Source organism: Falco rusticolus, chromosome 9 (assembly GCF_015220075.1).
Source record: "Falco rusticolus isolate bFalRus1 chromosome 9, bFalRus1.pri, whole genome shotgun sequence".
NCBI lineage: Eukaryota > Metazoa > Chordata > Aves > Falconiformes > Falconidae > Falco > Falco rusticolus.
The window spans coordinates 26131910-26420267 of record NC_051195.1 but is presented as its reverse complement, the minus strand read 5'-3'; the positions used below and the strand labels follow the sequence as shown (position 1 = coordinate 26420267).

General features: G+C 38.6%; 4 protein-coding genes across 11 annotated transcripts; 2 read left to right on the top strand and 2 right to left on the bottom strand.

The window, feature by feature from the left end:
• The first annotated feature begins 10808 nt into the window (after positions 1 to 10808).
• Positions 10809 to 32385, top strand: SLC35G1 (solute carrier family 35 member G1). Its single transcript, XM_037399834.1, has 3 exons — positions 10809 to 11413; positions 26154 to 26334; positions 26852 to 32385. Exons 1-3 carry the CDS (start codon positions 11137 to 11139, stop codon positions 27609 to 27611), a joined length of 1218 nt encoding a protein of 405 aa, XP_037255731.1. The 5' UTR covers positions 10809 to 11136; the 3' UTR covers positions 27612 to 32385.
• A 16123-nt stretch (positions 32386 to 48508) lies between these two features.
• On the top strand, positions 48509 to 211032 carry PLCE1 (phospholipase C epsilon 1). 5 transcript variants are annotated; one of them, XM_037399579.1, is made up of 35 exons: positions 48509 to 48694; positions 75090 to 76696; positions 117881 to 118169; positions 150093 to 150409; positions 166116 to 166261; positions 168055 to 168313; positions 169002 to 169210; positions 171895 to 171936; positions 173061 to 173727; positions 174223 to 174405; positions 175286 to 175403; positions 175544 to 175703; positions 181005 to 181127; positions 181213 to 181349; positions 182301 to 182539; positions 183564 to 183625; positions 183750 to 183915; positions 185693 to 185800; positions 186221 to 186337; positions 186421 to 186579; positions 187215 to 187338; positions 190109 to 190150; positions 190911 to 191035; positions 191715 to 191832; positions 196098 to 196229; positions 197345 to 197635; positions 198462 to 198625; positions 199559 to 199820; positions 200701 to 200819; positions 202039 to 202167; positions 202933 to 203142; positions 204955 to 205116; positions 205288 to 205506; positions 206274 to 206486; positions 210439 to 211032. In XM_037399579.1, exons 2-34 carry the CDS (start codon positions 75509 to 75511, stop codon positions 206451 to 206453), a joined length of 6966 nt encoding a protein of 2321 aa, XP_037255476.1. In that variant the 5' UTR covers positions 48509 to 48694; positions 75090 to 75508; the 3' UTR covers positions 206454 to 206486; positions 210439 to 211032. The 5 variants fall into 5 exon arrangements, with proteins under 5 accessions (XP_037255476.1, XP_037255475.1, XP_037255478.1 ...); XM_037399578.1 differs by having other exon boundaries at positions 207477 to 211032; XM_037399581.1 differs by lacking the exon at positions 171895 to 171936 and having other exon boundaries at positions 207477 to 211032.
• Positions 211033 to 212561: 1529 nt separating this feature from the next.
• Positions 212562 to 229996, bottom strand: NOC3L (NOC3 like DNA replication regulator). The gene is made up of 21 exons (XM_037399583.1): positions 229947 to 229996; positions 228421 to 228628; positions 227910 to 228033; positions 224956 to 225113; positions 224788 to 224844; positions 223628 to 223758; positions 222836 to 222997; positions 222200 to 222293; positions 221823 to 221998; positions 221476 to 221604; positions 220916 to 221047; positions 220425 to 220505; positions 219730 to 219830; positions 219195 to 219267; positions 219054 to 219117; positions 218895 to 218966; positions 217771 to 217952; positions 217415 to 217543; positions 216702 to 216799; positions 214773 to 214857; positions 212562 to 213073 (listed from the first exon to the last, which is right to left on the bottom strand). Exons 1-21 carry the CDS (start codon positions 229953 to 229955, stop codon positions 212942 to 212944), a joined length of 2397 nt encoding a protein of 798 aa, XP_037255480.1. The 5' UTR covers positions 229956 to 229996; the 3' UTR covers positions 212562 to 212941.
• Positions 229997 to 230240: 244 nt separating this feature from the next.
• Positions 230241 to 275336, bottom strand: TBC1D12 (TBC1 domain family member 12). Of its 4 annotated transcripts, XM_037400322.1 has the most exons (14): positions 274337 to 275333; positions 256611 to 256734; positions 250543 to 250599; positions 243876 to 243991; positions 241747 to 241829; positions 239944 to 240061; positions 239498 to 239604; positions 238754 to 238834; positions 237471 to 237565; positions 236667 to 236738; positions 234637 to 234765; positions 234207 to 234316; positions 232173 to 232431; positions 230241 to 231932 (listed from the first exon to the last, which is right to left on the bottom strand). In XM_037400322.1, the coding sequence occupies exons 1-14, from the start codon at positions 275176 to 275178 to the stop codon at positions 231864 to 231866; spliced, it is 2262 nt and encodes a 753-aa protein (XP_037256219.1). In that variant the 5' UTR covers positions 275179 to 275333; the 3' UTR covers positions 230241 to 231863. The 4 variants fall into 4 exon arrangements, with proteins under 4 accessions (XP_037256219.1, XP_037256221.1, XP_037256220.1 ...); XM_037400324.1 differs by lacking the exon at positions 234637 to 234765 and having other exon boundaries at positions 274337 to 275336; XM_037400323.1 differs by lacking the exon at positions 250543 to 250599 and having other exon boundaries at positions 274337 to 275332.
• Positions 275337 to 288358: the final 13022 nt, after the last annotated feature.

Here is a 288358-nt window from a genome sequence, read left to right as displayed (position 1 = left end):
CGCTGCCTAGCAGGTTTTCTCCCCCATTTGTTAATAGGTACTGCAAACACTTGCAGCCACCTTCCGTGCGCCTGCAGGCCCTCTCTCATACTTGCTCATCTGAGGCCTGAGCGCAGTGGTAAGGCTGCGATTTAGAATCCTATTAATGGGAACAGATAAATATGTTTCTGTGATCCGGGACTCGCTGATAACTGTCAAGGTCTTGGGTGCCGAGTATGACGCCTCAAGACCGAGCTGCCGTACGCTGTCTGACTTACTGCTAATGGCAACTTTCCTTCATTACTGATGACTCTGAATTCTAATGGCTGGTGTTACAGGCATCTCTCTGTTTATAGCTCACTTAACGTGCCCAGAGGCCAACCTAACCCTATTCCTATTCAGGAATTTTCCTGAAATGAACTATAGTGACAAAGACCTCCAGTGTGCTATTACAGAAGTGGTGTTGTATTTGTGCTTTGAATTTCTCCAATTAGTTATGCTAGTGTAATACTTCTGCCTTCAAATTTGTGACAGTAGAAAGCAATTTGCCCCCAAATATGCATATTTATATTCATATAATTGTTTATTTATTCTACAAATAAACTGAAGTGGATGATGATAATAATTATGTTACTGTTCCCAATCTCCCATTCATCAAAACAATTTCTGAATTCTCAAAAGTTGTTTTCAGCTCAGCCTTACTTTATGCTTCCTACCGAATTATTTCAATTGAAAAAGGACTTTCTGACCCATTCTCACTTCCTGTCTGAAGGCCTGGATAGCGACAGCAGTATGTTAGCAAGTTGTCAACCTGCCCAGATGGTGAATATCCAAGAATGCTGAAAGAGCTTCAGAATAAACAAGCTGATCTGCTAAGAATACACAGTCTTCATTAAAAACCATTTATGTGCAAAAGAACTGGAAGTAACAAATATTGTGTCTATTTTTACAAAAAGTTCATGGGATAATCAGCAGAGTTTCAGACCACTAAGATCCGCATTTATAACTTGTTGAATATCTGAAATGGTAATTGAAAATGGGGGTATAAAATTTCAGGAGAAAGTAGGTAGCTAAACAAGTGGGACAGGCTGACTAGTGAAGTTCAGGGTCCACAAATGCAAAATATTATGCATAGGAAAGAAATGCGTGTAAGGTTTAAAATTAGCAGGAAAGAAAGGCAACTTGACATTGTTGTGAACAACTCAGCAAGACACTGATCTCAATATACGGCTACAGGAAAAAGCAAATTATGTTACAACATGTGCAGAACAGGAGGGAGAATACAACACTACATGTTACGGCAAATCAGTGCTGTTGCCTTAACTGAGATACTGCATGCAGTACTAACGTAACCATCTCAAAAAACACTCTGCAGAATGCTTAGGGACTCAGAGGAATGAGGAAGAACTCATTGAAACTGTGGAACAAAATGGCACTTGACTTTAGCAAACACCAAGCCATAAACCAAAATACTTAAATACACACCCCCCAAATTAAACTGTGCCATTCCTTGCAACAGGCAGTTCTTGAGAACAAGAACATGGCATTCAGAAATGGTCACACATGGACAAATTACATAAAAATTGCATTTATCTTTTTTTAGTACTTAAAATAATTTCTAATTATTAGAGAAGAGTAGGTTCTTTGCACTTCTGTGAGAAGCATCTGGCTGTAGCCATTTAGGACAAGCAGCTGGATAACGAATGTGCTCCAGTGTGGCATTTCCTATTTTCAGTCCTTGAGACACATTACACAGAGATTAGCTCAACTTTGTTGCTGAGATTCACAAAATAAAATATATAAGACGTACATACAAATTAGCTGTTCAGAAGCATTTACAATACTGAGAACATGAACACTGAAAAAATCTGGAATATACTGGCAACATGTATTTTGAGGATGTCAACAATTAGAAAATTTTGGCAAACTATTTGCACGCACTTGAAAATGTAATTGCACAACTTTGGCTGGCTTCAGCTATGTAAGTCCTAACAGACATAGACTCCTTTGGGAAGTACAGAACTCAGCCTTTTTATAACCTTATTATTAAAGAGTCAAATAATAGAGCTGTAAAAATATTAGGTGCAAAGTACCTTACGATTAACCAGGTAATAGTATTGTCCCATGAGGGAGTAATTCCTCTAACACAAGGACAGATCACTCATTTTGGAAAAAACTCTAAACAAAGAAATGAACAACCCCAAATTTCACAATTCCCAAATAACTGTGAAATTTGAAAACCCTATCCTGCTCGTTTTTGTCCTCCACATACAATAACACGATGATACTGCCCATTCAGGAAAAACACCAGTAAATATGTTGCTCCAGAGTACAAAACAATAGAAGAAAAAGGACAAAGCTGGAACAGAAACAATAGTTTGTAGTCAGGAAATCTGTTTGGTTTTGGAAAGTTTAATTGCACCCATGAATGCCTAAATTTTCTGATACATAAAACATTGCTGAAAATTTAATGTTTATGTTTGAAGGCATTAGCTACCTGGATTATAAACTGCAAACACCAATAATCCACATGCACTGGCATTAGTCAAGTCTTAAGCTCTCTCTTAAACTTTTCCGCAGCATTATTTAAGACAACAGTAACTCCTTCAAACTAAAGTGACTTCATGGCTGAGACCAAGGAAAAAATACCTGGTACAGCAGCCACTAGGAAAGCTCTTGCCTTTCTGCACAAGGTTCTGAAGTACATCAAACTGCAACAGCATTACGATAATCATATTGTATTAGCTTGAACCAAATGGGAGATGAATGTTTGTTCCAGAATTACAACTCATTTCAGAATTTCTGTAAAGTTACTTTGAGAGCAGTGACACTATCAAAAGATCTAACAATAAGAAGAAAGGAAGCTAATTCCATCTGCTTCTCAAAAAGTCCTAGTGCTGGGGTGGTTCTGACTTGTCTTAGTGTAATAGATGTTGTCTAAATGTACATAGATGTAACTAGGTAAAATTGCAAAATAATCAGTTAATTCAATTACATGAACTGTGACGCGTACCTGGCAAGACTATTACAAATAAACCATGCTACAGTGATATCACTGCGTATAACTCAAGTTCTCTTAAGCCCGTAACTTGCAAGGTTTGGTTTCCCTGTCTGAGACTAGCTCATAGCTCTCCTTGTGCCTGCACCAATAGCAGGCAGCCCAGAAGCTGCCCTTGGAAGTAGAGAACAAGCTCCATGTGTGCCTCAAAAGTGATGATTTCTCTAAGTACCGCCACAGACCAGAGGCACTCCTCCCAGGGACAAGGACAACTCAGCAGGGTCCTGAGGATGCCAGCTCTGGCATTTTTTTGCTGGTATTTCAGAGGGAGTAGTCAGCTTGTGTGTGTCATCAAACCCAAGCTCACTTTGCGTCCACGTGCTGGAGAGCCAGGAACAGATTGCAGAGATCAGCACACGCTGCACAAGCTTGGTCAGCCCATTCCTGAGGGGCTGCCACACTGGCACAGTTAGCGGGATCTGAGCTAGCTGAGGTTACAGGGACATAAAAATAACTGTTCAGAGTTAGACCAGGGTTCATGTGCTCCAACGTCCTGCCTGCTTGGCCAGAAGTGATGCCTATAAAAAGAAAAAAAAAAAAAAAAAAAAAAAAGAGTATGAGAAGTACAGCATGATGATTTCCCAGGATATTGTCTCAGTCTCCAGCAAGGAAGGAACAAAAGCCATGCTTCCTGCCTGAAGGAACTAAGTATTCTTGTGGACAGCAAAATGCCTAGAATCGGTACATTCTATATGCATGGCAGCAGCAGGGTTTTTTCCTATAATGAGGAATGCTGTTCTGCACTGCAGTGCCTGGAAGGAACGAAGGAGCACTGACTTCACTTAAAAAATAATGAAAACAAAGAAGACCCCACCTATATCTGTGACTCTGACAAATTGAAAAGGTTTTAAAACCCATGTTGCAAGGTTTTCGTCCCATAAGAACAACAGTCAGGGTTGCATGTCAGATCAGTCCCCTTTGAACATACCAGTACAGGCAAACTGAGAGGAGCAGACATCGCACTAGCATGTCAAAACAAGATGAGAGATGCACAGGCTGAGTCGTGTTAGTGTTTTATATATATTATGTGTTTATATAAATATAGAACATAAATATTTTTAGTAAAAATAATACATTATTCATATATAAAAATATAAATATATGTATGATACAGTCCCAATAAACTAATACTGATCCATCACCTGTGATAAGGTTATGTACATTGTACATAATTTTTGTTCTGAGGAAAAGTAGAAGCCAAGGAAGAATAATCTCCTTCAAGTAAGACATGTGAACAAACGCTTAATTATTCATAGGAGTTGTAAGGAAGGAAGTTTCCCCCTTTCTGCCCTGCAGAGCAGCCCCAGGCAGATACCTTATAGAATAGGAAATGTACTGTGTAAGTGCCAAAGAAATGAAATTAATTGAAAGAGTTCCTTTGCCTTCCATGATGATAAACTGTACATTCAGTCATTTGTATTGCTGTAAAAAAATCAGTTAATGTGACACTGAAAAAATACAATCAAACAAATCATCTTTTAACAGCCACAAATGCCATTATAGAACAGAACAAAACAAAATAAGCAAAAATGATGAGTGGCAACTGTGAGCAATTTCCACTTTCCTCCACTCCTCCCTGGGAGCTTGAACACTCAGTGGCACTCAAGCTGTACTTCTGCTATCTGATTTTTGCACTGTACTGCCTGCCAGAAAAGAAATGTCTAGAAAATCATGATGAACTTCAAAGTTACATAATTTTTATTTCACATTCTCTTCTCCCCACAGTGCTGACTGCTATGAAGAAGGAAGCTAACACTTCCCCTTGTCTACTACTAATTCTCTAAGAAGTTTAGAAAGAGCGGAAAGAGCATGTATTTAATGTTTACATTATTTTCACTCAAGCATGTTGCAGAATAGCAACTGATATCTGCTGCCTAATCCTGTGTTCTCTATCTATAGTTCAAAGAACATCCGCCCTTCCCTCTTCCAAGCCCTTTGGCTTTGGTAGCTGCATTGAACAAGCTTATATAGTAATGTCTGTGATACGTAAGTGGAAATTTGCACTAAATTAACAGGGCAAGTTGCTAGGCAATTTCCAAGAACTCCTCCAAGGAAGAGGTGGAAAAAACCAAGTAAAGTTATGAAAATTGCCAAACATCATTTTTTGAAAGATCCAGAAATTGGGATGTATTTGGGAAACAATTTTAAATTAAAAAGATGTTGGGGGATGAAAATGTCAAAACATTAAAATTAGAAATTTCCAAAATAAAGCATTTTATTTTGGAAATATAAAAGTTTAAGCAACTACCATGAGGAGATGCTTACCAGGAGAAGCACTCACCTAGGGCAATGCATACATAAATGCCAGCACTCTCATTTCTTCTCTTCTATACATCAAATGCCATCAACGTTTGGGTTTTTTTCCCTGGATTCCTTGGTCATTTTCTCTTATTTTCTTTTTGTTCCCTATGCATTTCAGTATGCACTAGATGATCTTACTCTTTATGAGTAAAGAGTTATTCAAAGGGAACAGAGCTTTAGTTAGTTTTATAGCTCATGTTATAATGTTCTGCATTCCTAGCAATAGCACTGACACATCAGATCAGAAAGTACACTAAGAAAGGGAACATGCCAAGGTTCCAAGCTCTTCACTGCTTAAATGGCCCCAATAAACAACTGAAAAAGGAATTATGAGTTACTATGTTACAGTGAATCCATGCTCCTCTAGTACTAAAAAACATATTATATGCACGACCCTGGAAAAAATTACATACAGCGAGGACTCAGGTACCTTTGACCAACCAAATGAAACAATATGCCTGGATGAAACATCACCCACACTTCTATGCCAGAAAGGAGATTTTTCCAAATTCAGGCTTTCGCATTGGTTTCTTTGCCAAGTTTATATTCAACATAGAGTTTCTCCTAAAGAAGTAGAAGTAATAGCTTTGATGATGCATGTTTTTTCAAGCACTGCTAGTTTAAAACATGTAGGAATTCTGTTCATTACCTTCACAGTGTCACAGTATAAACGAAGTAAATACACATATATGTGTATGCACCTGGGTTAGAAGCACACAGGGCATATAAATATTCATTTACCATTAAAAACTCTGTTCATTGAGTTTAACTCAGTACATTATGCCTTTTTAGTATGGTATATTTGTTACATGATAACAACAATCTGTAAAACTTCACTGCAGGAAGACAGCAAGTGAGTACCAGGGCAGATGCCGAATGCTGCCTGCCACTGCGCTTTACAGAACTTACAGTGGTTTGCCCTGTGGCAAATACATTTCTGATCAACAAAACCAGTACGACCGTTTGTGTTCTCGTCTACCAGTGAGCTACTAAAGTTCACTCTATTGGTTCTCTTAGGTGTTTACGTTCTTCAGTGGACACAAAATGATAAAAAAAAAAGAAGAGAAAGAATCAGATAGCTTTTTTATTATGAGATTAAAATGAAAGATTATTTTGTTCAAGATGTATTAGAATGACAGCCTTTTCCATGTGCCTAAAGAGAACCAAAAAAACTACATAGTATTTTTAATTTAAGGATCAACATATAGATTTGCATAAACTCTTCAGAAGTTTATGTGAAATACAAGAAAGAAAACACTAAGCTTACAGTGTTCAGTGTACATGGAAAACTATTTTTAATTTATCCTCCCATGAATACTAGCTCCAGAGACTTGATTGCTTAGCAAGCAGTGTAGTTAAGCCATCTGAGGATGGAAGCAATGATGCATGATCTTTATGTGACCAAAGCCAGCTAAGCAGCCCACCTTTAATACTGGATTGAAAGCACACTAACAAGTATAGAAGCAGAATTTGAATATTGTCCTGCTTATCCATTATTTTTCAATTTTTCAGAAGTAAAAAGAAACAGTCTTTCATTCTGAAAACCACAGAAGTTTTTTGTTACGTATACTCCTTACATCTACCTGAATGTACTTGTCAATACTTTCAGTCTCCTGAACAGCAACTGCTAACAGTGCAATCTGAAAAACGCCACTATAAACAGCCCCAGGATCTCTCCTTTATATTGACCATAATTGCAGGATTATGACAATGTCTTAGCCTATCTCCTATTCTGTTAGTACTATTCAGTACAACCACTATCTCAGGAGGAAGAAGACTGTGATACTCTGAACAGACTCCTTGACACGAGATTAAATGTTTGTCCAACAATTGTATATCTACATGTGGAAGCAATTTGTGGTGATAGCAAAACTGGGTATCATTCACCATCCATCTTAACAGGGAAGCTGAAAAATACGTCTCTTCTAGCACATCAAATGGACATAAACCCCACTAAGATATGCACTGGAATTCTGATGGAGCTGCAGCAGCTCACATGGACTACATCCTCACTGGGCTGCGAGTCTACAGGAGGAGCTCATTACTTTTAATCTTTTTCTTTTTTTTTTCTTTTTTTCTTTTTTTTTTTTTTTTTTTTTTTACTGTGGGAATGACTGGACATTGGAGCAGGTTCCCAGGAGGTGGTGTAGTTTCCATCCTTGGAGATATTCAGAACCCCAAGGGACACAGTCCTGAACTCTAGATGACCCTGCTTTGAGCAGGGGGGTTTGGACTGGACAACCTTTAAAGGCACCAGATGTGCCCATCAACCTCAGCTATTCTATGATTCCCAAACAACTCTGGGTTGACCAGAAGTTTGAATGAATGACCGGGACAATGAAACTCCTTGGTGCTGCAATAATCATTTGTTTTATGGCATTCAGGTGCAGAGGTAAATGGTTATTACAATGCACTTAAGAGTTGGATCCATTTCAGAAGCTGATAAAGTAATTCTTATGAATTTTTTGTTAAACCTTTTCAGAAGGAACAAATGCAAGTTTGTTATTTATTGTGCTGCTTCCTTTGCCCTAGCCTGTATTAGTTTTAATGAATTTACTGCTTGACAACTTAAATCCCAAATCAAGATCTTAAGAGTGGTTTTACAGAATGAGCATTTTTGCAGAATAAAAGCCATCAATACAGACTGCTGTTTTGATTTAAATCTTCTACTATTTTTATAGCTTAAGTAGTACATAACTGTGCTGGCACAGCTATGTTAAGACCAAACTGGGATAGATGTCACCAGGGTGCTCCACGTGCAGTGCCCAGGAATCCAGCCCGCTGTCTTTCTGCCGGCGCTCTGCAGAGCCCTTAGTGCTGTCCTTAGGTGAGGCGAGGAAGGGCTAGTTCAGTTCCAGGGCTCCCTTGGCTTATATTATTTAGTTCTCACTAAACCTCCAAGAGGCAGCAGTGTTTTAAAAAGCTTATTAGGATATCTCAGCAGTGGATAAAAGAAATTATGTGATAGCGGATAAAGTTCTTACAGTCTCATAGAAAACCCCCACGGTTCTCCACAAAACTCATGTAATTGCTTTGTCATTTGTGCCCACTGGAGTTTCTGAAAAGCCACTCTGAGTAGTCAGAGACAGCACTTGCAGGGAGGGGGATGGAAAGCAAACACCAAAAGATCCCTCACCAGGCACATGGAGCCAGACCAGCAACTCATTGCAGTACTGAGTACTAAGGTCTGTATCTCAACATGCGATGGAACACTGGCTATTTCCTAGCATTTATAATGTCAAAAAAACTGCATAAATTCTGGATGAGGATGGGAATATTCCTCCTTTGAAGAGAGTAACCCAAGAAAAATATCTGTGTGGAGGGTGGTGACTACACAGGAGAAGGTGGTTCCCTTTCTGCTCTTATGTTATGGAAACCAGATAAAGGCCAGTGCAGCTGGTGCTGCAATTTAATTTTCAATGGTCAAATTGCCCAGGTTCACTAAAGTTTTTTTCTTACAGACTTTGCACTCAGGGTAGACACTATAGGAGGTCCTTATTGCTCTACTGTTGGTTGCAAGCTGGCAATGGGCTGGAGAAAGGAACAGCTAGTTCTGAGAACAATTATTACACAGACAAGGCTTAATCTGTACTTGAAAGGGCTGCATAAAACATTGACCTGTCACATTTATGCAGCTACTTAATTTTCCAATCTAGGGCAGCGTGACTGCAAATTACATTTGCCTGCTGGTTAGTTTGGGCAGCTGCAACGGCTCTGTCATTTTGGAAGTGCTCTCCTTAGAGAGGAGGGTTGTACCTCACCGGCAGAACTTGGAAACTCTCAAGCCGAGATAATCCTGGCAGTTGGACCAGGAGCAAACAGAACACTTTATGTATCTTGGCATAAACAAACACTGCCCTTAGACGTTCCCTTTCGAAGCCAGACATGGGGGGGCACAGAGGGGGTTGTTGCAGAGTCTCTTTGGAACTCTCAACAGCACAGGATTTGGCACTGTGGCACTCCAGAAGTTTACTTTGGGTTCTGTAGTGGCAGTATTATAAAATAAATACCTAGTCTGTAAATTTTTAACAAGTATATAAACAAATAGCCAGAAATCATAAAAACTCACTAGATGTTGTTCTGTGCCTGTACTATGGATTAACTGTTTGGCCTCTGTTTTTTCTTCACTGGAGACTCAAGTCAGCCAGCTGCTGCTGCTGTTGCGGACGGCAGAGGTAACTTGCGCAGTGACGGCAAGGCAGGCTGTGTGGGGGTGCGTGTGCGCTGCAAGCCTGCTCCATGCTCGCTGCCCGCCGGACCGGCCAGGCCTTCCTCTTAGAGACCTGCGGGACCACCACCCCAGGATGGCTGGCGAGAGGCAGGCTCCACGGCTGTCCTTCACCAGGACTGCTCTGGGGAAGGACAGCTCTGCCTTTGTGTGGCTGGTTCACGGAGCAGTGACCTGTAAAAGCGGCCTTGGAGTACAGAGAAGTGTAAGTGGGAGAGCAGAGGGCTGCCGGGTTTACTTGCATCTCCTGCTCCAAATTAAACCCAACTCCAAGGGACAGGGAAGTGCATCAGGCAAAAGTAACTTTGTTAAGGGTGTCTGGGAAATTTGCTGGCCTGATTCTCTCCCCTTTGTGGGATGTTGCAGCTGCCCTTGCATCTCCACAGAGGCAAGACTTTACAAGCTTTCACCATAGCCTTTGCAGAGGACTATGCTGATAGGAGCTTTGATGAAAGATGTTTGTATCTAGTGCAGCAGATACTTATTTTCTTGGTTTATAGCAAGAGGGGTTCAGATAACATAAATCTTTAGAAATAATCCTGATTTCAACACAAACCGTCAAATTTATTAATTTTCTATTTTTTAGTAGTCAACATAACACATCTAATTTTTAGTTAAGAAATTTGTGAAGTAATACTGGTCATATTAATGAAATGCTAGCTCTGAGATAATAAAATACTTATGGCCTCTGGTGGCTTAGCATGGGCTATACAATGTGCTATGTCAGAGACAAGGAAAGCTTGAAATAGCTTTTGTGAAGTAGCTTGAGGGAAAGCTTGGAGTAGTTTGTGTTAAATAGCTTGTATTTATCATTTAGTACACATTTTGCTGAAGGTATAGATTACATTTCCCCTTGTTAAAAATAAACACGGATTAATTCATGCCGCTAAAAGACGAACGTGAGCATATATCTCTTCTTTGAATAGAAATTCCTATTTTAATTATTGATAATAGCTTAGCTTGCTTAAAAGGGAAGAATTGTACATTTTTCATTTATTCTGCTGCTCTTTCTCTGCACTCGATGACGGGTAAGGAAAAGGGGCTACTCATTTTTTCTTCCAGGGGCTCGAATGACGCAACAACGCCCCTACGGTAACTTCGCGCCGCCGTTTCCCCCCTGCCGGCGCCCCGCCTCGGGAGGCGGCTCAGCAGCAGCGCGGCCCGGCCCTGCGGCCCTGCTCCGCTCCGCTCCGGCGGGGTGCGGGCTCCCCCTCCCGAGGCGCCGCGGCCTCGCTCGTCCCGCCAAGCCCCGCCGAGGCCCAGGCCCCTCGCCCGCGCAGCGCCCTCCGCCGCCCGCCGCGTCTCTCTCTGGGGGCCACCGCGGGCCGAGGGGACGCCGGGGAGGAGCCGGCGGGGCGCTGCCTCCTGCCCCGGGAGGGGGTTCGGTCCCCGCCGGGCGCTCGGGCAGCCATCTGAGGCGGACCGGCCACCCGGCTGCTTCCAGGTGGGGCCGTGACCGCGGGGGTGGCTGCGGCGCGACCTGGCATGGCCGCCCCCGCGCCCCGGAGCGCCGCACACCCGCGGGGCGGGGGCAGGCGGGGAGCCGGGCGGCGCGGGGCGGCGGCACCGCATGCGCAGGAGGCCAGGTGCCCGGCGGGTCGCCAGCGGCCGGCAGCGTCGCGGGCGGCCCCGTGTCCTCATGGTGCCGTGTCAGGGCGGCGAGGCCGCCGCTGTGCCGGCAGCGGGCGGGAAGGAGCCGGAGGTGCCGCTGGGCCGGCAGGACGGTCCGGATGCGGAGCAGCCTTGCCTGTGCCCGGCGCCGGGCATGGAGGCGGCGGGCGCCGAAGAACACCGCGGTCGTGGCTGCTGCTGGGGTTTGCCCCGGCCGCGCTGCTGTGGGGCACCTGGTGAGGACGGGGAGTCTGGCAGGCGGGGCGGGGCGGGGGGGGTGGGGTGGCCCGCTCGGCCGGGCTGCCCGCTCTCGGGGTGACATTGCCGGCGGGGCGGAGAAGGAAGAGGCCCCGAGGGCACCGGGGCTTGCCGCAGGCGGTGGGGCGCCGAGCGAGCTGGGGCGGCCGCAGAGGGCGGCCCGGCACCTGAGTCCGCCCCGCCGCCGGCTGCCCGCGGGCGGCTCCCCGCCGCTTCCGCGTCGGCCCCGGCTGTAGCGTTCACACCTGGCGCCCGGAGGGGCGCAGCGCGACCGCTGCGAGCGCGTCAGGCCGCGCCCTCCTCCTCCTCCTCCTCCTCCTCCTCCTCCTTCTCCGGGATGGGCCAGCCCCCGAGAAACGAAGCGCAGCGGCGGGCACGACTCCCCGGTGGCGCCGGCTGGGCCGGGGCCGACCCCGCGGCGGGCGGGCAGGGCGCTGGGGGCCGCGCACCGCTCGCTCCCATCCCGGCGGTAGCGCTCATCCCTCGGGAAAGCGGTGGCTCCCGCCGCCGCAGCGCTAGCGTGAGGCTCGCCAGGTGCGGGTGGAGAGGGGTGCCTGCTGGCAGGGCGAGCGGGGAGAGGGGCGTGAGTGCCGGCAGCCGCCTGCCCTGGCCATCCTCGCCAGCGCCGCTGTGAGCACGCTTCGTTCTGTCTCAGTCCGTGCTTAGTTTCTGGGACGTGCTGGATCGTTAAAGCCACAAACTTACTGCAAAATGCGTGACGTGTTCTTATAAGTTAAATGTTGCTGCTTTTTAAAACATAAACGCCACCTACAAATAATTTTTGAAGTTGTTATCTGGGGTATTTAGCACGTGTCATTTTTCAGCATCACTGAAAACGTGTTTCTCATTAAATACAGACCATAATTGACTTTCCAGCAGAAAACGGGTAAGATGGCAATCTTTCTCAGCTAGTGGGCTGTGGAGAGGCCAGAAGAGAGAGTGTAGTTCACCTGCAAAATTCATGTTAGTATCACTTCTGAGGCAAAACTCGGGGAAAAAAATACCTGAAATCCTGAGAAACTTGCATTTATTCACCAAACACCCCACCCCCCCTTTTTTTTTTCTTTCGGTAGTCTATCCAAGCAAAATTTGTGAGTCAGTGGCTGAACTTTATGAATCATGCCTAGATCCAGTCTGCGTGACCACGCTTAGCTGGCGCGCAGGCTGTTGTGCTCCTGGCACTACCCGAGGTTAGTGAGAGCGCTGCTCAGCTGCTTGCGGGGTGAGCAACCCATCACCCCTCGCTGGCTTTCCTGAAGGGCTGGGAGAGTCGTCTTCTCACTGACCGGCTTCCCCATAGCCCGTACTTGTCTGCCTCTGCTACTCAAGATGCGTGCACGTGAGAAACGTGATTTTCTGCAGTGTATGTGTTTTGCAAGTATAAAAACTCTTTGAAAGAAAGCGTGGCATTAATATGCAAACAAAAAGAATTTACACAGAAAACGATGTGTGGCTGGAGGCATTTGAGTAGGACCTAAAACAGGAGTGGATGATTGTTTGAAAGGCTTACGTGTGGAGATGGCCAGGGAATAAAATTGGAAAACCAAGTCTCTAATCTGTAGCCGCTCAGAAAAGAGGACTTGGGTACTACTCAAAACTGTTTTTATTTTCAGACTGCTACACTTTTTATTTTTTTTTTAAGAAAAAACCATGAATACTTGAGTATTTTGATAGTGTAGGGCTAGTGTTTGGAGGCTTAATATTTTGTGGGGTGGGAATGTTATCTTAACCTAACTTCTTACAATATATTTCAAAATAAGTACTTCTTCAGAACTGCAACTCTTTTGTTTTTGGTGGAAGAACTTGTACCATTTCACTTTTAAAAGGAACTAAAACATTTCTTACCACACTGGGTACATGCTTTAGCAATGTGAGAGGCTGATGGCTTAAATTCTGGTATTGCAAGATACTGTTTCTGATAGGCATGGTACGTTGGGTAGCTTACAAAAATGATTTCCTTTTGTTTTTTCTGCTCCTTCAAATCCAAAGCTTAGTTCTGTGTATGAGATCCTTTCAGCTTACTTTGGTTTAGTTTGATTGGTTTTCCATTTCAACACTTCCATTATTTAGATTGGCTTTGTTCTATAGTAATCAGATGAGCTATCATGCCTGAAGTAAAAGTTAATCTGTTTGTGCTGTGTTCATCCGTACGCCAGCCTGCACTTGGATTTCCCGTTTCAGTTACAGGCCAGTCTTGATGCCTCTTGCTTTTGTATTAGAGGCGTTGTTGATTTTGTGGTTTTGTTGTGTGACTGTGGATTAGCATCTTACATAATTAATGGACATTTTAAAAATCTGCTCATTTTCGTAGTTGTTGAATGTCCCGTTGCAGTGTCAGTCAGTGGTAGTTTTTATAGTAACTTTTATGTAAGTGGCTGTTGCTAAACAGAAATGTTTCTAGTAGAAACTGACATTAATTTTCAGGTGTATTGTGGCTGGATTCCTTGAAGAACAGCCTTTCTGCCTACTTAAAATTCTGCTTGCAGGTGTAAAGCCTGGGTCTCTAGAACTGTTAAAGCCAGAACCAATGCTGTACACGCTGTGTCAGCCCACAGTCCCAGCTCCCAGGCAGTAAGATGCAGTTTCTCAGCCTTTGGTGGTGATCTCAAGGACAATCAAAATGGTTTGTGACAAGTTTTGTTAATTTAAAAAAGCCCACACACCTCAAACAAACCAAACCCCCTGCAAAACCATATTTAGTTGCTGTGAGAAACTATGGACTAGGGTATTGTTTATTAAGATTTATGTTAAGCCCAATGTAAAGGTCGGACAGCAAAAGATACGAAATCGCTTATGCAAACTAAACCAGCCACCAGATACCGCTTGTGCAAGATAAGATAACCACCAGATGTCCAGGAACCGACAGAAACAGGACAAACAACCCCATATAAGGACATATGAGTGAGGGGTCAACTATGGGACAAAGGAGGAAGACTTCTTACTTCGGCCTCAACGACCACCAGGAGGCAGAAAACGACCCCCTAACAACAACTGAAGCATGCGCAGAGTACCTCCACTACTTCCTGAACACGGAAGTAAAGATGTATAAAAAGGGACTGTTTGAACTGCTCAGTACGGCAGTTGGCGGAGCGCAGACTCCCCTGCCGTCCAGCCCTGTTTTTGCTCATATTCTACTTGCTATAATTAATAAAATTTAATTGGATTATGATCCGTTGTGGTCTCAATTTATAACAATTCCTGGTGCCGTGACTCAGATAAGGAACGGTGGGCTTCCGTCCTCCGGGGAGGCGCCCCGCGACAATCCGCGGCCCCGCGACCGACAGCCTACCTCAACCTTACCGACGAACCTAAATTCTAGAATAATGAGCAAAGGAGAAACCGGTAAAATCCCATAAAATTCTGTGCACGGGAGTCCGGACGAAGACGCAGGACGCGTAAGTATATTGCGAATTTGTTCGCGGGTTTGCCGTTTGGGCGGGATTGGGTTTCCTGGAATATAACGAGTGAGAGGTTCGATATACTGAACCAAGCGAGTGTGGACTCTTAAGTACTGCGTCTCCCATCTCCCGCGAGGGACTGGGCCAGGAGCAAGGGGAGCGAGTGAGTGTATGTTTGTGGATATTCCAGAAGATGGGGGCGAAGGGCAGCAAGCCTTCGACTCCCATGGGAAGGGTACCCACTGTACCTAAGAATACCCCTCTGGCATATATCTTAGACAATTGGAGATATTTCCCTGGAACCCTAGGGAAAGATAAGCAGAAGATGATAGAATATTGTACTAAGATATGGGGAGGGAAGAAGATTTCTAAAAATGTCTTTTGGCCAGTCTATGGGTCAGAAGAAGATTGGGTAAGACAGCAATTAAACCTCTGGGTTAATAATAAAAAAAAAAACCCTTAACCCGGAGGAGAGTCAATATGCGGAAGTGTAGCTAGAAAGACCGGGAGCTAGACTTTACCCGCTGAATGAAATAAAAATTAAACAAAGAAAAAAGAAGGAAGAGTTAGACGAAACCCTTCTAACCCCCCCTCCTTACATTCCTCCTCCTGCTCCCGCAGCCCCTCCAGAGGTCCCCAGAGCGCCCACTCCCCCACCAGAGTCGGAACAAGGGTCTCCCCCTCCTCCTAGACGCGTAACTAGAAGTCAAAAAGGGGCAGCTCAGATATACCCCCTAAGGGTAATACCCATGGGGGGACCTCAACCTGTGATCGGATATATTTCCGTACCCCTAAACTCGGCTGACCTACGAGATTTTAAAAGAATCGAGATGGGAAACTTAATTGAGGACCCACTCGGAGTGGCAGAAAGATTAAACCAATTTTTGGGACCAAACCTTTATACTTGGGATGAGATGTAATCTATCCTTGGTCAATTATTTACTACTGAGGAAAGAGCTATGATTAGACGAGCAGGAATGAGACTGTGGGATGCTTAACATGCCCAGGGACCTCAAGCAGATATTAAATGGCCACTTCAAAAACCTAATTGGGATAATCAGGATCCGGTGCATAGAACTCATATGCAGGACCTGAGAACTATAGTAATTCAGGGGATTAGAGAAGCAGTACCCCGTGGCCAGCATATCAATAAAGCATTTAATGAAATGCAAAAGAAAGATGAAAGCCCTACTGAGTGGCTGGAACGACTGAGGAAAGCCCTTCAGCTGTACTCTGGGGTAAATCCAGACGACCCTTTAGGGTAAGCGCTCCTCAAAACTCAGTTTGTGGCAAAATCATGGGAAGATATCAGAAAGAAGATTGAAAAGTTAGAAGACTGGCAGAATAGAGGGTTGGATGAATTATTGAGGGAAGCTCAGAAAGTCTACGTAAGGCGGGAAGAAGAGAGCAGCAAGCGACAAGTAAAAATGATGGTAGCAGCGGTCAGAGAGGATCGCAAAGGGCGGACTGGTGAACACAGGTCTGCTGGAACGAAACAAGGGAACGTAGTAGTAAAGAAGGAACAGAGATGTTTTTACTGTGGAAAGAAGGGACATATAAAGAAGAATTGCAGAGAAAGGATCAGGGATGAGGAAATACTGAAAATGGAATAGGAGAGTCAGGGGCTCTATACCTTAGGGGACCGGAGTCATCATGAGCCCTTGATAAAATTAAAAATAGGTCCCCATAAACAAGGGTTCACCCTTTTAGTAGACACTGGAGCTGAGAAATCGACTATTAGGCAAATACCTGAGGGATGTAAAGCTTCCCCTGAAAAAAAGTACAAGTAATTGGGGCAAAAGGAGAACCCTTTAAAGTAAGCAAAATCAAAAATGTGGTATTTGAAACTGAAAATAAATTTGGAATGGGTGAACTCTTGCTCGTCCCTGAAGCAGAATTTAATCTGTTAGGACGAGATTTAATTGTTGAATTGCAATTAGAAATTAAAGTGAAAAATCAAGAGCTAACGGTGTCTGCTTATCCTTTGACCGTGGATGATCAAAAACAAATTAACCCCGATGTCTGGTACTCTCCGGACACAATTAGTAGACTGGAAATCCCACCGATTAAAATCCAAATTTCCGAACCCCACATACCTGTGAGGGTAAGGCAATATCCCATATCCCTAGAAGGACGGAGAGGATTAAAACCAGAAATTGATCGATTGTTAGCACAAGGAATCTTAGAGCCTTGTATGTCACCCTTTAACACTCCCATTCTGCCTGTAAAGAAACCAAATGGGAAATACCGGCTCGTACATGATTTAAGGGAAATAAACAAAAGAACTATCACCCGGTTCCCTGTAGTAGCAAATCCATACACACTGCTAAGCAAGCTAGGACCCCATAACTCCTGGTATAGTGTGGCTGATTTAAAGGATGCCTTTTGGGCCTGTCCACTGGCAGAAGAATGCCGTGATTATTTTGCCTTTGAATGGGAAGACATAGAGACAGGCCGTAGACAGCAATTGAGATGGACCGTGCTCCCCCAAGGGTTCACTGAGTCCCCTAATCTGTTTGGGCAGGCCCTGGGAGAGCTCTTAAAAGAATACCAGGTACAAACGGGAAACGTGCTGTTACAGTATGTAGATGATCTGCTCATAGCAGGGAATAATAAGGAGGATGTAAGAAAAGAAAGCATTCGACTCCTAAACTTTCTTGCACAAAAGGGACTACGGGTATCACAAGAAAAGTTACAATTTGTGGAGGAAAAAGTGAAATATTTGGGGCATTATTTGTTTAACGGCAAGAAGATATTGGATCCAGAGCGCATTAAAGGAATTCTGGAATTACCTATGCCTGTCACTAAGAGGCAAATTCGGCAGGCATTAGGGCTATTTGGGTATTGTAGGCAATGGATAGAGAACTACAGCTTTAAAGTTAAATTCTTATATGAACAACTGTCTAAAGACAAAATACCCAAGTGGACCCCTCAGGATCAAGAGCAGTTTGCCAGTCTCAAAAGGGAGCTAAGTCAAGCACCGGTTTTAAGCCTCCCAGATTTAAAGCAGCCATTCCATTTATTCGTTAACATACATGAAGGAACGGCATTCGGAGTATTAACTCAGGAATGGGCCGGACAAAAGAAACCGGTGGCATACTTATCAAAGCTGTTGGACCCTGTGAGCAGGGGTTGGCCGAGTTGTTTACAAATCATTGTTGCTGCTGCCTTATTACTTGAAGAAACGAATCGTATTACCTTTAATGGAGAAGTTGTCCTATATGCGCCTCATAATATAAGGGGGGTGCTTCAACAAAAAGCAGAAAAATGGCTTACAGATAGCCGACTATTAAAGTATGAGGGAATACTCATAGAATCTCCAAAACTATCCCTAAGGACTATCGGAGCGGTTAACCCTGCAGAATTTCTATACCCAGGGGAAAGTACTGAGTTAGTACATGATTGTCTTCAAACGATTGAACAACAAACACGAATTCGACCAGACCTAGAAGAAGAGGAATTACAACATGGAGAAATATTTTTCATAGATGGGTCATCTCGAATAGTGGGAAAAAAGAGAATTTAAGACAATAGAATCGGGCCCCCTGAGTGCCAGCTGGTCGGCTCAAGCCTGTGAGCTGTATGCATTGTGGAAAGCATTAGTGTCACTGAAGGGAAAGGATGGAACTATATATACAGACTCACGCTATGCGTTCGGAGTAGTGCACACTTTTGGGAAAATATGGGAAGACAGAGGATTCGTTAACTCACAGGGAAAAGAACTGATACGCCCGGAATTAATTCGGCGAGTTCTGGAGGCATTAAAAATGCCGAATAAAATAGCAGTTGTACATATAAAGGGACACCAGCGAGGTACGAGTTACCAAGTTAGGGGAAATAATGCAGCTGATACAGAAGCAAAACGAGTGGCAGGCAATTATAGTACGATTTTAACTATACAACAAATACCTGTTAGTAAAAATTTGAGGTTTGAGTCTGCAGAAAAGGAAAAACTAGAACAAATGGGAGCTAAGGAACAGGATGGTAAGTACATATTGCCAGATGGGAGAGAAGTTTTGCCGAAGGGCATAGCACTTGAAATATTTTCAAAAATACATAGTAAAACACACTGGGGAACCCAGGCGTTAGTTGATCATTTCAATCAACAGTTTGCCTGTATAGGCGTATATAACATAGCAAAGACAGTCACGGCAGCCTGCGAGACCTGTCAAAAGGTTAATCGAAACAACATGAGACAAAAGCCTCTTGGAGGACGTTCCCCAGCATACAGACCTTTCTCACACATACAAGTGGATTTTACTGAACTACCCAGGGTAGGGCGTTACAAATATTATTAGTAATGGTGGATCATTTAACACATTATGTTGAGGCTTTTCCTACCTCCAAGGCAACTGCTAACCAAGTTACTAAAGTGTTACTTGAACACATTATACCTCGATATGGAGTACCTGAAGGTATCGACTCGGACAGAGGAACACACTTTGTGTCAAAAATTGTTAGAGATCTAACAGAAAGCTTGGGTATTAAGTGGGAATACCATACGCCATGGAACAGCTGTCCTGGACTGCTGAGCGTGGATGGACTCAAGCCAGTCGCATTAAAGGCCCAGTGACGAGACCCCACTGGAAAGTAATCAGTACTCCAGGTGACACCAAGATAACCCTGAAAAGATAACGTAATGATAGAGACTTTATTTGATTATTTTGCCGCATTGCCTTTTGGTATAAAGTGTGTATTGCTGTTTATATTTGCTATAATTATTTCTTTTTTATCTATTATATATGGAAGCATACAAAGTGTGTTGAAGGAAAGTGCTAAACTTATGCAACCACACAATATTGAATATAGAAGATATGCTGATGTAAATAATATATGTACTCTAGATACACGAATTAGGTGTAATAATTTGAACTGCAATTGTTATCCATTTGCTTGTTTCAGGTGTAAGGTATGCCAGGATAAATGGTGGACACACTGTGAATGTAGATACCCTCCGATAGGAGTTTACACACAGTGTTGGAAAAATCCAAAGAACTCTCACTGAGTGGAAATTAAAACAATTAGAGTCTAAACAAGAAATTATTCGAGAATCCCATGAGTGGTGGGAAATTTTTGCCAAAGGAATAAACCCTCAATATTATTGTTACCACTCCAACGAACCAGTCCCCTTTATAGCTGAAATCTTGGCTATAAAGTGCAGAAGGGAAGTACTAACCGTGTTTTGCTTTGCCCCATTAGTTAAAGCTGCAAAGTGGGAAGCCTATGTAAACAGGCAGAAAGCCCGAAACAGCTGTTCTCCTGAAGAATCCCCTTGCTGCCGAGAAGATGGTACACCCCGTGGCTCGAAGCAACCGAGTCGACGGGCAAGGCAGAGGAGGAACAAACTGTGGAGAAAAGAACCAGAACAATGGGACACAAAAGCAGCAATGGCCGAACTTCCCCAGGACTGGTAAAAATATACTTAAATTGGCAAAATTGACAGACACCCTTTTTCCTGTTATGCCATTAGTTCTGTTATTGATAATAACCCAAGCAGATGGAAACCCTCATGAGCCAATGAGCTGGAAATTATTGCAATTAGATACAAGCCAAGTCGTTGGTGAATTTCAAGGACCTGGCAGCCCAACATTCAACGTAACTCCATGTCAACTAATCGGGCAATTCACTCCTGTATGCAAAAGACAAGGATGGCAAGGTAATAAAAGTTCAACTTATTTTTGTCCTGCCTCTAATCCAGGGAAAGAATACTGTAATTACCCTGGACATTATTATTGCGCATACTGGGGATGTGAAACAATGGCCCTAGAATGGGGAATTAATAATGATAAATATTTGAAAATTAGTTGGGGACCCCAAGGCTGTAACCCACCTTCATATACTTACAATGGATATATATTAGGGGGACAATACTCATCAAACTGTCAATATCTGGAAATAAATATATCAAGTCCTACAGATGATAGTTGGTTAGTAGGAAAGATGTGGGGAGTTAGAATCAGAGAACCAGGGCCAGACCGAGGGGGTTTTATTAAAGTAATAAAGGAAAAGCTTCCACACGATCCCTTACCAGTAGGACCAAACCTGGTCCTGAATCCACCCACTTCCTCTGAAAAAAGGTTGCCCCCATAATTGTTGTAACCCCTTCTCCAGACTCCCTTTCGGAAACAACTAATGACACTGTGACTGAATTTTCTTTATCCAGGGATCTAGAGTTGTCAGAATCCAAAAACCCCTTATGGAATCTAATGCAAGCCTCTTATCGTGCCCTTAATGAAAGCAAACCAAATTTAACTGAGGAATGCTGGTTATGTTATAATGTTAAACCACCATATTTTGAGGCAATTGGAAAACCAGGTAGGATTCAATGGTCTAATGGTTCAAACCCACGAGAATGCCCATGGGATGACCAGAGGAACCATACGCAAGGAATTACTATTCAATTAGTAACAGGTCAAGGAAAATGTATAGGTACAGTGCCCGAAAAGTATCAGCCTTTGCGCAACCGAACAGTCACTAACACCAATATAGAGAAACACAAGAGTCAAAAATGACAAATGGGCTATCCCGACACCAGGAGCTAAATGGGTTTGTTCAGACATCGGAGTAACGCCTTGCCTATCCCTAAACGTGTTTAATCAATCTCAGTTTTGCGTACAGGTGATTATTGTTCCTCGTCTGATCTATCACACCTCTGAGGAGGTGTTACGCCACTTTGAGGGAGACCTGAATAGACAAAAATGAGAGCCAATTACAGTGGTAACCCTAGCTACACTGCTGATAGCGGGCGGAGTTGGAGCAGGTACAGGCATAGCCTCCCTAGTAAAAGGTCAGGAATTACGAAGTTTGCAGATGGCTGTAGATGAGGATTTAGCAAAAATAGAACAATCTATCCAAAATTTAGCCACTTCAGTAAAGTCTTTATCAGAAGTAGTGCTGCAAAATAGAAGAGGATTAGATCTATTGTTCTTAAAGGAAGGAGGGTTATGTGTAGCTCTCAATGAAGAATGTTGTTCTTTTGCTGACCATACGGGAGTAGTCCAGGACACCATGTCTGAACTCCGGAAAAGGTTAGATCAACGTAAGAAGGATCGTGAGGCGGGCAGGCCATGGTATGAAAACTGGTTTAATGTTTCACCTTGGCTAACCACTTTGTTGTCTGCTTTAGCAGGACCGCTTATTATGTTGATTCTGGGACTTATATTTGGGCCTTGTATATTACACTATATTTTACATTTTATTAAAGAACAGTTTGACATAGCTAAATTGCTTATTTTAACTACGAGGTCTGGGGCAAAATATAAGAGTGTATCTATTAATGAGGATGAAGATTGTTGTGAATGCGTTATGCCACGTGAGAACTATGCCTATTGTAATTGTGAGGTATTACCTTGTGAGTGTTATGATAAATGTTGGGATTGTGGAAAAAGGTTTGCTTGCAGTGCCGAGAATGAAAGTAGCGTCTAATAGACAATAATAGGATAAAAAGAAAAAGGGGGGATTGTGAGAAACTATGGACTAGGGTATTGTTTATTAAGATTTATGTTAAGCCCAATGTAAAGGTCGGACAGCAAAAGATACGAAATCGCTTATGCAAACTAAACCAGCCACCAGATACCGCTTGTGCAAGATAAGATAACCACCAGATGTCCAGGAACCGATAGAAACAGGACAAACAACCCCATATAAGGACATATGAGTGAGGGGTCAACTATGGGACAAAGGAGGAAGACTTCTTACTTCGGCCTCAACGACCACCAGGAGGCAGAAAATGACCCCCTAACAACAACTGAAGCATGCGCAGAGTACCTCCACTACTTCATGAACACGGAAGTAAAGATGTATAAAAAGGGACTGTTTGAACTGCTCAGTACGGCAGTTGGCGGAGCGCAGACTCCCCTGCTGTCCAGCGCTGTTTTTGCTCATATTCTACTTGCTATAATTAATAAAATTTTAATTGGATTATGATCTGTTGTGGTCTCAATTTATAACGCCGCTGTGAGCACGCTTCGTTCTGTCTCAGTCCGTGCTTAGTTTCTGGGACGTGCTGGATCATTAAAGCCACAAACTTACTGCAAAATGCGTGACGTGTTCTTATAAGTTAAATGTTGCTGCTTTTTAAAACATAAACGCCACCTACAAATAATTTTTGAAGTTGTTATCTGGGGTATTTAGCACGTGTCATTTTTCAGCATCACTGAAAACGTGTTTGTCATTAAATACAGACCATAATTGACTTTCCAGCAGAAAACGGGTAAGATGGCAATCTTTCTCAGCTAGTGGGCTGTGGAGAGGCCAGAAGAGAGAGTGTAGTTCACCTGCAAAATTCATGTTAGTATCACTTCTGAGGCAAAACTCGGGGAAAAAAATACCTGAAATCCTGAGAAACTTGCATTTATTCACCAAACACCCCACCCCCCCTTTTTTTTTTCTTTCGGTAGTCTATCCAAGCAAAATTCGTGAGTCAGTGGCTGAACTTTATGAATCATGCCTAGATCCAGTCTGCGTGACCACGCTTAGCTGGCGCGCAGGCTGTTGTGCTCCTGGCACTGCCCGAGGTTAGTGAGAGCGCTGCTCAGCCGCTTGCGGGGTGAGCAACCCATCACCCCTCGCTGGCTTTCCTGAAGGGCTGGGAGAGTCGTCTTCTCACTGACCGCCTTCCCCATAGCCCGTACTTGTCTGCCTCTGCTACTCAAGATGCGTGCACGTGAGAAACGTGATTTTCTGCAGTGTATGTGTTTTGCAAGTATAAAAACTCTTTGAAAGAAAGCGTAGCATTAATATGCAAACAAAAAGAATTTACACAGAAAACGATGTGTGGCTGGAGGCATTTGAGTAGGACCTAAAACAGGAGTGGATGATTGTTTGAAAGGCTTACGTGTGGAGATGGCCAGGGAATAAAATTGGAAAACCAAGTCTCTAATCTGTAGCCGCTCAGAAAAGAGGACTTGGGTACTACTCAAAACTGTTTTTATTTTCAGACTGCTACACTTTTTATTTTTTTTTTAAGAAAAAACCATGAATACTTGAGTATTTTGATAGTGTAGGGCTAGTGTTTGGAGGCTTAATATTTTGTGGGGTGGGAATGTTATCTTAACCTAACTTCTTACAATATATTTCAAAATAAGTACTTCTTCAGAACTGCAACTCTTTTGTTTTTGGTGGAAGAACTTGTACCATTTCACTTTTAAAAGGAACTAAAACATTTCTTACCACACTGGGTACATGCTTTAGCAATGTGAGAGGCTGATGGCTTAAATTCTGGTATTGCAAGATACTGTTTCTGATAGGCATGGTACGTTGGGTAGCTTACAAAAATGATTTCCTTTTGTTTTTTCTGCTCCTTCAAATCCAAAGCTTAGTTCTGTGTATGAGATCCTTTCAGCTTACTTTGGTTTAGTTTGATTGGTTTTCCATTTCAACACTTCCATTATTTAGATTGGCTTTGTTCTATAGTAATCAGACGAGCTATCATGCCTGAAGTAAAAGTTAATCTGTTTGTGCTGTGTTCATCCGTACGCCAGCCTGCACTTGGATTTCCCGTTTCAGTTACAGGCCAGTCTTGATGCCTCTTGCTTTTGTATTAGAGGCGTTGTTGATTTTGTGGTTTTGTTGTGTGACTGTGGATTAGCATCTTACATAATTAATGGACATTTTAAAAATCTACTCATTTTCGTAGTTGTTGAATGTCCCGTTGCAGTGTCAGTCAGTGGTAGTTTTTATAGTAACTTTTATGTAAGTGGCTGTTGCTAAACAGAAATGTTTCTAGTAGAAACTGACATTAATTTTCAGGTGTATTGTGGCTGGATTCCTTGAAGAACAGCCTTTCTGCCTACTTAAAATTCTGCTTGCAGGTGTAAAGCCTGGGTCTCTAGAACTGTTAAAGCCAGAACCAATGCTGTACACGCTGTGTCAGCCCACAGTCCCAGCTCCCAGGCAGTAAGATGCAGTTTCTCAGCCTTTGGTGGTGATCTCAAGGACAATCAAAATGGTTTGTGACAAGTTTTGTTAATTTAAAAAAGCCCACACACCTCAAACAAACCAAACCCCCCGCAAAACCATATTTAGTTGCTAAGCAACTCACAGCAGTGCCCTGCTGATGATATTTTAGGAGGTCCTAAGGCTCACTGGCTTCCATGCTAATGTGAGAACACCGCGAACACTGCCTTAGGTGCGTGGAGTTCTCACTCTTACCTTCAGAGGGTGTTCCAGCAGAAAAGGTAACTCCCAATGCTTTAGACAGACAGAGAGAAAAGAGAGAGTGAGGTAACATCCCAGTCAAATATTTAGATGTGTTCTCTTTGCCATGGTGTTCACCTCTAGGTTCAGTGGAAACACTGTTCCTCTTGTGCAGCACAGCAATAAGGGAAAAGGCTGGTTTCTTTGGAGACCGTGTTGAGGTCAGCAGCAGTTCACCCTCTCTGCTTGCTTGCATGCCTTTTTTTTTTTTTTTTTTTTTTAAATTGTCGAGGGTGGAGATGGGTGGAACGAGGAAGAGTATGTCCCTGAATAGAGCCTGAGGGAATGGGGAAGCTTGAATAGAAAGTATTAGACTTGGGAAACTACAACTACTTCAGGAAGAGAAAGTTTGATAAATAAGCATACAATAAGGTGAAACTGAGGTCTTCATGGAACTGTGGTAGATATCAGTACGTTAAGCAGGCCTATGATATTTTAAAAGTAGTCACTTCAATTTCTTCTGCTTAAAAATGTGTATTTGATGTTTATTTGGAGAAAATATTTGGATTCTTATAGAAAGATAAAAATTATGTAAAACTTCAGAGGGTCTAGGTCAAATTTAGGGTGATTTAACTGCAAGATAAGCATGAAGTATAACAAAAATGAGGTTCTCTACACAATTTTTACATTGTGAGCTAGGAAATTAAATTTTTGCTTATGAACCTTAATTTACTTAATAATCAGATAATTCCCAAGGTAGTAATTTTCAGTGTTTCAGAATCTGACCATGGACCATTTTGCAGTCAGTTGTATTTCTTGGTCCTTGGGTGGTGGTCAGAATCATACTATTAGCCCTATAGTGAATCATCCAAACTAGCCTGATGCCTCTGAGGAGTAAAGCCTGCTAAGTCATATAGAACCGTGGGAAGTTTTGTATCCAAAGTGTTAAGAGTTCATCTCTTGTCTTGTGTTTTAAGAAAAAAAAGGAGACCTTTAGTGGTCAGTGAAATGCATTTTCAGGGGAAGTCTGGTAAATACACGTAGTATTTGCATGTTTCTTTTGCTTCCCCTGTCCTCTACCACAAGAATAGCTACAACTGTATGGAGCACTGGAGTATGTAGAGCTGCCTGACCTAAGAAATCTTCTAATAGATCATTACTAACTGGAGTTTATTTGTTGCAGGAGCAAAGAAGAAAGCTGCTTGTCCAGGACTTGGGCTGTTTTATACCGTACTGTCTGCCTTCCTTTTCTCAGTGGCCTCTTTATTTCTTAAAAAAATAGATGATGTACATTCAGTGGAAGTGAGTGCATTTCGATGTGTTTTCCAAATGGCATTTGTTCTTCCTGGTTTAATATACTACAAGTAAGTGAAGCAAACATTTAAATTGAAAGTTTTTTCTGAAAAGTAGATCTAGAATTATCACTCAGTTAAATCAGATTGCAAGATAATTTTAATTTGGACTTCATTTGCATAAGTGCTTTTTTTATTAGTTGATAGTATCTTAATACAATTCAGAAAACTGAAAATCTTTGACTCCTTGAATTGTAGGGTTTTCTACAGGAATTATGTGAAATGTATCGATCTTCCATTAGGTAGTGTTCTCAAAAAATAGGAGGTAATTTGTAGACAGTTTTGGGTTATTTTGCAAGCAAAGAGTTAATAGCTAGAAGATCAGGTTCTGGAATCTGAATATAATTGGGGGTGGGGGTGGGAATAAACTGGTCTGTGGTAAAACAGTTTAAAATATTTTGGTATTTTGTAAGTCACTCATCCAGAAAGGTGTGTACAGTCTAGAAGGGTGTGTATATTTAAATGTAATTGGATGTTGGTCATGAAATAAGCAAGCCAGTGACATTAATGTGTCATTTCTGTTTTTCAGAACGGGGTTTTTGGGACCAAAAGGTAAAAGAATTTTTCTTTTCTTCCGAGGATTCCTTGGCTCTAGCGCAATGATTCTTCTCTACTACGCTTTCCAAGTCATGCCGCTAGCTGATGCCACTGTTATAACTTTTAGCAGTCCTGTTTTTACATCGTTGCTGGCATGGATCTTTCTCAAAGAGAAATACAGTATTTGGGATCTTCTGTTTACCCTCTTTGCAATCACTGGAGTGGTTCTTATTGCCAGACCACCGTTTCTGTTTGGGTCAAACGTAACGGGAATTGAAGGAAGTTACACAGACCATCTTAAAGGAACTATAGCAGCAATTACAAGCACAGTATCTGCAGCTTCAACTTTTGTTATACTAAGGAAGGTGGGAAAATCTGTGCATTATTTTTTGTCAATTTGGTATTATGCAGTTATTGGTTTAATTGGCTGTGTTATAGCGTTGTTTGTTTTGAATGAATGGCGTTTACCATATTGTGGTAAAGATAGGGTTCTTCTAATATTAATAGGCTTGTTGGGGTTAGGGGGTCAAATATTTCTCACAAAAGCATTACAGATAGAGAAAGCTGGACCTGTAGCCATAATGAAAACAATGGATGTGGTGTTTGCTTTTATTTTACAAATTCTTTTTCTCAATCATCTGCCAACTTGGTGGACTGTGGGTGGTGCCCTTTGTGTAGTAGCCAGTAGTTCTGGAACTGCCATTCGTAAGTGGCGACAAAGCTTGAAAAAAGCTAAACAAAATGAAATCTAACAATACAGACACCTAATTCATTACAGAAACAAGCAACCTTGACATATATATACAATATTTATTTTTATTTATTTAAAATATCTCATTTACCAAATTGTAGTACCAAGTTACAGCCAATAAAATAAGTTGTTGGGTTTTTTTAAGAAAACAAAATCGAGGATGTTTTAACAACTGATTAGGTATGTGCTTTTCTTTCTCATATGTAGGCATGCAGATACAAGAAATAGAAAGATATTTAAAAGTTTCTTGCTTCCTATCAAAAGTGGACAGTAGTGTTTTGGCTTTCATTTTCCTAGAATTCCTGATTCTCCACTTAGACCCTTTCTCCATTCTTTTGAGCAGTGGAAATCAGTCTCCTAGGCTTACTTAATACTGTTCTCTGCTTGATTACCAGAGGGGTTGCAGTATAAAAGATAGAAGGGAACGAAGAGTTATAATCCTATGAACATCCAACTTTTATAGAACAGATAAAGCTTGTACATTTACAAGCCTTCTAATTATTTTTTTTTTTTTGTACAAAACAGATGCCAAATGGGGTTTTATTTTTAATTTGGATTCTAAAAGAAAAAAGGCTATTTCATCTTTCCAGTATCAAGAGAAAATCAACTTGTGCAAATTATCTATCAGCTTTGCTTTCTTTAAAAAATAGTTTAAAATGTTTGCACTTCTTTTACAGACATAATGAAACAACCTAATCCCTTTCTTTCAATATGATTTCCCAATAAACATCTTCAGTTGCTGCAGTCTCGGTGATGAGACACAACAGTTAATTGTATGCCACTCGTAAATTAGCCATTTCTTGTGGTATGGAATGTTATGCTGTAGCTGCACTTTTCTTTATTCTATGCAAAAGATTATAGGTTTTAGGTATTTAATATAGATTATTTTAAATGCTGCTTATGACCCTTTTTGTTTAGGTTCTTTTGTACAAAAGTTCTTTATGAGACCAAGTGTAAGTCGTCTTGGCCTTCATAAAGTTTGGAGGATTTACAATAAAGCATTTTTCTGTTTCATGAGAATTTGAAAGAGTGCAGGGTAATTGCAGTTTCACAGGAAATGAAGGTTGGCCCAGGTCATAGCAGAGATTCTGCAGAACAGACTTGAGGAGAGCTTGATGGGGTGGTGGAGCTATGGATATACATCTCTAAGATGTGGAGTGAGCCACACTACATCTGGCAGTGCTAGTGGGCATCTTCAGCCCCGTTTCTCCACATGGCCCTTTTAAATCTGCAGTTAGTCACTTCTTACACATCTTCTCATTTTTATAGGCTTTATCTTGATAGCAACAAATATTAAGAAAAATGCTCTTAGTGTCCTTCATGTTTGAGGAGGAATATATATTTAGTTTCAGGAAGGGGGATTTTCCCAAATGGAGTCTTACGTACTTTTGGGTCTTGTCTCAGTAGTGCTTAAAGAAAATTTTGACTTGGATCTTTATTTGGTCCTTTGTATCATAAGGTGGTTGTCAGTTTTTTGCTCACTTTAGCTTTTTTCTAAAAGAGAATGCTGTGTTCTGTAGACTTGATACATGGTAGGTTTTGGTTTTGTTTGATTTTTTTTTTTTTTTTACAAAATCACTAAAGTTGGCTGATATTTTCTTATTTTGATTTACAGATGTCCAGTCACATATCTTTTCTTTTGACAATAAGCATTGCATCCTGGCAGGGCAGATCTAGGTACTTGTGTCCTTAAGGACTGGAATGTGTATGTACTTCAGGATGCACTGGATGTGAGGAGCCATCTGCAACAGGTTTCAGGGGTGGGAAGGAAAATAAACTGCATTTTTTACTGCTTAACTTCACATTTAATATGGATGTGTTTGAGCTGACACTTCTAAAGGTGTGGTTCCAAAGCAGTTCAGATTGATGTAAATCTGGGTTGTCAGCTAGTCCTGCTCCCTCCCGTTGGCTCAGTGCTTGTGCTTACGTGGTTTTGTGGTGAGCTAGCCCTGGGAGCTGATCTGGCTATGTAACTGTTTAGTAAGCTTGTCAGAGAGGGCAAAACCAGAGTAGCCTGAGCTTGATTAGAGTGTGAAAACATTAGGAAGGGGAATTAGATCATAGAATAGAATCATTTAGGTTGGAAAAGACCTTTGAGATCATCAAGTCCAACCGTTAACTTAGGGCTGCCAAGTCTATCACTAAACCTAAGCACTGTATCTACCAGTCTTTTAAATACCTCCAGGGATGGTGATTCCACCACCTCCTCGGGCAGCCTGTTCCAATGCTTCACCACCCTTTCAGTGAAGGAATTTTTCCTAATACCCAGCCTAAACCTCCTTTGGTGTAATTTGAGGCTGTATCCTTTTGTCCTTTTTTAGTTATCTGGGAGAAGAAACTGACCCCCACCTGCCTAAAACCTCCTTTCATGTAGCTGTACAGAGCAATAAGGTCCCTCCTAGATCTCCTCTCGTACAACATACAAATGTTGATTTGTCAGTACAGAATAAAAATAATGTGGAAGCTTATATAAAAAATCTTCAGGTTGTATTATTTCAATTAATCTTGTTTACACTTAGTGGAGAAGAACAGCCTACTGAAGAAAGGACTGTTTTCTTGCCCTTAATACATAAGGAAGTGTAGAAGATAACCTGACGTGAAATCAACAACCCAATACAGTGATTGGTAATTTTTCTGTCAAGTTCTTGCGGAAACACTTCTGATATATTTCCATACCTGTGGTGCCAAATGATTTTTTTTTTCTTTATCCAAATCTATAGGGTTTTCTTATGGCTCCATCTACTTATTTCCTTTTGCTGTTCTTAAACCTTCCTAAATACTTAAGTTGTTAAAAATAATTATAATCTAAATAAGATCCTGTGTTAGAGGCCATTGTGTTTTTTGGAACATTATTTTGATTTTGAGCCATCTTTTAGAGAATTGTTTAACTAGTGTGAGAATGAAGAACTTGACTAGGGCTTCTCTAGTCATAAAGTATGACAAGCTAGCTTCTATAACTAGCTTTTCTAGATGATATTGGGAATGGAAGACACTTAAGCTTTAAGGTTTTTTTTCAACCACTTCAATTTTTAGATTTTTCTTCCTCTCAAATGTAGGTTAAAACCCTAAAATTTAGTTGGAAGCCTTGAAGAGAATACCCTAAAATGCTGGTGGGTTTTTTTAATGAAAAATATTTCTTACAATCACATTAAGATGGTCAAGCTTTTTTTTTATTCAGAACTTAACAGTTTGAGAATCTGAAATGAAGCTGGCTGAATGTTGATCCTTTCAGATTCTTAGTTTTACTTTTTTCTAATAGAGTTTTAATTTCAAAAAAATTTTTTTAGCATTTTAATACAGCAATTTTCTCAGGGTCAAATGTTATTTTTCTGAGCTTTTAGTCAGAAATATATTATTAATGTTCATCACCTGTAATGTCCTGTTGTGATCTTTGCAGTATTTTTAAGTTTGATAAATTTACTTTTCTAATAGAAAGACCTTCCTTTGTGATATGATGGAATATTGTTACATTGCAATTGCTATGCCATAAAGTTGTTTCTTTTGAATTTCAACACGTTAATGCAGTGTAGTGATTTCAGTGGATCCTGAATAGAAAGAGTAATAATTATTATTGATTGTTTTGCACCTAAGCACAGGGTAAAAAGGTTTAGTTGTTACTGATGCATCACAGAATGTTTCTTATGTTCTTTACTATGCAAACCACTGTAATCATCTGTTGTCTTCAGTGGGACTTTACAGCCTTAAAGCCTTGTATACCTGACTGTTCTATAGAAAGCTGGCTGAAAAAGTTATGTACTGTCACTGTGCAGCAGCCTGTTTGTTTCAGGTTACGTTGGTTGTCAAAGTGTGCTCTAAAAGCTGTCTGCATACACCTACACTAAGAATTTGGCAAAGTCAATCGTGTAGGCAAGGGCGGGCTATGTAATTAAAATGGACTTCCTGCATTTGTCCAACACCAGGCATGAAGTGACCTCAGCATAATAGCATCAATGAAATGACTAGTTCAACGTGTCCTTTTTCTTCTGAAACTAGGCTTTTTCCCAGTTCCAAAAACTGTTCTAAGATGGCTCTTCCTGTAAATGAAAACAAGATAGATAGTACTACCCTTGATCATCATTCAGTACAAACACTTCCCCCGGCCCTGTAGTATTTTCTCTCCCTTGAGCTTTTGTTCAAGAGCTGTCTGTTGGAAGAAGGTTTAGTTCTAGAGAGGTAGCCTCTTAAGTTATTTCCTTGCCAATGAGTGTTAATTAACCAGGAAGTCAGTTTTCCAGTTCTCTACCATGGTAACCATGGTATGCTCATCTGTGGCACCAGCCCCACAAGGGTCGTAGGAGCATGATCTCTGTCCCTGCATGGGGTCAGGGTTAGTAATGCTGGCAGCAGATGTGGAACACTCTCTTCAGCAGGACGTTGCAGTGACCAGCAGAATATTTTTGTGGTCATAACTGCCTGTCCATCCAAAGAAAAGTCATGGCTTTACGTTCCTGCAGGTGCAGGTAACTTCAGGGTGGAACATACATAGACTTCTATGGTGATAACACTTCTGTGTATCAGAATGAGTAATTTCCTATGTTATGTGAGTTACTGTTTGACAAAACGGGGGTAAAAATACCCTCAGCATTAATTAAATGATTTTTACTATGTCTTGTTTATTGTTAAATATATATTGAATTATATGTTTTGTAGAAGTTACTGGCTTTGTTATGTAGTAGTATATTTTTATAGACTATTCTTATATATTGAAATGTTAAGAATATTTTCGTAAGAGATTTATATTCATCATTGCTAATAAAATGAACCTGAAGAATTAATGTCTGGTTTTGCATTGAGTAGTAGAACATACTTAAATGTAGTGAGATTGTCAAAGCTTTATGAGAGAACCGTTAATCATACAGTCCCTGTTAAATATGATCATGTGCCTCGTTCTGCTACTGTTAGCATACAGCATCACTTTTTATGGCCTGCGACAAGCTAGAGATGAAAAGAAGCTCCATCAGCTTCCATACAGCAATTTCTTAACTGGAAACTGTGGCACTGACAGGTCAGTAAAGTTAAATTTTCGTGTCCAAGTGGCAGTTTGTTTTTGTGAGTGTTTTGTTTGTTTTTTGTTTCATTTCTGTACATCATGATTTCATATCAGGTCTTGCCCCTTCTGTCACAAGGTGATCCTAAATTCATCCCTAAATGCTTGCCATTATCTAATGTTTTGGTAATTAACTGTTGACCAAAAAGGAAAAAGAAAAAAAAAATTACTTCATTGGAAAACCACCACCATTGCTCAGTTTTACAAAAAGATTGTAGTACTTTTTCAATTAGCCTTATAACAGTGCTTCCTCCTGCACTGGTGTCTGGCTCTGTAACAGCAGAAGACACCAGAACTGGACAAGGGTGTTGGCCTACTTGAGAGCTTTGTGCATATAATGGATCTTTATTTCTGGGTGTGACTTGACTTGTCTTCCCTCATCTATTTTTCCCTCTATAATGCTGAGTTACATAGCGAGGAATTACTAGCAGTGTTAGCCTGTCTGTCCAGCACCCTCTTCTTCACCTTGCGTGCTCAAAAATTAACTCACTGTAGGATGACTTGACAACATCTGTTTCTCGGGCTGAAAAGTAAAAGCAAAGTACTTTCAAGAGAGCTTACTGTGCCTGGCATGGACAGGAGACTAATTGTGAAAGAACTTTGTGGAGAAACTTTGCAGATTTCTCTCGGCAGTTCTGTAGGTTCTTGGGAACAACTATAAATATACGGAAACATATGCTTTAAGGGAAAGGAATAAAGCTGTTTGGATAGACAACACTAAAGTCTTGCTTATTTACAAATGGATAGTGACATAGCACATGAAGAGATGAGGACTGTTACTGAATCCTAAGACTCTTGAAACAAAATTCTAGAATTATGTCTACCCACTCCAAAAACAACAAAAAAAGCAAGCAGCAAAGTGATCAAAGGGTTTCAAAGGAAAAAGTGTTCTCGTTATTACTTGGAAAATAAACTTCACTAAAGTGGCAAAATACAAGCAGTGCGAATTATCCCCTTATTGACTTGATACAGCAGTCTTTGTATGCTGAGCAGTACATGAGATACAATATGCAGATGAACTGTTCAAATAGGTTTCAGCTGATTTTTCTGATTCTTCAATTAGCTTTGTGTTGAACTTTATTTTCTGACAGGATTGAATGAAATTCCCACATTGTCCTGTCAAATAGCAGTAAATTCTGGAAAGGATAATGAGAAACTACTTTGTCATTGGAACTGATTTACTGAGCAAAGAGAAAATGAGAGGTTTGAGTTCTTGCCCTGCTGGTATAAAGTGATTCTGGGGTCTGTGTGAAAGAGGTGGAAAGAAAACCTGTTTCCTCATCAGCCAGTATCAAGTTCCTTTTATTTCACTCTGTATTTTGACTGTTCTGTCAGTAGGTGGGGCTGTCTTTCTGAATTTATTTCTTAATGTGTAAAATTACACTAAACTGTTAAAAATGCAAATCCACAGTTTTAGACAATGAAAGTTTCAATACAGTGTGATGTACACAATGTAAATACCCAAATGTGAGTAGGAGTCTAGGTGCTATTGAAGTACTTAAATGACTACACAGGATGCTGCTCAGCAGACCCCTGAATAATCTCTTAAACTGTTTTCTCTGATGTTTTAAACTGCATCCTGCACCCTCTCTCAGGGCAAAACATTCTCGAGGGTACAGGAGGACTTCAGCAATGCTCTGTCTCAGAATTCTGGGGAGCAAGGGGACAGTGGGCCTGCCGCCTGCGTGTGAACGTCAGTGAATTGAGAAAGGGATGTTGTAATGAAATTAGACATCTTGTTGGTAATGGCCATAGAATCATTTAGGTTGGAAAAGACCTTTAACATCAAGTCCAACTGTTGACCCAGGACTGCCAAGTCCATCACTTAACCATGCCTCTAAGCATCGTATCTATGCCTCTTTTGAACGCTTCCAGGGATGGTGATTCTACCACGTCCTTGGGCAGCCTGTTCTTCACCGCCCTTCCAGTGAAGAAATTTTTCCTCCTATCCAATCCAAACCTCCCCTGGTGCAGCTTGAGGCTGTTCCCTCTTGTCCTGTCGCTTGTTCCCTGGGGGCAGGGCCCGACCCCCCCTGCCTACAGCCCCTGTCAGGCAGCTGCAGGGAGCGATAAGCCCCCCCGAGCCGCCCCCTCCCCAGGCTGAACAGCCCCAGCCCCCTCGGCCGCTGCTCGTGCCCCAGCCCCCGCCCCAGCCCCTCAATGTCTGTCTTGTAGCGAGGGGCCCAAACTGAACACAGGATTAGAGGTGAGGCCTCCCCTGTGCCAAGGATGGGGCACCATCACTGCCCTGGCCCTGCTGGCCACACTGTTTCTGATACAGGCCAGGATGCTCTTGGCCTCCTTGGCCACCGGGGCATGGTGCTGGCCCATGTTCAGCCGGCTGTCAGCCAGCACCCCCAGGGCCTTCCCTGCCAGGCAGCTTCCCAGCCGCTCTGCCCCAGCCTGTAGCGCTGTGTGGGGCTGGTGTGACCCATGGGCAGGACCCAGTTCTTGTTGAACCTCATACACTGGCCTCAGCTCATCAGTTCAGCCTGTCCAGATCCCTCTGCAGAGCTTCTCTGCCCTCCCGCAGGTCAATACTCCTGCCCAACTTGGTGTCATCTGCAAACTCACTGAGATTGCACTCAATTCCCTTGTCCAGATCATTGATAAAAGATATTTAACAGGCCTGGCCCCAGTACTGAGCCCTGGGGAACACCACTTGTGACTGGCCACCAGCTGGATGTAACTCCATTTGCTACCACCCTTTGGGCTTGGCTGTCCAGCCAGCTTTTAACCCAGCATGGAGTACACCCGTCCAACCCATGGGCAACCAGTTTCTCCGGGAGAATGCTGTGGGAGATGGTGTCAAAGGCTTTACTAAGGTCCAGGCAGACAACATCCACAGCCTTTCCCTCATCCACTAGGTTGGTCATCTTCTCATAGGAGGATATCAGGTCGGTCAAGCAGGACCTGCCTTCCATAACCCCATGCTGGCTGGGCCTGATCCCCCATTTTCCTGCATGTGCCATGTGATGGCACTCAGGACAATCTGCTCCATAACCTGCCCCAGCACCGAGGTCAGGCTGACAGGCCTGTAGCTCCCCAGATCCTCCTTCCTGCCCTTCTTCGAGACAGGCATCACATTGGCCAACCTCCAGTCTTGTGGGACCTCCCCAGTTAGTCAGGACTGTTGATAAATGATGGAAATGTTACTGGATATGGTACAGACTGTATATCTAGCATATGTTCTAAGCATTCTTTAAAAAATAAAAAGGGGGGAGGAATGACAAGTACATTCTCTATTATATCTGGGGTAATTTGTGATGATGAGTTAGGATGAATTTAGTCTACTAGTTCTGATTTTGCATAGAAATAGAAAACATATGCTGTCTGAGCTGTTGATCAGCACATTAAAACTACTGCCTCCTGCTTTTCTGTTGTTTGGCAGATTTACAACAATATTTTCTGTTCCACTCTGATTTTTATTTTGGGGCTAGAGTGAGATCCCTTTATAGTTCTTGAACAGGTTCTTGGTGCAGGTGCTGAGGCGGGGAGGCTATATTCCTCTTCTAGCACCTCATCCCCAGGGCCTTACTGCCAAATATTTCCAATGGCAAGGTTTCCCAGGTGTGCTGGAAGAGCCTCTTCAGTTGGACCAGCTGGTTAAATGGGGAAGTTATGCAGGCTTTTGAGCATAGACACACCACACCTGAAGCCTGGTAGAGTTGGGAACGGTTGTTCCAAATTCAACTTAATTTAGAGGAGGGAAGTATTAGAAAGGGAGGAGATGATACATTTAACTACTATAGTGAGCTAGAAAAAATACTTGTCAACTTGTTTCCATTGGAAGGTTGGCTGGAGGATTTTTTGCTGGTGTTGGCTGGCACTGGTATGTGGTGTTCCATTTAATAGGAAGTACTGGACAGTTTTTGGGAAGCCAAGCAACATTAAAGGAGAGAAAAAGCTTTCTAATATAAGTTGGAAAAGCTATGTGGCAAATCCATTTTATTTCATATGAAGTGCACTGTAAATCAGATCTTAATATTTACTTTCTAATATCCCATTTGTAATTTATTTCTTAAAACAAATATTCCTTTATATTACCATAAAAACTCTTCAGTCACTATTGAGTTTTGATCAGGAAGTGAAGGAAAAAGCTGTATGCTTTTAAAAAGTAATCCTGATTGTGCTGGGGTTTTTTACTTTACCAGAAATATTTCATGCCAACCAATGCCTTGTAATAGATGTGTGTTCAATTTCTTCATTAGACGTCATCTTTATACAATATGAATAAGGCCTTGTGTTCTACTGTTAGTAATAACATACATAGGAAGTCTCTATGAAAACACAGCCAACGTTCTTTACTCTTGTCCTATGGCAAAACATTTACATTAATAATAAAAATGGAGAGTGATAAAGCAATACCACAATCTGAAATGTCCTATGGGAGGACTACAGAGAACAAGGTAGCTTTTTCTACCCCAGAAGCCTGGTTTGCTCATGTGATTCGTCTCACTACTCTGCTATACTTGCTGGAGCCATATAGCTGTATTTCCCTTGCAGTTCAATAGTCCTTAATCTGTAATAAAGGTGGCTAATTTCAATTTAAGATGTTATCAGTACAGTTAGGCTATATTGTATGCTCAGGGAAGGAAGGAAGGTGTGAAATAAATACATATAATATTTTTTAAGCTATGCAAACCATAACAATTACAGATTAACCATATTTTCTGGATCAGCAGAACTTGCAAATGTAACTTAATGTAAATGTCTATCACAAATCATCTTGACTTAACTTTAGAGAACAACCTCTGGTATCCCATATTCACTTGGAAGAGTGTGTGTATAGGGAAATCCATGTTCTCTCACTGGCAACCACTCTCTAGCAAAACTGTCATGATGAGCCCTGTCTGTGTGATTGGGTACAGATTTAAGGAAGAGAAGGAACAGTTCTCTACTGATTATATAAGAATACCCTTGACAGTGTGTTGCTTGCTTCAGACTGTAACTTGTATCCCAGGATTAGCATGGAAGAAAATAGGAAAAGTAGTGTTAAACCTACAATTTTTTTTCTTTAGTATGCCTTTATTAACACCTGGAAACCTTGTTTTTGAGGTAATAGATGCTACTCATGTTAGCCTATAGCTCTCTAGATGTCAAAAGTTTTGATCAACAAACTTGTATACTGTTCTCAAGCAAAATATACTTGACTCAGCTCTTTTAAATTTTCTAGAGGACTCTTTGGTCTTTCCAGTTTTTTTGATGTCCACAGATATTTTGCAGCATGTTTTTCTAATTTGCCATTTGTCTCCTTTTATTGGATATTTAGAGTTTCATTTCAGGATTGAAAACATTTATTTGCGGTCCTTACTGATCAATTTTTGTGAGAAGACAGGTTTCCTCTTTCATATGCACACTCAGAAATATGTTCCAGGTAGGTAATTGATGAAAAAGCATTATTAACGTTTCATTTCTCCCACTGCAATGTTTTTAGTGCATTAGGAACTTCTAGACAGAAGCATGAAGGATTATGCTGCAATTTTTATAATCACAGCCTAATTCTCGTTCTCTTGAGGTTAATGGACATTCTTACACCCCCTAATTTTTATATAGATTATACCATTCTTACATACAATTTGCTGTAAAGAACAGCGGCTACCTTCAGTTCCTCAGTTGTCCTCAGACTGTCATCTCTCAGATGTGGAAGTGAGGGCAGCTGCTATGCTCGTACCCTCAAGGGGACAGAAGCATTGGGTGCGCAGTGACAGCACACAAAAAAAGGGAACACAGCATTACAGATTGGTCAGGACAGCGCAAAACTCTCCTAATCCTGCATATAGTAAAGATCTATGTGATGTGGAGATCATCCATCTTATGCTCTCTGTCCCATCGAATGCTCCCATTGATGCACTGTTCACTGGAAAGCCACTGACATTTACAACACATGAGCAACTTAGAAACTTGAAATGAGGAGGAGATACCAATCCTGTACTACCTTCAGAAATCCTAGAAAATCATGTTTTGGATAAATGGTTTATCAAGCTCTTCCCATATCAGCCACTTTTCCAAACAATTTGGTTCTTTAGTGACAGTTTTACTATCATCATCTGAATGGCCACTTTTCTGTTCGTGATCTTAGGTCATTAGTTTAGAATCTGGCAGTGCTTGTGTTTGGTTTTATTATTTGCTTTTTTTTTTTTTTCTTTACTTCTCAATTCTATTTTTACAACTTCTGTGATAATTTCAGGTGTACTTATGTTCATATGTTATCCCACTTTGAGGAATTTTTGGCTAGATTGTTTGGGATTTTCAGTATCAGATGCCTCATAACCACATGTATTTATTTTCTTAGCCTTAGCATATCATTCCAAGTTGTAATCAGTGCTTCAGTGTTAAAGTGTACCAACATGTCTATAAAACACAGCATATGGATATTTTCATGAAAGGAAATTGGGAGATACTGCTTTTATAAACCTGAAAGCTGCAGAGCAGATGTGGAAGGAATTACTACAAAGAATCTCAACTGGCATATAAAACAGAAACTGAAGTTTATTTTGTTTTTATTATGAAAGAAAGAACACTTTACTAAGGTTCTGTTGCATTTAAGGTTACACAAAATTGAGTTGTTCAGGACTAGCTGTGAAACTATGTGCACTGATGTGATAATGGAACAAGGCAAAATTTTTTTGCTTCAACTATTTAGTATTAGAACTTTACACATTGATTGTAAAATACAGATTTGTAGAATTTACAGTAAATTTAATAATGTTCCTTTTGGTGGGAGAAGGCTATAATAGACATATGCAAAGTTCATGTCCTTTTTTTTAATTTCATGACCAAAGAGCAAAATAGTGATTACCCTTTTTGCAGTCTGATTGTCTGGCTTCTTTCATGGAAAGTCCTGGTCATATATACTCATTTCTGAATAACTTTTAAGATTAACCACAAGTATTCCCATACTCCCATATTTTTAACAGCTAACCAGCCAGCCTGACTTTGTAGAAAGCAGTAGATTATTATTTACTTACCTTTTATAGATTTCAGCAAAGCATTGAAATGCCTACCAGGCTAAAACATGGGTGCTATTACAGCACAAAAAGATTTTTCTCATATTATTTTCCTTTTCAATTGATTTGTTAGTGTAACACTATATTAGAATTGCAGTGATTTACTATTCAGTATGAAACAGTATTCATGACCTGTCAGAATCATTTGGGCAGATAATGGACTTAATTCCTTTTCATAAACCTACTGTTTAGAGCAATATGATCATTATTTTGTGTTCTATTGTTAGCACTTCTAGAAAGAAAGATGATGGGGCAAAACCACATGCATCTTTTATGTCCCTAAGTATCAAATTATGTTGCGTTTATGTATAAAATGCTGCTGGTAGTATAACTATATGTTGCTATGACAAACAGCATGTGCACAAGCACAGTGAGAGCAAAAGCCAATATATTAACAGAACTACACAGGAATTTAATCTAAAAAGTTAATTGTTTGTAAATGTAAGATTAAAGAACGTAGTCTTCTATCATTGATGGAAAAGATGGATCTTTGAACATATTAACTGTCAGATGCCTGTTCTTGAACCTATTTTTTTTTGTTGTAATAGTATCAAATGTCAAAATAGTGGGCAGAGCAAGACTTTTTGTTACATGACCAGAGTTCATGTGCGCTAGCAAATGCTAATCAAAGCTGGCAAAAAAAAAATAAATTAATAAAATAATTGGTTACACACTGGAATATCTGAATAGTCCAATTATATGTTTTCTTTATAAAATTGATTCAGTTTTATTTTTGCCAGATTCAATAAACTAACAGTTTAAATATATGTTTGAATCTACTCCAGTTCAATAGCTTTAAATGAGAAGAGCATCACTGAAGAACTAAATTTGAAAAAGACACACAAGAGGCCAAGCTCTTTTAAACACTGGGTTGTACAACCAAAATGACCTTGATTTCCTGAACATTGTCTGAATTATGTTTTCTATTTGGAAGCCATCCATCTGCAATAGAAATGAGGGATCCCAAAATGCAAGAGTGATAAGGTGAAATTGCCACTGTGTTATGTGACATAGGGGTGCAGTTAACCCCTCGTAAGATCTAGTTCACAAATTGCCCAGCAAAGACTGAGGATTGATCTAGCCCTATGAATGGCACTCTCCCTTTCAACTCCTTTAAATTTGATCAGCTACTACTTCCTTTTCCCTGTCTAAACACTGTTTTGTTAACAAACAAATCGCTGTGGGTGTATTACCTCTTCTTCTAGGACATTAGTTCCCCCAAAAAGTTATGAAAGTTTTGTGTACTGATTTCTGAGTGCCCTTGTTCCTGAACACATCCATTGCCCAAAAGCAAATGCATTTTTAGGAATCCTTCAGCCAATTAGTGGTATTACTAGCAGATTTGTAAGATGTCTTCTTGCAAGTATTTGCATAAGGTAGAAGAATATAATAAATTTGAAACAAACACGTGGTGAAGACATTCAGTGTATGCGAGTTCTGAAATACGTTTTTACTAGACTGAACAGCAAAAGTTGCCAATTATTTTTATTTAAAATCTACCCTAATTCATAAGAATAATATAAAAGATTATGTAACTCATTTATCTTCAGATTTTATCACATAAAAATTAACGTCCCAGCATTAGACTGTAAAAAGCACTACCTAAATTTTAGGATGAGGCAAACTTTCAGTTGAATTTTGTATGCCAGCATTATATAAAACTTTGGTCTGTTCTGCAGCCTTTATACGTGAGTAACTCCAACCACCTGAGTTTTTCTTGGAAAGCTAGAAGTAACTTAGATATGCTTGGGTTTTTTTACAAGGTTAATAATGTCCTTTCTCAAATAGTCTTGGAAGAATCAGGTAATACCCAGGGTTTTACTTTGAAGCAGATGTCAGTTTTTGCAAAATGTACTTTTATTTTGATATTAATAATTTCAAGAAGGTTGTATATTATACATTTGTAGAAATCTCTTATTTTGATGCTAAGACTGTATAGCATTAGGAAGTAGGATTTGCTTGTTTCAAGCATTAATATTTTAATAAAAGATTAATCTTAGTCTTGAGCTGATAATCTTTCATCTACAGGCATATCCTCTAAGAATATGTACAGAAGCAGCAGAAAATAAAATGGTTGTGAACATTAAACTTTGTGCCATAAATAGATAACACATAAAATAGTTTTATTTGGCTACAGTAAGAATACATTATTTCTGTATTGTAAAAGAGAAATTATACTAATATCAAATAGCAGAATTAAGTCCTAAAAGAAGAGCAGCCTATTGGAAGAAGGCAACAAAATTCTTGGGAAATTTATGTGATTCCCTCCCCATAGCCTCCATGCTTTTAATAATTAAATCTCTTAATGTACATGTGTATTATATATCGGTGCAAAGGAACAATTTTTGCCAGACTTCACTGGAAAACACTGCAAGATTTTGAGTTAAACTTTTTAAGTAGAGGGTACTTTGTATCATCCAACATGAAATGAACTATCTTAACATTAAGAGCAAAAATACTAACATACTTTGTAACTACATGCTTTCTAATATTATTGCCCACTGTGTTCGCACCCAAATTTTTCAGCTATTAGAAGAAAAATAAAGAAATGTTTAAATATATTATGGCTTTAGGTAACCAACCAGAACAGTTAAACAAATTCTTGTGTTGGTTGTTGAACTTGGTCAAACGTATACTATGGCAGGTTGCCAATAAAGGAACTGAATGTCAAATCGACCCTGCAGAATTGTTGTTTAGAAGTGGGCATTAAGGACAGTACAGGTTTTATAATATGTTACATGAATAACTCATTGTCCTGGCTGCATATATAAAGTGATGACTGAGCACAGGCAAGTCAGCTCATTTGTTGGTTTGCGGATTAAGTGAATCCATGAGTACAATAATAATAAACTAAAGGCACAATTATGAGGCAATAAAATAACTGCCTTTTGGTAAAGCTTCCTTGAAAATGTCAATCAGGAGAAAAAAGACTTAAAATAAAATACTGTTCAACAGGATTAGTCAGGTGAACCTGAACAGTTAATGGCATTATACAAAGATAGATACACGTAATGAGCTTAGATAAATCAGTCTTTATTAGTTAGATGCTCAGGACAATGCTCCATCATGGCTGGACCATGTAATTTCATTCAAGAAAACAACACATTTTATCATAAATATATTAAAGCCTTTACTGTGTATTCAAGAAACTTTAAATCTAAGACTATATTAGCAAAGTAATAAAGCAGACTTCTCAATACATTCTCATTACGGCTGTATAATTTGATCTGGAATATCAGCATTTATTACTTGACACTTTAATATTGCTAATATTTATGTACTGTTCTTGACCCCGAAATTCTCAGAGATTCATCCATTAATAGACATATATTTTCCATCTTCTGTTTTTGTAGGGAGAACAGAAAATTATGGTGTACTATTCCATTTTTTTTAATTTATTAACTTTATCTAATTACTAGTATCAATACATTGTCCGTGAACTGTAATATGAAGTAAACAAGTTATCCCTCTAATGTTTTGAAGACCTGCATTCTAATATAATATTTAACTTTTAAAAAATTGTCATGAAAAAAATGTAGCAGAAATCAGTATTAAAATTATAGCTAAGTTATATGATAGGAGTACAGTTCAGGCATAAATGCTTCCTTGAATTTGATCAATATCAGGCGTTACTCCATTGAAATATGAAATTTGTCAGACTAAAACTTCTATAGCCAAAAAAGTAATAATGGAATTGTTCCATCTTTAAAATGAATTGCCCTTATTAGAAATGTTCTATCTTAGAGATACTTGAACGTAATCTACTTTCAGGTTTACTCCAAAACCTTTTGTGTCTCTTCCAAAGTCTAATTGGAAGATGACTTTAACTAATGATTTGAAAGTTGAGCAGCTGATGTCTATTACAAAACTCTATTAAGTGTTTCAGCTTTTTAGGGTTTTTTAACAGTCAATTATTTTATCTAGGTTTTTTTTTTTCTTTGAATTGAAATGTCAGAAACTCTTTCAGCATGTTCATTAGGCTTTCAGAATTGCCTGTGTGACTGCTGGTGTTTACAGTAGTCAGATGGGCAAAACAGACTTCACATCACGTAAAGTAACATTAAAATTATAATATAGTTGCAAAGGCCCTGGAACATTCATGGAATAGCAGGCTTGATAAGAAACCTCCAGTCCAGAGTCAGTAATTTAAAACCAATTTCTGAAATTCAAGTAGCTCATCTTCCATGTGTTTATTATTTTGATTCATGTAGAAAATGTACTGGTTTTGATTATTTATCTAGCAATCACAATAAAATAGTCTCAAAATTGGGCTTTTACTAAAATAATAGTTGTTTTAACTGAAACTGGCTTTCTGTAAAAAGTATTTTCATAGGGCAAAATCACCTTATGATTGAAGCAGAATTGTGCTTTATAGAGAGAGCTGAGCTGCCCTGACAGAGCAGTCGCTCCCTGCCTCCATGGGCTGTACTTGTGTAGAATGATAATTGGTGTAATGGAAGGGAGAAATTAGTTGCAGGTAAGGCCTACGTGTTCCTTCACAAGAAAAATTGCTATCCATTAGTAAATCAATAAAATTTTTGCTATACTGAAACCAGAGTGCAGTTAAGAAAACACCCTCAGTCCTTATTTTCATGTGTTTCTAATTTTCTTTGAGAATTTCTGTTTGCATTTGCGCGAGCGTGCGTGCTTTTCCTTAGTCCTAGCTGAAGGGTGAATTTTGGAGCAAAGCCCAAGGAAAAACCTTTTGGCTAATTTTTTAAATTAAAAGCATATTTTAAGTGTTTTATGTAATTTGTTAAATAAATTGTTTGAAAATATTGCTATAGAATACCATGATTAAAGACAAAATACTCCTTTATACATTATACTGCAGGGTTTAGGCAGTATAGTTGTACAGTATGGGACATATAGTTCAGACTGAGTGCAGAAAAGAAGCCAGGTATTCTTGAGTACTAATCCTACCACTGTAGCTACTTTTTCTTCCTGACTTTGGGAAAATTGCCCAAGTAAACTCACATTGCTTTAGTTTCCCTGTCTGTATAATGTGAATAATAGTTACCATCTTGCAGGAATTTGCGGAATTTAATATTTATGCATCACTTTGAAGTTCATCTCTAAATAAATTTTGTAACCCAAAGTCCAAAATACATGGTTGGTAGAAGACTGTTAGCTGGCATGAGCTGAAAGACACACGAACATTTTCTGAAAGTCCTGTATTTTTCTCTACCCATAAATACGTGTAGAATCATAGATTAGTAAAACTTCCTTTCTCTACCTTGAGCTTATATTACTTGGTATTGCTTATATCACTTTGTGTTGCTAATTAATCTAGCAATATAGTAAATTTCAGCTGGATGTGTTGTCTTTCTATATTGTCAAGCCTGATGGAGTAGGGTACGATTTGATGATTATATGCTAGTTCTCATAAAAACACTGTGGACACTGATGTACGATGAGAAGGAAAAGAAAACTGAAGCATTCTCAAAGCACTTTCTGCTTGGCCGAGAATGTTAAAAAGAAACCGTGACCCATGAGTCAAGTCCAGTGCAACAAAAAAGAGTTTCTACATCTATATAGCACTGAGGTTGTCAAGCAGCTCAAAATTCACTTAGGCAAAACTCTGGCATGGGAATCCCCCGCAGAGGAAGTGGAGTCCTTAATGCTAACAAGTGCCTGCAGATTTCTCCCAACTTGGGAACAAATTAGTTTTGAAAGAAGGTCAGTGACTTTTGTTGAGGGGAGTTCTGTTTTGTGTACAATCAGGAGGAGAGGTCTAAACCAGATGAATCTCACCATTACAGAGGCAAAACAGATCACCCGGGTAACTATTCTAATGGGCAGCTTTCCAACATGTCACCAAGGAAATGAAGTTCTCGCCAAGTAAATCTGCTTGCAGCATCTCAGAGGACCACGTACTTCTGTTGGAATGGAAAGAAGATGGTTTGTCTCAACTGTAAATATGTAATTGGGATGCAATTTCACCTTTCCCATGATCTATGTGTAACTTCTGACTTGGTTTTAAAGAAGGAAATCACATTAAAAATATTAAGTAGCCAGCTACTTTGCTAGATATTTCTAGGCACATTATTCATTCCTACTTAATTTTTTCTCAGTCTGTAGTGCTCTTCAGGGATGCAATTTCTGAACTATCAATTGTGTAAACACATTTTAGGAAGAGAGCAGCTATGTCAGCAGTCCTGTGACTTTGTAATCTTGGTCATTTCTTCTTTCCTACAGTATTCAGAGAAGTGAAAGTCATCCCGGTGGAAATGAGCATCTAATTGTTTTGTAGAGAGCACCTGTTGCTATTGTATCTGACTTGCAACTTTCACATTGTTAGATATTTTTGGGTATTTTCCATTATCAGAGTGTTTGAAAATCCTACCATTATTAAATAATCTTCCAGTGTCCTAGTGAAACATGAAAGTCTTCAATTTACATGTGAGGAACTGGATCTCAGAAAGAGATCCTTAATGCAACGAATTGCTCGAGTATGTTATTGATCCCTGGTATGCTAAGTTGGCTCGTTGACATGTGCCTGAAGTTAGACAGATGCCTTAGTCTTTTGTTGAGTCAAGGATATGGTGATTTCTCCAAATTTTCCATTCTGTAAAATGTATCACTTTCTTTTCAGTACAGGATAGTTTTATTGTTTGAGTTTTGTGAGCTGAAAAGAATTAAGTGCAAACATGCTGTGAAGGAAAATTTATAGATATATTTTCCACTGGAATAATGTGATAATAACTTTCCTGCACTCTTTAAAACAACTGGAAAAGCAGAGAGAAACTGGAAAAAGCTTCCACAGAAAGGTTCCTGTTGCTCGTGTGTTTAGAGAATAATTCATTGTCACCATTGCAATGCTGAAAACCTATTGCATTATTTGTTATGAAGTAGTTAATATGTCTCTGACACTAACACAATGTAAAGTAAGCTAAAGTATTATGAATTACATGTATTTTGGGCCGATAGTCAGTATATGAATATATGGAAGTACTGAAAACTACACAGATCAGACAGAACATGAACTGGAAAAGACTGACTGCTGAAATTTTACTTTTTTTTGCAAAATATGTATTGTGGCATTTTTTTGGGGTGCTATATGCAGTGAATGAGATACGAGCCATGCTGGAGGCAATGGGAATATTAAATTTTCTGTAGGGCCCAATTTTATCCAATATGTACTGTATTTCAGTATAGAATGATCAATATTATCTGTTAATTAACTGAATTAGTTTGGACTGGCCATGTCTCATGTCTCCTAAGCAATAAATGTTTTTGACATTATGTGGCTAAAAAGGTCAAGCTGCTTTCCATTAGTGGATATATTTTCTCTCACTATCCTGATAATCAGAAACCACCAAAAGGGTCAGAGTAAATAATAAATGTAAAGCCAGGAAGCAGTGAGTAAATAAATATATAATATGCTATATTTGACCTAAATTGTTCAAAAAACCCCCACCAAAATACAAACTTTTTGAAAAGACGTAACTTCTGTAGACTTTCAGTGCTTAACTGTTGACTTTTTTGATGTACTTGTTGCACTGCTGATAGGCTTTGTTCACCGTGACTATCTACAGGGCTTCAGTACCGCTGTGGTGGTGTCACCCTCGCACGAGCATCGCTGCCACGACGTGCAGGGTGTTTGCTGAGGTGACGGAGAATACACAGGAATAAACCTGACTCTCAGGCATTCAGACGTGTTCTTCCCTTAGAAAACAGGACGACGAGTTCCTTACATTGGAAGGGAATAAAGTAAATTAACTGCAAGTTTTACGACCCTGTGCTGGGACACCATCTCCGCATACCTTAGTTATGAGAATCGGTGCCCTTCACATAAAAGTGTCCTAAATAAAACCGTGCTCTCGGTGGCCAACTTTCGCCTTTTTAAAAAACCGAAAGCGCTCCCTTTAGAGTGAAAGTTTATGGCACTGCTTTTCTCCGCGTTGCACCCCGCACGTTACGGACTGCACGCACAGATGCGCAGCCGAGTTCACCGAAACCCCGCGCCGGCCGCAGCGCCGAAGGGGCGAGGCAGCATCTCCCCCGCCGACCCCGCGGGAGCGGCCGCAGCGCAGCGGGGGACCCGCTCCCGACTCGCTCCCTCGCTGGCGCGGCCGCCGCCGGTGCGGTGCTGGGGGCCGCGGGGCGCGCGCCGACATTCCGATGCAGTGAGGCAGCCGCGGCCCGGCCCGCCCCCGCCCCGGCCCCCGCTCGGCGCTGGCGCTGGCATGGCTCCCACCGCGGGGGACGGCGCCGTTACTCAGCGAGCGGTGTGGAGGCGCGGGGCTGGGGCGCTCCGGCGGCGCCGCGCGTTTGCGGGAGGCGGGGGGAAGGGCCCTCGCGGGCAGCGGCAGCTGGGAGCTGCCCGGCGTGACCCCCGCCGCGCGCGCCGCCCGGTCCCTCGCGAGCAGCCACGGGCGCAGGAGGGGGGGCGGCAGCGGAACCCGCAGCTGAGGCGCCGCTCCGGCAGCGTTACCCGCCGGGCTCGCGGGGCCTGCAGCAGCAGCCCGAGCGCTGCCCGGCGCCAGCGGGGCGGCCCGCGGGGCAGGCACCCCCTGAGGCGCCGCGCGGCCCCGCCTGCGGAGGGGCTGCAAAGCCACCCGCGCCCGCCTGGCCGCGGTGCTGCCGGCAGCCCGCGTGCGGGGGGTGACCGCAGCCACCCGCCCCCCCGGGGCCAGCCGCCCGGCGGGAGGAGCGCCCTCCCCGCCGCCGAGGAGGGGCGGTCCCGGGGGAGCCCTGGCCGGCGGTCCCGCGCCCTCGCTCCGCGGCTGAGTCAGCCGGCGGCGCTGCCCCGCGGCACCTCCCTCCATCCCGCCTTCCCTCCGTCCCTGCCGCCCGCCCCCGGCCCAGCGGGGCGGTGCGCGCCCGCAGCCCCCGCCCCCGGCCCGCCGGGGTAAGCGCTTGGCTCGCTCCGCCGCCCCGGGCAGCGGCGGCCGTGGAGCGCTGGCGAGGCGGGGGCAGCCCCGTCCCGCAGACCGCTGCGCCGCCGGGGCCCCGCCGCTGCTGGAGTCACTGGCCGGCCTGAGGAGGAGTGAGAGGAGGAAGATGCCGTGGGGACGCTGAAAGGTGCGTCCCCTGCTCACCCCCGCCGCTTTCACGGGCTCCTTGCCCGGCTCCCGAGCGAGGCTGGCGCACCCGGCCGGGGCTCGGCCCGGCATCCGTGGCGCCGAGGGGGAGCGCGGGGGGCTGCCCGCGGCGGGCGGGCCGGGGCTCCGCGTTCGGCCATGTTCCGCAGCCCCGCGCCGCCGCCGGCAGGACCCGGTGGGCCCCGCTGCCCGCGCCCTCCCCCCCGACCTTCGGCTGCAGGGCTCTCCCGCTCTCTCTTCCCTCGGGGAGGGTTCAAGAACATCCCAAATGCAGAAGCAAACTGGGGCGGATTGCCTTTAATCCACAGGCTACAAATTGTTATAAATTCATCCCTTACTTTCCTTATTCTCTCTTTTTTTTTTTTTTTTTTTAAACCTGTTGTGATTGCACAAACAGTTGTTTTTTGATATTAAAGCGTAGCTGCTTGTAATCTGACCAGAGTGATGTAGCTTGTGGGGGACTTGGCGTGGGAGGGAGCCTCTGGTTGTAAGCAGTTGTGTCTCTCCCCTTGGTGGGACTCAGCAAGCCCCTCTTGCGAGCTCTGTGCGCTCTCGGTGGGTGCCGCAGGCCCTGGTGCCCAGGCGTGATGGGTGAATGCATTCCTTCCAGCTCCAGACTTCTCTTTGGCCTGCTTGGTAAAGTGTGGTTGAGTTACAAAGACTGTTAAGTCTGCAAACACTTCCAGAAATAGTTTCTCTGAAGTGTTTGTAGGATCAGAACCAAAGTGGTTGGGTGTGATGCTTGCTTACCAGTTCTGCAGCACCCCCTTGGGATGCCACCAGCACAGGGGATACAGAGAAGAGGCTATACAGGTGTCTGTGAACTAGGCGTCTGATAAAGTAAGTGTAAGAACTGGGTAGAGTGGTAGGGAAGTGCATAAAAATGATCAGATGAGCTTCAAGGAACAGTAAAATGTTTTGTGTATCATAGTAAGGCACTCTTGTGGGGAGTACAGTTTGGGCTTGTATTTATGTGACAGAAGTTTGCTAAGTATTTCAATCTTGTACATTTTATGTATGTATGTATATTTAAAAGGGGATCAGAGAACCTGCCAATTATGAAAAAGACATTTAGCAAATACTGCAAAGCAGTGACTTGCGTAGTTTAAGAAGTCATGCGTTTCCAACTACAGATAATCATCTTTGATCTGTGGTATCTCATCCTGTGAAAAGTCAATGACAGACAACCAATGTATGTGATCATGACAAAACCACAATGAAAAATGCCTAAACAAACCTGGGAGCAATGAAACAGACCAGGTGAAATCAGGAACAGACGCAGTGTTTTGCTGAAGGAAATGCGAAGCGTTTGTGCTTCAGAGAGAAGTGCCCAAGTCATAAAAAAAAGTGTCCAGTCTGTGCAGTAACTTGCACAGCGTTACTGAAATAATTTTTTTCTTCATAATCTAAATAGAAGTCATTCATGTTCTGCCATATTGAGATATTAATCTAGGATACCGTAATGAGTTCATTCCTGTTTTCATACATGGTAAGAAATTTGTTGTTATTATTGCAGGCCAGGCAGCACAGTTCCTGTCCTCTCAATTTACATTGATTTAATGTGATTTAATAGAAGTGTGGTGGTCAAGCTAGAGTTCCAACAATTTAATAAGAAAAAACCCAAACTTTTATGTTCAAGAAACATGAAAGCTGTACTGTAGAATAAAAAGTTTCCGCAAATTGTATTTACTGGAAATCACAGAACAAGTTAGCGAAAGAGATGATAAGATAACTTGAAGTTTTGGAGATTTGTAAAATGAGAAAAAAGAATTCACTATAGTTAGGTTATCCAAAAGAATGTTGTGAAACAATTTGAGCACTATTTCTAAGTGCCCACAGAAGAGAGTATTTCTTGTATCAAAGAGCCAGTGACTAGAATCTGCACTGAAATCCAGTATAGAAGCAAGGCATATATTGAAAAATAACAGTTGTAACCATTCATGAAGGATTGTGGTAGATTTATAATGGATGGAATCATTTAGCTTGAGTTAGCAGCCTCTTTTTTTTTTTTTTTTTTTTTTTTTTTTGAGAAGAGCAGCTGTAATTTAGCAATAATTCTTGGATTTGAAACAAGAATTGGTTAACGGAAGATGAGTTATAAAGGAGGCAAAATTTAATTAATCTAGTATTTCATTAAAAAGCCATGATTTGCATGTGGATGTTTCTTTAAACATTAAAACTAAGGGGTTTTCAGCAATCAGCTTAATTTACCTGCACGTTTACAAAGGTACTTCTGTCAGATTTTCTTTTAAAACACTAAATACCATACTTTGGAACAAGGCTTGTATTTTGTTTTCTCTTAGTACTGCATCTACCTCAAAATGGATATTGGCTCATGACTATGAGCCCTAGACTTTATAAATGGCAATGACAGTGTTATTAGCAATAGTTCACATCTTTTTTTGTTTTATATACTTTTAGAAAATACCAGTAACTGAGCCATCGTAATGAATCATGCAGCTCCAATGTGGACAGACCTACTCTCACGCCTGTTCACAATGCAGCCATTGATGTTTTCATTTGAGTGATGGCTATTATTTGATTATGCAGACAGCAGGTTAACGGCTGTCTGTACCTTTAGTATGCAGTCTGATTAATTTGTGAATAATAGAAAGCTGTTAGCATGCTAACATGAAATCCATGTTTTTCCTTAGGTTAATTCTATCCCTTCTTGAGCTTTCTTAATCTTATTTAGAAAAGAGTTGTTGCATGTGTACTTGAGGGACTACATGACTGAATACATATTACATGAGGGCAGTCCAGCTTACTCTGCATACTGCTTTATTTGTCTTGGCAAACCTATATGTATATCTGCTTGTGGGTGGAGTTTCCATGGTCATGGTTCTGCCGGATATTGGTCATATTTCACACTTCGATATTTTTTTGAGCGAAATGTCCATCTACTGAAATGAGACTCATGTTTAAGAGCTGGAGATAAAGTGGTGACAGTTGTTCTTTGCATTTCCTATATTGGGAGCTCTCTAATATTTTTCTTCTGTTTTTGAGGCACAAATTTGCATCTTACTTGAAGCAATGGAGTTAATTTGTAAATATGTCACTGTTGGATCAAAGTGTGGTCCTTGGTGGTTTCATATACTCGGTCATGCTGACGTATCTGTGCAAGAATTCATGTCACTGATTTTAAACTAGGACATCCACAATATTATCTTCTTAACTGCCTAGTCATTCATAAATAATCCAACATGTTCAAACTAAAGCTAGATGTACCATCAGTTACTGAAAATGGGTCAAGTCCGAGACCTAGAAGGAATGAGCTCAACTCCATACCAGAATCTTCCTTCTTTCGGAGCCCACGACATTTCTCTAATTAATCAAGTGTCAGTGATGGTGCCACAGGTAATACCAGCTCTTTCAGTGTATGATTTAAAGTAGCAGGGACACACACCTTGTGGAATATGTGACACGCCCCAGGGAGCTGCCTTCTGCATTTGTTACATGAAACTCCTGTGTACTTCAGCATAAACTTTGATTATGGAGGCAGTGCAGGCTTGAGTCTTGTACAAGGAAGTGTTATTCTGTAGGCCAGTATATTTAGTAATACTTTACTCACAGTAGTCCATGGCATATCATAATAGTTTAAATAGGCTATCAACTCCGGGATACTTTTTATTCTACATTGCTATCACTAAGTAGTATTTAATAATTTGTTATGACCTTTCCAGTGGAGCCACCTCATTTAAAAAAATACATTATTGCATTTTCTAATTATTGTAAGATTTCATAAGTAATTAAAAAAATAAATACTTGAGTATTTTCCGTATTCTTTATGTTAATCATTTGAATGTTTTAAATAAGACACAAAAATTGGAAACATCGTGTGCAAAGTCGAACCTGCCATTTGAAAACATTTATTTTTGGGGTAATGGTTTTATTTGATCAGTATGCACAAGTGCTGCATAACTTGCATCTAATAATAGTGTGTTTTCTTAAACAGATGACTCTCCAGTTGCATTGACCTTGCCTTGTGTACCAGGACCTTGCTGTCTGCTGTTTCAGACAATGCTCTGATGTGAGACCTCTCCTCCCACAGTATTTTTCTCTGTCCGTACTACAGCATACAGCAAGAATGCTGCTGCAGTGATCTCTGGTATTTGAGGTTTTTGTTACACTGCATCTTCTTTCTAACGTTTTCATAATGCATTCCTTTACTCCAAGTACAAAACTCTGTTGCTTGGATTAGGTTAATTTCTTTCTGTAGCAGTGCAAATGTCTTTCAGCAGCAACTTGATTTCCCTTTGGAACTTAGCAAGATAAAAAGGAGTCGTGGCAGAGTAGCTACTGCTTTGTGCACTACCAACAGTTCACACTGATGAACAACCTGTACATTTTCTCTTGAGGAACCTTCTTGATGCAGATGCCTCATTTTTAATTCCTTAGGGTTGCTAGGATTGTTTTGGATTACAGCTATGTATCAAATTGCAAGGGAAGAAGAAAACCCAGTGTTTTAATATTGAGGCTGAATTGTTTTCTGAAGAGAGTATTCTGCTTCTGTTCTAATTTTAGGTAATTTTCATACTCTGACATTTTTCAAAGGTGTATTTTCAACCAGTTATTGTTCAGTTTGGGCAAGTATGTTAAAATGCATTTAGAATCAGATTGTTGCATTGGTGGGCAGAGATTTCTAAGATTTGGTTAGTATTTTTCTAAGTTACTAGAAGGCAGCACACTTTTGGTGACTTTCAAATGTATCAAATGTTCTGTGAGCTTGTGCATTGTTTCTACCAAAAGCTGTGGGAAAATAATCTAATGGCAGATATTTCTTGTGAAAGCTTCAATTTTCTGCTCACCCTATGTGCACTTGTTTTAGTTCAACAGGCTTATGGGAAGCAGTAAAAGCAGAGGAATGTCTATCGAAGGCTCCAACCCCCTGGATTTCTGACTGCGGGAGAGGGTGACAAACAGGCTGCCTCCCTGTTTGGTTCTGTAATTCATGTTTGCTCTTTAGCTGCGTGGTGGGCTGCTTCTCTGTAACATTTTGAGTGGCAAGTGTCAAAGTGTACCAGGCAGATAATTCTTGAAGTCTTTTGTGTTGCGGTACTTATGCATTATTGCAGTACATCTGAATTTTTTAGATGAAAAATATTTCTTAATGTGGCTCCTTTAGAGCCCTTGACATTTTTCAGTGTAGCTGTTACTTTTGTGAATAGTCTGTTGCTTGTATGTTTCACCCAAAGAACAAAGTGGATGTACAAAGAGGGGAGACTCTTTCATAATTAGGTTTGCTTTGTTGTGATTGCCCGTTTTTTGTTTGTTTTTGCTTTTCTTGATAGTGAATTTACATAAAAGACAACAAAACCAGAAACAACAAAATCAAGCAGTCAGGCAGCTGCCTATGTTGGAAATCTTTTAGTCTTAATAACCACTCAAAATGTTGCTGTTGTTACTGATTTGAATATACATCTGCTCTTATTCTGTGCTTTAATTCAGCAAAGTGTAAACAAGAAATTCCATTTCAGTGGTGGTGTTCACTCAGTAGACATAGAAGTGAAATATGGAGAAACTTATAAAAATCGATGGTGTTACGTGTGCAATTAACTAAAACCTCCATGGCAATCCCATTTAGAGGCATTCCCAATTTCATTAGCATGGGTAATTTAAATATATAAGTCCAATTATAAGGCTTTTTTCTTTATTTTATTTTTGTAGGACGAATTTAGAAAGTAGCTATTTGATCATCTGTCACTGTATGAAAAGTCCAACAAGTTATAGCTTAAAAATTAAATATGCTGTTCTGAATAGTCTTGATATGTCTACCAACATGTAATAGGTATACTATTAGTTCAGTTCTGCGTGTTTGGTTTTGTTTTGATTGTTTTCAAAATGATCTTTTCTTCTTTTAAGATGTGGCTGTTGGAGGGCATGGTTGGAGGGTGATAATTATTGCTCAGTGCTCCCTGCCCACCAGTAACTCATCAAGTTTCACATTCTGCTCTCGCTTTAGATGCCTTTTAGTTTCTCCTCCTCCTCCTCCATAGTGTTGAGTCTTGTGTCCCATTACCCGGAGTCAGGTTGTAAGAGGGAGTGGTTGATACTCGGGGAACGTGATACCATTTCCTTCTTCTGTATCTTTGGTACTTTTGGTTCGACATAACTGAGGTATGGTATTAGCATATTGCCAGTTGTGATGTGATACTGTGGTATGTGGAGTTACAGATTGCTTTCCACAAGAGAAAATGCAATAGTTGCGTGCTTTCAGTTCCCTGCAGTGCAAGTTTATGTGCTTGGAAGCAAGGAGTATCTATTTTCAGGGTATGTTTGCATTAGAGATACTTGTCTTAGTGAGAATACCCTTGCATTCCTGGAGACTGGACACCTGCAGAAGCTACCTGTCAGTGGAAAGGGTCAAATAAAAGGTTGACTGTGTGTTTACACACACCGAAGCCTACTCATCCAATAAATGTATAGCTTAACAACACTGTTCCCTTTCTCCCCACAAGATCTCTTGGTGAGCTGGTATCTAGCAGAACAGCTCAGTCATGCCTTCCCCCCAGTGTTATATGAAGTCTGCAGCATTTCTGAAAAAGGAATATTATTGTAATTTGCTGAGAAGGGGAAAGTGCACAGCTTTTTCTTTCCTCTGCATTAAAACTGTGCTGTCTGTACTCCTGACTCATATCTAAAAGCAGTTATTTGCCTTCTATATCTTTTTAAAAAAAGGCTCTTTGGTGTATATCATACTATAGAAACATATATACCCTTCCTACATTTTGGTTATATATTTTATGTAATATGCCTCTGTTTACAGGTAAAATTATGGATTAGTTAACAGAAAGATGTTACCATGCAACTAATTAAACAGAGGTTTAAAAACACCAGCTGCATGTACAGTGTTACCTCATATTTGAAAGGCTGAGAAATTTCCTAACTTTGGAAAAGTCATGTTGTTGACTTCATGTAATTACTGTCTTTTAAGGAACAGTAAACCTTGCATCTGTAATATATCTGTCAGGGTATTTCTGGATAGATTCTTCTTGCCGTTCTTGAAAGTTGTATTAGCTTAGCCCAAATCCATGTAACATTGGATGCTGTTGTGTTTATTTTGTTACCTGTTCCATGTTGGCAGAAATATGATATATGTAAAAATACAGGTTTTGCTATCAAGTTGTTTTTTGGTGCTCTATTAAAACAGATTTCAGAGACTGTATTACAAGATTCTACTCCATGGTTGAACTAACTTGCAGTATGAAACAGAAATATTTATTGATTTTTTTTTTTTTTTTAATGAGTGAAGTTGAAGGATTACTTTTTTGTTTTGTTGTTAACCTAAGCCAAACTAGCCTTCTTGGTAGCCTTCTTAGTACTTAACCAGAAAACATTTGTAGATTAAGATCTAGAGTTTAAACTTGTTTGGGAATACAGCAGAATCCCAAAATTGTTTCCATTCTCATCTAGCTTCCCTGAAATAAAATCAAAGTATATATACAATACCCTGGTATCAGAATGTTGTGGTCATTAAAAATCTAGCTTTAGTGGCTATATATAGAGAGAGTATAATGTTAATACTGTTCTCTTTTGTGTGTGTTAAGCAGATATTGTCAACTACCAATCTAGCTGCACAGATTAAATTTGTTTCTATATAGTTATGAAAACATTTTGTATTTTATATAAAGAAATAATATTCTTTTAAAACATTAGTTTAGGGCCATGAGTAAGAGGGGTTTATGAGTCTCTTAAATGCCCCCCCCCCTTTTTTTTTCCAGTGGTCAGCTGAAATTTTTCTTGTTCCATCAAATTCTGAGCTATGGCAAATATTTTATTTTTAATTGAATTTCTGTCACTCAATTATGAACGTTTTTTGGAAGAGTGTATTGCTTGTTGTGATTATGTTTGTGCAGAAAATTCTGGAACTGTCTTAAAACTTATTATTTCTGTGTAATAGGAGATATAATGACTTGAGAAGATCAGGGAAAATATGAAGTCATTAATTTTTTGTAAGTTCATTTGTACAAAGGAATGGGAATTTCTTGGAAATCAACAATATTTTGGGCTGCAAATGGTACTTCCTACCCTTCCAAGGTAAGGGAACAGTAAAATTTTAGGTATCTTCAGTAGAATCAGAAAAGAGAATGGGTAATTGGTGGTATTAATAAATGGATGGTATCTACAACTGAAGTCTAGACAGGTTTTTCAAGTCATTCAAATCCATTCTGGGGACATGCCAACAAACTGGTTTTATTATGAAAACTGTGTTACCAGCACCAACTGTTCAGTGCATCAAGTTCCAAATCCTCATTATTTTTCCCCTTCTATGATTAGTTTGGCTTAAAAGTAATAAATGTGGAACCTTCCTTTTGGTCTTAAAATTCTTAAAGCTTTATTGTTCCCACTTTCCTCTTGTTTTTATAACTAAATGGTCTGTTTTTAAAGCTGAGATTATGAGTAATTATAAAATGGTATGACTAGGGGCTTCTAGAAAAACAAGTGCCTTTTCTGAGTACCTGACTGTAAGAATTAGCAATACTATGAAGTCTGTTTAGAAATTAATTCTCCATACTAATTGAACTGTGATTCTAGATTTGCAAGCCAGGTTCGGTAGTGGTTTGTAGAAATAAACAGTTCCCTAGACAGCAGGCTATAAAACAGGTCAGCGTTAAAATATGCAGTAACATCTTTCAAATGTCTGTATAGTATTACACTACTATGCCTGCCTGAATTCTCCTTCAAGATTCAGATCATAACATCTGTGTGGAGATTTGTTACCTGGTAGGCACAGGAATGATTGGGAAGTGTAGACACTAAAGGGTTTTCAGGAGGTCTTCACATCCACCCCTCCAGAAGAAGCAAGTTTGCATGTTCTCTTGAAATTTGTGAATGTCATTCTACATTGCCAAAAGCTTATCTCCACGTTTGTGTCATCCCCTCATTTTGTTCCATGTAGTCTTTATTCTGTTATGCAAGTTGATAATGAAAACACTTGTCTGTAACAGTCAGTTGTCCTGTTGGCTAGATACCTAAAGCTGTTACTAGGACTAAAATTTCTGACGACAGAAGATAATGTACCTCAGTTGTAACAGTACAGCACAGTATTATATCCTGTGTAACAGCTTCTATACACTCCTAAACTTCAACTGTCTGCTTTATAGAAAGCTGGAAAGAGTTGACTTACAAGTTAGTGGGAAAGCTGTAAAACTATGTGAGAAAGGTGTGTGCACAGATTTAAAGCAAGGTAAAACGGTTTGGTATAACAGCATTGTAGCTATGATGGCCAATAAAGTATCTAATCTGTACATGAGTCACTCTGCTCTAAACTCATGTGCCTTCCTCCGGCTTGACATGGTGCTCTGATTATTTTTCTTTTGCTTTATAATGACATTGTCAGTCTTTTATGAGCTTTTCTCTGTTCCCTTGAGCTCTGAGGATGCTATTGAGAAGAGCAAAAAGCCCCAAACAAAAAAAAAAACCAACCCCAAACTCTTCACTTGCTGTTCTTGCTTGAATTTACACTTACAAAACTGTCCTAAACACTTCAGGTGCATTCGACTTGATGAAATCAATGGATAATTTAAAAAAGCCTGATAGCCTCTGCCTCCTAGTTTTCCCACTTTACTCATCTTGCTTACAGTAAATCTCTATTTTGTTAGCAACCATATGCATCCCAATAAAGGTTTTAAAGTTTGAATTGAGACAGACACTGTCTCAGCTCTTGGCCAGTGAATGCAAAGAAAGTTGGCCATGTTCCCTCTACTTGCCAGAAAAGCATGAAAGCTGGGGCCCTGCCTCTGTCAAAGAAAAAGGAAAGCTCTGAACTTTTTACATACAGATTTTTGAAAGTATTGAGTCCCTGACCTATTCTTGGTAGGACTTGGCAGTCTCTTGCTTGCTAGATGTGGCCTAAAGACCCCAGGAAAAGGCCTCTAATCTTCAGTGAAGATTTATAGATCAGCCTGGCCTTTTTCCTCTGGTTATCAATTTGACTGTATTCTTTTTTTCTCTCTCTCCTCTAGTTAGTCTTAAATATAAACAAAAGAAATCCCATCGCTACTGTAGTATGGTTTTTATGCGTGTGGCTTGTCTCTGTTATGCTTTCTACTAAATCTGAAGACCTTCTTGCTTAATTTTTTAAATGTTTGATGTACGTATGAGTGTATAATTAAAAGAGTGTACATACTGTTGTCATCTAGTATTGTACTGTTTATTGTGTGTTTGGGTATAGGTGCTTCATGTACCTGGTCCCCTCCCATACAGGGCTTTAAAACTTTCAGTATTCAGATTATCTGACAATCCATTGATTGATGTGCGACTGTATAAAATAAAGTAAGAATATTAAGTTACAAAGCAAATTATCCATAAATTTTAGACTTATTTTTAATATGTGCTGGTATGGTTTTAAAATATTGAATTAATTATTAGCAAATATTTGAATTTAAAGCATTAAAATCCAGAATATTGATTTTTAAAGTACTACAGTGGTAATACCTCTTGCACATTCTTCTTACCGTAACTGTACTATATAGAGGTTGCTATGTATTTTTTTCCTGGTGAATGAATCATGAAAACCAAGGGTTTTTGTTTTTGTGGTTATTATAGGTGATAATTATGCACCCCTGTATCATGTATAACTGTTATACAGTTATATAAATAATGCACATCTGACTGTTGGCTTTTTCTTAACAGTTATGGCATATTTTCTGTAGTGGGTATAGTTTTTATTTTTCAGAGATGTCACATGTAAAATAAGAAGTGATGAAATGCATACACTGTATTTCAAAAATATGTTGATACATTATAGTACTGTAAGCGTTATTACTTCCATAGCTGTTTCTGCTTTTATAACAGCATTAGAATGCTTAAATAAAACCAGCCAGTATTGAAGATTATAAAGCCAGAAAGCTATATAGAATTAATGAAGACCTTAGTGTGAGGACTGTGCTGTCTGTTTCTAATTTAACCTATTCTCAGATTACTCTCAGGAGCCATTCTAAGTTTGTCAAACACTTTGAGAGGTCTACAGTAGATTTTGTTTTTGAAGGTAGAGCTTGCCTTTCCTAAACTGAATTTCATTCTACTGATTTTATTTTTAGCTACCTTTAAAGGCAGGTAAAAAGGCAAAGCAGTATTCAGTAAATAGTTTTTAGTAGCTTTGGAAGTCAATAAAAAGATGTCTTGAATATATAGGGAGTCTGAGTGACATGGTCTGTGCTAAATTAACAAGAGCAGGGCAGAGGAGACAATTAACAGTTTGCAAGGTAAGTTCATAACAAAATAAGAGGACTACTGACTTTTTTTAAAAAAAAGCTTCCCCCCCCCCCAAGCCCTAGAACTTGAGGGATGCCAGTTGGTTTGGAAAAGACAGAAATGAAAAGGATTTGCAGGAACAGGTAACTTTTGAGGTGTGGCAGTAGCATGCCTAAGAACATAGATGAAAGTATTTGAAATCTCAGAGGACAGGTTGATCTGCTTTCATTTATGTATGCTGGTTTTATATTTGTTTCCTCATAGGTCATCTACTGTTATCCATGAACTTTATTCTAGATGTATAGATACTATTTTTTTTTTCTTCTCACCTGAGTTCTCATGCATTATCTGCTTCTTCCTTGTTGGCCTCCCAACAACCAGAAGGCTACTTACAGGAAAGCAATAACAAAGAACTCCATATAGTATGTGAGATTTTAGTTGGAAAAAAGCTTCAGACTGCCTCTTGCACCTTGTGAGTGCTGGTACAGGTGATGATACCCTCACTGAATTACCATTTAAAAACACTGCCTCTATGTATCTTCAATGAACTTGACCAGTTGTGGCCAGCCACTGGTATACACTGCCTTACAGACTGTCTTGAAACAGTTTGGGTTTTTTTTTTGCTCTGTTTTGAAAGTAAATAGGTTTTTGTTGTACTCGGAGCACTGCTGCTAGAGCATCAGCCATTGTTTTGTTCCAAACTGGTGTAGATTGCGCAGACCATTAGTTTTCATTGCTGCTTTGCCTCCCCTCAGGGATGTTTTCTCGTGCCAGTTATTACTTCATAATGCACTCAGCTGCCTGCTAAGGTCATTGTTGGTTTGAATGATCAGTCCTGCAGGTGAGCCTCCTGCATCTAGCCTGTTGTTTTTTCTCCTCAGCAGGATGAAGTCAGTGTTGCCATCTTGCCCACAAGGAGCCTGACTACAAGGCCTTGGGCTGCTCCTTATCTTTTAGTTTGCTGCCTCCATACTGGCCTGACAGCATTCGATTCCATGTTTCAGAGTAACCTCCTCACCCCTGCTCCTGGCCTTGCAGGCAACATAGGAAATTCAGTGTTTGTTGTGCTCTTCGGGTGTTACCTGATCACAGCGCTTCCTCAACTTCTTTTTATCATTTGTGGTGAGGCTGTGGTCATGCCCGATGGTGAGGCCAGTGACCTCCCTTGTTGGGAGCTGGGGGAGGACGAGCTGGGGGCTGGGGCTCTGCCACAGCCCGCTTGTGTCAGGACCAGCACCAGCAGATGTGTCAGGTCCCAACGTCAGTCTGGCAGGTCTGATAGAGAGCTCAGGAGCAGCAGAGAACAGGGCCTGGGCCCAGAGCTGCCAGTGATGTATTCCTAGCCTAGGACAGTCCTGAGCTGAAATGGCTCCTGGGCCTGTTGATGGGGGATACAAATGGGGCTGATTATCGCATTTAAGGATGTGGTGTGCTTGGGGCCTTGACCCTCCCTCTGACAGACGTCTGCAATAATCTCGTCCTGGGTTAGCATCGCACTTTGTTGTGCTAGTTGCAGCATTGGTCTGTCATTATCATACCCAAGTACGTTACAGAAAATGGAGTAGTTGCATCTTGTTTAAGTGTTACAGCAGAAATAACCTTGGGTGTTTCGCCAGGCGTTGGCTTGTTTGTTATCTTTTACAGTCCCTTTGTGGTTGAGTTCTTAGGCTCGTTTAACTGTGCACTGACTGTTTTCTCTCTGGTGCTCTCCCTTCTCCTCTGCTCACTCTTAAGGTATACATCAGGCATATATGTGTATACCTCCTCCCTTCTAGGACCTTTTTGCGCTAAATACAAGGATGTTAAGAAATGTGTTAGCAGCAGGGATGCACAATCAGATGGATGCAAACTAATCCACTTGACTGAGAAAGTGTTGCCTATATATATAACACTCGTATTTACACAATACATTATTACTGAGGCATATGAATAGTGGAATGTATACATACAAAGGGTAAAAAACCCAACAAGATTTCCTAGTAGCATTTTCAGATTTTAGTGAAGCAGTGTTGTTTGGATACTAGCAGAGTCTCTGGCACGTATTGCTGCTTATGTGAAAATAAAAAAGGGTGTTTCAGAGAAGGAAGTGTCCTTTTCCAAGTTATGAGCTGCAATTTTTACCCTGGTTCCTTATGGGAATGACTTTGTACAGTCACACTGTGTGTCTGTATGTCTTTTCTTCCAACTTTTAACTTGTCCTGTAGCAATCAGGTTTATTGCAAAAGTGCAGGTCTCAAAAGTGCTAAAGACTCAACAAATTTTATGTAGATGTTACTCAGTCATAGAAGATAAGTTCTCTACATCATTCTGTCTGTGAAGAATTGCTGTGAGAGCTCACACATTAGCAGAGGGTCCACATAGAAAAAAGTCCATAGTAGTACCCCAAATGTAAGAAGACCTTCAGTTGGAACTGGATTCTCCTTGTCACCATTATTCAGAATTCATTACTTCTAGAAATAACTAAGGAATATAATGCTTGGTTATCATGTGTTCTATTTTAAAGTGTACCTTTAGCAACTGAATACTCTACGTGGTCATTAAATATCCTCTGAAATACTTATCCATTGATTTTACCAAGAACTTCACAGTGTTAAAGTTGCATTCCATCTGTTCAGCTGAAAGTACAAGAACTTTTAAGAAATGTAAAAAACTTTGAACAAGTGATTGTTTGCATTTGATAAGTATAGAACTAGCTTTTGCCACACGTTCTTATCCCAATTAACTATGTTGTGAAGACTGAAGGAGACGAAAAATCTGGGATAAAGCCGCGTCTTATCAGGGAAGCAGATTTTCATATTTAGAATTCCAACTTCCTTGAAGCAAGGAGCTCAACTGTACTACTCAAATGAGCTGTGTTATGATGACTGCAATTAAGCTGAACACTTGCTGAAGGTTATCTTTTTATCCCAAAAGAAATGGTGAAGGCCAAGTGAACAATTATAAGCCACAGTTTCTAGTCGGGAATCTCACAACTAGTCAGAAATACTTAATGGACTGCTTTCATAGAGGCTTTGAAAGGTAACCAAGAAAAGCAAATAAATCTGTATTTGCTCAGCAAGGATACAGATATTCATTCCAATTATTTTAAAGATCCTCAAATAAAAGATTGTCTGAATGTGTCATAATCATATATGAAGACATGCTGTGTTGATCCTCACGCATGTTTCTCCTTCAAATAGGTTAAGAAAGAAATGCAGGTGAAGCTTAAGGAGCATGGAAGCTGCTGTAAACATAGAATTTCTCTGTGTCTGGTTCCATTTGTCCTGGAAGATGTGACAGTATATTATAAAAGAAACCTCATAATTTTGATCCTGAGTGTATTTCCTTCCTATTTATTTATTTATTAAGACTGAATAACTAGTATTTATAGTGTGAATTACAATGATGCCTACAAGAGTTTTAAAATACTAAAACATTTAATTTGAAGTGATCATTTAAAGTTGATTATGTTGGTAATGACCTCGTATGTTAGTATAGTAAATATCTTGTAATGTTGCAAAAAATAATTTGCAGTTGTGTGGTGGCTTGCTGCTTGCACATTTAATTCTGGCAAGAGCCAACATCTTAGAGATTACTTCATGACTTGAATGAGTCAGATGTCAGGCTTTCTCCCAGAGAATGATGTGGGTTTTTTTCTCTTGCATTCTCTATTAGGCATGATAATAATATGCAGATGAAATAGCAGATATTCAAAAGAGAAAGTAAAAATATTAAGGGACTAAATATTATGATTTCTGAGTGAATGGTATGCATAGGTCAGGAATGGTACACAAAGAAAATGTATTTTGAGAAAGTGCAAGAGTGGTGCAGTAATTTAATAGTGTTAGTTTTCAGCATTTGAAATATTTTTCTTTGCTTTTCTAGAACTAAAATGTAAATGCATAGATTGACAAATGACTGAGCTCTTGTTCACATACAGATTACCTTTTCATTTTTATTTGAAACTTATACTGGGGTTTCAGCCTCACTCTTGTTGCAGTTATGACAGCTGAGCAATAATATATAAGTTACTACTCAAATGATGTTTTCAATAGGACTGCTGTGGTTTAGCATACTGTGAATAAAAGTGTTAACTTAAATTTACAGAAGATAAGCTGTAGTGATATATGTGCCTCTAACATACCATCATACATTTTAGTAGTCAGAAATACTTTTATTACAGGTTTGTTCTGTTCTCACCAGTGTGGCTAGGATTACAGCTATAAAGGACGGAGAGAGAGAGAGGGAAATGAGAGAGGACTTGGATGCTCACACAAGAAGGGTGCTGTGAGGAAGAACAAACAAGACAAGGAACCTGAGGTGTTTGATCTTGTTGCTTATTGTGTGACTTGGTTCAGAGTAATCTTAAAACTTTGGCAGGTTGACAGTTTTTAATGGCAAGGTGCAGTTGCAGTTTATTGAAATATATGTCAGTGTCCCACTTGTAAGTCCCTTAAAGTTATGGTTTCACACTGGGCAGAAATACTAGATGAACTCAGATGGGAAGGCTACCTTTGTGGTGCTTTGCTGTTAGCTGGAACTAGGTAAGAAAGAGGATTGCTGGGGCTGGAGGTTCCCGCTGGAAGGGCACAGATTTCTTTGTGATGCTAAGCTCTCTGGTATTACTTTAGGAAGATGGAGGATGAGAGATAATGATGTTAGGGTATTTGGGAAATGGTTCTTTATCTTGAGGCTGAATGGTCACTCAGTTACAAGCTGTTGAGCTAAGGCTTGGATGTCCTCTGGATTAGTACTTGTTACTACAGTGTCCAGGTAAATAAAGCTACTTCTATAGAAACTGGTGTGTTGGTTTCTATCTCTACTGAAGCTTGGATCCCAGTGCAGGGAGAGAAACCTTGCTGGGAGACATAGGTGGTGCTGCAGGCAGGGCGTGGAGTGTGGTTGGCATGCTGTGATGTCTGAACCCTGTCCACTAGTCTGAAAGGATCTGTCTGCTCTAGGGCTGGGCCAGTGGCTGGGTGACCAAGGCATTAACTTCTGAAGGCTTGAAGCAGCTGACTTAGACAAACAGTATCCTTTGGTCAGGGTAGCATCTCTGAAGTAATCTTCTACAGGTGTAGCAGGAAAAGAATCAGGTCAGAGCACGAAGCACTCAGTTCTGTCGCTGGTGTGCCGTTGTGAATCTGTGTTTGGATGTTGTTTTGCAAGTGAAGGCTTGCAGTCAATTTCCTACTTACTTTCCCTTTGCACTCAGGAACTTGTCTGTCTTTCAAATAATACAATTTTTCCTGCTCACATGCTGAGTTTATATGTGATTATGATTCTTTGAAGAGAGAGTTTGATAGAAACTAGAATGGAGGGAGTATACCACGTTTAAAAATGACGTTAGTATATAGTCCCAGGTTACTGTTGACTTTTTGGAGTTGTAAACTGTTAATGTTTCAAAGTGGCAGATTTTGAATGTGATAACCCAGTCCTCAGAACAGGAATGTTTGCATGTAAGCTTTCCATTTTATATTAACATTTCAAGGCCACAGAAGTGATTGGCAAATGACAGGAAATACATACAACCATTTCCCCCATATTTATTATTTGTATTTTGATGACAACAGTGATTTTCGTTCATATGTTAACAGAAACACCATTTGTTCTATTTTAAAAATATTTTGTAATCGAGATTCATTGTGCACAAACCCCCTCCACTTCTGCTTCTTCACTTCTGTTTCTGGGACTTCACTTGGATTCCTGATCAGCAGAAAATCCTCCTGTTATTTTCCAACATATTTAACACTGGGTGGCCTTAGAGAAGGAACTTGCTGTGCTTTATCAGCTGAGGAGAAATGGCATAAATTGACTAAAGAGAAACCACATGAATGAAGATATGTGTATAGAACTTGAACTAGTTAAGGGATAAAATGAAGATGTGAATGATGACATTGAGACCAGGGGAACCATAAAACCTTCAAAGGTGGAAAAAGCCTTGAAATAGGATGATGGCTGAATTATTTACCAGCTTGGAGCTCTAGGTTTTTTAGAGGATCTGAATGATTGATTGATTGTTGGTACTCAAATACACACAGAACATGTGGGCAATTGCTGTTCACTGCAGATCCCTATACAAGATCCTTGGTGGGCCTGAGTGAGGCAGTTCTGACCTCGTGGCAAGAGTAATGTGTTACTAGGCTCAGTGAATCCCCACGTTAAACACTGAGCTAACTAGCCAGACACTTGGGGTTGGAAGAGACAAGCCTGGTACTTGCCCATGTCTTTTTGTGTTGTGTCCAGTGCATATGTTCCTTCATAGCAGTTCAGTTCGGGGGTAAACTGAGGTTAGAATGAAATTAGAAGAAAGTAGTTTGTACAGAAGACGGAAAGGAGTATTGGGGTTTGCGATGTTTTGATGTTGAAAATGACAGCCCCCTTTCCTTAGGTGGGTATTCATGCAAAGAAGAAGGGCAATGAGGACCCTCTAATTGGTATAGGGATCAGCTGTGGAGAACTGATGGCAGACCACCATGTGGAACTGATGAAGGGCAAATCACTGTCTGCATAGTGCAAGTTGTTGCCAGGTGAAAAGGTTAATAAACCTGCTGCCCAATTTAAATCATGTCCCTTGTATCTTGTTTTTTCTATCTGCATGTCTGAGACAGGTTTCAGCTGCTCTTCAGTCGCTTGATCTCATATTTGACTTCAAAGTGAAAAATTTTCAGTAGAGTATATGGGTGGAAAACATTTGTATTTTTAATACAGTGATTTTTAACCCTGATGGATATAGTGAACAGAAGATATTGAGGATGGTGTAGGGGGGTTGACCGAATCTTTTCTGAAAAAGTCTGGTAAGTTGACTAAATAAAACGTGTTTATGACACTGTAGGAAGGTGATCCTGCTCAGCTGATACTGCTTGAACTGTTAAAAACTCCACTAAAATAAGTAGTTAGCTTTCTCATCTAGGATTCCTTTCTGCCTTTTTTCCTTTGTTTTTACAAGATACTTTAATTTTATCATAGTAATTCTTACTGCTGATCAAGAAGGTTACTTTGTTAATTTTGCTTTACTGAATGGCATTTCCTGTTTTTATTTGATGCTTGGAGGTGTTTAAAATCTTGTTTCATTTCTTCTAAGAGGAATTCCTTACATTTTAATTTTTAATTTTTAAAGTTTTATTTGGCTTATGATGTGCCATCTTTGTTATGTTTTCAGCTGAATTTCATGTAGTGAAAATGCAATTCTGTAAGCAAGTTTGCATTACGCTTCCTTTTGAGGGCATGTTCCCTTTGCTTAGCTAATCAGGTACTCTCGAGTCTGTGCAGCAGTTGCACTAGAGAATTTTTTATGATTTAAAATTGGGAGAGCGTGGTTAAGATGTGTAACTCTGTATTAGCTTTAAACATATTTAGGTCTAATTTGATGATGATCAGATAAGGGACAGCAGAAGAATTGATTCGTTTATGTCCTGGTTTTGGTTGGGATAGAGTTAATTTGCTATAGTTAATAACTCTGAAGAATGTAACTCCAGAGAATTGGGTTGGTGCTCCTGGTTTTCAAGATCACTGTGGTGCGTATTTGGTTTTGGTAGCGGTGTTTTCAAATCTCCTTTAGAACAAGATGATTTTTTATGTTGAAACTATAAATAATGAATTATATGAGTAATGCCAGTGAAGGAGAGAATAATTCCTGAATTCTGAAAAATTGTTGAACATTTCAGGTAGTACCATTCTTACTGTTTTGTACTACATTTGAATAATGGAACATTCCTTACAGTCTTTGTTTTGTTGTGTTTTATCTTATTTGTTAGTTGCAACTTGTGTTGCTTTAACCTCTCAGATTTTTAAACTTGAATGTCCATGTTCCTATAGGTTAGTTTTTAGGATGTATTTTGATGACTCATTACGGCTGTCTCAATGTGGGATACTGCAGATATATTTCTACTCAGGTCTTGGATTTTCCCTCAGCTCTCCACCATGCTTTATGCTTGCACTGTCTGTCAACTTCTATGATCATTGTGTTGTGAGTGGCATCAGGTAATACTGCCTGAAGACTAGTCTTTCTTTTTTTCCTGGGTTAGTTTTCCTCTGGATCAATTGATTCCCTTCCCTGCAGGAGTTCCTGTTCAGGAGACGGTGAAAATACTTCACTGAAGGTGACAGGGGATGAGGGATATGCCTCTTTGGCTGGAGCTTGCCAGTAGGTCGGCTTAAACTTCAAAACTCATCTTTAATCTTGTTCTTTTTTGCATGGTTTGTATGATTCTTTTTTGAATTCTTAAGTCTTAAAAGGAATCCTGATGCACTGGTCCATTTGTCTTTTACTTGGGTTTTTTTGTTTATTTTATTTCTTAATACACAGAAGAAAAACGGGAAATATAGTATTTGTCCTTGTCTTTTCTATAATACATTTTATTAATTGTTAGTTATTTTGTATTCATTTATAATTTATCTTATCTTTCAAAGAGATTCTGTTTACCAGTGTGAAGTTTGTTGAATTCTGTGCTTTGAAGATTTTTGTTTTAAATTCCGCTGCACTCCATTTTCCTGTGAGTGTGAGACTCAGTGCTCCAAAATATTTTTCACCCATTTAAGACTGTTCTCAGCTTTTCAAAAAGTCAAGGAAATTACTCCAGTAGTACTTGTTCAAAGATGGAGAAGGATAGTCCTGCCTTTAATGGTAAGAGTTGTCATGCATCTCAGATGGGACTCATTCATCGGAGTGTCAATGATGAAATTACAGCTTTCAGATAAGGTCACTTAGCATGAAATTCAGGTAACCACTGATCAGAAAGGTTATTTAAACAGCTTATTGCAGATCAGGTCTACAAAGAAATAAAGGACTGACCCTTGACAGTAAGATAAATTCAGTTTTGGATTCTCTCAGTGCATCTCTTCATACAGAAAAATTTCTGTAAAAAAATAGAGTGGAGCTGGTATCTGGCAGTAGCTTCAAATTCTGTCTTAATGCAGTGATGAATGATGAGGCAATTGAGAGGGTTCACCGTCTGGCAGACATTTGAATAATTTGAGACATCTAATACTTGATCGTGTTTAGATAAGTATTCTAGAAATTAGAAAAAAGACTTAACTTGACAGGATACATAAATACTGTGGTTCTTTGATTTTTTTTGTTGTTGAAACAGATACTGATCGTAAATCTGAGGTTCGGCATGATGCTCTGTGCCAAATGAAATGTTGTTATAACTTGCTTCCAACTGTTCAAATAGTGTTTTTATTCATCTTCAGTGATTCTTAAGAGTCTGGCTATTTCCTCCTTACTATTTGCCTGTGGTTCCCTGGGCAGAAGAAAGGTTTAGAAAACTGATGACCTGTTGGTGCCCTGTTCTTGTATCTTCTGCTTGTTTGTGGGATAAGACACTACAATGAAAAACTAGTAGTGTGCAAGATACAGGATGAAGTAAAGAGGGGTTAATAAATGTGGCTTTCTTATTCTGTTTTAGGAATTGGTCTGGAACAAACTGTAGCTTATTTACTTAAAAAAAAAAGAAGCTTAGTAAGTGTTGTTTTAAAAGTTGTAAATGGATAGTTGTAGTACACAAACAATTTTCCTCATGAATCAGTTATTTCCTTAAGGGCTTAAACTGTGATTATATTGTTTAGATACAGGTTTTGGGGTAATGTGGAAGAGATGATCAGTAGTTTTGTATCTATTTACCATGCCAAATTATTTCTGTAGTTTACAGTTTCCCAAGAATCTCTTAGTGATTGCTTCTGCCTTAGATGCTGTGCAAATACTTAGCACACAAAAAATTAATTCAAATTACTGAAACATCTTTTTTTAAGATAGATAGTCACTGTGTGTATTTAACATGTAGGATGAAAGTTGGAGAGACAGCTATAGACGTCCCAGTGAAGCCGGGGAAGAAGGGAGAATTGTCAGGCTGCCTTCATTTGCCCTTTAGCTTTCTTGAATTACCTTCTGTCCCAGTCCAGTAGCAGTTTGGCCATGGAAACTATCAGTATGTGTTTTGTAATGTCACATGTTTGTTTGTCAGTCCCCCTCATTCTCTGCACCCATGATCTTGGCCCCTACCAGGTGTTTGCAGAGTTCCCCATGGAGCTCCCGCAGCATCCTACATACTGAGTTGCATTGGCATCTCTGGCAGCACGCGACTTCTCTAAACAATCTCCGTTTCTACTATGAGATCCATCCCCCATTTGTACCTCATACAGTTGCTGCTTCTTGCCACAGTCCAACCAGCGTTCTCAAATATTTATCTAATATTTTCTTTGATAGCCTAGAGTTGAAAAGCTTTCTAACTTACCACATTATTTGATGGTTCTGATCCTTCATATGCCTTTCCTTAGACTAAATAATAGTGTAAGTCTTGGCATACTGTCTTTTTTTTTTCTCTGAAGCAGAGTTCCTGCTGACTTCAAAAGGCAATTAGCTCGAGTAATGAATTATAGGTTAAACTGATGGTAAATTAATACAGTTTTACAGTCTTTGATTATGTTGGATGTTTTACCTAGGCTGTTGCAGACGTTAATTCCAGATGGCAGAGGAATAAGGAATTATTAAATATTTTTATTAGTTATTATTAATACTAACTAGAACCAGCTTGCACATAAAGTGTATGCAGCAGTTTAAAAAAAAAAGTAGACTAATTAGGTTTTTATCACATGTTTTCAGATATAATACATTTTGTGAATGTGTGTGCTGAAAGGTTGCCAGATGGTTTACTTTAATTATTCATTTGTCTTTGTTGGATGACCTCTGCATCCAGGATGATTCACTAAAACTAGATCTATTTTCTTATATTCTTACTTTCCTTTATTGATAGGAGCTCATTAAATTTCTGACATAACTTAAGCCTTGTAAAATGAACTAGTGTAGTTATTAATGGATTTTATCAGTTAATCTAGTGCTTTAGAAAATGTCAGCATGTGTTGAATTACAGTGCAAGCTTAGCTGTCTTTCATGTGCTTTTTGTGTTTTGAGTTGAATATGCAACAAGAAGAATATGATTTTCAATAATTTCAGCATTGTTTTTACATGCAAATGCATGTATATGGTTGTATGAGGATCTAGGTTTTGGCCACCCATATGCAAGAAAGGAAGAGAAGCCACGGGGGGGGGATAATTCTGCAATTTTACAGGAAGTGACAGAATCCTATTTTATTGGTTGAGCTTGTGAGTTTTACACTTGACAGCATTTATAACGCTGTCTTAACACACTTCTTAACATGTCTAATGAATTCCAATGGTTTAAGGCATTTGCTGGGCACAGTGAATTGAAATCTGTTGATTACAGTGGAAGGCAGAGACTGAGAAGAGTGTAGTGGGGGATACATGAAACCTGTGTCATCTGTTCAGCAGAGCTGCAGCTTCAGTTATTTTTGCAGTTGTCCATAGATCAGAGGCTCTACCATCATGGTTTTTACTTGCTCTTTCATTAGACTTTGGCATACTCATACTCTAGATAACTTTTCTCTTAGTCTGTTATGTTCAGGGTGCATTTAGACATAATACAGACATGATCTAAACTGAAGCTAATACTGAGAAGTGTGGTCCTTACCAGGCATTGCTAATTTCCTTTTCGTGGAATATAGTGATCATGTGGCCACAAGGTGAGTCAATTCATTTGGATGAAAAGAGGAATTTCCTTACAAACCAGGCAGCTGAATCAACTTAACTCTGTGGACTCATGATGTCTAGATGCATGAGATGGGGGAAATGGGGGCCAGAGGTCAAGAGTGAAGGAAGGAGAGAGTCTGCCAGCTTTGGTGGCAGCTACTTTCTAAATTGACATAGCTGAAGCATCAGATTACGTTTGCAGGTTGCAGAAATGTTTAAACAACTTAACCATGACAGCAGCATTTTCCTCCCTTGCCTGTGCTGCTCCTTTTCTCCCTTGTGCTTTTGCAGCACACGTTAGTACAACTGTACATGAACTGGAATTGGAAAATGATCTAGCTGTGAAGTAACTTGAGCAAAAAAATTCTTGAGATGGATTGGTTCCCTATCAGGTTGCAATGGTCGTGAGAGGATGGGAACAGCTGGACACAGACAGGGAGCTTCTTAAGCAGACATTATTCTTGGTGAGGTGGATTTCAAACATAGGCATGGGTAGATGGAGTGGTGCTGGTGGAGAGGAGTCAATTCATGGGTAGGCCTGGAGCCTCTGGAGTTGAGGAGAGAGGTGACCAACAAAACCACTGTTGGGTAAGATTTGAGATAGTTTCTAGAGAAAAGAAAAAGAGCTCAGAGAGGCAGTTTGGGACACTTTGGCATAATAAAGAGGTGGGAGAATGATGCTGAAGGAAGGAGGACTGTGGAAGATCAGTCCTGGCCTCTGAATGAGCGTTGTGGAGAGTCTGGGATATGAATGGACCTCTGGTTTTAGCAGATTTCTGTTTACAGAAGCAAATCAGTGATATGACTTTTTTTTTTTTTTTTTAGGTTTCTCCGTAAAGATCGATATAAAAAAGTTCAAGTTGACACAGCCAGTTTTGTGATCACAGCTTCATTCTGTGATGTTAAAGTTGCATAATGATGTTGTCTTCTTTTGCCTTGTAGAGTGATGATGTTTTGTAAGAATTTGATTTGGCAACCAGAGTAATAAGAGGTACATTATTTACAGTGACGGTTCATTCCATTAACTTTTATTCCTGGCTTAGCAATATTACAGAGACTACATTTATGAATATATTTTGGTGACTTGTATTTTCATTCTGTCGCCTGGAATTTTTCTGATGAAAACAGGAAAGATGAATCAGTAGACTGGGATGTTTTGATAGATGAAAAAAATCCTTAAAAAATCAGCCCTGAAGACTATTACCAATACATACGCGTGTTTTATACCTTTTACAAAGCATTATTGTTACTTGATATAGCAAGAAAGAAGAGTAAGAGATCAAGAAAAAAAGACAGCTGCTTCTCCTTTTAACTCCGCCTACATCTTTCTTCTTTGATCAGCATGATCATATGTAGATTTGGACTTGAAGACACAGAATGGTTCCCAGAAGAAATAAGATGGAAACATTTCTAGATGGTTTGCTTACAGTTTTCAAGTGTGTAGTGGCAAAAAGTTAGGTAAGCTGTTAGCTGGGGATTTAAAGAGGAAGAACAGGGAAGAGCGGTAGGAAATGGTAGAATAAGGTAATTGCTGAAGTACTTTTCTGTTTGTGTGTGCTTAAGTGTGTTGGGGTTTTGGTTTTGTTTTTAAAAGTGACATAGATAAGATTGAATAAAGTGACCTAAAGTGAACTTTGGGGTACAATTTAATGATAGAGGGACTATCAGGGAATGTAGACTTAAAGAATTGCTTGGGTGTTGGTTTCTTATTGTATATCCTCTACAGTTGTATTGGTGCAGTATTTTATAGCGTGCTTTCTGAGCTGTGTTGGTAACATGACTCCAGTTTAATTCCTGCTCCCACCACTCTGTCCAACTACTGCAATCTCCTTCTACATAACTTTTCTATGAACTGTAGCTTTTATTTTCCTTTCTGGTGCAAAATCTTTTGTACAGAACCAGGGTTTTCCATCCTGACTGTCCTGTAGCTGATCTGGCATGCACATGCATTTTGTCATGTGTGGAGAATGCAAAACTTGTGGCTCTTTGTTCTGTCTCTGTCACTTGCCTTTGGGACCCTCCCTGATCTGTCTTCTGTTGTTGAACCAATAAAACTGAAATCTTGATTGAAATATTAAATTGCATTCTCTTTTTCCTTGCATTTATAGTAGCTACTGAAGAAAGGATGCTGTTCAGTGACTAGGAAACTTTAAAGCCATGTATTTTTAGCAAAATGTAACTTTTCTTAAATTTGTTTTTATTTTCTGATGAACACCACTACCCCACCGCCCCACCCCCTGAAAAACTGTACATTTAGTTATACTTTTGCATTTCATTTTGTGAAAAAATAGCATATCAAATACCCTGTTAACTAAAGAGTGTGGTTTACCTTTTGATTTGTGCCAGACTGCTTTTGGATGGAGATTAGCAATCAGTAAAAATGAAAGCTGACACTCTGAAGTGGATTAAAATAAAATTGTTAATCACAGTTACTGAGAATCAAAATATATTTTACACTTCAAATTACTTTCATTATTAAGCTTTCCTGATGTTATCCCTGACGTCATTCCTAGTTGTTTTATCAACTACAGATGATTTAACTATTATGCTTAGCTAAACTGCATGAACTGAAGAAGGTAGTTCTTTCTGCTTATGTGGGTAGTGCCTGAGTCAACATTTAATTGATCAATTCAGTAGTCAAATTATTGTACCTAGCCAGTGATTTGCCTCAGTTATGTGATACGTTTTGCTACTGGTTTCAAAGTTAGGGGTTTTTTTTTTTTCTTGCTTCTATTGAATTTAGACTGTTTTAATAAACTTAGGCCTTAATATAACTTTCTGCATTTTCCACATTTTTAATAATACATGTAACGTTTTTAAACATTACATGTGATAAATTGAAACGTAAATGTATATTTGTTTAATTTTAATTTTCCGTGATTTATCTGAGCGTGTATCTTTTATTCTTCTATTTCCTTTGCTGAGCTATTTTCCGATTCCAAGATTTACTTCTACCATGCGATTTGCAGGAAAGAAACTGAGAATTAATGGCAACAGTGAAGGGCAGGTTAGCTTTTTATTTTAAGGCATACGAGTAAAGGGGTCAGAAAGGTTACTGGTAATATTTCAGTCTTTTACACTACTCTGCTTTCGTGCTTTTTTTCAGTTGTAAACTTCTGGCAAAAATACAGTGTTCTTCATGATTTCATGGCAACAATGTAAATTTTAACAAAAACAAAACTCACGTAACAACACCAGAGCAATTGTGGTTGTGGTAAGAGGTCAGTTCGTAACAGAAAAAACCCAAAAAATAGTTTTAAAAGACAGTGTAGGTTTAAAAATTATTTTGTTCTTCAAAAGATTTTAACTTATCCTGGCTATAAGTCAGGAAAATTATAGAAAATACATTTCTTTTTTTCTCTTTATATATATCCTCTATGTTCAATTTCAGTGTTACAGCTTCAGTAAAATTAGTTTTCTGCAGTCATGGAGGTTTCCATAGTAAAGTGAAGACAGCTGTTTAGATACATAAACCACAACTTTGATTTCCCCAAATTCTAAAGTGAGACTTTAAGAGAGATTTAAATGTGTATTTTGGAATTCTCTAGATCTCAGTATAATTAATTTCTGTTGTTTTGTGTTTCTGTTGTAGAGGTGGATTTTGTGCCATAATTCTGTTCACTATATATATATATATTTCTTTTCTTTACAGAAAACCAACATTTTCGATGCCCTATGGGGAGATGCATCTTTGACATGGGTAATATGTTTGGTCATCTTCTACAACCTGAGGCAACAGTGTATGTGCTACATATGACAGAAGAATTAATTGTGGGAAGAGACAAGCCGAATGGCTACGTCACATAAGAAGCTGGTTTAAAAATGTTTGTATTTCATGCCAGTAATCCAAGGTTGGGAAAGCCTAGGAGCCCAACAGCCAAAAAATTTACTTTTTTTTAAAACCCGGTTCAAAAAGAACAAGTAGTCAGTGAATAGTTTGCCATGTGTTCTCTGATTATTTAGCACTGAGTGTTTCATTACACTGAAATCATGGTGTGAGGATAGGTAGACGTGTGCCCCCTCACCCCCTCCATCCCCAACACACATCTAGCAACTAGAGATTGTGTCAAGATGACCTCTGAGGAGATGACAGCATCTGTTCTCATCCCTGTGGTACAGGGTAAAGTGATACCTGCTCAGTCAGCTGGAGATGAAAATACTGAAAATGCTTTGGACACTAGTGTTATAAAAAGACATACTGCCAGTCCGGGAAGGCAAACCACACACGCGCTCTCATACTTACACAGACTTGAAGAAGAAAGTCTTCAGGGCTCAGTGCCCAAAATATTCTCTCTGGCAAAAGAAAAACTGACTAATGACAACAGTAACAAAAAATTCTGGGAGAAGAACAGTTCCATCCCTGATTCAGTGGAATTTCTTAATATTAACTGTAACATTGTACAGAAAAACTACAAGAGCAATACCCCATGCAGTCAGTTGTATAAATCTTGTGATCCTTTAGCAGGAGGAGAGGCATGCCTGGGAACTGGAATTCCTGTTTCACTGGAAAGAGCCATGCTTGCTGAAATTCAGTTGAAAATGAATGGACCTTCGTTAAGAACCCAGACAGCAGTAAATAAGAATGACAGCAATGATACTGATCAAGTGGCCTTTTTTCACTTTCATTGTGCTAGTGAAAGGAATATCTCAAGGGCTTTGTGCAGTTTACACAACAGCTTCATTTTGGATGACTGCTTGCAGGCAGTAAGTGTTGGCGATGGTAACACCACTGGTTCCCCAGCTTGCACTTGCAGATTAATGGAGTTGACAAATAATTGTGAGAATGAAAATGGGCAGCAGTTGTTTGAAGATGCTTTAAGGGATAAGTATTTATGTCTGGAGAGAGCACCACGAAGGGTTAAAGTGGTATGCTCAGGTCACAACATCTGTGGAAATAACTTTACTGGAAGAATGCCCTCAAAGCCATTTCTGAGCCACTTTGAAGACTGTAATGATAACTGTGAAGAGGAGATGGAAGAGGATTTTTTTAGAACCAAAAAGGAACGTTCTACTTTATTAGTAAGACGTTTCTGTAAAAATGATAAAGAGGTTAAAAAATCAGTTTATACTGGAACTAGAGCAATTGTTAGGACTTTACCTTCAGGGCACATAGGAACTGTTGCCTGGAATTATGTTGAGCAAAGGAGAAACAACAGTGGCTTGAAGCTCTCTAGGATTACAACAGAACAGCTAACTATAATTCAGTCCTTAATGAGATGGGAATTTAATTCCTTTCTTGGGAAGTCTTTATGGTATGAGGTAAGCTTTCATAGTGTTGTTGTTTTGTTATTTTGGTTTTTTTGGTAAAAGTTTTGATAACCCTATAACCTTTTCATTCAAAACAAACTCCAAACCTTTGACTAGTAAACATTTAGTAACACTGAATAATATATTTCATTTAACAACATTGAATCTTCTGTTGAACGCAGCTTTTTAGAAGAATGTGTTGTCATCTTTGAAATTCATTTTGGTTTAAAATGGCATGGGCTAAAATGTATGATTTTATATCTGTATAAATTTATGCATACATATGTGTATACACATCTATAGGCACATATTTATATATAGATGTATGTATAAATTTGTATCTATTATTTATGTATTAGAATGTAATATGTCTATATACAGATACAGAAATATATACACTTTTAATAGGTATTAATGTTTTGAATAGGAAATTTATATAATATGCATTTATATTTATGCATATATATGTAAAATAGACATATATATAATAGATATACATAGTTGACTATATATATGGCACATGTGTATATAAACATTTAATGGATATATTAATGATATAATAATTCCATGGGATATGTTGTATAAAATGGTAAGTGGCAGTATTAGATCACAGTGAAAAATTTTGTTGCACTGAGAAAGAAAGCATAGTATTTTCCCCAAGTTACGTTGCTAATTCTTCTACATCTGCAAATAATAAAAAAAGTATTAGTTGAATAATGTATATTAATGTGCTGATATTGCCCTTATTTGTATTCTCTTAAATTAGATAATAAGGAAAAGTCTAAGTTTAGAATGAAAACATGAATGCATAAATTATTTTAAGAAAGCCATCACATATCCTTAAGAAATTATTTTAAGCAGTAAAAGATTTTCTGTAATGGTAGAAATTAAGTAGTTGTTGATGGAATCTCTAGAAGATTTTGACCCCTGATTGTCAAGGCTTCAGCTGAAGTATTACTACTGGGAAAGAAAGGCCAGCAGAATGATCGCAGCAAGAGAAACTCTTCAAGAAGAGTAAGAGAAGAGTTTTACTGAGCTTAGCAAAAAATGAAGGTGTGATTTTTCTCTGTTTAAATGTGTGAGTAAGCTCTAGGGAAGGGAAAATAACCAAGGTAGAGTGTGGTCAGATAAGCTATGTTTATAAACTTGTCCTGAATAAATCTAGGTTGAAAACAGGAAAAAATTTCTAGCAGCTAGTGTTCAGACTCTGCAACAGTTGAGATCAACAGGACTGAAATAGAGGAAAACTTACTTGTACAGAATCACAGAATCATTTAGGTTGGAAAAGACCTTTACGATCATAGAGTCCAGCTGTAAAATTGATGAAATGAATTATATAAAATTTTGTCAGTGATAACAGAAGAGTGGACTTGGTGGAGCAGGGGCTCAATGACAATTGTGCCCTCCAGTAATACCCTCATGTCCTAGAAACTAGTATTTTTTCCACTTAAATAATTGATTGAAGAGTTCTATGAACATGTGTATGTCAGGTTTCTGTTACAGAGGTTTGTAGTGCTGTTTGTTCCTGTGATATTCACTATCCTAATCAGTGGAACTACAGCACATGTGCTGCATGATCACGTTCCCATGAAGGGATGAACATGAGCCATGCATTTACCTAACACGATACCTGCTCAGTACATTTGTATTTTCATGACAGGCTTTTTTTGGGGGAGAAGGGAGAATGTTTTGTAGCTGAGGTCTAGCATAATTTTCATTTATATAGGTCTGAAAAGGAAAAGATGTATTTAGGTTACTTCATGGGGCATTTCCAGTTTGACTTGAGTTCCTTAGGTTTTAACACGCATGCCTGTTTTACCACTTTCCACCACTGCTGCATAATACTGAATGTATAGCGTTTTGGGGTGTGAGTGCTTTAGTTTGAAGGACTTTTTTGTGTAGTGTGTATAGAAAATCAGAAATAAATGTAATAAGTACTCCCTGAATAATTATTTAAATAGGAAAAGTTCTGTCTACAAGTGAACAAAAGATACAGACGCAGTAAAACCTTCTGTGTAATTACCATGTGCAGAATGTTTTCTCATGGTCAGAAAAAGCTTAAAACTGCCTGAATTTAAGTCTTTCTTCTTCCAAATGGTGACTACAAGTATTTTTTCTTCTTATTGATTTTTTTTAATGTATAATATACATCAAGCATTCATAGCATTATTTTTCTGCTATTTTAGTGTCAAATACTATTTTTGCATTAATATCGCTATGTGCTTATGGCTTATATTATTATTATAGATGGTTTTTACACAGCCATAGAAATCAACAGGTCCACATATTTGTCACATCCACTGAGTTAAACATATGCATTTGGTTAAAATAATTTAATGAATTATGAGCACTTGTAGGAAGCTTTCATGCTAATAATCAAAGGAAGAAGGAGAAAGTACTAAATGAATGTGGTAATTTGTTCTTTCTTTCCCCTTATCTCACCCTTTGAGCATGCATTCTGTTTGGAACAGCTAAGTGAACAGTAGTTCTGTTCTTCAAGGGGAAAAAAAGTTGGAGAAATTAAGTTTTCATAGCAGTACTGGTGTAACATGGAACAATAGAGACCTTTATGTTTTAAGTAGGAAAATGTGGGTCTGATTTGTGCCTATCCCTTACATAAAAATTCTAGTGCTAGTAAAGGAAAGGCACTGAACTTTTGTCTTGCCGCATAATTTTTTATTTTTTCCTGCAGAGGAAGGTGGGACTGAGGCTTTGCATTATACAGAAAATACATGAAATTATATATTTTTTTAATGTAGTATATGATTATTTTCTATAGATATTTTATGTGCACATTTAGGCTCCTCTGCTCTGGATTTAATGTATGTGTTGTATGAAGAGAGAAGATTTTAAAGTTGAATATTTTTTCTAATTCTGCATGTAAATCTTGCAGCTGCATACAGTGCAGTACTTACCCTTATCAGATGTGTGTATGTAACATGATTGTTTTATCTGCTCATGAGAAATTTGCTTGTCCATGTTGGAACAGTTCAAGTCCTTCACATTAGTACTTATTAAAGATGTTGCAAATGCAAAGAATTTGCCATAGAAATAAATAATGAGGGTGTAAGCTTTGGTGTTGGCTTTACTTCAGCTCAGCTGCATCATATTAGCAATCTGACTAATGACAAAAGTCAGTTTCTGGAATCACTGAAGCATCTGTGTCTGTGAGATGTTATTTAATAGTGCTGAAGTACACTTCTGTTTTTTCCTGATGTGGTGGTTGTGGTAATGTACTATAACAAATGTAGCCAGGTCCACCACTGACTTAAGATAATACATTTGAGCAGCTCACTAGACAGCCATGGGGCGATTCTCTCAATCCAGGTAAGTGACCTCATGATCTCCAGGTGACAGCTGCAACAACATCGTTGCAATGCATAATAGCTGAATTCTTTAGTTAAACTTATTTTGTAGGTGCCAGTACCATCTTTGCTGTGTCATTACATTCCTGATGCTGGTAGTTTGAGCTTTAAGAAGGAAGAATTCTGCTGGCTTGCTTAACTGCTCAGATAGAAGTTAGCACACTAATATGTCTTCCGCTCTCCATAAGGTGCTACTGAAATGCCAAACACTAATAAGGCAACAATTAAAAAAAGCTTAATTGCCCCCACACGTGTTTCCAGGTAGAATAATGATTTTATTATAGATTTCCTTGTAGGAGTGTTTCATAGTTAATTTAATGATTTAGTATACTAGTTCAGCATTTGTTAGCATCAGGTATTTTTTCCATGGTGTTTTTATGATTTATGTGTCAAATAAATGTAATGAAGGATTTTTGATTATGCATGGCTAATATGAGGAATCTTGTATTAAGATTTTTTTATTTTCATGAAGTTGAGCCTATAGTCAGCTGGTGGCGTCTGTTAAGGAGTTAAAGAGACAAAAAGGTGTGGAGGTAAAAAAATTTCCTATCCTGTTTTATTAATGTAGTATCTAAAATAATCATCTTGGATAATAAAGAAACAGAGGCAGGCACAAGTAGTTCCCTGTTTAATAGATAGTATTTGAATCTTGTTTTGGTTTAGAATTTATTATTAGTTTCTAATAAATATGAACATTTTGTAAATGCTAATTTTTGTTCTGAACCTATAGAGAGCTTGGTTTCCTCCCCTTGCTGCCCTGCTCGCCACCAGAGGTGTGTCAGTAACTTTAGTCAGTGTCATTGCACGCTCTTCTGGCATTTCTGAAAGTATAGACAGATTGAGTATTTCGCTGTCCGTCATGGAAATAACGCCTGGTTTGACTGTTTCAACAACCAGTTGCACTAACTAAATACAGGAGCACTTCATGTGAAATGCGAACATGTTTATGAACAAGGGAAGTGTTAGCAATGCTGTATGTTCAGAAGAACATTTTTTGGTTGCTTTTCTTGGGTGTCAGGTCAATATTTCCTTGTCAATATTTTGTCAGAATGAATAAAAAAAATAACCCTCTTTGTTATCTAGTAGTGTCTTGGAAGATACCCAATGTATTCAAAACATAATTTATGTAATGAAGATGCCTATGTTGATTCTTAAGAAGTGAAACAAAATCTTGAAAGCATCTGACTTGCGCTCTGTTCTAATGAAAACAATAAGAAGCCTAAGAGTCCTTGTGGATGCCCTGTGTTTCACTCCGATGACTGATCTGATTTAGTAGAACAGATGCAAAGCTTGTTGGAGTGGCCACATGAAATCACCTGGGAATAACGGTCTCATTAGTGAAATTATTCTGCCAAACTCTGTGAGATTCACAACCCACTAAGCAGTCTAAAAAATAAAACTTTTATAGGCTTTCACTTCTTGGTTCTTTTTGTTTCCATAGAAATTGCAGGTCTAGATTTGCTGTGATACCATCTTTTTGTTAGAATTACGTGATTTTTCACACAGTTTTTCCTTCTTGCTCCCTATTTATAAAGATGGGATTCTTTAAATGGACTTTTAGTGTCTTCCCTCACAGTTTTGCATTCTTACCTAAAATGTAGCACTGCTCTTTATGCTAAAGTTTATGCTATACTTCTATTTTTATTAAAAAAAAAAAAAAGAGAGATGGTTTTGATTCTATATTGTGGATTGCAGACAGATTCGGGGTTTGAGATCGTTTTTGTGTTTCCATTTTGAAATAAAATTTCTGGTCCAATGTACAGAACAGAATTTACAGGACAGAAATCACAGGAAAATAAAGCAAATAATCTCCAAGTGGTTGACATTCTGCTCCAACTGTGCATGAGTATTTTGCCTGTTACTAATGTTATCATGTTTTTAGATGTAAAGTTTTATATTAATATGTTAACGTAGTTAGTAGGTAAACATGGGCTGTTGTTTGTTCTACCTGAACTCTGTGTTTCTTGTTTTTTTGCTTAAGAGTTGCAGTCTTCTGTTTTGAACAAAAAAGTTTGTGAGCAAAATTGACTATTTGGAAGAAAATCAGGGAAATGAAAGAGAAGCCAAATAGGCATGAAATTATGTTTTCCCTTCAGTAAGTGCTGTACAAATAAATTGAACTTTGTTAAATGAAGCTCTATACTTGTATTTGCTTTGGGTTAAGTTACTCCAGTTTTAAAGCCTAGCTTTAAAAATAGAAAATTTACCCTCTGTCTGTGGTAGTATTCAGTTTTATTACCATAAGGTGTGATAGAGTTAGAGATAAATCTCTTAATAGTTGGTATTATTTTGTAGTTGCCTTATAGCTTTAACAATTTAGGGCCAAATTATGAACAATAAGTTTTAGCTGTGAGCAAACTTAGGTATTTGGAGCCAATAGTGTGGGAGTCTTGGCAAGAGCAATGTATTATGCCTTCAGTTTTTCCACATTTTCTGACTTTCCTTCTAGTGACTGGTCATTAACTGTAAAGAAGCATGAAGATCTGTTTTAGAAAATCTCCCTGCAGCACATTAAAAAGTTCATTTTAGAGTGTTAGAGTTGGATACTCTTCTAAATTCTTTCTCAGCTGAAACTAAGTTATCTTCATTACCTGTATGAACTGTTGAAGAGTTTGGGTTGTTTATGCTGTTATGAGTGAATAAAAAAATGTGCTGTATAAAGATTCCGCTGTTGGTGAGTGAATAATTAAAATCTGAATTTATGAGATTTCATATACATTTTAATTTATCTTGCTTTTCTACAGTTTTTCAGGATCTTTTAAAAGGAAAATTTTCTAAAGCAGAATAAGCTTGGACAATAATTGGTAGGCATGTATCTTATGAAACTTAAAGAAGGATCTACAGGAAAAATCTGTATTGTAAAATTAGACCTGTCACAGTATCTAAGGCATCCTCCTTGAGATGTGAGGTGATTTGGTTTCTCTGTGAAAAGTGATTTGATATAGTGCGGTTATGATCTGGTCACATAATTTTGCTTGAAAATACAGACTGGTGACAGCTTAAAAGAAGGAATAACAGTTGAACATAATACAGCTGTTAGGTACTGTCCAAGTACATATAAGCTGGAGTATCAGGGGACCGGGGAGAGCTCTGAGGGTACTCCCACACCGACCAAAGCTAATTACATCAGTGCAGCAGTTGGAAGCGGTGTGACTCAGGGCAGTGTGACAGCATACAGCTTTCATCAGGAATGTCGGAAGTGGGGCAGCACTGGAAACATAAACATTCAGCCCTGGCGTTTGTAACCACTTTTTTTTTTTTTTTAATTCTTCTAATAATTTCACTAGAAAATTACATCGTTAGAAGCTGTTACTTAACTGCAAAACACTTATTTCAGGCAGTGCTCATATTGTCCTGCAAATTGTGTGAAAGTATCATTTTTTTTGATATCTTGAACTGTAACCAGATATAATAGAGGTTGAATACTTACTTTTGAGATGCACTCATCAGTGCCCTAGCTGAGTATGAGAGAAAAAAATATGTTGGATTGGCTTGTAATCATTCTTTCTTATGGATAATGTTTTTGTCTTCCCATTTTTATGAAGTTCAGAAGACTCACTCTGTCTCTGGAATAACATTTATTGTAAAAACTTAAGATTTCCTTAATGTAGCAAATACTCAAAGCTAGATAAATACAGATAAGTTTGCTGTCAGTATGGAAAGACGCAACAGTAATGAAAAAGTTTGTTTTTATCTTGAAATCAGCATGTGCATTTGTTGTAGGACTCTGAATAATCTAATCAGCTCTTGTGAAAATATATTATTTTTTTTCCCCTTAGCTTTTCCAGTAACTGGTGATGCCTGTTGACTGTTGCTGCCATTTGGGCTTTGAATCCACAGTAAAATAATGTGAACTTCTTTTAAGATGATTAAAAGTGATTCTTATTCATGATTATTTTACTCTCCTGACACTGTAAAAATTGTTTTCAAGAAATCCCAACAGATACAGACCTTCATTAGTAAAGTGTGGGCAAAATGAAGATGTATTATTAGCTGCTCTAATTTCATGTTGCTGCAGTCTTAGTTCTTAAAGTGTTTAAGAATTCCCTTCAGGTATTAGAGAATGGGTGAAATCCTGGTCATGCTGTAATCTATTTAACATCTCCTATTGAGATAATGTTGTTTGGAGGGAGGAGAAAAAAAGTTTGTGCAAAATAGAGCTATGGGCTTCATGGGAACCATAATTTTACGTGAAATGTTTAAATGTTTTAATAGACATATGCCACACTTATAGTTTTAAAGTAAAAATATTGTCTATGTAAGTATGTATAATGCATTGTAAAATAATTCAGGTGGGATCATTAACTTGACATATAAAACTTCCTTCAGTACCCTTCAGTTGCACATGCTGTTATTTACTGTTTGTCTTACCACGCTGCTCGAAAGCCCTACTTGTGGGCTGGAATCGGTTGTCCTGTCCTTGCTGTTTTACAAACAAGTAATGATCTCATCTGTTCTAGACTTAGAGGCAGTTAGTTGTTAGTGAGCTCACTCAGGTTTTGGAGAAGATAAAACATCTCCCAAACACACTCTGTATGCTGTGGCTAAGTTTTCTTTTATCTCAGAAGGCTTAGTAGCTGTGTGCTGCACTGTAGTCTGCAGAATAGAGTTCCCCTCCTCCCTGGAAAAAGGGAAACATTTTCTTACCAGTTCCAACTGTTAATATTTGGGAATTCTAGAGTTAATGCATAAGAGCAAAAAAAAAAAAAAAGAACAGTTTTCTTTTTAATGTGTGTAGCAAATCACACTGAAATACTTCTAGGCTGAATAAAGGTCTGGATGATAATTCTGAATAATCTACCTTTCAGCAAAAATGTAGGAATGTAGCTGAGTTGTGGAGAATTGTTCTAAATGTGATTGTGACTTGGATCAAGAAAAAGGCCCCTGAGAGAAAACTGTGATCAGTCTTCTCTGTTTGAGATTAGGAATTTATCTTGAGTAAATTTGCAGACGTAGAGCATCATGCTACAGACTTGAGGCTGTTATAGTTCTGACCCTGTGCATATGTAAGATATTTTATATAAGCATATTGTGGTTGCCATGAGAACCCAAACATTGGACTTCCTGTCTGTTGTCTACAGTGTTGGAATTTCATTAGGTGGGTTGTGCATGTAAATTTAGATATTTTAAAGGAAAGAAATAGTCTCATGAACATTCAGAATATTTCCCTTTTATGCAATTAACTTTTAATCTGTCTTACCTACCTGTCCATTTGAAATTTACCTTACTTAAAATACAGTCAGGGAGAACTACAGGAGTGCAGAATCTTTTGCTGTGTGAACATTTCATTGTCATCTAATGATTTGCCATCAGCATAAAGGAAGCTTTGGTCTAATTAACACCAAGTCACTCAACAGGTTGAGGCTATCAACAAGCATGAAATATAACATGGATCATATTTAAAACAGCAGTGTTTTAATATTTGTATTCTCTGGCAGTCCAGAAATAGAGGAGTTTTGTTTCTTTTTTTTCCCCCGCTAACCAACAGATAGATTGGAGATGGACTTTTATAATAATTTGAATGCTGCTTTTGAGCAACAAAGTTGTTCAGGGCTTCACCTTTAGTAGGCATTTGTGAATCATGGCATAGTGTTTCTTTGCCATTGATTTTGAAAAACTGCAAGTCCAGCCTTTATAAATGATGATCAGTTTTGAGTGTGGTGGTTTTTTTGTTGTTTTTTTTTTTGGACACATTTCTCATACTTTAGCTTTGACCAGCTGTTTCCTGTTTTTCCTCCCAGTGGTTCAGCAGCTGAGGAGATAAATGCATCAATGGTTTATTCCAGATTTAAAATTACCTTTATAAAATGAAAGAAAACTAAAATAAGTTGGACACCATTACAAGTAAAGTTATGGTGAAATTCAGAAGAAGAAGTATTGTTTGCTGTACCTAGATGCCTCAGATTATAAAGCTTTTGCTACACAGGGAGCTTATTTGATACAGGAAAATTAATCCAGTATCGGAAACACCAGGGTGAAGCTTTATGTGGGGAATTTGGGTGTGTGTGACAGAATTTTTCAAGCAGTTCCAAGTTTTTGTGTTCATATGAGAGTATTTTGATTTATCTGATCTATGATCTACATAATGACCTGGCCATTGCATCATACTTGTCCTGTTCAACCTCCTCCCGAGTTTTTGGACTGATTTGTTTAGAGGATATGTTCAGTTTTGTAATTCTGTGAACTATTTTGGAATTTTAGAACTGAGTTTGTGTATGTATTCTTGCAGATTAAAGCAGGGTAGGGTAGATTTACAGGGGAAGATGGGGAAGAGTTGGTATATTACCTGTCAGGCCTGGCTTGTGCCTTGCACTTTGCTTCTTTTTGCTCATGAGGAACTTTACCCCACATTGACACAGGTAGCAGCTGCATTTTGTCCTGGCTTCAGACATCTATCTTCAGGTCCTTTACATGAGTTATTTAATAACCCAGAAGGTGTTTATGTAGAGAGTGATGAAAATATTGCCCTCTTGTCTTCAGAACTGAGGTCGTCACCATCTAGGACTGTGGGAGGATCACTTGTTGCCCCATTTTTTTGTCCTGGTGTAGCAGGCTGTTCTGTGGCATTCAGCATCACCCGTTACTTGCTCTGCTTTAGACCCCGCTGTGACCTAAGTGGTCATTTATATTTACATTTAGTCAGCACCTTCTGGCAGGACAGAAAAGCAGACAGTCAGAGATGGTTGATAGTATGACGGTCGAGTCCCATGGCCAGTGATCCTCCCTAGACTGAGGATTTGAATGTTCCTTGCCTCTTGGGTCACTGAGTTTCTTACCACCAAGTAGCAGAGGAAGAGCTGGGGCTTTGTCTGTGGTCTGGAGCTGTGGAAGGTCCCAGCTCCAGAACCTTAGAGCATGCATTTGCTCCCCTGGACACTGTGCTGTATCCCTCAACTATTTTTTATCTTTACCCATTTATAGGCCTTATCCCACACCATTTTTAGGGCCCTGCAGACTTCTATAAATGCCAGCCTTAATAACGTTTACCTCTGGGAACTGTCCAGCTGTTGCCATTTGAAAAAGACTCACCCCTGTGGCTTGCTGTCTTCGTTCCCTGTGGCTTTTCCAGGCTCCTTGTCTCCAGGTTCCTTGTGGCAGATTACTCCCAAGATCTGCTTTCGCTTTCTAGGCTTCCTGACCTTGAAATTCTCCATGGGGATTCTCATTAAATTCTGTGAGGGGGAGTTGGGGGGAGTGTTGTGTCTTCCTCCCCTTGAAAACTGTTTTTTCATAACTCCTCCTAACTAATTTGCCTCTTTTTACTTCGAGCCTGTCAGCAGCTGCCTGTTCTTGTTCCCTAGAGCCATATTTGAAGTTACCCTCAGCTTGCTTACTGTTCCTAGGTGGTCTTTATGGAGCCTCCTTTATCCTTCGGTCTTTTATATAGAGAAAAGACTTCCCAATATATTTTCCTTTAGTTGTCTACTACTAGATAATAATTTTGCATAGTATTTACAGTCTACTCTGCAGCCAAGTCTAATAGTTAAGGCTGAGGTTCCTTCTTCATGCAACTGTGGGGTCTTAATGGGCACTGCTGCTTCTATTAGCCCTACGTCTGTCCAGCTGCTTTCAGCTCATACAAATTGACATGTGGCATCATTACCATTCATAGCTATTACATTTTGGTTTTAGCCTTTTTTGGTCGTCTTCCTTTCCATGTTCTTTTGGGGGATTATTTTTTTTTTCCTGTGAAGGTTGGTAAACTGCATCTAACCTTCACATTGGATGGTTGATATGCATGCACATGGTTGTACTATTATACTTTTAGACTGAAACTGGCTTTCCAAAGGAGCTGGTGTTTTTGGCTAAAGTTAAATGTCCATTTCATTGAACTATCATAGAGAATAGTACAATTGTAACTTTTTTGCTACTGTATTCATCAGGAAAAAGGAAGTATTTGCTAATTAGTATTTATATTAGGCATTAATGACCAGATTCCTCTGATCCTTGCTTAATTTAAATTTTTCCACTCTGCAAAGAAACACAAGGAAATCCACAGCCAAGATGAAAGGAGATTCACAGGATATACCCATGTGGTTGTGACTCAGTGCATCCAAGAGAACAAAAAATGAAAAAAAATCTTTTTCATTAAGTAAAAGAAGTGGAAATTGATTTAGCAGTACTGTGCAGAATTTGCTAATGAGATATGAAAGGTAGTTTACTGAAAGAGCTAATGAAAAGGAGCCAGTGTTCTATGAAAAACTTGGAAGGAAAATAAAAGAGATAGTTGACAAAGAGTCCCTTGAGTTTGGGGACTTTAAAAATGTAGAGCCAAAAAGAACAACAAAATCTTATTTCCAAACCTAACCAGAACTAAAGGGTTTGTTTTTCTGTGGAACCAAGACATATGTAAAGCAGTGCTAGTAATATCATGATGGTTATGTACAAAGGTTGCACTTTCAAGTAGAAATATGCAGGAAATTAATAGCATTTAGAGAGAGATCATTAGTCATCCTTCAATTTCTAAACTGTTATGAACTGAGGCACTCTGGCAAGGCTTGGTGTGGCAAGGCTCTGCAGTTGGGCTATTTTGCTAGCTTCTTGGGTTTTTAATTAGATGGTGTTTTATAGTTTGGGTTTTTTTCCCAGGAATATTTCTGCTATGGAACATATCTGATGAAAATAACATGCTTTTTTAAAATTTGTTGTTAGTTTTAAAAATTCAGATCTGCAGGCAGAGTTATTGAGTCTTTATCTATAGGTTTGATAAACCTATAGATCTATAGGTTTGATAAAAATCCAGTTTCAAATTCTTACCTGGGCAACAAATGAAATTAAATAATGAAATGGAATGAAATTAATTTTGGAAAGCTTAGAATAACAGAGTTTCTTAGAAGACTTAAGATGAGGCATATCAGAAAATTCAACACTCCTCTTGGTATCTTGAGTCTCCGTGCTTTCCGGAGACATTTGGACTTCCACCTCTCTCCTAGAGGAGGGGCAGAGCTCCCAAATTTATCTTGCTCGTATCTTGCCGTTATCATGGTAGCAGCACTACTTAGCATGTGCACATGCAAGAAGAGTTGTTTGGTTGCTTAAGTGGGATTTGTGGATCATTAATGGTATGTGCACTACAGCTTGGAAACCCATGGCTGAGTTAGGATTTGTCTGGATCAAATTTTGTAGTCTTTGACTGAGATGAGATTGTTTCGTGTTCTGTTGATAAATGTTATGTTGCCCCATATCTGAGACAATGTAGACCGTAAGTTGGTTTTGTTTTTTGGAGAACAGAAGAAAAGTTGACATTAACTTATTTTTTAAAATTATATTTAAAATGAAAAGCCTCATAAGCACTGTATCATCATCTTGTAGTCTAACTAATGCCTGTGTCCCAGTCATGTCCATATTATCCTGTTCCATTGCCTGTCTCTCGTCTGCCCTACAGCCTGCAGTATAGATAACTTCAGATTTTAAACTGCTGCCTTTTTCGCTATGGTTCTCTTGTCAGGCATGCTTGTTTCTTTCAGCATTGTGAGTGCCTGAGGGTGTTGAAGCCCAGGGTCCAGCCCCACTAAAGCTGTGGTTTGCTGAAACCTTGCTGACCTGGGCAGGATTATCTCAGGGACTTGCACACCCTCCACATCTGCTATTTTATGTCCAGATTTGAAGGGGGGCGGGGAGAGGAAACGCTATTCCTCCTATTACCATAACGGAGCAGCGTATCTCATTAGGCTTGTCCTGAATCACATCCTAGAGCTTCTGTCTGTGTTCCTTGTGCCTGTGTTAGCTTCTGCTGCTTGGGAGGGAATCCCACAGCTGTAGCAGGGATCTGAAGCAGCTGCAGCTGCTAGGTGAGCAGGGGCTAGATGGCACACAGCATGCCTGCAGAATAGTAAAACAAGTTCAAATTTTCCAGATATTTATTTTGAAAAAAAGCCTTGCTATGTTGTTAGGCCAAAATGTTAAGACACTGAAGCGTTTAAGACCCCTTAAGACTGGGAAAAAACTTCTTAATGAATTTTCAAGGTTACCATTGTGGGAAAAGAAATAATTTGGGAGGTGTATTTGTCTAGAATAGATCAATCTTTATTGTGTAACATTCAAAACCATATTCTTTTTTCTTCTAGCTAGTTGCTTCATTATGATTTTTTTCCCAAGAAGAAAGGTCCATAAAATTAAAAATAGATTAAGCACTGATGTGTTATTAACTGGAAATTTGAAACCACTCTTTTTGTAAGATGAGAGTGTGTTGTTGCCACTGTACATTCTGCAGTTTTAAGTTTTGTAACTTTCTAGTTTTTAATGTGTGTAAGCAAGCACCTGATATCAGTTTTTCTCTAGCACAAAACATATACTTACTGAAGAATGTTATTTTATTTTCTCTGTCATCTGGTTTTCTGTAGTTAGAGGATCTCCTTATTAGTATGCCTATTAACACATGTGGTCCAGCTGTTGATCCTCTGCATTTATTAAGACAAGACCTAGGGAAGAATGAAAGGTGTAAAAGAAATTCCGTGTTTCTTGCCTGAGTCAAGTTTGATCATAGGACTTGCGTGGATCAGATGGCTGTAGAACCATGAGACTTTGTAGATCCCTGGTTCAAAGACTGGCCTGTTTGTTAATTTTTGCAAGTTGCTACTGTCCAACCAGCTGTTGACGTGATGGATGTCTAATATGGTGCCTTTTGTCTTAGCTGAATATCGTCGACAGATGCAAATGATCTGACTGATGTCAGTCAAAGAAAGCATGGAGGTTTGAACTAGTCTTGATCAGAGCTGATCCCCCAAAACCGGAAAGAGATGATGTGAGAAATAAGTGGTGCTTCGTTTATACAGTAATTCTCATTGTACTTTTTTTGAAGTAGAATTCACACTTTCAGGTACTATTCAGAAAAAGTTATAGCCAAAATTTTTAAATACAGGCATTGAAATTAGACACCAAAAATTCATTATTAGTCTACTGGATAAACCTATCATGGTTGTAGAGACGGTGAACACCTTGTACTTCTCATAATCAGACCAGCAACATTTAGAAGTCTTGGAGATTTACAGGCTTGATTTTTAGGAGTCCAATTTGAAAATTTTAGCCTTAATTCCACTGAAACGCTCTCTGAAAGTGTTGACAAGGTTCCTTTCTGTTTGATTGCAATTTCCATATAACTATCATCACTGATTTCCAGTTAGACCTGCTTTACATACATATGTGCACACGCATACATATATATTCAGGTAATAAGTAACTGGGAATATCTAATAATGATAAAATCTTTGTCTTCCTGCAGTCCTTTTGACAATATAACTTCATTAGAGAACCTGGGCAAACTATAGTGGTAGAACAATCCTTATACTATATTTATGCTGACCCAAATCTCTGCAAGGATAGTTTTACAGGTATAACTTTCCTGGTAGAACTGTACTAGCATCTCCTTGCGAGGAGAGAAAAGGCTAAGGTTTCAAAACAGTTTTTAGATGGCTATAGGTATTGTAAGTGTGGAAATTCATTCATTTTTTTTGTACCCTGATGACAGCACATATTTGTTCATTTGTTGAAACTGAATAAATTCTAAACTGTTAGTGGAATTTGTACATTAGAAGAAAAAGAAACAGGGAAAGTCTTGATCACCATGTCACTGAAGTTTGACTGTATTTGGAGCAAAATGTGAGGCATATGCCATCTGGTGGATATAATTATTCTTACAGTTGTATTGGTAATTTGACATATTTACAAGCAGCTTCTATTAACATTTTAAATCCATTTCTGTTTTGTGCTGCATTATCACTTTTAATTGGCCTTGGTGGATATTTCTTTAGTCAGGAGTAAAAGGGGGAAAAAATTTTGAAAATTGAATTCAAGACAAAATGGAATTCCAAACTTGGCTTTGGTGTATACTTAGTGAACTGGATGCTTGGAAGAAAACCCCCAAAATCCAAATGTAAATGTAACCATTTTCCCCACTTCCAATATTAATTTTAAAGGTTTAAAAATGTGTGCCAGTTAGTCAAAGAGATTCTCTGACACACCTTTCTCAAGCCTTTGCCTTATTGCAGACTATGATCTGTTTGACGTGGTCTTTGCAGGAAGACTGGATATTGCTCTGCAGCTGCACCGATGTGGCAGGTGAAGACTGGATTAGCTTTTCAGAGCCTGTGGGCTCATGTTGTACAGCAGCTTTCAGGTTCCTTTCCTGCAGGTCAGAATTGCTTTTTGCCAGCTGTTTGGGGCACAGTTTCATCAAGTACCATTTTGCTTTAAAAATGTTAGATTGCTAGTAGATGTGAATGTAGAAGTAACTTGGGTATTTTAAAAACCTAGGTTAGGCAGATACAGTAAAGATTGTGGCCAATATTAAGTATTTTCCTTTTCACACAATGGTGCATGGGTGCATGATTTCAGGATAGTGTGGGATAACAAGTGAAGCAGTCAATCAGTGTGTTGATTCTGCTAAGAGAATTTCTACGGGTTTTTTTGTTTTCTTTCTTTGCTTTTTCAGTGGACATGGAGGAATCTAACATCCTGTTATTTACTAAAGACTGATACTGCAACTCCCTCACTTTTTCTTTAGACTGATCAAACCAAATATATTAAATTTACTTTTTCTAAACTTTTAGCATATTAGAAAAGAATTTAAAAAGTACTTCATAATGTCTTTCATGCTGCTATTTACTACAGATTGGACCAGATAAGAGCAAGCTTGTGCTTACAGTCTGAAAAGGAATTAATTGTTCTTATACATTGTAATCAATGCATGTGTGAAATGGAATTGTCATCACCATGTTATGTCATTGTTCCATTAGGTAGTGTAATGGCAAGGAGAGAGCTGAAATGTAACACAGTGGAAAAAACAGGTAATGCTATTGCTTCCACATGCTCCTGATTTCACAGAGCTAGCTCAGGTATCTGCACTGTGCTGCACCATGTTCTCAGCTCTGAAGGTTTATTAGTTCAGTCATGGTGCACAAACAAGGTGGAGATTTAATTGGACAAGGAAACATTCATGGTTTGTTTTATAACTGGAAGTAACTGGCTGCTTTAGGAGTATTTAAAAAGATTATTCCTGACAGTAAATTTACTTACAGTAGATTCAACAGACTTAGTATATGTGACTCCAGACTTGATGGCTGTTATTCTTCTTGTAACTAATTTATTTTTCAACATTCCAAGATAAATAATGTTTAAAACTCCAGAAGAACAAGTGTTCACATTATTTGCAAAAATTACAGTTGAAATGTTTTTGCACTGTAGTATAACAGCTTCTTTCTGAACTAAGCAGCTTTGGAACTTTCCCTTGTTGAATATTTCACGAAGGAGCAGCATGTAAAAGCTCAGCCCCCTTTTAACTGTTTCACTGGTCAGGAAGCACATATTCAGTGGAGCACTGCTAAAATGGCTACAGGTTTATACCTCTTCACATGGTCCTATATTCTTTCAGAAGCATATGTATGCTACATTGGGAGTAAATTATCCGGGTTGTGCTGTGCATCTTACTGCATCAAATTTATGCTATGTATCAAACTTATAAAACGTTTTATATAATTATTTACCCTCAAAAACCACACAGCACTTCAAAAGGTTCAACGAGTACTGGTGTCTAAAGTTGCTTTGAAAAGATCCTTTCCTGTCAATTTTTTAAGCATTTTCCACATACTGCTGTTGTCTTCCCATGAAATTCTGAATGACTTCTACCATATTATATCAATAAAATTTTCCCAAACTGATAAGAGTGATGGTCAGCCAAAGGAGAAACATAAGTGAATTCTGGCCCAAAACAGGCCAAGGGGCTGTGTGTAGATATGTTTTCCTAATGTTTGGTGGGGAGGGGAAGTGTTTTTATGGTATTTAAAAAGTATTCAAGGTTCCCTTCAGGCAATTTGTGGTGAAGCCCTCCTCCACTTCCTTTGAAAGACTGGGCAGAAATTCTGTTTTCATTTCCAACTTAAGAGCACAGTTAGGGAGGCAGGTCTTTTTCCACTCTATGGAACCAAGCAGAAGAGTTAGGTCTTTCACAGGTTTTATCATGTCATGTAGGTCATCTGGTCTAGATCCCACTGTTTATTTAGAATAATTAAGATCCATGATGTATACGTCAAATCTTACTTTTCTGAGATTCCCCCCTGCTTTACCAGCTTGAGAATCCTCACAAAATGCTTTAAAGTTGGGGTTTGGTGTTTTGCTGACTTTCTTCTACAAACCTGACAGAACAATCTTTCCCTGAGGTGAGTTTGCCCATCATGGAGCCAACCTCCCTGGCTTTTTGTGCTTATATGGCTTGAACAGAGAGGGTATTTTCTCTCTGATAGTCTTACGTCATGACAGTTATGTTTATATGAATATAAACAAAAAGAAGATTTACTCTGAGCAAATTATCTGAATAGAAATGATTTATTCGTTTTGCTTTGGTTTTTTGCTTAAAATGTCCTCTGTGTTCACATATATGTATAAAAAACTTATTAAAAATCTGTACTTATGAAAAAGTTGCTCTTGGCAAAATGATGAAAAGAAGCATTTTTTTCATGTAAGGAACAGTGCAAACACTAAATAAGACCGTGTAAAAGAAAAATTTAAAATTAATTCATTTTTTGTTCAGTTTTCACTGCTGTGCCTTTCAAACATGTTTAGGCTTGAAAGTCAAAACGTTTACAAAAAGTTACTCAAGCCTCAATATAGCCTGTCAATTTCAAAAAACATTGCAATATCACTCCTTAAAGTCTTCACTACAGATTTTTGAATTTTGGATATCAGATTCCTTGTTGGAAAAACCTGAGTGCCCATTTTACTTTCTACTAATTGAATAAGATTTTGGGCAAAGCATTTTTGCTTGTTTGTGCCATTGTCATGGCTATAGAAAACAATTTTCCTACCAGTAGGTGGAATCAGATGAAAATCTTAACTATTATACGCAGCGTGTAGCTGTGTTTTCTGATCTGACCAAAATAAATCATTTGAGTAGCTCCAGTTTTGAAGTTCACAAATAATAGCAGCTTAGTAAAAACCACATACTTGGAGGAATACAAATTAGGTTGATAGAAAGTTAGCATTTATATTTAAGAATATTATGGCTTTGATACTGGTTCCCTATGTGCACTTTTGGAGAGTACCCTTGGATGGATAAAAAATGTTCTATCACTGTATGCTGTTTTCCACTGTCAGACTGTAAAACTTCCTCCTAGATACCTTCTTATAGTCATGTTCTGGTATTTTTGCATTGTCTGAGTGCAATAAAATCCTGTAAAACTGTAGTAATAGCATGTATTGATTTTGGGGTATAGTTTTCCCTCCTCCTGCGTATTTTGGAAAGTAAGAGAAAAGTTCACCTACCCAGTACTAGTAGAATTTTTCAAAAATCTTTAGAAATTAGGAAATAAACAGGAAAGAAAAATGTTAGGATCTTTAGTGATGGATTTTTCTGGCAAGGCTTTAATGTGGACATTCTGGTTGGTCTTTGTCAGGCAGAAAAAGTACAAGCTAGGCTTCAGTTTGTTTGTCTGAATTAGTCTAAAATGGTCTCCTGAATTTTTGTCTTCCTTCCTTCCTTCTTACCAGTAATTTTATGAGCTGGAGAGTTCCCATTTATGTTCTTGGAGGGAATAATTTTTCATGGGAATGTGTTTCTCCTTTCACCAAGAAGAAGCTTTCCAGGGATGGTTGGGATCAAATCATACAGAATATTTGTGACAAAAAGTGTAAGTTACTGTAGTTCAAAACGTAGCTCACACCTTCTCAGTGAAAGGACTGCAGTAGTTAATATATTGCAAATGCATGTCTTGCTACAGACACAAGTTCCAAAATGTCTACGAAGCTAAAGCCCTTTGGCGCAGAGCTACACAGACAAATGTAGTGAAAGGTATGTGGGAGAACTTGTTACACCAGAGTTTTTCTGCTTTGGGACAGACTTGACAAGCAGACCAAGGAGGGTATGTTGGGTGTTGTAGGTATGTGCTCTCTCCAGTTCCATTCATACAGAGAACTAAAAAGCTAATGAGATACGTATTTAATGATCTGTAGGAAATACAGCTTTTTCTTCCGTGCCATAGCACAATTTTTCTGCTCTTTGAAGTGTCAAAGGAGGTCACTGTGAAATTAAACCTATTTTAGAATTGACTGGCTCTTAATTAAGAAGTCGTATAGTCTTCTGCAGAGATGGTTCTCTTTGGAAGGAGAGCAAAGCTGAGTAATAGTGCACCTTCACCTTTCTGTTAGGAAAATCCTATAGGTGGGGAGAATGTGATCTTCTGCAAAAGCAGGTCACACCATTTATGCCTCGTGCTGGCACAATAAACTCTAAACTGTCATTCCTCAGGCATTTTGCAGTGGTTTGTTTACCTAAAGTTCCTTGACATTATTGAGAAAACATAGCTTTTCTTCTTTGGACTGGAAGAACAACAAATAACAAAAAAGCTGTTGATGTGGGTTGGAGGGAACAATGTTGTTCATCTGTAGGATTCCACAGATGAGTGGAATCTCTTGTAAATCTTACGCTATTAGTTCCATATGTTGTGGCACTGAAAAATACAGGAAAAGTGTATTTGACAGGAAAAAAGCATTTGGTTTTCTTGCTAACCCTGCGCTAAGACAAAGAGAGCAAGGATGTCTTACTGGTGCCTGACTCCTGACTGGTTTAGGTGTATGAACAGTTACCTTGTGTCCTACATCATTGGAACTCCTTGGAGTTCCTGGTAAGATCTCAGAAACAGCTCAAGCCTGAAAAGTTAAAGGGACGTAGACTTGTCAGCCTCCTTCTCCCAGTCTTTCCTTTTGTGTGTGTGTGTGTGTGTAGGAACTTCAGGGTTCTGTGAATTTAGTTGGATCAGTAAGCCTGTTGGTGTAGAAAAGAATGTGTTCAGGACCATAGGGGCATGATGATCTTAAATTCAACTGATAGAGAGCATTACCAAACTATAAATGGAATTTAGATAGTGTTTTGTTCTTCTGCACAAATCTAAGTCCCCAAAGAGGAAGGAGAATTTAATTGTTTATCTGCCAGAAGTGCACTTAAATTGTGTTTTAACAAATCTGTTAGGTTTTTGTTTTGTCGGGACTGCCAAGAACAGATTGGCTGTCTTGAAGTATTTCTTTGCATAGTGGATCATGCTGCACATTAAAGAAGCTTAAAAGAGTAAAGCAGTTTCTGTGCTAGATGGTATCAGGGTTCGCGCTGCTGGGATAATGATGTGGTCATAGGCACTTAGAGTGAAGATTTTATTACGAACTCCAGAAGTTAGGGATTTTCAGTTCAAATTATATCTTTCATTCAGGTATTTTGTACAGATTTTCAAAGGGCACTCTTGCAGCGGTTATAAAGTAGTGGCCATGATAGAATGTGAACCTTAGCAGTGTATAATGTATAGGTAAAGCTAAAGATTTTAGAGGTGCTTTGCTAAATCCATGGCATGTTTTTAACCCATTATTTATTACTTTAGTTGTGTTTCCTATCAATTACCTTTTTTCAAAACCATTTTCCTATGAATAATTACTGTCGTCTTTAAAATGTCCATAGACTTGTAAATTTCGTTACTTTATGAACTAAATGACTATGGATGTTTACCAACAAACTTCAAATTTATCCTGGAATAAATTCTCTTGTAGTTAAGAAAAGCAATTAAAACTGCATAGCTGGACTTTATTATATTTCCCCTAATTATCTTAATTCAGAACGGTTGTTATTCCCCTAGTTTACAGTTTAAATAGAAGCTGCCACTGGGACTGGAATGATTCTAGTAAAGATGGGCGGGCATCTTTTCATTAGTATCTCCCATGTGAAAGTGGGGCTACCCATTATAAAGAAAGTGGTTTCAATGAAATGAAAGAACAAATTTGTCATGTAAGATGTTGATTTTTTTAAATATAAGCAGGTAGAACATCTGTAGACATTTCTCTCTGTTTCCAGTAAAACATTTGGCAGGCCGGCTAAGGAAGAATAGCTGGTTTTTGTAACTTGCAGTTGCAAGACATGTATAATGATAGGGGATTTCTTTGAGGAGCTAATCTGTGCGGCAAACCTCAGCATGGCTGAAGTATATCCAGCATGTTTTCTGTGGGAGAGGTATCTTTAAATATTTATGTGATACATCTCTACCAAAGATTTTTGATTTTGACAGATGCTGTTCAGCGGAGTTAATCAGTAGCTAGAAAACAGAAAGCAAGAGTGTGTGTAGCTACTGTGTTGTTGTTCTACGTAGAAACACGCTCATTACTGGATGTAAAGTATGCAAAGAGACTACAGCTATTCATCTCACTGATTACCCACACAGGCTGTCTTTCCAGTGTACTTGTTCTGTTGCCCTTTTGCTCAAACGTCATTGATCAATCCCTATTTCCAAATAATGTAATGAAATTGGTGTATGTGGAAGAGGTGTTTGCCCTGTCATCTCATGCTTGGGATTTCCATGTAAAGACTTCTGTTAGTATTGATACTGTGAAAAAGGGTTGTTTTCTAGACACAAATCCTTTACAGGAGAACAGAGCCATATCATAGAATATCCTGTGGTCATGCTTTGTCAAGCAAGGGTATATTTTCCCTGACAATAACAGGTAAGACATTTCTTCTGGCTTCCAGCACTTGAAGAAATAAACCGCAAATTGGTATTAGGGAATTTTGGGTACCAAACTAGGTGTTATAGTATCAAGGCAATACCAGAAAATCAGTGATTAAAGACAAATTATTTTTTCTAAAGAACAGTTCTCTGTAGGTAGTTGTTGTATGATATTTCATTATTTTTAATAAAAGTAAAGATTCTGTAGAAAAAGAGATACAATATATTCCAGAAGGTCTTATTCAGCAAAAACATGCATGTGAAATAGTCTTTGCTTCAATTCTGGAACGGTGAGAAAATTGTAGGCTCTGGCATTACAATACAGTACTTAAAATGGCTTTAATGTACAGATCTTTGTGTGTAATGACAAGATTTTGTGCATTTTTGTAAAATCCTTTTATCAAACTCAGCTGTGTCCTGTTATTTTATATTACTTACTAGATGACATGTTAAATTTCCTGGTAAGTATTATTAAAACATTTTTTACAGTTTTTTTCAGAAACCATTATATCTACTTTCTGTGGATAGGAGAAGTCAAAAACAATGGTCTCTCCGTGGACCCTTTTTCTGTATTTGTTGCTGGCTGTCAATTATTGTAAGGAGACACTGGAGGAAGCTATCAGGTTTTATTGATAGTTTAATGTTTTGCATGTTGTTCACTTTCCCAACACTCTAGCATCAAACTGTAGCATGTCTTTTCATAGCTTTTCTTCTGTGTTATTTTTCCGTAACTCGTAAGAGAAGGTATTTTAAATTAAGACAGTAAGCGGTGAGTTGTATTATTTAAAATATATTTACAGAAGATACGCAACTGTCACATTTACTTCATGGTTTCTTCTACTCAGTGGCTTTCCTACTTTTATCATTGCTACCTTTATCACACATTTCTTTTTATTTTTTTCTTCTTCCGCTGTGACTCATTATTCTCACCTATCATTCCTTTTCAGTCAGTGTTTGTACACACATGAAGTTGGTCAAGAACAGTATTTGAGTATAAGCTAGATACTAACAAGGCCCACTTATGCGATAAAGTTACCCAGGTTACCAGGTACGAATTTATTCAATTTTATTTGAAGTGTGACCCACTTTAAGGAGTCTTCCTGTGGAGTGTAGGGCACCCAGTGTGCTGTAGTGCTTCCATGGTGGCTCCTTCATCTGTACTTTGAAAGAAAATGGATTTGCAAGGCTGCTTATTTCAGTTCCTGCACTAGGAAAAAATCTCATTCATCCCCTTCCAGTTCCTCTGCGGCCCTCTTAAAGTAGCATACAGGCACCCTCGGAATTTTTAGTTTGCAAAAATTACTTGTGAAACAGGCCTTTTCTTTCTCGGTTGTGCCCCCTTGTGAAGAAATATGGTGGGTCAGTAGAAAAAGGCATCTGCAGCAGTGTGCAGCAAACTCAGCAGTATGCTTGGGAACTGTTTCAAGAGGACAGTAATTAGAAATAATTTTGGTTTTATATTATTTGGCTCAAAGTTTTTTTTTTCCTATTGATCTGTGTATTTTCTGCAGTAATTTAATTTTATTAGTAGCTTAGAGGTGAGAAATCTAATGTGGGAAGAATTATTTTACTTAAAATGAGTTTACATCATGCCAGTGACATTATTTTCTGAATTTATAAATACATTTTCGAAATTAATTGATTGCTGACATGATAAAATATTTTTTCTATAAATTCATACCAGGAGTCTAAGGAAGTGCTTTCCAATAAATTTAGCATTACATCATTTCATTTGTAGTAATGTAAACACAAACTCCAGTATGTCAGCAAAATTAAATATTAAATATTCCAGATTTTATTATCTGTCTGTGGTTAAACTAAAATGCTTACGGAGTTTTTACAATGAACAGATTTTCACTGACTGTTGAAAAAGTAGACTTGCAGGAGCTACAGAGGTGAGGCAGCACCATGTGAAATGCAGCGGCGGGATTAAGATTTGGCAATGTACTACTTTTCTCTCCAGGCTCTTAGGCAGTCTCTGTAGACAAGAACAGACTGTCATCTTGTATTGCTGAAAGCTAACTTGCAGTTTCTGCTTGTGTCTGTCTGTTTCAATTCCTATACCATTTTGTCATTTTTCCTTCCAGTTGGTATGATATGGATATGGTGAAACACAAAGGCAAAAGGTATGGTTCATGTAATATAAAATATAAAAAAGTGTTTCTTACTGCAGGAGTAACAGGAAGGCTTTTCTTCCTCAGAGAGAAGAATGTAGTGCTGCAGAAAAATATATTCTTTGTATATTAAGCAGGATATTTCTTACTGGAACATGCTGCTTTTTCAGTCAGTACTTACCCTGCAGATGTAAACAATTAGTAATTTCTAGAAGTCTGTGTTGTTTCCTTTTTATTTAAATTAGACGTACTGCATGTGAATGTTTACTAGCTTACTGTATTGAACCGATTGTAAGGGCACTTACAGAATTTTAGTACTTAAAGTTAAAATACTTGGATGAACTTCTGTCTACTTGTTTTCTTAGTTTTGGGTTCTAACTATAAATAAAGTAATATAATTACAGGGTTTTCTTTTCTTACTTTGTTGTTTTGATAAAATACTTAGATACAATTAATGAAGTTGGCATTAAACCTCCCAGTGAATACCTCACTGTTACTGTAAATTGATGAAGAAATATTGCATGTACAGCAAGGATTTATAGAAAAAGCTTGCTATTTTTTTAGTGAATTATGTTGAAGTCATAAAGTGAATATATAAGATCTGGTTTTTTGACTATTCAGTAAGAATATAAATGAAAGCAAACTCTGTACCTGTCACTTCACCCAGTGTAAGCAATAGAAAAATGTTCAGTAGAAATACAATCAGAATGACATTTTATTATTATGTATGTTTTTATAAATATTGTTTTGTCTTTCTCATCGTACGCATGTGAAATTAGAGGCAGCTCACTACACGATAGTGGTGACAGCGAGAGAATTTTTTCCTTTTCTCAAACATATGTTGTACATTTAAATAGTCAAAAAACCTTGAAAATTGTGTAACGTTCAAGTGTACTGGACTAGTCTTCCAGTAAAGTACTGTGTTTGGGATTTAAACTGTGAACAGTGCTTTTGAATTGATCCAAGCAATTTATTGTGTAGGTTGCTTAATGAGGAATCCAAGTACCTACTTGTAAAAATAACATAATAATGTTATTTTTTTGTAAGTAAGCTCTAATGATTAGTAAGTTGTGTTGGTTATACTTAATGAACGCAAACTCTGTATCTCTGTGATAGCTTGTGCTATTTTCACTTACATAGCAGGAGGAGTTTTACCTCTCTGATGCTTTTGTAGTTCAGTGTTGTAGCTTTACTGTGTTAAAAGCAAATAGGCTGGGAACATTGAAGACCTCAAAGCTCTGTCACAGTAACGAGCCCGAATATCTACTTTTTTTCTTTGTGCTGCTATGAAGTGATAAAACAAGAGGTAACTGAAGGCTGATACATTATGAATAGTGTTAAAAGTCACATAACACTGTGATAATGTCTGGCAGCATTAGGCTGTGGGTCTTACTTTCCCAGGAGCCGAATAAATGTATAGGAAGATAAAATTTCTGTTTTAAAGTGTGTACACAGTGATAAAAAAGGTGAGCTGTGGGTTATACAGATACAGCATATTATTAAATGACCATATTGATAAGTAGCATGAATGTGAATATGGGCTTTTTCTGATGTACGAGTAAGTCTGGAGGAGTAACACCCCATGAAGAAAGTAAATACAGAGGTAGCCAGTTAGGAGATAAAAGAATGACTACACTAAAATGTTAAACTACAGTCAGACCTTTGTCCGGTACGTATTGAGGGTGCAGAGTTATCAAAACCATCTTAACTTAGTTTATGGAATAGTATTTGTTGCTGTCTTTACTCCTTATTCGCTATTAATCATGGCCTCTCTCAAAATTAATTGGTGTCATTTTTGTATTAGCTACTTTAATAATACTAAACTGGTGCGATTTTATAATTCTGATAAGCGGCTGAAGTTCCATCATTGCTTCATTTTCTGTTTTTATATAGTCTTTGATAGATAAATCTTCATAGGCATTTATAGGCATAGGTCTTTGATAGATAAATCTTCATAGGCATCATAGGCATAGGTTTCGTTATAGAAGACTGTATTAGTACAGTTTGTAGAGTAACTTTTGGAATATACTCAATTTTTAAATAGATTTAAAAGATGGAAATTACTTCTTTTCTCCACCACAGGATTGCCCTTTTCTATGCTAGTATTATAATAGGTTTATATATTTATGTAGATTTGGGGTTTGGTGAAACCTGTGTTATTAAAAGCGTATGAAAACTTTACCTTCAATGGGAATAGGTTGTCCTTGATATGTTACTGAGAAAACAAGTGTCTGTAAATTATCACTGCTCTTTTATTCTGTACTATAGTAAAGATCAAGTAGATCTATATAAACTTTATAAAGTACTTTTTAATGTTTTATTTTCCCTGATGCCACCTCAAGTTCTTATTGTAGTACTATTTTGAATAGAAAAGCTTCCTGCTTATTCTCAGAACAACGCTACTGCGACAAAAATGCTCTCTAAAGATCTTAAGAGTTTACTTGTCAAGTTTAGAGCATTTGAGGCTTCAGTAAAATGTTATGCTACTGCTAGAGTTTCATGGAAAAATACACTGCTTTCAAGGTTTTTCTGTCCTATTATAATTATTTTTGCTCGGGAGTTAACTGAAACATCCACTACAATTATTCCTCCCTCAAGTGCATGAATATTTTATTTTGTATGTGAAAACGGTGCAGTTAATTCAAAACAAATCTCTACTCAGCTCTCCCAAAGCTAATGAAGGGAACTATTTCTCACTAAGATGAAGCTTTTGAAAAAGTTTAAAAAAAATCCTAAATTGGGCATGTGTAACTATAGATAAATGAGTAAAAGTTTTTTTCAAAACTGTTGTGATGGTATGAAATAAAAGCTTATAATAGGAATCTAAGTTTTATCCTTCATTTTGAAAGGTTAAGCATACACATAGGTCACTTATGCATATAATTCAGTGTAATATAATTGCAATTTATAAAAATGATAGTACTGAACAGAGTGGCTATGAATTTTGGTAAGAAAGCTGTTGTATATACAAAGAGTAGTTGAAGCTAATGCTAAAGCAAAATAAATCTCATGGATGACTAAACTGTAGTCCCTGGGTCTGTAAAGATCCCCAGAGAATAAGGAAAGTTAATTTAAAATATTTTTGTTCTTCTGGTCTTAAGCCAGATGCCTTAAATTCTGAAAATCAAGCCTCAAGTGACATTCCACTCCAGTGGGAAAAGAAAGGAGAACATATACTCTTGTGCTGCAGAATCGTATTTACTCCGTTCACAATAGAAAAGTGTGATTTAAATGTTGAACTAATGCTCTCTCGTTCCCACTCCATTGTTTGGCCATTCTGTCTTTCTCACTCTTATTCTCTCTCTTTTAAAGCAAGCATATTTTAAAAACCATCTTCTAACTCTGATGAAGGAATTGGAACTTTTGAAAATTGCAGAACATTAGATTATCTATTTTGTGCATTTTGGGCAAGTAGAACTGAACTGGAAATAAAATTAATAAATCATTGTCCTGTGTTTAGATCTTGGAGTTGACTTCCACAACTCCATTTGGAGACAGCAAAATAAACTCAGCAATATTAATGTAAGCATAGTTTTACCATCATTTCATCTTTTTAGCAGATTCAGATGAAACTCAAAAACTCTTCCAGTAACAATTACTTCGGTAAATACAGTTTTATTCTAGTATAAAGTTGTCTTAATATTAGCATGGCTATTAGTATGTATTAGGTATCCATTATCAAAGCTGTCATCAAATACAAGTAGTATGTGAAAATTGAATGTACTGTGTGAAACAAAAGAGGAAATTACTTCTTTAGGTCACTCCATTCTATATTACTTGTTCACTCTGTCTCCTTATCTTAAACTTTCCTGAACTTTAGATACTTTCTGTAGATACAGCATAGTCTTCCTTAGCAGCTAATGACTAGGGAAGACAAATAGTTTGGAAGGTACTACATTACTGGTTCAGGATACCAACATCAGTAGAATTGCTTCATTCTACCATGCTGCATTATTGTGTTACTTTAGGTTTCAGCCAAAAATTTTCTTCTAAAATTTTACAAGATAGTACTTTTTGTGTTTTGGTTATCATTGTGCGGTGTGTTTTGGTTTTGGTTGGGTTTTTTTTAGGATAGTTATTAAATGTTCATTGTGAGCAGTGATGAATGAAGACTCACTTTTTATCAGTAAAGATTAAATGTGTAATTTAAAAATTAGAGTATCAATATTCTGCTGTTACTTTGGGCAATGTTCAAAACTTGAATGGTGCATTTTCTATTTCTAGGTAATAAAAAAAAAACCCTTAAAGTGGAAAATGCCTCTATAGAACAAAGTTATTTTGTTTCATGAAACCATGCTCTGTAGCCTGACTTAAAAGTCTATTAAACAATTCAGTCATGAAAACTCTGAGAATTTCCTGGCCCCTAAGTACTATCCAAAATAATCTTATAATTATTCATGTGACCCTATGAACCCAACAGCTGAAGTACAAGCAAACAAATAGGCATGGATTCAGTGTCTACAAAATTAGAAAATGAGAACTAGATTTCCTGTGCTAAGGAAAATGCTCCAAGTTGCTCTTCTGTTAGCTATATGCCATGGGTACGACGCATGAATTTTACAGCTGTAGTAATATGCCTACTGATCTTTTACAACAATATCAGTTATAATTGGTTTTAAATGAAAATACTTAGAGATACAGCAAGGTTCTGTTGTACTTTATGTTTATGTAATACTTATGTTTCTGGCTGTAGATATAAACTGTAGACTGTTTCAGATGGATTTGGAAATATCTGCCTTTCAATATAAATCCGCAATGTATGGTACAATAAAATACCAATATGAGTCTCTTTGACGCAAATAATAATAGTGATTGTATAAATATGAAGACGGTTTTATTACATGTACATTGTCTTTGAGCTTTGGCACATTTACTCTGAGCTTGAGACCTACATAAGCAATTCTAAGGAGTTGCAGGGATGCAACATCGCACTATGTAAAAACTGAATTAGCCAGTGCAGTGAACTTTAACCCTTACCATTGGTTATTTTTTGACTTCTAATATCAGAGACACAGGAATGGAATAGGCTATATGCTTTCTGAATCAGTTATGTAAGTATACACGTTAAAATGTTTTAAAAGAACAGGTAAAGCCAGAGTGTTGTAGAAGTAGTTATAGCTAACCTTGGCAAATAGGTAAGATTGTAGGATGACAAACTAAACATCATTTAAGGACTGATAAGTCTTTGACAGACATAATTTTTAGGTTTTCTGTTTGGTTCTTTGTTTTTAAGATGGTCTTTTCTGGCTCTTAATTTTTTTTCTGTACTGTGGGTCACCCCTAAAATCTTACTGTCAATTTTTAGTTCAGAAATATGCAACTAAGCTTATCTTTCAAAGTTGTTTAAATAATCAATTCACATGTGTGGGGATGCAGTTATTTTTAAATGTATGAGTTCTGTGGAAGCCTTTCCTCAGATGGGAAGATTATAGTTGTTAATAAGATACAAAACCGTACAGATTTCTAGCTGTATCTGATGTGTGTGGATTTTTGTTTGTTCCTCTAAGACTCACTATTGCTGCACATGTAGAATAATAGTTGAGGGAAAAAAAAAAAAATGTGGGAAGGGGTCTGTTGGGTCCTTTGCATTGACTGTTTGACATTCATGTGTCTTGAAACACGCCTGACACGTCAGTGTTTCGGAAATGAAAAAGGTGGAACATGATGCCCATTTAAAACCTTACATGACCCAATTAAAATAATTAATTCATGTTTACCTTTGAAAGTAAGCCTTTAAGGATATATTAAATAGAGTTTTCCGTGGCTTCTGTTAGTATTTCTTACTGGTTTTTACTTGCATTTGGGAAGATCAGAAATCCATTGTAATAGTAGCATCCCATTACAGTTTGATGTTCCACAGTCATACAATGAAAGGTGACATTTAGAATGAAAATGTGTATCTCTTTTGAATTGAAATTATTCAATCATGGTGCATTTAATATTCTAACATCTGAGTGGTTTGTGAATTATTTCGGTCTGCTTTCTGACATGGAGTTTTAATTCTAATTACTGTCTAATTTAGATAATGTACTTAGCTACAGTAAAACTTCTATCCTCTATTGAAAAGTCAACCTGATAGTCTTTTTCTTGTTTTAAGCACTTTTTATATTATACCTGAGAAATTTTATATGAATAGAACATTTCTGGTTTTCGTCAGTAAGAGGTATCAAAAGTAATTATTAAAATATATATTAAATTTTAATACAATTATAGAATAAAAGTATGTGTGGAGCATATACTTTTATGTTAAAAACTCAGCAGACCATTTTGAAAGCTGGTAACTCAAGAAATTCCAATCCATGTGGTTAGTGTTCAAGAATGTGACCCACATCAGACTAATAAAACTCCTGTCTTCTCAGTAAATAAAGGTGTGTATTAGCCTAGTAGTTATGTTTAGAACAGGTAGTTACTTTTAGAATGAAGTTGAAATAATACAGATGTTTAGGTAGAGTATATTTAATATGCTGTCTTAGTGACTAAATAAATGATTCATAAATTAATTTGTTGATAAAAGTTTGGAGGAAGTGAATAAGCAGTCATTTAGAAAATATGAGTACTGACTGCATGAAGAATTGACAAGAGCAGAACGGTTAACTTAGTATTCTGAGCTAAATTTCTGTTAAGTACTAGAAAATGTAGGATTTAAACTGAAGAAGTTAATGAGAACTTAGTAATCAGATGACAACTAATAAGAAAAAAAATCTTTGCATACAATTTTGTGCCAACAGAAATATAAATAGCTGACCTGGCTGACCAGAAAGTGATATTTTTGGCCTTTTCTGGGTAAGATTACAGAAGTCTCTCTCACTGGCAAGGGCATTGTGTCACGTTCCTGAAAAGTGATGTGAAGAGCATCTATGTAGCGTTTGGTGTCATCCTTTCATTTTCTCCTTAATGAAAACAAAATTTCAAGTAGTTTTGAACAGTCTTGCAAATGACACTTAAATGGTGTCTTTTGTCGGCCTCCATTTTATATCTTAGGATGATTCTTCTTAGTAGTTTTTTGGATCTGAAGTGTATTTCCTGCCATGAGAAGTAACAAGCACTGTTTTACTACTCCTTCTCCACTGGACTGACAATTCTTTAAGAGCAGGACTTAATGGGGATGGAGATGCTGTGGTAAATTTATATCACACTGCTTTTTCTGTTTTCCAGATCTGTGAAGTCTAGCTTTCCTTTGGTAACGGCTGTTACAATAATGAGTACTGTTACCTTACAGAAATGGGAAATTAGTAAGTAATAGCAGCCAAGTTTTATCAAAAATAAAAATGATGACTTATTGAAAGTTTGGGCCTGCTGTTACTATTTCTGGTCATAAGTCAATCCAACTCTCAAATGTATTTGGTTTTTTAAAACTGTATCATCATTTTGTTATCACCACAAATGAAAAGTTTTCCCTACTGAAGACATTGGTCATATACCAGAATTGAATGGGGATGGTTCATATAATTTCTGGAGAGTGTTGAGTTACATTTAAGGATTGCCTCTGCGAGACAGTTTGATCCTCATTAAATTCAATTTCTGCTCCTTGAAATGATCTCATTCTTAACAGGATGCAATTAATTTGAAATATTGGCTGATGAGGTAATGCACATTCTGTAATTGCAACTGAAGCTGTAGAAAGTTCACAGAACATGGGTTAATGAATATTAATATTTGGGCACATCTGTGCTTGTTCGCTCTTTTGGCAATCTTCCAGCTGCCATCGATGCTGCTCCCTGCGTTACCAGGGTGAATTAATCTGTTTTCCTGGGTGTCCTCTGCTGCTTTGTGCCATGTTGCCCCATTACGACTTACTGTGTAAAATCTGATACACTGAAAAAATTGCTGTTGCACAAGTGAGCATTATTGCTCTGTAGCATGGGACTCTGTCTTGTGCTCTGTCCTGGCACTGTAAAGACGCACATCTTCTTCATCACTGAAGAGAGCGGGAAAGTTTCAGAAACCTTTGAGAAGAGATATTGCAACAAGGATATTGATGAGACAGTTGCTGGAAGGGTGACCAAAGGGGACAGGTCACTGCAGTGTTTTATCTAAATTATTAGAACCTGAAGCTCATTTACAGAAAAGAAAGGAAAACATCTGTGCCTCCCACAGTGAATGTGACACTAGACGTTATTAGAAAAGCTGTGAGTGAATTGGAGTTTGTCATGAGTGTGCTAGAACAAGCGTTGACTCCTACGACAGAGATGCCTGAAGACCATTATTCCTTTTCTGTGGTGTGTTTTTCCTTCAGATGTGTAAGTGGACTGGACTGACTCCGCTGCATGCATCTCATCTGCCAGTCATACACACCTTGTACCGGGGAGGGCAACTTCCTTTTGACTCAGTAGATTTATTCCTGTTGTAAGGGGAAAGTGATAGTATGTGCTAGCCTGAATCTTAGCGTTGTTGTCCCTGTCCTGCCCTGCCCCCCTTCCCCAGTTTCTGGGCAGCAAGGGCATAACATATGCTGTTTGCTCCTTTTACTCACTGCCTGCGATAGTAAATCATGCAAGCAGAGATCTTCTTTAAAAATCACAATCTTGTCAAATGCATTGAAAAAAATGCACACAATGCAAACGCACCCACCCACCATTTTATTGTACTTCCTTTCTTTCCTCTTGTACCCATTCGTTCTGCTGACTGCATTCAAAGCATCCTCAATGCAGTGACAATTAAGTTATTTCTGCCTCAGCTATCTGCTCAGAAATCTTCTTTGTCTTTCCTGACTGGTCTGCTGCTGCAGTAAACAAACGTTTTCATTTCTTGTATTCTCAAACTAGTTCCTGGTTTTCTTCTTTATAGTGGCCAAGACAAATGCCACCTGTGAACCACGCCATCCTGAACATACCTGAACCACCCTATAGTAAATAACTGCATTTGTCAAGTACTGGGCAGAATTGCAGCAATCTTGATTACTGTGTGCATGTATTTTGAGCAAGGCTTTCTCCCCACACCTCCCAAGACAACAGTATTCCTAGCATGTTATGAGGTGTGTTTCAGATTGTACCTTGGCGCACTGTATTCTCTTTATTTTCTAGGCATTTTTTCAAATACAATCCAGCCTTTCAGCAGACTAGGGATATTTTAAGGAACATTTCAAAACATTTAAGGAACATTACGAAAAGTAGCATCTCAGCAGTAAAGATACTCTAAGCACCATGTGAAAATACATAGAGCAAGATGTGAGCAAATTTAAGATGTAGAGAATGCTGTTAACCCCTAATGTTCTGAACAGTCTTTGCACAATTACATATATTTCACTGCAAATGTGTGTTTATAGCTCCAGCTTTCTTGCTGATGGTTTGCTACTGCTGTTGTATTTATCACCTACATATAGATTTTTCCGAGGCTATTTGTCATCCTGACATACTGTAGGAGATGGTGACCATGTCACACTGCCAAAACAGTCTTTTACTGCTATTTCTTGAACACAAATGCAAACATGCACCAAATAACTCTTGTTTCAGCAGAAGTTCCTTCAGATGATGACTCCTGTTGGTAAAGCCGTAGGCAGGCTAGATGGCAAGTGCCATTAATGAAACTGCTGTCAGTTCTGCTTTGCAGGGCAGTCATTGGCTTACAGAGCCAGCTGAAGGGTGACATTCAAATACATCTCCAAAAACTGTTGAGAATGAAGGGTATCATGATATGTAACCCTTTGTTTTGTTTTGTTTTGTTTTAATCTGGGATGGTTGTTAATACTTTAAGAATGTTGCCTGTTAGCCAAAAAAGATAGATCATGAGATGCTGGGAGAGGATTCGTGGGAATTTTTGAATTTGACCTCAACTTCCAAAGCTGCAGTTGCTTCCAGATAGCTGTGTCCACATTTGCTACAGCGCACCTAGGAAGAAACTCTGCAGTGTCATGTCAAACAAGAAATCAGAGAAGCTTGGGATAGGTAGTGAATCTCACACAAATTTGAGTGAAAGTACAATGTACTAAAGCTTGTGGATGACTGTCATTATTCACTTCATCTTGAACAGTAAGTCAGGAATGGAATAAATTAAAAAAAAAAAAGCCTGAAATTAGCTCAGTTTCTCAAAAGAGTTTCTGAAGGCTTCACCTGTTTACACTTATTAACACCTATTGTTAATGTCAAAAAGACGTATCAACAAGTGAACAGAGCTAAGAAATAATCCTGACAGAGCAGACTTTTCTGCTGTTCACAGCATCATCTGTCAAACACAGTAACATCCTTTAGCTATGAACAACCTGCGTAACTGTTTGAGATGTGGGGCTCTGGCACGTCATCTCAAGAATTTTAAGTACATGATAGAAAGACAGCTATGTGCACTGTTCTAGACATAATGGAAAATCCATTCAGTGTTTAATGTATTTCAGTTCTTATCACTGATATGTAATTGGAAATTGTTACAACAAATTCATATTTTAGGGCATGAATTAAAGATTTTCATCTTCCTGAAAACTGGAAAAGTATACATACTAAACTTGTGGCACCCCATTGTCTGTCTGTCTTTGAAAGTTTTGTAGGGATGGTCAATCTTTGATTTTTTTTTTTTTTTGGTGCAGAATATTTGCAGTGATACATGTTTAAACCCAATACCTGGTCACCTCCAGTCTCTCTTGCTGTTATTTTCTTTATTTTTTTAAACATAATTTTGTAACTGGAACCCTTGGAATCCATACCATGCATAATAACATGAAGCTTCTGTCTTGAAACAGATTCACTTCTGTCTTGAAACAGATGGTGTAAAATCGTCAAAAAATATGGTGGATTTATCAATTTGTTTGAAATAAAAGTGCCTGTGTATATTCTTAACTTTGCCAAAGATGTGACTTCTTGCAGGGGAAGTTTGAGGTGTGTGTTAACTTGCTGTTCAATATTAAATATTTTTTCTTTCAGGCATGTCTTTCATCTTTTTCTTGCAATTTAATTAAAATATTTTTCAAAATTTTGATTGGTAATTTTAGCAGTAGTGATAGAAATAGGATACAGCCATTTTTGCTGTAACTTCTAAAGTTTTCTTTTATTAAAAGAGTATTTTTCCCTTGACATTGCAAAGATCCATCCATACAGACTCTGATTTCTTGCTGCCACCTTAAACAGATTTTGCGGTGAATTTCTCTCCAGAGATGCCTGAGCTTTGTGAGAGCAGAGAGAGGAAGCTGATGGAGGAAGCACTGTAACTAGATTCTGTAGTGCTGTAAGCAATAAACATGCACAAACAAGTAAGCTTTCTCAGAAATGGGTTCTCTGGCAAACAGTGCTGAGAAACCGATAATTTGTTTGGAGCTATCTTAGGTTGGAAAGCTGCAGTGCTTTTCTGGAGCAGGCGTTAAGAGCACTGTCCAAGTGTCTTTGTACCTGTACTGTTTACTCAGACTAGATAATTGTAAATTAAAAGTGGAGAATTGACTGTACAAAATAGTATCATTACAATTTTTATTTTTCCACAGCAGGAATTATTTTTGAAAATACGAAGTAGATTAAAAACAAAGTCATTAATTATTCTGTATTGGCTTAGAAATCTGTATGAGTTCACATGACCTGATTTTAAATTGCCAGATGGCAATTAAATGGCAGACCTTTCTTCATAGATTGGTCTGATTTTCAGCATTTCTGCAGATTCCAACTGACACTTATTTGTTCTGACATCTTTGAAAATCAAGTGGTTAGCAATTTATCATTCTTCAGAGACTAATTAAGTGACTGGTTCTCTCATGGTGAACTAGATCAAAGGATAAATGTTAAAAATAATAATGTCCCAAATGGCTTTTGGGTTTGTAGCTAAGAGAAGTGTTCCTTGGGCTATGGCCTCACTCTTGGTTAGACAGACTAATATTGGGTGGTATTTTGAAATTAATTAGATAAACAGTTTTTCAGGTAAGAATGTTGGGAAATGTAATTTATTAATAGAAATTTAATTAGGAAATTTGTTTATTTCCACTACTAAAATAATACCAATTTTTCAAAAGATAATATCAGTAAGGAGTAGTAGGAGAATGTTCTTTCATTTTTGTTTTTAAAAAAAAACCCCGACCCCACAGTGTCCTTAGAAGAAACTGGCCAGTGACAAGTGCTGGCTCTAGGTAGGCAACATCTTTAGTAAAATGCATCTCTCAATCTATTCTGCATTTTTAGTTTAGCAATGAACTTGAAGCGTCATGGGTTAATCAGCATGGGTATGGTCATAACTTGAATAAGATGAATCTAAGAAAATCCAAGATCTTTCAGAAAATGATGTGACTATCGGCATCACCTCTTTTTTTGATTTGATTAAATAAATGCTCTGAAGTGTGATGTTGGAGTGCCATTTTGGAAGACCTAAAACTGAATTATTGACTAACTGTGCATTAATGCCTGATTTGTTTGTTCTGAGCAAATTCTTATTCTGGTTAAGTGTATTTCCTTTTTCAGCCCTGCTCCCTTCCACCCAAATTCACTTCACATACTCCTTTCTTTCTGCCCAAAGTGCTTTTTTCATAGCAGAATGCTCTTGTATTCCATGTCATAGATAATTTAATTCCACTTATGTGGAATGAATGCAGGTAAAAGCAATTGAAACAGTCCTTGATGATGACATCCAAGAGATCACTGTTAGCTTCGTTTGCTTGATATTAATGAGGGTTTTCCAGCAGTGCCAAAATGAATAATCACCATCAGAATTTACTCATTTTACTGAATTATTTTTTTGGAACAGAACAAGTATGGAAAGAGCAGCATTTCCTGTGATGTTATTAATTGTGTTTAGGCTTGTGTGTTCTGTAAAACTTTTGTGTTTTCAAAGGAGATATTTGAGTGATCTTCAAGACTTACTGTCCTGGGAGTTATTGTTTGTTAGTGTACCATTCTGTCTTACAGGCTTTCAAAATATGCAACAAATTAAGGCTCTGTGTTGCAGGAGTGCTGTACGTGGGCTGTCGGCAGCCCCTCCGTAAGATAAATCTATAGGTAAACAGCCAGGAAATCAGACTAAAATGCATAGTACCAACCAAACATATGGATGAATACACACCTCTGACTTCCCACTGTTTCATTTTGATCATTTAGGATATGATTGGTGGAGGTTTTCAGACAGAGTTTGGACAGATGCTGGTTAGAACCAACGTGGTGAATTTTTAAAGCCCCATTAGGGCCTATTTTTGTAGCATAATAGCAATATGCATTATTTTTTGTGGCTGTTCTTTACAATGAACTTTTTGGGTACACATAGTCTTTATAATAAAGTTAGAAAAATTAAGCTATATTCCTAATAATGGGAATCTTTGGTCTGTGTGCCAAGCAGCTGCTAGATGTTTGACAAAGTGATAATATGCTCCCAGGTTCTAAGCTAAATACCTGAGGCAGGAAAAAAAAATATGAAAGAGAAGCAAAAGATTAAACAGGAAGAGATACATGACATTTGAAGTAAGAAATCAAAACAATTATTTTTATGAACTGCTCTATGCAGTATTTCCAGTACAGCAGCATCCATGAAGTCCAGAATCATTTTTGGGGAATATCTGTCATAAACTGTAGGGCAAAGAATGGCTATGATATGTAGGTTTCTGCCACTTTCATGTAGCAAACCTACAGCAGCGTGTGTGGAGAAAATGTCACAATGCAATTCGCAATTGTAGTGATGATTAAACAGAAGAAGAGATGATTGTAAGAGAAAAATGCGGAATAATTTCAAGGCCAGCATGAGTTACTTGTTCTTACAGTTATTTTTAAGGAATATCTTAACAAAATATGTCTGTTGTCACTGTAAGAAGGTTTTATTGCCTGAAGGTTATCAATAAGTTAACTTGCATATACCATTTCAAGTTACTAGAAGCAAAACTGAGGTTTTTTTTAAAGTAAAAGTTTTGATGATTTATTGCATATGTTATTAAGAACCGAAAAATCTGTTTTGTTTCAATTTATTTTCCAAATATGGATTTGATTGTAAAACTACAAGGATGGAATTTTGCCTGAATTTAATCTTTAATGCTAATTTTAATTTTTGAGTTGGAGGACGTGTTTTTCTTCTGTAATATTCTGGAAAACTTTCTGTTGCAAGTAATTTTTAATTTCTTTTTACTTACCATTAAAATCTCATTAGAAAAAATAAAAGAAAGTAAAAATCTATCAAAGCCATAGTATACTTCATTGGGGTACTGGTGTATTCATATATGGAGTTACCTGTTTCAGCTCATTTCTTACTTTAGAAGTATCGTGGGGAAAAAAAGAAACAAAAGTATTAGTATGTGTGCTTTTACTGTCTAAAGTAAATACTGAGGTACTATAATTGCATGTAAATTTTACCATTTACATGTGTGCTCATTACAGTGGTGTAAATAAGAAAGTTCACCCTAAACTCCTCCTTGTAAGCATCAGTTCTTCACACTACTTGAAAATAAATTTGAAGTATGGTTAATATTGTAACACTTTTAGATCCAGATACTGTCGTCAATTTCTTGAGAGTTACTGCTCAGTATCTAGTATGTGAGGTAACACCACATCATTGAAATCTTCAATTTGATATAGAAAGCAAAAGTGAATGAGAAGCAATACACCCTTGTGAATCATTGTTTTTTGACAGGTAGCTGTCAGTTTAGTGTTGCATTTTACTCTTTTTTTTTCTTTTTTTTTTTTCTTTTTTTTTTCTTTTGGTTCAGATGCATTTTTAGTTACAGTAATCATTCTTTGGTAGTGATGTAGATCAATATAACTGGATCTGCCAGGATGAACTGTAAGACCTGGCTTGCAATCAGCTTTTTGTCTCCCAGGCAAAATCAAGTTTCACCAATTGTCTGGTGGCGTCTCACTGAAAGGTGATTTCCCCTATCCGTTACCTAAGGGATGTGTTCCTGTTCTGATTGTTTCAATTCTTTTCAGTGGCTGATAAGTATACACATTGTAAGTCTGTATTTTTTGTAACTTCATCTGAGGGCAGCAGAATAACAGGTTCAGAGCTTTAACACATAAAACCAAATAGTATTTGAAAATGTTACGTGAAGCGCAGCCTTTGGAGACAGCTAGTGCCCTGAAGTCTACTTTATACAAAAGAGATTAACACCATTATTCTATGTATAATCTCTCCAGCAAAACACTGTCGCCTATTTCTGTCAACAAATGATTTCTTTGGTTTGGCAGCTGAAAGAAATTTTAGTTGTGTAGGCAACAGAACATGCCTTTATAAGTTGCAGAACCCAATTTAAAAAATATTTTGGAAGGTAACTGCAGTTTTGAGAAGTTAAATTATTTTCATTAACTAAATATTTTTTTAAACAGGCTAGAAAGACTAATTATGTCTGCTGTGTGTGACACAGTCATGCATAAGGCACGTTCACTGTTTTACAGTACACCTTTTGGAAAGGTGTGTCCTTGCAGACACTTAGCTGATTAAAAGGTATGCACGTATCCTATCCAGGTAACACATGATCTAAGCGTGCATTTTCGACCTGAATAATAGTGGACGTGAGCAGTGTGCTCACTGAGAGTCTTAAGAGTCCATAAAACTGTTGTATACCAAAGAAAACAAGAGGCTGAAGTAAAGGCTTAGTATTCTAGAAGCCTTAATTTTGGGAACTTTGGGAGGCAGGGATAGGGGAGATAGATACCACAGCATTTCACTGTGTAAAGTATCATAGAAGCCATATTTCTAATGGACTCAAGTTATAAAAGTCAGTCAGCATGTGAAAGATTTTTTAATGTTAATAAATAAGTACTCTTTTTCAAATCATTGAATTACATTACATTACTAGCTGATTTGTACTGTTTTTCCCAAGAAATTGTTAATACAAAAAATAAAGCTAAGATAAGAAACACATTCTTTAATAAATACCACATTGGTTTTGATTTTCTGGTTAATGGCAAAAAATAAATAAGAAGTAAAAAATGTGCCAAATTTTGAATTTAGTAGCTGAATCAAATCACTGCCATTCTCAGTTTCCTTACCTGGATGAAGCAATTGCATCATCATTCACAAATTCTGTTTGTAGAGGGTCAGATACCTTGTAGGAGCAGGGCATTTGAACCCTCCTCACTTACATGGCAGGGTAAATGCAGGTCTTAGGGCAGAAGTGGATGTGTGTGCAGATCCCTGTTCTTGCTGGGAGCAGGTTCTCACCTTGGTTACATGGTTGGGCATGTGTGTGTCCTGTGGTGAGGGGGCTTATGCCTCTGAGATGTGCCATGCACAGACTGTCCAAAGAGTTTCTTACCGTTTGACTGAGCACATGTGCTTGCATTGTAGGACTGAATGCGGTGTTGATGGATAGCTGTATTCTGTTTATATGTGGGGAAGGATGGCAACTAGAAACAGACCATTAATCGTTAAGCCATCAGTTCATTTCTTGTGCACATCTACAACCCCATGAAAATGGTCTCAGCACCTGTCCTGGTAACAGTTATAATGACCTTTCCTATATTAATTTTTAGTTTGGAAGTTTACACTTTGTAATTACAAAGAACAGATCACTGAAACAAATTATTAATGTCAATCAGTAAGTCAGCGTACAAGAATGCAAAGAATCAAGTCTCTCCTTGTATACTAAAGGAAAAGATTTCTTCCAGATTCTTGCTTTGATCATTAGACTCTTTTAAATAAGCAAACATTACTTAGTTGCTAAGCCACAGACTCAAGTTCATTAGTGTGTTAGCACAAATATTGGAAAAAGAGTACTAAACCAATATTAGATAGAGGACCTGTGCGTAGGCTGGAAGTAATGCAATGAACGTGACACCGGAACGTTTTGAAAGATTGCTCACAGTGATTAAAACCATTTCTGTTTGCAAAAACTCTCCCCACTCAGCAAGAAAAACTGCAAACCCTGAGCAGATCTGTTTTTCTGCTACTGATACTCATAAGACTTTAGTGGAACTACAATAGATTTAATAGTCTTATAAATAATTCTGTGTATATTCTTTATTTTAAATGTTGACCAGATATATTGATTTAGCTGTTTGGGGTTTGTTGGGTTTTTTGGTTTTGTGGGGGTTTTTTGGTGTGTGTGTTGTTTGGTGTTTGGTTTTTTTTGTGTGTGTCTAATGGTGATCCTTAGAACTGGTTTTCATTAAAATGCCTTTAACCATGCATTGAAAGCCAGAATGCCATCTTATTTAAATAGCCTGTTTGGGAACCTGACTCAAAATCTTTACAAATCAGTTTTGGGTTCAGAGGTATTTCAGGTTTAATGCATAAATGCAGTGTTCTAAAAGTGCCTATTTGCAGAAGCTGTTGAACAAGAAGTCATGCTAGTTTGGAATTTTTTGATGTTCAGTTTATTATCTTAAGGAAGTGAACTAATAATTCATGCTTTTGCATTCTTCGCAGATCTTCAGTGCAGTGAGAGGAGAAGAAGGAGCAGAAGATATTTTTGAATATTTTCCTCATCTTCTGAGAAAGCTCCCAACATTTGAAACAGACTGTATATGCAGAGGTGATGGTTTTTGTGTAAAACCATGTGTAACAGGTGCTTACTGTCAATATCGTGCCACTTTACAGAGGACTGCACTCTCTAACTATATAACTGGTGCTTTACTAGAAGCAACTACATCCTTAGGAGCAAGAAGTGGTCTTTTAAATATCTTCGGAGGATCAACTGGAAGAACAATGCTTAAAGGTAATGATTAAATTTTTTTAACCCTGTCCACTTCAAATATAGGGTGTATTGCAAAATATATAATAGTATGTAATATTCTGTAGTTTATATACTCATATACGAAAGTAACAGATAAAAAAAGCTTTTCATTGTTTCAGAGATTTTCCTTTGCAATCATTATGAGTCAAAATAACTAGCTATGTTTAATAAAGTAAAAATGCATGCAAAACCGGAAAGATTCTTATTACAAAGCAGAGACCTTTTTGTGGGTTTTTTTTTGGTTTTTTGTTTGTTTTTTTTAGAAACTTTCCTGTCTGCATCCAAAGTTAATGCCTAAGCCGTTGTTGTTAGGGTGTTTCTTCGTATAGTATTTCTCATTTACTAAGTGCTCCAGCTCATGGGTGACTTGGTTCAGGACATGAGAAAGGAGTATATACTCGGTGATTATTGTTGTCATTATACAACTAGCTGTCAGCATAGCACTGTGTGGTAAATACCTACAGTTCGTTACTGATTTATTGCTGGTCTTTTCCCGGATCCAACATTTTTCTAGTCTTAGATCATTTCAGATAATGTAGGTGGTGTCTATGTGGAAAACTCCTATTGGAGGATGGGTGTTACATTCTAACTTTCCATGTTGATTGTCTTCGTATGCAATAAGATTACTGTTATGTGATTTGGTTTGGTCAGTTTTGGAAGTTAGACAGGACAAAGGCATTCTTGGTACTAATTCATGACATTAGAACAAAGTTTCATACAGAATAGTAACTGCATTTAAAATTAATTTTTAATTAATGCCTAGAATATTTTCTAAGTACTCAAGCATTTGGGGATTTATCATCATCTGATATACTGTAATAAAAGGATGCAGTATCACAGTTGTACCACTGTAGAATTGAAGCATGTGGATATTATGGCTTGCCCAGGCTTTTACAGGAATATGACAAAATCAGTACAGAATTCTCAGTGCAGTTCCATAACTAGTGCAGATATTGACATTTTTTTACAGGCAATTATATAGTTTGTGTTCCGATCAAGTTATCTTATTTTTATCCCAGAGTGGCCCTTTCTAGTTTTAATTAGTCTCTCTAGGTGAGCCAAATGGCAGAGAGAAGCACTAAAACAATATAAGAAAATAGATACAGATGGCAAACTGTAGCATCTGAGTGGATTTCAGTAGTATGTTGAGCAACATTACTAAGGTTCACATACTCTCATCCTCTGTGAGAGACAGGTATGTACAGTACAGTGTCCTGTTTTGGTAGGGTTTTTCCTTTTATTTGTTTGAGTTTCATTTGTTCTGGGGAGATGAGTGCTTTAGAAGAATAAACTTACTTTCCTGCGACAGCTCTGGAAAGCAAGGTTAAAAGAACCAGGTTGTGTACTTGGGGGTGCAGTGTGGTGGACCTTCTTCCTACAGTGGGAGAAGAGAGCACTGGGTTTTGATGCTTCAGACCTGATCAAGACTCTACGGATGCTCTTTCCCCTGAGTACAAATGTCAGCCTCCCATGGGGTGCGTTGCTGCACTGCCCAAAAAGCCCAGTTGGCAACTGTCACTGTAGAGCTGCAGGCTCCAACTGAGTTCTCAAACTGAAAGCAGCAGCAGTAACTGGCTCAGGCTCACTGACGTACTGGTGTGGCTGTATCTTTTTATAGAGCCTGAGCTAGTGACTGCATGTCTGCTCTGTGTACCAGCACACTTTGCACCAGTTTGGGGATCTCTGTGGTGCCTGTATTATATGGTTTATGCTTCTGGTTTTGGATTCTGAGCCCAAGAATGTGAGACCTTAAAGGAAAGTCCAAGATTTTGAACTCGATTTGCAATTCCACAGGCAATCTGTGTAGAAAGTAGAGATTTGATTTGCTGTAGTGGTCTAGGTATGATTTATCATAGTGATCTCTGTTAGCGGAAGAGATGTGCTGCAGCTTTAAGATATTGAAGTGTCCTGGATGTGGAAGGTTCATGTTCAGGCATATCACTGTGATTTAATATATCTAAGAAATGACAGAGGTATCGGTAAGACAGTCTTCTCTGGGTGATGTTATTAACTGAGAAATTAGCATTAGCAAGGAACCCAACAGTATTCTGAATTCAGAGCTGCGGCTATCATTCCTGGGTGTGTACCTTTTAAGAAAGAAAATGGTCCTGTCCATGCAGATTGATAAAAAGGTTATTTTCATCTGTCCTGCATCCTGTCTTACTCTGGATTTAACTTCAACCATAAGCTAATCTCATCTAAACCTAAGAACTTTTAATCAACATTGTAACAACTCTGTTTTCAAATGCAATGGAGGATTTATCACGGGATACAGCATGTCATTGGAACACTTAATTCAGTAGTTGTTTGGAGGAGTTGAAAGGGGAACATATGAATCCTGGTGTGATTTAACGATTGTTGTGGTTTAACCCTGGTGGACAGCTAAGCACCTCTCTGCTGCTCACTTACTGCCCTCACAGTGGGATGGAGGAGAGAATCAGAAGGGTACATGTGAATATTTATTGATTGAGATGAAGACAGTTGAATAGATAAAGCAAAAGCCGCATGTGCAAGCAAAGCAAAATAAAGAATTAATTCACTGCTTCCTATTGTCAGGCAGATGCTTAGCCCTTTCCAGGAAAGCAGGGCTTCATCATGCATAGTGGTCGCTTGGGAAGACAAAACACCATCACTCTGAATGTACACCCTTCTTCCTTTTCCCCCCAGCTTCTATTGCTGAGCACAATTTCATATGGTATGGGATATCCCTTCAGTCAGTTGGGGTCAGCTCTCCTGTCTGTGTCCCCTCTCAACTTACGTGCACCCCCAGCCTACTTGCTTGAAGGGGCAGCGTGAGAAACAGAAAAGGCCTGATGCTGTGTAAGCACTATCCAGCAATAACTAGAACATCCCTGTGTTATCAACGCTGTTTCCAGCACAAATCCAAATCACAGCACCATGTGAGCTACTATGAAGCAGATTAACTCTGATCCAGCGAAAACCGTACAATAGCGAAGGTGGTATTTCCATCAGCACTTGTGGTTTGTAGCCCAGAAACAGTTCAAACTGTTGTGCATTTCATCAGGGTCCCCCCAACCTTTTTCAGACAAGGTAGCAGTATATCGCAGTTCAGCGTGTCACAGTTTGCAGAGAGACCAGGGAGATGAAAATAAGGATTTGCTTTGACAGTCAGAGATTTTTAGTGCCCATGTAGCAATTTCAGTGCTGTGCGCTGCCCTGAGTTAGTATCAGCAGCAGGAAATTAGCATTATGTATTTTTAGGGTGGGTTTCTGCATGTTGCTCAGCCTGCTGAAGAATGGACGGAGAACCTCTTCTCTGATTTAGTTTTTACTATTTTGATCAAGAATAGCAGATGTTTCTTGTTACAGTGTTTCACAAGCTGTGACAGGATGGATTTTCAAGTGTTAGCTTGCTTCCATAAGAATATCAAGTATAGGTTCTGAGGTCTTCGTATTTAATTTCTTTAATTTTTGTATTAGAACATGTCTGTTCTTGTAGGAAGACATCATAGTACAATCAAAGGTCCAGGCATAAAGATCCTGATGGAAGGGCAGGAGAGCAATGATGTGATATTAGTTTCTTTCAGAAAGAAATGATACATGTGTGGTTTGTGCAGGGTAAGTGCAATATAAAGACACTTCATCTGTTGCTGACTCATTCAGACCTGAACTGGAGTATGCTCATGATGCAGCAAAATCCCCTGTAGTGGTTGGTTTGAAAACAATATAGGCAGCCCCAGTTAATAATCCTTCAAAATATGACCCTTTCTGGTGATGGCAGTAGCTGAGACAGTGGTAGTTTGAGAATCATTGTACCATATTTCACTATACAGAGGTAGACATGCCCAAAGGCAGCTATTACACTGATTATTTGAAATAAATAAAAGGAACCACTAGCAAATGAAAATGTGAACACCAATGGCACTGACATAGGTGGAACGAGAATGCATTATGAAAACAAAAGATTATATAACTTTATTTATTTTAAAATATCTTCACAAGTAATTTACAGTGTTATATAAGCATAAATGAAAGCATGAGCATTAAAAATATGTAAGCATAAATAAAACTATCTTGTTACCATTCTACCACTTAGAAATTTGAACTCAAACTTACTTTCTGTCCTATAAAAGTTGTTATACCTAAAACCATTGTAAATAAAAGCTGATAGAAGTGGTGATTTATTATGAAGTAATTATAGTAAAATATTTTTTTTGGTGGATCCATTTCAACAGATCTTTACTTTTTAAAGATGCACAACATAAAGGTGCCCTTGAAGACTTGCTGTATTGCATGTTACTGCTTAGTGTTAGACAATGCAAATTTTCTTGCATATTAGAGTAAAAGTTAACACATCTGAGACTCTGAACTGATGGTAAGTGGCAACGCCAGCATCCAATTTATCACCTCTCTCTTCTTCCTGGTTTCTTGTTCCTTGAAACTGATTTAATTTCAAAAAAAAATCCTGTAAAATAGGGGAATAATAAGGGGTGAAGTCACCTTGACCTAGTATTGCTGCGGAATGCTTTATTTTGTCATAAATCATGTCCTGAGTTAGAGATCTCTGAATTACCTTAGATACCTGTATTTGTATTATGTATTTCAGTTCAGTGAGTTAATAGGACTTCATCAAAATGTTTACCTGTAACATGGGCATAATACAATTGTGTTTAAAACATGCTGTGATGAATACTTTAGTCTTTAATGCCTGTATGCATTGTCATTTAGTTTAAGGTATTATGCAAATATATTTAAAAATAATTCTATTTTTTATTTGATAGAAAAATATGGATTATCTAGGTAATTCTAGTTTTATTTTGTAAAATGTTGGGGAGTAGGAAGGGGTTTTTTTATGCATCTTACTCTACCAGTGACAAATGATTTGAAGAAAAAGGTCTTTTGATAATGTATATGAAACAAGATTTAGTTTAAATGAGCTATCTTGCAAGTAAACATAAGATTGTAGGCTTCAATTTACTGGCTTTTAAAACATTTTTATAAATAAGCATTGTTTTTTCTGTTCCAAATTAGGAACAGTTAAAACAGCCAGCAGAACACAACACCCTTCTCCTACCCTCTCATCTAGTCACTGAAGCCTTCACAGTAGCACATGGAACATGGTGTTTGGACCTTTACTATTCAGAATGGGAACAGATGCTTTTTATAGAGGTCAGAGGCTCTCAGGGAAAGTGCTTGAAACTCTTCCTTTTCTCTTACCACTTAAAAAAAATGTTAAATTTAGTTTGCTCACCTGTGCTGATCACTAGTACACCGGTAGGAGAGAGAATTAAATTTTTCTGGTAAGAAAGTCACAAACCATTTGAAAGTTGCAGCTCAGACCAATAACTTAAGTTCGGTCTGAAAGCAGTAGAAGGCTGATGCACAGGAGATACAGAGTGAGTGGACTATTGAATTCCACACTTCGTGATTTCTGAATTGCTTTAAGGGGCAGTACAGATTGCATTGCAGTATATTCAAGTCTTGTGCCAAAGACATGTAACACGATAGCAAGGTTCATGTCAAGTAGTTGTGTATCTTCCGCTCGGTAAGACCATTCCTCAGCTTTGATACAAGTTAAGCTTCAGTACAGACATGAAACTGTGGACACAGTTTAGATGCTTGTCAACTCTAGAGTAACTATTACTGCACTTGGAATGATTTCCAAGACAGTTCTTAAAAGGCTTCAGAAGTGGAAGTGAATTTGTTTATTAAAACCAGTCTCTATCAGCCAGTCTTGACAAGATCTCAAGGGCTGTTGGATTTATATTTGGAGGACCTCTTCTGGAACAGACAACATTCCACTACTTTTCTTTCAAAATGTTTCAAAATTCCTGGAGATAACGTTCAGTACTTTCTTGCACAATCTGTTTAAAGAGGAGCCCGTTACTGTGATGGGGAGTGCCCTTCATGATTTAAAAGGAAGACTTCTCAAACCCTTTATACTCTCTGTAGTTAGGGGGTTTATGTAATATCTGTCCTGAAAATAGGGATACTGCAAACAGAGAGTCCCTAATGCTCGAGTAGCCTCCTGGTTTTAGATCTCCATAGCACTAAGCACACTGTGAGTTCTTCGTGTTCAATCCTTCAGGAGTTGTTTAGTGACCTGAGTAATGAACCTTGCAGTCATAAGTAGACCAACTCCAGGAAATACTGTTCTAAGGTTTTGTTTGGTAGCTAAGGACCCTAAATGCTCCGAGTCCCCAGGGCTGGGATGGTCTTGTGGGCAGATCAGCTGCCAGTGTTGTTAGTTTCAGAGAAGGCTTCCAAACATACCAGACCTTCAAAGGCAGAGTTCCCAGTCACGTGGATCTGGGACTGAGAGTTTTAAAAAATTCATGTAGGGCTGCTCTGTAGGAGACTCGTCTCTTGGGTCTGGAGCAGTGAGCCTGCAAAGCCCTGCTCTCAGATGGCTCACAGAGCTGTCAGGCTCCCAACTGAGGAGCTGTGACTCTAGTCCCGGTAGCACAAGGGCAGTCTGAGAATGGGCTCCCGGGAACCACAGATGCCTGGAGTTCCCAGAGCTGGTCGGTGACAGTTACGTCCTTGTCAGCATCTTTGTTACTACAGAGAACGTAATTTTCACGTATGAACACTGAAGACATTTCAGCTGCACTCTCTTAGCACCTCTGTATGTAACTCTGAATTTCTGGTTAGTAAGAAGTTTTGAGAATGTCTTTCAGTGGGATTTGGATTGAAACCAGATTTCTTCCCATAGAAGGGAAATCCTGCTTCTAAGCCTGTTCTGCTTCTTACAAACTGATTGTTACAGAAGTTTGTTCATTTTTGTGAACAGGCCAGAACTTTCACTGGAATAATATTTTGGAAACAGGGTCATTGTCACAGTTCATGTGGTGTTGACATTTTTATGCAGAAAGTGAAAAAAAAAATGTTGGGCCTTCTCTAATATTAAAGATGGAACTAGAGTATGTGAAAATGTGCTTTGTGTTTGATACCTGTATCCAGAACCATTGTTGGAAAGAAACTTGTACCCTTCACTCCCTGTCACTCTGCTCCCCAGCTCTGCCCCTGCCCCGGATAACTTCTGTAGCTTTGTAATCTAAGAAAAACAAAAGGGAAGTAAAAGGATGTATGTGAGGATGGAGCAGACTGCAAACATTTGGGATCAGTATTCTTTTAACTTTGGCATCTTTCAAAGCCATTCAAGTCTGTTGCTGCTTTCTTAAGTGATATAAATCAGGCTACATCCCTGATAGCTGTTGTTCATCTTCCAGAGATAGCTCACTCAGAACTTGCAGCAGTTTTGGACCGAGAACAGAAGGAAACTGATGGATTGTGAACATGGAGGCAGACTGTATTGATTGTAAGAAAACCGACTTCATTCATCCCTCAGTATTCAGAGATTACCCTCTTTCTGCAATCAGATTTTGTCATCAGCAAAAATAGGGCAGCAAACAGGACCTAAGACTCTGTGGCTTTTTCCACTTCTGTTTCTTGTACTCTTTGCATAAAGCTTACTGTTATAATACCGGGGAAATTCCAGGATCTGTGAAGTTGGGGCTGTTGTCTGATGGCTATATGTCAGAGTCATGGGTGATAATGAGCTTTATGTACACAGATTTGGGAAGGCCAGCGTGATTTAGCTGGTGTGAATGTGTTTGGACTCAAAGGTTAAGACCATCTAGAGTGAGGGATAAAACCAAATGAGCTGAGATTAAGACCTGGAAAGATGAAATGTGTCTCACGCTAAGAATCTAAGGTAAGAAGGTGGCTCAGGCAATGCACTGTAGGAGGGGAAACCAAATCCAGGAGATTCATCAAGACTTTTAAGTAGATAATGTGGCCTGAAGCAAGGATGTGAGTCAGGAAACCAAGGATTTCATGGTGCTTTTGGCTCCAGGATGTAGGTCAGGAAAACCAAGAACAAGTGCAGGTCACCTGGTTAGGGGCAGAATTAAGAATGACATGGCAGGAAGCATAGATCAAGGCTGAGATGACAGAAAGGGGGAGAAAGATTTGGGAGGACAGCTGTAGCCAAGGGACACCCGGGACTGGAGCTGGCTACGATGGCTGTCTCTGTCAGCTGGCAGAAGGGAAAGATCAGTGCAGTCAGTCTCCAGACCTGGCGCTGTCTGGTCAGAGCTGATTGCAGCCAGGTTGGTCACAGCAAGGGCAGTAGGAAAAGGATTTGGAGGATCCTTGCCAACATTATTTTATCAAAACCTCCCTTTAATCCAACATGTTTAATACATTGTATGCACAAAGAGTTACGCTCTGCCAGCATAATTTGTCTTTTCCTTTTACCGCTCTTTCTGGGTTCAGTAAGTGGACTACTGCAAGATGAAAAGATACGTAATTGATCCAGGCAGTAGATTGAAGTAGTGTAAGTCATCTAAGTTAAAAAATAGAAAAATATTTTCATCTGTAAAATTGCTCCTTTGGACAGAACAGGTACCGTACTCGTGGTACAGGAGGGTACATGTTTGTATGGATCTGGATATCCTAAGCAGTGTATAGAGGTAAGCAGTTTAGAAACAGAAGCGAGTTACGGATGGTTTTGTATGGATTTTAGTTCCAGTGATACATTATGTGGCAGTTTGGTACACTGATGATCGTTAACTTCTGTAGTTGAGTCTCTGCTTACAGCAGTATTTTTGTTGGTAGTCTATTCCGTCAGCAGAAAAAAAGAGTTTAAATTCATAGAAGTCTGACTGTGCTGTTTGAGGTTTGTTGTGCGGAAGGGAATGAAGGACATACTAATGTCTATGGATAAAGGCTGAGAGAGCAGAATTTTGTGCAAAATAATGTTAGTTTTAAAATCAAACTTACTTTTTTAATGAAGAGCAATTAGTCTTCAGAAAAAAATGAAATGGGATTCTAAGTGTAGGTAGTTAATCCCTGAACTTCTTAGTATTGTTTATTATTCTAAAGGTCTGAAGATTTGCTTGAATGGGCCTTGTAAAAGTAGTGTCCATGGGAACTTTTAAAGTGTAGAAGGGAACTTTCAGAGTGTAAAATGGAACTTTATCAGCGTGTTTATGCTAGCATGTCAATCATAAGCAAAAAAACCCCAAGGACCTCAAGCCTCAGGATGACTTGAGTCATCTCTAAAGATTCCCTTGAAGTTTTGTTTCTAGGAAACAAATTAGAAGAAAAAATCAACTTTTGTAGGATAATGCTGTTTTATTTATATCCAGACACAATTTTGGGGGTTAAATTCTAAGATATACTATACAGTTTTCTTTGTAGAATCAAGAACGTTCTGATTTTTTTCTTTAGCCTTTCACATGTTCGCTTATATATGTTCCAATATATATTCACATGTTCCAATATAATGGAAATTGTGGAAATAGTGGAAAAGTCTTTAGTATTGACCCTGTAACGATGAGAAATGTTTAATCTGATGGTTTGCTTTGTATATTTGTAGGGAGATAGCATTAACAGAATTGATACTTATAGATAAAATTGATGTTAAAATTCTATATTGTATCGCCATGGGGGTCCTTGCGTTACCATATTTAACAGAAATTCTTCAGAAATCTAAGCATACCAGTTTTCAGCTGGAAGTTGGAAACAGCAAAAACATTCTTCCAATTAAGAAAGAATATGCTGGTATTGTCAATGAAAAAGTAATGTTGCATTGGCCGGGTTCCATGATTGTTCCTCCAGTAGAGGTTTTTCAGACAAGACATATATTCACCGTATAAACAAAGTGACTCTGAGTGTACTGCTCACATTCCAATTCTGCATGGATTGCTCTCTCAGACTTCCTGGGGAAATGGAGAAAGGTTTCTTGTGGCTGTGTGTTGGTTTTCAGTCTTGTGTACTCTAGCAAACTTCATAATTAACTTTTCACTGATGTAGTCCTGCTGCTTGTAAAGGTGATGTAAACTGTGTGTAGACAAGGCTAAGGTTAGAATGAAGAAAAAAGTTCTAAAAATGGCAGAGACTAATATTAACGGCTGCAGGGATCAGGGCAGAGTTTTGGTTTAGGAACACAAGATGCAGTCTGAGAGGCTATGCTGTCTTTTGAAATCCCTGTATTTGTAACTTCTTTATGGTTAATCACATTTCTGGAAGCCTCAGGGAGGTTTTCTTCTCCTTTGCTTCTCAAAGAAACTTTTTTGGATTGTTGCCTAAGTCGTAGCCCTTTGTCCTGTGAAAGCTAATGCTATTGCCTTTTATTAGACACTTCAGTGCAGAGTGTATAATAGCTGTAAAGGTAGGGCATTTGCTAATAAAGAAACCCATGTCATGGTTTTTGTAATGCTTCAGCTGAAGTTTCCTAAAACAAAACTAACTCTGTTTATTACTTTTGGCCTGTTGAAACAACACTGATATAAATATAACTTGCAAAAAAGCTTGGGTGTAGGCTAACTTATTTCTTAATATATTTAAAGACAAAAATTCAGCAGAATTTTAAGCGCTCTTGTTTATAACTCTGCTGTCAAAATCAAATGCTTTTAGTCTTAGCAGGATGTATGCTCGTCCTTAATTTCTAACTTCCTTCCATTCAAATCTCCGTGTTTCAGCTTTTATCTGGGGGAGGTGGGTAACCTGACCTTTTAGTGAGCCAGCCAAATGCATGTCTTCTTCATGGCTTACACAAGGCATGTCAGTTATGCATTTTGCCACAGTTTGTAGCTTTAAACTGAGCAGCTGTTGCCTGACTGTTAGTTTGGACAAGTGCAGCGTGCAGACTTTTTGTGGTATTGCAAGTACCTGCTCTTCTGGCATTTTAGGAGGAATCTAAGATTTGATGGAAGACACATTTGCTGGTAAGATTTGCATTTCTGTGGCCCTTAGTACATGGTTCTGATTATATGAAGGTAATTAAAACAAAGTGATAGTTTTATTTCCAGACTTAGAAGTAGTTTGAGTCGGGGGGTTCTAATCTAATGTTGGATTGATAATACCTGCATTTAATAGGAGTGCTTCAAGGACATTTAAAACTCTTGCTATGTGGAAGATAAAAGTATAGATTTAATATATAAAAAATATGAAATATTAAGTCCTCTCTCAGTCTTAAATGTGTATTTTCTTATTTTAACTTGTTCAAAATGGAATGTAATATAAATATACTTTGCATTTATTCGGTTCACATAGCAACTATTTTGATATCAAATTATATTGTGGGGCATTCCTTTGTTTCTTACTCTACAAAACTAAGCAACTTACAAAAAAAGCTAGACAAAATATGAATGTCAGATATAATACAAGTTTTTTTAAAATGCTAGAACCAGGTAATTTTTTTTCCCTAAAGTTTATAAATTACTCAAATGTTACAAGTTAGTAACATACTTTTGAAAGTAAATCCACTGCTGCTTTTTTTCTTTAGCAAGCTTTTGTTCTTCGTTCTTCAGTGTACAGTGATAACTTGTAACCAGTTTGTGTTTTGTGGATGCTTAAGGCAGTTGAGTTTTTCACCCTTCTGAATGACATGAGTGGATAGCAGCAATGTTTTGCTACTAATTGGTGGTAAAGAAACACCTGTATTTACATTTTTTTGAACTGGCACGTGTAGCTTGTTTGAATGTTTACAGTATTTTACTCTGTGAAAGGAGTATCTTTTATGTGCTAACCTTCCTATTTCCCTAATCTGGCTGTTAGCTAAAGGCTATGACAAACGTTTGCTATTCAAAGAGATGGTATCCTATTGCAAGGGAAAGATTGTATTGGTTCTCAACACCTTTACTTTCACCTCAGTGATTTAGATGGCACAGGGGAAAAAAACCCCACCCTGATATTAATTATATCTGTATTAGTTGCAAAATAGTGGTGTTTGTAATCCCTTTGTTCTGTCAGTGATAGCCAATCCTAGATACTTAGTAGGATTACAAGAAATGGAGGGCAAATTATCTTATTTTAGAAATGTTACAATTATAAATTAATCTCAGGTTCTGCCTTTGGTAGGCTGTTTTGTGACTTTTTTAGCTTTGATTTGAGGTAGAATAATGCAGACATTTTCTAGAAAATAAGCTGATACAAGAACTTTTGTTAGTGCATAATCTGTTTAGTTTTTATTTAAGGGGCGGGCTTCACATTGACATAGCTTTCTATAGTTTAAGTATTCGCTTTGGAAATAGTTGTTATGTATAAAAATGCATTGCTACACATTTTAATAATTCTGAAATAAGTAAATTACCAGAGAGGTTTATCAAGCACAAATTGAAAATATTTTGATTACAAAACACCAAAACAACAATAAAAGAATTAGAAATATGATTTGATGCTAAAAGTACCTTTAATTGCTTTTTCTGTTTAATTTTAAGGGATTTGCACAATTGTACAGCAGTTAAATATTTTTATTCTTCATTTACCACAGACTTGATACAACAGATTTCATGCATTTTCAGCTTTCTAAATAAAGTGTTCAGATTGTTCTGAAAGGAGCTGGATCTGATACTGTTGCATTGAGTCTTTCCTGCCCCCCCATTTCTCTTTCCTCTGATATTTGGAGTAAAACACCGTACATACCTTTTGACTTAACTATATTGCCACAGGCAGAGTTGATGTCTTCTGAGAGCATTTTTCTCTGGGTGGGAAAACCAATCGTAATCTGGCAAAACTATCATTTTGAATGCCTTTAAATACGTTTACTGTTAGGTTTGGAGAAGATCTGATCTAAAGTTGTTCTCCTTTATTTGCTTGTTCAGAATTACATTGCAAAGCTCTACAGGGAAGTGGAGCAAAGAGTCCCTTAACACAGATATTTCCTTAGAGAAGTGGAGTAGTTATTGAAGTATCATAAATATGTGTGACCTTTTCTAAAACTTCTTACAATATTTTTTACAAATAAGTTGCTCTGCCTCTGGCTTTCTAGAAGTTTCAAATTGGAATTCGGAACAATTCAGATTGGAAACATTGTTAGTCTTTGGGACCTGATCCTGAAAATAGTTAGACCTAAAGCCATTGAACTGCATGGGTTTTTTTTCTGCTACGCTTTGTTTTATAGAGTATTTGTAGGTAATACTACCATTTCCTGCTACCTCCAGCTATGGAACTGCAGCCAGTGGAACCATACTGAGACTTCTGCAAATCTCAGAAGGACATAATGTGCCAAATGTCCAAGTTTATTTTCATGTACCCAACCATCCTGAGCTGCACAAGGTAATTCTAGAACTTGTAGGTTAAAGACCTGATAGATCTTTTTTAGATCTTAAAATGTCATTTTTATTGGTGAATAAATTAAACAAGAATAGTGTTAACAAAACCCACAATTGATTATGGAATTAATAATTCAAGCTAAGAAACCACTACAATAACTTACTTGAACTTAAAAAGATAGAAAAATGGCTAGTGTGGTCAGAAAAGAATGCTTTTGCCATATTTGCTGAGATTTACATCATAGTGATTAGTTCTGGGTTTGTGTCAATTGCAGGCACTTTCTTGACATGTGAATTAATTCTTGACATGAGAAAATGTGATTAATATTCTACGAACTTATTTGTGGTATCATATATTAAAGCACCATGAAATAGTTCTGTTATTATTGAAGTTTAATAGTATCCTCAATTTGAGAGAAAAAATGAACCTTAAAAGTTGAATTCTGTGTTTCAGATCTTCATCATACACTGTTCTGTAACTGTCACAGAGTAGAAAGGATCAGATTAAATCACATAGTTCTTGTAGTTCTTGTCTGCCTCATAGGTAAAGGATCTGTGAATGTAAAACCTTCTAAAAGCTGTCAACAAGGCATTCAAATATGTGCATGGAACACAAAAGAGAAAGAAGTGCTGGCTTCAGGTACTGGTTGTATTGAAGATGGTGGTAGGATTTTGTGTAAAAGCTTAGAGTTCAAGAAGACAAATCTTCAGGATTTCACAGACCACATATAGAGTGAATTGCTTTAAAACAGACAACAGGGAAAAACTTAAAATATATTTAAAATGCCTGTATGCAGAGATTCAACTAGAACTGTGTCTATAACTAGGATTTTTATTTGCTCCCAAACCCAAGAAATACTAGACTTTTTGTGCAAAAGAAATTGCCTAACCTCCAAAATTTCTTTTGAACATCAAGAGGAAGAAATAGTCTTGTTTTCTTTATGTGGAATTACAGGATTTAAAAAGAACAAGTATAGACAGGTTCAGAATGAAGTGTTGATACTTTTTATTTTGAGAATGTAGTTTTTGCAAAAGCTATCAACTGATTGGCCAAAACATTTGGGTAAATTCAATGTAAATTGATAAACATTTTAGTCACACAAATATGAAATATTTCATTGGAAGTTTTCTGCAGAGATTTGGTGTTCAACATGATGACTTTTGCAGAAATATGTTCTTTTAAAAATACTTCTTTTTATGTATAAAATGTTACATTTTTTAAAAAAACATAATTTCTTTACATTTTTTATAAGCCATGTAAAAAGTGTGAAAATAATAGTTTTACATTTACGTTTTATTTGACTTATAGCAGAGTCTTCCAAACTGTGTTCCTGCATATTTGATATCTCTCATATAATTGAAAGCTAAAGGACTGCAAGCATGTGGGGTGTCACAAATAAAATAAACCTCAATATTGTCATAGTTTGAAACTTAACTACATTTTTTTGAAAAGGGAAACAAAATTGCTCTTGTGGTGGCCAAAAGTAATTGAACAATGAATGGAAGTTACAGCTTCGGGTTTGATGATAGCATAAGGTTAGTATTATAATATTTTATTTCTCAGCAACAGCTACAATAACAAAATTGATGGATTCATGAAAGTAATAGTTTTCTGATTCTACTGTGCAGAAAATTATATCACTTTTTATGTCAGTGTGGGAGGACTGTTGAGAAGCAGCTTGTAAAAAAGCACTTGTTGGTTACAGCGCATCACAAGCTGTCTGTTGATTAAGTGTGCTGTATTGTGGGAATATGTTTGCTGTTTTACTGTGAGTTAAAAATAAGTAAGTTGTATGTAAAAGCTGTGCAATAGTCCTCTCAGTCTTGTCATTGCTGACTGTCCAGATTTCCATAGAGAAAAGTTCAGGAGATATGAGAATCTTCAGACAAGTAATAATTACTGTAAAGAGAAAGTAAGTAGTTGTCCTTTATGTCTGCTGGGAGTGGGACAAAAAACTGCATCTGAACAGCAAACACCTCACCATAGATACGATGATAGAAGGGGGATTTGACAGAGAGGGGAGTTCCGTCAAGTTGAAGGATTTCTTTTAAATGTCATTTGAAAAAAACGGACACAAGTGATGTTGGCTGGCATGGCTAGCACAACAAAAGCAGGAAAACTGGTGAGCAATGATATCCATGTGACTGAATACAGAGGGACTAATTTCAGAAGGATCTTACAGGAAAGGGAAAGCTTGAGAGGAAAAAAAAAAGTTTACTGATTGCATGGATGATGGCACGTTAAATTTTAAGGCAGGAGGGCAATAAGAACATGACGTTTAGGAAAGTAACACAGTTCATATAATTGCAGAGCCTAATGTCAGTGGAGATCTCTAGCTAGTCTGACATCCTTTTAAGACATCATTTACTTAAACCCAGTTGTCTATTTTAAGCTCAGTAGTTTAAAGGAAGGCAGCAGTGCTGATGTACAGCCTTCAGAGGATGCCTGAGAACTATCAGGCACGTGCACAGCTTTTCCAACGGCCAGTGACGCTCGCAGCCAAAGGGAATTATTTCTAGTTTGAGTTTGTCTGTCATCAAGGACCATCTGTTTGTTCTCGTTCTGCCTTCTTTTCTGCTAGATTAAAGACTTCAAAAACTGACGTATTACCCCTGTTGGAGGTGCCTGCATATCTACTACAGTCAAGTCACCTCTCAATTCACACTTTACTGAAGTTAATACATTTCTTATCTAAATCTCTTCCTGCAGGTCTCACTACTCCAGCCTGGACGCTCTGTGGTTTGTCTTTGTCTTCAAAAACATTGGGAAGATTATTGGTGTAATGGGGTGATTTATGTGGGAGGACCTTGTTTTGCCACCTCCTTTTTTGCTGCCTCCACCTCTAAAAACTCATAGAAAACATTTTGATTTACTGTCCCTTCTTGTATTTTCGGAGCTATTGCCTTAAGAAGGCAGAACTCCACTCCATACACAAGATCTGCATTGCTTGTGTCTAGAATACTTAATATTTCCAGTAGATCTAAAATACGTACACTAACATTTTGCTTCACTATTAAAGTGATACTTAAAGGTTTGTGAGGTAAAATGCTAAATGGCCATGTAACAGTCCTTGAATCATTTGGGTTGGAAAGGACTGTGCTGGTCATTTAGTCCAACTCTTCTCAAAACAGGACTGACATTTTTCTTTTCCTAGTTGATTTGTTTTCTTGCTATGTGAACAGTATTGTTGACAGAGTTGGCCCTAATTCCATTCATTTATAACCCTAACCGCAGTACAGGTAGCAGTGGCACCACAAGGAAGGGAAAGAAAGAGAACTGTTAATTTTTACTGTGTACTCTTAGAGAAGGAATCTGTTGCATCTGTAGTCTTCCAATTAAGGGAGGTAGCTTAATATCTGAGGAAGTAATCTTAGAAGGTCCTAATTTTGAGTTTGTTTTTGGATAGCAAAATCATTAATTTGGAATGTTTTCATGTTAGAACAGACCGCCTACACCTTTTCTAGTATAATCTGCTAAAGCTAATGACAAAGACACAATTCATTAAAAAGTCTTGTGACTGTTTAGAAGAGCTTTTATGTAGTAAGTGTATTAATCCTGTGAAAACCAAATGGAATAAATACTTCCATTTTTGCAACAATGTAAATAGTTACAACAGTATGATACGTATAGCTATACCCTGTTTGTTTGAGCACAATCTTGTATAACTGTCTTTGTTAATTTAGCTTACACCAATTCCCAAATGACATGAAATAAACAAAAACAATTATAGAAAACAATTGCTTATAGCAGGATTTAGCCTAGCAGAACTGTAGCAGTTCACTAGTGAGGCTGTAAAAAAGCTTGCATGGACAAAAAAGTATTTAAAGCATTTATATTTGAGGTAGGAATAAATAAGTGATATTGAGGCAAGTCATAGATGTTGACATCTCTAGTATGAAGTTAAGGTTGATTTAATAGTTTGTGTAGTCTATTGTTTCACTTCTTTCAGCTTCCAGACATGTGCCTACCCTGTTCTCTGCAGTCTGCTCTATTCCACTAATACCTCTATGACATAAACTCCTGAGTCACTGAACAGATTTCAGTTCCAAGGCTAAATCACAAAGGCATCTCCACATACATCTGAAGGAAAGAACCAAAATCTTCTCAGCAGTTCTTGGTTTTTGTGCTGAGTGCTTTTCGTTAAGCATAATATTTTTCACAATATTCATTGCATAAGATTTTTGCTGTTTCAGGACTAGATTCTTTCTTGGACTTCACAGTTTTATTACATATATCAGCATTTCCACTGAGACAGATGCATGCATTAGTCAGCTTTTGAAGGCATCAGTGAATTTCAGCGAGCAGCTTACTAGTTTGTTTGTTTTGTGTTAGCCTGGTTAAATCATGACTATTGGAATAAACTGAATTGAAAGAGCAAGTAGAAACAGAATGGGAATTTGTAAGCCAAATAGGCTATTACAAAGAAGTAAAATGGCAAAAAAAAAGTGTCTAATTGTTAGATCATATTAAGAAAATATTATTAATATTATTTTTTAAAATTAAGAAGTAACAAATTGAGAGATTAAAACATTTCCTGTAGTTTGTCAGGAAAACTGTCATATTCTTTGAGACCAGGCCTGTAAGTAAGATTTTACTGTTCAAAGAATAATTCAGCTTCAAATACGTTTTTGCTGATTCTCCTAACAAATTTGCACATCAATTTTATGCACTGATATATAGCTCTGAAATACTTTAACCGAGGAAATTAAATTTACTGGATATGAATGTTAAGTAATTAAAGAAGCAGTATCCAGAAGAGTTAACTGGTGGTTCATGTTCTGCTCTCCATTCTGAGTGCTTTATGTAAGTGAAGTACTTTAAGTTCCTGCTAAGAATCTTATGTATATTTTATTGATTGCCATAATCTACAGGAATTTGAGGATTTCCTTAAATGGAAATTTTATAAATTCATATACAGTTGTGTGTTTATTCTGTCAGTAAGTTCTTCACTTTCTGGTACATTTTTAGATGTTTTGGTTTGCTTATACAGCTATTTTTTCACTTGTTTTTCACTTGTTGGGGTTTAAGTTTTTTTATAGGAGTTGCAAAAGATTCAAGAATTTCTAATAAGCTTAATTTTAGGTCACACCACCGTATTTCGTGGAAGCTAAAAGGTGCTCTAAAATTTGCTAACTTATATATACAGATGAATTTTCCTTTTGACTATAGTAAAAACATGCATGTGAACAGTATCAAGAAAGATACAAGGAAAGATTTAGAGTGAAAGACATTGCATTGTATATGACACATGGATCTTCAAGTCAAATGGTTTTATGAAGTAAAATACTAGAATTTTATAGAAACTAATTTTTTTACTAGGAAAAATGTTCAGGTTTTTAGTTACTTGCTTGGGATATTGATTATTTCTCATGGAATGTATTTTAAATGTATACTAAGAGCTTTAATTTTCTACAGAATATAGGTGGTAATTGCACAAATTGAGAAAGCCTTTTGACCAGTTACATAATCACAAAAATAATACAGTTTCTTCCTGTTTGCTCTGATTCCGTTTCTAGACTTCTTGACTGTACTGTCAAGAAAAGTATCTGGTTTGATGAATACTCTTTCTGTCATAGTTTGAAATGTTGAACATGAAAATCTGGTACCGAAGCATGTATGCACATTTTGCCTTTGACCTGATAAGTAACTATCTCAGTGAGTTATATGTTATCCCAGCTAAACTACTGCTTTTATGTAATTTTACAGTTTATACTAAGTTCTGGATTGTCCTCAGTAGCTCACCTGGCCGTGTCTGTACTCCATGGCAGTCATGGCTCTCACTGGACTGGTGAGGGTAGCCCAAGATGACTGGGTCCTTCCTTGATATAGCCACTGCAATTATGTGACCTTGCATTTGATGTGTTCTGTATGTCGTTGAAAGGACTTTGATCATATTGACCTGGGTTTTGCTGAATTTTATTTGTCTTTTTAAAATACCTCCCAGCATTCTTTAAACTAGGCTTCTGGCATAGTCTGTGATTCCAGAAGCCTTGCTAAGAATAGCTGGCTAGTAGCAATACTTTCTTAAAAGAAATACTAGCATGATGTAATACTTACATAACATCACAGACATGACTTACTGTGACGGGAAGTTGTAAAATCATATTAATCCTTGATAAAAGTAGTGTATGAATTTCCTTTAGCTTCCCATCATCTTCCTCATGGGAAAAATGAGCTTGTTAAAGATGCCTACTGTTATAACCCTTTTGACAGTTTTCTGGTAATTGGCATAATTAGATGTTTGCATTAAAAGGTACCTTTTAAAATCACCTTTTAAAATTTGGAAATTGTATTCTAAAATGACGCATAGCTTCTTTCATTTAATTTTGTAAAATCATTTGCAGTCCTTTTCTTTACTCAGTAATTTAGCTATGGTAATTGGTCTTTGCCAAATAGGTGTTGTACTACACTGGAAAGTAGCATTCAAACTGCACTTCAGGAAAAAAATGCGAGACTAGGGTTAACTAAGAGGATTGCTGCTATTCTAGGCAGAGAGATTGATTTTACTGTTCCCTGGTTAGAGGGGGAAGTAGTCTACAGAAGAGCTGAATTACCTCCCTTCTGAAACAATGCTATGGCAAAAATTTTGTTTTATTTCTCTGTAGTTCCAGGCTTTTCTTTTCTCAGGCTGGGTTCCTGGGTTATGGTTTAACCCTACATGAGAAATACTAATTTGACATTTTTTTGTACATTTACAGTAATTGAGTTTCACTAGATACTACATATTCACCAATGAGCCTCTCCAGACGGTGTCTGGGGGAAGAAAAAAAGAACACACACTAATCCACCCCAAAATAAACAGTTAACACATATTAGGAAAGTGCCTGTGCTTTTCCTGCACTTAGCCGTTTGTGTGTTGTGTAGTGTAGTTTTATACATGAGGTACGCTCCCGGTGTCCTTGGCTACCTGCACTGGCAGACACTCTTACTGGTTCCCACAGCTTGCAGCTAGTGTGCACACCTGCAACTGCTTGTTTCTTTGGTATTGACAAATGTGTGTGGAAGAAACATGTTATGCTACTGTGATATTTTTTAATTTTTCTTTTAAAGTGTTTGTTAAATAACAAGCTTTTTGACCTGAGAGCACTCCTAAAACTTATCCTGTGATATATTTCTTAGAGAAAGAGTAAAACCCATTTCTAGTTCATCTTCACTTTATATCCTTTCTTATTGTTTTCATTTTGCCTCATCACAACCAGTAAATGTTGAAGGTATTTATCAGTTGTTAAAATAATTTTTAAATTAAAGTACCTTTTATACGGCCTCAAAGTATAATCTTTAAAACATACATTCCTAGCTCAATGACACTGTGCCTATATAGTCCAGCATTGCTTTTGTGGTAGCTCATAAATGTGACTGTATTAGTACTAGCTTTGAAGATAGTCCACATTTCACTCCAACTACAACAAAAAAATGTAAATTACATACAGAATAAAAATTAAACTTCAAGAAAAAAACACAAATAATATATAGAGTAGTTAAAAATAGTTTAGTTGGAAGGCACCTACAATGATCATCTAGTGGAACTGCAATAGCTAGCCTTAATTTCTTTTAACCCAAATTTAAGAGATTGTACCTCTGTCTATCTAGGGATATGTGTAAGGATTACAGCAAGGACATGGGCTCTGATTTTACCTCTGTGTTTTTGTGCATTCTAAGTAGGACACAGACAGAATAGTGTTTGGAATACAGAAATCCAATCTAGGGTAGCACAGCTCTGCATGTGTGGGGGTAGACGTAACTGACCACCACGACAGCATGCTGTAGGACACGTGAGAAGAACCATGCATCTGCTGCACAGCATTCCCTTTGGATATTGTGGCCGCAGCCAGGTTACTGGTTGTGTCACTGTCAGTTAATCATGTACTCATTTTCATATCTTAAACGTCCCCCTCTTCTTTTGACCAGTTCCAGTAAATACTCTAAGTCTTAAAATACTTACATGCCGTTTCTTTAATAATGAAGTGCAAGTGCTGAATGGTTGTGATTTGAGAGTATATCTTTGCCCTTCATGCTGTTGTGAAACCCATCAATTCATCTCCAGTTCATCATTCGTCTCCGTATTTGGCATTTTTTAAACATGTGTGTCCTTGGCTCATTCATTTAATCTTGTATGAGAGTCTTTTCATATTTTCCTCTACATAGTGAATTTTGAACTCAGAGGTAGAATTACTGCACTGTAATACATTTCTTTATAGCAGTATAGAAATCACTATTCTTGTTGACCCTTTGTTAAGTATCTTTCTAAATTCTGGTACACTATAACAGTACTTGAAAAGGCCATATTGTTCTTGGTAGATTCTTCCTGCTGTAAACTGCTGACAGGAATAATAAAAAAATATTATCGCAATAGTTTTGTGATCTTCCAATACAGTTTTTTGACTGATGCCATAGTACATCATGCTACCCTTTCTGTTACGTCTTAGGGCATGTCTTTTTATATGTTAAATTTATATTTTTGTTTAAATACTTTTTTTTCCTTGATTTTATTTTTGTTTGAAATCTAAATGTGTGGAATATCAAATTAAATTGTAGCTGATACGGTAATTATCCCATTCAAAAAATGTTCTCATAATCAGGGAATGTTCAGAGTTTGCAGTAGAGTGAGTAACAGAACCCTCACCAAAGCTACGCAGCAAAGGTGTAGGTTGAAGGGCTTTTGCTACAGTTACACAGATAAGAAGTTTGAATTTGTATTATTATACATATAAAAAAAGGGAACAAGGTTCCTTAGCAGATCACACAAAGATATTTTGAACACAAGTCCATGATCAACAGCAGTATTTGCTGTTAGTGGCTCAATTCTCTGTCCTTTTTCTGTGAAATAATTATATAGCGGACAGATCTAAAACGAGCTAGTGTTACGATGTGGCACTTAGGGACATGGTTTAGTGGTAGACTTGGCAGTACTAAGTTAACATTGGACTCAATGATCTTAAAGGTCTTTTCGAATCTAAATGATTCTGTGATCGGATTCTATTCAGGTAACTACAGAAAGCAGGCTGGAATGATGAAACCTCCGAATTAATCAAACATTTTTGAAGTGTACTATGTTCCTTTAAAATTCTTTCACTGCTAAGCTTCAGGGCTTAAATCAGGAACATTTAATCAAGTGTTGTTGTTTTTGCTGGATGTGACTTGGATTAATTTTGTTCCAATAATCAGTAAGAATAATAACCAAAAGACCTTATGCAGCGGATTTGCCTCCTTTTGGTTTATGTGGAAAATCTGGTAGCATCTTTCATGCACTGGATTCAAAAGACAGGAATCATTAATCACAAAGACTGTACTTACCAGATTTTACTTAATTCTCGTGTTATTCCTTGACATAATTATACTTAAAATTAATTTGCCTGATAGGCATCAAGTCTTCATCATATATCACTAACATCAATGGCAGTTTTAGTATCTGCTTCATCTGGTATGACGCTGAAGCCATAGTGAACATTCTTACTGGTTTTACCTTAAAGGCCTCTACTTAATGATTGTTTTCCAAAGCGAAACAATTTTCATTGAAATAGTTCTTTGAATTTAGGCATTAATATTCTCTGTAGTATTTGGATAACTGGACGAGGTGAGAACAGACATTCCTCTTTCCCCAGTATCCTTGAAGGGTCTCCTGCCCCATGTAATCTGACCTTCAGGGTGAGACCAAAGTAAGGAAGGTGATGTTTGTTACAAAATGTGTTTCTGAGGATTTTAAAGCCAAAAATGCAGTTTGTGTTTGTGGCAATTGTTACAAGTTGTGCAGCCAAGAAGCAAACTACAGCAGATCAGTAACTACTTGCAGGGATTGCCGATTCCACATCAGACCAGTGCCCTCAAGCTAAAAAGTAACACCTGAGGGCTGAGGCTCTGAAACATTGAAAATGTCTGTTGTTGCAGTTTTGCAGTTAAGTGAAAAATCAAGATCATGAGTCTCTGCTTTAATGGTACCTAACTTTGTATACGTTATTTTTAACATCCTTGTTTTCCATAGGTATATATGTATCCTCAAATTGCATTTTTGTTCACCTTTTCTCTATTCTCACTGATCTATAACAGAATTGTTTTATTCTTGAAACTGAAAAATTACTTAATTTGTACTTCATGTAAGTGGGAAAAAATCAAAGTAAGTTTAACTTTGTTCCATCTTGATCAAAACACTCAAATATTAGAACGTGATCTGAGATTCTTGTGCTCTGTTTAACCACTGGGTATTTCTCCATTGCTGAGTTAACTTAGTTGTATATGTTTTAATGAAATTTTGTTCTGTCAGTGTGCAGAAACTCCTGCTTTGATTTTGGACGTGCTTTGTATCAGTTTTTGTGGGTGAGGTTAAAACTTGGGGTCTGCTTTAACTCAGGCAGTAACTGGTTCATTTTGCAGTGAGAACTGTACATTCTCTTTCTAGAACACTCCTTTCTTCCAAAGTCAACTCATAAATCTTCCCTTTTGAACATTTCTTTCTTATGGGCTGGATTTTATCTCATAATTTATATATACATTTATTTAGCATTTGAACTTAGCATTCCATGTGCTAAGCTGTATTTATATTCAGTATTTTAAAAGGTCTTGAATGCAGATGCTGCATCAAGAGTCCTGCTGGTGTGTTGCTTGAGTCAACATTCTGATAGACTGTACTGTGACAGCGGTTAGGAGAAAGATTTGTGAAATGTATGTGTAAGTGGAATATTTCTGAAAACATCTCCAGGAGATTGGCAGAGGAAGGGATTCATTAGATGGGATTAGATTAGCAGAAAGTAATGAAAAAGCTGAAAACAGTTCAACAGCAAGCGTGGCGGTGTCATATTAACCTCTTTACAGCCTTTCCACATATCTGTTACACTGTGATATCAAGGTGTAGACTTACAAGTCAGCCTTTGCTTCCCTGAATTCCTTCACCCAGCCTTCATGATGATAGTTGCCTCTGAAGCAATGAAATCTTGAGTCTGCTCTTGCACAGCACGGGCTGCAACTTGCCACAGCAAGACAGATGGCATGTTGGTATCAAATAGCTTTTGAAATCTAATTTTTGTCCAGCTGATGGGACGCTCACTGTCTTACCTACCAAATTTATAATTAAACCTTGTTCTGGCAGGTGTTCTGAAATCAAGATATAGTTTCATGAACTATAGCAATAGGTGAAGGTCCCCTAAACTAGCAGGGCTCAGGTGGCCTATTGCCAAACATGTAAACTGGAAGCAATAAGGCTGCTTTCTGACTAAATATGTAGATGGTGTATCTCTTCTGACTTTCGGCAATACACGCTGCTGATTCATCTCCCCTTAATGTCTATGAACGTGTCTGTGTTCAGCCAAATCTTGCATAGCACTGAGTGCTCTTTGTAGCTGAGATATCCATTTGCTACTGTGGTAGCGTAGGGGTAATTTGTTAGGCGCTACCTTCAACGCCTATTATTTCAGGTGCAGAAGAAATGTTTGCTGTCTGGGATTAACCCACAGTATCACAGTGACTCTTACAAGATAATCTGGAGGCACTGCTCGTCATCCCGCGTCTGCATGAGGATGCAGTCTCAGCTCTTTGCTAGTTCCATGAAATCAGTGTTAAATGGGATAAATTATGTTCTGAGGTCTGCTACTGTTTTGGTAGAGTCGAAATTACTGTTTCTGCTATTTTTCCGATGAGTATACAGCCAGAAGCAAACCCAACAGATCCATTTATTATGGACAAGTCTGTGATGGTTTCTATCAGCTGTTGCCAGTACCAGCCAAATTGCACACAGAGCAGGAAATGGTTGGTTAAATGTGTTGACAGTATATGGTAATTCAGGGACAAGCAGCCAAGTTCTTCTTTTGTATGCTGCAAAATATTTCCGTGAATGACTCAGACTGGTGGAGTAATAAAAACCCGGGGATGGTCTGCCGGTAATCTGAGCAGAAGTGTGGATGTAATTATGCAGGGCAGCGTGTAGCTGTGCACTAGGGATGATAGAGGCAGGCATGGCAGTCTCAGGTGTGGTGAAATCATGGTGATGCTTTAAATTCCTTCCATATATTATGTCAGTGCTCATATATCTGGTTTACAAACAGGTTCTTCTGAATCCAACCAGAGTTTAAATAGGTTTTCAAGTTCATACTTATGGGTAGGAAGTTCTGAAAAATGTAAGGATTGGTATGTAATGTAAGTACTTCAAGTTGATCTTCTTTAATTCAGCTTTAAAATCGGAGTGAAAGTTTCTCTGTGCATAATTTTACCCTGTGAGAGTGTTTGTCCACAGCTTGGGGGAGAGGGAGAATCTTTCCCATGCCTATACATCTCAGCTGTCCTGATAAGTGTGTAATTTGTTTAGTCAACTTAAATTTGTTTCACGTCAGAAATTATATAGGCCTGTTGAATCTCTAACTATACAGTACTTTCTGTTTTTTGCTGGGATTTGATTTGACTGATGCTATAATTGCAAAAGATAGGAAGAGGATACAGTTTGGAGTCTGGTTTTCAAATCGGAACCCTTTGCAATTTCCTAAAGTAAGAAGTAACTTTAAGAGCAAGTAGTTTTGTTGCAAGTACTCTGTATCTTTCTGTTTGCTGAATTCCATTATGCTGGTCAGTTCATGAGCCAGGATTTTGTGGCATATAATTGTAATTTCATTCAATTACACCTCAATATGATTGCTGCCTTTTTTTTAAAAAAAAAACAAAACAAACCACTAACCTCTCCAGTGCTTTCATAACTCTATTCAACAATAAAATCTCAGCCTCCATAGAAATATGTGTGTTACAGTTTCAGTGATCTATTTCCAGCAAAATTCTGCTCTACAGGTTATTTCTACCTTTTTTCCTTTTTCACCTGGCCCTTTGCAATGACTTGCAAGATCACCTTCTCCAATGTCTTGCTATTACCATGATCAAATTAAACTCAAAACAGGTATTCTCAAACTAGCTGTGAAGTTTGCTGTTCCTATTCCAAACCTCAAAAAGATTTTGTGCCCCTGGAGTGTGTCTGTAATATCACTTGGTCTAATAAATTATTTTCCATACACACCCTGGCTAAATCTTGTCTTCAAGATATCATCTGGGAAACCTCTTTTGCTTGGGGTATTATCTTCTCCTTACTGATACTCAGGTCATACTGAACACCAGTTTTATTTAGTGCAAGTACCTTGTAGCTCCAGAGCTCCTCTGCTAATAATTTATGATGCCTGCTGATAGGCAGTTTTGAGAAGCAGCTCTCATATTGCTAGATTTATGGATGTGGAGAGGGAGCATGTGCATCTTCCAGTTCTTTGATTACTTGACTCTCAAGTAAATTTGAAGAAGAAATGGGATGTATTAATTTCAGTGGTTTTTACAGTAAAATTAAACTTGAACTTGATCCTGTTCTGTGGCAAGCTTCCCACTGAGTTTAGTATCAGGCCCTTTGATACTGGAGTTGTTTGCAGTCAAAATTGGTAATAGTGGATTCATGTTCATTAAAAGAGAACGAGAGATATGTTTTTAATTATACAGAAGAGGAACAGGAAATTAACAAAAGATTGTTGGTTTGGTTATTAAGTTACTGAGATATGTCACATCCAAGGGACATACGCTATCCTAGTTATGCTGGTCTGTGTCTGAAGCTGGTGTTCAATTAAACTGTGATATATTACATATGTGTCTTCTGTTTAGGGGAGTTTTTAAATGTATTTTTCCTCTTTTTTTAACCAGAACACTTCTGTATTACATATATTGACAGTTGTTTACCTGTGGCTCTCTTGTTTTTTTTTTCCCATGATCTACTTTTATTTTCTTAGAGTAAACATAATCCATATGTTCTCTTAAAGCATACAGTCTCTATGATGTCTGTAGTGTGGCTTGTTAAAAAGGTTTCTATTATAATCCATTTGTTTTATTATCTTTTAATACCAGGTGAGAAAAATACTCCTCTGAGATATTTGTGTAATCTTGGTCACAGTAGTATAACTTCATGGAAGCAAAGTCTGTTACCTTAAAAGCAACCGAGTAATAAGATGTTATAATAGGCTGAAAAATTAATTTTATTCTTACAGCTGTTCAAACCTGTTTTCTGCTTTAGAACACAGTTTGTCATAATCACAGGGTCTTCCACCAGTAGTCTTCTAGAGAGTGAGTGCTTTTTTAGTGATTGTAATTTTCACTTCACTGCTTTCAAGTTGCTGGTTTTTGGATGTAGAGAGAATGCTTCTTTCCCGCAAAGTAAGTGCAGAAAGAAAAGCAACCTAGAAATAAAACTAAGAAGCAAATCTGATTATCTCATTTGTCAATTTATCAAACTTTGTTGAAAGTCAGTTTTCTTCTTTTTGGCAGGTTTACTTTTCTGAGATTGTGTTTGTTTAAAAAATACAGTGGCTTTTCCTTGGGTGTACTGCCATACATGTAGCACATTCCTACAAGTATCAAATGTAAGAGTAGTTGTGTTTGAGTTGGGATGAAAGTAGTTCTGTACCACTGTCCTTACTTGGTCACAATTCACATGGAAAATGATGTGATTTTATCAAAGTACAAATTGCATGGTTGGCAACTAATTTTGCACAGGATTAGCATATTTGACATTGGTGCGATTACAGTCAGGGCTGTATTTATTTTCTTTCTGTCTTTGTATGAATTCCACTTACTTTGCTGAAACCCAATATTGAATTTCTGCTTAGAGAAAATGGGTGGCAGCAGCCCAACATTTATATATATCATATTGTGTATTAATTATCTGTGTGCATGATGAAATAAAATTTAATAAATAAGCACCTTGAAATTTTACTTCTACAGCAAATATGGTAAACGTACAGATAATTTTGCTTTTATTGTTACGATGTATCACATGTCACAACTAAGAACATACAAATGTGGAAAAAGTCTATGAATGATTTCAGATAATTAACACTAGCCTTCTAGCAGTATCTTTTCATAGTTTTATTTAGAAAAGTCTTATTTGCTTTTTTCTTTAAAGTGAACTCCCTGTTTTTCATATTGTACTGAATCGACCTCTGGCTTATATAGCAAATATGAACAATATGGTTCAATAGAGGAAAACACCAGGAAAACAGTTTTTAAAGACTGTCTTGAAACTTTTTGGTGTACACACACAAAAATGTACAGATAGTTTTACATACTTGCATACTTGAAATTTTTCAATATAGCTTTGTACAGCCTATACATATACAAGATGTACCAAAATTCCAAGTTTATAGTAATAAAGGTTGAGTTAAGTTGAAGTTAATCTGTTGATAGAAGAATATACTAAACCTTACAGAAAAAAAAATACTAGTTCTTGAGACAGTGTTTTTTAGAGTTTATGATGAGCCTAGGCTGAATAGTATCCTGAAGAAAGCATTCTGTGTTTTTCTCCCGTTCTTAAACAGATTATGCTTTTGTTAGAGGAGATAAGACCTTTTTGTTGCCATGTGTATCAGCAATGATTAAGTCAACCCATGAGTCCTTTTATAAAGCTAGGCAGAGGTTATCTTGTTTTGATTAATAAAAGCAGTGCTTGCTATTTAAAAGGTTATGTGCTTCAGTTGTTTATCAGAAGGATAAGCAAAGCTATCAATTCCAGTTTTAGACACTTGCAAACGAATAGTCAGGGTCCTCGTTTTCTTCTACTAACTTTAGCATTAACTGGATGTGGTAGAGCACAAAGAATAATATGGTTCACTGCAGCAGCACCCAATTTTAGTGAGGACTGTATCCTGCCTTAACCATAACAGAATTCACTGTGATTTTGGCCTGAAAGCAGTTCCCTTCTGCAAGTTAATCTAAGGACCTGGTCTTTCTTTGAAGCACAGAAAGATAGGATCTATTTCCTGAAGAACATAAAATGACAATACAAAGCTAGAGGACTTTGAGGATGAGAGTGGTTAGGGAGTTTTATAGCAGAAACAGAGAGGTGTAGATCAGTTACTGGTGTGAAAAATGATAAAAGTCTTAGATATGAAAAAGAGACAAAATATAGTCCAAGAAAAAGACTAGCTTGGTACAGGCAAATAAAAAGAAAGTAAAAGGAGTAGATTTTTGTGCAGAGTGTAAATCATGGAGGATGGTGAAGCTGAGAATGAGGATCCTGGATTTTCTGTGATAAAACACAGAAGAGAAAAAAACTGGAATGAGGAAAGATAACAAATAAGAATCTGGAGAGGTGAAATATGTCAACAACCAAGCCTTGCAAAGATGTGAATTATGGATAAAAGAAATATTTATAGGTGTAGAAATAGTCAACAGAAATAAGTTATATTTCCATTTCTTCAGTATTTATATCCACACTTTAGCTATGAGCTGTGACTTTCATAATTCTGTTTGGTCTGTGCACCTCTCCTTTGATATCAGCTGCACTCTTGCTGCAGCAGCTTTTTCCATGTGCTCTTGCATTAAAGAGGCAGTGCTTGTTTAGTTCCTAGTCTGAAATTCAGTTTTTTGAATCGGGGAGAGTTTGATTTATTTTCTGTCATCTTCAAAATCCAGCAACACCAGTGGCTGATCTTGTTTAGCCTGTGACTTGAATCATCTTGGCTTAGCTTCCACAAAAAAGATTTTCTTTTTGAAAGCTTTTTTCTGTTAGAATGAAGCTGGCTTGTGAAGCCTGCATTATGGGTGACGATGGTTTCATTAACAGTACTTTCATTAAAGGCTTTCAAAATCCCTGCATTAGCTTTCTGCTGGACTTGATCAATGGGCAGTCAGTCTAGTGAAATAACATTGAAATGAGATATTCCTAGTAGTTTCTGGCAGTCCGGACATACACTGTGGAGGCACTTTCTTACCTCTGGTCACTGGAGTAGTTTGAGCCTTGTTCTTAGATGTGGGAGGCTGTAATCAATGGAGCCTGAATTTTACTTAAGCAGTGTGGTATGCAAAAGATCGTGATCAGTGCTCTAGCCTGTTGTAAATTCACTGTCAATCTTTGCCAGTTTTTGAGGTCTTTGAGCAAAGCTGGAGTTCTGAGACAATGTGGAATATAGATCTGTTGGAAGTATGAATGTGGGTGAATTACTGAGAATGCACCCCTAAATCTCATCAGCAAGCAGTGCATTGGGGAACAGCCCATCTTCACTTGTGTGTGATCTCTCTTCCATCAGTCGCTACTGGACTGGGCATGCTCCTTGTAGAGTTACTCCTTCCTTTCCTACTGTATTGATACATACAAGGTTTTTATAACTGTAGTTACCAAATGCTGTACATGGAAAGCACTGTGCCGATTTACAGTCCATGCAATAGTACATGAACATTATATTTTGCATTGTTTTTACTTTGCTGTAAGCTTATGTTCTGTTGCGAAGTCAAGGACAGTGCAATTGAGCTTTAAGAGCTTTTTCTTGTGAAGCCTTTCAGAGTTGTTCCACACAGACTGAAGCAGAAAACAACCGGGGTCTCATGTAGAATCAAAGCAAGCGAGACTGAAAGGAAACGCAGAAGCTCATTGCACTTCACCTGCAGCCCAAAACAGGATCAACATGTCAACATTTGTTTGTAACTGTCTTTTTTCCTGTGATCTTTCTTGCAGGAGTTTCAGTGACAGAGATTTCTTGATAACTGCAGATATTGTACAGCAATACTTCACTAGCCTTAGTTATACCATTCCTCACTATGTAACCAGAATATTGGTTGCTGAAGATTAAGTCCATTACTTTTTTTTCCTCACTAGTAACAATTAGAAACTATTACTTTTTGGCTCTTTCAGAAGCCTTTTATGTGTTTAAAAATTTCTCAACGGGTTCTGTTAGCCCAAAGGCTTTATTTTAGGACTGCAGTAACTTATCTTTTGACTTTTAGTAGAAAAGGCAATTTTATGTCCTTTTAATTTCCCATTGATTGATACTAGAGTTTGCATGAAATGAATGTAGCAAGGGAAACCTAATGTAGCATATTTTGTTTATTGTAAGAGAATGAATTGTAATCTGTCATTATGACCTTGGGTTTTTTTAGAGAACAGAAAGAATGTTTGCTCCCTCTATGAAATGAGAGTTTATTGATACTTAAAAAGTTGAAGTAAAAGATAGATCTGGAATGTACCTCCATTATGTATGCAAAAAAATGTCTGAAGATATTTTGTGAACAATGTAAAAAAAAAAAATATTCCTCTTCCTGGGAAAGAAGAGTACAGAACCCACTACTATGACTGTTTATACATTTAAGAAATCCTTGAAAAAGTATTGTTCAGAGAACCCATTTTAAACTTATCTAGTCAGAAGACTCATACTGTTTTGGAATCATTGTGTTGATGTTTCAGGCTTTCCACATGGTCTTACAAAGCTTGGCTTCTTCCTTCTTAGGAAAAGTTTTATTTTTCAAGAAGTATCACTGCTAGGATATTATAAAACTACCATGAATGTTTTGTAATAATGGATAGAACATTCCTGAATATATGCATTTTCCCAGAAGAATGAAAAATGTTTTGTAACTTCAAACATTTAGTTTCATGATGCAGTGAACTCAAATAAATTGCATCTTATAGCATAAGGAATATGAAGAAATAGGCTGACTCACATGGGTTTTATGTGATCATTATACATCACTTCTTGTGGCAGTACAGTCCTGATGCCGCGGTCAAGGCCTCAAACCCCTTTGTACCATGTACTCTAATATTGAGGCAAAACAGAGCCACGTGCTGCCCAGATGATCTTATATTTGGAATTTTGACAAGACTGCAGGTAACGGAAGCAGGTGTTTGGAGAAGTCAGGAAGCAGCTGTGTTTTGGCAAGTAGTTTAACAACCTCAGAAGCCCCAGCTACCTGCTATCTAGCTTATACTAGATACAGAGATATGCAGAAAGACCTGGACTAAAAGAACGTGTTGGGTTGTTTAAATATAGTGTACTGCTGAGTGAATGAACGCTTGAACAGAAGAAAAGGAACAAGTTGTCTTGCTTTTGCACAGCCCGGTCCAAAAGTTAAAGGTGAAACCTAATAATTTTTTGATTTGTTTTGTTTTAGAACGTCAAGCGTGTACATCTATGGCTGGCTCCAGCGTCCTTCCCTCCAATGTGGCTGGTATCAGCAGAGAGCTGATCGAACTGCAGCACCTCATCCAGTTCCCGGAGGAGGTTGCCAGCATTCTGACTGAGCAGGAGCAGGAGCTCTACCGGAAAGTCTTACCCATTGACTACCTCTGCTTTTTAACCAGGGATTTGGGTAATACTGAATGTCAAAGCAAGCTGCCATCCATTAAAGCTTCCATATCTGCTACTATTCTTTCTTCTCCCAATGGTGAACGTAATGCTGTAGACGACCTTGTGACAAGGTTTAATGAGGTAAGACAAAACATTTACATTACTTTTCATAAGGTTTGTCACCTGATTTGTGTGTTAGTTATTTCCTGTATCGCTCAGAGCTTAATTTAGCTGTAATGACAGATTTTGAAAGCGTAAGTTAAGATGACCAGGGGATTTAGCTAAATAACTTCCACTGAACTGAATAGGAGTTATGTGACCAATTTGTTCAGTGAGTTTGGAAAACTGCAGCTTCAGTTTTTCTTGCATGTTATAAAGTAAACAGGAGGAAAAAAATTACAAACTTGTATTTCTTTGTATTTGTACTGACAGTATGGGGTATACTTCCAGTCAGCTTAGTATTTTATTCAGGAGCTGGAGTTTTATTTATTTGTTTCGGGCTTTTGTAGACTAAGCATGATCTTAGGAGTCAGCACAGAAGTATTATAAGCTGGAAGTGTCTGTTTTCTGTATAACTACACTATTTAGTTATTTAATCTGCACTATTTATTTATTTAATTACTGTGTGTGTCTTCAGTGTTGTTATACAAAGAAGTGTCATTTGTCATGACATGTTCCCGTAAGCCAAATCGTGTGTTCTTTACTAAGATCTTACTTTATTTTTAGTAAGGTGATCTTCTGATGAATTTGATAGAAAATTGATCAAAGATTGAGAAAACTAAAGAAAATTCAATCCACCCCAAAAACCCAACCCCAAAGTAAACACACACACACACACTGCCCAAATAAAACCTCAGGTTTTAGCTGCAGAAAAATGGAATAATTTCTGTCTTCCTTTTTTGTGTGAACCACATGCAATGTTAGTGGTTTCTACATTCTTAGAAGTGGAATAAAATGAAGATAGTCTTGGCTTAGGCTCTTCTGGTATGTTATCCACTGTGTTCTCATGCTTTAGTAAGAGATGAAAATTGTGCAGGTAACAAAAAGACAGCATAAAATTAAGTAGATAAGGTAGAATGTGTATTAACCTCCAGTGAAATTCCTGCTTGCTGGGCAAGTAAGAATCAGTGTCTGAGTATTTAGCGCGTTTCAAAGTGTTCCTGTTTCTTGCACGTTACTGAGATTTAGGAACTCAAATAGTGTAAACATGTTGGCTTCTCTCACCTGATTATATTATGGGAACATAAATAAAAGTTGCAACTACAATATTCAGTCTTTAGACAGAGCCTAAAGATTGTTTAAATTAGCTGTAGTTAATGTATTTAGGAAAACTTAGCTGCTGACCCACCGAAGGTTCTCCTCCCTGTGGTGTTTCTCATACGGTCATCACTATAGTGAGGGCAGTGGGAAAAAGGTGAAGTGGTCAAGCTCTAGGATGGCCTGGTGATGTGCGAGGCCAGAGCAGTTTGTTAGGACATTCTGCAGTTAGCTGTGCAAATTAGATTGACTGTCCTGTGTTCTGACACCAAGCAGTCACAGGACTGAAGAGCAAGCAGGTGGTGAAAATGAAAGCCATGTCAGAAATGCCTGAGACTATTCTACATCAGTAAGAATTTTAGCATTAGAGTTGCCTTCTGGTGAAATAGTCAACATTATCTTTTAATGTTAAAGGTCTGTGACTTTGTAATTTTTGTAGTTTGGCATTACTTGTTTGGTAGTACCACAGGATAATTTTTCATATAATTTGAATTAATTCCTGAATATCTGGTGCATAGATTATATAATATTTAGTGCAATGGATAATTTTAAGTGTAATCTGGCATACCTTTTTTTAAACATAATGTTATATGTTTAAATGGAATTATTGTGTGTATTTACTCCTTGTTATAAATCACTATCTGCTTTATCTTGCCATGGAGTGTATCAGTTGCCATAGCCAATCACAAGCGTGAACTTTCAAAATGTCTTTGTTTATAAATGGCAAAAAAATTCTTGTGCAAAGAGTCATGCTTTTGTTGGCAAAAGTCAGTGAGCACAGGCTGATTTTTTTTGGCATTGCCTATAGAAATACTGAAGTGTATTTATAATGTGGGAGCCAGAATGACTTTTAGGATGACAATCTTCTGATACATAATGGGAAAAAAAATAATTTCATGCCATTATGCTGTTACATGAACAATTATAGTATATAGAGGATTTTTCATAAAGCAATATGATTTTTAGTAATTTTTCTGACTACGTATTAGTAAGGAACACTTTATAACACGTGTTTAAAATGACACCAATAACTGCTGTTTTCTGACACGAAGGAACTTCTTTATTTAATAGGAAAAATACTGACATTTTCATGGAAGCTTAGATTGCATGGCATTGCTGGAGTATTATAAAATAAATTAACAAAAATAATGAAGATGAAAATATTTTCAAATTATTAAAACAATCTAAAAAGTGAGTTTAAGTGAAAGGTAGGGGGTAAAATTTGTCTTATTGAGATGAATTTTACTGGTATTTACTACTTATATTCCAGTAACTCCCAGAATCCCCATTCATGACTCAGGTTGCAAACTCCCATTGACTGCAGAGTGCAAGATCAAGCTGTAGATACTGGGAAACATCACGTGGTTCCCTTATACTTTAAATGTGTTGGCTGATGCAAAACTGTTGTTTTCTAGATGTGAATGATTTAAATACTGTTACTGGTGAGAAACATAGAGTATGAATATCTTCCAATTGTTTGTTTAAACTGTTCTATTTATTATCGGTTAGTGTTGCTTAATATGAATTACAGTATTTAGACCTCAATGGGAGCTAAAAGGTACAGGAAAAACTCACACAGGAGAAAGCACTTATGGTGAGTGGTCAGCCTGTAATATTGCGTGCACTGTCTAACACTGGATGAAGCCTGTAATGTGCATTTTCTTTTGCTGTATTAGCTGGGTAAGGTGTTTTGACTTTAAGTACTGGAAGTGATTCAGTGATCACATAGTGCTGATGATCCATCAGGAACACTTCCTAAAATTTTTTGTCTGTAGAAAGGCAGGATGACAGTAGCTGGAGCTTTTGCTAACATCAGTGTTTCATTGTATCTGTACCTGGTTTTAACATCTTGGGAGTCTTGCAATATTTCTGAAAATTATTTGGTCTCTTAGTATGACAATGGAAATATATTTTTGTCAGTTTCTCTTGTTCTGAGATCAGTGTTGTAAGCCTGATGAGAGGAGCTGATAAGTGTAAAAAGGAGTAAAAAACCCTCAGAAACCAAGTTAAGAAGCATATAGTGAGAAATCTGCATCACAAATAACAAGCAGGGAGAAAAAAGTGGTTGTGCCTCAGGCCAGAAGGACTTTGCATTGAAGTGAGTGTGCTGGCTGGTTCTTTGGCAAAGGTTGAATGGGGGTTTGGCCAGCTAGTCATTAACCAGTATCTTGGTGTTACCAAGTGGCAATGCAAAAAATAAGTAATGATAGGTGATATAAATCTAATTTCTGGCCCTTGCTTGTTTGTTTTTCCACTCCCCCCCCCCCCCCCCCCCCCCCCAGTAGGAGCTCTATTCCTGCTTTAAGGCAAGGTAACCAACATAAATGTTTAGGAGAGTTCCTTTGTTACTGTCTCTGTGGCAGGTTTTCTACAGCCTCCTCACACCTTGTCTGAAGAGCCACGCATTTTGTTTTTAACGTGCAACAATCTGAACGTAGTTGTCATAATGTCAGTGTCTGCTCAGGGTGTTGGTGGACTGAGTCCTCTATAGAATGGAAGAGGCACAGTTCATTTACCTCTGGGAGCTGCGCTGATTGCTCACCTTGCCCTGTATTGCGTGGCTTTAGAGAGTGCTTTCGCCCTAAAGTCAGAGGTACAGCGAGGAACCGTACTGTAGCTGGAGATACCTTTCTTTGTCACAGGCATTGGTTGAAACTGATAACTGAGTGGCTTTTGTTTCTGAAATACAAAGATCTTCAAAAATAAACAATGAAGATTGGAGAAATAGATTACCTTTATTAATATTCACAAAAGATGGAAATTATAGCACTCTAGATCATCTTCATGTATACATTTTTTCTTTTGACTGTCAACAATATGAGAAAAAACTTGTAGTAGTGTAAATACTGTAGAGACATGAAAGTTGGATAGCGGGGATTAAAGCCACTGTCAAACACTCCACAAACAGTAGCACGAATATGCAACTGGCAAATCCTGTGCTGCCGAGGCTGGGGAACTGCCTTTGTTTAAGAGAGCATGGTTATGGCTTAGCCCATACTTGAGAGCATACTACTCTAGATATTTACCAGAGGGGACCTCGGCATTATGTATTTCCCTGTGTTTATTCTTGTAATGGGTTTCCAAGTATCAGTTTATTACCTAGTGTGTTAATCAAGGTGGCTGCCATGATAAAGGGCTTGAACACCCAATGACTTGTTTCAAAAATATATTGTGAAAAAGGTCAGTCATGAGTGATTTGCTTGAATCCCACAGAATGCGGTGGAATACGTTCTCGGGTTGTATTTCATTTGTGTATTAAAAGTTTTGCGTCATTCCAGCTCTCAAGTCTGAACAGAAATTCACAGGGAAATAAAATTTTCACAGGAAAATAAGAATCTTACAACCTGGTAATGTTGCAGTTTGCAGGATTTACTGTCTGATGGAGTTTTCAGACAGGTGGAAGTTCATATGACAGCCCAGTCACTAAAGATTTGTAGTGTTTACATATATAGACATGTTTTTTTCAGTTTTTGCTTCCCTAGAGGTACTACAGAAAGATGATAGTCATGGTGGAGATTGCCACTGAAGTTGAAATGATTTCTATAATGCTGTGATAGAAAGCCTGGTCACTAGTGTTCAAGAAATAGTTCATAAAACTAAAAATAAATTAAAAAATAATCAAAGAATTAGAGATTTTTTTTCAACATGTCGAGTAGATGCAGTAGACTTGAAAAAGGAAAAGTTAAAAATCTTGGATAACCACAGAAGGATGAGAGATGCTGATGAAAGGTATTACCAAATTGCTGTTATTATTTACTGCACCGCAGAAAGAATATAGATTGCTATGTAATAACTACCATGTATTTAAGGAGGAGAACAGAACTGAGAGAAATGATACACGCTCCCACTGGATTTGAAATACACATATTTCATAATTAATGAAAATAAATAGGTTTGTTTAAGAAGAAATGCATTCTGGTGCCCTGCAGTTAGAAAGGTGCTAATTCTGATGTAAAGAACATATCCAATCTATCCCCTTGTTGGAGTAATGTAATAGGGTGGCATCGAACACTGAAAACCAAACCAGGAATTTTGTTGAATTTGGGAAAAAGGAGAGGGAAATTATATTGTATGCACCTACATCCACAGCTGTTCTAGGCAGTGCATGCACAATCTTAGATATTTAAATGTGGCTGGAATTGGAACTTTATTTATCAGAAATGTTCTTTTACAATACTGCAATTAAAACACAGCTTTTTTCAGTTGTTCCTTAATCCTGAGGTTTACATCATATTTAACAAATATACAAAATCCAAGGAGAAGTTAAATTACTGAAAGGAAAAAGTTTTAACTGCTGTTTTTAAAACCCAGGTTTCTTCCTAAACTTTAATTGACCCAGCGGTCATCCTGATATTTAGGATGGCACTTTGTAATCTCAGCTGTCATAAAGTTTCTGTGTTTTGACCTTTTGTCTCTGTACTGTATAGAAAATGTGACAAAAAATCTTTGTAATATTTCAGAAGACGTTTAAAGGAGAAAGTGAAAACATGGAAAATAATTTCATTTTTTACTTGATGTATTGTAGGAAAATTGGGCACTAAAATGAATGGATCTTCATTTTGGAAGATAAATAATGGAATGGTTTTTCCCTCATTTTCTTCTTGGAACAGCCTGAGGTTTCAAATGATCTTGGAGAAAGGGAATGACATTTCTGTCCCTTTAACATATTTGACCTGAAGTTTTGTTTGTGTTACACATCTTGATCTTACAAGTTGTTTTGTTTCCATGCTGTTAGTGTCAATAGTTCTGTTACTTTGTAAATGTTTTGATGAAAACATTGTTTCAGATACTCTGAATGCTTTTGGTTCGAATTTTCAACAGCAGGTGACTAAATAAGATTTTTATGAAATAAGTTTGGTACAGTATTCTAAGTTTGTTCCGATTCTGGTTTTATTGCCAGCAGACAGTAAGGAAAGCCTTCTTTAAAATGATGGACTTTTTCTGTATTTTTAGAAAGCGTATAGATCCAAACTTGGAAGTGTTGCAATGTAAGAATTAACATCTCTAAATTTTCTCAGGTAGAGAAGAATCTTTCAGTATGTTTCAAGGATGCATAGTATCCCTGTATAAATAAGGATAAATACAGTACTAAGCCAGATGTATTTGGAGAAAAACCTGTGTGTCTGTTACATGTGCCAGTTTATAGAATGTAACTTTGATTCAGTAATAAATTCAGATTTACAGGAGTGGGAAGAAGCAAATCCACCTGTAGATATTTCGCATCTTCTTAAATGTTTTAGGCTTTTAGCCTGTGCCACATGTACATGGATAATTAGAAAGTATTTTGCTATTCAGTTTTATTTATGATTAAGATTTTGGGCTATGTGCATTCAGTATCACCAACTATAAATAAAGCCCATAGTCTTTTAAAGTTTGATTAAAACTGTAGTTATATGATAGTGGAGACTTGGGCACAACATGTACTCATGAGTGAGACACAGTTGATATTTCATTTGCTTCTAATAATATCAAATTGATCATAGAGTCTTGTCAGAGCAAGGCAGTGTATCAAGCTGAAGACAGATATTCTTTCCTGTTACTCAGTGTAATTAGAAGCTGATTCTGAATTAGCTCACAAGAGTGAATTATAGTAACATCCAGCTTTGCAAAACTGTTGGCTTTTGGATTCTCTAAGACTGTGCACATAATAATGGTAGTGGTAGTAGTAAACTATTTTTCTGGTCTAAGAAAGCACTGACTGCCAGAAGTTTAGTTTTCATAGATGTATAAAAACTGTGGGAGAAATACTAAGGAGATTCTGCAGAGTTAGTAGAGCCCTGGTAGCTGGGAAGAGATTAGGAAAATGGTACCTAAGTGTGTTTTAGGACCCTGAGAACTGTAACAACATACTTTTTTCCGTCTCTCCTTTTTGCCTACTGTGCCTTTGTCCATTCAGTTCTTTTCTTGACTCCTGTATGCTATTATGAGTTTCCCGTACTACTTTAATGCGAGTGCGATATGATCCTTGCTCAGTATGATACCTTTATGGTATGCCACAGTCTTCCTGAGCACCTTTTCCTTTTTCTATATCTTTACCCTCCCAGACTCTTGCACACTTATGGTTTTTACTCCCAGCCACACTTCTGCCTCTTGCCAGCAAAGCAACTGCAGAAACACACGTTCAATGTACACATAGTAAACATTTATGTTTATATAAACATTTGAAGTAATTTCAAGCATTGCTTTCTATAAACATGAAAAGAGTCTCTTGTAACTTGATTTTTCTGGCCACGGCTTCAAGTAAAAGAAAAACAATAAAAACTTAAAACAAAATGAAGCATTTAATTTTCCATGCTCAGTATGCATACAAAGCAACTGTAATGTCTTAGATTTAAAGTTGTATCAAATTGAAATATCATTCAAACAGCTGTCTGAAGGTAGTCCCAGTATGGAACTGAAAATGCAGAATAAGAGGTTCAATACATAAGGTGATTTTTTTTTTTTAAGGTTGAATTGCCCAAAAATAAGCTAAGAAGGTAAAAATATTTGAACTGTTCAGGTATAGCACTGCTGCTGGGGTGTTTTCATCATTCACTAAGTCATTCTTGTAGTCAATAAAGTTAATTAAAAATGTGGCTATTTAGGACACTAATTAATGACATTTTTATTTTTAATGGTTTAAATTTGTAAGCTTTCTTCATTTTCATTCGAAACACAAATTTAAACCCCCACTAGCAAAACAGGGACGTATCATTTTAGTGAAATAATGGAATGTAAATAAATATTGCACTCTGTCTCTTAGTTCAGCATTTTTTTGCAATGCTTAAATGGGTTTGCATAATCCTTTAAAAAAGATTGTGTTTGTACAAATATCAAACTGTTTCCAGTCCTTGTTTGGAATAGCGTTTAATCAGATTTAAAATGGTAAATGTTCTTTGTGAGGTTATATAATTTTACTCAAGCATGTAAAGTGAACCATCTGTTCATAAGCTAGGCAATTTGAAATTCTCAGATTTTAAAAATGCATCTGTAAAATTGTTGCATATTATACCAAGCCCCCAAAAATTTTAATAATGAAACTTCAGTGAAGCCCATGTAAAATAAACCTCTTCTGTGTTACATACTGTGATTCTTACATTCATCAGTATGCACTTGATGGGTTTGTGCACAGTTAGCAATACAAAGGAAGCCAGTTGTTAGTGCTAATGCTGCACACTGCTCGTGTTCTAAAAAGCCTCATAAATATGAATCTGCTCCTTATGGTTTTGTAAGAATAACATCGCTCAACAACACTTTTACTTTGTAGAAAGACTTTGTCAGGTTGTGAAAGGTGCGTTTAATATTTTTTTTAGAGAGGGAGAAGTCAGAGTACACTGATACCCAAAGAATTCTGCTTTTAAACAAGATAATGTATGTTTTTCCCTCTTGCCATAAATACTGCATGATATCCAGTGAGGGTTTGTTGTTTTATTTTGGGGGTTTTTGCATAGATTTTTCATGTTCTTCAGATTTTACTTAAATTTCTTGATTTTTATCAAAGTCATTAAAACCAGAATGGCTTTGTTAAATGGGTTACAGATTGTCAGGTATCCTTTTGGATACCTGAAAAATCAGCTTCCTGTCTTCCATTCAGAGATTTTTCATACACATACTTTATTATATCAGTATTAGAATTGCTTGCTTGCTTCCTGTAGCGTAGGCAGTAGTTAAATCAGCTACAATTTATTATAGAAAGATATCCATGGCTAATTTTTATGTTAGGTGTTAGAGAAGGTATGTATTGTAATCTTACTTTGTGGTAAACCAAAAGGTTTTATTTTACTTACTAGCAATCGCAAGCGTTAAACTTCAGGTAGACAGCTGTGTTTGCTCATTTCACCTCTGAAAGCTGCATTTCTCAAGGATTATGAAGTTCCTAAAAAATGTGATATAAAAATAGAAGACATGTTCTTCCATGTAGCATCACCCACTGAAGTATGTAGCTTGGGAATTGCTGTAAAAGCCTGATAAAGTTAAGAGCTGGGGAAATTAGTGTAAAACAGTACGAATGACAAAACACTGGGCTTCACAGCTGGAGATTCTTAACAGATGTTTTCTTCCTCAATACCACCTCTGCATTTATATTCTGGTAAAAGATGAATAATAAATTAATTCCCATTAAAAAATTAATCACGGAATACATTCTCTAGCAGCTAAATATAGTAAATAATTTTATATATGTATGAATTATTATAATCTGGAGTATTAGAAGACTAAAAGAAGAAAAAGTAAAGTAAATTGTTAATTCAGCATGCATTAAGCACTGTTCCATCCTGTGTACTGCATGGAACAGGATTCGCATAGACTAAATGGTAAACAGTCCTGTAGTTCACGCTTGTAAGGACTTTAAGGTCATGTGCCAGACCTTGAGGATCAAGTTCCATCATGGGTGTCTCTTTTATGTCCTTCATATTTTATTAGTAAAAGCAGCTGAGCATCAGTAACAAGCTATATCCTGCCCCTGATAAATTGGCAGATGTTTGCCTGCATATATACATGACTAAATCAGTGGTAGTTTAGAGATAAGGTAATCAAAACCGGGCTTATGTTATTTTTTTAATGTTTTTATTTTTTATATGTTTTTTAATGCTTTATATAGGTTTTCTGTGTTTAAAAGTTTAGGGTGGGTTTAATTTTTGTTAATAAAATGCTAAATAATTAAATAAATAAAATGTTAAATAAATATATTCCTGCTATTAATTCTGACAGTTGAATTTTAGGAACTTACATTTTCTTTATAAATATATAAAAATATTATATATATATAAAAAAAAATATGAAAGTATATTATTCATTATACAAATGAAAAGGGAAATCTGAAAATCAGAACAGAAGTCTGGAGCCTTCTAGGAATGTGATGTTCTGAAAAAGGAATGTTTGTGTGTCCTAAATGAAGGTCTATCATTACTCCAAGTCAGGTGAGTTGAAACACTGAATGAGACTCAGTAACTGACTCAAAAATATTCACAGTATGTTTGAAGATTAACGCTGTTATGCCTTTCCCAAATGCATTAGCAATACCTAACTTGAACTCATTTGGCAACTTTGACCAAAGTAAGATAAGCCTAAAACCCTTTAAAAAAGTTTGAATAGATTTTAGTGCAGTTAAAATAGAGGTGATATAAAAAGATAATTGCGAAAGAACCTAAAACTCTACAAATCTTACTGTACTACTATGCTTGAGATCATTGCTCAGCTACAGTTTGCATTGCCTGCAAATGTGATGCAGATCCTTTGTGCTCAGACTTGGATTTGAAGGAAGCTCCTATACTTCTGAAAATTTTAAATAAGGGTACTTTACAATGTATCTAAAATTAATTCAGCACAGTGTTGTCAGTGCTTCTCTGTATTGTGGCACCAGAAAATATTTACATCTTAACTAAGTATCTGTACGATTTGATTTTGCTTTTTTACTTAATATTAGTGATTATTTACATACATTAACATATTTACTTAATATTAGTATACAGTAACCCCAAAGGACACTAATTTTTATCCATCTGAATGAAAAGACGGATGTTATTGTCAACTTGTTTAAGTGGATTGTGTTTTAATTTATGACTTTCCTTGTGTCTTGCCATCATGTGGGTTACAGTAATGAAGCCAGGATACATTTTCTCATACTTTTCAGACTCATCAGCAGTGCAACGGAAATCTAATTATAGGTTTGCTGTGATGATTTCTGTTCTGAAGGGAGTTTGAAATGAGTTACGTAAACAGAACTGTGTAAGTTGAGTGTGGAAAAAAAAAAGTAGACTAAGGAAAAAATTACTAACGTGTTGATATGTAGATTGTGATGTGATGTTTAAGTGCTATCTAACACAAAAGCTTGGCCCAAAAAACGTTACTTCTCATTCTGAGGAAAACTTGCAGTGTATTTTGATCTCCTTGGCACAGCCCCTGCTGCATACCCTTTTGGCTGGGGTGTGCTGCCTGTGGTCCCAGAGCTAGCTGGTTCAGGCATTGCCTGAGCTGTAAAGCCCTGGTGCTGCTGGCAGCCTGATAATGGGGCAGCTGGCTCCCTGGTGGCACTTCACCCTCAGGTTAGGTGTGGTGCAGCTGGGGAGGTAGCTCTGCAAGCCAACCAAGGATGAACTCCTGGAAGGGGAAGCGCTGTTCTGCATCTAACTGGCTGAAGTGTCCAGAAGTTAGAGCCTGCCAGGATGGAACTCCGCTTTGCTCTCTTCCCTCTGCTAGAAAACCCCTTCTGGAGGTAGAGATCACACCTGGTTTTAGTGACAGAGAAACTGCCACTCCAAAATAGTGTCTGCACTACATGCTTGCCAAAGTGGAAGAAACTGGGTTTTGAATTCAACTTCCAGGTGAATTCCATTGCCACTGAGAAATAAGTAGATATACAGAGTTGTTCTCGCTTTGTGTGTGTGTGAGATGCATCTAGCTCAGGTGTACACAGACAGCATCTGAGAAATCCCATTTCTGAACTTCCATTTGAATTAAGATTTTGAAGTTTGTTATGTCTTGAATACCATCTGTGCAGAGGAAGCTTATGCATCCCTGGCATCAAAAATGTAGTATGTGCATTATCAGGTATTTTGGGGATCCAGTGGCAGCTATACAGTCATTTGAGAATGTCGGTGGCTCCTGCAGAGGCATACCTTTGAGGATATACTCTGGACTGCTCACATTTTTATCAATTAAACACAAAATTCAAGAGTATGCTTACTGAGTATTGCTTAATGTGAGTGTATGCTTTAATTAATACACTGAAGTTTCCTCTAAGCTGTCATATGTGATTTTTCCTCAAGGTCACAGTCCTTTCAACTTACCTGCATTTCAGTGTTGTTTCTACATAATTAATTTTAGTTGGGGCCTTTATGAGTAATGAGCTCAAATTAATGCCATACCCAAGCTGTTCCAGTATGCATTTACTAAAGAGCTTTGGAATATTGCTCTTCATGATCCTTCAGTTGAATCTGCAGTTGAATCTTCAGGGAGTTCAGAGCTGGGAAGTGAGCTCAGTCAGCTGAGGTTCAGCTTTGATTTTCTGCTCCTTTAAAGCCTATTGATTCAACCAGATCTCCCACCTTCAAAACTTCTATTAATAAAAATCCTCCATGGCATTTTAAGTGGATAACTGACACTTCTGGTTGTTAATTCTGTGTTTGTTTCCTAGTTGGGCCCCAGGACCACATTTAATTTTGGGGAAATGCCCCCTCAGCTCTGTTATCTGATTGAATTCTCTTCCCTTTCCAGCAGCTGTCTTCACTAAAAAAAGCTATGAGTAGAAAAGCTGTTGCAGATGTTAGACACAGCATTCAGCAAAAAACCTCACTAAACAAAAGGAGATGAACTTTGTTCACAGCTCCTTTCCTCTGCTCTCTCTTGCTGACAGTACTGTTGCATTTTAATCATCACTGTTCTAGTCTCAGACTGATGAAACCTTCAAAGAAATCAGTTTTAGGATTCCAGGCTACTGTGCATTTTGAGAAGTCCATAACCTCCCTTTCTGGGTGCTGTATGATGCATTCAGATTAATCAACCAAGAGTCCCTGAATAATTCATAGAAAAACTTTATGGAGACCTGATGGTATTCAGAACCACCAGAAAGGCCAATTTATACGCCTGGCTACTGCTAGATATGACATAAAAGAACCATAACTCGAAACAGTCTATAGCATATGTAGAGGAATAATTCTGTTTCATTCTTAATTTCATCAATGCGTAAAATAATATGAGTGAAATGTTCCAGTATCTGCATCTGACTGAAGTATCCCAGCCTGCTCCTCACACTTTTCCTGATCTCCAGGAAAAATTCAAATACCAAAGTTTCTAAAGGAGGCATGTTCATTATTTTTCAGGAGTGGGTAGTATCTTTAGATGATCAGGTCTATCCCCTGAGTCTGGCCAATCCATTTTACCTGCCTTTGCCCATTCTGTTTTAAAATTTAGAGATTCAGACACTTTATTTTTCCTTCTTATTTAGTGAAAGATCTTTAAAATGTTTTGTATTCATCCTGTAACTCCTGTTCTTGTCATGCAAGAGGAGTGAGCGTAAGATTATGGCAGACTATTGTCTTTTGCACCCTTATTTTGCTCTTACATATACATACGCCATCTCGAGGCTGCAAAGACTTGTTCATGCTGACCTTCATCATTTTTTGTTTGCTTTTACAGAGTGTTTGTAAGGGTTCATCATAACTGTTTACAGCAGTCCTAAACTCTCTACTAAATAATATTTCAACAAGTGCCTGTCCTAGTTTCACGGTTGCTTTTTAGTGGGGAGTCTGAATTCATTTGCCTTTTTAGACATTCTTGATCAGTTTTGATACTGTTTTCTCCTAACATTACATCTTTACTATCTTAGATTAAAACAGATCTGTTTAAAATTAGATTATTCTTTAAAATGTTTGAACACATATTAATCAAACTGTCCTTGCCACACTTGGTATTTCATACCAGATAAATATTAATTTTTTTTTGTGAGATTACATGTTTAGTGTTTGCATTCCCTAACAGAGCCATTTCTGGAAAATGGGAATCGTATCCAAATACAATACATAATTTTATTCCAGCATACACAAACAAATCTATGCCAACCTTGAATCACAGGTTTAACTGTTCTGTTTCACAATTTCTGATATTTTAAATGCATTTATTTTATTACCTTTTGTTCTGGCTTTGCCCTCGTTTGGCCCCCATGTCATGCAGTACTCTGGTGGTTTTTTTGTATTTTTCCATACCTTCATGCTCTCAGCTATGCACTTCTTTGTTGATTCAGTTTTTACATTTTAGGAATAACCAGTTGAACACTTCAAATAAAATTTTAGCTAAATTCAGATTCTCATTCAGAGCTAGTGCAGTGGTTAGCTATGTCTTGTATAGGTATCCAATATGAATAGTTTTTATTTGTTTATTTTTATGTTGTGGCCTCTGCAGCATTAAGGCTGTATTTGGGAAAGCTTCTTCAGCACGTTTACATGCACAACGTTGGACTCTGGTACTTGTTCTACCTTTGTTGAAAACTCTGTACCTGCTATCAGCTTCTAATCTTTTCTATTGTTACAAGTGAGTTATAAAACATACAGTAATTACTGAAACAGGAGTTGATCTGTTTTCTTTCAATTATCGCTAAACTTGAAGCAGGTTTCTTCCAGCTCTTGCCTTCCATACCCACATTTTTCAATGATGGCTAGAGCAGGTGGAACACTGTTTCCTAATGGGTCCTTTGTCCCTTGATCTTCACATCTCATTAGAGCATCCCCATGGTACACACTCCCGAGTACGTCCTCACCGCATTACAGGCAGAATAATTTTGTAGCCTAATTTCTTCAGGAATTCAGTCTTAATGTGGGGTTTTTTGGTACACACATATACATTGCATGTGTTGGAGCTATGGCTTGTCTTCTGATCTCCATGTTTCTCAATAATTGTTCTTGATTGATTTGGGCGTCAGAAAGATTAAATATTAACTTAGATTTTTCATATTGTTTGATTGTTCTCCCTCAGGACTGAGAGGCTCAAAGTACTGCATCTGTATACAGTTGCATAAATGGAAGCCCTATGTAGTTTTTTTTTATTGGTTTTTTTTTTTTGCTGTTAGTACTAATACATTTACATTTTATTTCAAATGCTTGATTTTTTTAGATAAAAGTCTATGCCCCCTAAGGGGTGAACTAACATTTTCTGATTTTTATAAGCCTGTCCTCACACTGGTATTGTCTGTAAGCACTTGAATCCTTCAGGACCAAAGAATGGAACTCAGTTTCAGTAAACAAATAATGTTTATTGCTTCCCAAGTGTTTACACAATGACAAAAATCAAGCCCCCGGGGAATCATATTGTAAAAAGGAACAGTTGGTTTAAATTAGGTTTCCATGTGAAATATAGCTACTTTTTATGGATGTTGTGGGAACATAAACTGGAGAGAAAGTCTGCACACTGATAAAATGAAGGTTTGATTTTTATTTGTTTAAATACAAACAGAATTACATACTAAGGATAATTTCTGATTCTGACATTTATTGATCACCAAAAAGAAGTTGGTAGTATGGCCACACTCAGGAAGGTGGGGTTTTTTTGTTTACTTCACCTGTGATCTTGCAAATAGGTAATGTGGATTATTTTAAATATCCAGTGCATATAGAAACTAGCAAATTTGTACATAAAATACAACTACCAGTTTTATGAAAGTCAGTGAAAATAAAAATCCGCATTTATCAACTGTCACTGTCCATGTTGTAAGAACAAGGGTTATTCAGTGTGAGGCTGAGATTTGTAAGCTGTGCTAATGAGAATTTACACTGCAGATCTCTCTGGCAGCTTTAGAAATCAATGCTACCTTAAGCTGTCCATTTTCTTCTGGGGCCTGAATGTATATTCAGAATATCTTATATTAAGGTACAGTATTTTTTTTTTTAATGTAAATATTTCTAGAGTAGTTAATGATTTAACTGTTGTAACATGAGTATGTCTGTATGTTAAGGTACATTTGCAGTGCATATGTGATTTGGCCATATGTGTAAGTAGAATGTTGATAGATACCCTCCTGACAGAAGGAAACAAAAAAACCCCTGCATTATCCATCAAGTGTGCATGAATCCTGTAAGTGATGTTGCTTTGGCTGACTGTACTGTCCATTTTATTTTACAAGGTGAGCTCATGGGTTACCTGGCTGATCCTGACTGCAGGTTCTATGGAGGAGAAACGAGAAGTCTTCTCATATTTAGTACATGTGGCAAAATGCTGCTGGAATATGGGCAACTACAATGCTGTAATGGAATTTCTGGCAGGGCTAAGGTACTGACAACTTTTAAAAAATGATTTTTCAGTGATAGAGTACACTGCAGCTTCTGTTAAGCAGATGTCTCTGGAGAACAATGGGTAAACAGAAATCCGTGGCTAAATCACATCATCTCACCCTGTGACTTTCTAGTAATCCCCTTTATAAAAATTGTGCTAAAACCCATTTTTTTTTTTTTTCAAAATGCTCTGGAGACACTATTGGTTTTCCTGGTACATGCTAAATATGTTGCGTTAGAAAACATAATTTATTTTTTTAAACAAAAGTTTTTTAAATTTAAAAGATGATGTGCTATTTATCTAATCAACTAAAACTAATGTGACTTGGGGTTAGTGTTTCCAGAAGACAAGTGAAACATAATCATGGTAACGTTCTAAAAGGGTCAGCCTAAATTGCAAAAAAACTAAACCCAAAACCAACCCAAAACAACAAAAAAACCCAACATAACCAAAGAAACTGCTAAGCCTCTGGGGGTTTTTAACCTTTCCAATTTATGTATACTGACTGATGTTGGAATCTCATGCTGACATGGCCTTACATAGCCAGACCTGCAGTGTCTCCAGGAGGAGAGAGTATGGGGTTAGAAACAGCATTGCTCGCTCTTGTACAGGACTGCAGGTTCACAGGGGGCTGGGTGAGCAGGAAAGCGGTGCCTTTGCAAGAGCAGTTCAGAGGGCAGCAAATTGGAAGGAACAGGGAAGACTTAAGATCAGATTCCTTCTCTCTTTAGTTTTGGCCCTCCTTGTATACAGTGTTTGTGTACCAAAGCTTTGAAATGTTTGTATTGTCCCTCTTTGTGGTTTAGTAAGGATTCTCATTGAGCTATTTGTTTACGCTTTTGGTATATAAAACACATTTGCAACACTTCTAGGCACAAGGAGTCTTTCTGAGCAGAACGCATCCAGTTTCCAAGCCGTGTAAGTTGTGATGAAAAATGCAAAGCCAACTGAGGGCTTTATTTTATCTCTAATGCGTCTGCACAGCACAAGGAAAAGAGGAGAGAGGAAGCCTGGTGATCAGCAGCGTTTCAGGGACAGGGACAGAAAGTGGGGTTAAAGACATTCTACTGTTAGTGTTTCTACAGTCCTTTTGGTATGTCTGGGGCCAGGGGAGGGTAGGAAGGCCATGTTATCACATAGACAGACAGCTCAGGTGAGGGAATTCCCAGTGGTACTTGCAGTCCTTGGGGAGCACCAGATGCTATTTCTGTTTGAAATCAAAGATTCTTTTCATTTACAGCACTGCATTGATGTGTGAGAGCTGGAACGTGGTCCTGACTTACTTATTTCTTTAAAAATAAATAATTTATGTTGTGAGTGAAATGGGGAAAAAAATAATGTAAATTATTTTAAATAAATTTAATTTGAAAACCCCTTTTGCTAACTTTATGGATTGTTCATAATACAACTAAAGGAATTTGTAATAAACCATCTGGTTTATCTTTATGCCATTTCCTTAATCTTACTGCTTCCCAGCCCTTATTAAGGCAATGACACAATGAAAATGTTAGAAAGCCTACTTGTCTTATGCAGCTGGGCTTTTATTAAAATGTCAGATGTTACTCCAGTAGATTAGACTGCTTGTTTCTCCTTTTGAGTTTTGTTCTTTAATAATTCAAAGCAGGGGAAATGGTCCACTAACCAGAATTTTCATGGAAATAATTACCTTGATTTCATTCATTCATTTCTGAGTAATGATGGTAATTTCCTCTGTTACGTGTATGCTGTGGGTGTTGATGTGAATTAGTTTAAATTTTTCTAATAAATATTGTGATCTCTTTTTGCAATAGGTCAAGAAAAGTTTTAAAAATGTGGCAATTTATGGACCAGTCTGATATTGAAACCATGCGAAGTCTGAAAGATGCTATGGCACAACATGAGTCATCATCTGAATACAGGAAAGTGGTCAATCGGGCACTCAATATTCCAGGCTGCAAAGTCGTTCCTTTCTGTGGTGTATTTTTAAAAGAGCTTTGTGAAGTTTTGGATGGAGCATCAAGCCTTATCAGACTCTGTCCACGATATAACTCCCAGGACGAAACGTTAGAGGTAAACAAGATTGATGCTCTAAAGAGGTTATGTTTACAGGCATCCAGTGCTTTATTTTATATTTATTATTTTATACAAAGGCATAATCTAATTAAAGTTTTCTAAACCAGACTGTTAGCAGGCTGTTCAGTTACATGGACCTTGATTTCATTCCCATAGTTACTGTAGTAATTTAAATTTTGTTGTTTATACCTGGCTCAGTATCGGAGTACTTTAATGTTAGTACCAAAGGATCATGTTTATACTTTGGGTAATGTATGTATGTAAATCCTTAAAGATGTAGGTATTTTCTGTTAAGTGCTGTGACCTTCCACTTAGCTCATTGAGAATTGGAAGGTTTTCAGTTCCTTACAAGTGACATTCAGAAGCTCAGTGGATCAAGTTTCTCCTCTATGAAAAGAAGCAATTCCTTTGAGTTTTATCATTTCAGTTTTAAAAGACAAATGCCCCTGTTAGATTAAAAGAGTAAGACTGAGGCTTTAAAAAAGTTTTCAGGAGTTACTGTAACATATGTTACTTGATTTATGCAGTGATTTGGTCTGTTTAGGATTAGAAGTCGGTACAAAATCCCATTAGAAGCTAATAGGAAATATATGCTAAATATTCTTAATTATTGTAAAAGTATCTCCAGTGAGTAGATGACACAATATTCTATTTATTACTATACTAATATTTTAGATATCTCTAGTTTGTTTCAGATTACAGTGGACAAGATAATTTCTTGCAACGAGTAGGCCAAGATGGTTTAAATAATCCAGAAAAAGAATCAACAGCAAACAATATCTTTCAAACTATTCGGAGCTGCAATCGCAGTTTGGAATCTGAAGAGGGTGAAGATAATTTTAGTGAAGGGACCAATTCAAGGAAAAACTCTTTGAAAGACAGAAACCGGTACCAGTAAGTCTCATTTTATTTTCTGTCATCACCTATGTATTTCATGTTTTTAATCTTTAATATCATTTTATCAAGGCTTACTTTTAAAAATAAGGGCAACTTTAACATCTTCTGTTGTGTTTATTCTTTTCCAATTCATAACTTTTCTCCCTGCAGCTGTGCTAAGTATCTGATACTCAAATGCTTGGAAACTATATAGTTACATTTTCCCTTGTGGTGTAGTTACTTCATCTCATAGTAAGAGTAAATCCTTTTTGTGTTACACATAGAGCATTGAAAATCCATGGTTGTGATTACAGTTTTGATCTGTGGTGACAGGAATAGCACCGGGACATACTGTTATCAGAGCTCAGAACATTATATTCTGCATGCTTGGGCAGCGTTCTACTCCCTTCGAAATAAAGGTTATTTATTATCCTTCAAAAGCCCTCTTCTTTTAAGGACATGCTCATGTGAGGCTTTTTTAAATTATGTCCAGAAAACATTTGTAAGTCAGTACACATTGTGCATTTGCAGATTGCTGTAGTCCTGCTATTTTGTATAGAAGTTTACTTAATTGTGCCCCATGTAAAAAAGCCCAGTGTTCAGTAATCTCAGATTTTCACTTCGAAGACCTGGTGTATTCTGTGCTATTCACCAGCAAGAAATGCGATAAATGCAAAGTTTAAGACATCACTTGATGTTCTAGAATCTTGTTTTGCAGTGAAGTTGCAGCCCATATAGACAGGTGGACCAGCTTTAATCTAAGTAACCGTGTTAGGATAACTCCAAATTTAGTAACAGAACTGTACTGTTCAGAGGTGAAGCGCTGTAAAATTACATGAAGACTTGCATAAAATAGCATGCTTAGATCCTCATTTGAATTATTTTATTGATAATGTCTATCAGAAATATCCGTATGTTCAGAAGTATCCAACGTATTTCAGCTACTTACAAATAAAATCTAGTAAGCGACTGCCTAAGAAGGAACTACCATCTTCCTGTTTTAAATGCATTTATTTCATTAGCATGCAATTCTAAATTTCATTTCAAATAAATAATCATTATTTCCTGAAAGAATGGTTTCTAATGGAATTATTCACATCTGGCTTTAGTTGCTTCTGGGAAGCGGAGCAGTAGATCAGGCCAAGAAAGACAGATCCACTTCTCTGTCCATTTATGTTATCTCTGACTTCAGTTCAAATACTTTCTTCCAGGAATTATTTTTGTTAATTAATATGGTTTAGAATCAGCTTGCAACGCACAGTTCATATGGAGAATAAGTTATGGAAATCAACGTTTCACTTGGATGAACAAAGTAGAATTTACATATAAAAGAGAACAGTATGGAGAAGATGAAGTTCTTTTTGTTATGTGTTTATGAAATCAGTTCTTGGTAAATTAGTTATTTATCCGTTATATTTAAATATAATCTAGTAAGTTCCAATGTAGTTGAAGCGGGAATGAAATGCAGGGGACAAAAAGCTAATGTGACACTGCAATGGAAGTTTAAAATGTAAATGAAAACTGCAGATAGGTAATTAAAGTATTGTAGTAATATATATAATACCTCATAATATAATTATATAATAAATAAAGATTATGTTATATAAAATATATGTGAATTATTTTATATAAGAATAATTATATAATAAATAAATAAATAAATTACAAAGTTATATAATCCTAGAATAAAATTATTAGTATCTGTAGTTCTGGTGCAGTAAGGACCGATTTTGACAGTTAAACGCCTTTTGGAAAAATCCTTCCGAAAGTGTTTATTTAGCTGAAGTACCTCATAGACTGGAAATTCTTTATTCACCTACCATCTCTTTCCTGGGCATTCAGAGAACCGGGTGAGGCACAGGACAAATTGCTGCAGAGGCAAAGGGCCATATTCTGTTGTCCATGTCATATGGAGGCTGTGATGTTTGGTTTATTTTTAATGCTATGAACAGCTAAAGAGTTCTAAAGAAGAAACTTGGATCTCTTTCTTGTGAAACTTTGTATGCAAATATGAAAGTCATATTTGCATACAGTATTATAAAATCCAAGTTACATAATAATTTTTATTACCTGATGATTGCAGGTCATAAAAGCAGAAAAATACACTGTATAATGTTTCTCATTACTTTAAAATCGCAAGACAGATTTTCAGCCTTTTGCTGATTTGGAGTAATGTTGTGGAACATGAACCCACCAAAGCTGGTAGGTTAGTTTGATTTGAAGAAAATGAAAGGCATCTAATAAAATCACTGGGTAGTGGGTATAATTACTTCCCCAGTTGTGTTAGCAAATAAACTGTATCCTTCTGTGCTCAGTGACCTGTCTAATCACCCTGAATATCTGTATGTGCGAGATAAATATCGAGCTTGAATCTTTATTCTGTCTTGAGACAGAACTCTGTCTTAAGAGTTCTCAAATAAAGGTAGGCAGTAAAAGACAAAAAAAATCAAGTTTGAAATAAAGTTTTTGTGGAATTGTTTATCAAATGCCCTATTAAGATACTCTAAACTTTGATGCATCGCTTTATTAGCCTGATCTCACCTTCACTTTTCAGCTTTCCTAATTACAGTAAATACCCTGTAAAATATTAGAGGAAACCCTCAAGTTCTTTACTTTTGGTATCCCATGCAATTTTCCCCTCTAAAACTGCAATCTGTTTTAACGTTTCCTTTATCCTTTCTTTTCATTTCCTTGCATCTCAGTGCAGCACATGTAAGGAAAGCTTCTGATTCAAAGCAAGTAGCGTAAGTGTGTTCTCAGTAATTGATGGCTGTGTCGCTTTTGGCAGCTCATGTCAAAGGTTATGTTTCTGCATATGGTTATGCGTGTGTCCTTGGCTTACCTGCTTCTTGTATGTTTTAATCTGCAGCGTGCCAGTGCTATCAAATGTGAAATAAGGCATAAACAAAGCTCTGGCATTTCTGTCTGCACTGTATTAGACTCCTCCAGCCATGCACTCAGAATTTGAGAATCTTAATCTTGTGTAATACAGGTATATATTTTAATGTACATTTGTCTGGTAAGACTATGGTAAGACAGTTTATAGCAGCTCAGTTATAATGCTTTTTCTTTTCAGGAAGATTTCCCAAGGAAACAGAGCTACAGTTAAGGCCGATACAGTTATTTTGCCTTTGTCAGCCTCCTCACCACAAGCAGTAAATCCTCAGCCTGTTAGTCACTTTTGGCTAAATTTGGTGGAGAGACAGAGATCTCACTGATTAATAAAGTCTTAAAGGAATCATTAGAATCGACGTATGGAATAAGAGAAACATTCAAATTAGTGCCCTGGGTAGGGAAGAGTTTGAGGAAGAGCTAATGGTTATCTGTGCTGTTCAGCTTAGGGAGATAGTGTATGTGACTTGGAACAAGTCTCAACATGAATTGTCTTTTGCTCAGCTGGTAGGACATGGGCAGGAGCTGAGGGTGCTGTGGCGATGTGAAGGAGAAGCACTGAGGGTATTCAAGATACCTTGAAGGATATGCAGAGGAAGCTGATTTGGATTTGTTGGCTGGATATCCTTAGGAAAATATGCTTTATTAGCTCTGCTTTGCACAGAACAGTTCGCTTTTTTCTGTGTTCATTAAAGCAATATCAAAACATTGATTAGTGCACTCATACATGTTAGAGGCTTCTGCAGGGAAGAAAACTTTAAGTACTCCATTAGTTCAGAATTGTTGCTCTGTATCTACTGTTTCTAATTATGGCAAAATACTTCAGAAATTTTGGTTGCTGCATACGAGTTTCATGTTAATATTTTAATTAATGTTGGTATTAGTTTTATTGAAACTATAGGAGAATAGATATTCATCAACCAGTGTAAATCAGCATGTATATCACTAAATGTATCTCATCTTTGTTTACATACAGATTTATAATTGGAGATCTTTCTGATTCTGAAAGTGATATATTTGAGCAGTTGAAGGAGTGGGACACAAATTCAACAGAAGAGCAACAAAAGGCTTTCTGCCATGGGATAGAACTCATTCCCTGGTATGTGTTATCTATCAGGGCTGATGTCCATCAGTTCATGCAACAAGGGGCAACCGTTATTCATTATGACCAGGAGACACATCTCTCAGCACGTTGCTTTCTTCAGCTTCAGCCTGACAATAGTACTTTGACTTGGACAAAACCCACAACGGTTTGCCCTGCAAATGCCAAGGCAAAACTGAGTTTGCTGGGTAATACTGCTGAGCTTGGTAAATGTCAGTTTCTTGGTAATACAGGACTGGTGGAAGGTTTTTTGGACTTATTTTCAGCCAAGGCTGTATATATGGGACACTCTGGCATTGATATGCACACTGTGTGTGTTCAAAATAAACTTTGTAACATGTCCCTTGAAGAAAACGGTATAACACTACTTTATGGACTCCATACTACTGATAATAAGTTGCTGCACTTTGTTGCTCCAAAATACACTGCCAGAATGCTGTATGATGGACTGCTGGAATTGACTAAAGCTGTAAGAAAAATGAGGAGATTCCCTGATCAAAGACTACAGTGGCTACGGAAACAGTATGTCAGCCTTTACCAGGTAAAAGATGCTGTGATTTTGTATAAGAAAAGTTCAAAGTTGTCAACAACTTAATGTACTGTAATTAATTTCTGTTATAAGTAAGCTAAGATTAAAGATGAGCACCAAATCGCCAACTTTGTAACACGGCTTAAATCAATAAGATCTGATTCTCCACATAATGTTCTGTCAAACCTTGCATGTTTTCAGTACACTGAAGTTAAATCTTTTTTTTTTATTATGAAGCTCTTCGTATGTTTGCAATTTTGGAGTAAGTATTTTATTAAAGAAGAAGCAATGACTGTACTTGGAAAGGGTGCTGATATACTGAGTGATCAGAGTTAGGGGAAAAAAAAAATCCCCAAAATAGCCCTCTGGTATTCATGCAGTAATTTAAAATTGCCTCCTCTTGATGTTTTATCTTTCATTGGTTCCTTAGAGATATCTATATTATTGCTGAAGAAGATGTGTCTGTTCTTATTTTCTTTGTTTTGTTAACGCTGACAATTTTTGTAGGAGGATGGAAGGTTTGAAGGCCCAACCTTGGCTCAGGCTGTTGAACTGTTTGGAGGCCGTCGATGGAGTGCAAGAAACACAAGCACAGGAACTCTCACTAAGAGCACCGAGAAACCTTGTGTACAGAGAAACAACACTCTGGGAATAAGCACAGCTAAGAAAAAGAAGAAAGTACTCATGAGGGTATAGTATTTTGTTATTCATTTATTTTGTTGCTTATCTGGCTGATTTGTTTCCCTCCTACAGTTACTATGTAGCTAACTGTATTCTGAACCAGAGGAAAAAAGTTAGATGGTAATTTTAAAGCTGTTTGTTGCAGGTTCGGGTTTTGGGCTTAACTGCTTTCCAATAGTTCCGGTTTCTTTTCTCATGCTTGAAGCATTCTCAGGACATGTGGGTGCTGGGGCTAGCAGAAGGGGACAGAATTTTGTTGAGACCTTTAGGTGCCACCTCTGTATAAAAATAAAATATTGCAAATAAAAAAATATTAATATACAAAGTGATATTTGGAGGTGGGTGTCAGTTTCTTTGCTCCTTTTTGTTTTCATGTTCCCAGAAACATCACCACAGTTACTCAGCCTCAGAGTAGCACACAGTTTTATCTTATATGGGTGACAGGAACACTGGACTAAGTCTGGTAGTTTCCTCTCCTTTCCTGGACTCAACCGCTTTCAGCAATAGCCGAGAGAGGAAAATGCAGAGACTAGCAGCTTTACATTATCTACATGTTCTAGTGGGCAGGTAGGGGAGATCCTCAGATGACAAGATCTGTCCTCTTTAGGGCTCCTATGCACCAGCGGAGTAGTGTAAAACCAGCTGCACCACTTTAGAGAGGTGCAATCGTTGCATCTTCTGTGTGATGTCAAACTGAGAACTCCTAATGGTCCCGCACTTTACTATGTATCCTGTTTAAGTTGTCTCTTTTCTCCTGGTATTAGCCCTACAGGAGTCTGCTTTGTAAGGAATAGATGATCTATCTCATGGGATTGTTACAGATTGCACTGTTAAAGAATGGGAATAGTAGTGGGTTTGGGACGTTTATTTTGGTGCTCGTTATTTCTAGGGCGAAAGTGGAGAGGCCACTGATGATGAAATGGCAACTCGAAAGGCAAAAAGCTGTAAGGAATATCGTAATAGGAGTGGTTCGGATCCTCAAGATATTGATGAACACGAAGAACCAGGTAGATATATCACCTCAGTACTTAAAATTCCCTCAGGGTTTTGCTTAAAGTCTTCTTATACAGATATTTTTTATGGTGTTAAAAATACATTTTTACTGGGCCAGATGTAATTGTGCTGCAAACTTTGTTTTTCTCCGTAGATCAAAATATTATTATTAATGCTTCTCAATCTAACAACCTGCCGTCAAGAAGAGCACACTCTCTGACAGCATCTGGATCTCCTAATTTAGGAGCTACATCATCTTCACCAGCAAGACCAGTCTCCTCTCCTGTAATTTCTTCAAGCAAGAGTCAGACTAGGTAAGGACAGAATCAATGCTTTGATTTAAAAAGAAAAAAGTTACTATTACTTAATTATCATCAAATGTGGTTTTCATGTCAAACTGATGAAATTCGACAAAAGCAATACCGGAAACATCATTAGCCGTTTGTTAGACATCTAAAACACATTGTAGAACACACATGACATTTTAGCTGAAATACCACGGTTTAGAGGGTGGCTTTGTAGCAAGTCCCTGAGCAGCATACTTCAGTTTGTCTGTTACAGAAGCAGACTGGAACGCTGTTCCAAAACTACACAAATATGGACTTTAACTCATTCTCCGGATCTTCTCCAAAACATAGTTATAGATGTCTTCTGTATAATGCAAATCACATAAATGTTATAGATGTGTGAACTGGAGTTCTGAGGTTTCTCAGCACAAGTCATTTCTGCCTGTGGGAGTGTTAACTTTGCTGACATTCCTGGTGCTGATTGCAGTACCATCCAGGGCTGCTGAAGGAACAGGTTTGAAATCTTTCTCTTACAGGCCTCTGCTCCTTGAACGTTCATCCTTTCTGTGTCACTTAGGCAGTGCAAAAGGTTGTGCTGCAGTTGTGCAGTGACATAGTGCACTATTGTATTAATCTTAGGAGTGGTAATGGTGCTGGGTGGTAGTAGTTGTAATAGAACAATAATGGTATGTCAGGAATGTGGATGGACATTATGTGGATTATGACATACAAGAAGGTCTCAACAGGGGCCTTCCATTGTCTTTCAAGAGAATGAATACTGAGGTATGGTGATGAGTATGAACCTTGGGCTTTCCAGGGGAGCAATGGTAAATAATGGAATAGTTTACTACTGCTGGTAGAACATTATTTTTGAAGAGACATGTCTTGATTAATGGCTTGTGTTGTATATTTCTAAGGGAGTTTTCTTTTACACTTAAAACAGTTGGTTTGGCATTAGGTGTGAGTAGTAGAGCCGAGCTACCTGTGGACATCTGTAGTTGGCTGCTTCTCCTTTTAACATTGCTTTTTGAAACTCTTATTATGTTCTTTGCTTTTTATTCTTCACTGTCATTCACAAAGATGGGATGGTCATGCCAGACTGGATTTCTCTCTGTAAGATTTTTTCTTTTTTTTTTTTTTTAAGGATTGTAACAGCTTTCTTTTACATTAAACTGAAGGAATACAGCTTTACTACCTCTGGAAAATGCTTCTCTGTTTTTCAAATCTGCTTTTTGCTTTTATGCCAAAATAATTATTGTTCTCTAAATGAGATTAAAAGGCTCAAAAGAGAACTTGCATTCCCAGGGGAAGGACAGCTAATGTTCCTTTAAATCCTCTCAGTCCTGGGTTTCTGTACAGATCCCTGTGCAGCTTAGCACTATGGGCCTCCCCAAGGTTTTCCCTGGCAAAGTTGTCTGGAAACTCCACAGTGTCACTTGATAAAGCTCTCCCCAACTTGATATGACCCTTCTTGTTAGAATTTGCTCAGGGTACAGCTGAGAACAGAATTACATTTTATCAAATACCTTGACCCAGTTTTCATGAGCCGTAAGTAGACTTGGAGCATCGGAGAAAGTTCTATTCTTGGTATTTACCCTTCAGACCCTTGATAGGTCTGAACTGTGCTTGTCACTTTTCATGTGTGTGGAAACTTAACATGTGCCTCAACTGTGGTCAGTAAGTCTAAGCTACCAGTTCGATGGATCTCTGCTTTTTCTGCAAAGTCCTGTGATCATCCACCCTATACTGTTTATCAGTTCACTCCTGGGATCTCTTCCAGAGTAAACCAGCTGGTTGCCTCAAAGATGGAATTTAGGTTCAGTTCTGGGAATGTCTGCTCCAGAGACTTATGTAGTCAGATAGTATGGTTGGATATGGTTAGATAGAGAATTTATGCAGTCTCAAACCATCTACAATATACTGTCCTGTAGGACATATTCCCAGCAAAGACTGTGCCTTCAGACAATCCACCCACAGTCATGGCATGGCCTATTGCTTTGTGTTACATTAAATAAATGGCAGTCTGTCAGGGAATAACGTATGCCACAGCTTATTTCAAACACTTCAGAAAAATAAAAATGATGTCTTAGGGACAGGCAAGCACCATGGGGGACCAAACCAGACCTGAGCCAGTTGCTGAGCGGTGCAGAGCAATGTGAACTTGAGCCTTTCTGCCCCACTCAGAAAATGTGGCAGGGTGGATGCCTTTAGCACTATAGCTATAACTGATGGAGGAGCAGACTGAGGCAGTGGTCTGTGGTAAGGGGTAAGCAGCTGTGGTAAGTGAAGACTGCAAGCAGCGTGATACGCTTCTTGGAAGCTGCAGCCCTTAACAGCAGTGGTACACGAGCAAAGTAAGTTTGGGAACCTCCACAGGCTGAATGCAGACGTCATTTGTTTCTTTTTGCTCCATTTGTTGTTAATTCTGCAATCTCATAAAAATTAAGTTATATACTTGATAAACACAACCAGTTTTATCAGTAGCATCATAAATTAAGATGAAGTGTCCATTTTCCAAAGTAACAAAAAGTTGGAATGACCTAGATGATGAAACAACCTGGGAAATACAGGATCCACTGGAAGTGCTTGTACACATTTGTATGGCTCTGCACAGATTAGAGCCAACAGCGCTTATTGATTCAGATTAGCATCTGGATTTAGACTGAAACATTGACAAGGCTTTGTAGTTGTAGGCGCTGTTAGACAGGAGCTGGTTGTGCATGTTAGTTGAGTGCGTGATCCCTCACAGAACGCAGAACTTAGGAGAGTGGGAAGCAGAGGGTCCCGCCGAGTTGCACAGAAGCCTTTGCAGCACAGAAAACTGAGGTGGTAACAAGTAATTGTTAGCTGCGGTATAGCAGCTAGAAGAAGAGCAAGAGAGATTTCTAGTTCTTTTTCTCTTTCTCTTGCCATATAATACCTGCGTTAAGTTTACCTGACCAGTAAATTAGATCATCTCCTCTAATTGCAAAGTGCTAAATAAAATAAAATTTTGTAAAGTGACAAAATAATTCTAATGTACTGATAACAATTTAAGAAGAGGAGGACCTGGCTATCTTTATTGTATGTTTTCAATAATAGTTATTCCTATAGGTATCGAACGAAAACTAGTATTTTTACATATATAACTCACAACCTTGATATTCCAGACATACTTACAGATAATTCACATTGAGAATAAATCCTTGTACAGTCCAGATGTCCAGATAATTTCCAAACACAGGTAGCCTTCAGCTGTCTTCTGTCAATCTTTCAAGGCAGATGTGCATCAGGCAAATTGCCAAGTTCTTTAGAAATGTAGTGCTGCCTGTTTAGGTGGAGGAAGCAGGGTAAAGGGTGGTAACAGCACTGGGAAACAGATAGGAAGATACAGAAAATTAGAGATGGGGGCTTTTTTGATGAGAGAGTAAACTGCCACTCTCCTTAGCTGTATACAGGTATAATCCAGACTGCTACTAATTACGGTTTTGGTTGTGGTGGTAGTGGGGTTTTCTTAGGGTTTTTGGTTTTGTTTGGGTTTTTTTTTAACAACCTGTATTACTCCTTAGTGATCACATCTGGTGAAATACTGAGCATTATGATCTGCTGCTGGTCTCCCATTTGGTACCCTACAGTTCCAATCTGTTTTCTGTAGTCAAGAGGCTTTCCTCATCATGATTTATTTTTCTTGTCTGATAAAAATGTTAGGAATTATCTTAGTCAAAAAGTTATATGCGGTATGTCAGTACTTGCCATAGCGATGTCAAACACATTGGATATTATCAGCTAAAGCAGATGGTATTTAAAATGCTTTTAAATCACATTCTGTTTTCAATTGCGTGCATCCGTCCCCAGGCCAGGAGTGATCAGGAATCTGATGTAGCATATTTATTTAAAAAGTCACCTGCTTGCAGCAGATGACTGTAAATGTCTTTAGGAACACTGGACAACAAGCTGGCCCTGTTTTTTCATCACAGCTGTTGGAACTGTTTGTACTGAACCTGATGGCAGGATTCTTAGATTAATAGAGCTGTAGATTTGAATGTTATAGAGCAATAAAGTCTGACACACAGTCACCTAGTTTGATATTTTGAAACAGATACAGTAACTTCTGCAGTTAGTTATGGTTTAAACTAGGCAATTCTTGATATTTGTGCTGACTGCTTAGATCCCTCTCTTCAGGATGCTGGTGCTGGCAGATCCCATTCCTGTGGCTGTGTTCATTGGTGTTTAGGCCCAGGAAGTGGCTCAAGAGCTCAAGGCATCATTGTGAGTTAGTACATGACATTCACCAAGGACTTTTTCATACTGCTCAAGGGATAGTTCATTTTGGGGCCTAACTACACTTACTAGGGTAAATCCTGTAGTGGCCTGAAGATTTTGGGATGATGCTTTTGGAAATGTAATGGTTCTGCTTCAAAAACTTTGTTCAGCTGCACAACTTAGGTTAACAATTGCAGTTGTAAAGAAGTTGGTTGGGCTTGGTATTACTCAAGTCAGCTAAAATAAGGAGCACCAAACAGCTAGTTGTTTCTGTGATCATTTTCTGCCTTTGCTCTCAAGAAATTCCAGTCTGCATTCCTTCCTTCAGCCCACAAAGCTGAAAGGAGGAAATCATTAGAATCTCATTTCTAGAAGGAAATGCCCTCCAGAGGCTACTGCCCAAGCCTAAAAGAAGAGGAGGACTGTAGGCTGACCTGTCTTTGAGGTGTCTGATTGTAATCCCAGCTGTTCTTGGGAAGCATCTGGGAAACCCACGGGCTGGAAAACAGTGAGGGTTGAGTGCCAGGAAAGGGGAGGCATTACGCTTCTGAAAATCTGCACTTTTAATGCTCCCAGGTATAAGAAACCCCAGGTGCATAAGGAAAATACTTGTTTTTCTTGCATATCCAGTCAGAATATTACTATTTTATTTTGACAGCACAGAGCTTTAAAGGAATTTTACATACATTTTATTTTTCCCTTAGCAAATCTTCAATGAACCTCCTAGAGAGCCTGTGCTACAAGAATACTGTCATTGTTTTCTTTGAAGGGAAAACGAGAATGCTTTCATTTGTGCCATTTGCATCAGGCCCTTTTGCACGTGGAAGAGTTTTAAATAGCATACATATACATTAATTCTGGCAGTCTCCAGTTGTCTTGAGGGAAAAGAATAGCTGCTATAAAACAAGAAGGTACAAACTGTCCTTATGCATCTTCTGAGATACTGCTTTATTTTCCTCTTCCCAATATTGTTAATAAATGCATTAAGGAGAGCACAAATGAAGTTAATGCAGTAATGCATAATATTTCAATATTTTAATAAGAGATTTAACGTAACCAAACTATAGCAGTCTCTTTCTGATTTAGCACATGGAGCAGCAGCAGCTGGCATGGCCGCGTTAAAGGAGGAATGAAGGGGTTTCAGAACTTCATGGTGTCTGATAGTAACATGACTTTTGTGGAATTTGTAGAGCTCTTCAAATCTTTCAGGTAAAATATATTTTTATTCTGTACTGATCTCATTCATCAAAGTTTATAAAAGAGCAAAACCTGAACTTTTCAAATATTTTCGCAGTGTCCGTAGCCGCAAGGATCTCAAAGACCTTTTTGACGTCTATGCTGTGCCTTGCAATCGATCCGGTTTAGAGCCTGCTCCACTTTACACCAATTTGAAGATTGATGAAAATAGTAGTGGATTCCAGCCTGATTTAGGTTTGTTAAAGAGGGAAATATGGCTGTTAGACTGCTGAGCATCTTCTGTTGTTTACCTTACGAAAAAGTCTCAGTCAGTCTCATAAAGAACTATCAATTGTAAGCAGAGGATTGCTGCTTTACTTCCAGTAATACCTAGTTAACAGGATATAAGACGGGTTCTTTGTTCAGAAATGAAGGGGAGGAAAAGTATTCCTGCTTTACATTAGCCAGATATATTTGTAACGGTACAGCAGAGGCATAAAACTTGTTGCTGAGCGGCTGGGCCCACGACAGCAATCTGTATCTGGTTGCTGGAGCTCTGAAAGGGCTAAAATGCTGAGCAAATGTAAGGAGGAGAAATGAGGGGGCTGTGCCCTGTGTCTCATCTGGTTGTTTCTTTTCTGTCTGGTTTCTTAGTAGATCTGCTTTATGTGGGACAAGGGGGAAGGAAACCTCTGTCCCCCTTTACATTCCCCAGTTACCATAATCTTAAGTCTGGAGCTTTGTCTACATTTAAAGAACACAATCCTTCTGCCAAGCAGCCTGCAGGGAGGGTACAGTACAATTGGCATATGGGACTGGAAGAAGATAAACAGTGATTGCACAGGAAGAATATGGGGTTGCACAGCAAAGGGCAGGCTTTGAGGCTGTATGTGGTGCTGAGAGAAAACAAGAAGGTCTGGGTGACAGTGTTCACATGGCTGTGAATCCGTGTTAAAGGTTCCAGGATTTTGTTTATAGTAATTGAACACTTACAGTCCAATCCCACTGTTTTCATACATGCTTAATACTCCTTCTTCTATTAGTGAGTAGAAACAAGATGGTTTTGTTCTAATTTACTATGTCAGTGCTAAAATATTCAGTTAGATATTCATGTGTATTATATATTACATTATGTTCTACACAGTATATATAATAGACATAATTATATAACTTGTATTTATATTTCCTTTTTTTTTTTCTTCTAAGATTTGTTGACCAGGAATGTTTCAGATCTTGGGCTGTTCATTAAGAGCAGGCAGCAGCTATCAGACAACCAGAGGCAAATATCTGATGCTATTGCTGCTGCCAGTATCGTAACCAATGGTACTGGAGTTGAAAGCACATCACTGGGAATATTTGGAGTGGGAATCCAGCAGCTAAACGACTTCCTAGTGAATTGCCAAGGAGAACACTGCACCTATGATGAAATCCTCAGTATTATCCAGGTCTGTAATGCAAACATCTTGCAATTCCTTTTACTTGAACTCTTGTTACTTCTGTTTTCCTCACTAGCGCTGTCTGCCTGGTAGTCAGAATAGCATATCTGTGTGGATATCTCCTTTCACGCTGATGTCACTACAGTTTACTTGAATTTAAAACTTCATACTGTCTTTATTCTGGGCTATAAAGTTGTGCAGATGTCCATAAATATGTCCATAAAAAGAAAAAAGAAATCATGCAAATAAACAGTTTTATTGGCTGTGTGTGCTTTATCCAGAAATGGATGTCACCGCTTGGGAAAAGTATTCCTGACAGTGCGTTGTTTTCTCCTTGTCTGTGACCACCTATGATAGAGCTTAACCCTAATTTGGAGTTTAAACAAAACACCATTTCCACATATTTTTATTTTATTATAAAAAAAATTTCAGAGCAAACATGGACATTTTATTCCCTTATATACAATGGCTGAAGTGATTAGAAAGTGTGTAGAAAATCCTGAATTCCTCCAAACATGAATAATTAATATACTCCAGACTTAAGCCCTCACTTAGCAGTTAACAAAAGACTAAAACCTGTGTATTTCAACAATCAGCATGTAATATAAAACTGCATAGTTCAAAAGACAGAAATTCTAAACCAACATCAAGTTAGCATACCACAAGTCTCTTTAATTTGAGATAGCGGTGTGGTGTGTTTAAGCACAATAGATAGAAGAAGGATGCCTAATTATAGATGCTTTGTAATTTCAGGTGAAGTGCTACTCTGCTTTGAATGGTAGGCTGGATTAGATGACTTCCCAGCATCCTTCCCAACCTGAATGATTCTATTATGAGTTTAGTTTGCTTGCTTATTGATTGGTAAAACAAGCATGAGCATACTGAAGGGACCTAGTAACTTTATCCACAAAAAACCCCTGGGTTTACATACAAACTAGTTAGTTCAGTAAGCAGACCACACTGTGAAAATACGGAAAAGCTGTATTTCTAAGAATTGTTATTGTATATCTCTTAAATCTCTTTCTCTTTGTAGAAATTTGAACCCAGTGTGAGTATGTGCCAGCAGGGGCTGCTATCTTTTGAAGGATTTGCAAGGTAATTACTTATGTGTTAATCATTATCCTAATATATATATGATAACGTCAGTGACTGATGTTTGTATGACAGTCACAAAAGATTCAGTGCACTATAACATTTCCTCACATCTTCTCACCTCTAGATTTTTGATGGATAAAGACAATTTTGCCTCCAAAAACGATGAGTCACAGGAGAATGCTGAGGACTTGCACTTTCCACTGTCATATTACTACATAGAATCTTCACACAATACTTACCTTACAGGCCATCAGCTTAAGGGGGAGTCCTCAGTAGAGCTCTACAGCCAGGTATGCAGGATTGGATCATTGTGTAGTTTTCAACATGAACTTGTTTGTTTAACTGGCAAGTCACAGAAACATGACCTTTTTGCTTTGAAAATCTAAATGTCCTAAACCCCTGCTTGCAAAATGTTGGAAAACATGATGTGTGGGAAAGCTGTCTTTAAGCACAGTTGTGCTCAAATGCCTTTTCTAAGGCAAAAAAAATGGTTTAGTTTGAGATTCATAGCATGTAGACACCAGTTGGTCTGACCCAACCTACTAAAATTAGACTTTCCCACAGGAAAGACTGATCTAATATTTTAGTTCATTCAGATGTCAAAAACACTACTCAAATACTGTACATTGCACTGCAAAGACAAATTTCAAATGGAACAATAACTTCTAAAAACATTACTTCTAGGAATATTCTAGAGTTTTTTAGACTGCCTGTTTGGTGGTGAACAGGAAAAGAACAATTTCTCCCTGGGGCTTTTGCTTCTGTGTGTATTTGTGTGTGTGTATATATATATATTTATAGTTGTGTGTCTGTGTATTTACCAAATTCTAGAGAAAGCATCAAACTTCCTGTGAGTAGTGTTTTCATTACTCTTGATGTTAATGACTCACCATTGAGAAGGGCTCATCTGGTGTCCCATGTGCTGCTTCTCTTGGAGTTATAAGACAGAGGAATGAGGCTGTGTCAGGAAAGCCCAAATAACATGATTGCATTGAATAAAGCAGTTGCAAAGGAGGTTCCTGTAGTAGCACTGCACGGAGTGATGTATTGGTAATGGGTGGGAAGTGAGATAGAGCTCAGCTGGCTCCAAAACTTGCACGATGCAGAAAAGCTTCTTCTTGTCCCTCAAGCAGTTGTTGCCAGAAGAGAAAGGGCACCTTGTTCTGGCTTTCACAGAAGCGGTGGTGTGCCCGTTACGGACACAACTGTCTGAAATCAAATTACTCAGGTTTTGAGTAGGACAAGTAATTTTTTCTTTATTCATGAATGTTTTTGCTGGAAATTCGTTTGTTTGTTGAGATCTTTGTTTTCAGTAAAAATATTTAATTGTAATACAGATAACTCTTTCAATGATAGGCATGCTAAATATTGATAGCAATAACAAGCTGGGCTGCCAGCAGATGGGTTAGCTTATCTTCCCCTTCATCCTTCCTCTTTGCTTTCTTCAGTGGTTTTCTGGCAAGTAGGGCTTTCCAAAATAAATGAATAAATAAAAGGTGGATGGATGGCTGTAAATTAGCTTAATATCATTCAATAAGATGGCCCGGCACATATCCTTTCTAACTATCCTCATGGAAGTTATTCGTAAGACATTATTTTCAGACCTTCATCTATTCAACACCACCAACAAAACAAACAAGCAAATAAACTGAGATGCCATACCTGTAAGCTGTCATGGTAGCAACCTGGAATAAATTGCCATGTTGCTTTATAGCTGCATATAGGTAGAAATATGGAAACGTTTCTCTGTCAGAACATTAAGCCATACATTAAGAACCACTTTCTGCAGCTTCTGTGTCCTGTAAGACGCCATGAATTTCAAAGCTTTATGGTACTTCTCACAAGAACATAAATGCTTCCTTAATTTTCCCACTCTTTCCCAACCTAGGGAATTCAGTTAGCTGGGAACTATTGCTTCTGTGGGCTGTGTTTACTCCACAGAGACAGCTCTTTCCAGCGCTTTTCCTGAATCATTGAACTTTCATTTAGCTCTGCAATGTCTGTCTTCTGCTTTGATGGAATGAGACTGTGGCTTATATGTGCTTATACTGTTCAATTGCATTTTAGGTTCTTTTACAAGGCTGCAGAAGTGTAGAATTAGACTGCTGGGATGGCGATGATGGGATGCCTATAATTTATCATGGACACACTCTTACTACTAAGATCTCTTTTAAGGTATGATGGTAGTTGCACATAGAAACAAAAAAAAAAAAAGAGAAGAAAATCAGTAACAATTTCTCTAATGAAGGAAAAGATTCACTTACTAGAAAATCCCATCCTAATGGGCTAAATCCTAATAGAATATGGACTACATCAGACATGAACTCCTCAATTGTAAACATTATGCTTTTCAAATTAGTTTTTGTAGCACATGTGCTGTAATTTTCTGTCTTTGTTGTCAACGTAACTAACATAAGTAGCTGTTACCAGTTCTGTGGTAACCAGTTTCTAGGTTGATCTGTAGGAGCTTGCTTTGAAAGCAAATTGTGGATTCTTTCTTCTTTTAGAGAGGAAAATGGATGCCGCCTTTGCTCCCCTTTCAACTAACAGTAAGTTAACTAAATGCTGCAAAATAATCACATTCTTTTCTCACAGGAGGTAGTCGAAGCTATTGATCGCAATGCATTTATCACCTCTGACATGCCAATTATCATATCAATAGAAAACCACTGTTCATTGCCTCAGCAACGCAAGATGGCTGAAATTTTCAAGGTAGGCCATAAATTGTGATAAATTATTCTAAACACACGCATTGGGATTTTTCCATAATACATCACATGTTCTTAATATTTCAGAACGTATTTGGAGATAAGCTGGTAACAAAGTTTTTATTTGAGAGTGACTTTTCTGATGATCCCATGCTTCCTTCACCTGGTCAACTGAAAAGAAAAATTCTGCTTAAAAACAAGAAGCTGAAAGCCCATCAAACACCAGTGGATATATTGAAACAAAAGGTAAAGTCCTTCCTTAATAGCAAGCAGTGAAACCTAACTTTTTATAGAAATATTTCATGTGTGAAGTTTTTGCCATTCTAGTATGTATGCTTATACCTATATGAGAATTTTTTTGTTTTCTAAAAATAAGGGCTGCGTTTCTGGTAGTCTCAATTTAACAATGTTTATGGTTAGTCAGCAGTTAGATTGAATCCTTAAAAACTAATTGCTTTTACTCAAAATGTAAACACAATTGAATTAGAATTCAATTTTTATATCAGAATAAGTAAATAACACTGATGGTACCAGTATATGGACATTCTCCATCTTTTAAAAAAGTTTTAAACAGTTTCCAAAATAGCATGCCTCAGACTGGAAGAAGGGAGTCTTGCTCTGAATAATGTGCAAAGTGGACGTTTTCCTATAATTAATTAGGTTTCATGTCTTACTGGGTTTTTTTTATTACCAGTACAATTTTTCGTTATATTCATACCCTTAATATGGTATTTTAGTTTGATCTTAATAATTTTACTTACTTCTCATTGTATATGTTCAGTGCTTTCATATACATAAAATAAGATGCAAACAGTGATGAAAACTCTTTTGCTTTTTAAAAATAGTTATCAATAATATTCTAAGTGGTTCTGTTGCTGTAGGCTCACCAGCTGGCACATATGCAAGCACAGGCTAGCAATGGTGCTAGCAACCCCACGCCTACCAATGAAGAGGAAGAAGATGAAGAGGATGAATATGACTATGACTATGAATCTCTTTCTGATGGTAACAATATTTATTTATTTATTTATTACTGTGCTTTTGTTAGAACTGTAGCAGTAAGGCATGTAAATATTCTAGTTGAGGAATGATGTAGAATGTAGCAATGTTCATCTCACCTTGTGAGATGAAGGTGTATGAAATGTCCTTGGTGGCACTTTGGTGCGGTAGCCTATAATACTGTGAAAATAATTTCACTGAAGACTTGAGTATGACTTTAACCCCAACCATTAGATGTTTTAACTGTGCAGTGTATGCTAAACTGTAGTCTTTATAAATTATATTATTTATATTATGCAAAAATGATTGTGTTTGTAGTGTACTTTATATACATTCCCCGGTATTGTCTTTTGTAGGGAGTTCAGACACCTGAAAGCTTAAGGTTTACAACAGGCTTATCCCTTGCATTGGCATGACTGCCATTAAATTGATCTGAGATACAGATGCTCCAAAGTCCTCCTTGGTTACTGTCTCGTCCCAGAGACCCCTGAAGGACCTATTTTAGTTACACTTTCAGTATCGGCTGTTTACTTCATGTGTAAAGGCAGAGAAGCCACTGAGTCCCTGGCTTGTTCAATAAAGGTGGCTTTATTAAAGCTTTAGCTGCTCAGTGAAAAAATGGCAAAGTGTGCCTTACTGGCTTGCCTTGTAAGTTCATGTGCTGTCTACGCTTCAGCTATCCTAGCCTTCAAGAACTGGCAGTTTAGCATAAATCCACCGTTAGGAGCAGTTTAAAGATTGGATATGATGATTGGCATGCCAGAGGTGGTGATAAATACTGCAGTTACAACTTCCACTGCTTCCTTAGCTCTCTGGTTCAGTCAGACACGTTTGATTCAACTCCAGATGAAGGACAGCTTCACTGAGGCAGCTGAGATGAAGTCATGCATCTTTTGCTTGTCTTGCTGTGGAGCTGGTAGATTCTGGTAGAGCAAACAGCTGGAGTCAGAAACATTTGATCCTTTCAAGTTCTGTTGAAGGACATTACTCAAAACCACCATGCATGGATTGAACAAGTCAGATGCATCTAAATGGGTTACTTGTTATTTTTAATTGGTAATTTTCAGAGAACATATAAAAGTAGATCACAGTGCATTTACCCAATAAGACCACAGCAACGGTACAAGTGATACCAAGCTCTTTGGGTAGTTAAATGCTGCACTATTGTTAAACTTCATGAATGAGTCATAAAACTGACCAAGGGGACAAGAAAGTTACAGGTGTGCTTCAGTGTAGCTTAAATACTGCTTATATGATTCTAAGCTCAACAATGGCAGTATCAGTTTGGGAGATCATGGAATTACTGAAACTTTTCAGAAATCCTCAGGCTGGTTTGCAGCGACAGCCAAAAGACGGGGATCATCAGGTACACTACTGAAAACAAAACATCCTTTTGCTTCTATATAAAACCTTATGTGCCACAACTTGAGTTCAGTGTCCAGTTATTGCCTCCAGATCTCAAGAAGGATATGGTGGAGTTAAGAAAGTTTGGAGAGAAGGGCAACTAAAAAAAGGGAGTGTGACAGTGGCCTTGCATGAGTCTGAAAAGGCTGGAATTCTCTGGCTGGTAGAGAAAAGGACTGAGGGGTGAATTTGAAGCAAGTTTACTAAATTATGAAGTGGCGGATAAGGGGAGTACAGAGCTGTTACTCATTAGACCTAGGAGGTGCTCAGTAAAGCAAGTGGAAGATCAGTCTAAAACAGGTAAAATATTTCTTCGGTGCAACCGGTAGTAAACGTCTGGAATTTGCTGCCATGGGAAATTGCAGAGGCAAACATCAAATTCACGGACAGGTTCATAAGCAAATGTTACAGGTAGAAATGTACTGTCCAACGTTCCTGATACTCAGCAGTTGTGAATGTTGAGGTGGTACTAGGGAAGTGGACCATGGCTGGTGGCTGGATGCTCTCTAAACACCATCTCCTATTGCCACTGTCAGAAAGAGAATGGCAAGCTGGATGGACCATCAGTCTGACACAGCTGGGCGTGTTCTCCTAGGTAAACAGTAACGTACTTCACTCACTGAACCTTTAAGTCTAATGGGTACCTGTTTAAGTTCTAGGTACCATGTTCAGAGAAGACATAAGGCTCGAGCATACCCTGCAGCACAGGACTTCTTTCCAGTTGGTCTCTTACTTACATTTCTTGCTTCTGTGTTTAGTGATTTAAAAAATAGTTACAGAATTAATGAATGCAGTTCAACACCTGACGCTGCTTGTGGGATAGCAGTATTATTTATGCTAGTATGAAAATTTGATTTGGTGCTAGTCCTGCCTTCAGTTGAGTTTTGCTAGAAAGTTGGCCTAACTGGCTACCTGAGAATACTCGTTGTGTGGAGCAAGGTGGAGACAGCGTAGATGTAAATTGCTGTGAAAAACTTAATTCTTTGTTAACAGACTTGCCAGGAAACTATTGCAAGCGAACTGCAGTAAGTGATGTTTGAGCAATGTTCTAGTTAAGAGAAAGTTTGAGAAATCTGAAGTCTAGCAAGAAACATTCACACCTTCCCATATATGAAGGAATCTGTGGCATGATTTACTGCTTTATTATAGTGATTATTCTTTGGGATCTTCAATTACGTTAATATTTTAGCAAAACTAATCTAAACAATGTTCTGTAAACTTTCTAAAAGATTTTCAGTTTTATTTTCCTTACTGATACATTAGGTTTGCGTAAGGCTAATAGTTTTACAACTGACACTTAATTTTCATTTCTCTGGCTGTAAATCTTAATTTCCTTTACTCTTATTCCCTCTCTGACTCTGTTTCCCTGTAGCTGATGTCCTTAATGCTTCTCCTGCTGCTAACAGCCAGGAAGGTAAAGGCCGTTTGGTTGAGCATTTTAACTGCATGAAATCAGCACTGCATCTCCAGCCTGTTAAAAGTGACAGTGTGAATATGTGGTTTCTACTTTGTGTTAAAAATGCAATCAGATATTCTTTCTATGGCATTGTTAACTGCTCAGGAACTGTTAAAAGGCTGCATGTGTGACACTGGTTATGCATAAAAAGAATATGGTCAAAGCATCAGGAATATCAGGAATGAAATAAAACCATTCCTTTTGTGACAGTTACAACATTTTTTTCCAGAAAGACTGAATTAGTAGGTGTAATATTCTCTGATAAATATGTAGCTGTGAAGAGGAGTTTCTATAGATGTAAAAAATACTTGTTCATGGTGAATGTAAGGAGAGGAAAACCAAACCTTTCTGTACAAAGACGTGTACGTGTTTGATGTGGTTAATTGTGTTTGGACTTGAGCAATTCTTTGTCGTTCGGGAATATCAGTTGTTTTCAGATAGCAAGCTTAATTCATTAGATGATTTTGTTTTAAGTGTCTTCTGAGCACAAAAGGATGGGCTTTAAAAGAAGTGCAGCGTATTAACCAAAGCCAAGCATTAAAATTTTAAATTAGAAAGTTACTACTAAAAGATATGCTTTGACCAGTAAATGCATTATTTTGGCGTCTGGTTATTTGGATAAGATTCACAGCATTGTCCACAAATACTGTTAATTCAAATTCAATTTCCAGTTGAAATTGTTTGGCTTTATGTTTATTAAAATCCCATTAATTTTTAGATAACATTCTTGAAGATCGACCTGAGAATAAATTATCAAGTGATAAACTACAGTTTGAATATAATGAAGAGACTGCCAAACGAATAAAGAAGGCTGATTGTGCTACTTACAATAATAAAGGAAAGGTAGTTCTGCTTTTTCCCCCTTTCTTCTCAGCCACACTTTGATATATAACCAGCTTCAAAAGGATTCAAGACATCAGATGGCAAATGTGCTTTAATGAAGACAAATAGTAGAAAGCATGGAAACACGCCAGAGAAAATAGAACAGAGCAAATGCTCAACATGCTGTTCAAGAAGAGTCCTCAGAAGGCTGTTTTATATACAGGCTGAAAATTTTAACTGTGGTTGCGCTCAGTAAAGGACTCCATTGAAACTAGATCCAGAAGTTTATTTAGATATCCAGTTCCCATTAACATCTATGGAACTGAAGATTACTTCTGAATCTTCAGCATCTTTGTATATCAAATGCCACACTATGATACCAGATAGACACATTACCTTTTATTAAATCATCTGACAGCTGAACCAGTGTATTGCTGTTTAGTAAATCGTACTTTCTTCTGAACACAGATGTGTTTTGTCTAAATGTTTGTAGAACTGACTGATTAAGGCCTTTTCAGGCTACAGCAATATCAGTAACGGTATTGATGCATAAACCTGCACACAGAGATGCGTTAGGCGAAGACAGTGAAACCATATAGGAAGAATGAGATAAAGGATTTTAAGGACATGAGTAAAATATGCAAGAGTACTTTAACAGTCAGTAATTTTATTATTATATGCTCTTGGAATTGTCACTTAGGTTTACGACATGGAGCTGGGTGAAGAATTCTATCTTCCGCAAAACAAGAAGGAAAGCAGACAGATAGCCCCAGAGCTATCGGATCTTGTCATTTACTGTCAAGCTGTGAAGTTCCCTGGTAAGTACACTGCCCTGGTTTATTGCTTTAAGCTCTCTAATTCTTGGAGACATTGTGTTTATGTTTTGAAATAGTACAAACGTTTTTAAATGGAAGTAGTTGAGGAGCCTTTTTCTTAATGATTTGGTAGTCTACATAATAGTAGCTGGCTGAGAAGTAGTATTCATAAATTATGTGAAGACATATTGTTTGTCATGCTTAAAATGTTTACAAAAGTGAAATTTGCCAGTCTTCACAGCTCAGACAACTGCTTCATTGCCAAATGCCAGAGACAGAAAGCTTTACCTTAAGAGCTCTGAGTTTCCATGTAAGGACCTACTGAATTAGGAAAGGAAAATACTCTGAAAACCTTGCAGGAAGAGCTTGTCACATTTCTTTACGTGACCTCAGTTTAGTGTTTCACTTTTGCCTACAGCTGCATCTTCTGTTCTTTCTTTAGGGGATGGGAGGGGAGCCATTTGTGGGGGTAAAGCAGCCTTTTCCTGGGGTGGGTGAGGACAGCTGATTGCACACTGGCACTTCTTATGGAAGGGGTTAAGGAAATAGGAGGGTCATCTTTTGTACAGTAGGAAGAATAATGTTTGCAGAGGAAAAGGAGAAGGAGTAGCTGAAGAGGACATCACTGATAGTTTCTTGTTCAGTACTGAAACATGAGGTTGAGTATGTTTTGGCTCATACTGTGTACATAAATACTTTTAAATTGAGAATTTATTGTTTATTGATGTGTTTAATGTTTTGAATGAAAAAATCTGCTTTCTAATGGAATGCTTGTCTGTGGAAAAGTTAGCAATTCTGCCAAATCATGGTCTTATACAAATAGAACTATAATCAGATTAGAGAAGATAACCAAACATAAAATAGTGTCAAATAGGCAAGGCAAACATGCTGATAAATGGAGACACATTCTTTTATAATCTTCTGTAACTTTTAAGAATTGTAGGTGTCACTTGTAAAAATAAAAACTTATTAAAATTCAAATCTGATACTCTTTTAAATGAAACTTGCAATGAGATATCTTCCAAATAAAAGATTTTCTTTTAAAGAATTATATTCAAGATGAAACAGATAGTTTAAGTTGTTCCAAGCGTTTTGACACACAAAGAAGTTCTGATGTCTAAGAAAACTTTAAAATATTTCAGGTTTTTAGTGTAATTTCAGATATAAAAGAAATACCCGCTTTCCTTATTGGATTTCTTCCTCTTGCTTTAAAGGGGGCATGAATAGAAAATTAAGAAAATTAGTTCTTTTCACAGATGAACACAGGAAGCTGTAGAAGTTAGTTTTCCGTCAAACTTTGTCTCCTTTGAGACAAACTGCCTTCTCTGCAAGATATGGAGACTTCCATGGCCACCACGCTACTGATTGGTACTGCTCAGCTGGAGGGCACAGACATGGTGCACTGCTACACCCCAATGTTGTCCATTAATAATGAGAACAAGACTGTGTAGCTCTGTGACTGGGTTCTTAACCAAATGCAGTTTTGGGAAATCAGAAAAGGGAAGAGTTTTGGAAATAGGGAGGGCAGAATTCATGTCAGTGGCTGATCAGTGCTGTAAATACTTTATTTCTCCTGTCTTTGTATATTTCTGTTCTGTTTACAGTTGCCTTTGTCCCCGAAACAAACAAGTTAATCACTGATTTGTGACTACAAAAAAGAAAATGTTCACTTATCCTAGCCTACTGAATAACACAGACTTCCCTAAGTGCTCCCTGGTCAAAACAGAATTTATCATGTGGAGAAAATAACATTTCTTGTTTATAAAATCTCTGATAACAAGGAACTCACCACGGCTCTTGTTGTTTCAGTGGTTTGTGACCCTTACAGCCCTTGCTTAACTTCAATTTCAGCCTGTTGGATAGCATCATACCATTGTCTAAAAGGGTGAAGTTCTGTTATGTTGGGTCACCCAAGATGAGGGCAGTGAAGCATACCTGAGCACGGTACTGCTATAATCCACTGGCATATGGCTCACTGCCTTGGTGCTGAGGATCCTTACACGAGTCGAGAAAGCTAAGCACATAAAAACAGGATCTGCACAATTGAGTGCAGAGAGCCAGTAGTCACCTGAGCTAACCAGCATGAAATTCAGTCACCATCTCCATTGTATCAGACTCTCTGTCCCTATGGTATCACTTTTCAAGAAATTAAAGGGAACATAAAAAAGGGCACACTACATAGAAAAGCACCGTAAATTATTTTTCAAGGTCTGCAGCCCCACAGACTGTTGGTCTGAAACATGTGGTGAGAAGGTGACAAACGCAGTTTAACCTGTTATTTTAGTATGATTAGAACAAAAAGGGCAGGGAAGTTGGCTCTCCTCTGGATTAAAAATCTAAAAGCCGTAAAGCAGTGTGGCTATATCTAACAGGAGAGTCAGACACTAAATTCTGTAACTCAAAGGATACAGCATACGGGTTACAGGGAAAGAAAAAAGATGTGCGCTGTCATTATGGTAGTACGATAGATAGATAGGGTCTGTGTGTGTTATGGTGGGATCTAAGCTGGTCCTACTTTGACCACAGATGAATTCCATGTCCTTGCTTTGTGAACCTATGAATAGGTGACGCTATGTTTGGGAGTCAGGTTTGAATTGGAGCTGGTCCCTTGGAGGAGGCCTGGCACATGCCAAGCATGGCCATGGCAAAGACCTAAAGAAAGCTCTCAGCTGCAGCTTAGCCTGTGGCCGTCACAGGCTTCAGTTAACCTAGTTCGGGTTTTGCATTGCACACTCCGGTGATTTATGAAGTTAGTCTGCTTCCTTAGTGACTGTCCCCACAACAGGGTTTTGAAACCTGGATCTCGCTTGCCAAGTCCATTTGATCCATTGAGAACTGGGATTAAACATGCTGGAAGCACCCAGTGCATAACTCCTCATTCTTTAGTCAGTTCATATTCCTTGATCTCAGTTTCTGCCACCTTCTGTGGTTTATGTGTATGCTTTGGCCCAACGAGGTGGTATGTCTCCAACACTAAAAACATTTATGTATACCCTGAATTTTACTAACCCAAGCAGTTCCACTGAAACTATCAGCATAATTTTACTAAGTACATGTAGGCATGCCTTAAAGATTGAGAGCTGAAAATTTACAGCTGTGGACAGAGTTCAGTAGAAGAGAGTCCAATGTATCCTCTGTATGATTTACATTTGTAGTTGAAGTATTGGTATTAAATCCAAAACTGTCTTTAAGCAGGTGTGAACTGATGTGAGTTCACGAGGACTGTTTTATGAGTCACAGTTAGGCAAAGAGCAGTACGCTTGCTTTGTTGTATTTTATATCAGAAGTACATCTGGGGTCTCGGAGAGCATCCCACACCTCGCTGCTGTGGGTCTCAGAATAACTGTGAAGCATTTTGACTGACTTTAATTTTGGTCTGCCATGTGCTCTCTCCAAGTCAACAGAAGGAAACTGACCATTGGGGGTATTAAGGCTGTTTCCTTCACTGGGATTTAGGTCATGATTTTAATGATTGTTTTGCTAAGATGCGTGTTTGAATAATAGCAATACTAGAGCTTTCCAGCTCCACTTCTAGTACATACTGGCTTAATGGATTTTGCACACCTACCAGATTTCCCACCATTGAAGTACAAATTCTAAACAGAAGAAGATAACTGAAAACATATTGAAGTTTAACTGTTTAAACAACAGCATTTGGGCTTTTTCCTTGACATTTTGTCTTTAAATCATATTCTTGCATTTATTTAATTATGTAGGTATCCTATACTAGATTAATTCCATTATGTTCGCTACTGTACAGTTTTATTGCTTCTCTAGAAAGGAATTTAAAAAAAAATATTCTAAGGATTAATACATTGGGACTGTTAAGAATACGTTGGGACTGTTACTGCAGGTTTTTTTAGTATTAATTTAGGACCATTTGGTAATTTGAGACAGAGCCACTACCTTCCTTCAAGCCAAAAAGTGGAGGAAAGCTCCAGATAACAGTTATATATCACAGATAACTATATTTTGTATTGCTTCATACAAGTTTTTATATACATTACATATATAAAAATACTTCATATATAAAGTTGTATATAACTTTACATATAAACATAACTTTTTATACGCACACATGTGTGTATAAAGACATGTATGTATGTAAAGGTGTCAAAATTAAATTTTGGAGAAAAACACACTGCTTGTCCCGTGTACTATGTAATAGGAGTATTCATGCCTTCAAAAATAATGTAAAATATTATGGAAAATGTTATGCCCTCTTCGTCATGTTTTTTGGCTCATTTACATTACGTTTATGGGAACAGGCTTGTCAACTCTAAACCCATCTGGCTCTAGCAGAGGAAAAGAAAGAAAAAGCAGGAAGTCCATCTTTGGCAACAACCCTGGCAGGCTGAGCCCTGGGGAGTCAGCTGCTCTTGCCAAAGCATCTGGAAAAGGTAAAGTTCGCATCTTCTTTCACCAGTCACATGGACTGACTCTGTAATCCAACACATGTACCAGACCAAGTTGTTAAAGATCAAATACTTTACAGTGTGTAAGCTGTTGAACTTGGGAGTGGTTTTTTGTTAGTGCAGCAGCTATTACAGTAACACTAATATAACTGAAGTGTTGACTGTGGAATGTTGAAATAGGATTACTTGGTTTGGAATATGATGACCCTAATTCATAAGTGATTCAAAACTAACATACATTTTAAGTGATATATCTTAAACTTTGTGTTTTAAAAGGTATGAATGAATATTTTCAAAGTACAAATAGAAGGCAGAACTGTTGGGCTGGATCCAGAAAAGGATTTTTAGTGTCTGAAGTAGGACTTCATTGCCTAAAATTCAGTCAAGTACAAATGTGTAATTGCATACACTCCCGTGTTCCACCTTGGAAGTATATAGACTCCACAGGTGATTCAGTTTGTGTACCTGGACAATGATGTAATGAAATACAAAGGAAGTACAGAAAAGGTTCTGAGGATGAGATCCAGATACCCTGCCTTTCAGGTGAATGACATAAACAGAGCTGTACCCTTTCTCGTACACTTTTTCTGGTCAAGGAATGTTGCATTGCTTTCAGCCCAAGGGCAGGGCTGCAGCAGACAGGTTAGATTCCCTTCTAGAAGCCAGTGTCCTAAAAATGAAGAAGTCTAGTGCCTAATTCTAAAGGATATGAGTATTTTTCTGGCTTTGTCCCCTAACTCTTATGGCCTCTGTAGACTGCCAGTTTGGGGACTTAGCAGGCGGGTTTCAATCTTGCCTCCCTTCCTCATGTAAAATGTCTAAATGAGAAGAATGGAATTTTATTCAGGCAAATTCCAATCAAGTTTTTATTTATGAAAATGGTTGTTAGCACATCTAATCATGGTATCATTTCAATACCTAAACATTACGTTTCTTCTCGTGGATTGTTCTTACTGCGTAAAAAGGAGTGTGGCACTTACACTGAGGATCGCCTTTTTCTACCGTGACCAAAGTATGCACATATACTTCACTAGAAAACATTGAATTTTTGGAGTTTCTGGATCTGCAGCTGTAACTTGGGGGTACTGTTTATTTTCAAGGTCCTTTTGAAGTGATGCGGCAGACCTGGGAAGAGCCTTCCTCTCCTTACAACTCTCCAGCTTCTCTCAGTGCTATCATAAGGACACCCAAGTGCTATCATATCTCCTCCCTGAACGAGAACGCTGCCAAGCGGCTGTGCAGGCGGTACTCACAGAAGCTGATCCAGCACACCACCTGTCAGCTCCTGAGGACCTACCCCGCTGCCACGCGCATCGACTCCTCAAATCCCCATCCACTCATCTTCTGGCTCCATGGCGTACAGCTTGTGGCTCTTAACTACCAAACAGATGGTATGGATACACAAGTGCACATTTTAATATGTTTTAAGTGTGAAGTAAGTCCTTAAACTGTGAATTTGGCCTTGATGTTTGCTTTTACCTATCACGAGGGGATGTACCTGTCTGTGCACCCCAGCAGAAGCAGGCTCATACTATGACCATCTGATCTTTCAGGGTAGTGACCCCAGAGTTCAGGAGCTATTATGTCAATGCAGCAAATCTCCTGATAGCACGGAAGTGCCTGGACAGCAAAACCTTCCATTTTTATTTTTATTTTATTGCTGAAGGTTGTTTGGTTTTTTTTTTTTTTTCCCCAGTCAAGCAGCAGTTTTCCCTTTCTGATAATTTCAAGTGTAAAAACAGTATTGAACTTTTTTTTCACTGAAGTTGCTGCCTCACGTGCTAGTTTAATGTTGATCAAAACATTTTGGGGCCATTTTCTAGCCTATCTTGTGTTCTTTCACCTTTTCAATGGGGGAGCCATTAGGTCATCTACAAAGCTACATAGTCAATGCTTTTTCATTCTGCAGTTCACGGCAAATACCTAGAAACTTCTCGGACAACAGGTGCAGGCAAGCCCTACAGCTGGATAAAGATAATGGGAAGGGATAGAAATGAATGAACTGTTCTTACAGTTTTGTATGATTAAGCATTGGATAAATTGGATAAATTATAGCTGTCTCTGAATCCAAGAATGAATTGATAGTACATGACTAAAAAAAAACCCCAACCAACCAAACAAACAAAAAAACAACTTAAAACCTATCTTCATCTTCACTGTTACATCTTCCCCTTGTACCATTGTTCTTTGTCAATTTTGGCTGCCTTACTTTCACAGATCTTCCTCTGCACCTTAACGCAGCGATGTTTGAGGCCAACGGCGGCTGTGGATATGTTTTGAAACCTCCTGTTCTGTGGGATAAAAATTGCTCAATGTACCAGCAGTTCTGTCCGTTAGAAAGAGATCTTGATAATAAGGAGCCAGCTATATATTCTTTAACAGTAAGTACGTGAAGAGGGAATCTCATACAGCCAAACAGACAGAAGTAGACAATGTTTTAACTACAGTCTGTAACCAGCATTACAATTACGCTTCTGTATGAAAAGATGGAACCTTTAATTGTTGCTTGTACTTCTGGAGGTCAGCATAAGTAACAGAAACGAGAGGGGGAAGGAGCAAAGAATTGCCTTTATTTTATTTTATTGACTGCTTTGTATTCATAGTTACTTTCACGTTTCCTTCACAGTAGTTGTTGATCTCCAGTCCTGAAAGCATTTTCCCTGGGACTACACAACTGTGTAAAATTATACGTGTGCCTGGATGTTTCACGCATTTGTGAAGACTTGAGAAGCTACACAAAAAGCCATTATGAAAAGCTGTACTGAATCTTCAAAAAATACTTTTTTACCATTATAAAAGATACATAATTGATGGATTTATGGCCCCCAAAAATGTATTCTAAGCAGCTAGTCCTTTCCAGGAAATGTTTCAGAAAAGTGAGATTTATAAGAACCAAAATTGTCCCAGCTGTGGTAACTGCACACCTAGTTCTTGTGTTGTGTATGCCAAAGCAAGCCAGAGGTCAGGGCCATCATCCCAGACTAATGATCTGAAAATCTGATCCTTTTTGACTACGTTACTGGTACATTCTTTCTGGATTAACTTTCAGATGCTTTGAATGGTTACACTCATGATGTATAGTGTATTTCTTTCAGAGGAAAGATACTGTAGCAACAGTGTGGCGGGGAGGCAGGATTGAAGTAACTGCTGCTGAAATTACTGCTCTGGCAATTACAAAAGTAGGAGAATGTTGTAATTAAATCAGCACGTTAACAGACTGTGCTTAGGAGTGCGCTAAACAATCTTCAGCTCAGAATCATGACAGTAAACGATCACTGCACTAACCGGTTTCTCTGCGTACTCCTCTGCTTCAGATCGTGTCTGGGCAGAACGTCTGCCCAAGCAATAGCACGGGCAGTCCGTGTATCGAAATCGATGTGCTGGGGATGCCGCTGGACAGCTGTCATTTCCGGACAAAGCCCATTCATCGCAACACTCTTAACCCTATGTGGAATGAACAGTTCCTTTTCCGGGTTCACTTCGAAGATTTGGTGTTTCTTCGGTTTGCAGTTGTTGAAAATAACAGCTCGGCTGTAACGGCTCAGAGAATCATTCCCCTAAAAGCTCTAAAAAGAGGTACAGTACAGTTTGTTGACAACCTAGGCCAAAATTGCCAAGCAGATTCCTGGACCGAATCCTGCCGGAGGGATATTTTTAATCAGCTGGTTGCATTTTTCTCGAGGAGACGGAGCAAATATCAGACAACATACTTGGCCCTGGCAGTATGATGCTGGTCTGATAGACTGCCTGGGAGCTGGAGACAGCCCCAGTGACTTGTAAAAAGTCACATCCTCTGGTGTTGCAGAGACTGGGGCATCTTGCATGCAGTTGCTCTGATCCTGAGCTGTGGTGAGGTGGTGTCCACCTTGGGACTTGCTGCTCCTTTAGGGAGCGTGGAGTGCTTTCACTCCCTGCCTTATCCTTTGCCCAAGAAACTGCTGTAACTGGGCAGAGGGGAATTGTGCTTCTTGCAGCTGTGGCTAGAGGAAAGGTGGAGGAACGGTGAAAAAAGGTGAGAAAGATGAGGACGCATCATTAATTCTGTGACACCTGGGGGAGGGAGTTTCTATGTTACCAGCAGCTCTTCAGCAGATCGGTAGAAATACTTTCATGTTCACTTTGTGCCTCTGTAAATGTCACACAACAGGCCTGGCGTATGAGATTTGCCCACAGACATGCATTTTCCCAGTAAGAATCTGTCCTTCTTTCATGCATATTCTAATACTTAGCTATTTCATGTATGAATGTATTGAATATTACAGCAAAACAAAGGTAGGCCATAGCATTTGGGTTACACTGTTGTACAGACAGTGTAAATGTAGCGTTAGTACCGTGCTGTACATCCTATAGGTGTGGCAAATTGTAGCTGTAAATACAGCAAATTTAGGTTCTCAGTTTATGTGGCTTGTGTCCTAGGATGTGGCAAGGTACTTACAGGAGGGTTCTCTCTCTTTAGGCTACAGACATGTCCAGCTCCATAACCTGCACAATGAAGCATTAGAAATTTCTAGTTTGTTCATAAACAGTCGGAGAATGGAAGAAAGTCCCTCTGGAAACACTCTGCCTGCATCTGTGGTAATTACATTCTTCTTTTGTGAATGCCATGTATTTTTGTCTTAATGACTACTGTGATCTGAATGAAGACTTGTAGAACCAGACTGTTCAAAGATACTAGCCCCTAAACCTGCACATTTTTTCAGAGGTACATCAATGCCTAATTCTTTTGGGTTTTAGTAGAAGTAAGGTTATCCCATCTGGCTGAAACTGGGGAAGGTAATTTCAGAGTCTGACTTCTGGTGTATTTAGGTGAAGCACAAGAACTGCTGTGCTGGAGGAAGAGTGTGGTTGAACAGTAAGGTTCAGAGCTGCCTCATGCATTCCTTTATGTATGGGTCATAAGCAATGCATTTGGGACAAAAAAAGAAAGATGCAAATTACCAACAACGTTGGGATGATGAGAGTAGAACTGAATTCTGTCACAGGAAAAGACATGTGTGTGGACATCTATATGTTTATTTTACAAAGAAGTATACACACATGTGTATAATATATCTATACATGTAAAAATGTATATGTTTGTGCCCTTGTATGGGTATGATATATTTAAGGACATGGTTTAGCGATGGACTTGGCAGTCCTGGGTGAGCAGTTGGACTTGACGATATCAAAGGTCTTTTCCAACCTAAATGATTCTATGATTCTGTTTTTTCATAAATACCCTTAATGTTATATTACCTGGGTTACCTGTGTTTTAGTAACTCTCAGCATGTATGTTATTATTTTGCTGATTCCTAAAGTATTAAATAAGACCTCCTGAGCTACTGTGTGCAGCAGCTGTGCGGCAGATGTTATCTTCCTGTGAATGCATGCCAAATGCATATCTTGGTGAATTACTCGGGCAGAAAGGAGGAACATAAATGGTTTGGAGGGTAAAACAAAGCTATAGATTTCCATCCGGTATTTCATATGCTGAATCCAAATAGTCTGAGCTCAGCTAGAATGGATAATGAGCGATGGAGGTCTGCCCTTTTTCCAGTGGCAGTTTATGTAGTCTCAGTGGAAAACTTCCTTTTTTCTTCTCTTCAGCTTCAAGGGTGGGGTGGAGTCTTTTGGGGGACTGGTTTGTTGGGGTATTTTTTAATGCCTTGATCTGTAGAGTAAGAGCCATATATTAGCTGTATAGCTTTGCTCTGTCAAGGCCCTAACAACTTGTGTGTACAGTTTCTTTTAAGCAACCCAAAATCACATGTCTGCGTACAAACATTCAGTAACCTGTTGAATGTTGTCTGAACAGTTGTTTAGCACAGGGGAAAGGAAAGCTGCTGCGACTTACAAAGTGACTGTTCATGGAATTCCAGGCCCGGAGCCTTTCACCGTTTTTAATATAAGTGGGGGGACCACGGCTACACAGCTTCTCCATCAGGTAAGCTGCCCGCTACGTTGCAGACTTCCCAATTGCCGGAATCCACACTAACATCATTCTGGACGTTTGTCTCCCTGTGTTTCTCACATGCAGGGTCGTTGTCGTTGTCATTCATTCATCACAGCCAGGTGCTGCTTTAGAAATGTATTACCGTGGAATTAATTACATTGCAAACACAGAATATCATCAGCGAAATCTTCCCAATCTCGGCTTCAGAGAATGGGTTTCTAATCTTAGAACGTATTCCCTATTAGTATTTTAATATTTGGGCATATGCAGATGAGGCAAACGGTCTTTCTGACCGACGGAGGCAGCGGGCTGGCTTTGCAACAAGGGCAAAAACATTTCTGCGCAATTCTTTGAACTTGAGCACCACAGGAATACAGAGTAAAAGTTAGAGGGCTAAGTTCATGAGTAGAAAAACCAGTTAACTCAACAGGGATTGTTATTCTAGCAGTGGGAAAAGACTGTACTGTCCTGGGATTATGAATAAATTGTCTGGCCAGCCAAACAGGACAGAAATAAGCTTAAATAGTACTGCCTTGTCTGGAATAGTTGAACTGCTTGGCTACGCTAAAAAGAACAGTACATTACCCTGGAGTGAAATATCTGAATAATAAATAGCACATCAGAAATCTTGCCTGCACTGTCAGAATAGTTATTGATTCTTAAAGCTTCCTTATTCATTCTCATTTATAACTACTAATTATGCAGTGTTTATATTTAGCGTTCTAATTGCTGTGTGTTTATTGTGGTCTGTCTTAGCTCTTGGCTACCACAAAAGGCACCGAGTCATGTGCTGCAGACTATTTTCTGATGGAAGAGAAAAGCTTTATATCTAAAGAAAAGAGCGAATGCAGAAAACCACCCTTCCAGAGAGTGATTGGTTCTGAAGAAGGGCTAGTGCAGCTTTTGAACAGTTGGTTCCCAGAAGAAGGATATGTTGGAAGGATTATCTTTAAAACGCGAGAGGAAGTAAGTCTGCTTTAGGTAAATTGTTATTTACAAAGGCAGTTAAAAATAGCTGTTAGGACCTGGAAACAAAGGGGTCCAGTGTTTGTTTCACTACTTGGTGAGTAATATCAATGCTGTGTACGTCATTTAAAAACAAAGATAACTCCTGAGTGAGCACAACTAGACTTTATACACCTCTGTGACGCTGACTTGACTGCACTCAGCTTAAGTACCAGCTACCTGGCATTTAATCATTATTGCCTAGTTCAATGCCACTAGTTTACTGTTTTGACTGATAATTGCAAATCTAGATTTTGACATGATAGGAAATAGAGGTAATAAATACTAAAGGATCAAGGATAACAGGATAACAGACTTCCAAACTACAATTATTGATCAGTTTAAATGCCAGCAACTTCTCTATTTAGAAAAATTAGAAAGGATTTTGAATATTAAAGTCTGAAAACCTCAAAGGATGATTAAATTATCAGTGATAGCCTAAAATAATGAAATAGGTGATTTCTTTTAATTTAAAGGAGGAAGACAGAGTGATTACTTCAGTTTAAACTATGAGCAAGGCATCCACAGCTTGAAAATACGCTAGTACCCAGGCTTGTGAGAGAGAAACAGAAAAGCAGAAGACAGACACTTAATGAGCTCATTTTCAGAGGCACTGCCTTTAGTCAGTTTAGCATGTCATAATGCTTCCTTAGTCTGAACACAGTAATATATGTACACATATGTTTATATACACAGAGTTTTACATACACAAATGACAGATCCTCTGGCATCCTTTAAAGTGAAAAAAGAATCAACTGATTATTTTGATACAACTTTTCATAAAGCTTCCATTTGACAGACTACCATTATATTAAACAAATTTGTAATTTGCTTTCCTCTATTTCTAATATTCGGAGCAAAAATTACTAGGTGGAAATCTGTTTGTGGAAATAGTAGCCTACTTAATTCAGTTGACTGCAACTTTGTAAGTTACAATTCCTTTGTAAGTGTCTGCAACCACCAATGTGTCACTGCCAAAGCCCATTCTTGAAAACCAGAAGCCGTGGGTGAAAATATCTTAGCATATGCAAAAATTATGCTGCAATAATTATATGTTATTATGTCCTGTGATGCTAGTACCTCAAAGCAGCATCTGTAATTCTGAGTCTTTCTGCAGATAGCAGCCTCAGATCTTGGGAGACAGAAATGAAGCTGCAAATTTGCATGGAAAAACAAGGAGTGGGTCCACTTGTAGGGTGTGATACACAGCCCATGTTTACCGCTTATGATTCAAGCTATGTTACAAGGGGTTGGAGAGAAACGCATTATCCAAGAGAAGGTGCAGGGAGGAATTCTGTCTAAAATCTGCAGTAGTCATAAAGCCTGAAAAAGGAGAGAGAAGCAGCCTTCCTCTTGCTCCACAGGAAAATGTTCGCTCAGACTTCTTGCTCTCTAAATTCTTCTGGCTTTAGTGCAGGGACAAGGACAGAAGAGGACACTTTCCACCATCTCCCATCTTAATGCCACCATTACATAACAAAACATAATTTTGCATACCCAAGGAAATAAAGGATTTAAGTGATCATTTTTGCATAATGTGGTACTATGCCTATTGTCTCCATTCCTTGCCTACTATGAAAGGAATTTCAGAAACTCAGGTATGTAGTATTCGCAACAGTGGCTTGTCAAAACTCGTACAGAAGACTTGTATTTAATGAACCGGACCTGGGGTAACAGCAGTCTCCAATTTTCATGTGATAAAAACCTTTTGTGACCACCAGCTAATAGCTACCTCTCTGAAGTAAATTAATTTGGCTCTCCTTTTTTCTATAGAATTTGAATGAGAGAAACATTTTTCAAGAAGCAAAGGAAGATGCAGCCATCAGCTCGGAGGATGACAGCTTCTTTGTTCAGGTACATGATGTCTCCCCAGAGCAACCACGCACTGTCATCAAAGCTCCCCGCTTTAGCACGGCTCAGGATGTCATACAGCAGGTAAGCAGCATGTTTCCATTTAGCAGGTCCGTAACGTGCCGGGTGGAGGTTGGTTTCACACAAGATAAGGTGGGGGTTGTTCTCAGCACTAGCTGAGCAATCAGTTTAGTAACCTCAGTCTGAGGGAATGCCTTCTTTTTCTGTCATCTTTTTTTTTCTGCTTTTAAACAGACTCTTTGCAAAGCCAAATACTCCTACAGCATTTTGAGCAATCCAAATCCAAGTGATTATGTGCTCTTGGAAGAGGTGACAAAAGAGCCAGCAAACAAAAAGTCCTCCACATCTAAACCATCTCAGAGGATTCTGTCTGATCAAGAGTGCGTGTTTCAGGCCCAAAGCAAGTGGAAGGGAGCAGGCAAATTTATCCTTAAACTGAAAGAACAGGTTCAGGTAAAAGATTTAAGTACTTTGCAGCAGTTTTTATAGAGGATGTACGATCAGCTTAACAGGAACCTACCTCCAACGGAAGACGCAGCTGGCATGCGGGTGGGTGGGGAGAAGAGATGACAGCATAAAGCAGATTCCTCTTTTCTCTGCACCCCCTTTACTTTTTTTCTTTGCAAAACTGCACGTTACATCCAGCAGCACGATTCCCTTACAGCCTGCGAATCCTGTGACAACCTTTATCTTTTGCTACCGGCTTTCCATTTTTCAAAACCTTCTGGCTATGTGTGCCATGCTTCCCACCATAGTAAAGCAGGACTACTCAAATGGGCAGAACTTTAAAGCTACTGCAATAAAGTCTCCTTTATTCCTGCCCAGTGCAACAGTTGTTCTGTTGCTTTCTCTCGGGCTTTGCAAAATGGCACGAATAAAGTACGTGCCCACTGGGAGAAGGAGCTGTGCTCCCCCTTCCAGCAGATGCCACCAATACGCAGCAGTTATTGCTCTGAAGTAACCGTGTCATAAGCACAGATTTTTATATAAGTTTATACCAAATTTGCTAAAGATATCTTTGACAATGCATAACTTCCAAAGAATTTATTCAGAACAATCAGAAGAATGTGCTTGGCTATGAAAGCACAGCTGCACTGAATTTCAAAAGGGGAGGCCTGCTTAGTAATACGTTCAGTGTTTTATTCATAAGAGTTCTGTATCGTACAGCTAACTCGCAGCCTGCAAAACCACTTCTGTCATCTGATTTACTTTTTTCACAGGCAGCACGAGATGACAAAAGAAAAGGCATTTCCTTTACCAGTGAACTCAAGAAGTTAACCAAGTCAAGCAAGCAGTACCGGGGGTTCGTATCGCCACCTCTGCAGGTCTTGCCAGACAGTCCCCAGAGCAAGGATGAAAGGTCTGCCTGCAGCCTGGCCTTTAGTGACACTATGGAGTAACAACCACCACTGCCTACAGTACGGTCTGTTCAGGTAGGAGACACTGATTCTAACTCTGAGTAATCATTTAATACATGATTATTCTTTTCAAAGCTGTAGTTGGTGAAACCACGGTGAGGTAAAAGGGACTGACAGAAAGGTCCGTGGAAGCGTGAATACAGTAAGATCAGGAAGGTCTCCGGTTACATATTCTGGCATTTGCTGCAGTGAATCAGAATGGGGTGAAGACTGGAGTTTCACCCACTTTCTCTGCCCATTTAAAAAACAAAACTAAAACATTCCATCCTAGTTCATTTTACAGTATGCATTTTAATCAGCTAACTGTGCTTAATTAACAATGTCCTGTTACTTTTCTGCTCTGAGCCCAAGTAAACAGAAGTATCCAATAGAGCTTTTGTTATTTTTCATTACATACATATAATAAAAATCATCAGGATTGATGATCTCCTTTTTAGCTAAAAGAAGTTTATAGTGTTAGTTTCTCTCTGTGGAAATTTTGCCAGAAATGTTTAAACATTTTTACTATCCTTCCTGTATCTCTTCAATTTCTTCCATCTTGCTTGACTTAAAATAACAAATGAAACACACAACGTAAGACTGTCCCGTTTATATGAAGACAGTACCTGTAATTTGTCCACCAACCTACACTAACCAGATCTATGCAGAGTGCTACCACAGCACTGAAATATCACCTGAGCAGTTACAGTTCATTGTAAATGGAGAAGAAACCTTTTTCAGCGTTGATAATCCCATCTCACACACCCAATTCAAGATTACATTTTTCTTTCCTCATGCACTTAATTTAATGATTTAGCCGTGTAATTCTTTAACAGAATTTTCAGATACGAAGGGACAGATTTGATACCTTATTTCTAGCCTACTATCAAAACCCTAAATCAAAACAATCTGAATGCAAGCAAAGTAAACTATGGAAAGCTCCCAGTCACATTCTTCCCTCCTCTTTTGCATCTGTTCTTTCATTTTTTCGATAACTGGAATTGACATCACTGAACCCTTCTGCAGTGCCTTTGAAGGAACCTGCTGCGGACTGAACTGGTCAGCAGTTGTGCCCTGTGCTATAGATGCTTAATCCAGGCAATGCTGCTGGATTAACATCCAGAATCTGGGAATCCTAAATGGATGTCATAGGTTGGGAAGATGCCTGTCAGCTATCAGAAGATTCTTCTCTTCCCCTATCTTCACATCTGCAGATTCTCAATAGGCGGACGAAGAGGTTTTCTTGGACTGTATGTTGTAAACAAACGTGTTGTCACCCTCCTCTTTTTAAACAAAAGATAATTTTAGCTAGTTGCCTGTAGGGAAACTGAAGGCAGAGAACCAGAGTGTTCTTTTATGTGTATTATATTAAAATAATGCACTTTTACCTGAAGATTTCTGTTAAACACTGTGTTAAGTGATTGTAAAGAGATTTAAATATACTGTAACTTCCTTTGCATATCTGTTTAACCTCGGTGAATATACACAAAACATTCAAATTATTTATGGTTTATCTACTTTAACAAAATAATGTACAATAGCTAAATACACCTAACTGGTTGGTAGTGATACTTCGACAAGGAACAACATTTGCTTCTTATAAATTTTAGTTTTGCAGGCTTGTGTTTAAAGAAAGACTATTTATTATCATGTTCCAAAGTACATGCCATTGTATAATATATTTATCATGTATTACTTTTTAGAAAATGCAGAATTTTTACCTCTCTCTTGATTCTGGTTGTTTCTTTTCAGCACAAGCCGTTTAATACCCAAAACTGATGAGACTCGAAACAATGCATTGATAAATGTAATTAAAATTTCAAAATTTTGAATTCAAAATACATTTTTCCATACAGTCAGGAAGTGTCTTTTTACTTGTGTGTTAAAACCAGAGAGTATGAAGAACTCTTACACTATAACTCTTGACATTTGTTTACATAGAAACACTGTTGTAAAGTTTTATGTTTGCCGAATTCATGTTTTGCTATTTGTTAGTTGTGGTTGTCTCTTTTTTGTCCATGGGAGTTATTAATGCATTTAGTTACTTAAAACAATCCATACCAACTTACAGGGGCACAAATGAGACAATTGCTGAAATCAGTCATCCCCTTGATTTGTCACAAGAAGTGTATCTGTGGTGAATGAAGTGCTCTGCCCACGTTCTGTCTACCTAGAGCAATCCCTAAACAAAGCATTAATTAAATCAAGAAATCCATCGGTGATTTGCACACTCTGTTATTCCACATTAACTTCAGCACTCGAGCACAAAAATGTTGTGGCTTCTAAGAGAGAAGCTGCATCAGGCAAAGGATAAAATAGCAGCATAACTAAAATTAGATTTACTTTTGACAGTGCAAGGATGAAAGGGGAAGAAGTTACAGTAGCCAGTCCTGTGACTGTGAATACCCTCCCCGTCCCCAGTAATTAGAAAATTAAATAAAAAAAAAGCAAAATCATTAACTGGCATATAAACAAGCAGACAAAACCTGCATTCTGTCACCAGAAGCTATCAAGTCTTCCACTAGACAAGAAATTCCTCTAAAGTAGCCATTACCCAAGCAAAAAAGTGCCCTCTGGAGGTCATTTCCAGCTTTCAGGAAAAAGAACCACAGACACACAAAAAAGCCCAGTTTCCCCATGGCATATCCTCCCGGGGGTCACACACTTCCCACTGCTTATCTTACTGATGTAGCAAAACAGCATTTTGCAATTTAGCAATATGTTCAGATTTAAAAACAAACCACCTCGCAGCTCAGCCTCTTCGCTCACGTACTACGCTTTCCAACTAGAGAGCTGGCCCCTGTAAGGATGAGGTACGCTCTCCCTGCACCACCCCCATGGCACAGACATAATGCAGGTCTGATACCGAGTAAAAATGGTAGAAGTGACAACTTAACCCCTAGTTTTATAGGCATAGTTTGCTTTGGAATACTTTGGAATTACTGGGAAATACATCAACTTACTGCACAATTCAACTAATGCAACTTTTTTTTTTAATGTTAGTTTCATTCTATGTTATTTTAACACTAGCAGTTTCACATCACTAAGATTTTTTTCTTTTGGTGTTTTAATGGCATTTTACTTTCCTATAGAATTTGCCCTTACCTGTTTGGTGCCTTTTTTTGTTATATTTAGCAGCACTGAAAATAAAATTCTTAACATCAACTGTAGTATCACAGTAGTCTGGAAGACACAGTTACTAATTCATTAAATTCAACATAGAAAGCCCTTACACCCATGTCATCATCCACTGATGGTTTTCTGTCACATAGATAGATATTAAAAGAAAAAAAAAAAACAACCTTGGGAAATCAAGGGACAACAAACAGTAAGCATGTCACATTGTGTAATGCGGGTCCAACACCACCCTGAAGTCTACTGGCAATTTAGAAACAGTCATTTTGTACTATTTCTGCTAATACAATAGTTTTCTGGTTGTGGGAATAATTAATTAATATAAGCATCTTCTTCACTAATCAAAGTGTAAAGCTACTTTTGCTGCTGTTTATCAGTGAAAGAGAACATAAAAAAAAAAAATCCCAACTTTATAGGCATGTAGACAGCTGGAATTGTGTAAGGCTAATTACACTGTTCCAGTATTTTCATTAATGTACATATATAAATTTCAAGTTTAGGTATTGGCAAACATCCAAGTAAACTTCTGTTGGTGAAACGTGCTGTATTTTGGGGTTAGTTTGGAAAGGAATACACTATCCTTCCCTTTGTGTGGTTCCAAGTCTCATAATAATGAAAACACACCACCACTTGAAGCATTAAACATTTTTTCTTTGGTCAACTTTTGTGAAAGCCCAGTTAAACAAATTTCATGTGCTAAGTTACTATTAGAATAGGAAAGTTTATTCTGCTTAGCCACAGACTCTTATTTCTGGTGGAGTACCTGTCCACACATTCCTATACAAGACTGACAAAACAACTTTGTGCCTTTGGCTGGGCATACATTCATTTTTACATTACAAACTGTTTGCAGGAAGCAGCTTCCAGGATAAAGCTGGAAAGAAAGGAATGTAAATAATCAACCTCTTCCAGAAACATGCAGTCTCTGAGTGGTAGCAGGCCTCACACTGAAGAGTTTACAGGTGGGACTCTCACATGCTGTTGCTTACTGGCAAAAGTCTATACTGTTTTGAAACCAGTTACTTTTCTACCACTTTCTCATATTTTCCTCGCATAGCACGTGCTGCTCGCAGTGGTGTGACTGTATGGGAGAAAAGTTGGGCAGCCGCGGCTCCTGGCCCCATTGCAGTACTACTCCGTTTGCAGGAACTGGGGCACGCCAGGAGATACCTCCTACCACCTGCAGCGTTTCCTGTTTCTATCTTACTGATCCCAGGTTCAGCAGTTAGTATTTTCTCTTCTTCTGTGTCTGTTTAATTTTTAAAACCTAGTCACATTATTTTTATTGCTACAAATATTACTAAATGAAGTATCTCAATAGCCATCTTTAGAAAGCCATTGGGCTTCTAGAAATCACATGCTTTCGAGAATTAAAGCCTTAAACATGGAAATATCTAAGTATTTCAAGACAGATTCTCTTACATTCGTAGATTGTGTCTTTAAAAAAGAAAAAAAGAACTTGCTGGTAGATTTACATTTCAGTGAGACATTGAGTCTGCAGCTTCTGAAACTTAACTGTCTGTTCTGCTCTAGCTCTCCACATGCTTCAATTGACATTTGGGTTTTAATCACTGGCTGTTTCTATTTCACTATAAAACTCAGTTTACTTTTAGGGTAGCTCACTAAATGTAACAATGGTGGCATTTTTTCCTGTCTGTGATAAATATTTTGTAACTTCAATAGGGATAGACATTTGGCAGAGTTAGCAAATTAAACACTAAATCGCAGTAAATAGCTCTCGCTCCAATACACGTATAAGATATTTTGGAATGACTTAGTTGTACAGCTGAACTCCTCTGCCTCTTTCAAAGCATGTCAAAGTACTCTGACAATGCAACCTCACTCTGTGCCAGTCTTTATATTGTTTGGAAACTATGTAAAATGAACAATTTTAAGAGTGACTTTCCCCACCTGGACTATTTTCTCTCTGCTGACTTGAAGAATAAACTTGTATTTGTATATGTTGTAAAAAAAAAAAATAAAATAAATAGTCTAAGACGTTAACTCTTTGCTTTTGCCTTCCTGTACTAACAAAGTAGTGGCAAATGGCCCCCTTGGATTTTTTTTTCAGAATTTAAATCACATTTCTATTTGCAAACACTTCAGAATTAAAAGGAACTACTCAAAAGCTATAGGAATGGCAACCTAAATAAACAGGAACACAGATATTGCCATCAGTATTATGTAGGCAGTATTGTAATCTACATATTAAAACATGTGTTTTCTAATCCATTAACAGATGTCTATTCTAAAAATCTTTGTGAATTTATGTTTAACTACTTGAAAGTTGGCGAACTAGTCTGATTAATAGTAAAAACATGAATTACAATAAATTACTTGCGTATAAAACTATCTAAGAACCATAAATCAGGATAAAGGACTAAATACCCTAGAGAAAAAGACACATTTTCGGAAATAACTTGAACAAAAAAAGCTTTGCAAACATTACAACACATATCACGATCACATCATAGACTAAACACTACAAAACGTATTAGCCGCTAGCCAGGGCCAGCCCACCATATGTCCCTATAGAATGGAATTTGCATAAAGCCAGTAATACAAAAGTATTTCATATATAGTTACTTACTGTTTGCAAAGCCAACACACAGCTGAAAATGCATTCTACAACAACCAAGCAATAACTAGTATCTGGGGAACGGGGAGAAAATTACTTCCAAGGTAAATAAAAGATTTAAATTCTTACCTTGAATTTGTCCAGTACTCTTGACAGCAGTGGTTTACTGAAGACATTGCAGTAGAGCATTCAATCGTGGTGACAGTTCACAACTGGAATTCAGAAATCTCAATTTGCCAATACCGATAGTCACCAGAGGAAAAAAAAAACAACCACCAAATGCAAAATCATTTCAAGTGAGACAAGTGGTTAGGAGACATCAGGAGAGAAACACAAAAAATGCAATACATATTCCAAATCTCTAAGTATCTTAAACATCAAAGAAGTCAACATCATGGTAAAATTTCCAAAATATTTATTAATTTATCAACACAATCCAGTGATTTCTCAGAAACACAGATGTCTATACTCTGTTATAAAAATTAGAAAATATATAAACAAAAATACTTTTAATTCATGGTTGCAAACAATTTTTAAATGACCTGGTTCTGTATCCTTTAAAATTACTGATGTGACTGCGGTTCCCAAGCCCTGAGAACCTCGGCTCGGCAATTAGGTAGAGGCCTTTTAACTCTGTGTGAAAAAATGATGTTCAGTTTTTGTGTGTTTCTATGTTCAGACAAAAGCCTACTTGAATTCCTTCAATGATGAGTGGAAATTCCTTTCAGCATCTTTCTCCATAGTTAAGAAGCCAACTGAACATGACTGATAGATACATTTACGACAAGGATGAGATCTTCAGGTGTTTAGCAAAATCCAAGGGTTTGTGAACAGCAGTCTCACTGAGGGGTTGTTGAAGCTGTTTGTTTAGCTCTTCATCTATAAATGAACCCATTTGCGAGAATGTATCCTGAAAATGACAAAATATTAGTTGCGTTACTAAACAAGGCCAGTATGTGTTTTCCACGCATAGCTTAGATTAGCAGTCCTGTTCCTCTCCCGTGCCCCTGGTCATCTAGACTAGACCTATGGAACTGGCAGCTCAAGTGTACCTGGCCTGCCAGCAAGACTCACTTGGCTGCAGCAAAGGTGTCAGGCAGTCCTTCGCAAGCTCATGGTTTTGGTGAAGATTTTTTTTGTTTGGTTGTAAACTGGGCTTTAGAAGAATGCCTACTCCACATAGCCACAGCTTCCAGCTCTGAAGGCGCTTACAGACTGTGTCCTGTTCAGCACACCTTATAAATCAAGCATCTCCGAGCAAAAGGCCAATGAAAGTAATAATGGTAGTGGCAGAGCCTGCAAAGTCAGAAAGGAATGCCCTGACCCTGCCTCCAGGGAGCCCTTCTGCCTGCAGCCAGATCTGGAGCCCTCCGCTCTTTCCTAGTGCTCTGCACATGATTTACACCTCCCTGTTAAACTTAACACTTGCAGAGTCCAGTATTCTGTGGACTCAAGGACGAATGAGATCCTCTTTAGTGGCGCACAGGGAAAGAGAACTCTAATTCAGAGCTCCTGTCAGCAGGGGGGAGGTGCTGACAGACAACGGCAGCATGGCACACAAAGGAAAGCATGCAGGACAGATAGGGTAAAATTTAGATGCCGCCAAAATTTCTTAAATGAGCCAAACAACCAGAGACTAGGAATGATTCCAGGGTAATTTTCCCAGTTATGTCCATTATAACCACTTACGGACAGTTTGTTCTCTCTGTTATCTTCCTCTTCCTTTGTTTCTACCTTAAAGAACTTGTGCCTTTTTTTTTTTTTTTTTTTTGCACTACACAGAACTCTACCTGCTGTTCCCAGCCTTGTTCTGCCAGAGCTGCTGATATAACACCCCAGCAGCACAGACATGTCATGCAGTCATTGTAAAAGGACAGAATTCCTAGGTACAAATACATTTTCAGAAGTTGCTTCTCTAAAATGGAAAAAAAAAAAGTGCTCACCAGGCTTTAGCTGACATTACATTAAAACTTGAAAGCACTAACAAGATTAATACTGTTTTCATTAGGAAGTAGGAAGACTATCACTTTAAAGGACACACCCCTCACTGTACATTCAACGGGGCTGGCATCTCAAACACATCCAGTGCTGAGGATCTAAAAAGTGTTCACCCATTTCCCCTCTCAGTACTAAGCTCTTTGTTCCCTTCTAATTTACACTTTTAAGCTACAAAGCGACACTAACGGGGATCAGTATCCTCCTACATGCTAAGTCAAAGGCTCTGGAAATCAACTGTCCTGCCAGCTACCCACACAGGGGAAATACAGCTGGCTTTTTACTGCTGCCTTTTGAACAAACATTAGCTCATCATTACAAAAGAGGGACAAGAAATCTGCACTGAAACACTGAAAAGTGTAAACAGTAAATAAAACAACAGCTACAACACCTTGCTACATTAACTGATGCTGTATGAACAGCTCCACTTCCCATAGCACTGACTACAAAGAAGGAACAAAAGCTATCTTATACCAGCTAAAAAAAAAAAATAATACTTGACACAAAGTACAGCAACCAGAAAGCCCAAGTGGGAAAATACATAGTGAGCCAGCAGACACAGGTTATACTGATACATCATGTAGTTAAAAAAGGACACAGAGATGAGGCGGTACCTTTCTTCTGGGCGTTACTGATGCAACAGGAGGATTAAAGGTCATTCCTCTCGTATTGTATGCCTCAAAAAGTTCTGTAGCAGGCCTACAACAAAAACCACAGTGAAAAACGCCAAACCAAGAGACACACACACACCATCCGCACCCTCCACCATGCTTTAAGAGAACTCTTCAGAGTATCAAGCATCACCTGGAAAAGGCTGGAAGCCAGCAGCTGGGAAACAATGCAAGTAAAAGCAAGTACAATGTGTCTAAATACTCAGCTGTAGGACAGAAGAAATGGGAGACAAGAAAACTGTTCTGTTGGCTTGCCAGAGCTCCAAGTAGTCACTGCCTGCCTTGTACATATTTGAAAAAGTAACACAAAAACAACAACAAAAAAAAAGATAAGTGGATAAAGGTTATCTAGCTGACACAATGTGCTAGAATTCCCAACGGTTCCTTACCAAAGGGTTTTATGAAAACTAAGCAGCCGTGTGAGAACAAGGAAGACCACAACATGGGAAAAGAACTGGTTAAAAGACAGGGAACAGAGGACAGGAGTCTACCATCAGTTTTTGCAATGACAGGAAGAAACAGTGGATTTCCCCAAGGTCTGTGCCAGGACCTGTGTTTTTCAACACGCTCGAAGAAGAGCTGGAGAGTACCAGGTTATTTGTGGTAGTAAGAATGAACTGCTTGTAAAGAACAGATAGGCTGTATGAGATGGTCAGTAAAATGGCAAAAGTAAAATGGCAAATGAAATGTAGTATGCAAAAAGACAAAACGGAGAAAAGCAATCTCAGCTTCATATAAAAACAACAGGCTCTGAGCTGACTACTATCACATAAGGAAAAAAATCTTGTTGTTACGACAGATACTTTCATGGGATTGTGTGTGCTGTTTGGAGTTCAAAAGAAACAGAACAGAATAAAAAATAGTTACATCAGACTATAAATCCACAGATCACATCTCAAATATTGCATCCAAGTCTCCAATTTCCTCATCTTTAAACACTTGAATTCAGCAACAGGCAACAACGATGAAAAGTGTGGAACATCTCCTGTCTGGGCCAGATCCCTTCAGCCAGAAGAGAAAGCAGATGGAGGGGCAGTATGATAGAGGACTACTAAGTCACACGAGGCACAGAAAGAGTCTTGGAGCAGACTGTTCATTTCACTTCCCAGAGCAAGAACCAGGGACTGTTAAACAATGCACGCTGGCACCAGGTTCAAAATAACAGGTAGGTCTTAATGTAATGAGCTGTGCACTCATGGAACCGTTACCAAACAATGCCGTATTTGTAAAACGTGTGCTTTGGTACAAGGGACACTAAAAAGAATTCCATTAAGAGGTACTAAACAGAAAACAGTATGAGGTTCAGGAAATCTACCAGGCTCAAACCAGTCAGAAGCTAGCACACTGCTCACAGTGTCTCTCTTACGTGCTTGCCCTGTTTTTACTCTTCCAAGGCACCAGCTTCCAGCCACTGCCGAAGACAGGATGCTGAATTAGATCCTTAGTCTGAACCAGGATGGCTTTTCTTATGTTTTAACATACGATGGGACCTTATGCTGCAAACTGGTTTCCAGTTTACACTGGACAGCCACAGTTCAGTGATCCTGATCCATATTCAGATCAGGGCTGCTACTGAGGAAATGCAGACATTTTTCTCCCATGGGAAGAAAGCACACCACACTGTGAGATTTTTACCCTTGTCACAGCCTGGCAACAAGCCTCAAAAGGGAAAAAAAAAAAAGGCAAGCAAAAAAAAAAAAAAAAAGGCTGTCAACATTCTGTATTCTGTACTGGCAGAACAACAAAGGAACTGAGTCTGAAGAATCTTCTGACTTCATGGATAATTATTTTTAGGGATTCCATTAGTGAAGTATGAGCAACGGATTCCTTTCAGGGCACTATTTTTATAAACAGAACTCTCTGGTAACTCACCTTTGGCTCAAATCAAGTGAAAGAGCTCCTGAGCCTTCAGTTGGAGCTCCAGCAATAAGGTGACCTGCAAATTTCTGCACTGTTGGATGATAGTGTCTCTGAAAGAAAGGAAGAAAGAAGGCAGTTGACTGAGGGATAATGTATTTATGCATGGATTCTCGCACTTATTTCCATTTCAATAAGATGGAAGGTTCTGCTTTTGTTTTAGACAGAGAAACTGAGCATCCCAAAACAGTCAGTTTCTGAGGCTAAATGAATGAGAACACCCAGTCATACATTTATTCACTAGTACATCAGGCTGTGAGTACAACTCTCCACGGTTAATCTAACTCTACTCCCAGAAGGCAGGATGAAGAGCAGAGGAAGCCCTCCCCAAACGCTAAACGCTGGCTGGAATGAGACATCAAGGTGTCAGCTACTCCCCAGAGAAGGGCTGGACTGCCAGGGAACTTAGCAGATTGGAAAAGCCTCCAAAGGAGTCTTAGTAGGCAACCTGCAGTAAGATCCTGTGTGGTACCTATGCACATTCCCTTTTGAGCTCATTCCTTCCCTGTACTACCGCACTGCTCTTCCTCTTTGTATGGAATGGGCTCATGTGTGCCAGATTTGGTAAGCCTGATGATGTCTGATGTCTATTTTTCTAAAACACAGAAACATTTGGCAGCTGTTTACTGCTGACTTTTACTTCCCAAATCACTCAGTTGCTCACTAACCTGCAGTAAATGCAGCTCCCACAGAGCTGTGTTCTGAGCATTGCAATGCTCTGGTTCATCTAGTTCTGGGAGATAAACTCCACTGCCTTGAGATTCGTTGTCTAGTAAGAGGTCCATCTTTGGGAACGTCTACAACGTAAAAAAACAGACCGAATTGCTTATGTTACACATCCAATTATAACATGGTTAAGCTCTGGTTTCATTCTGTGACAATCAGTCTCAGCAGCATTTAAGGATACTCTGTTTTCATTATTCTTGCTTAAGATACTTCAAAATATTTTGCATTAAATCATTTTGTCGAAAAAACTCAATAACCTTTAAACAGTAAGCTAAAAATTCCAACATGTAAAACTTACTTGCATTAATATCCTGTTTGTTGCCAAGATCCCAACACTGGAATTTGGAAGTACATGAAGAGCAAGCGTGGAAAGTCGCTTTAGGAAAGCCAGAGCTCGCTGCTGGGAAACTTGCTTTCTCCGCTTGGCAAACATGACATCGAGGCACTGGAGCACAATCCCTATATCATCATTGGTACGACCTCAGAAGCAGAATTTCATACAGTTAATAACCATTTCGAGGAACATACAGCTAAATACTCTGCTACTGACTGCACACTGGAACCTGAGAAACAGTATGAAAGCTAAGAAGTTCAAACACAGCACTAAGCATCCATCCTTTTTTGGTAAAAAAATAGTCTGGCTTTGAACAGAAAAAAAATGTATCATTGTTTTTTGTGCTCTTTTCTAAGAAATTATTTGTTCCATCAAAAACATCTAAACATTAGAAGCAGTTAAGTGTTATAACCCTAAACATTATATCATCTAATAATCATGCAAAGATTTAGTCTTCTACCCATGCAGAATGTTTTCTCTCAATCCTTCCTCCTTAGTGAATACACATTTATGAAGTTAATTAAAATTATGTTAATTTAGAATTTTATAATTATTTCATAAACTATTTAGCTTCTTAGAATTATTAGAAAATTTAGATTATAAAATTAGAATGTCAAAATTATAAAGATCAGAAATATAAACCAGAAGGTTTTAGAAAACAGAATTTAAATTGGAATTATTTTTTAAATTACATTAGAAAAATCAGATTCTTCTCCATCAGAGAAAGAATCAAAGGAAAAATAGACAATTTTTAAATTGTCACTGAAAGAAACAATTATAAGGAAGTCAAAAAGCTTAAACTGAAGACGGGATAAACACTTACCAGAGATCGCTTCATTAGGGAATGCCAAGTACGTGATGTGATTAGAACCTGTTACCATATATTGCAGTAATACTTCTAGTATTTGTATTGCAGTAATGCAATGTGCAACTTGAGAAAAAAGTAGATTCGAACAGACAGTAACATTTTCAGGACTCGGGTATCTTAAAACAACTGTAGTTTATTGACACTACATTAAGGCTATGATACCAAACAAGTAGAATAAACATTATCTAGGTAAGCACTGAAAATAAGAATCTGGAGTTACCTGCATGTAGGCTGAACAGTGTCTTGTAAAGATGTGTGTAGAATTTCATTGGATCAATGTTAAGGACATCACCTATTAAAGTAATCCCAAATAAATACATGTACTCCGTTAATTTATCAGACAATATTAAACAAAAGTTTGTTTTTAAAGATCTCTTACCTTGACCAGAGAGTATATGAAAAGCACTGAGAATGCAATGAAGACTCTCACGATAGCTTAAATCCTAAGAACACAAAACTGATTAAGTACCCAAAAGAATACAATTTTAAGGAAATTGTAATAAAAGTAAGCTCAACTTACCCCAGATGCAATAAGAGAATGAAGGACAATCAACAGGTCATCAAAAAATTCCACATTTATGAGATGAGCAAACCTGGAATCAAAGAGATACTTATTTTTAAACTATAGACATCATCTGAAAACTCAATTCAAAGTATCCTGAACAGCCAAAATCTGCACCTTAAAATCAAAGCTAAATCAAATGCTGAACATCTATTATCTTTACATACATGGATGACTCAGCCCCCAACTGCTAATCACAGCATCCTTATAGCACTAGAGACATGCTCATGTTCTTCGGGAAGTAATCAGACAAAATGATGGAATCACATCACACCCTGCTGAGTTTGCATCACATCAATTCTATCATGGGAAATTACACATCACATTGAAATTATTTTAGGTGAAAACTTCAGCAGAGAAATAAAAGAATTTCAACAAATTTGTCAGGGACCATCTTCTCTCACTGCTTAGAAATCCCTTTCAAAGCCAAAAATCCCTTCAGTGCTTTATGTCTTTTCTAACACACATGAAACAAGGTGGACTTGGTTCTTACTTTGCAAGACCTTCTAGCACGGCTGGCAAAAGTGGAGACTTCTGAGCCTTCTTCAAGATTCTAAAGTAAGTTACAAATACAATATTCAAGGTCTCGGTGTGCTGAAGGAAAGAGAATGAAATAAAATACTTAAGCATGGAAAACGGATATTTCTACTTCACTTAAACTGAAATGAAAATGCTTCTCTCTGTCTAAGCCTGCACTCAGGCCTTCCAAACCAAGTGCCAAGACTGCTATCTCTGCTCTTCTTATGCTGAAAAGCTCAAGTCCTGCCCTCCTGCCCCCTACTTTGTCCCCTCACACTCTCCTAGCTACAAAGCCTCTCTTCCCTCAGTCCATCCATGATAGCCACACTCCTCTTTTGCCTAAAGGCCAGCCCGAGAGGCTGGGAACAGCCATTACATAGTGTCATATGGAACAGGGTACCTGAAGCATGAATGACAATGGATTCAAATACCTTATTGTGCAGAGAACAGAAGGAAATCGGAATGGGTAAGTTGGCTTTCCTGGGTAAACCAAAAGGGCTTGGTTTACTAAAACCTAGACCTTCGGCACAGGCAAAATATTTGTAAGCTTCCAAAATTAGATATAGTGTGGAATGCTGACAGGTTGGGATGGAGGGGAGACACTTGGTTACAAAAGGGTTAGAAGCTGATATTGTGCAAAAATAGAAAAATAATCCCTGAATTACTTACCAGCTTCAGGTTTTTTTCTTTACTTTCTGACGCTTCTGCTTCCAAGAGTTCTCGTTCCAGTTTCTCTTCTGCTTTCTTCCACTGAAAACATACATTTGATTTGAAGACAACAGATTAAATGCTTCTGAAGAGCCTGGATGTCCAGGTTCCAAAGATACCCAGACAACAAATCTGTCTTGTGAGTTGCTTAAGTCACCCTATGATGCTACTAAGTATACCTATATATGATGATACTAAGTGTATCTAAGGTAACCAGCTTAGATATACTCCTTCCTAACAGAAACAAGCAAAGGTATTACCAACACCAGAAAGAGAAAAAAATTAGGAAGGTAATTAAATCTCTGTAGAACCTCATAAATGTTCAAGTACAATGCAAACACTCATCATTGATGCTGACAGTTAACAACGGCAACAGGAGAAGTGCAATCACTACTAGAACAAGTAACTGCATAAAGCCACTGAAGTAGAGCCTGAGAAAGCTCAGGTCATACCTTTCTTTGCATTCTTGAAAGATTTTTTCTTTTCTCTTTGTAAGTCATGAACTTTTTCTTTGGTGCAATGTCTTCAGAATCTTTTTGTAATTCTACTTCCTTAATTCTCAAGTGAAGAAATACTTTTAATACCTATTGTAAAATAAAATAAATGCATGAAAGATGACAGAGGGTAAGAAATCCTGAATTCCATTCCAGCTGGTCAAAAGTTCTTCTGTTTACCCCCTTCCTGTTACTTCATCCCTGTCTCTCTCCTCTCTGCTCTCAGTTCCTTCCCCAGTACTGTTCATTTCTATCCATTCCTCCATTTGCCTCTCTCATTTCAAGTCTCCCTGCCTGACTTAACCCACGCCTCTGTGGGGATCTGATCTCCTCCTCCCCCGTCCCATCCCTCCCTCCCTCTCTAACCCTCTGACTCAGCCCACTCCTAGGCTGCCTGTGTTCTGACAGAGTAAGGAGGCTGTTTGTTTGTAGCCAGCCGCTGCACTATCTTTAACTTTCAGGTTTCTTTTAAACCACTGACAGAAGAAAATCACGTAGTACAACAGAAAGCCTCTTACCTCAGGTCTGACATCGTAATTTCTACCCCTCACAAGGCCAGAAATGACCTTAACTACACCAAGGGAAGCATAGCCCAACTTGTCTTGTTTGAAGAGCTTCTTAACTGCCTCAAAGCACAGTTCGGAGATCTGAAAAAGTAAATTAAAACAAATTATTCTGTAAAGCTAAGTCCATGACAACAGCTAATTGATAATACTGATGGTATTTACTAATTAGGAAGTGGACACAGCCTGTAAAATAGCGAAAAGATATGGCCACAAGATCTGGATATTGTGGAATAAAGCTCAGAAATAGATTATTTTTCATGCAAAACAAGAACTCTTCCCCTAATCATAAAAGCACTCACCATTTTTGATGAATCATTCATGAGCGGAACAATGAGCACAATAATGTTATTGTGGAAGTTAAAGTGGGGTAGGGCCACAAGGAGTTCACACAGACACTTCACTGCTATCTCTGCTAGACCTTTATATGCTTTTAATGAGATGACATTGCTTTTCTTCAACTTCCTTTGTTTCCAATCTGCACAAAATATTATTTTTAGTTATTACTGTTCAGAATGTAGAGGAGCTTCTAAATTTTTACATTTTTAGTTACTGCAGGCATTCTCCTGCATACTTCATGCAAGCACTATTTCAAAGATAGCTGGCAGCATTCAGTCAGAGGAGGTATGCCACAAACAATTCTGCATTTACTACAAAAGATAGAAAGTGTTGACTGTACCTTTAATTGTTTGTTCCAGATTTTCCAAGTAAAATTTATACTGGCTCACAAGGCCTTCTTCAAATTCTCTCAGTTTCTGAGTTTCTTTTTTAACCTATAAACAACACAAATTAAATTTTATCTGGAGATCTAAATCCTGAAATTAGCCAATGGTGAAAAAAAACTGTTTTAAAACAAGTATCAGATATCTAAGTAAGTTTTTTTTCTAGACAGACATGCCCAGAAATGTATTAAAAATATTTCTACAGATTTCTATACGTGTTCTTGTGCTCAGAGGGCCTTTTCTGACTAGGCCTATCTCATTTATAGAGATTGAAGTGAAATTTTCAACTAGATGTTATTTAAAGCCATGACTCTAAAGTGGCACTACCTATATTCAAGAAACCTTCTAAAGAATTGTTTAAAAACAAGCTCCAGAAAACTCTGCATTTGTTCAGCAAATTATTAAACACATTTCAAAGAAATCTGTGGTGGTTAGGCAACAGTGTTGCATAATTTGCTTGCTTTCTAGTTCTCTTCAGCGTGACACAAAACACGGTCTTACTCCAAGGTTTATGATGAAAGTCACCCAGGTTTGGTGTAACTACTTTTGACCCCACAATACTCCATATTCTATAAAGAAACGTGGTATTTCACCTTGGTAGCCTTTTCTACTTCAGTGAGAGGCCGAATTTTGTAAGAAGGCACAATATCTTTGAATATCTCCATCAAAGAAACCATGACCAGCTTCCGAACAATCACAGCCACGTTAGGATCCTGTTCCATCAACATGGCACGCAGCTCCTTCAATTTTTTAATCTGATTAAGAAAAGAGGCAAAGTCAGCAGCAGATCACCCACAAACCGATGTACAAGCACAACGTACATTTCAGCAAGCCTGCCACAAGAAACGTGCCTCATTTTCAAATAGTAGAAAGCCATTAACTCAGCAGTTACTTACACTCTACTTAGCACTACACAAAGAGCCAAGAAACGCTAGATATCCCAACAGAATTTTTATCTTAGGAATGTTCAAACTATCCTGGCTATTACAAACTTGCACAGGATTACAGAAAATTACTAGCATATCCTGAAACATTGAGAACTATCAGATACAACCCTGAAATCTGAGCTTAAATAAGGATCATGCTTCAGGAACAAGGTTGTTTGGACAGGAAATACCACAGACAGTATTATTCCTAAAACCACTAGTATTCAGAGGGACAAATAATTCCTGAACAGAACAGTCATCTGGATCTTTACCTGATTCAACTCCTCTGTACCAATCTATGCCAGCAGTTTCACTGAAAAGTGATACTACACTGACCTTCCTTGTTCTGCTCACGCATTTTTATGCTTTTGGTGTTGTTTGGTCACTTCAGATCTTTATTTATTGACTTACTGCACAGCACAGGCACACATACACGCACATTAAGTAAATGCTACCTACATTGCCATCTGGCTCGGAGAGAATGGCAGATGCTAAGGCAGCTATGTGCGTCTTCCTTTCCTGCAGCTTTTGCCTCCTTTGAGCAGCCATCTCCTCAGGAGTAAGAGCAGGCAGGGGTTCTTCAGTAGAGTCTAACACAAGGTGTGAGAGTTAGAAAAGAGGGTCACTAGGGAAGCCCCTTAACAAATACCATATTGCAAACTACAGTTCTAGATACTGCATTTCAGATGGCTACCACGATAACCCCACACAAGAGTAACACAAGCAGTTCCACAGTAAAAAAAGTTCTAAGAATGACCTTGCTGAGCCTATATTAACCCAGATTAATTTTTGCTCTACTCCAAAATCTCATGCTTGCAAAAAGAAACAGATCAAATGTTTTTGAATCTGCAAATGGTATTCCCTAAGTACAGTGGGAACATATAAACCCAACACATGACCCCAATGGTGCCAAGATACTGCAGTGCTCTGCAGTTTGCAGCAAATTATTCACCATTCACTTTTTCTTTTAAAAAACACAGTTTTATTTGTATTTTCTGCGTATTATTTTCCTACAAGCATGTCTTCCCTCAACTTCAGATCGTATTTAGAGAACAGCAACCCAGAAGTGGCAGCTACAACTGCAACTGTTATTTGAACATGACACTTAACTGGATAGCAAACTGCAAATGAAAATCTGAATTTCCTGGTATTCTGGTGTTTTAACTGAAAAATGTCATAGACAGACACTCAAAAGCCTACATAAGTCTGCGTCCTGAACGGCATTTCAAAATGACCTCAGAGTAGTCAAACCAGAACCACAGCATATACTCAAGAGTATATCTTGTAAGAGCAAGATTTCCCTTCTCGCTAGCAAAGATGACACAACTGATATAAGGGGCTTCATGTAAGCATCAGTTCCAGATGAAAATCAAAGTAATTTTAAAAACAGATTCTGAAGCCAGCTGTTCCTCAGGCCCTGGGATCCTAACAGGTAAGAAAGCAAGCTCTGAATAGTTGTTATGCTTTGGGGCAATAGGAAAATGAATATTTTAAAAAACACCCTAAACAAAATGGATGTAAATTACAAACTTCCTTAGGGAACAGTGAAGTAGTCTTCAGATATGTCAGTGATTTGAAAACCCAAAACCCAACAAAAAGCAAACATGATGTTTTATTACCGTCTGCTTCCTCCATTTCTTCTGTATCCTCTTCTTCATCCTCTGCAACATTGAGAGCTGCAAAAAAAGAGCATCTAGTGTCACATATGTAACAAACACTGTAGAATTTTAAAACAACAAATTATATACATCTTGGCTACTACACCTATTCTGGAATCTGTGTCTTACCTGGCTTTTCCATAGTTTGGGGAATAATGCCACCCTTGTCTTTGATGGGGAGCAGATGGATGAGTTCTTTTTCTGGCTCAGTCTGCATGCGTCTTGGCATCTTCTCATATTTTTCAATCACACTTTCATGTTTTCGTTTTTTGATATGAACAGGTTCACTGAAAAATACAAGGCAAAGTAACTAGTCATGTAACTAGACAAGAACCATGTATGACAGTATACTGGCAGGATTAAATGTCTGCACTTAGAAAAATAAATACGGGCTGATCTTACTAAATGGTATGCTTGAGTGTGTTCACCATTGACAGCACTAGTCACCACTTAATCAATGAATGTTAATATTTATCTGTATAGGATCTTTGAATTTAGGACAGTGATTCACTAGGAAACTAAGCGTGAAATGAGCAAAGGTAAAATGCTTCTATTGATTCTGAATTTACATAAAAAAATTATTAAATGGTGTAACTGCTTATAGTACAGGCACACTATGAAGTGTTACCTGTTTATCTTATTAAAAACCTAAAAGCTAGGGATGAAGAATCACATTACTGAAGCCACGTGGTCTGTCTTAAAAGAACAAAAGCAGTGTTCCTGTTATAAGGGGTAGAGTTTCAACTACGGACACATGAAGGACTCTGAAAGCTCCAGGCTCATGGACTGCAAGGCTTCAGAAAGTAAAAATCACTTGTATGAGAAGTAGTTTTACATCCCAGACTCAGATTCCCTGCACACAACACAATCACTCTATGCATGCACTGTAAGGACACTGCACCAGCTTCAGCCTTGCTGTCCCCGCGTAGATTAAACCTTTCCTGTGTATCCAAACACTACTCAACTAGAACAGGAATTCTACACGTCTGTGACTGATCTGTTGAGCATGAAGAAAATACAACTGCTGTGAAAACAAGGGAAATTCTGGGTCATACCAGGCATCTGGAAGCCCTAGTACTAGCTGACGGGTTTTGAGACAGCACTGCTCCCATTCATATGGCAGTAAGTGACTCAGGGACTTTTCAAAATAAGGCAACAGTGAACAAATCAGGTGAAGCTTGTAAAGGCAAACATCCTTCAGAAACATGATTTCAGCCCTAAAATATTAAAAATTTTGGAAAAGAGTAAGTAAAATAGAAAGGTGCAAAATATGAGGATCTCATCACAGCCTGTCTCTCCCCTGAGCCACAGTGCTGCCTTACCTGCCTCCCTCCCCACTGTGCTCCTCCACTGCATGAGCAGGTGCCCTGACAGGGCTGAACCTCACTAAACATTTAACCCTGAGCAGTCCTCTCACTGGACAAACTCACAGGACCCTCTCGCTGGACAAACAGTCCAATGTCCTGCTTAAGATGTCCCACAACCTCGCTCTCCCTTGCCATGCCTTGGCCTTCCAAGCAATGCTTAACCAGGATGTGGTAATGAGTGGGTCAGTACATGCACGTTTTTATGCATCCCTACTCCATGTTAACTTTTACCACTACTACTATCACTTTTCTACTCCGTTCACTGGAAAAGCTTGCGTCACACCCCACTGTCCAAGGGTAACAGAAATAACCCAGTGTGGTGTACCACCCTTTCACAGGGTATCTTTCTAGCCTGGGCATAGTTATACAAGAAGCTAAGTATTTAGTCTGTGCTATTACAAACATGTAATTCAGAAGTGGGTAATATGTAAGTGAGGTAATATCTGACAAGTTCTTAAGAATGATTACAGTTGATGAGAGTAAAACAGATCAAAAAGACATTCTCTAGTTTAAGGGAACACTATGAAAGGAGCTTAAAACTAGTAACAGTAGAACAGGTGAAAGAGCAACTCCTTCCATTGTGTTCTTCCATTCTAAAAATGCCCTCTCAAAATGAACACAAGACATGCAGAACTGCAACTTGAAAAATGTCACTAAATAAACCCACATGATAAATTTTGAGTTTTGCAAGACTTTACACTTGCATGACACCCAGTTAGTTTGGGAGGAGGGAAAGGTTTAAAGTAAAATTCTTTCAATTCAAGAACTTGCAATGTGGCTACAAGAGACCATACAGTAGAGTACAGCACAACTGCAACTTTGGAAATAAAAAGTACTTTACTACTTTTTCCCTACAAACTAGACTAAATTATTAATTAGTAACTACAGTGAGCACTAACAAATTCATTCGTACTGAAATTAGCAGGAAAAAAAAGCAAAAAAAAGCTAGAATGCTCTCTCTTCTTGAAAAGAACAAAATATGCTTTTTGCTCATTTCAACATTTAGTCTGAAACAACCGCTCCAGAACTAAAGAAAACAAAACTTTGCAGGGAAAATTAAAACTACCCTACAGCAGTTAGGCATAGAGAGTCTTTTCACATTCATCAAAAAAGGCAAGTTAAGATTTTCAAACAATCGTGTAACCAGACTACTCTGTAGAACTGTATTTGTAAAAACCTACAATTCTACAACTCAAGAGTACTATCCTTCTTTGTATTTCATTGCAAACTCTACCTAACACCTTGCTCCAGAAAACTGGTAACAAATTTTTTGTATGAATGTTGTGGTGTTGCATGGGTTTAACAGACATGGCTTCCAGAACTGTCTGGGGTCTTTTTACAGCAGTTTGTAATGCAATACGGAAAATACAGTGGCGCAATGTCCAGGGAGTGTCCTGAACACTCTATATAGAAAAAAAGTCCATATACAGATTAAAACATTTCTTTCAGTTTGAGGAATGCTACTCATCTCACAGCCAAGGACCTCACGGGAAGGAACACTGTGCAGAAATAGTATCCTGAAGGTGAACACACTGATACACATCAATACATTAATACTGAATGTACTGACAGACTAAGGAAACACTAAACTGGAACTGCAAACAAACACCAGACTGAAAGTGACCTCCTGACATCTGTATTACATTACCTATTAATTACATATTAACCACACAAAACTGAATTAGTATGAAAAGCAGACAACATGACACCACTCACTTAGAAGAAAGATCTCTGGTTAAAAAGGATGCTTTTTGAGCCAAATCCTCCATTAATTTTAAGTCATCTTCATCCATCATGTCCAGCGGAAGAGCCTCTTCTTCCTCTTCTTTCCATTTTTCAGCTATTTTAGAAGATGGTATGTAAAGATTAAGAACCTGCATGTATATTCAAACTTGAAAACCTAACTCTGCCTACACCTGTGAGACCATTTTACAGCTTACTTCCACCTGGAGCTCATCAACCTTCTGCATGTGTTTTGTGTCACCCAATAATGACCAGAGCACACACATTTCTACTATCTCCAGCTGTCAGATCCTGTTGCCAGAATGGCTACATTTTATATTTTTCATAATTCTTTTTATTTTCTTTAAACAAGGACAACAATTATTTGTACGCAGAAAATGAAATGTTGTTTTCTTGATACATAATTTTACAACATGAAGCAGTAGGATATTTAGTAACCCCCATACCTTTTTGCTTACAAAAATAACTCCGAGCAAACACTTACCAACTTGCTTTTTCTTGCACTCTTCCAATGGAAAAGGTTTTCTAGAGATAGCATCTCTGACAGCCTCCCTTAGCTTCTTTTGTTCTTTTCGATACTTCTTAGCAGCACTCTGCTGCTTGAACTGTTTATTCTTTAATTTGTTGTCAAGTTTTATTTTACTAGTTCTCAGTAACTTGCGAAAGCTTGGAACTCGTTTTGTGTTTTTTCTCTAGGAAACAAACAGAAAACTACAAGTAACTGACATGTTCATAGCCTTTGTGGCATTTATTTCATTCTTTCTGATCTCATTACATTCGTTTTTCTATCAGGGCCAAATGTGTTTCTTCCAAATAGTAGCATCAGTTAGCTCCAACGTCACCCAACCACATTACATTTTTGAGGCCTGCGAAAAATGTTTTACAGAAACATTCTTTAACAACTTCTTTATTAAACCCTATGTCCACCACTTTTAGACACACAAACACTTTAAGTACAGTAAACAGATCGTCAGGGCACAGTTCTTTGCCCTGTGTGCTCAAAAGCACTCTACCTCATTTCTTCAAGATGCCATTCTGACCCAACATATGACAAGGTACTGGTACTTGTACCAGTAATTTAAGGCAGCTTAAGGTATTGGCACGAGTGTCTTCCTGCAGCACATTTCCCCATGCTAAGCTCTCGCCCTCTCCCGACCCAAACTCTCCATAATGAGAGGCGGCAGCTGTACCGACGAGCCAAGGCTGCCTGTACAAGGCTCAGAACAGCACGATGCAGAAGCTACGTACGTGTTACAGGTGCCAGAGCTCAGAAGAACGAGGGCTCACGGAAAGCCCTGAGGCCCAGATCAATGCGGGTGCTCTGTGCCAAAACCACAAGCCTCTCCCGAGAGCGCTCAGCATGGAAGCGGCCCCAACACAGCTCACCCAGCGAGGGGCGCGGGAAGGCAGGGGCCGCGGGGAGACAACGGGCCACCGCACCAGAACCTCAGTAAGGCAAGATGTAGCCCTCCAGCAGGCGGCCAAGCGTGGGGCTCCTCAAACCTGGAATTTTTGTCAGTTCACCTTTAAACTCCATTGATAGCTTTGCCTACGGGGAGCGCGCTGCAGAGACAAGGAACACCGACGCGCGCCCCTACGCCGCACACGGGGCCCCTGAGCCAGGGCCGCGACAGGCGGTCAACGGCCCTGCCGGGGGTCGGCTCGGCCTGTGCCCCCCGCCGCCACGCCGAGCAGGGCACGCTGCGGGCTGCCGCGCCCCTCAGCGGAGCGGACAATCCTCAGCCGTTCCTCATTCCGTGCCTTAGTCCGGGGCGGGCCGCAGCCCTTCAGGCACGCCGCTCTGTACCGCCCTCCCGCCCCACGGCACCGGCCGCCCCGGCCCAGCCCGCTCGGCCCGGGGGCTGGAGCCCGCGCAGGAAAGCGACCCCCTCCCGAGGAGCCCGCGGCAGAGGCCCGGGCCCCGACCAGGCTGCTGCCGCCGCAGCACGCGGGGCAGCAGGAGGCCCGGGAAGCGCCGGCCCGCCCGGCCCCCAGCCCCCCGCGCCTCACCGGCTTCATGGCAGCGGCCCCTCGGCGCGCTGCGGCGGAAGCGGCGCGCGGGGGCGGAGCCGAGCCGAGCCGAGCCCCCCAACCCCGCCGCCACAGCGCCCCCTGGCGGCGGAGGCCCTGCGCTCCATAAACCCACCCACCGTTACTGCAATGCTCCGGCCTCCGCCCCGCCCCGCAACGCCGCCGCCGGGACAAAGCGAACCGGGACGCAGCCGGCGCCGCGGGCAGCCCCCGAAGGTACGGGCCTGCCGCCCCCCTGCTCCCCTGCGAGGCACGGAGGATCCGCAAAGCAGCACCGGAGCCACCCGCTTTACGTTTTATTTACACAGGACTTGTTACTAGTGGTCTTAAAGGAAGGCTTGATCCTTCTATTTACAGTTATATACAGATTTATAGTTGAAAAGTAAGAAAACTGTACAAGATAACACAAAAATATAAGACAAATTGGATCCAATTAAAGTAGTGAATACATAAGTTAAGAAAATCTGACATTTACATTTCAAATTGTAATATTATGAGTAGCATATATGTAGTTTTTAAATCAGATAGTAAATGTAAGTTACACCACACTAAAATCTTTACCCCAATTATGTAGACTCTGCTTTTAAACAACAGACACCTGGAAGCCTCCTGCACCTAAAAATACATAATGGTAATTTTGACTTGATTTCCACAGAGGGACCAGTTACAAAAACCCACATGTAAGGAATTTATTTACATTAAATATTAGCAAAAATGGACCAAGAGAGTGCAAGTGTTCCTCACCTGCAGTGCTATCCATTGCAGATTTCCATCCCCTACAATCACAAGTTGTGGTACAGCATCTTCGAGAACTGGAAATGTTCGAAAACATCTGCCCTGACACTTTCAATATGACCTTGTGTCTCACAGTTAAAGATGTTAAAAGAATTACCACTCAACCAGATGCTTTTTGGATTTCAGTATTGCACACTAATAAAAGATAGTTTCAAAAACAATTCTGTGTCTCCATTATTCTGAAGTGTTACAAGTGGCTGCTCCTTTGACCACGCAAAGTCTGCAGATAGCTGTGTCAGTTTCTAGTGTTCACCGTTACATGCAAGTACTTCTGAGTTGGAAATGGCTTGACAAAATAGAACTTCTGGTGGCAAAACCCTTTCACAGAATACCCACTCCATTTTTAATAAGATGCACAACTGATACACCAAAACAAATGCTTAACACCACTCTCTTTGAAAGCTGTACGCTCTGAAAATAGCAGCCCTGATCTTACCACTGTTTAAAATTAAGATGATTTTTGCTCTGACAGGTTTGGGCACAATACGTCCACAGTTCCTGAGTTAATTACATTTGCCCAGACTGAAGAATGAAGCTGCAACTTAAAAAAAAACCCAAGCAAGAAAGACAATACCCCTTCCCAAATTTTAACCATCTTGCACATAAACATACCAAACAGCCTTATTTGGTCCTCAATACTTTCAAATGGTTAATTTTGGAGGTAATATTTGTACCAAAGCATTTGGTTTGGATAGCAGTTTCGGGGCCTTAAGATTTAGCTTTCCCTCACCAGCCAAAAAAGTGCCTTTGTGGTATTTGTAAAAAAAGTTATGCCTCAAAATTTTTTTTAAAGTACCAACAGAAGTTATTACAAATGTTTATTGCATTGAGCTGATTCTTTTAAAGTATTAAATATGAACTCCCCGACTTCTCAGTTTCATAGGTTTTAGTATTCTGTGTGAAAACAAATCTTCCCACGACAAAAGCTAATACTGGCAAAAGGGTGAAGATTCCATCAGTTCATTACTCCACTGAGAGCTGTGTCATTTTCCCACCTCATTCTCACACTTTCTACAGTGCTTTTCCACATAGAAGTGATGTGAAAACTCCTTTGTCATCATCAAGTGGTTTTCCACATTTTCAGTTGACCTCAACGTTACATTAGCTTTTCAGTGCTGGGCTGTGGTTCTTGTCCCCTTCTTTGTTGTCCTTCATTAGTGAGGCAAACACCTGGAAAAGTAAATTATTTAAGGAATATAAAAAAGTCTGCCTTATAAAAGAGATCAATATTAACCACCACAATATTAGCATGGAGATAAGTTTCTAAAATAAGACACTAGAAAGGAAGTGCCCATTGCTCAGAAGCCAGACATGCAGCATAAAGTAGTCATTGAGCGCCCCATATACTCACATGGTGGTATGTCTGGTTTTTTATATATGTGAATATATATATCTCCAAGAAAAACTCACCTGTGCCCATTTTTTGTTACTATTCTGCATCTGAATAGCTGCAATACAACTAAAAAGCTTTTCTGATGTAATGTCTTCTGGAAGTTTTGTTAGAAACTGTGCTATATGAATAAAGTCCATCTGCAGGAGAATATCTTCATATAATCGAAGGATACCTAATCCTGTCCTAAATAAAAATTCTTCCCCATCTCTACAGAAAACATCCCAGACACGACAGGCCAGATCAAGTGGTAACGACTTGCTGTAGAGTGTAAAAATCCTACAATTCAGAAGAAAAAAAAAAAAAAAAAAGAACAGTTGTAACTTCAACCTATTTCAGAAAGATGAAAATACAACCCCCCTTTAAACCTCAGTTACATTAGCTGAGAATAAATAGATGACAAGTTATTTCATATGTTCTTATTTTTTCCCATATTTCAAAGATTCACAAGTCTCCTGTTTTTGAAGTCAGAACTCCTACTCTGAAACGCATCTTCTTTTTATGCTACAGGAAATCTTCCATTTGAAAGCCACCTCCTTTAGGAAGCTGTGGCTAGAGAGGTTAAAAACTTCTTTACACTCAAACAGGGTATAATATACAAATAAAAACTTAAGCAACAAAGATCGTAACTGTGTAACTCAACCCTTCCCACTATTTAAGCCATATGGTTTAACAGCTGTTAGTCATGTTTTCTAAACAAAATCTAAAGCCACAAATCATCAACAGAAGGCTACATCCCACTAACTTACCAATGAGAATAACTACATTCCTGTGATACATTGTGAATGTCTATTCACACTAAAAATCACCATCTAAAACCAGTTAGTTTTTTTCTTACAAGATGAGTCCAATTGTATTTCTTATTGCAAACTTTATTTTTAAAAAGCATTCATTATACATGGGCAGAAAGTTCAGTCTGCTGTATGTACCTTATTGTTGAACCCCTCCCATAAATTTGTAGTGGTTCCCTTGATACAAAACACAGCATTCTCTGTTTCCCCATTACTCCTATCAGGAAGTGCTTCAGGAACCTCAGACTACCATAACCTCTTCTACTCTGCCTTTATAAGAGGAGCTCTCTTTATCTCAAGGACTTCTTTGGAACACGTGCAGGAATAACAATCTTCATTTCCCACAGGTAAGTGGAAGCAGAATATTCTAGCACTTCGTACAGCAGCACTATTTCTGCAACATACATAGGACTCCCAATCTGCCTAAACTCTCAGGACTGCAGCACACTCATGCCTCAATGCTGCTATTGTACAACCTGCTCCTGCTGAGGCTTACTGCTTACTGATAAGCTGTGTCTTACAGCCCAAATTCAAATGACACGGCATTTTTGTATTTAATTCTACCCAATTCAATTTACTCTATTGGAAACTTCTAACCCATATAATAACCCTATATGAAGCATATCTTTCTCCACACGTACACTTGTGAATAGACCTTCCCATATCTGGCAGCACTACATACAATTCAAGGATGCTTGCATTACTGCCTTCCATTACAGGCACATAATGTAGTTTGATACTCTGCTTTAGAGCATTCATTACTTGAAAATGTTCACTGTATTTCTAAGTTTATCCCTTCCCAAACCAGGTCCTAAATTTCATCCTCCTCCTGCTTTAAAGTCTATATTCCTATATTCACATTTTATTCAATAGCTGGCAATGCTCATTTAATCAAGTCACTTACAATCAGTCGTAAGACAACTATGATGGAGTAGCCACCTCTCCCCTACTTATCTTGCACATAGCTGAGTCTTACCCCAGCAATAAGAAAATCAGACGCACAGGAGGCCTGTGTGTCTCATTTTCTATATGAATAGATGTCACTCCTAGTCCCAGTCCATAAAGCGTGAATCCTGACAGAGGAACTGCAGTTGCACAGAACAATTCAGCACAACTTCACAAGACCTAAAAAGCTGAGGTACACACACACCTACTGAATGCTTTCTTTATGCTGTATTTCTATTGCTGAAAAAACTATAGCAAAATGGAAGGAAAGTGTTCCAACAGTTCTAAGGTTAGGTTTGCTGCGTCCTCTGAACTCACCAATCTATCAAATATATGTCTGGAGTAAGACTGTATGATTTGAAATGAAGAAACAATTTGGGAAGGTTTTCTTCAAAGAATACTTCAAAGGCTGCAAAGTATTTCAGCATCTGTAGAGACAGTAAAGCACTTCATAAGCAGTCACCAAAAGAACACTTAGTTGTAAAATAACACAAACCCCACCAAAAACTGAGGTTGTCAACATAGCGCAATGTGACTTCTTGGGATAAGTACGACAATTCAGCGTTTCTAGAGGAAAAATCAAAACAGTGGATTCTGTTTCATGCATTAGTATCTGGTATTCTCAATTTTGTAACCACAGATTAAAGTTCTCCACTATTCAATAGGACAAAAGGAATTAATCAATAAATCAGCTATGCTTCAATTCAAAAGATTGTTATGGTTCAAAACCAAAAAACTCTCTGCATACCATGCTGTGATCCACACGGAAAAAGGCCAGCTGGCATGGCTTGTTTAGAAGGTTAGCAAAGGCAATGAAAGCATCTGCCTCTTCCAGATTGAGAATGAGCACAGCAGCAATGAAGGACATCCCTTGTACCTTCAAGTGGGAAAAGCATCGGGCAAATATAGGTGAGTAGGTTCAGTACATCTTATATCTTTGGAAATGCAAGTATTTACAGTCTGCAATATATCAAGTACCATTGTGTAACATTTCCAGATGACAGAAACAACACAGACAAATAGTTTTTATGCATGCAGTCAATTTGATTTCAGCAAGAAATAGGAGTGTTTTTTCAGATGCTGGTTTTAGGTGTTTAATGGAAGTTCTGGGAGGTCTCATGATCACAAGTCCTCAGGACTTGCAGTGCAAGAAAGTTAAAACTACACAGACTGGACGCAGAGCTCCTGAGAGAGAAAACTTGGCCTTGAATTCACTGTTATGGGAAAAACAGACATGGAGAAAACCCTCACATACAGGACAGTTTAGACCTAGACAGATATGTTGAAATTGAGACAAAATTCTGTTTCGGAACAGTCAACACATATCTTTCCACTTGCCAAACAGTATTTGCTCACATATGTAACATTACTTTTAAGTGGTGAGCTACAATACAAGTTTACATTTTTCCATGATTACTCTCTCAAAAACACTTTAGCTTGTAATCAGAGTGAAGAGCATTATTCTTGTAGTTGTTAACTAATGATCTGAATACTTATTATACTAAAAATAATTTTACCAATTTCAACTGCAGTGATTATTATTCCACTGTTTCTAGGCATCTATGCTGCCTGCTCCTCCTTTAAAAAAAAACACTCAGTATTTTAACCAATTAGGGAGAAGAATACTGATATCAGAAACAATCTGTTTCCATTTTTGTGGGGCAGATGGGTGTGGAAATAAGATTACATTTAATGCCATATTAACAGTAAAAATAAATCTATGATCAGAAATATCCAGGCTAGTTGTGTTCCTAATGAAAAAGAGAAGACCTCTACACATGAAAAGTTACTTATTTGCCTTTTAAGACTCCACCCTGAGAACAAGCAGTCTCAGAACCTGCAGAGTTTGTAATCTCACTTAAAGAGTATGGGAGGTTCTCCAAAAATGAGGTCACAGATGACAGAACTCAGGGCTAAAAACATTTCAACATGAAAAAACAACTTGATACTGATGCAGAGTCTGAAGCTTGACTGATTTAGAGAGGAAAATATCCTGTGCTAAACAATGCTTTGTTACATGCATTGGAGTAAAACTCTTCTTTTTAGCCCAGAAGCAATCAGAGCTTGTCAAAGGAGTTCCTAGCTACCCCCAGGAACAAAGAAAGAAAAAGAAAAGCATGTTTGTTATTTAACTGCTTCTGTATGCTGACACCATTCAGAGAGATGTTAGGTTTAGTCAGTTGGTTTGTGGGGGTTTTGGCAGGTTTTTTATGGGTTTTGGTTTAGTGTTTTTTTCTTTTTTAAAAACAGTAACGTTTGCTGCAAACAATCTTCTCTTCACTGAACTCAGATGGAGCAATTAATCTTTGACAAGACACCAATGAGGAGTTTCTGGATTTCAGGATATGTGGTAGTAAACCAGAGAGTACCACTGTGGAAATGACAGCAGTGGGAGCAACACCGGGACAGAACAGGCCAAGTGCTCACTGGAAATCCACTTAGCATGGGCGGGTTTTTTGTTATTATTTTTTTCCCCTATAGATACTCTGAGTCTTTCAGAACTGTAGTGCCTAATGAACACATCTGTTTAAAATTTTCCATGCAAGCTACAATAGTATACTCATCCTTGACATTCAGTACATCTTGAGCTATTTAATTATCTGTAAGAATTACCATCATTGTAACTGCTATGAGATGAGCAAATGCAAAAGTTGATTTATTTTTTTTTTTAAAGTGCAAGTAGCATGAAGTTTAGACAACCTACTCATTAATACACTCTAACACATGACATCTCAAGCTTATTTCCCCTGTTATAAACATTTTACAGCAAATACTTACGTATCCCACATCCGGTCTGTAACATGTATATGCTCCCAAAACACTATGCAGGAGATCATGATAAGGACCACCCTAATACAAGGGGAGGGACGAGGGGGATAAGAAAAAAGTTGTGGTTTTTTTATCACTTTATAAATAAAAGAAGGTAACAAGCCAGTATTTTAAGATGCAAGTGAGCCAGTGAGTTATTGCTTTGTTCACATCTAGAGTAACTTCAGTTTTTACTGTTACCATGTATGCTTTCGAGATGTTAAAGGAGAAGTAACAGACCAATAATCCTATGAAATAATTCAGTAGAAATCAGTACATAATGGAAAATAAGGATATGTGGTACACATCCAAGGTTGTTTTTTTCTTTTCAGAGACCGTGGAAGTTCTAGTTCTTAGTAATGCAAGTTACTGTATTACAATAGGGCACGCTTTTTTATATATGTGTTTATGTATATATTATAGCTATATAAAAATCATAAAGCCTGAAAATGTGTACTAAAACACATCAAGATTTCCATAGAAACAGTGAGAATATTCTCATGTTTGCACGTAATTTCATAGACATTAGAAGGAACCACATGCGATTTTTCCAGGAGAAAAACCTTACAGCTCATCATTAAGTGTCACTAGTTTATTCTCATTAACAAAAAAGATGATGATTTGCTGTTGTATGTAGAAAGAACTGATTTTACTTCTGTTGTTTTATAGAAACAACTTCTAAAAACTACTGCATATTTAGCCAGCTAGGTGTCCATTCTTGTTTAACTATTCAGAAGTTTAAAGCTGTCTTAACTAAAGTTACAGAAATCTCACCTTCTGGAAAATATATAGGGATGGAAATGTGCGTGATATATCCAACTTAATTAGCTCCAGACTGGCCTCACGATCAGCAACAGATGCACCTGCATCTGTAAGCAAAACCATCACTTATTAAAACAGATACATAAATTCTGCATACTTCAGAATAAAATTGCCATAGGCATATGCAAACTTTTAGGATCCAAGGAAAAAAAAGTTACCCAATTCTAATTCTTGGAGTACATTTCTATAGTACTATACTTCAGAAGCTAAAACTGTCCACTGATACCTGCTATATGCCATCAACTCCAAAGAGTGAGGGAAACTATTATTAATTACTACCTGGCCAGACTTAAAACAAACAGGTTACTTTTACTTCCATGTAACACTCTATCCAGGCCCAGAATGGCCCTGCACTCACTAGAATTTGAACTTTGCCAAGCCCAGTCCTCAAAACCCTGTTTTCTTTCTTATATTCTACTGTGACTTCAGTTACTGAGTCTGTTCAAGAGCACAGACAGCACTGCTCTTGATCTAAACATGATCCAGTGGGATCTTGCTTTTCAAATTTTTCATTCCTAATCAGCGCATTTGGTGGCTCGTTTCAACCAGCAGCATTGAAATACACTATGTACATGAGAGGAAAAAGATTAATTACATCATTATCACAAGAAGCTGGCACTACTTCACCTGCAAAGTCAAGCATATTACTTTCAAAAGTCATGCACTTCTCATGTCCCACTTTTACTGAAGGTAGCTAAAATGTACAGAGAAACGTCACTGAATAGATTTGGGAGGAAAGGCCACCTGGGCAGCCAAGGAAACTCAAGTAGGGTCTGAAATGTGTAATGCACACATTCTTCACTTCTCGGTTCCACAATGAAAAAATAGAGAATTATTTTTTTCTTTCCCAAAATTGTGGAAGGGATGCCAACATAGAACCATCTAAGCAAGGCTAAGCAATAGCACATAACTGTAATTTAGTTTCCCATTTCTTCTTTTTGTATTTCATCTAAAATTTTCATGACAGCTTAGTCCTGGTATTTCAGGAATTCAGAGGAAAACACATTCATTTGAAAGTGAACTAGCACATGCAATATTTTAATGCATCTTTTATTGATACAGTAAATACTGTTAAGTCCCTCGCTCACTGACTTGTTACAAGAAAGCAAACATTTGAGTAGGAAATGACTGAGCACTTTTAACAAGTATTCCTAATGCTGCAATTGCAACTGAACTTGTGAGACCTGGGTTTGTAAAAGTGAATAGGGGGCTGTCCAGCATCCAGGAGATCTCACCTTCTGCGTCATTCTCAGAGCTTGTCTCACTGAAGCTTTTCCATCGTTCCTTAGCCCTCGACAAGAAGATTTCATAAAGTTCTGCAAGAAAGCAAAACAAAACCAACAACAACAAAAAGGAAGAAGCAAGTGAGAAAAAAGTACCCAGCCAAAACAGAAGTGTTCTCAGCTTTGGTTTTGTTGCTTGGTTTCATCTTTGCCACTGGCTGTGGAGGGAGAATCTATTAGCTGGTTACCACTAACCACTGGAGTGCCACTATACACGGTTTTATAGTATGCACTGTATTATGCTTTTGTCTGCAGTGAGCATGCAAATTACAAGAGGGGAAAACATGTCTTAAATAATTCAGATTGTTCTTTTTCTGAATAGGTTAGAACACTTCCAATTCATCAAAATCATCAGTTATAAAATAAAACAATTCTCATTTCTACCCCCTTAAGAAAGCAAAGCTACAAACTCTCCATCTTAAACATAAAAATTATTTTTTGGGGGGGCAGGGGGGGCATCACTTTAACTCTTACAAGACTTAAATGTTTTTGTAAGCAGGTCTTGAACCTTGTTTCCATAATTCACCAGGCTATGATGTCTAATTTTTAAAAAACAACCGTTCCTAAGGTTGTGAAATACAGTTTGTCAAAAAGTAAATTTACACTGATTTTTATAATTTTTTAACAAAAGGTTGGATTTTTTTTTTTAATTAGTCAACTTAATTTTGCATTAAAATGTGATCTGTTAAGGCATACCAGGAGTGATATTTAATTCGTTTCCCACAGCTAGACTCCAGACTTTCCCACGTACACTTGGGGGCAATCCCTGCCACCACAGCTCTCGAACTCTTCGGGTAGCACGCCTAAGATAGGGGGGGGGCGAGAAAAAGAGGGTACATATTGCACATCTTGTTTTCTAAAATCATTGGGCAACTTAGAAGCAAAATAACATACTATTTCCCAGGTCAATATTCAAGGGTCTCTGCTTATGCTAAAGCCCCTTTAAAAAAAAACCAAAACCATTAAGCTCCCAGAAAGCATATTTCACATTGCTCTATAATAACCTCTGACTATATCATGGCAACAAAAACTGACTTCTTGGCAAAACAGAAAGGAAAAGGAAAATAGAGTATGTGGATCCTCTGTTTCCAGAGGAGAAACAAGCCAGCCTTGCCTCATTTACACAACAGAACTTTACTTACACGCCTTCCCAGTTAGGTAGTATTTCATTGACCCAAATCACCATAGCACTAGCAATATTCTCTTCTTGCTTGAAACGCTCTCTCATGATTTTTTTCCTTTTATGTGCTTCTTTAATTTCTGTTAGGCATAACATGTCAATAGTTCTGTATTAGTATACATAAATTATTAGGTAAATGATTTGGCTATTATCTAATTTAGATGTCTGAAAGATCAAGGGTACATTACAGTTGTGCATGAGCTAATTGATACTACTTCTTTGTTGATTTTACTGTTGATTTTAAGTGTATTTCTCAGAAATTTTTTTTAACTTAAGCTGTCTTTAAGTTATTCAAATACACAGCAACTTAGACAAGCAAAAATCTGCCTAGAGAACTTGTAGCACTTTTCTGCAGTACACAGAATGACTGAAAAGCAAGCACATCATCAGCGCTGGATTTTCTCTATTGAATTTCACACCACGTTCTACCTAAACCTTATTTAATATTTAGACTAATCAGCAATAATTATAGATAACTTTTAAATGGATGTAGAATTACACTCTTGAAAAATATTTTTATTTTACTGATTTTCACTGAAACTTCTACCTAGAAGAATTATGTATTTTCTTTTCTGGAAAGAGGACCTAAAGATCTGAGACAAAGCCACAATGCTGAACAAGAGAAGAGTATTCTGCCTTCTGTTTTAAAAGGATCATTTGTTAATCCCTCTTAATAAAAAGGCTAAAAGGACAGAGCAGTGCTATCTTGACATCACTAACCACCACTGTGAAATTGCAAGACATTTTCTATTTTCTGCATGGATTAGACACACCAACAGAACAAACATGCCATCCCTGGTAAAATGATTTGGCTGACTAGCTTCTTTAAGTTTCTACTGAAGCTTTGTGTCAACAATTTAATGTGTACTAAGGCACACACAGTGAAACACTACACACGGCTGACCCTCCAAAGATGCAGTTAGAGAACACGGACCACAGATCACAACTAACAGGATGCATACCACAAGAGTGAAATGAGTTGTCAAATGCCTTGGATTTCTTATTACATCTTTCAGAGTAAGCTGCCACAGATCCACAGGGGCTCAATCAGTTCAGAGCTCGTACCTCTAACAATAGCCCAAGAAAAACACGCAGCATATACTCTTAAAATAGCTTATTCCCTGAACACTAGGCATGAGACTACAGAAGTCCTTTCAACAACTGTTCGTATATTGACACAGTACCAGATGCTACAGATACGTTTAATTTTAAAACAGATCTAGTGGGAGTGGAAAGATTCACACAGATACAGCTGGATAGAAAAAAACAGCCAAAACACAAAGTTTTTATCTGTTTTCACACTGAAATTGATCTCAGATTCCTGAAAAAACAGATCTTTAAGCAGTTGGCTTTATTATACAGTGGCAATTGCAGCAACACAGATTAAAAAGAGTCTGTGGACCCAGCAGGTTTCTAGCTGATCATATTACACATTGTTCAAAAAAGGAAAAAAAAAAAAAAAAAGAGGAAAAAGCGCAAACACAAAACACACTAACACCCAAAAAAACATATCCTATCAAGTTTCTACTTAAAAATTAAAGAAAGCATTCAACTGACTTCTGAAACTAGTTACATTCACTGTGGAAGAATAAGAAAACAATTTGATAACTGAGTTTCTGTTTTAAACTGCGTGCACATATGTACTAGAGAATAACCTAGACATTAAACAAGATTGTTCTTTACTGTAACTAATAGCCTACAAGCCAGAAATTATTTTTGCTGCACAGTTAAAAACAATTATAATGGTTATTGGCAGTTAACATACCTCGTTTTTTTGCCTCTGCAACCATCTCATCATATTCTTGTCGGTGACGTAAAGCCTCCTCCACTGATTTGGCAGGAAGATTTCTGAAAACAAGTTGTTCCTGAATTCAGTACACATAAATGACGTTCTGAACCATTTCAAAACAGATTTTAATTTGGCTTCTCTCCAAGGTGAGCTTTGAGGTTCTCATTCTACCAGTGTTTCAGTAACAGCAGTACAGAACTACCAGGTTCTGAACTAATGGTGTTTACTGGTTCTGTTTATTAGTTCACCCCCAAAACAAGGTTATTAGATTTGCTGAACATCTGGAACGATGCTCAAGTGAAGTTTGCATGAAGGGACAAACGAGAAATATTGATATTTCATATAGTTATTCATTCCAATGCATTTCTGCACATTTAAATATTTGATCTTAATGCATATTTTAATTATTAATTATACCGGCATATCAATACTCCTTTTGTTCATATGACACCTATGATGACGTATTTTCAATAAAAGGTAAGGGGGTTTATTCATTATAGTTAGCCCTTCAAAACTCACACCAGAGAAGATAGGTTTACCAAAAGAAGAAAGGATAGATCCCCATTTACGTCAGAACTAAAGCTAAGGAAGCTTGCTGCAGAGTGACAAGTTCACCAGTTTAAAATGCATTTGGTTTTCGGCTGCATAGCGATCCCCTCACTGTCAAACACACACTTCCTTTTGACCAAGCAGACTCATTCCAAAACAAATCAGAACACAATGTTTGGTCTCAGTCTCTCACACTATCTACTTTGATTCGAAACAAGCAGAAGACAGTTTTGTCATTTTAATATGCACAACAAAAGGAGGGGGGGGAAGTTTTCCATCTCCTCTTATGCAAGCACAAAAGATAATTTTATTAGTATTTCAAATGAAAGTGAGAGAATATATTTTTAAGGATGAGACTGGCAACACATTACACACTTGGGACAGCACTCCAAATTGAAGTGTCATTTGTAAAACATATTTATGTTCATTTGTGAATTGTGGTATACTGAAAATACAGAAAAGCATCCAACTAGTTCCTGCGTATCTTACTCTGCACGACACAGAAAAAGAAATAATGCATTTACCAAAAAAAAAAATGATTGCAGCAATCCATACCTCCATTCAAGATATTTCTGCCTTAGCACTGAACGAACTTATATACCACTAGAGAGATTATCAAAGGAAACACTATATGTTCTATTTTCCATTTCATAATTGGAACTGATTAGAGCAAAGACTTAACAGTGCCATCGCAAGCTTTCTCAAGCTGCAGTTTGAAAGCTTTGTTCCATTTGCTTTCCTCCTGCATGAGTTCCTAGTCAGCAGGTCCTCCTTTTTCCTTCAAATTGCTGAAGGCTGTATAGCTGAATATACTATTTTGACCAATTTATTACCCATTTTTTATTACTATTCTTATTTGTACTTAATGCAGTTTTTGTTGCATCTTCATCTGCTGTTTCCTTGCTTTCAGCTGTAGTTTTAAGGAGCCACAAAAACATAACTGCAACAGGGGCAACAATTTCAGTGAACACTACTGTCTTGGTACCAACAAAGCATTTAACTGTAGTTGCCAGTTATAAAAAGAGCATTTAGCCTTTGCGACAGGAAGGTATTTCTTGTGTTTCAATGGCAATTACTCCCACACCTGCTGTTACCTACCTAATACTTTTTTTTTTTTTTTCTTTTTTTCTTTTTTGAAAAAACTCTTCTGGTAAGCCAAGTCCAGGTTTGCTGAAGTGACAACTGCCACTGTTAGGTCTTCTTGACTGGTCTAGGAAATTAAGTTTCCAGAATGGGGGAAGGAGAAAGGAGTGCACACTGAGATGGCAGTGAAGAAATCCATAAAAGTCTTCAGGAATTTTCCTGATGAATAATGCCCACAAAACTGTCACAGGCAGCTGTGATATACAGCAGATAACAGACTGGTGGCCCCATTAAAGCAAGAAAGAATTCCTCATATAGACTAAAATATACTTAAAGGTTCTTCTGGAGGTATTCATTAGGCTATTATCTGGCATGGAATAATGATACTTTCATGTAAGACTTGTGAAGTTTACCTCATCAGAAGCATATTAACAAATCAGTCACTATCAGTTCCACAGCAGAATCATACTTACGCTGGTCGATCCTCCAGAATCAAAGCAGTAGTTGAAAGTGGTTCAAATTCAATATTTTTGCGTCTTGCTGATGGGGGTGGAGGTTTATACATTCTTCCTGTCCGTGCTTCATATTCCTAAACAACATTATTGATAAAAATTAAATTTCAACTTTCAGTCTCACTTCTCATTAGTAAGCATATTATTAAGTGTAAAACAAGTAATAATGTTAAAATATGTAATATTAAATAATTTAAGACAGCAAGGAGCTAACATTACAAACTGGAACTGTTAATAGCAAGACAGTGCTGCCTTCCTGGACTGCTAAGATGAATGATAAAGCAGTTTTCTTGTATTAACTTAATCTTTGATCTATTCTGGTTCAATATTACTACCAGACATCCAAGGATCAGCTAGGAAATCTGCATAATCTTCCCAAACTAATTAGTGCACAAGTAATATGTTAAGTTGACAAAAAAAAAAACCAAACCAACTAACCAAGAATGTGTGTCTTCCTATTTCTTTCATTTTGATTCTATCTACCCTTAAGATCCTGTACCCCTCACGTTTCTGAAGCTTTTAATAAGACCAAACCCACATTATCCAGAATTACCTACACTAGACTCAGTGACAACATAACAATATTTATCATTACAAGTCTGTTCCACATCATTTCTTTCTCAAAGGTTAAAACATGCAGTCTACTTAGAAGAAATATTTAACGACCTTTAATACATGAAAGATTCTGAGGAAGGGAGAATCCCATTCCTTTTTCTACAAGAACAACTCAACAAAACAGAAATGAGACAGTCTTTAGGAAAAAGGTTAGACAGCGCCAGATGAAAACCTCAGATCTCATGTTGCCTTTTTAGCCTCTGTAAATAAAAATATACCGCCAAGTTACTGGGAGACCCATCCTTACAACCAAGCAAATCTTAAAAGGTTTTCTGTGAGAAGACTTTCAACTTACTCCCAAACCAAGTTAGCTTGTGGGTTCACAATCTCCTTAGGCTTGAAGGCTAAATACTAGCTTCTCTGCAAGTCTTCCACATGCTGGAATTCAAACATAGAAAACTAAGAGCTGAAAAACCATCTTTTTTTAAGAGAACAAATTCAAGGTACTTCAGTAACGTGCTTTCACAGATCACACAGCTCTATTCTTAAGCACATTGAAGTGAGCTCTAACTTGTACAAGCTTTTTTTTATCTAAAGACAATTTTTCTTGTACGTCTATTGCTTTAATAATTTTGTAAGTAAATTCAGTCTCAGATTAACCAAAGCATCTTATGTTTAAGTAAACAAAAAGAAAACCACTAATCAATTACTAATTAGGTCACATATTTTCCCAATCAAATATAAGTCTTCTCTAGAAGCTGCTCCCAAACGAGTCTCACCCCTAACACACAGCCTCTTGTACACATTTGTTCTCCCAGGGAGAAACAGAAGGCTTTACACATTCAGTGTTCACTGACTACATTATGGAAACAGAGCTGACAACTTTAAAGGTATTAAACAGCTTACAAGTACAGCACACACAGTTGAAGTCCATAAAGTTAGATGGGAAAAGACCTCTTACAAATGTGACAGTGCAGCCTCAGATTTCCAGAGAGGGCACAAAGTGTTTGCCCAACACAAAAGTGGCTTAAAGCTTTCTCTTCATCAGCCTCCTTACCCTATCCATTGTAATGATCTGTAACGGAATTTCTGTCCTTCCACATTTAGCATAATACATTCAACAATCTGAAAAGCATAACCTCAATGATGTCATGTTAATCTCATCTCAAGAGGAAGTTATAAAAGAATCACTGAGGTTGGAAGGGACCTCTGGAGATCATCTAGTCCATCCACGCTGCTCAAAGCAAGGTCAACTACAGCAGGCTGCACAGAGCCTTGTTCAGCCAGAGTTTTAGTATCACCAAGGATGGAGATGCCAGAGGCTACAGCACCTGGTATTCCCAAGTGGTTTCTCATCCAAATACTAACCAGACCCAACCTGTTGGCTTCAGAGATCAGGTGTGCTCACTGGTAAGGCCATATACATTATATGCCACGTTACTTTTCACATTCTGAGAAGTTATCTGGACTTCTTGCCCTTTGTTAGAGTCAGAATAATAGTTTAACTGATGAGAAAAGGTGACTACACCTCCATAAAACAAGCCAAAGAATAGTTTTGGAACATTCTCAGTATCTTTTGAAGTGGTTTCCACTCCACCCCACCAAGTCTTCAGCTATCCTTCCAGCTCTCCACCCTTTAATCACTGCGTCATACTCTGCCCCATGGCAGCACACCAAATAACTCATTTTGTTAGTGCCCTGGAAAGACAGGTGCAAATCTATCGCAACCAGCCTACTGTTACATCTATAGAAGAAGCTTTGTTGCTTTTCTGTCTTCACCAAAAAGCCCGAATGTGCACCTTGTAAAGAAAAAGAGCAAGCAACTGTTTGCTATCATAATTTATACATACATTCACAGTAAAAACCTAATTCTTTGTAAACACAATGACTTCAAACGTACTAGCCAACTGTTCTCAAATACAACTTCGAAATATTTCTAAGTCTCTGGCAAAGAACAGTTGTACAAATTTCCTAGAACATATTCCTGCCCTGAAGGGTAATTCCCAAGACAACTTCCGATTGAAAAATAATAAACATCCAACATAATTTGGCATATTTGAACAAGTATCTTGAACAACTGGACATACAGGATTGGTAGAGCTCTGTTTTAATTCACACAAGCATGAGAAAAAAACCTGTAAGAAGAACATACACTGTATGAATGAATATATATTTTCTTAAGCCTAAGATTATTTCATTCCACCTAAAACCAGAGACATTATAGGTACTCCTGCCAAGCTTTATATCTCAGGATACCCCAGCACATTCTTAACATAGGAATGTATCCTGTGATTACACCTGGAGGTCAGCATCCAGGCTGCAGTACAGTAACAATGCTGTCTCTCATTCTTGGTAGAAGTTCTCATTTACTTTCACATTTTCCAATACTTTGTAACAGAAGCCACAAAATCAAGTTCATTTAGTGGTCAGAGATGAGGAAGCTCAAAAGGTACCAACCTTTTCAACATTCTTACATACCTAATTTGTATGCAAGTTAAATAAAAGCACTGCAAGATGGACATTAGAAATGAAGCCACTCTCACCTTTTTATTACAAGCAACACATTTGAATGGTGCTAGTGCTTCTGGCTATCGTACATGCTAAGAACTGACATACTATTTCCAAAGCAAGACAGAAAGAGGGGAGAAAAAAGAAAAAAAAAAAAAAAAAAGTATTTCGACAGGGATTTCCACTCATCACCCAGTCGTGTTTCTGAAAGTAAGTACGCTTTATGAACAGTTGGGTTTTTTTGCAAGAAAAGAACACATGAACAGAGGGGGGAAACTGTAAGCATTTCTAGAGTCAAAGCAGAGCCCCAAACAGCATGAAGCTCAAACAGTCATGGCTGCACATTCCCCAAGATTAAATATATTCCAAAGTATCAGAACTTCCCAATAGAAGATGCTTCCTCCTCAAGAAGCCTACGCTCTAGGAAACTCATTTGAAGATCAGATCCCAGAACTATCAGGCATACATGGAACTCACTAGTTTGTGCAACTAAAATACAAAATATTCCAGGAAAATAAAAGGATATGACTAGATGTAAAGAATCCAATAGCCTTAACCACGCATTTGATGCAGACTCTGCGGTTCTTGATATGGGATAAAAAACTTGAGCTGACATAGAATTTCAGTTCAAAAGATGTGAGCTGAGCTAGTACTTTTCCATGACAAGGTAAAAATGCCATTTAATCTCAAATATCTTATCAAATGTTTAAGATGCAGGGCATATGCCAGAGGATAGAACAGCTGACAGCTAAGACTGAAGACTACGTAAGACCGGTTTACGTAAAAAAAAAAAATAATTTTGAAGAGTGACATATTATGGTTTCAGTAGCTTAGGGAGTGTTGTTAAAAGAATTCTTTATTGCAGCATATCTGGTACTTATTGACAGTTACGGAACTTTTCACAATCCCAAAATAAAGAAAAACAAATCTCACTTTAATAGAAAGTAAGAATAGTTATATCCTTATTAAGGTGGGAACTGCATCCTCTCATCTACTGCCAATAATTAACCTGCTAACAGGCCAAAAGCACGTTTTTCCTGAAAAGCACTGCGACAAACACATTTAAGAGCACTTTGATATGTAGAGGGACTTGTATTTCTGGTATTTATTCCTACAGAAATACAGATAAGCCTATTAACCTACAGACAAGTAACAGGTAAATGGGGCTGGGGGAAAATAATAATTTAAAAAAGTAGTCTTTTGCTTGTAACTTTGTGTTTACGAAGATAAAGATCTCCCAAATTGTATCTTCTTAAAAAAAATAATAATAATCCCCTGGTGTTTTAAACAAAAGAAAAATAATAAACCTGCTTTACCTGATGTACATCTACATGGAAAACATACAAAGCTGAAGTTTCTTTCACCCTTCCTTGGAAGGACCATATAGGACAGCTAGCCCATTCAGAGCTATGCTAGGTATCTCTAAACAGTACTGGATTGCACTGTGTAACGCAGGCGTAATTGCCCATAGCTGCTTCTTGCAGTAAGCAAGCCACCTTACAGAAAGGAAAACCAGCTGCACTGCAGCATTCCAAAAGCATTAGTTGACCTTAAATAGGGTATGTTTGTGGGGATAAAGTATTTAACAAAGCATGCACATAATGATTCAATTTTATAAAACAAACTTACACCTACAGTGCCCAAACTATAGAGGTGTAAAGGACTAAAATATTGACCATGAAATTTAATATGCATCTTGCTTTGATCTATCTAGGATCCAACAACAAAAGCTAAACTCCTGGAAATGAGTGATACAAGTCTTGGATTACTAGGACTGTGAAAGTCCTCACAGTCCTGAAAGTACCAATTATAGTGATTAAGCGCCACAGATCCAATTATGTTTTAGGTTTGCTGGAGGAGAAAGTTATCTGATAGGCAACACTGAATTAACTTTCACTAACTTAAGGACTGTCTCTATTTAAAGTAGATGTCAAGGCATACTAATACTCCAATTAAAGCATGCACCCTGTGTATGACAGTTTCATTTAACATGCTTTACTCCCCCAGAATTCTAAGCCTGATCTGAAACAGGTTTTATTCAGTCACTGCTTCTGTTGAGGAAACAATGGGGGTTACCATATATTCTGCAAATGGTTTTGAACCTCTCTCCCCTCTACACGTGTGACTGTGGAGCAGATGGGCCTCTAAAAACATCTGTATGATTATTTTTGCAATGCTGTACAGCTAACTAGGAATATAACCAGAAAGATCATTTCAAACAGGGTTGATCACCCAAGAATGGAAATATTAACAGAATTGCTATAGCTTAGGAGGGGCACTCTTCTATTAGTTTATTAGATGATATAGTTAATTTATGTAAGAACTTCTGCTAATGCATATGGATTCCCTCCTGTGTCATCACGCCTGTCCTCCTCAGATTAAATGCTAAAATTGCTGAGCTAGCACTGGCTACAAATGGTTGATAAACAAAGTGCTCATAGCAGAAGTAGATGTCACCAAAAAATTCTGTGAGTCATAAACTAGACATTTTCCCAAAACTAAGAATGCCAGATGCTGTCAGGACAGACAAAACAGTACATTCTTTCCTAACTTTCAGGCAATATGGAAAGAACCTATAATGGAGGAGGGAAAAATACTAATCCTCACATAGTGCAAGAGAACAACCAGACACTGATGAGCTTCTAGGTCAATCTTCAAATTAATGCCATCTATCTTCAAATTATTTGTTTATTTTTTTCCTCAACTGGGTATTTTAAAAGTTGCATCAAGTGTCATCTTTTGTTGTTTACAAAAGCGCGTGAAGTCATGGGCTTTGGGCCCAATAAAGAAGAGCAGAGGGTGGCTGGACCACGTAACACAAACCATAAGCATCACATATCAACTAGCAGTTATATTACTGCTCTGCTTCACAAAGCCAGAGTAACAGATTCACAGAACTAAAAAGCCAACTCTATTCCTGTTTAACGCAGAGTGTACTATTCCTGTTTAACACAGAGTGTGGGATTACATAAAGTTTTCAAAGCAACAAGCATATGCATTGGACCAATTTCATAAGGATACCAGTCACAGCAAATAGAAGACACAACATACAAGAAAAGTTTCAATAGCTGTACATTTCCAGGTTTCCAATTTCATATTGGAAGTAGTGACTAAAAGCATCTGGAATTCTAAAGTGCCACTGTTAATAGTTTATGTGACTTAGTGACAAGGAAAAAACAAGATTATAGGATACTGTTTTTCAAAGCTAATAACTTGTAATAGTTTTGAATACATTGTAAGACTTTTAACAACCTTAACCATTAAGCAAGGAGGCACACCAAACAAAGTTACTGTCAAGCTCTAGCATTACCTATTTTCCACTATTCAAGAACATGCAACATAAACAATAAGCAGTAATACTCTATCACTTTAAGTTGTTAGTGAGATTCATGTGTGATGTGTATTTGTTTATTTTACTAATGGTATCTAATGAGGTGATGGTTAGTGTCAAAATATTCATGCTACTGTGAAAATGTGATGTTTGTTCTATTTTAATGAGTGCTACATAGTCCCATGCATGGCATTGAATACAACTAAAAATACATATATATATTAAATTTCATACCCCTGTGTTTAATTGACTGAGAGCAGATATTGATGCAAGACTGCCAGAACTGTCATCCTAATGAGAAAAAACAGAAGCAAAGCCTTAGTGAATAAATGAAGACCATTACAATATAGCAACATGCAAGCCAAAATTTAAATTCATATGTAGAGTACCTATGTTTTACGTTTGAACAAACAGATGTGTCTGTTTCTACTTCTTCTCCAGCTCTCAAAATTATACAAAAACACACAAAAAGACTTCCCACTTCTGCAAGATGCGTACAGAGAACTATTGGAATATTTCTGTGTTTTAATTGAAGTTTTATATTTTCTACAATCAGCACTTTTGCCCAAAAGGAGATCTTTTTCCATGGCGCTTCTCAGGTGCATGACAAAAGGCATTCCCTGATGTCTCTCCCTAGTCCACACCACCCATAAAAGTTACACTTGTTTAAACACTAGCCTTGGAAAATATGCTGTTAAAAAGGAAAGAACAAAACATTGTCTATAGGCTGACACAATAGAAATGAGTCTTGAAGACTTTGCTTTCATTCAGCTCATCTTAGATTGCACATCATACCCAACTAGATCTTTACCTATAAGCTAGTTAGCTTTAAAGCTTAAAATCAATACTCAAGAATAGTACTTGCACTGTGGAGAAAGGAAAAAGAAACGTAACTGGACTTGGATAAGCATTTGGCAAAAAATGAAATACTAGGTTAACTTTCAAAAAACCTTTCACATTCTGTGTTTGGGTTTTTCTATTTAACACCACAAGATCGAAAATGTTAGATAGCACAGTGACTTAGAGTGGGCCTTTGATGTAGAATTCTTATCCTTTCTTTTTCAAGCTTTAGGAAGAGAAGGCTTGCTTCAATATTCTTTGTAGCTGATCTCAAAGACTTTTTCTAAAAAAAAACAGCAGTCAGAAGAATTCACATCAGGGTCAACACCTCTGCAGTATTTTCAAAACATTAATCCCACGCTCACTGCAGAGTACTCCCCTGAAGATGCGTTTGTGCCACCAGCATGGCACTGACATCATAGTAAGTTCTCCTTGACAAGTTTTCCTCGTCAAAGCAGCTGGGTGACCCCTGGTAGCAGGAGCTGAACTGTATTTTAGATCCTTTACACAAACAAAAGGAGGCGTTTGTCTCACTGAGGTCCTACCAGTTTCATTACTGTTTTACTGACAGGATTATCACTACGAAAGTCTAAAACACCGGGAAAGATCTTTGTTTTACCCCTAGCATAACGTTTTACTGACTACATGTGTGACTCTGGAAAGATGAGGGACATCTCCTGTGAATCCAGGCCTTCTCACTGCTGCTAGCAGACAAACTGTTACTCAGGTGTACATGTCCCTTGCAAGACCCAACACCCCCATTTATTGTAATAACCCCCCCGCTGGTTTCAAGGCAGTTTGTTGCCAGTGTATTTCCACCCTGTATCTGCTAAACAGGCAGAAGTCTTGCCTTTCTCTTTTCTCCAGTAGCAGTGCAAGACAAGCCAACATGACCTCTACGTAGGTATCAGTCTGCTTAAGAACCACTCCCATGAAAAAGCATCTAGCACTGTATTTACCTACTTCTTTCAGATACTCGGTCCTTAGATCTGTTGACAAACATGCCACTTTTTAAGCATTAAGATCTCCCTTCACTGTTAAACTGACACAGACTGGAGGGAAGAGTTAATATTGCAAGTTAGGTCTGAGTCACATGAAAACTGATTCAAAACGCATCTGTTCCTCTGAAGAGGAACCTCTGACAACTCTTGTCCCTGGGAGACCATGGGAGTTCTGCCGACTCAGTGAATGCAATTTCTGCATTGGATTTCAGCCTGGAGATAACTACATTGGAAAAATATGCAAGTGAAGACACTGAGATTTTTAAGCCTCAAGCACTTTTTCAAGATTTCAGAGCCACCCAAAAATATTTTCATATGTTAGTTGTAGGACACTGACCCACTCATCAAAATCAGCAGTAGTATTTAACAGACTGGCCAAAATTAATACCTTCTACTTTGTATGCAAGGTGACAACTTTTGGAAAAAGACAGCTTTACTCCACTTCTGAATAAGCAATCATTTCTAAATCACTGCAAGCTTTTAATTAAATATAAAAGCAGATTTTTTACCCCATTTAAGGCTGCCATTTACCATACTTTGTTAAAACTGCTGATAAAGTGAATTTGGTACATGTTTTACTTTTACCTTGCAATGTGTATTTTCATAGTTTGTGTTTAATTCAGGCATATTAGGGGAAAAAGATCACCCTACTGCTTTAAGCAAATTAATAAAAAAGTATTCAAAATTGCTTTAGTAAAAAACAAGAGCTATGGTATGCAGAATCATCGTGACCACAGATTAAAAGCTCTCCTCTTTAACCATAAGCACAGAAGAATGAAAATGAGTTTGCATTTTTAAAAAGAATGTGGACTTCGGTCAATACACACCAAATTGTTACACATCAGCCCACAAGTCTGTTTCTGCTTTACATGCTTCTGTATTAAAATATTTCAGCAGTCTAATTTAAAGCAGATTTCTGTATAGACTGAAAAGAATTTACCAGACTGATCATTAATGACCACATACTTCTTATAACAGCCAGTTTTACTAGCTGCAGTTCACGAAAAAAGGCACACTTCCTAAAACCATCAAATGCATTTGACATTTTCAGTCCTAAGGAGTTGCTGTTTTCCCTTCTTAAAAGACAGTGAAGGAAGGAAGCCCAGAGGAGGGAGATGTCCAGCAAAAGAGTTGGCCTCGATACCACATCCTGCTTGGGCAGCTCTAAATCCAAGGAGAGCCGAGCTTGCCAGCAGCTGCGGGCGGGGAGACGCAGCTGCCGAGAACTTTCAACCTCTGCCCCAGTTCGAGCTAGAGCATCTCTCCCAAAGCATGCTGATGGCAGCACAGCTGCAAGGGACCCCACCGTCTCCCCAGTCAGGCAAGCCCTGCAGGCTGCTTTTCGACAAAAATACTCATCCGCTTCTACATATGCTAAGAAACTTGCAAAGAAATTATTTACGGTAATATTCATTAGACAGTCTCTGGAGGCAGAGCTGGCTGGAGTAGTAGTTTGGAAAATATCTGAAACAGTATCCCAAATTAAATTCCCAGATTTTCTTGGAAGTTATTCAGGGTATTAGAATCACTACCTGACTTCTCTGGAGAGGCATACATAGCAATGCCTAGTTGACAGACAGCAACTGGGAGCCACAAGCATTCATTTAAATCTAAGTATCAATTCAGTACATCACCCCTACCCAAACAAAGACAACAAAGGAGGTTTCCATTAGCCAGGATGGAAACAGGACATGTGTGCTCTACCAACCTTTTGGCTACAAATCTACAGTGATACGACCTTTTTCTTGTTTTACTAATATGAGAATCCTTTAAGCTTCACAATATTGCCATAAAGTTTTGATACAAGTATTAGCCTACCCAAAAGACTTCCTCCTCCTATTAATTATGAAGTTTTTCCTGTCATGGGTTATTTTTTTCAGCAAAAGGGCTTAAGTTCTCATCCTTTGTCTGAAGGATACTGGCCACTGGCATCGGTATAGTCACAGGACGATATACAGCCATGGAGAATGTCATTGCTGTTCAGCAACGGCAAGCTTTGATACTAGAAACAAACTACCATAAACTCCCCCATGGGCAGCTTGCCTATAACTTAGGCCCATTCTACTTGCATGGTCTTACACCTAGAAGCTCATAAACAGTGAGTAGCCATTGTTCTGACCACAGAAAACTAAAAAAAATTTGGGGAATACGTGGGGTTTGTGTTTCAGATCACATCCGAACCCTTGACTTAAAATTTAGAATGTCAAAGTAGAAGTCTGTAGAGACATTCCATGTAGGATATAAAGTATTCTGCCAGGTTAACAGAACATATTAAGCTTTAATCTTATTTCCAGCAACTTCTTAACAGCCTCATATTCTTTTCACTCACCTCTCCTGCAAAGTGAGGAATTTAATCTGGGGACTTCAGTCAGCCATACAAGAGTGAATATACTATTTTCCCCTAATTTTCAATAACCAAGTGTGTCTATATTCATTCTAACCCATCAGCAGCTTAGCAAATTTGAACAGTTTTGAGAAAGAAACAATTGGCTTTTCTTCAGAGGCATATGCACAAGGAGCTGTATTGTAAGTTTTAAACACATATGCAAGACATCTGATGTGTTAAATGCAGACACATCAGGATCACCTCTCAATTTAAGAATCAAATTTTCTCAGGTATTTAACTTTGTGCAGAGTATACCATCAATCTGGATCCCCCTTTGCTAACTGTGTTTCTTAGCTCATGCATGCTTTAGCTAAATTAAAAGCTAAAAAATAAATTAAAAGCTGAAAATATTAGCTACGCATTACTCAAGATTATATAAATCCAATATTGACTCTAATCCGGCAACTATTATAACAAAATAGCTAGGACCAACTCAATTATGTTTAAAGACATAAAATATTATTTTAGTATATTTGCTTTTCTGCCACTTTGGAGAAGTTAAAAAAAATAGGAACGCTACAGTTTAAAAGCAGAACGGTCACTGACTGAAACAGGATAAAAAAATACGACTCTTTCTGCAGATTATGACTTGGTCTGCAGAACAAACATCATTACTAGAAAATGGGAAGCAGATGACTAGTAGCATTGTGCATACTCTCCATTTCTCAGGATGGAAGAGACATCTGGATGTTTACCACAGTATTTTCATAGTGCAAGGCCAAGAGCATTCATCTGCAAGCAAACTAAGAACACTTGCCCTCTCCCACCCAAAAAGGGAAACCATTTAAATAAGGAAAACTGTATAGGAAAAATGTTGAAAAAGCATTCAGTTCACTTACAGTAAATCATAGAATGGTTTGGGTTGGAACGGAACTCTAAAAGTCATCTAGTCCAACCCCCAAGACTGCACTTTCTGTAATCTCATCATTTTCCTACAACATTTTATTGTGTGACAAGTCCCATTACATTGAAGTCCTTCAAAAGGAACCTCTTGTTTTTCACTTTAGTTGCTCCCAAAAGGCCCTCTTCACCACGAAGGTCCTTCTAGAAGATGGCTGAACACTGCTTCATTCACAGCCATTTGCACCTGCCAAACACATCAGCTTACAGGGAATTTAAGGAAGGAGACAGAGACAGCAGCTCTCAAGAGATTCAAGTTACTGTTTTTAGCAACACAAAGGACATTCAGATTTCTTACATCAACAAATCTTTAAACTTCAGAATCACATCTACATCACTAAATGCTCATCTTTAAAGACTATGCCATTTTATTATTACTTATCAAATTAAAGACAGCCTGCACAAGCACAAGTATATGAAAGTGCAACTTTGTATCAGAGAAAGGAAATCAGAGTTACCTGTCTGTCGTACCCCAGTAACTCCAGAACTAGTTCAACTTACACTACTATTTTGAAACAAAAATATCTTGAGTGAGAGTGAAAGTATAAATGAAACAAGATTACTTGTTTCAGAATTCTAAACAATTTGTCACAAGTTACCCAGATAGTAAGCCTTACAGGCAAGGAGGACTATGGAAAGATGAGTCAGGGGGTGGGAATCAGTTTCATTACACTAGAATATCCAAGAACACATTGAGAAGATAAATTTAGCTAGACTAATATTTATCTTGAAAAATTGAATATACAAATATGACTGTGGTTTTACTTCACAGAACAGGCAAAAGTAACTCAAAACTGAACTTCATAAAGGAAGCTTAAACTATTTCACAATCACTTTACCATTAAAAAAATCGTAGCATAGCATGTTAAATAAGGCAAGGTTTTATAGGAAATTAATAACATTCTGATGTTTTTGACCAAAACAGCTTAAACACTTTTTTGAGAACATGTATCACCTTTTTATAATCACTGAGATGTACTGAAGAATGCACTAGATAATCATAAAACTCAAACTCCTCAGTAACTACTATTGTTCAGACAAAGCCCCAAATGAGCCTTCCCAGAGCACGCCCTGGTTGTATAGTAACAACGTGGAGATAACAGCACAGAACTGCAATATTTAATTACTATTTTTTTTACAGGTTTTGTACCTAGAGTTGTGTGAAGTTTACTTACCTGCTGAATAATTTTGGAATCTTTTGGAAGGTTTTCCCTTGGTGGGACTTTTCCGAACAACTTCCAACCAGGAGCGCTTTGGACAGCAGGCTTGAGTTCCTTCGTCCTTTTAGTGAAAAAGTTTCTGAAAAGAGAGAAGGATTTTCTTTTTGTTTATTAAAAGCATATAAACAAATGATATTTGTACACACTTACATTTCTTTAAAACAAGTTCACCACTCTAGAGATTTACTACTCAGCAAACGCATAGTGTGCTACCTCCTTAGCTTTCTATTATACTTTAAAATAACTAACTCAAAGTGGAGCAGCTTTCATTACAGGTGCTTTGATGCCAATATTTGTGTTTAACACTCAGTTTTACCTCTGAATTCAAAGATACTTTATGCAATATCAGAGCTCTTTTAATAATAACGGACACTTCCTTAAATGTAAGTTCACAGCATGCAACAGCTCTGGACTTTTGCTTGGGGTTTGTTTCAGTGTATCTTACAGAGATATTTGAAGACTGAAAAGAAAGCAGCTGGAAATCACTGTGTAACTTATAGATTTGAAAACAAATGGCGAACCATTATTTCTGCTAACATTTTCTGCAATCTTCACACCTTCAACTTTCATAACATGGGCTAGAAAATCAGGGAACATGCACAGAAGATTCAGTTTAGCAGATAACCTTTGCCAGTGCCTAAAGCAATTACACTCAAATAGGCAGATGACTGCATTGTGCTATCACTTCTTAGAAAGCCAACCAACACAAGAACATATTAGCAACCATTTATCTAGATACAAGGCTGTACTATATTTGATTCCGACCACAAGCTCCCACAGAGCATGCTAAGTACAAGTGCTTTGAAAATTAAAGTGTATTTATTCTGAATGTTGGAAAACCACTTTCCAAAAACTTATGAATAACTGAGAGGGATTAAAAGTTCAGTAGTCTGTAAGGTTATTTTTCAGGATGCTTATAAGTTGACCTCTGGTGAACAGAAGAGGGGCCACCTTTATTGGGAGATGGTTTTGTGTAGTGCTGACCAGCTAACCGCGTATGTTCACACTCTTCCTCTGGAAAGTATATTCTTCACTTAAAGTATTTGCTGTATTTTTAAATACATTTCCTTATCAAATTGAACACAGTCATGTCTGTGCACAGAAAAGTCTCTTGGCTTGGCCCAGATAGAAGCAGCATGATACAACAACCACAGTCTGTCTGAAAACTGCACAGTTGCTCTTACATCCCAGTGCTGCCAGGGTTTCTGACCAGGCAGCATAGTTTTACAATTAGGAACTGTTAGCATTTCTAAGACGTTGTATAGCTTTCAAATACAAACTATCTTTTCAGTTCCCAGAATGGTTTTGTTCTTTGGGAAACAAGCAAATGCCTGTCACAAAACCCCCTTCTGTGCAAGTTTATGTGAATGGACTCTACAGATACTTGTGTGTAGTTGAAGCTCTAGCCACCAAAAACCAGCAAGCTGGGGAGAAGAAGTAGACGCTGAAAAAATGTGGAAATCTCCCAAGAACTAGTAAGCTCAAGACTAACAGTCCTGTGGAATCCAGGAGAACCTAGAAACTCAGAACACCAAGACTCTCCTTGCTCTGTCCAAGGCCACCAGCACACACTACCATCAACAACAGCTTGCTAAAGAAGAGGAAAAAGACTGCATTCAAGAAAGCAGCAGCTGCTATAGGCAGGCAGGGGGTATGGAATTACATATACACCTGATGAAAGACAGCACCCTAAGAGATTTTTTTTGAACACTCACACAGAAGCTCTCAGTGCATCAGTACACCCTGCTACTTCTGTGGAGGTCTCCCAGCTGTTCTTCCAACCCAGTAAGTGAGTAAGCACGTTTGGGAATAATTGCTTTCACTGTATGAATATTTACCTGCTATTAATAGAATCAAGCTGTTGCTATTAATAGCACTTAATTAATACAAGGTGTACTAGTAAGCATTGGTTCTGATCCACACATCCCACAACTGTTCCCACCAGTGAAATTTGCAATATCTTATTCCAGCCCTGTGGAAGCAAACTAAGTATCCACAACACCAAACTAGTGGTTTCTGACACATGACCTGGAAGGAAGGACTGATGAAAATGCCAAGCCATGTACCAACATCTGACAGTCTCTTTTGTTCTCTAGTCGGTCCCAGAACTGCATACCATTAGTGAAATGAACAGGTCCATCCATAAAGAAAAAAAAAAATACAAAAAGTGTGCTTAGTAAACAACAAAGGCTCATTTCACAAGTACAGGACATGTTTTACAGTGTTTTACGTTGCCTTCAGGAGGGAGGAAGAAGTGTTCAAAGACCCATCAAGAAAACCAGACAAAGTATCCTAAAGACAACGTCACTAAATTCTACACTACAGCCTTGCCTTAAATCTGCAACTACTGCAGCAGCTGTATTTCAGCTTAAATGGAGATTTACTTCCCCAAAAGCAGGTATGCAGGAAGATACATTCTGGAGTACCAGTCTTGAAATGCAAAAGAACTCATGCATCCTGATTTCATGGATAGCAATAACCACCTGGTCTCTGCACACACTACGGAATGCCACCATGATCACCTGGGAGTTCAGCTCCACTGCTTCTAGCACTTGTGGAAGCTGAAAGATGTATGCTTTAAACATCAATGGCAATCTGTCACTGCATCAAAGCTGTTTTATGATTAACCAGGAAGCTGGTAGATTTAAAAAGGAAAGCTTGTAAACACACAGAAGGCTTTAATAAATATTTCTGTACAAAAGATTTAGGCATGCTCATCGCTCTTATGAGATCTGGGTTTTCAAATTCTTTAAACAAATATAACATTAAAACAAACCTTTCAGAACACAGTCCCCACCATAATGAATCTCAGGGGTTTCTTTAATATTCTTTGGTGTACTGAATTAAGCAAAGGCTTGTTTCACTTTTTATGAATGCCACAAGTGAAAATACACAATTTTACTTTTATTGATTAGATATTCATTGAAGTCTGTTACTGAAGAAAGAAAAAAAACCTGGTCAAACTTTGTATCATGTCAGAATAAACCTCACCTAGGAATCCTAATCCAAGAGAAATTAATGGGAGGTTTACAAATAAGCTTTGCTGAAGATGGAAGGACACATATAATACATTGTTTTGGCAGCTAACAGTATCACATCTGATGTGTTGTTGACAACAGTAAAACCTTACAAAAGCCCTGTTAAGGAACAGCATCTGTGAATGCTTACAAGTTGCATTCACTGACTTGCAGGAAGTGTACTAGATTTGACATATTGGTTGCTGCTTAGAATATTCATGAGTTCCACTGATCCCAGGAAGTCATCCATTGAGATGGACTTAAAAGTCAGTAGCATTTTGGTATAGAATCTCAAAATCCATTTGAAAACCTCAAAATTCCTTAAAAAGAAGCCTACACTTTACAACTGAATAATGCTTTCTGTTGAAAGAACCTGTGGGATTGAAATATTAAATCAATTCATTGAATTAAGCTCTAGTTTACAAAAGCCTAGTGGAAAAGTTGCAAGGTTTTTTTCCCTGCTAGTTTTATATAACCACAATGGAACACATATTAACACTCTCAAACGACATTCAAAAATGTTTTAGTAGGTGCAATGAAAAGTTTGAAAAGTAACTGAAGTGCCACAGAATAAGAAACAATTACTGGCACATACCAAGACTTCTATTCCTAACATGGTTTGGATTACACTATACCAAAACTTACAGGCTCTGATCACAAAACTACAACAGTAGTAGTAACACCTATGAGTGGCAACACTTATTCAACAATACTGCTTCAACTGTTCCTGCCTGTGCCCACAGCATCCTGCAGGAGTTTCATCATACTGAGAGTACAGTAACTCAACGATGTTAACCATTTCCACTGGTGTCATTAATGTGATGTTCTAGTAATAAAATTGCTTCTTTCCACTCTGCTTTTGAAATCACTCCTTTGCTGCTATTTAAGATAAATCAGTGAAATCTAAAAGCAGTTACCATTGAGTCTCAGAAGGGGATATGAGGAACTTTATATTTTAATGGGATTTTGTTTGTTTGTTTGTTTCCCTTGGGGGTTTGGCTTCCTCTCCAAAAAACATGAACACAAAACTTTTTTCAGCTTTTCGAGCTAGCTATATGCCAGCCCAAGAGCATGACATATTTCCAAGTTTTAAAGGAAGTTACCGGAAAATACCAGAGACTATTACTTCAAGCTTGATCTTAAATTTCATCCAATGCCAGACTAGAAACTGGGCTGCCATATTTGCACAACAGCTACTCAAAGAAAGCTGAAGTGCTTTGAATAGCAGCAACCGTGAACATCAGCTGGGAGGAAAGGCACCAGGCTAGATAAAACTCCAGCACTCTGCCTCTAGGTACAATGGATTCACCTCTCCACAAGACCAAGTAGCCTTGCAATAGTCTTCTGTTTGACCTAAAACATCAAACTCCAATCTAGTTTCAAGCTAGATGCCATTTTGCTACCTCTTTCAAAGAGAACACATATGGATCTTCTCTTTCTACAACTCCACTGTGTGCCACTAACAACAGGCTATAAGTATTTTGCTGCTCTGTGCATCCCAATAAAACCTGAAGTTGCTTTCCTTCCCACTCCAAAGGCACATCCTTAGGTTTGAAATCTTTAACTTTGAGCCTCAACAGAGCCTGCCAGAAGAATCACCTCTAATGATTCAGAGCTCTGATGTTGTTGAGATCTGGCACTGCATTATTGGAAGCAACCAACTTCATTTACTTCCCATTTTTCCTAAAATTCCCACTTGAGTCCAGCATTCTTAACAATAACACTTGGAAACAATGTTCACAAGCCTGTATCTGCCTTTAGTCCTCCAGCTTTAAAACCAGATATAGGTCCTGACTCATCTCTCCACTCCCTCTATAAAACTAACCTGTAGCCTTCAAATCATACATTCAATAACACTTGCACAGTGCCAGCCCCAGTCTGGAATGCTACAGGACTAAAGGAAGTCCTTTGGTAGTTCAGCTACTCTAACCTGGTAGAGAAGCAGGAGCACGATTTGTTCTAGAACTACAAAGGAAAAAGAAAACAGTAGTTTAGAGATCTGTGAACTGCAACTAAGTTGCAAGATGGCAAGCTGAAATGCAGTCCTGGTGTGTGTAACTTACTCGCCATTGTTGAGGTACTTTTAATGTAATTGCCTAGAAAGGCACCCTCACCGTTCAGCCAATGAGTCTAGTAATGCATTTTCAATCAGATTTTTAAAAGGCATAGCAAACTCAAAGATAATTATTTAGCCAAAGCAATAGGGATCTGCCGCCTCCGCATTGAAGGAAAGGTTGCAGCATCATTCTACTTCTTATTAGGTGTTAAAAGAATCAAATCATTAGAACTCCACCTTTAGGCTCAAGCTTCCCCTGTTCTGCTGCTTTTAGTTATCTATATACAAGTTTCGGGTACAGAAGAAGGTTGGGTCTTACACCTGAGCCATTTAGGATGAGTATCAGTATGAAGCATATTTAAAATGAGCCTACCTTTCTCCAATTTGTTAACCCTGCAATTCAAGAAGTGACAAAAACCAAGTGATATCAACTACTGAGACAAGGATGTGGTGTCAGGAGAGACCATAAAACACTTAATCATCATTACTGTTACACCTGAGCAACCAAGCATGCTTCCTTACAGTTCACTTCAATTTACAAATACGTCTAGTGCTGCATCATGTTAGACAACAAAAACAACTGTGGGCATCCCTGGAAAGCAATCCTTGCAAAATGTGAAGCATGGCACCGAAGAAACAATTTTTTCCAAATAAAATATTCAGGATTCAGGTTTATCATAGAAATGAACACTGTGTTTAAATCTTGATGCTGAAAGCCAGGCTACTATTCTCTAATTTACTTACCTTGCAAGGTAACTTTGACCTTGCTCAAGTGTTTACTTACTGATCTACAAATAAAGCAGTTCCAACAAGTGACCTCTTAAGTTATATTGGAGTACTAAAAATGACGTGTGTTGTGGGTTTTTTTGAAAAACAAATTACTGTTAAAAGATTTTTCTGACTTTTACTTTACGCACAACAATCTGGTTTAATGTAATTTTCAATCAACAATCATCTCTTCTCATTGCATCCACCTTCCAAGATCTAAGATAACAAGGAAGCACTGAGAAAACAATATCTGAAAGCCACTAGAAATTACAAGAAGAGAAGGTTGACTATATTTTCCTTTTTATTAAGCATCTAGTACCTGTTATTAGACACTGCATAAGACAACTAACTCTCTCCTGTTAAATCCAGGGAAGCAAGACACAAAACAGGAAGGAACCGGCATCACACCAAGAGCATCCTCATTCTATTGTATATAACTTTTCCTACCAGAATCACAAAGGCTTAGAGGTGGAATCCAGCATGGAATTAATGCTACAAATGAGCAGAGAGTTGTACAAAAACTAGTCTGGGCTTTCTGTTTGTTTTAAATAGTTACAAAAAATGCAGTTAAAAACCCTGGAAGTTGTACTTCCCTGCAATAACTAAGGCACTTTAAAAATCCACTGACTCCAATAAAACCTCTGAATTTGTAAAAGGAATGTAAAGTAACAAAACTCATTAAAAACTGTACATGTATCGCAATATATCTGATTTTGCATCTCCACACAGACTAGAGTTCTGCTTATGCACACAGTCTGTTCTTACTCTATCCCTATGCCAATTTTTAAATAAGTTTCCTAGGCCTACCAAACAGGCCTATGTTTGAAATTTGTTGAAATTTTAATTAGCTGAAAAGACAAACTGATAAGGAAACTACTTACGTACCTAACAATCTTTATCCAGAGAGCTGTATCACTGACGAGTTAGAAGAGGTATGTCCCAGGAATTGTTACAGATGCGTATTTCCTGGTATAGCATTAAAATGAATCATTTTGACTTAAAACCATACTTTCAGAAGTCTGCAAAAATTCTAAGGACCCCTTCAAGTCTGCAATTCCATATTCCTTCACGACTATAACAGAGCATGTAAGAACTGTTACATTCACACCGGTGTGTTTTTACCACATGTAAAATGCAAAAGCTGCTTAAGAACACAACATAATTTTTCTTCATACTCTTGTCTGTTCTGTTAAGGTCTTATGTGCAACAATTTGGAAATAAAAGCAGAAAAAAAAACCCCATTGCTTCATTATACACAACTAGCTCCTCTGCTTTAAACAAGACTTTTCAATAATTTACATACAGAAACAAATGTAACTCAACTCTAAGCATAAATAATGAATCATTAAAAGGAAATAAAACCTTTTTGGCTAGCCACTTACAAAGATTGCAGGGCAACAAAAGTAGGATTCTATTTTTACACTTTAAACTGTTTATATACAGTTCATAATTTGTAGGAATTGATAAAAAAAGTGTCCAAAAGTTATAACGTATGTTCAAAGTGCACACAGTAAACTATTACTTAGACCAATGGGTAAATTGTCATTGCTCCCCCGTATTTTAGATTCGAATTATATGACACTGTCCAGGAGCTATTTGCTCACTTCCACATGCTTGTATTTTCTCACATTCTTAGGTATGGCTGGAAAAGTGACATGAACATAAAAATACTAAGAGCAAATACCTCCTACTTGAAAAATATACTTTTCAACTCATTCTTTACTCTCACATTTCAACCTTAGATTTGTAACTTAATATCCAAGTGTTTTTAGGTTTAGTTTAAAATTCTTAACATGAAGATTTAGAATGAAACACTAATAAATTTAGAATTTGTTACACATTCTACATTTTTAGTTTCAGTAACTTAGACTAGCACATTGAATCAAAAGGGGCTGACATTTATACGGTTGCTCTGAGCACAAGTTTCCAAGCTCTGCCCTATATTGGAGGGGAGATGACCAAACTCATTTTACAGTTCCCATCTTTCACCACCTTACTACAAGAAGCTAGACGCCAGCTTCTCTTTTAGATTTTGTTACCGCCAAACACTGATCTATTACAGGATGTTTCTAGTTTTAGCACCTTTTAGCAGTACAAAGGTCTTTTCTTTCTCTCCACACCAAGACAATCCAAATAATATCCCAAACTACCTTCTCCAAAGGAGCTTCAATGTTTGCATCTGTAATGCTCTAGAATTACAGTCTTAAGTGCTATACAAGCAAGTTTTTGGTTTCCCCCTCTTCTCTCAAAAAATTAAAATAAGGAAACCAAAAAATCCTCACCAGAAGAACATGCATCTTCAGGAAGACCAAGCCTGCAGTATTTATTTTTTTTTTTAATGAAACTGACATTTGTGTTGATGTTACTGATCAACTAAAGCCTCAGCTACTATTAGGCGCACCTGAAATCTAATGAACTGCCAAAGAGTAGCTGGTAAGCGTTAAGGGGCAGGGAAGAAGAAAGTTTCTCACCTCTTAGAGAGGACACAAAAATGAACACAACTATTACGGCACTGCAACAAAGAGCCTAAATTAGATCAACCCTATTGCTCCAGCTCCTAGTTGATACCCATTCCAAAATGGATTTACAAATTCTGCTGGCAAAACAGCTTTACTGCAGGTACACAAACACTTGGGAAGTTGAGTTGAAAGCATTTAGCAGTATTACCGAACACTTACTGGTAAACTGTATTTTAACTGGCTACATTATACTCTTAAAGAGCTGCTGCACAGGTTAGCTTTAGGAACAGGCTCAAGCATTCAAAAGTGTATGCAAACAAGCAGACACACATGCAAGGTAATAGACATGGTTAAATTTCACAATGCTCAAATACAAGAAGAGTAGAAGGAAGATAATCAGTGTGGAGCTCTATGCCAAACTATTCTATCATCTTCATATTTAGTCTGACAGTTCAGCAGCTATTTTGACACTACATCAAACACCATGGTCAATCTTCGGTAATAACAATCGAATGTCACTTGCCCACAGAATCTAAACCAAAATCCTAGGTCACAGCTGCAAGACATGAAGAATTGCTACCAGTTGACTCCAGATGTTCTGCTATTTCTTGCATGGCCAGGAATACCTAGCCAGCAACATACCCTAAGCAAAACAGTGCTGGAAGAATAAGACCCCTTCCTCCCACACGCACACGTAATGACCAAGCTGTTTCAGCTTCGCTAAGGAGAAGCCCATGTTCGCTTCCTTTCACCAGTAATGTCCTGCGCCCCCTTCTGCTGCATCGATTCAGAGACTCTCCATACCTTGCATGTCAATTCAACTCACTAATCCCACAGAAAACCATCCACATTTTTTCACTCCCCAGCTTAATGAGCTGCAGCAGCTCACAGAGGATCAAATAAATACCAGAAGCAGGGAAGAGACATTCCCTTTGTTTCCTGACAATAGCAAATTCTTCAGTCGGTTCCCCAAGCTATCTCACAGAAGTACTACCTAATGAAGCAAACTACCTAAAACTGTTCTGGTAGTGACTCACTTCCAGTCAAGACTAAACACACCAGCTTTATCAGGTCAGTCACTATACCTGTAGTCCAAATGTTCCTATATGATGTTTCCAAGCCAAAGGTGAGAAAGATTTCCAGCCTTTGACACAGCTCACAAAGTCTGTGAACTGTAAGTTCATATACATGGCAGAGTTTTTAGAAGACTGTGTCCCAGGAGATGGTGATGCTTACTACTCTAATCAGCCTGGTTATACCTGAGTTAATGTTTTTCCCTTCTGGTCCCAGACAGAACACCTGTAGAGCACTCAATTGTGTAATACAGTACTACGAAGTACTACCATACTACTTTTGTAGTCACTCAGCGTATCAGGTTTCTGCTGCAGTTAGCAATTCACAATATACTCTATGTCACTGCTTCAGTGATAAATTACAGAAATACTACAAAATGCAAGAATCCATTTTTGATCTGCTAAGACAGCTGATATTAATATTTAAAAGCCTGATCCCTTTCAGTTTTGCTTCACGGCTTTTTACAATGTGAGGAAGAAATTTCCCCATCTACCATTCTGCTGCCTACAGAATTTGAGGAATAGGAAGGAACTTGCAAAATACCCAAAGCTTACAACAACAAGCTAGAATCATAGAATCATTTAGGTTGGAAAAGACCCTGAAGATCATCTAGTCCAACCGTAAACCTAATGCTGCCAAGTCCACCACTAAACTATGCCCCTAAGCACCACATCTACATGTCTTTAAATACCTCAAAGGATGGGGACTCAGCCACTTCCCTGGGCAGCCTGTTCCAATGCTTGACAACTCCTTCAGTGAAGAATTTTTTCCTAATATCCAATCTACACCTCCCCTGGTGCAACATGAGGTTGTTTCCTCCCACCCTATCACTTTTTACCTGGGAAAAAAGAAGAGCCAAACACCCATCTCACTGCAGCCTCCTTTTAGGTAGTTGTAGAGAGCAATAAAGTCTCCCCTCAGTCTCCTTTTCTCCATCCTAAATAACCTCAGCTCCCTTAGCCACTCAAAGCAGAAATCCTTTGTGCTCTGGAATCTCCACTGCTTCCCATCTCACAGCTACCAGATGCCCGAGCACCTTTGGTAGTTCATGGTTTGCTTGTGTTTTTTAAAACATTCTGGCATCCAGCATACAAACAGCTTCATTATTGCCCAACAGCAAGACAGTCAAGACCCTACATTAATGGATGCATTAGGCAACTAAAGCAATACAGGCAGGACTGAGCTTTGAGGGATCTGAGACCTGGTCAGGTCCAAGCTTTCCCTGCTACAGAAAGCAGAGGAGCCAGCATCAACAACTCTACTGTTCTTGGAGCACAAGAAAGATGCGTAAAGTATACCCTTCTCCCATTGCATCTTCCTCAGCACATCAAACCAGATCTGTGGCAGAGGCGGCAACCGCAAGCCTGGCTTTCCGTGGCTCCAGCAGAGGCAGAAGTGCTGCAGACGTTTTGTTCTTCTCAATATCTCTGGTGTCTTTTCTCCTTTACTTCTAGGCAATTGCTTAGTTTGCCTATCCCTAGAGCTGGCCTTCAGGAAATTTTAGATCAACAGAACTGTCCTAGGTGAGGGGAGCCAACAAGGCAGCTTTTATTATACTACATGATCAAGAGACTCTTTCAATTACCTGAGAGCACGTTAAATAAAAGTTCCCAATATAACAATGGAAATTGAACATGATACCTTCTTAATAAAGGAGTACCTTGAAAAAGGATGGAGAAAAACTGAGAAGAGCTTCATCCTATAGGCTACAGGTACTATTTTCAGGAAAGGAATTTTCAAGAAACCCAGCCTGAGTGTTTGGCTCTCAAGTTCTGGAACAATAAAATCATCTATGACCATCAAAACTAGTTTTCTACTAATTAGAGTCATAAGTTCACCCACAGAACATCCATCCACCTCTCACACTGCTACCCCTGGGCCAGGTCAGAAGCAATATGCTCTGCAGGTGGTTTGCACAGCTGACTGGTTTCTGCAAACACAGAGGCAAATCAGCAGAGTTCATCTTTTGCAGGCTCTCCTTATGCTCAGCCTTCATTCAAAAACCTGTGAGATTTTTATATTTGAGTCCTCTTAGTCTCAGAGAAGTTTGACTGAACCTGGCTAACAGGCTACAGTATTAGCGAGATCAGGCAGTAACTGCCTAAGCTTCACTTCCTTAGAAAGCAGTAATAAAAAGGCTGAGAAGCACAGCACAGCCCCAGGATAAGAAGCTTAAAGCAATGCCTACCACCCAGCCTAACAAACTTAGTCTTTCGCCAGCTGAACAACAAACAAGACCAATAAGGGATAAAAAAGGATAGGCTTTATATCATAAACATCTCAGCAGTTCCCAGCAACTGATGAGAGGAATAAAAGTTTTTGCATCCATGTGAATGAAACGTGACCAAAACCCTTAAACTCCTTTTTTATTCTTAAACAATCAAGACAAAATAGCCTAATGAATAATGGAACAGCCAGGAGAGCAAAAGCATAAAACTATCATTTTCTTAGAGGCCAGCTGTGATTAAAGCTACCTCCTTTGGTTGTTGTTGTCCATGTAAAACATTCTCCTTTTAGTCATAGCCTATTCAGAAGGGAGTCCCATTCACTTTGTCACACTACTATCAATATACTGAGTCTGTAAGAAATTCTGGGACACAAACTAAGCAGAAGAGAACAAGTAATGAAAAAGACCTTCTGTGAAATGAATTGGGTGAGAAGAGACTTTCAGGTCAAGTGTGAATGCCTCTGTAGAACACTCCTTAGCAAAACAAGCTATGACTCCAACAGTTTGTAGCGCACACTAAACAACAGATTCAGCTGTTCAGCTTCCAAAAAGACCACACACAACCCCCAAAAAGAATTAACAGCATGAGTTTAAGGAGAATTTACTTCAGGAAAAATCCTATTAGACTTAAAAGACTCCCTGTACAAATATATGTACCAACATGAAATACTACACGGTCTATGAAGAAGAGCAGAGAAATTGCTAATAATACTTTGGGTAGTTTAAATCCATGAAGATTATATGTATGGCTCTAAGGTCTTAGAAGTAGTATCTATTTAGTCAGCTTTTTAGAGGAGAAAAAAACCACACAAACAAAAAAAGATGGGCTGCAGACAGAAGTTGGAGCAATATAGCAATCCAACACCTATCCAGAGCTAAACGAGCATACAGTTCCTTCCATTTGTACACCTGAAATTTAGCTTTGGTTTGCTACTCAGCAGACATCGTAACCAAAATGGTAACACGGGTGCACAGCACTTTACATACTTATGGTGAAATACCCATTACTAATGTTTTTCAGAAACACAAAACTCTCTACAAGCTATACATCATGAGGCCTGGGAGTGAAACCTTCTCAAACAGGCATTTTCAAGTCATTGACCTTGAGGACTTTCATGAACTACTTGGAACTGGTTCACTAATAAAAACAAGGCTGCAGTCGTATAGATTTAACTTGCTACTTTTCTATGTAGACAGTTATTAAAAAAATTGGGAGCAAAAAAAAAAAAAAATTCTGCGCATTCATCTTCAAAGTTTGCTACAGTCCGCTTTACTCTGAAGATTACATTTACTCAAGTTGTCATTGTAGTTATTCATATGACCAAAAGCCAAAAACTGGTCGCAATGTCACAACTTCGTAAAATGAATCATTCTTAGTGAACAGCGAATGACGAATCTACAGAGAAGCTTCTCATTTTGATAACATGAACGCTTCTTCCTATTTATATCAAGTTAATTATGTCTCTAACTCGGGGAAATAGAATACTGTTTGAAGTTAGCCACAGATTTGGATCCAGGTGCTCTTGCCTACTTTCTCCAGTCAACTTTAATTCAAATCAATTAAAAGTAACTGCTCATTCACTTAAGTTACAAGATTGCTTAGAGAAAGAAAAAAAATAATGAAAAAGACTAATAAAGACAGAAAGGTGAAGAGTGCCCTCACAATTCTGGGGAGAAAGCTTTGTTGTATTCACTTAGCTCTCTCTCTAAAATATTGTCAGTATATTTCCTTGACCTGTTAGAAGCACTCTGTACTTTTTTTTTTTTTTTTAATCCAGACAGGGCAAAAAGGAAACTCAAAATCAAAAACAAATACACAGCTCTTTTGGTATGTCAGCAAGAACTGACCAAGATATAGACACAGGGAACAGAGGAATATAAATTAAGCATTGTGAAGTGCCCCCATCAATATGTTCTCTGATCTTTACACAAAGAGAAGGTTTAAAAGATCTGTTGGAACTAGGGCAGCTCATTTCCCACTTGACTCTCACTTTTGACCAAAACTTCACAAAACTGATTTCTCCTCCATAGATGCACAGTATATCCCCTGCAGTTTCATGCTGATTTATGAAACAGAAAAGGTCTGCATACAAAGAGAAACATCCACAAGATGCAACTGTAGACTAGGTATACGTCTATATAGTGCAAAAAGCTGCAAGTGCTACTTAGCAATAAATTCAAATATTAACTACAGATCGAGAGACATTAACTATGTACACAAGTAACAACATTCAGGAAAGTGAACTTCTCTGCAACTCTCCAGTCTCTGTCAAGGACATTTAAAGGAACAAGAAGATTAGCAGCTTTTGAAGACCTACTTACTTACTGAACCACAGAACTGTGTTTACAAAGAGGGGGAAAAAGGTGTGGGCTTCAGTGCTTTCTCAGTTCTTTGTTCCTACATATACTGACTCCCTTCAACTTTCCATCATCTCCCCAAGTGAAGATTTTATAAAACCTCTGGACAATAAGCACAACCTTTCTGGGTGAGGAAGGATGAGACTAAAGACAGTTTTTATAAGCATGTGTGCCAACTACCATACATGCTTACAATCATTACACCTACTGCTCACAGCACATCCTAAAGACCTATGAGAAGTGTCAGTTATGAATTAAGCTCTCCGCAATTTCATCAGGAAACCTTGTTAGATTAACTATGAAAAACAAGTGTTTGGGAAAATGGTGCTTTACTACAGCATAAGTATCGCTGCTGTTGTCAACAATAAGCCTTGAATCCAGGAGTGAGAAACTTTGCCAACTACCAGATACCTGAATTTATCTGCTAAATACACCATTCAGAAAGGAACAAGCTGAGAAGATACCTGGTACCTACATGTAGAACTATGAAGTATAATTCATCTTTAAAAGAAGTTCAGAAACACTGTGGCTTTATCTCAGCTCTGGAATACTCACTGCTGCTTGCCCTTCTTGGTTTACTGTTCTATTCAGTATGTGCTGCTTTGAGGGATAAAGAATACTGCCATCAAGGTAATCATCACAGCTTTAATTCAACTGTCCACAGAACATTCCTGCTCACTGAACCACCTGTACCCAACAGCAATCCACTGGGGCTACCCAAAAGTGACCCAATAACGAAGTAACAGAGTGTTGCACTTAGAAGCTGCTATGTAAGACCACGAACCAGAAGAACAGTGCCTATATAGGATTGTATTATGAATCATACACAAGAGTACGAAGCAGTGACAGGTGACTTTCAAGAAGCCACTTAATGCTCTGACCATAACAGTAGCACAGTGGAGACAAGTGACCATAGTCATGCAGTTTTCCTTGCCACGGCACTCTGCTCCACATACCTCTCATTTACTTGAGGCATCCCACTTCACATGCTGAGAGAAACAAAGAGGTAGAACAAAAAGACAGCAAAAACAATTATTTTTAAGTTAAAAGTTGTCAGCATTGATTTGACAGGCTTAATAATTTGGCACAAATACAACTTAAGATCCCAGGGCCAAATATTACACCTAATACTTACCTGAGAAAAAAGCTTTAATCGTTGATGTAAACTTCCCCATGATCTTAGAATAATTATTACTGACAATCTCGAGGGCGCATCCATTCTTCCTGTCATAGAGCTGTGGCAAGATGCTGCTGTTAATAGCTCCTTGCTTTTTCCCCTACCTCACCTCATCAGTTTCTCCTCTGGTTCAGTGAAACAAAGACAATTAAGACTGATGATTTCAAAGAACTGCAAAACAGGGGCTAGTCTAATAACTGAAGAGCTGGGAACAAGCAGCTGGAAACAGCAGCCTCCTAACCAGTATCTGCCCAGTCAGACAAACCATTTGGTCATGACAACTGCAACAATGAAGCTTTCACACTGAAGGCAGCGGCACTTCCCCATCGCCTTCTCTCATTTTTTAAATAACAGCAAGAAACGTCCACCTTTTAAAAGAATCTCCATATAATTATGACTATTAGAAGAAACAATGGGAGCTACCAAATTCTGACCAGTTTGTAAAGAGCATTACAAGTGCAAAACATCCTATGTAAGATGCTTCAGGCTGCTGAACTACCCGTGTTTAGCACTTCCAGTACATTTTCTTGTACACTGTGGGAGCCAGTACAAATTCTGACAAAACACGAGTTGTTCTCTCTTAGCAGGTACGTATGCTAGAACACGGCTACTCAGTACAACTAAACTTTGGGGAGCAACGTCACTTGTGGCTCTGTGCTCATTCAAAAATATAAGCAACCATCTGCTGAGAAGCTTCTCAAAGAGGTACAGTCGTTACCAACATTCAATCAGAGGATATTTTTTATACAGTTTGAGTCCTCATTATTGAGAGCCAAGGTATTTCTCTAAGAACTAGAGAGAAATCCACTTACCATAGCAACTATCAGTTTTGAACGAATCTGAGCAGCTAAAGAAAGTGAGAAGTCTAAGCTTTTAAAGTATCATAAATAGTTCAGAACACAGGAACTAACTACTCAAAAAATTATGGAAGTTTTATTACCAGTTTTCTAAGCAATGGAGACTACAAATTCTAGTATTACTGTATCTACAGACAAATCTATCTAGGAAGAAAAGTCTAGGGTAGTTTTTAAAACAAACAAAAAAAATCAGTAAAAGTGGCCTTTTATTAGTGGATCTCATTTTGGCTGCTCAGATGACACAAGCTGTAACTAAGGCACTTTTTGAACATACAGGCAGAGCTGAAGGTAAAGCCTCTACAGCCAATAATGCTCACCAGGCCAAATGCACAAGAGGCACAGCCAGCTGAGCCAGTCAGGGGCTACAAAACTGTCTCTCTGGCAAATCCTTTTTTTTCACTGAGGTGTCAGCAGTATAGCTTTTACCAGGATAGAAGCAATTAAATTTTTCCATGTATTACCCAAGACTTCACTGAAAACAGCAAACGTCAGTGTATACTGTGACAACTTCTACTGCACAGCAAGGTCAGTCTTCTCTACCAGGAAAATTCTCCAGCATTTCATTAAGCTATCACTCTGGGGCAAAAAGCAACAAGTACCAATGTTACTGGTCAAAGTGTTCAACTAATGAGACAAAGGAAAAGTAATATGCTGCAGTCCACATAACATGGTAACATGGGGGGGGGGGAGCAGGGTGTCCTGGGAGGGAAGAACACTAATAGTGGGACTAGCGAGACATCTGTCAACCCATCCTTGAAACAAAGTGGAGGCATCAAACTTACCCTGCAACTGCCACTATCCTTATCCGCAGGCAGGAATCCACCTCTCCCTTTCCTGAGGGTTAGCAGAAGGAGCCTATTTCTCAGTTTGGGATCCTGCCTTGACATCAGACATCTCCTATATAAATTCTTCAGTGAATAGATTTAATCTCACTCTGTTTTCTCAAAACACTAAGAGACCTGCTGTGCTATTGGATTGACTGCCACAACAATAACTATAACCCCGGGGTTTTGGAGAATCAGAACTATTAGAAGTTTGAAAATTAAACTCCCCTCTCCAAACGTAATGAAAGTAATATAGAGTACACTATAAACTATTATAGTAAAGATACATCTCCTATGTAGTATGTTAAAGAGTGAGTGATGCTGGATGTTGAACAATTTTTGATTTTGTGCTAGAAACCCAACAGAAGCCCAATTAATCCTAGCTCAAAGCCCAGTCCTTTGAAACCCTGCACGCCACGCTTTGGAATAAATAAGTAAACTGTGCCTACGCTATCAACAAGCAGCAAAAGCTTTACGAGCCTTTGCAACTCCCATGTTGACTCTCAAAATCACCCGAAAGTAGCTTCCAATACCAACAGATTTCACCTTATTCCGCCAGCAGTTTCAGCAGAACCACGGCGCTCCCCCGGAGCAGGAAGCAATCCCAGTGGGAACTCCACGTAGCCCCCGCAGGAGCGCCGCGCAGCACACCACCCTCCGCAGCGGCATTTGCTCGGTGGCGAAGGAGCCCGTGGGGGCAGGCACGGCCCCCGCCCGGCCAGCAGGACGGCGCCGCTGACCCCGCCGCGGTCCCCCGGCCAGCCCAGCACCTCCCGCCGCCGACCGGCCCGCCAGCCCCCAGACCCGCCCCGAGGCCGGGCGCTGCCGGGGCGCCGGTACCGGCCCCGCCGCCCGCTCCTTTACCTGGTGAAGAACTCGGCAAAGCTGCTGCCGGCGCCGGCGATGCCCGCCCGCCGGGCCCTCTCCGCCGGCTCCTGTGGCGGCGCCGGGGCCTCGGCCGCCGTCCCTCCGTGGGGCAGGTGCTCCGGGGCGCTGCGGCGGCGGCTCACCTCGTAGGTGTTGCGGGTGTTGAGGTTCACGTCCGTAAAGGCGAGGGGCGCCGCCGGCAGGGCAGCGGGCTCCGCCCGGCCCCGGGAGGTCCGCACGCCGGGGGCGGCCTGCGCCCGGCTGCCGGCGTCGTCCCCCGGGCCGAGGGGCAGCGGCGAGGGGCTGCCGGCCGCCGCCCCCCCGCGCCGCTCCGCCTCGCCCCGCAGCCGGCAGCTCCTCAGCGGCTCGTCCAAGGCGGTTCCCCCGGGGCCGCCGCCGCCCCCCGGGCCGGGCGGACAGGGGAGGCAGCCCCCGTTCTGCAGTTTCGCTTCCTCCGGCCCCGGCTCACCCCGGCCCGGCTCGGCCCGTCCTGCCCGAGGGGGCGGCGACGACGGCGGCGGCTCCTCCGGCGGCGGCAGCAGCAGGAAGCCGACGTCCCCGTTGGTCATCCTCCCGCGGGGGCCCACGGCGTAGGCGGCCCCGTTGGCGGGCTTCTCCGGGCAGCGCTTCCCGCCCGCCGCCGCGACGGGGCCGAGCGCCGCCAGGTACCGCTGCAGCAGCCGTTCCTGCCCCGGCCCGCCGCTCCGCCGGCTCAAGCCCCGGTTCCCATCCCGCTCCCCGTCCTCCTCCTCCTCCGCCGCCTCCTCCGCCGCCTCCTGCCGGCCCGCGGGAAGCACAGCTGCGCCGCCCGGAGCTCCGGCATCGTCCGGCCCCACCATTTGCCGCCGCGGAGCCCCGGGGATGCCAGCGGCACAGCGGGGCGGGGGCGCGGCCCCCCCGGCGCGGCGGGGGCCGAGGGGGGCGGGGCGCGCGCGTTCCTCCGCACCGGCGGCGCCGCGAGCGCTGGCAGCCGGCGCCGCTCACCGCGTCGGACAGCGGCCTCGGCGGGGGGGCAGCGGGCCCGGCTCACGCAGGCGCACGGCGCCGGCGGAGGCCCTTCCCCCCGGAAAGTCACCATAGAGAGGCAGGGCCGGGACAGCGCGCCCGCCCCGCCACCCCACCCCCCCGCAAACCACATCCGGGACCATAGAGATGCCAACTAGACAGGATCTGCCCCGCCAGAGCGGTGCCTCGGAGGCCGCTTCCCCCACCCCCCCGTTACCGTATTCCGGGTGAAGGCTGGCCCCCACGCAGCGCATACCGCATTCTGCCGGCGTGCGGCGGCGCGTCCCGGGCTCGCAGCAGGCGGCGGGGGAGCCGCGGAGCCCCGGCACCGGCTTCCCCGCGGGGCGGAGCCAGCCGCGCACCGGCCGCGGGGCGAGGCGCGGTGTCGGTGTCCCCCGGGAGGGGAGCGGGGGCGCCGGGGCGGGCAGGGGCCGCGGCCGCGCCTCGGCCGGGGGGAGGCGGCCGCGACGGCGGGAGGATGCAGCCGCGGCATCACAAGCGCTAAGCGCAGGGGCGGGCGAGGGCAGGGGCACGGCCCGGTTGCCCCGCCAGCCCTGCGGGCGGCACCGGTGGCCGCAGGGGACGGGGCAGGCAGGGCAGCGGCCGCGCCTGCTTGTGGGTCTGTTTTGAGGAGATGGGACGCGCTTGAGCTTTTGCGGGGAACGAGGGAAGAGCAGGCGAACAGGATGGGCACTTTGAAATCGGGGGGGGGGGGGGGCTCTCCAGAGCAGCGATGGGATCTCAAAACCCCTCCGGTCAGCACCGGGGAAGCAGAAGAAAAATGTCCCAGCACCTGTGCATCCTGGCACATGGCTCAGAGGAAAACCCCACGTTGCTGCAGTCCCCTCTGCCCAGGGAGTGAGCAAGGCCAAAAGTCACAGGCAAAAGAAAAGGCAAAGGTGCTTCAAGTCCCTGGAGAACTAATAACACCCTAGGCTCCCTGGAAGGTCTAGTAGGCTACAGCTCATCCTAGGCAAGCACCAAAAGTAGCACCTCTACCCAACACATTACTTGTGTATTCCTATAGTAAATACTCACGGCTGGTAACAGGGGAGATGCCATTCTTTTGGAAATCCGTGGCTAGAGAAGCCCTCCATTTGGTAACCCCCACATTCAAAGGTCCCACAGTGTGGTGGAGATCTTGCTTTTAAAGGCAGGCAAGCGGGGCATGCCCAGAAAGAGGGGCCTCACCCACCACATGGAAATGGGGGAGGAACAGCCATCATCTTTTAATGGTGTTTTTCTTAAAACCTGTGAGCTTTTTAGATGGAAAGTTTTAAACTGGCAGTTTTAACTGAAATAGAAAGTTGATGCATTTCATTGCATTGAGACTTCTTGTCAGGACTTTGCAATCTAACACCTGGGTTTTGCTTCAGTAAAGAAATAAGTAAGTGAAGTTTGTAATTTCCCTCCCCCCCCCCCCCCCCTTTCTTTCTGTCATCTTGTAACTACTTCTGGGGTCAGGCGTGCAACACTGGGAGTTGTACATATCTGATCTCACCCCTTTTGACTTGAGTAGCTGGCAAATACCTGGGATCTCAGAGGCTGGAGAAGAAACAGATTGGATTTTCTTTTGGGTTTGCCTTGCCTATCTTGATCACAGGCATGCAGCCTCATCCAGCTACAGCTGCGCCAGATAAAGGACCACTGGCCTCAGCTCTTAGTGAAAATGCCCAATAAAGGTTGTCAGGATTACCTACCTTTTGGATCTGCCAGCTGAACTGCTTATGGGACCACTTTGTAGGCTACTTTGGTCAAAACAAACCATTAGCAAAGATGAACTAATTAAGCTTTTTGGTTAACTAAAGCTTTTTAATTAAGCTTTTCTGCTGTATCTAGGATGGTAGGTTTTCTGTTCTCCACTGTGATCCAGGTCATCTCAGACACATGGGTTCTGATCACCGTGCCTGCTGAGTGAACAGGCATCCTAGGTGTTGTAGAGGCTCTCTCTGCCTTTACTGGTGAGGATCTTAGGTTTAAGGAAACACTAAGAAATCCATTGACTGTTTGTGCTCATTTTCAGCAGTGTTCACTGTTTGCCTGGGATGCTGTATAGCAGTGTCACTCTTTAATAGACTCCTGTGATTTCATTCATGCAGAAACCTTCAAACCAGTAACAGATGTTAAACAAGCTATGCGAAATGAAGACTGGCACTGAGGTTGTAATCCAAGCAGGACTGGCTTACAGTGAACTCACTTCAGTCAGTGCAGCTGGGATAGTTGGTGATTCCAAAGGGATTCCAAAGGATAGCAGGTTGTTTTGCTCAAAATAAAATCACTTGCTTTGCTGCATTTGCATTGATTTCTACTTCTAGGACTGTTACGGTTTTACCCTAGCCAGCAACCAAGCATCATGCAGCCACTCGCTTGCTTCCCCCCTGCCCTCCAGACACTGGTGGGGTGGGAAAGGGAATCGGAAGATTAAAAAGTGAGAAAACTCGTGGATTGAGATAGAGACCATTTAATTGGTAAAGCAAAAGCCATGCACATGAGCAAAGCAAAACAAGGAATTTACTCAACACTTCCCATCAGCAGCCGGGTGTTCAGCCATCTCCAGGAAAGCCAGGCTCCATCATGCGTTACTGTTACTTGAGAGGACAAATGACATCACTTTGAATGTGTCCCCCCTTTCCTTCTTCCCCCTAGTTTATATGCTGGGCATGGCGCCATATGGCACAGAATATCCCTTTGGTCAGCTGGGGGCAGCTGTCCCAGCTGTGTCCCCTCCCGACTTCTCATGCACCCCCAGCCCCTCGCTGGTGGAGTGGGTGAGGAGCAGAAAGGGCCTTGGCTCGGTGTAAGCACTGCTCAGCACTAACAAAAATATCCCTGTATTGTCCATACTGTTTTCAGCACAAATCCAGAATGCAGCCTTATACTAGCTACTATGAAGAAAATTAACTCTACCCCAGCCAAAACCAGCACAAGGACTTGCTCAACAGGCAGATTAATCTTGCACAAACTGCAACCCTGCCCTTGTTTGAGATTTACTGTGCCACAGTGACCCAGACTTGATGCCTGAGAGAGGCAGCCCTCTTGGTTGTTAAATGTACCAGCAACACAGAACTCGACCTGTCTGCATCCTTGGCTCTTTTTGACAGCTGACCTTTCAATACCATCCCTCATTAGGAATAGCCCCTGTCTATAACTGCACCCTTCTCAAAGGTCTGAACACTTAGGAAATGTCACACATCTCATATAATTAGCACAATTCTAGGTCATTAGTTTCAGCTCCCATTTTGATCTGCGTTGCCCCATCCAGTTGTATTTTTTAGTGATACAGACCATTTTTTACTCCCAAGTCTTAAAGCATAAGGAATATCCTGCAATAACATAAGCCAGGCAACTATTTTCAAGGAGGCTGTGAACCAAGGCAGAGGGTCTAATCTTGCAAAGATTTATGACAAAGTATGCTACAAACACATGGTTGTGAACTCCGCATACTTCGGTGTGTGGTCCTCGTGGAACTAGACTCACATGATGCTACTGGCAGAACGGAGAAAATTGCAAGGCATTCACTCAGGAACAAGAACCTGTTGCTGAAATGCAGAACGTAGTGATTTGATTTCCCCACCAAACTGACAGCTCCATGGGGGCTCAGGTCTAGTGTGAGATTTTAAAAACCTCAGGTGTTTCAACACCTTAAGTAAAAGTATCTGGTAGTTAAGTTCAAAGGTCTGTCAGGACCTCTACCACAAAAGTGAGAAAGGGCTGTGGCTCCAATTCTCTTGACCATGATTTTAGCACAGTGAATTTAGATTGCAAAGCCTGCAGACTAGTATTACCATAAACACTCTTACTTTGCAATAACACTGTGTGTTTACCCAGACTGCTCATCAAATGCTGGTAGAGTCTCTTCAAGAGCATGCCTTTGCTCTAAACCAGGAACCAGCTTTCTTCTCCAGGGCCGGACATCTGAGATTTTTTGGACTAGTCCTACCATTAATATATCCCAATGCAAATGCCAGACACCTGTGATTAAAGCTGAATAAAACTTGAGAAGACTGATCTAAGAAAAGTAAACACCCAAGTCTTTCCTTATCACTAGCACTTTACCATCAAGATGATGCAGCTTTGTATTTTGAATTTCTGCACACAAAACCTCATAAACCATCAGAATGGCTACTGAAAGTGCTAAGCCTGAAATTGTCAAAAATAATTTTCTTTATATAACAGGTCTGGTGGTCAATGTCCTTATTGACTCCAAACTCATGACAACTGTTTTGCCCAGATCTACCTACCATAGTAGATATAGTAGCCTAAGCGCCAGGCAGTCTTCCTCTCACCTGTATTTATGTTTCTTCAAGGAAAAGAATAGCAGATGATTTGAGGAGGCAGGCTATCTGCTTCTGTGCCATTAATTTCCTACAGAGTGGTGAGATACACTTACTTTTCCTTATGGCTGCTGTGCAGGGACCTCAGGGAACCCCAAGAGGCCAAGAGATGGAGAGTCCAAGGCCCAGACTCATCCTCTCCATTTCTAAGTTTTTTACAGGTCCCTTCTACAGGCAACAGAGAGAGAACTTCTCTAAAGGGCAAGTTAGCTCGCTTGAAATCGGTCTCACGAGCCCATCTGTGCTGTCTACGGGAGAGTACAGGCAACACACAAGCGAGGCATGTTCTCCTGGGAAAGGATGAGAGGGGCCGTTTTGGGGCTAACTGCTACGGATGCAAAAGGAGAAACCAGGCAAGTGCTCAGCTGAGAGATCCAGCGAGGTACAGTCGGTCAAAGCACTCTGCTGTTCAGAGAGGTTTCAGAGGCTCTCATCCATAGTTTCAAAATTTAGGTCACTGACATGGAGCTGCTTGTGCTCCCAGGGACACTCAGACATTTTCCTACCTAGAGAGGCAAGAGGGCCCCAGGCTGTGGTTTAGAGGCAGGATACTGGACTAAACAGACCCTTAGTCTGATGGGAATGACATTTCCCATGTTATGTGAGTCCTCATCTCCAGTTCCCACCTGCAGCGCATGAATCAGAAGCTCTCTGCAGTTCTGGAAATTATGAATGAGGAAACTGTAAATTTATAATTTGTTCCCAAGTGCTGAGAATCAACACTGCTCTGTAAAAAAAAAAAAACCAAACAAACAAAAAAACCCAAACCAAAATCGAAAAACAAACTGTGCCAAAAATAAGTCAATAGAGTCAATGCCTATCACTAGGTTCTCCTTTTCAGAAGAACAACATAGCAAGCACTCAGATATTAGTTTACCTCTTGTGCTCACCAATGCTAGTAACTGAAATACATATTTAATAGTTACACATATAACCAATATATTATTGCTGGTGGTTTCCCAGTGCTGTTTCATTACTTCTGTAATTAAAATATGGAATGGCTTCCTCAAATCAATATATAGGAAGACCCTAGGGCTCCCAAAACCTCAGATGTTCTTCCATTTGCAATATAGTTTTGCTCTTTGGCAGTTCACTCCAGAGGCTCTCATTTCTTCGGAAATGCTACTTTGGCAAGAACATCTTTGCAACCTGTTAATAGCAGTTTGCACTTTTAATACAAAGCCTTCTGGACAAGATCTCATCGCGGAGTGTAACTAACAATTAATTAAGATGTTCAGAGACATGATGTTTGGCAGACTCCTGCACGCTACAAACTTCTTAGCACGCTCCCAGCCGTGCTGCAGTCCTAGAACTAAATTACACCGCTTGTGGATCAAACATGCTGTGTACCTGTATTAAGATAAATCAGCTTGTATTGATTTACTTCTGTATGCTTAGGCTTGCTGTGGTTCAAACAGTGCCGAAACCTCCCTGAGCACAGCAGTGGGTAAACTATACTTGCCATCACTCTGCTAGGGGCTAGAAGGCTTTCCAGGTTATTGAGTCGCTGGAAGGCTCTCCCTTGATGTAACCTCCATGTTGCCCACTGCCAGACCGGTCTATGCAGATGACATAGCTGTGTAGACTTCTGTTACCCTCTGGGTATCACCATCAAGATACTGAAAAGCTAAAGACCGCTACCATATCCCAATATTCCTGGTTTAAACATCACTAAACTCATAGGGACAGAGACTTACCTAGAAATCACCCTTATCTGAAACCAGGTTATGACAGAAGTATTTATTACCACATCCAAACCAAAAATGTAATTACACTGGTTCTTAATAGAACAGAAGAGAGAAATTAAGAAAAAATAATCTTCTATGATCCAAAAGGCTTTTATTTTCCTCTTTCTGTCCAGCAAATCAATTAGACACTTATCTGATCCACAGGCTCTGTCCATCTGCCTGCCAGAAACCTTAGGTTGTGTTCAGAGACTGTGAGTTTTTCTTTTTGTTCAAATCTACCCTTTGAGATCCACCAAAGGAACAGGTGCAAGCTGGCAGTGCAGAGACAGATGAAGCAGAAGAAAAGGAACAGATGAGGGTAAACAGGCAACACAGGATCTCACATTCCTCAGCCTGAGATGCTCGCTCACTCAGGCAGTAACCCTGTGTTGTTAGCGGAGGCACATTTTTGGGATGAAATGAAAGGGGAGTCACTGTAATGAAGCAGAGATCTGAGCCCTTTTCTCCTTTCCCCGAGAATATTTTGGCCAGCTATTCTCTACCTAACCCTTTTGGGTTTGTTTGGGTTTTTTTTTAAGACCAACAACAGTTCTTCCTTTGCTTATTTCATCCACTAATTAGATCCATTTTGAATCACTTCTATTTGGCCTCAACCCTTTCCTGTTTTCAGGCAGGTATCAGCATGGTCCTTAGCCTACAGCAGTATGTATTTTTGCAGGAGCTCGTTCAACTGCATGGACTCTACTTTGCACTTTTCCTACCAGCATTTATTGTCGAGTCCAATGGGAGTGTTTAATTTCCTGAAGTTAATATGCAGCTGATAAAGTTGTTAGTCCTCTCCCATGGTGATTACAAGTTCCTGTCTCAGTCTTGTGCTCTGTTTGCTCACTGTGTCACTAATACTAATAAAAATCACTTCTGTGGCTGATAAAGCAAAAGCAGAAAAGAAAAAAAAAAAGATTCTTGGGATTTTTCCTTTTAATTTTTGGCAAAGTCATATTGGATTTGTATTCTTAAATTAATATATTCTCCAAACACATTCTCTTTACTTCATAAGCTAAGTTCATATTAAGTATTTAGGAATAATCTAACTGATCTGATTTTATGCTGCCCTGAACCTTACAGGTGCTATGTGTATATATACAGCATGACGGTGAAATGTTGCTGAGACTGAGCATCAGGTCCTGGGCACTCTGGAATTCTGTCCACTAATTTTAGTGGCAAAAGAAGTCCGCTAAGAAAAACAGATGAAACAGTCTTTCCTCCTGAATTCAGTGAGAACTGAATTGAGCTTAGGACTACTTGCAGATGAAACCTGTTAAATGAATTTTATTATAAATTATTTTCTTGAGATATGACCAGCAGAGAAGCTCTCAAACCTTTCACTGAAAGTTGAAGAACTTATAAGAACAGGTCTCCCTTATCTTGGGCAAACAGATTAACAGGGAGTGGTTGGCAAGGGTAAGGTTCAATTTAGTGCTCTGTGTTTCAGCCGCACTGAGCGGGCAGACAGCCCCTTAGGAAATGCTGCAGCCAGGCACAGCCAGTACGGCTGGGGCTAATCACAGGCCATGCAAAAGGGGAGAAACTTCTTAAGTGTATTCTTTATTAAGGCCATTTATTAAGTATATTTACTAAGAAGTGTTTGTCTGTTTATAAAGAACAACGTGCAACATTTGGCACCATGGATGGATAGGAATGAGGAAAAAGAGAAAAACAAATCTGAGGCGTATATTTACTATGCAGAAATATCACCTTCTAGTTCTGCAGTGTTGCATCCTACACATATCCTGAGCTATTTTCCACACACCACTGAAAGCTTGTGTTGCTGTGTTATTCCACACAGTTTTTTACGATACGCTCATCACTGCAGTGTCCCAGTCCAGCACTGCATTAAGTAATGGCTATAAGCGCAGCCCTTAGATAATGACGATGTCTGAACTGTGGGACAGTGGAATGCTTCTCATTTCTCAGTTGCAGGGGTATAACTCATTTTATCCTGACTCGATGTTAAGACCTAATCATACATCATGCCTCCACTTCTCCATGCAGCCGTTTCCATAGACGGAAAGCCAAGGAAAGACTGAAAGGGACCCGTACCCAATCTAAAAGGTTGGGGTGTCTCATGGGAAGTACCTACCATGCGATCAAGATATAACCAGTGCAATTAATATTTGTCATGTTGCACCACAGGGAAAGAAACACATGCTAAAAAACAAGGACTTTATTTGTTTTGTATTCAAACACAGATTTGCTCAGCTTTTGCTAGAGAAGAAACATGGAGCACTGGGTGGCAAGGTGTGTGACGTACTGGAACCTCTGGGGCAAAAACTGCAATCAAGGAACTCCTGCAGGATGGATTTTTTTCTGACCAGGGACAATTCCCAAGTTATTAACCGTGATCTTTACTGTCAACATTTTATGTGGCCTTTTCCAGCATGAAGTCTTGGAAAACCTTCAAGATAAAGAAGAACAACTTGAATCTGAATCAATTTCCAAAGTAGCCAGCGTCGGCTGTGGAGACCTTATCTGTTGTGCCCACATGTCTGTGAGTGTCCTTGAACATCACGCCCTGTTACTTCAAATGCTGTAGCCCAGCTGTGAGCTTGCAGTAAGTGGGTAAATTAATTTTGCCATTGTTTGCCAGTATGGGCTAGTAACCTCGCTTAGATAATAGGAAGTCTTTGCTGTCAAAATGAGTGTTTAGGAGGAATCCAAAGATTGTTCTAAAATACATGTTGGACAGACTGTAGGGATGTGGGACCTTCAAATACAGAAGAGCAAATATAGGGTTGTGAAGCCTTCAAAAAGCTTTTATCTGCCTCCTGGCATCACTTCTACCTTGCTTACATTCTGTGTACTAAACCATTGTTATTCCTCAAACACAGGTTATCCAAGCTTCAAGCCTTACCGTGGCCATGACGTGGTCATCTCTTCAAGACAGAAGCAATTGCACATTGTCCCTGTGTTGGCTGACCATGTGGTCCAACCAGTTCTGGTAGTGGCTGCACACAGATTTTTGAGAGATTGAAATGGTCCTTGGGAAACACTAAAATGCAGTGGCTATCATGTGTCACATCTGCTGAGTGACAGAAAGCTTTCCAGCTTGCTGACAAGCTCTGTTTCACTAAACTTCTAAAATAAGCAACACAAAACAAAACAAAGAGCAACTGTCTGAAATTCTCTAAAGTCAGTTTGAGTAGAAATTAAATTGCACTTCTCAATTCTGAGTGCTGAGCACTGTCCTGTGTAGACAGAAAACCCATTTGCAGTCTACCCTTTGAAAATACCAAAATACCACACATCATCTCTCAAAAAAATATTTACACATTGTGGGCACATGGGCAAAAAAAGTAAGCAAAACTCACATCAGTTTTCTGAATAATTAATATTTGCATATCCTGAAGGAAACCAAAGAGATATATTCCCAATTTAGCAGGTAACTTTTTGTTGGATGTGGAGCAGAAATTATTAATTTCTACAGGAATCTGAATCTGATTTGGCAATAGTTCTGCCTCATCAGTTAGTAAGAGGGATTTCATAAATTTTTCATTCTGCAAAGTGCTGTGTGTGCCCTCTATTGGAAACACGTGGTGGATTGCATTTTTTAATCTCAATTTTAAAGCTTGTTTTATAAATCCAATGGCAGTCAATGAAGCATTTGTATCACTTTAGGATATACTGTATACTCTGTATACTTTAGATACAGAGGTAGCATTTTGAAATAGTCAAAACTTATTATAGACTGGTTTTCACATATTATTATCTTGATTACTTTAATCTAGATTAAACACTGGATAAAATAACATAGGTATGGATTACTATAGCAATTTACTGTATTTTGCATTTCTGTTTAAAAAGCGTAATCAAAAAGCTCTGTACTGTGCCCTGCCTCTCTGGAAAAAGACAGCCACTGTCACAAAATACCTGAGCAGCTGGACACGTTGCCTTGCTCAACGGAGTAAGTGCTGGCTTTTGTGCTGTGCGACTCAAAAATACTGTTCATGTGCAAGAGGGCAAAGATTGCATTAAAACCATCTTTCTGCCTCCAAAATTATGGGCTATGTCAGGAGCCAACTCAACCCCACGGTTACTACAGCCAGCTTGTGTGCTTCTCTGCCTTGTGAGGGTGCTCTGTGGCTGCCAGTGAATGGTGCTCACGATCAGAAGGGTCAAAAGCCCTGTCACAGGGCTGCCTGGGCATCAAAGCTTCTGGGTTTACTGTCTGGATTTTGGGCTGTACCTAAATGTCACAGTGGCATTTCATCGCTGCCTGAGTTGGCAAGGGTACCTGCCCACAGGTATCTGCCCTTGAAGGTGCCAAGTGAAAAATACTGGGGTTCAGTCCCTGGCACCCCCCCAAGAAGGTCCAAACCTGTGGGCCAGAGGTGATAAATTGCCAGCCCTGGTCTCTGATCTGAGATTCCTTGGTGGAAGCGGCTAACTGGAACTGTCTGAGGAGGCGTGAGCCAAGGGCACTGATAAAAGCTGGGCCACTTAGAACACCAGAAGGGAAAAACCAAGAGACTCACCTATGCTAGTTCTGGAGAACAATGGAAAGAATGATATCCTGATAAAAGAAAACAATGAGGTGACCTTATCAGTGTGATAGCAACACAGAACTTCCCTGGAGAACCGGCTGATTTACTGAAGCTGATCAGAAAAGTGCCGTCACCAAAGGTGACCTATTGAAAACAAGCATAGCTGGATGCTCAAAACATGGATTTTGCCTTTAAACTAAGCCTTACCCAGCAGACTAAAATAAAAGACTCCTTTTAGCATTATCCGTGGTGAAACGAGACTGTGGTTTTTCTATTTAGTAGTAAGTATTCACTTGTTTCTTGGCACAATACTGAACCCATTTTTTGACTTTTTGAAGGAAAAAGTATAGAAATGTTAGATTAGATTTTTTTTTACGCATATTTATCATTAACAGAAAAGATTAAATAGAAAATTGAAGTAAGATAGCTCAGGTTAAATCATACAATCATAGAAATGCAGTTGAGATGTTGCTTTGCAAGGCAAACCCTTTCAAATTAATTTTCTTTCATGCTGTTCACGTTAAAGTTGCAATTCAAATGACAGTTGAACCTCCTATACTGCTTCAGTCTCCTGTTATTTTTTTATAGTTTTGAAAAGATTTTTTTAATCTACCTATTATTTTAACAAAAGTTTATTGTTTAAATATATTGTGTACTCTTGTTATTTACAGAAGCTATTACTTAGAGTATCATATGCTAATCACTTTAATTATACGTGAAATGGTAGACTTCCATAAAATGACAAAACTAATAAAAATGCTCAAACAAGTGACTAGTGAAGGAGACAATCTTCACCTTAGTGCTGGCTATTGCTTAAGGTAACCACAGAGACATTCAAATACACATGTACCTACCTTACCGTACCAAGAAAGCAATTTGCCAAAACCCCAGTGTGCACCTGTGTTTAAATTACAACTCCACAGTGCTGTCTCCAGGCATTCCCAATGATGGACTTTCTGAAAACATTGGATTGAACAGGATAACTCAGTGGAGTGTCAAACAAACGCCTTGGTATCTGCCAGAAGCCAGTATCAGGCTCCTAAGGAACACCCATGATCTCTACACTGAGGAAACTCTGAGAAGATCTGGACTTTTAGGTCCAGGTGTTCTTGTGTGTACTGCCTAGGTACGTCCTCACCCAGCCGCAGCGAGAGACTCCAGTGCGTGCTAATCCCGTCACTCCCTGGGCACACTGGCATCCACCGGATGGAAACTCAGGTACATCAGGAAGGGAGTCAGGGCATGCTCTAGTGGAGTTCCTGGTCTGGATGAGGATGTTGGAGCATGCTGCAATACACACCTTCAGCTTAATTTAGGCAAAGCTTGAATGATCCACTCACTAGATATACATAGGACCACTCTGTTTAGCTTAAGTAAAACATACTCAGATAATGCAGAGACAGAATCACAGAACAGTCAGGGTTGGAAGGGACCTCTGGAGATCAGGTAGCCCAACCCCTTGCTAAAGCAAGTTCACCTAGGCCAAATTGCACAGAGTTGTGTCCAGGAGGGTTCTGAATGTCTCTAGAGAAGGAGACTCCACAGCCTCCCCGGGCAGCCTGTGCCAGGGCTCTGTCACCCTCATTATGGTAGTAAATGATGGCAGGAAGGGATCTGATCAGCGAAGTTTCTGCAACGAGCCATCGCCTTTCACTGAGCTGGTATTTTATTTGATGAGCTCTTGATTTTCTCAAAATAGCAACAGAGGAGAATTGATGGCAATTTTGTAAAATTCCTTAAATGCTATCTTTCATGACAGGTTGCTAAAACAATTAAGAAACTTCCCTTTATCTCTCAGGGAAATCTGTTTAGCCACTTAGTGGTCCAAACGCACAAGAGGTACCATCCTCACTGCAGAGTACCCATTGCACTGTGATACCAGCAAGTGTTATAGAAAAGGCATTTACCTGGAGTTACTGTTCTCCTAATGCCCTTACAGAGAAAATCCAAGCTGGGACTGTCTTCCAAATTAGATCATATGAAAGCATCACAGCATCCTTACAGACTGGTATTCATAAGCTATCATATAGCAATGCTTGGACAGCCTTTCCAAAAAGTGAATTTGACATCTCTTGCCTTTATATCTGGGAGAGAAGACAGGCACTTTTCCCAGAAAAGCAATTTAGTTAGATACTACATCACTTTTATTCTTCCTTACTTAACTTCAAAGGTATTCCAAACTCAAGAGTTGATTTACTAAATAATTCATAGTGAAATCACTTTAAGAACCATATTAACTTCAAATGGTGTGAAGAGCTACAGAGGACTCTGTACTGGACATCATAAATTCAAATTATTTCTGTTAAACCTGAACCGACTAAACATGTTTTTGGTACTTAGCTGTTGATTTAGTTACTCTAACTTGTCTAGGCAGTTTCTGAAACAATGAACTATTCAGTGACTTCCAATTCACTCACACAGCTAATCCATACCTCTGTAAGAAAAAGTTCA

What these genes read in the sequence shown, in the direction of transcription:
- NOC3L (XM_037399583.1), bottom strand. An exon ending in AAGAAAAAAACCTGAAGCTG is followed by an intron (nt 219,831 to 220,424) that starts GTAAGTAATTCA and finishes TCTTTCCTTCAG; the next exon opens with CACACCGAGACCTTGAATAT. An exon ending in TCACTTGATTTGAGCCAAAG is followed by an intron (nt 214,858 to 216,701) that starts GTGAGTTACCAG and finishes TTTTTGTTGTAG; the next exon opens with GCCTGCTACAGAACTTTTTG.
- PLCE1 (XM_037399579.1), top strand. Translation starts at nt 75,509, where the DNA reads ATGACCTCTGAGGAGATGACAGCATCTGTTCTCATCCCTGTGGTACAG. An exon ending in GGAAGTCTTTATGGTATGAG is followed by an intron (nt 76,697 to 117,880) that starts GTAAGCTTTCAT and finishes CATTCTTCGCAG; the next exon opens with ATCTTCAGTGCAGTGAGAGG. An exon ending in TCAAGCAAGAGTCAGACTAG is followed by an intron (nt 175,704 to 181,004) that starts GTAAGGACAGAA and finishes TTTCTGATTTAG; the next exon opens with CACATGGAGCAGCAGCAGCT.
- TBC1D12 (XM_037400322.1), bottom strand. Translation starts at nt 275,178, where the DNA reads ATGGTGGGGCCGGACGATGCCGGAGCTCCGGGCGGCGCAGCTGTGCTT. An exon ending in CTCTGAGAATGACGCAGAAG is followed by an intron (nt 237,566 to 238,753) that starts GTGAGATCTCCT and finishes TTTTGCTTACAG; the next exon opens with ATGCAGGTGCATCTGTTGCT. An exon ending in TCCGTGTGGATCACAGCATG is followed by an intron (nt 234,317 to 234,636) that starts GTATGCAGAGAG and finishes CTGTCTCTACAG; the next exon opens with ATGCTGAAATACTTTGCAGC.
- SLC35G1 (XM_037399834.1), top strand. Translation starts at nt 11,137, where the DNA reads ATGCGCAGGAGGCCAGGTGCCCGGCGGGTCGCCAGCGGCCGGCAGCGT. An exon ending in GCGCTGCTGTGGGGCACCTG is followed by an intron (nt 11,414 to 26,153) that starts GTGAGGACGGGG and finishes TATTTGTTGCAG; the next exon opens with GAGCAAAGAAGAAAGCTGCT. An exon ending in CCTGGTTTAATATACTACAA is followed by an intron (nt 26,335 to 26,851) that starts GTAAGTGAAGCA and finishes TCTGTTTTTCAG; the next exon opens with AACGGGGTTTTTGGGACCAA.